Raw genomic sequence first — 288,358 nt, 5'->3', positions numbered from 1 at the left:
AGTTCTGGTTGTGTGAGGAGGCGCAGTGTGTCTACGTACGCCGCCATCTTGGTTCTCCTCAATGTCATACATAAAATATTTGAATAAATCACTTGAAATTATAGAATTAGTCTTCATTAGGGTAAACCTATATCCCTGGGACAATCCCAATTTATGTCTATTATTCCAATAAAATTATTAAAAAGTGACTATTTTCACTCTCAAAGTGACTTGACCAGACAATAAATTAGATGGTCTCCCTAGACTATCCTGGCATTAATAGTATTATGTAATGTAGAAATGTTTCTATCTATGGTCTCATGTGAGTACTTTTGAATAAAATTCAGTTTCTATATATGGTCTCATGTGAGTATTTTTTTATGACAGTATGGAAAATGGAACATTTAGTCACTGCCAATATTTTCCCCCACACAGCATGCTAAAGAGTTCTATAGTTAGTAGATATAATTTGATCATATTTCTTACTTGCCATTATTCATGCCCAAGCTACAGCAGGAGGTCACAGCATTGAATGCCTATGAATAACTGTAGCAAGGTGAGGTGGGTGTTGAGGAGCAAATTCTTTTACTGTTGTAAAAATCCCCTTCCCAGATGTCCCTATCTGTCGACCCAAATGCACTTTTCCCAGTCCACATCACTTCCTTCTCACAAAGGAATTTTCAATTAATGAAGAATCTCTTCTCTATGTTAGCATGGGCTTTGGGTAATAAGCGAAACAGATGCCATCAAGCAGTTCTCAGAGATGGATCACACACATGCCAAATGTGGATCCGTACTCAGCTTATCAGTAGTTCCACCCATGTAAAAAAATACACGCACACCATGAATAGTGACAGTCCTTCCACATCATGTGTCATTGTCATTTTGTGATGTCCAGTGGTTCCGCTTGATAAAAGAATTATGTCTAATGACACGTTCTGTTTTCTCCCAAGCACTGTATCTTTGCATCTACAAAGGTTTTATAAACTTCTGAGCAATAGTGTGGACTATGTCTAATTTTGTGATGAAAAATGATTAGTGATGTCTTAGTAATATTGAACTCTGCTTTTAGTGACAATATATACATTAGTTTCCTCCTGAGATGCATTATTCAGGACTTGTGTTGGAAAAGCTTCATTAGTTTACTATAGGGGTTAGTCTTCTTTATTTGGAAATAATGGGAAAGTTCTGGCTTCACACCACTGGTTGACAAAATTTCAGAACATCGTATTAAGAAATAGGGTAAATGGATTGTTAGTCTAATAAAATTCAATTTAGTGATTTCATCATGATGCACTTTTCTTTTTGGCATTTTCTTTTTAGGCCGTCTATAGGAAATTATCTCATTTGCAGATCACCTTAAACCAGAGCATGTACGTGCACATTATATAATTGCACCGAGTTTCTGATTACCATTTACAATTACAGAATTTTGTGAGTGCTTATATATATGATATATTTTAATTATTTATTTCAGAAGTCATTTTGAGCTTCTGGCCCATTTTTATCAATTAGAGAAATAATAAAACAAAGAGTAATGTTAAATATGAGCTCATTCCTCTGATAAAGTATAGTACAAGTTATAAGAATGAAATGGTTATCAAGACTATAATAGCATTTCTGTGAAAATCACAATTAATGTTTTATTTCAGATTTGTGGAATGTACATTGAAACAAAGTTTCTTTGCTTTTTCCTTGTGACTCTGCCAGGGGATTAGCAGTGTTCTGAGAGCACATTATTAGAATGGTGCCTCCAATACCATTCTACCAATCTACCACCAGGCTTACCAATTTCTATATATTGACCTGTGCTGGCCAGAAAGGCATAAAAACGACAGGACTGAAAGTTATTCTCCTCAGTGTCATGCTGAAATATCACTTTAGCACACAGAAAGTCATGTTCTCAAATTTGGAGATTTGAGGAATCAGTAAAGTAGACTGTCCAAGTTTCCCTGGTTACAACAGTGCTTCACAGGCTTGCAGCCCGGAAGCTCTCTGTACATTGCAAGGACAGAGAACACTCTGCCCGACAGGCAGTGGCACTGGGTGCGACAGCAGCCGAGGAGCACATGAAGTGCAGAACCCTGTGGGATTTGACTGCAGAATAGTGACAGTTGTTTTGCAAAGCTGTACATGAAAAACAGCCATATTAAGTTAATGTACTCCCACACACGCGTGTGTCCATGATTCCATGTACATGAATGGAATGACCATTATGAATGACTGTTTCTCTCTGTTCAAACTTACTACAGTCTCTGCTTTACCTTCCCCACCCCACCCTATTTGCCCCATCAATTAAGTTTTTGTACCAGGTTCTGAGTCTCAGCTTTCATCTTTTTTAAATTGAGGTATAACTTGAAATTACTCTTCAAGTAGTTTTGACAAGTGGATATCAAGAAGCAGAGCATTTCTACAAATTAAGTTTTGAATTACGATCATATTTTTAATACAAAGAAGCCTTTTTTGAATCATTTAAATATACCTGGTCATACTTTTAGATCTCTTAAATAGCAGATTAGACATGGCTGAAGAGAGAATCACTGAACTAGAAGAAAGATTTGAAAAAATTACTTTGTATGTAGCATATACACAGAAAGGAATGAACAATATAAAAGAACAATTGAGAGATATTGAGGCTGTGTATTTAGAATATGCATAGAACACTTAAAAGGCAATAAAAAAATAACCCAATTAAAAAATAGGCAAAGGATTTGAACAGATATTTCCCCAAAGGAAATATACAAGTGGCCCATGAGCCACATAAAAACATGCTCAACATCATTTGTCATTCAGAAAATGCAAATTAGAATCATGGTAGTATATAACTTCCCCCACACTAGGATTGCTGTAAGAAGAAGAAGGATAGAAATAAGTATTGGGGAAGATTTTGAGACCTTGGAACCTTCATGCATTGATGGTAGGAATGAAAATGGTGTAGCCACTGTGAAAAAATAGTTTGGCAGTTTTTCAAAAAGTTAAACATGGAGTGATCCATTGTGTATACTCCTAGGTATATACCTCCCAAAAAAGAAAATATGTAAGTCCTTATGAAAACTTACACATAAATGTTCTTAGCAGTAGTATTCATAATATGGCAAAAGTGGAAACAACCCAAATGTCTTCACTGATGAATGGACAAAGAAAATACAGTATGTGCATACTGTAAAAAGCACCCAGCACTGAAACATGCAACAGTGTAGGTGAACCTCAAAACACCATGCTAAGTGAAAGAAGCCCATCATAAAAGACCACATATTGTGTGATTCCATCTACATGAAGTGTCCAGAATACACAAAAGTATTTAAAAAGCAGACTAGTGGTTGTCTGAGGCTATGCTAGAAGTGGGAAGGAAGGAGAAATGGGGACTGGCTCCTAAGGAGCATAACATTTATTTTGGGGGGTAATGCAAATGGTCTAAAATTAGGTTGTGGTGATAGACCAACTCTGGGAATATACTAAAGAATCACTGAATTGTAAAATTTAAATGGGGGAATCTTACATATCTCAATAAAGCTGTTTTTAAAATATCATAGGCAAAACATTAGAGGAAATGTAGGAAAGATTTTTTTTGCCTTGAGGTAAGAAAGGATGTCTTAAACATGATCCCAATAGTACAGACTGTAAAGAAAATGATTAATACAATTAACTACATTGATAAATCTAACTGCCTTAAATTAAGAACTTCTGTTTATCAAAAGATACCATAAAGTAAGTAAAGAGATGAGCCACAGTCTTGGAGAAGGTATTTGCACCATGCTAAGTCTGTGGCAGAATTAAAACCTATAACCACTTTTGAAGGGAATTTGTCATTTATAATAAATTGGATGGAGCATTTCATGCTATCCTTCCTAGGCCTGGAATTGACTTGCTTGTCTAGTCCGGTCACTGCCACCAAGTGGCACTGCAACTATATAGGTATGTGGGAAGAACGTTTTAGTGCTTTGGTTAGAAATAGTACCTGGAACCCAGGTGTTGGATCTAGGTGGCTTGGCTTGCTAAAGGGAGTTTTTCTCAACCACGAATCTGTTAGTGCCTCAGAGGCCTTGCATGGATGAGACAAATCCCTTTCCCCAGCCTGGGTGTGCCTCTTGTAAGGAAACAGGAAGACTAACAGAATTCTCACTGAATAGCCCCAGTTAAATATGCTTTGGGATTTCTTATTGATAATGTACCCTTTCACCCTGCAGCAATAAAAATGTTATTTGCATAAGTTTTTTGTAACAGAGTGATCACTTTTACCAAGCCTCTGCCGTGTGGGATAGTTACACCTTCTTATACAACCAGCAGCCCGGTCACAGAGTTCTGTTGGTTCACATCCTTGCCAAGACTTGGCACTGTCAAAACTTGACATTTTTGCCAATCTGTGAGAGTGCCTGGCAAACGTAGAACATGCTGATCCCTCCTTTGGTGTATGCCTTTGATGTATGTGAATGCTTGGTATACGTCCAAGAAACTTTTGGACATATGCACCAGGAGACAAGAATATTCATAGCAGCACTGTTGCTAAAAGTAAAAACCTGCAAATCTCCCAAATGTCTCATGAATGAAGAAAAGTACATTTTCATCTACTCACACAATGGAGTACTATAGAATAGTGAAGACAATTGAAGGAGAGCTACACATTTCAACATGGATTTATTTATTTTATAAATATGTTGATGAAAAAAGCACGTTGCAGGAAAATAACATTAGCACAATTATCTATATGTGAAGGTAAAAAGCTTGCAAATTTAAATTCTTATTCATAGATACATATTATACAATTAAAGGTAAGCAAGGGGACATATAAGGCCAATTTCAGGAGAGCAGGAGAATAGTTACGTTTTGGAAGAAGAAGACAGTACCAAAGGCATTGGGGTTTTTTTGTTTTGTTTTGTTTTGTTTTGTTTTTATTTCTTAAGTTGGGTATCACAGGTATTCATTTCTTTATTATTTTACTTTTTGTAATATATCAGACATATATCCTTGTTATAACATTTTTAAGTTGCTGAAAATACATGAATGTTTATGTAAAACAAAGACTATATATCTCCCCAAACTATGTATTTCTATATGCGTATTTAAATGTACTTTAAAAATATTAACTTTTTAGTTAATTTAGTAGCTTCAAAAATTATTAGTTTTAAATTCAGCAGCTTTAAAAATTCAGTAGCTTTAAAAGTTATTAATGTACCAAACAGGCCACCTCATAAAACCTTGGAGAAGGGCAACAGTTCCCGTGGGCGCACGCTTGCGCAGCCCCTGCGCTGCGTCCTGTACAGTCGGGCAGTAAAACGCCTTACTGCGAGACCATTTAGCACCTCTGTCTTTTTTTCTGTCCCTTGTCAAAGACTTCCAAAATTGCTACCACTTGGCTTAACTCTACAGTTTTGTTTGGGTTTTGCTTTAAGATAGTTTCTTATATTTAACCTTACGTCTCTCGTGTGAGCCTAGGGTGGCCTGGTCCAGAGAACGAGAGGGTCAGTGGAGAGACACCTGCCACACGGGACCGTAAAGAGCATGTTGTTACATACTGACAGGGAATTTTTAAGCAGTCACATCAAAATATTCTGCTTCAGTGGTAGTACAGGTAACAAGCCCAAAAATATAATTTCATTTTTGCGGCCTAGATCTGAGCATTCCTAGTTTGCCAGGTCCGATTAGAAACAAAAACATTTTGAAAAGTAATCTATTCTATTCCTAAGTGGCTTCTTGCTTGTTTGTATGTTATTGCCCATAAGTGCACCGGGGAAAAAGGACAGAGAACACACTCATTCACATGGCTTTACTTAAACACATATAATATAGGTACATGTGTGTGTAAAATAACTTCCTTATTTACAATTTCATGATAGGAGATTGGTCTGGGTTGAAGCCTAGCATTTATTGAGCAACTACTAATGCTTATATATACTATGTACACTATGCATTATGTCTAATGCTTATGTATACTAATTTAATCCTCCATAATCTTGAGTAATCTTGAGACAGGTTCTATTATTGTCATCATCATCACACATCTATAATTTAACATATTTAAAACTGATCTCTTGCTTGCCCCTACCACAAACCTTTCTCATAGTGGTCTTAACCTTTCTAGTCCATGGGAATTTCATCCTTCCTGTTGCTCATACCAAAAACCTGAAAGTCATCCTTTATTCTCTCCACCCGCTCTCCAAGGCTGTGCACTGCATAAGGCAAGGAGTTGCCATTTACATTGGAGGTGCCATAGATTTGTGTACTAAATATAATAATTTTCCAGCAACTGTCAATTCTAATAAAATAAGTACATTACAATAATTTTCTGAGAAATGGGGGATCAATGTGACGATTACAGGCCACTAGGGTCCTTTGCACCACTTGCACTGAATCACTGCCATGGCCCTCCTGCTTCCACCCTTGTCCTCAGTCAGCCGTTCCCAGTCAGTGACACCCTGTGCGTGTGGTCAAGGCAGGCCTCTGCTCAAACCCTCCAATGGGCTTTCACTCAAAATCCTGTCGTCGGGCCTGTCCCTGATGTTGTTCTGACGTTGTGCCCCTCTCCGGCTCTCTCCCTCTGCTGCACTGGTCTGCTGAGGGCTCCAGCTCTCCCACCGTGGCTCCTCACTCTCATTTGTTCTCTGCTCTCTCCCTTTCCACCTTCAGGTCCTTACTCGCAAGTCCCTTTTTCAGTCCGCCTGTCCTGGCCACCCTATTTAAATAAAATTGCAGTCCTGTCCCACCCCCTCATCTCATCCCAGCTTTACTTCCAGTTACAGCACTTACCAACACAAAATTTTTTGATGCATTCTATTTATTTTGCTACCTTTTATTTTGGTAAGTGTAAACCCCTTGAAGGCAGAGATCTTTGTTTTATTCAATGTGGACCCCAAGTACCCAGAACAACTCTTGGCACCAAGAAAGCAGTCAATACATATTTGTGAAATGAATATATCTTCATTTTACAGATTAGGAAACTAGGACTCAGAAATCATTATGTTACTTTTTAAAGATCAATAGCCAGTAAGTAAGTGGTAGAAGCAGGATCTAAACCCAGACAGCTAAACTCCAAACCCTGTGTTCTCGAACCTCTGTGCTTTACTGCTACCTATGCAACAAGGTGATTTTTAAATGATGATGTTGGCGACCGTGATAGCAACAGCTAGTATTCTTAATGCCTGCTTGTGCCATTCACCATGCTTTACATATATCATCTCATGTGTTGCCTAATTCAATATCTAGGAAGTATCTCATCTAAATCAGTTTGGAGTCCCTATAGTTCTGGCAAATCAATTATCGTGACAAATTCAAGTACAATGAAAGATGAACAGAACTTTACTCCCAAACCTTAACAAGCTGGATAAACTTCCCTTTTTGTGGGAAAGGCAGAAAACCAGCGATTTAAGATTTTATGTGAAGAAATTGGAAATGTGTGGCTATAAGAGAGACCCCAATGTAATCATCCTATTATGGTTGGCTTCTTTTGCTCAATTTATTATTCATTTATTCACTCATACATTCATTTATTTATTCACACATTCAACAAACATTTATTGAAAAATCGCCATACGATGTTCAAAAGCTACAAAGATTAAGAAGATGCATCCTTTGCCCTTGAGGGACTCAACAGCCCAGCAAGAGAGACCATACGAGAGCAAGCAATTCCACTGAAGGAGTAAGTGTGGTATCAGAGGACTGGCGCAGAATGCTATGGGAGCCCAGAGCAGAAAGTGCCTAACTAACCCTGTCGGAGAGACACAGGAGTGCCTCTTGATGAAATGAGCCAAAATAAGGAGTTCGTCAGGCAGGATTGGGGGAGAAGGAAGAGAAGCAGAGGAAGGGATTTGCGAGGTACAGAGGTGGGACTCAAGTGGTGAGCTGAATAGCTTGGCGTAACTGGGGAAGGGGGGCGGGGGAGAAAGGAAAGCAGGGACCCAAGGGACTTTAAATAAGGTATGATTAGATCAGATTTTCATCTTATAAAAATCTCTCAGGGGTCTGGTGGAAACAATTAAGGAAACAAGTCAGGATGGGAAGAGGCAGCAGGTATCTGACAATTTGAAGCTGGTGTTTTGACTCAAGTATTTACATTTTCAGCTCAAAAATTACTAGGTGATGTGCAAAACAGCCATCTCACCTCATGGCAGAACCTCACCCCACGCCAACTCCTGAGTCTGTGGAGGTTAGGGCTGGGGTCTGAAAGAGGGCGAGACCTAGACATCTGGTAGATAAGCCACATACGACCAGGAATCATGGACTCAGCACAGGTTGCTATCTCAGAAGGAGCTTAGAAATGCCCTAAGCATACTAACTACTCCTTTTCTGAGAGTTCCCTTGTACTTTGCAAGAGCTGCTCCTCAGATTCTCTGGTTACTCCCTTGCACTTATAATTGCAATGATGATTTACTTTTAGTTAATAAGTTAATTATTAAGTGTGTTATCTGTACTCTATTTTCCATTAGAGAAATCTCAAGAATGGAAACCTCTGCTTTGATGGGATTCCGTGTAATGTTCAGCTTCTTTTAGGGATTCATGGTGTGCAATGGAAGGGAAGCTGGAGAGAGACACATTAATTAGGACTATTTTACTTGTAAGTATATTTTAAAAAGGTGATTGGCTTGTTGAGCTGGGGAGTCTGGAATGAAGCTGACCTAGGGGCTCAGTGATATCATTGTGTCTCCTCTGCTTTGAAACAGGCTTTCCCCACATGGCAGGCTAAGTGGTCACCCCAACACTCATCATCTGATCAGCTGAGCAAACCCAGATAGAAGAGAATTTTTTAAGATAGCTCTGTAAAGTGGCCCCAGGAAGGACTGTGGTTGGCAATTTGGGCCATATGTTTATCTCTAAACTGGTGTCCAACATATGCGGTATTCTGCTCGGCCAGTCTGGAGGCATGAGTCCGTCTATGGAGGGTGGGCATTGCAGGAGTAGGGGCGTGGGGGTTTAGCCCTGCCTGATCCTATAGATGGATACTTTCCAATCAAAGGTTTTATTTTGGTTTTTGGTGTTTTTTGTTTTTTTTTTTTTTAACCAGAACAATGAAGGAAATTATATGAGCTATCATTCGAGGTATAGTTTCCATAGGATTTATTGCCCAAGCTGGATAAATAATAACTGTTCTAGGACAACAAGCATGACCTGGAACTGTCCTGGGCCACTAGGGAAACATGGCCAACCTATGTACAGGGGAGAGGCTACTTGGGCCACACCATGATCCTTTATTTTTTGCTCCAAACTGCATAGAAAATCCTCACTTAAGCCTCTAACAGTTCTCTCAGTACTCTTATAATATATACACATTATGTTTAACAACATCAGACTCGTCTTGGTTTGATGGCTTTGATATTCTTTTAACCTTCATTTATCAGAATTTAAAATCTTTTCCTCCTGATTGTAAGTCACCCTTTAAAAGAGCTCATGAAAGAATAATATTGAATGATGCAGATGGGACTAAAGAATAACGTGGAAGTCTCTGTGGTTGGAATGAGGACACACGGTGTCAGCAATCCTTTGGTAATCCAGGAACAATGAGTTGGGGCCAGGTTGTTTGGACTCAGAATACTTTAAGACCAATTTAAGCAAAGTTATCCCAAAACTCTATGGGTGCAATAACCTGTCAGGTCCTCAACTGAGGTAGGGGGCACCACATTGGAAAAGAGGGGACTGAGTTGAAAGATTTATTCAAGAGGTGGGACCCAGGACTCAGTGATTCAACCAGAAAGTGCACGACAGAGATTACTGTCCAGGTATCTGGGTCACGTGGGAAGAGAGCCCATCATCAGAGAACTGTCAGAAGAACAGGATGGAAGATGTGAAAGGATAATGGTCCCGAACCTCTTCTGGGTCTGATTTAATTTACAACCTTGTTCTGGGAAGAAGTGAATGCCTTCCCTGATAGAATGTGTAAGCAATTTTCTGATAAGCTTTAAGGGAATAAACAGTTATTCTGGGAACCAGTCGACAACCCCCACCTAACTGACTTGTGACCAATAACCAAACCTCCCTTTCTTTCCTTTCCTGGTTTAATAGTGATGATTTAACCCACAAATGCCCTGCCAAGACCTTGTCTTTGAAACAACCACACAGGCCTTTTCTTTTACAGCAAGTTTTGTAGCTGGGAGGTTTTAGAGGAGGGTAGCGCCTGTTTAATTTATAGCTATTTTAGGTTTTCATTCTAAGGAGGCTTTTGTAAGATAAAAACAATTATTAAAGTAATACATGTTCATAGAAAGCTTGGAAAATCTGTAAAACTAGAAAGCATAGGAATCTTATTTTTATATCATTTTGATGCATTCATCTTTTTTGATTATTGTATTTCTTTTTGTAAATTTTTTGTCTAAAGCCTTTGACCATTTTTTTTATTGGTTTGTTGCATTTTTAAAATTACTAGTTGAAACTCTTTACAAATAAAGGAGATTGACCCAAATCAATTGACCTTTCTAGGTGGGAACTGGTTTTGTGGCTAGCACTTCTGTTTGGAGTTGGGTTCTTTAGCAGTTCTTCTCATGGACTTGTTCTATCAAAAGCTAGGTGCTCTCAAGAGGTTAGCATGCGTCAGGCACCAGTTAACTTGGCCTCTTGAGAACCATCTACTGCTGCTGCAGTCCCCAGTTGTGAGCACCATGGCTGGCACATGGCAGGAAATAAATATTTGATGACTAACGATAGCAGTAACATTCTTGAATGATGACTTGGCCAGGAGTCACTAAGCATGTTGCATGCTTTATTTCCTTTACATCCTCTAATGATTCAATGAGGTAAATGCAGTAATTGTCACCATTTTTCAGATGAGGAAACTGAGCATAAAGAAGTTAATTCATCTGAGATCTCACAGAGCTGAGATTAAAACCCAGTTGTGTCTCACTGTGGAGTTTGAGCCTTTAAGTCTAATGCTATCAAGAGAACTGAGTCTGGAAGGGGAATTTTAGACGTGAAGCATGGATGCTGGCCCTGGGAAGAATTCAGCATGAATATGGTCTCACATCACGAAATATACCCCCACAGTTATCTTGAAGCAGTTTTGAAAACTGAAATTGAGAGCATTGCATTCTACAACTAGAAAAAATCCCATCATAAATTTCATGTTTCTCAAAGCACCTGAATTATAATACGAAGCAGAATTTGGCAGGGAAAGGACCCAATGGAGGGTAAAAAGACCCCACAGGTAATAAAATGAGCTAATGATCCAGACCAGCTCTGTGAAACTACCCAGGATTGCAAAAGGCAAAGTCAGTTTCAGGGAATTAGCTCTTACTTTGTTGAGCTTCCATTGTACAATAGATCAATTGAAACCTCAGTCTCAGATTATACTTAGTTTATGTTATACAAGTTAATTGAGATCGTCTTCCACTCGTACAATTTTACGAGTGTTAATATATAAAATTCTCTTCCTGTAGTTAGAATCAGATTTCTAACTGATTTGTCCCATTTAGATTCAGGCCATGTCTGGAAGTAGACTGCTTCGTTCATGGTCACATGAAGGTATACTATGCAGCCTACCTGCCACTTTCTCAGCTCAGCCAAGGCTGACTTGCTGCTGGGGTCAGGCAGAGAGAGGCCCTATTCAGACCACCTGACTACTCTTTTCTCTGAGATCCTCTTGAGGGTGGCTCCATTTACAGGGCATTGCAGCCTGGGGGAGGGGCAGGGGGTGGGGGGTTGGCAAGTGATAGGTCATCCTGACTAGGCATACAAACTGACAAAATGAGGAACACTGCTTGGACTACGGACCACCAACCCCATTTTGCCCATCTTCCTTTTAACCCATTTTTCTCTATTGCTAGTTGGTTAAAATATAGTTTGTGCATTTTTGTGAAAAGAACACAGGACTATGAATCAGAAGATAGATGTCCTTAGCCTATGTGATTTCGGACAAGGCATTCCAGTTTCTGAGCACAAGTTTCCTTAATTGTAAGTTGGGGATAACAGTATCTTCCTTGTGGGATGTCTGAAAAGATCAAATGAGATAATGTATTTGAAAATGCATCATAAAGCTCTATGCACCTTATGAATATTTTATTGTACACAATTTTATTCCCATTTTATAACAGCAGGGACTGAAATTCATTGAGATTAAGGCCACACCTTTAATTAGAAACAGAGCAAAGATTTGAACCAAATCTAAGTCCAGAACCTTCAATGCTTTCTCACATGCTGAATCCTTAGACAAACTCAAATTATTCATGTGAATGGAATTTTTTTCTCAATGTATGCTGGAAAATTTAACCCAGATTTCAAGAGTCCCATACAACACTCCACAGGACTCTGTTCCCAATACCGACCAAAGAGAGGAGTACCCAGCGCTAGTCCTCCTTCGCTGCATGCAGATTTCTCACAGACCCGAAAAGGGGCCACGCGCTAAATGTGTAAATGCCTAGCACTGAGGCACCAGCTGTCACTCAGTGCGCTATTTTATCACGGAACAATTCAGAGTGAAGAAAACATCCTGTGTTTATTCTTTGTCCATTGTACTCCCATGCTCTACAAATCAAGGCCATATAACAATATAGCACTGCAAGTGGCTTTAAATAACCCTTTCTTCCAAGATGATACAATAGAAAGCTGCCACCTCCTGACCCTCACAAACAAACAAGAAAGTGCCTGTTATCTGTCAGATGAAGTTACTAATTAAAAATAATACATGTTAGGAAAACCTTAAAAAATACTTCAGAAGGAGAGGAATAGAATGGTATACTTTGCTGCTTTCCTGCCTGAGAAGTCTTCTCTAAAAGTTGATGTATATCTTGAATTTGGGTAATCATGGTCTATTTACATGCATGCAGAAAAACCAAAAAATAAATGATATGCTACGGAAGGTTTTTGTAACATATGTGAAAAATGGTTATGATTAAAATTGGGCTTTCAAATTAGTAAGAAAAGGAGGAACTCACCAATAGGAAAATAGACATAGGACATAAATGAGCAATTATCTATTACTAAACACTTCGTTGATTTACAGTTTCTTGTTTGGTATTTTTCTTGCAACCGGCTACATAAATTCTATTAATTAACTGACTCCTTAATAATTCCTCAGTTGCTACAGTATGGAAAGTTCTGATTACAACTATAAATAACAGGGCAGGCAGGGAAGGCAAGCATACATTTCATACGTGCAATTTCTAAAACGGAAAAGCCTGCATGGCACAATCTATCATTGCGTGCGGGGCTTCAGGCACCTCCTTTCCTTGACTGGTTAGGATTTTAACTCTCCTGGCTCAGCACTTCGTGTGCATTGGGAAAAATGAGACTCGCCCACACCTTATGGAAAGGTGGCCAGAGATAATGGAAGCTCGGGGGTGCTGTAGTCGGGGCAGGGCACTGTAGTCAGCCTGAGGATTTACTTTTGATTTCAAAACTGTTTAAAATTGAGAGTCCAAAATAATTATGGGATCACTAGCACACTTTTGACTAGGTAGTTATTTACTCAGTAACCTCAATTAGGGTTACTTTGTCCCTTTTTATTACTACAAAAATGATCTTTCTTCCTAGTGTGTATTACATGCACAGTACAGACAGAATTTCAGAAAACAACAGCAAAAAAATAAAAGAAACAAAAACCATACTTTCAGAGAAAACCTTTGGTTGTGCATATTTTAGGATATACACACAATGTATTTAATACTGCCATATTTCACTTATAATTTTTAGCCTTGGCACAACATCAATCATTTTTCATGCCAATGCATGTTCATCTGCAGAATGATTTTAAAAATTATTTAATTGTTCTTCAAGTACAGTTGTCTGCATTTACCCACCACCAATCCCACCCCAACACCAGCCATCCCCACCACCCTCCCCTGCTTCCACCACCCCTTGGTTTTGTCCATGTGGCCTTTATAGTTGTTCCTGAAAACCCTTCCCCCCTTTACCCCCATTATCCTCTCCCACCTCCCCTCTAATTACTGTCAGATTGTTCCTAATTTCAACGTCTCTGGTTATATTTTGCTTCCTTGTTTGTTTTGTTGATTAGGTTCTTGTTAAAGGTGAGATCATATGGTATTTGTCTTTCACTGCCTGGCTTATTTTGCGTAGCAAAATGCTCTCCAGTTCCATCCATGCTGTTGCAAAGGGTAGGAGCTCCTTCTTTCTTCTCTTCTGCATAGTATTCCACCATGTAAATGTACCATAGTTTTTTGATTCATTCATTTACTGATGGGCACTTAGGTTGCTTCCAGCACTTGGCTATTGTAAATTATGCTGCTATGAACATTGGGGTGCATAGGTTCTTATGATTTGGTGTTTCAGGGTTCTTAGTATATAATCCTAGCAGTGGAATTGCTGGGTCAAAATGCAGTTCCATTTTTAGTTTTCTGAGGAAATTCCATACTGTTTTCCACATTGGTTGCACAAGTCTGCATTCCCACCAGCAGTGCACTAGGGTTCCCTTTTCTCCACATCCTCTCCAACACATGTTGTTTGCTGACTTGTTTATGATGGCCATTCTGACCAGTGTGAAGTGGTACCTCATTGTGATTTTAATTTGCACCTCTCTGATGACTAGTGATGCTGAGCATCTTTTCATATGTCTCTGGACCCTCTGTATGTCCTCCTTAGAGAAATGTCTGTTCAAGTCTTTTGCCCATTTTTTAATTGGGTTGTTTGTTTTCATGGAGTGGAGTCATGTGAGTTCTTTATATATTCTGGAGATCAAACCCTTGTCTGAGGTATCATTTGCAAATATGTTTTCCCGTATAGTAGGTTCTCTTTTCATTTTGCTGATGTTTTCTTTAGCTGTGAAGAAGCTTTTTAATTTGATGAGGTCCCATTTGTATATTCTTTTCTTTATGTCCTTTGCTCTAGGGGACACATTGGTGAAAATATTGCTGCGTGGAATGTCTGAGATTTTCCTGCCAATGTTTTCCTCTAGGACATTTATGGTGTCACGACTTGTATTTAAGTCTTTTATCCACCTTGAGTTTATTTTTGTGTATGGTGTAAGTTGGTGATCGAGTTTCATTTTTTTGCATGTAGCTGTCCAGATCTCTCACCATCATTTGTTGAAGAGGCTATTTTTACTCCACTGTGTACTTCTGGTCCCTCTGTCAAATATTAATTGACCATAGAGACTTGGGTTTGTTTCTGGGCTCTCTGATCTGTTCCATTGGTCCATGTATCTGTCTTATGCCAGTACCAGGCTGTTTTGATTACAGTGGCCTTATAATACAGTTTGATATCAGGTATTGTGATCCCTCCTACTTTGTTCTTCTTTCTCAAAATTGCTGCGGCTATTTGGGGTCATTTATGACTCCATATAAATTTTTGAAATGTTTGTTCTATGTCTGTGAAATATATCATTGGTACTTTAATAGGGATTGCATTGAATCTATAAATTATTTTGGGTAGTATGGACATTTTGATGATGTTAATTCTTCCAATCCATGAATATGGTACATGCTTCCATTTGTTTGTGTCTTCCTTAATTTCTTTCTTCAGTGTTGTATAGTTTTCTGAGTACAGGTCTTTTACCTCCTTAGCTAAGTTTATTCCTAGGTACTTTATTTTTCTTGTTGCTATAGCAAATGGGATTTTTTTTCCTGATTTTTGTTTCTGATATTTCATTGTTGGTACACAAAAGTGTCTTTGACTTCTTAATATTGACCTTGTATCCCACTCTTTTGCCAAATTCACTCATTAGGTCGAGTAGTTTTTTGGTGGAGTCTATAGGATTTTTTATGTACACTATCATGTCATCTGCAAACATGACAGTTTGGCTTCCTCCTTTCCAATTTAGATGTCTTTTATTTCTTTTTCTTGTCTGATTGCTGTGGCTAGGACACCCAATACTATGTTGAATAGGAGTGGTGAGAGAGGGCATCCTTGTCTTGTTCCTGATCTTAGTGGGAAAGCTCTAAGTTTTTGCCCATTGAGTATGATATTGGCTGTAGGTTTCTCATATATGGCCTTTATTATGTTGAGGAATGCTCTCTCTATTCCCACTTTGCTGAGTGTTTTTATCAGAAATGGGTGCTGTATCTTATGAAATGCTTTTTCCACATCTATTGATATGATCATGTGATTTTTGTCTTTGCTGTTGTTGATGTGATGTACTATGTTATTAATTTGCTAATATTCTACCATCCTTGCATCCCTGGGATGAATCCCACTTGACCATGGTATATGATCTTTTGAATGTATTGCTGGATGTGGTTTGCCAATATTTTGTTGATTATTTTAGCGTCTATGTTCATCAGTGTTATTGGCTTGAAGTTTACTTTCTTTTTTATATCTTTATCTGGTTGAGGATTAGTATGATGCTGGCTTCATAAAATGAGTTTGGGAGTCTTCTGTCTTCTTGGATTTTTTGGAATAGTCTCTGAAGGATAGGGGTTAGGTTTTCCTTAAATGCTTTGTACAATTCTCCTGTGCAACTGTCTGTTCCAGGGCTTTTGTGTGTTGGGAGTTTTTTGATTACTCCTTCAATTTCATCTCCTGTTATTGGTCTGTTCAGGCTTTCTGCTTCTTCTTCATTGAAAGGTTTTATTTTTCTAGAAATTTGTCCATTGCACCTAGGTTTCAAAATTCTTGTCATATAGTTGTTCATAGTAATTTCTTATAATCTTTTGTACTTCTGTTGTATAAGTTGTCATCTCTCCTCTTTCATTTCTGATTATGTTTATTTGGGTCCTCTCTCTTTTTTTCTTGATGAGTCTGCTTAAAGGCTTGTCGATTTTGTTTATCTTTTCAAAGAACCAGCTCCTGGATTTAGTGATCCTTAGAATTGTGCTTTCAGTGTCTATGTCATTTAACTCTGCTCTGATCTTGGTTATTTCCTTCCTTCTACTTGCTCTGGGTTGTCTTTGTTGTTGTTTCTCGAGTTCTTATAGGTGTAGGGTTAGGTTGTTTATTTGAAATGTTTCTATCTTTTTTAAATAGGCCTGTATTGCTACGAACTTCCCTCTCAGCACTGCATTTGCTGTGTCCCATAAGTTTTGCATTGTTGTGAATTCGTTTTCATTTGTTTCCAGAAAGTTTTTGATTTCTTCCTTAATCTCATTATTGATCCATTCATTGTTTAATAGCATGGTATTCAATCTCCATGAGTTTCAGTGTTTTTGAGTATTTTCCTTGAGGCTGGTTTCTAGTTTCAGTCCCTTGTGGTCAGAGAAAATTCGTGATATGATTTCAATTATCTTGAATGTGTTGAGGCTTGTTTTGTGTCGTATCATGTGGTCTATCTTTGAAAATGTTCCATGTGTATTTGAATAGAATATATATTTTGCTTGTTTGGGATGAAAGGCTCTCTATATATCAGTTAACTCCATTTGATCTAGGACATTGTTCAATGCCTCAGTATCTTTGTTGATATTTTGTTTGGAAGATCTGTCCAGTTTTGACAATGGGATGTTAAAATCCTCTACTATAATCGTGTTGCTGGCAATATCTTTCTTGAAGTCCTCCAAGATTTTCTTTATGTATTTGAGTGTTCCTATTTCGGGTGCATATACTTTTACAATGTTTATGTCTTCTTGATGGATTCTTCCCTTGAGTATTATAAAGTGACCTTCTGGGTCTCTTTTTATGGCCCTTTTATTGAAGTCTATTTTGTCTGATATGAGTTTTTCTACCCCAGCTTTTTTTCCCTGTCCATTTGCTTGGAATGTTTGTTTCCAGCCGTTCACTTTCAGTCCGTGTAGGCCTTTTGTTCTGAGGTGGGTCTCTTGTAGGCAGCATATGTGTGGGTCATGATTTCTTATCCATTCAGCTATTCTATGTCTTTTGATTGGAGCATTTAATCCATTTACATTTAAGGTTATTATTTATTGATAGCTACTTATTCATTGCCATGTTTTCATACCTGTGTTCCTCTCTATCTCTCTCACTCTTTTTCTTCCTTTTCTTAAAGCAGACCCTTTAGTATCTCTTACAGAGCTAGTTTGGGGAGACGTATTCTTTTAGACTTCTCTCGTCTGGGAAGCTCCTTATTTGGCCTTCCATTTTAATTGAGAGCCTTGCTGGGTAGAGTGTTCTTGGTTGCAGGCCTTTGTTTTTCATTACTTCAAATATTTGTTGCCATTCCCTTCTGGCTTGTAGCATTTCCATTGAGAAGTCAGCTGCTAGCCTTATCAGGGACAGATGTTACTTCCTGTTTCTCCCTTGCTGCCTTCAAGATTCTCTCTTTGCCTTGGAATTTTGCCATTTTAATTATAATGTGTCTTGAAGTGGGCCTCTTTGGGTTCCTCTTGATTGGAACTCTCTGTGTTTCCTGGATTTATGTGACTTTTTCTCTCATCAAACTAGGGAAGTTTTCCATTATTACTTTTCCAAACCGGTTTTCTATCTCTTGCTCTTCTTCTTCTCCTTCTCCTTCTGGTATCCCTATTATATGGATATTGCAGAATGATTTTTGATGACTAGTGTTTTAGTCTATAGATATATAGTCATTGATATAATCAATGTCCTCTTTTTAGTTATTTAGATTATATCCAGGTTGGTTTGTTTTTTTGCTATTTCAAACCATGATGTGATAATTATCCTGTAGAAACATTATCTTCCTATCACAAATTCACAGAAGTGAGGTTTCAAGGCCAGATTAGTATATGTTAAGGCTGTTGGTATGTACCACCTAACTGCCATCCAGAAAGGTGTCCATTTCGCTCCCACCAGTTGGAGAGATGAGTGCCAGTTTGCTAAGGGGAACGATTTCCTTCCCTTCCTCTGGTTCTTTTGGCTGGCCAAACAATCAAATCAACAGGAGGCAGAGTGGCAAGAGGAAATCAAATTTAATATCATGCACGTGTGCACAGACCCTGCATAGAGGAGAGGTTCAGAGATAGAAAGGGGGACTGAGGTACATAAGACATCCTGAGCAAAGGATGAGGTAATGCAGCTTGGGGGCTTCATAGGGTCATTGCAGGATGATAAGAGCAGATGTTCAGAAAATAAAAGTTTGCCCTGCCATGTATGTGGGTTGAAAAGGTTAGTGCTGTTCATTTCTTTTGATGGGCAATGCCTTCAAGTCAAATTCTTCTAGGTAATTAATGAGGGAAGGGAGGCAGAAGTTTCTCCTGAGCCTGAAGCTAAAACTGCCTTCAGCTCAAAGTAATCTGAATACCACCAAGGCACATCCTGGGGTGACTGATTCTAGACGCCCCCTGGCCTCGCCACTGTCATGTTGTTCCTGTTTCATTATTAGTCAACGTGTTGGGTTTTGAAAATGGTAGCACAGTAAATTACTTATACAATTTTCTTGTATTGTTTTTAAATAAATAGTGAAACTAAACATTTTAAAAAATATTTTATTCATTGTTTGCCTCTTTTTTCTGAGAATTGCTCATTTGTGTCCTATGTCTATTTTCCTACTGATGATATCTCTTTTCCTTCCTTATTAATTTGAAAGACCAGTTTTAACAATAGCCATTTTCCACACAATTATACTAGATTTTCTCTAGTATATCATGTATCCTTCATTTTGTGTGTGAGCATGTTTAATAAACAAAGGTTTTTAACACTTAAATTGTCAATATTAATCTTTTTTGTTATATTTTTCATTTTTCATTTATAATTGGTTTCCTGACCCACAGATTAGCCGGATCTTTTATGTTTTTATTTTGGACATTTAATTTATTTTGGTTTATGCTTTAAAGTAAGGATTAACTTCATTCCTTTTCCAAATAGCTAAACAATTTCCCCAAGATCACTTTGTGAACAATCACTTACAAATCCTCAGGTCTGTTTCTAATGGGCCTTTGTTTTTATTGCAGAGGCCAAGCAGGGAGGATGAGCCCTATAGGACATGTCAAGGTTTGTACTCATTTTCATGCCTGTTCCAATAGAGTATGACTACGGACTAGAAATGATAGGATGAAAACAGTATAACATAAAAATATAAATAATTTTCAAGTGTCTAAAAGATGCTGAGATATAGTTACTCCCAATTTTTCTTTGACATGCCTGGTTTTCAAAATGTGGTCCCAATAATATGATTATACCTACAAATTTTTACACATACAAATTTTTTTTCTGTACTAGTTCACACTAGCTTTTCCCATAAATAGTGAATTATTAAGAGAGATCTTCTAATAGAATAAGTTTGCACTTGGTTACAAATGCATAGAAGACACATAGATTAAAGCTAGAAGAACCATTTATTGGGATTTTTTCTTTCAACAAACAATAGGGGGAAGATGTTCCTTCTTCCTGTGATTAGGATCAGCACTAAACTATCTAGTAACTGGTAAACTTGATTTTAGTGACCCTTAGAGAAGATTCCATATTCTCTTTTGATGTATCCTATTCCAAAACGTAATGGCTTTCATCAATACAAAAATCTCATTCAGCAATTTAAACTGTTTCTTTCTTTTTTTACCTTATTACATAATGGTGACTTTCTTCAGGCTATTGTCCCTCAGACTTCTCTTATCTATATTGAACAATCCCAACCCCATATACAGACCAAATCGGATAACCTCTCATATTTATTTGGTGTTCAGGAGCATTCAAGCAACTGGTGATGCCAACCGAGGACCAAGCATCCACACTCAAGTGTATGCACATGAACACTCCTTTATTTTAAAAATATTTAAGGTTGATGCCAAATTGCCATTAAAACTTTGGCAAAATGTCATTTTTTTTTTTTTTTTGCCTAAACAAAGACCAACTGTAATCACTGAATTTACTTTTCATTTTAGTGAAAAATCTGAGGAAAGCACAAGAGGATCCCTCACTGCAGAGGGGCGGGGGATTGGTGTGGGGAAGCAAGACCCGGTGTGTTGTGAATATGAGCTTCTGCGCTCGCTGCCCCCGTGCATGGAGCTCTCCTTTGAGCCTAACCTTTGAGGAAGGGAGAAAGGGCAAACAAATGACGCATCTGTGTTAAAAATAGGATAAATACATAAGTCATGAATTATATCCATAGAGCCAGGTGAGCTGGTGGTAGGAATGGAAAATGACATGGGGCAGAATTCATGAATTCTAGCTTGAATTTGTTGTGAAGGCATAAATTCAGTAGGGTTTGGGGGCTATATTCTAGGTCCAGGGACCTCACACAAATGACTGGGCACAAAGGCCAGTCACATTTAGTCCCTCTAGAGAGCACCTCACCCATGCCCCAGCTGTGTCCCCAGCATCTCAGAAATGGTTTCATTTTCTAAGCCCTTTCTCCTCTACCTTGTCCCTTCACTTGTAGCTACCTGCCTTCCTAATTCCTCCTGAGGGAAGTGTCAGGTGTGTAGCCCAGAGACTCTCTATGTGGAGCCAGCTCATGTCAGGTGGGTCTTCGCCAGAATAAGAGGATGCCTGGGGCAGTAGAACCAGGGAGTTTAGTAACTTTAAACTGTGTTTTTCATTATTCAGTGAAAATTGGCTGAGCAACTGCAGAGAAGTCTTGCTTCCTCTTTTACCTCTAAAGTATAGACTTGCTTCAAGATCTCCCCAACTATCACCCACTCCCCAGAGGCAGGTCTGGAACCAGGACACACTTGCCTTACCTAGTTTAAAAACTGCCCAGAGGAGTAATGCTATGTCCACAGCATCAACCAGTCAGATCTCCAAGATGGCAAACTCCTGAGGTCTAGGGTGTCAGCCAGATGTATGGGTGCCTTAGTAAGCTAACATCTTGGCACTCCTTCAAACTACTATTTTAAAAATACTCTAGACTTTTCAGTTCAGTGTTTGAGGGAGATGCCAAATGCTCTGGCAGGCAGGCAGTGCAGGGGGACTTGGGCAGCAGGACTTGGCCCCTCCTCTATTAATCTGGTGATTCTGCTCTGGCCCTACCTCACTGGGAAAACAGAAGTAACTAATTGCACCTGTCTTCCTTAGAAGGTAGTTGACCAACTACTCAAGGATGCCTCTTAAAGGTTCTAATTCCCAGAGCAAGCAGCTACATAAGGATTTTATGCCTTTGAAACACATGCAGTACTTTCCTGGAGAGGAGAGGAATTTGGGGAGTACAATTTTCACCATCTTACTACATTTCCAGTGTTGTTTTCTGGGGGGAAAATGCACACACATAAAGGGAGGGAGGGAGGGAAGGAGAGAGGGAGAAAAATTGGTACTTGGAAATTACTCTGCTGGCCCATGTCTTGATGTAATTGTGCGCAGGCAGAACTTCACATGGATCACTTATTGTCCCAGTACTTGTTGAGTTAGCGCCATGCAAACAGAATGCAATACTACACAACAACTTACCCCCTAATCAGTTCAGAGAAGTTTATAGAATGCTCTATACCAGGATTTTTCTTGAACTATATCAGGCAGCAAGAAGCCTTTCAGCTAGTGGCTTAGGCTTCAGGAGATTGTTTTCTTTTAGGAAACGATCTCACATCATCAACAAGCTTGAGGACCCAGAGAAGGCCTTTGTTACTCTAACTCCAGAACTTGGTGTTTGTCCAGCTGCCCTGACTTTTCATGGAGTGAGTGAGTCAGTGGGGCCGGGAAAGGTAGTGGTCCAGGGGTCCCTGCCAGGGGGATAAGCAGCCTCTGGACAGAACCAAAAAGAACAACGGGTGTCTGAGGTTTTCACATCTCTTGCTGATGAATCCACTTGATAGCAGTGACAGCAAAAGAGCCACCCATGGAACAAATTGTGGCAAAGTCTGCAAGAAAATGAGGATGTTTTGTGGGCCCCATTGCATCAAGACAAGGACTCAGTATTTAACCTCACCAGACCTCCAAGCTCACCTGAAGGAAAGACACCCTCCTGACGTGAAAGCAGACACTGATCTTGGGTGCTATCTGGATGGTTTTCTGGGCTTCATGGTTCAGACCTTTTTAAAAGCATTTTAAATAAGCCAGCTCTGCAAGAGAAGGTCAAAATTACTTCAGTTGGCTCAAGAATTCCTAGTTCAGACAAGTCAGTTAGGGGTTTTAAACACGCGATCAGCAGGGTGAATTCAGCCAGTTACTGTTTGGCTTGCAGGGTGCTTTAATTTTTCAAAATATTTGCAACCTCAGCACAAAGTAATTATACATGTACTCTTGCCAAAGTTTAGGATTTGGGTTGAGGCCCACAAATATTTCCTGAGCACATGATGGGGCAGGCTTTCTGATAGACGGCTTATCCACTTATTCATGCTAAAAAATATCGCAGAACTAAATAGCCAAGGGCCACAGCTTCTGAGTATTTGGGCCTCTCCCCTTCCAAGTGTGGCTCAGAGCAAGATTAGGAGAATCTTGTGTTGGCAACAGATAAAGGGATCTATGGAGAAAGAGCAGCTGAGGCCTCTTGGAAATTTACACAAGCCTGCTGGAAATAGGGGCACACAGGCCCAGAAGGGACAGGAGGAAACCAGACCAAAGGAAAACATCTGTAATGAGCTGTGAGGGCAAGCAAGCCTCAGAGGATGGAGCAGGCACCTCACCACCTAGCCACCTACAGAACAATCAAGCAGCTGCCAAAGCAAACGTTCCTCCACTTGGGATATCTTTTACTGTCCTTCCCTTCCCAGGGCTGACGAGCCTTTGAAGCAATCATCAATGTGAAAAGCTAGGAGGGTGCACACACAAGAGTCCCTTTGAAAAAGCCTTAGGGAAAATAGCTAAACTCCTCAGGGAGCAATTGAGAAACAACTAGGATGACTAGGAGGAGGAAGAGAGAGGATTGTGGGAAAACCAGATAAAAGCCAGGCTCGGGGGGCCTAAAAACTTAGATGTAGCACCTCCTGGAAAGTATTACAAGCCAATAGCCCAGCCCAGCCCAGCCCAGCCCAGTGGGCCAGAGGCAGCACTGTGTGCACGCATCTTACTTCACCTCCCCTCTTCCTTTGAGGCCCCTGGGGTGAATACTTCCAAAGCCATTGATGAGTGTACCCCAAACCCCAAAGGATCCTGTAGAAAAAGAGCCTTTGTTGATCCGTGTTCATGAATAAGGAGTAATTAGTTGAATATTAACAATTTATCTTTATTTTTGAAAAATGAAAAAGAAAAGGAAATAGGAAAGGAAGCAAAAGCTAGTGAATAAGATATAGGTGGCAGAATAGTTGTGCAATCTCCAGTGTTAGTTTCTCCACTGCTCTCCCGTAAGACGCAGAGGTGTGGGGCTTGCCTTTGCTCCACTCAGGAATTTCTAAGGAGCAGAAAAGAGAGGCAAAGAGAAAGGCAAACACTGGGACCTCTAGCATGAGAAGGGAGAGATTTACAAAGCTGAGGAAAATTATAAAATGTGGCATGAAGTCCTTGTACTGTGCGCCTACACTCTGAAATAAACCCTGGGCAGAAGGAGCCATGACCACATGTCCCATGAAGCTTGAGGTGGGGGTATGGGGCTCAAGAGTAGAGAGAGCTTGTGCCCTGTCTTTCACCTGGAGTTCTCAGGTCTGTGTAGGGAAGGCCAACAGGACGATGGCATGGAAGACCTAAGCAGGAAAAGGTTGGAGACGGCCCCCAAGTCTCTGATGACTTCCATGGGGCCTGCAATGGGACCCAGAAGATTTTGCAGGCGAGGAAGTTAATTCAGAGAAAGGGAGGGAGCAGGCCTGCTCCAGGATTGCTCCAGTCCAAGTGAAGGACCAAGCAATAGAAGACCTGGGGTAGGAGGCCCATGCCAGTCATGGAAGGAGGTCACTGCTGCAGTCTTAGAGGGACCATCAGCCCCAAGATGCTGAGTGGGAGCCAGATGGTCACCATAGGCAACAGGCTTCTCCCCATTTCCAGGAGCAAGACCTGTGGGTGTTGTGCCAAGAACTTCGCTAGCCCCGATTACCTGGGATAGAAGGTGGGGCTGCTATAGAAAGGGACCAGTGCACACCCACTTTTCTTCCCTAATGACCCCCCCTCAGCATTTTGTATAAGCTCCCAGGAGTTTAGGATGGAGATCAGAAAGAGGGGAAGAAAGAAAAACCCAGTGACAATGAGATGCTGGGTCATCTCTAGATATAAGCACCCTTTGGGCTCCAGGGAAAATGGGGGAAGTATTTAAGTAAGAGAAAAGACAAATGAACTTGTCAAAGCCTTCCTATTAGATGGTCTAATGCAATAGGTTGTTGCATAATCAAGTATCATTTAGTGCTCGTGGTAAGTGCCCATTTTCTTGCTTCTCTTCAGATTCATGGAAGCAAACATATTCACGGAGTAGCACAGCATTTGCAACAGTGACACAGGAGGACCCAGGAGCCTGTTGCAGCATTAGACAGTTCATATTACACTTAAATTTGTTCTATGTTGCTCTGGATCAGTGGTTTTGGGGTCCCTTGAGGACCCAGAGACCCTTTCAGGTCAAACTACTTTTTCTTAATAATGATGTTATTTCCCTTTTTCATTCTCATGCTTTTACACAAGTATACAGTGGAATTTTCTAGAGGTCACGAGACATGTAATGACATCACTGCTCTAAGAGCGAATGGAATCTTGTTTATATGTTCTTGTTTTAAAAACTTCCCAGTGTTAATTCTAACATGTAAATATTGATAGAAGTGTGGGTAAAAAGCAGCCACCTACTACACCTGCAAGCTCAGGGGAGGCCTCCATGGTGGCCTTACAAACTCCGAGACCCCAAGTAACCACATAGGAACTATTGTTTGAACATAAAAATCCCAAACTAAATGCAGGTCATGGCCATAGTCAGATCTTAGGCCTGTAGCTTCCTTGACAATGGTCAATCTGTACCTTAAGTGTGACTGTCTATTGTCCTTGTATCTAATATAACATACCTTTGAAAACTCAGAGTAATCTCCTTTTCTCCTGTCTCTGAGGGCACAATATCCACCACATGGTCACAGAACCCCTCATTGTGCTGTAAACGTTAATTATTATTAACTCTCCTATCCCACCGATCTAAGCGAAGTATGTATCTCTTTGTTTTACTTCTCATCCAATCCTATAGATACCCTACCCCGCTTTGCTTTCTCCCATCCCCTTAATCTACTGTCAATGGACTTTATGTAACCCTCCCTGCGCCTCCTCCTTTTTGTCTAACTGTATAAAATAAGCTGTAAAACTGCCATTCTCTGTAGTATTTTCTCAATTCGTGGAGATTTTGTTTTGTGGCAACTGTCATCGGTTTGACCGAAATCACCTCATAAAAATTCTCTACAGGTTTGAATGTTCTTATGTCAACAGAAGTAACTCACATAAACAAAGGCTCAATAATTTTTAGCAGCTTAAAGGGGTCTTTAGACCAAAGTTTGAAAACCACTTGTCTAGACATAACATGGACAAAATCAAGATGCCAATTTTTACATTGGCATTTTGATGAACATTTAGTACTAGAACTGCAAATGGTTTTATTTTCATAAAATTATTTAATGTGATTGAACTATTTTTCTAAAAAGTTCAAAATTCAGTGTTATTTAAATAAATTGTTTTTTAAAAATTATCAGTCATTTGTTGTAATTTGTATTTGCCTTTTAACTTAATATCTCCTTCTGAATACCTTAGAAAATGACTTAAAAAGTATAATTTAAAATGTTAATGTACATATTAAAATTATTTAATAATTTTTATTTCTATTAATGTACATTTAAAGTTAAAATGTATGCAAATTGTGTACTCTTTCATTAATACATTTTAATTTTACTCCATTGAGTATTTACTGTCGATAGAACACAATGGAAAAAACAAAAACAAAAACTAAGCAAACAACTGGAACAGGAACAGAATCACAGAAATAAAGATCACATGGAGGGTTATCAGTGGGGAGGTGGAGGGGGGAGAACGAGGGAAAAGGTATAGGGAATAAGAAGCATAATTGGTAGATACAAAATAGACAGAGGGAGGTTAAGAATAGTATGGAGAAGCCAAAGAACTTACATATATGACCCATGGACATGAACTAAGTGGAGTGAGGAATGCTGATGGGAAGGGAGGTGCAGTGTGAAGGGGAATAAAAGGGAGAAAAAATTAGACAACTGTAATAGCATAATCAAAATATGTTAAAAAAAAAGAACACATGGCAATAAAAAAACACAATGGCTAAAAATCTTTGTTATAACAACAAATAAGGTGGTCACCATCTTATGATGGCAAGAAAATTACATTTTATGGAAAAAATGTATGTTTATTAGTTGTACGTATTTTTATCACTCATACAAACATGGCCACCATCAGATATGCAATAATAGTTAAATTCAGCAGTTATTGATATTTTACAAAATTTCAGATATACGAAAAACCATAACTTCACACCAAAATTTTATTATTTTTATTTTTTAAAATTATTTTATTTAGTCTTTATTATATATTTAGTCTATATTGTATATTTTATTGTATAGCCCCCTTCACACCCCTCCCCTCAGCAATCACCATTCAGTTTAATTTTGTCATTATGAAGGTGTACTTGATACGTGAAGGAACACCTGTGAAGAGTAATGGTACGTTCTGTTTAGCATATGACATGAACCCTTTCACTTATCTCTTCCCTGTGCCTCACACAAGTGAGGGCAGCCTGCATATTTTGAGCACCTCTTTGATTCCTCTAATAACTCTCTGGCATAGTTTTCATGTCCCTAGACCCCAGGTAAGTCCACTGAACGTTAGAGAGAATAAGACGGAACCAAAGACATCCATGTCCTCAGTGTCGGGGCTTGGGGTCCATCACAGGTGGGTCTGAGTCAGAACAGCAGTGCTTGACGTGAGACCTAGCAAACAGGAGCAGAATGTGTGGCGTCCCAGAAGATGAGATGTGCATCGGAGATGGCCTTGTTCTGTCTGTCTGTTTGAGTTTTATTTACTCAGTCCTCTATTGATGGACTTTTAAGCAGTTTCCAGTTTTCACAATTCCAACTTTAACAGTCTTTGTGCACTTGTTTATTTTCTTACAGACAACTACTGAAGACAACATCTGGGGGTTAGAAGTAGCACATTTTAAGACCTTTGATATTGTGATATTTTCGCCAAATTGCCCTTTAGAGCCATGGTACAAATGTGTATTCTCATTAATACTGCCTGCGAACAAGCTTCCTCAAACCCTTAACAGCTCTGAATATTATCTTTCTCTGGAATCTCTGCCGAATTCACAGAACACTGTGATATCTCGTGATTATTTTAATTTGTATTTCTTTGATTACCAGTGAAATTAAATATAATTTCATTATGCCTTTTGGCCATTTTTACTTCTTTTATGAGTTGCTTTTGTCGGGGAGGAAAAACTTTCCCCTCAAGGTTCTTCTGGCTGGTCTAATAATCAAATAGACATGAGACTGATTAGCAAGAGAAAATAACTAAGATTAATACGTACACGTGCATGGGAACCCTGCACACCTGAGAGAGCCAGGGACCCCACATGCAGGACAGATCCGGAGATACAAAGGGAACATGGGTACGTGAGACTTCCTGAGCTGGGTAAGACGTGAGGCACCCAGGGGGCTTCAAAGGGCCATTGCAGGGTGATGAGAGCAGATATTTAAAAAATAAAAGTTTGCCCTGCTGCACTTGTGGGTCAAAATGGTTATAGCTGATAATCTTTAATTATGGGGAAGGCCTCTAATTCAAGTTCTTCTAGGTAGGAAGGACAGAAGTTTCTTTTGAGTCCACAGCTAAAATTGCCTTTAACTCAGAATAATCTGCATATCACAGAAGCACACTGTGGGGTGGCTCATTCTCAACTCCCACGCTTTCTTATGCTTGTGTCCTTTGCCTCTTTTTCAACTGGGATGACTGACTTTTAAAAGTTGATTTTTAAGAGTTTTTTTTTCTTAGAGTTAGTTTAGCCTTTAGTTTACTTAAAAATTTAGCATTAGTTTTTAAAGTATGGGTTTTTTTTCCTGACAAAGTATTCTGTTATAGAAAAATTAAAACCTAGGAAATACAGAAAAAAAAATATAAATGACCCATAATCCCACCACATTTTCCTGAATGTTTTCCCTTTCTTCCCTTTCATGCCAGCTGGGTCGGCCTTCAGTAGTGTCAATTTAGATATAAAACTGATTTGCATATTAATGATAAAGATAAGATTGTAGTTTTTCTTTCAGCTTTATCATTGCCACCATCATTATGACCTGACCCTGAAGAAACTTGGTAATCATTTCTATTGATTTTTTTTCTATTATGTTTCCTAGCTTTTCTTAGAATGGCCCTCTGTACTTCCAAGGACAGGTAAATATCCATCCAACTGTATATTCTTTTGGTAAGTGTATGGCATCATTTATTTATTTATTTATTTATTTACAATGAACCCCTTAATTTTCTGGAATTTATTCTGGCAAATTGTGTGAAGTAGTGATCTAACTTTGTACTGGTTAAATGCCTATTGACATCATACATTGAATTGTCTATCCTTCTCAAACTGACTTCAGTCACATCCATCATTTAATAATTTCCTTTATACACTTTTGGACTTTGTGTTTTGGTATCAATTTTGCACATTTAAATACCTGGTAAGGCAGTTATAATTCATCACTCTTGTTTTTAGAAGTGTTCTGGCTATGCTCACCAGTTTGGTTTTCAGATGAATTTTTTATGGTAAATATATTAAGCATATACATATATTGCTTTGGGGACAATTGACATCTTTTCAATAGTGACTGCCCTCATTCAGTACTGCAGCATTTCTCTCCAGTAATTAAAATCTTTTATGTTCCTCAATAGAGTGCATCTGGATGTTTCTTGCTGAACCTGTTTTTGAGAGTTTTATGCATTTTATCATTTTGGGTCATTTGTTTTTCTATCAAGAATCTGTTATTGTTGGAAAGAGATGGGAAGTGGAGTGTTTTGGGGGAGTGGGTTCAGGGATGTTAGTCCGAGGAAATGAAGCAGAGGCAGGGCTCTGTCACAAGGGGACCGACACACTGTGGCTCTATGGCACAAGCTCCCTGGGACAGTGAAATCTATGTCCTTCTACTCCGGGCCACAAGCTTCCAAACGAACAATGTGTTTGCTATGTTCTTTAGAGCATAATTTAATTTGAAGACAGTATCAGGTCTTCAGTGCCTGAGGATGTGTTTCAGCAATTCCTTTTTGTGCTGAGGAGAAGGGACTTGAGGTCACCACGTGCTTTAGCCCAGTAGGCCCCTCCCACAGGCTGGGGTGGGTAAGATATTTCTGAAGGCAGGTTTTGCCTTTGCCCCACCTATCCTAGTGGGTCATCCCAAACTGTATTCTATTCTCAAGTTATGAAATTAAAATAGGATTGTGTTTATCTAACAAAAAGTGGGAAATATGCATCATTTTGGTGAGCTTTGTCTTACGTTGGATTTCAGGATGTATCATTTAAAAATTCCATAGACCAAAGATATCACCAATGTTGTTTAAAACAAGTCACACAGGAGAACATACTTAATCATAAAATTCAAATATAGAATATAAGAAGATCATATGTGGCACTCATAAAAATTAGTAGAAAGAAAATCAAAACAAAACAAATGACCAGTTTTAAAAATGAGTAACGGTAATTCACAGAAGAACATACCTAAATGGCCAATAACCATTTGAAAAAGTAAAATTATTTGCCAATAATCCTGGAAACCAAAGCAATGAGCCACCATTATACACATTATTATTATTTTTTTAAGTATGGCAATTCCAAGTACCAGGAGCTTTGATATTCTGCTGATGATGGTGATGTGGGAGGCTCATGTGGAGGCCGAGAGAGGCCGCGACCCTGTGGCAGTGTCCAGGTTCTTGTCTGTGCACAAGAATGAGTTTGAGAGGAGCCAGAAAGATTCAGTAGAACACACAGGCTTTATTAAAGATACAGTACCCACTCAGACGGGGAGGGCAGGTAGCCTGGAGCAGTGAGACGTGTGGAAGGGTCTCAGGGGTAGGGCTTATATTTTGAGTTAGTGGGGAGGGACTCATAATAGGATGGATTTTGGGTGGAGCTGAGGTGAGGGGACTGCCGCTCCAATGGGAAGAGGGTTTTTATCCATATTTGCTTCTTTCCAGAACTGTCATGGCATCAGTGCACCATGGGCACTGGTCTATCTGCAATGTAATGATATCATAATGGCACTATCACTGGCTGCGGGTCACCTTTTTCGGTCAGGGTGCCTGGCCCAGCTGCATAGAACTGGTCCTTATTTGTCTCTGCAGTTTTCCCTTGCAAAATTTCTTCCTCTCACAAAGCCTGTTTCTGTACAGAGGAGGAGGGCAGAGTGACCTGGTACCTCCATCTAGCCATACCCTCTCAGTGGTAAACCAGTTCAGTCAGTTCAGAGGACAATTTGACACTAATGAAGTTTAAGATAATCATACCTCACAATCCAGAAATTCCATTTTGAAGTATATTCCCAAGAGAAACTTGCATAGGTGCTCAAGGAGACATGTATAAGGATGTTCATTGCAGCATTATTTATAATAATGCAAATTGGAAGTATTAATTGAGTATGGGTTACATATACATAAAGGTCTGTCTGGAAAAACTCCAGGCATGTTAATATAATGAGAATGGTTTGCATGACATCTATGTAACCTGGCAGCCAAAGAAAGTAGACTGGAATGAGCATGTGTGAACAATGACAACTTCACTGTACTAGTCAGTGGGGGTGGTAGACCCTGTTGAGTGAGCATGTGTACTGTGTGTTCATCACATTCAAAATGACTAAGCGAGTAGAGCAATAAATCTTCATCAAATTTTGTGTTAAGCTTGAACATCCCTCTGCAGAAACTGTTGGAATGATTCAGAAGGCCACAGCTATGGGCAACTGGTGATTGGCAGCTTCATCATGACAACACACCATCTCATGTAGAGTTTTTTTGGTGACACATCAAATCGCCCAGGTGACTCAATCCCCTACAGCCCAGATTTGGTGCCCTGAGACTTCTGTTTTTCCCCAAAACTAAAATCACCTTTGAAAGGGAAGAGATTTCAGACTGTCATTGAGATTCAGGAAAATAGGACAGGGCAGAGTATGGTGATTGGGAGAACTGTGTGAGGTTCCAAGGTGCCTACTTTGATGGGGACTGAGGCGTCATTGTCTGATGTACAATGTTTCTTGTATCTTGTATCTTCTTCAGTAAATGTGTCTATTTTTCATAGTACATGGCTGGATACTTTCTGCACAGATATATATATACACACACACGTATATGTATATGTGTGTGTGTGTGTAATTTCCACAACAGAATATTGAATGGACTACACCTACATTTAGATGATGATTAAGTGGTAAATACATAATAATGGATACATAATGGATAAAAATGTTACAGAATAATTCCTACAGTTTGCTACCAAACAATATCACACACTATTTATGTACATATACCTCTCTAGTAAAACTAGAAAGAACAAATGGGAAGCACACGCATCAACTTCACGATACTGGTTGACTCTAGTAAAGAAAGGAGCCAATTGGATCAGGTAGGGTGCAAAGGGGACTTCAAACCTCTCTCTCAAACTTTATTTCTTTAAAAGAAGGATTCAGATATGAAAATATAGAAACATTTGCTAAATATAGGTAGTGGAAATGTGGGTATTCATTATTATATTCCACACTTTTCTATATGTTAAAATAGCTTATATTTCAAAATTAAGTTGAAATAACCCACATTTCTCAGAAAATTAGCCAGACTGTTTCTGTGACAAGGACCCCTCTGGACTTCATCCTCCGTGACAGACCAGACCCAGCCTTCCCATTGCTGCTCTCCCCTGGGTGTCTATACATATATAACAAATACCTATAATACTTCTTTTTAAGTCTTTTATTTTTTGTAAGTTCAGAAAAATCTTTTCTGCCAATTCAGGGCAATTACCAGGCTCTGAGGGGCCACTCATGCCAGCTAGTCATTAGAAATGACTATATGGAGATTGACTTTTCATTGTCTAAAAACTGGACTTCACTAGAAAGTATATGCTTATTTTCCATTAGACTCCAGGAAGAAAAAGCTAGTCTTACCTAAAAGGCAAATAAATTTTCTTTTATTAGGCATTAAGAATGGCACAATTTAGATTTCCTTTATGCCTTGGCTTTTAGGAAGCAAGAGCTAATATAATGATCAGTTGAATTTACCATCTTATTCTAGATCCTTATCCTAGATAATTACCTTTCCATTTCCCCTACATGGTTTTTTATTTTTGTTTCTGATTCATTTAACTGCTGTATTTGTGTATGTTTGTAAGTATCTTAAATCCATCTAGAAGGAAATGCATTTTTTAAGTAATAAGCAAATAAATTGATATACATTTGGATAGACTGATTTACAAACCATAGATTATATTAATTTACCCTGAGAAATGTGACTGCCAGATAGACCAGCTTATTTTGTCAGCTGCTCGACATATTTGCTTGCCTGTATGAGAATCTACTTAAGAAAAACATTTCTAGCAAGGTTTCTCAGTGAGAACAAAGTGAGTCTTTCCCATGATTATTTTCACTATGGGACTGCCTGATTGCTTCTCTCTAAATAAAGCCCGTCTTATTGCATACCTGCTCAAAAACCTTCAGAAGTTCTGTATGCTCCTTGGATTTAAGGAGACATTGCTCAGCTGGGCATCTTATATGATGCTCACCAAACATTCTAGCTTCTGTGTCTCTCGTTCCTAACATGCAACCTCTGCCTCAGACAAACTGGAAAGCCAGTACTTTTCTGAGCACCTTCCGCTTTCCCATATCCATCCTTTTTGAATACTGCTTCTTCCATTTATATACCTCCCCACCATGGAATCTTAATCATACTTAAATGTCCATCTCAAAAGTCATCTGGTAATAATAAGAGCAAATATTTATATGTTAATTTATTTGGTCCTCATACAGCCCTAGTTATGATTAATATTATTAGCCCCACTTTGCAGATGAGAAAAACTGAGGCATTGAGAGGCCAGTCACTTTCCCAGTCATACATCTTGTGAGAGATAGAGCTGGGATTCACACCAAGCCAGCCTGGCTCTAGATACCATGTTCCTACTGATAAGGACACAATAGCCCAAAATATAGCACCTCGGCATATCGAATATTTCAAGATGAGGGAATTTGAGGAATGGCAGGTGTAGGAAGGACTTTTTGACTTTTCCCTGAAGCAGGTCATAAGACCTTGTGAGAGGTACCTACTTATACCTAGAGGAAAGGGGCATTTTTAACTCCAAAGATGGAAGGATGATGACAGGAATCAGAGTGGACCTTCCAAACCTGGCCCTCTTTCAGGGTTCCCTGCCTCAGGGAATGCTACCATGACCTGACATCTCTGCCTACCTCACCAGCCCTGTCTGTCACCATCACTATCAGTGCTCTCTACATCATCTTGTAGTTTCTCAGAGTCCTTCTCCACTCTCTCCTCACTGCCGTTATGTACATGCTGTTCCGCCAGCCTGGGATACGCCTGCCCCTAGTGCGCCCAACCTCCTAAACAGCTTACTCAGGTAACCGTCACTCAGCCTTCACATCAGGTTCAAATGTGACTTCCTCAGGAGAGCTTTCTTGACCCTGTAAGCCAGATTGGGGAGCCCTGTAGTTTTCCTTCATAACATACAGCATTGTTCCAAATGAAAACTGGGGCCCCATGTGGTCTAGTCCCAGCACACAGTCACCCGAAAAAAAAAGAGCCAAACAAACAAGAAACCCTATCAACTCAACATAAGTAATTGAAAGAAATTCAATTTGTTACTAAAATTAACTAGAGAATATCACGGAGGTCCAGTAAGTAACTCACAATTATACTTCCTAATATCCATTTCCCCTCCTTTCACTCGCAGTTGCACTTCCCCAAGCGCCTTCTCTCTCACAGTCTGTGTGGGCTCTGAGGTCACACCACCTGGTTTTGAATCCTGGCTACTCCTCTTTTTAACTCGATAATCTTGTGCAAGTCACTTAACTTCTTTATGCCTCAGTTTTCACATCTGTAAAGTGAAGATAAAGTTAGTGCCTCTCCCATTGTTTTGGGGAGAATTACAAGAGACAAAGCTAGAAAAATACACTATACTGTTCCTGAAATATAGTAAAAGTGTCCAATACAAGTTATTAAGTGCAATAGTTTAAACATTTTAATTTTATTTTTCAATTATTTCCATCTTCGTCTGTTCTTTCTTTTCTTGCACAGATTGTCATCTTTACTTCTAAAGTCTAGTTTCTCTTTCCCCGTTAATTGGATTTGGCCTCACATCAGCTCAGACACCCAGCTGACAGTAAAAAGTTCTCTTTGGAGTGGGGCAGAGGGGAGTGAGGTTACAGAAGCTTAGAAGCAAAAAAGCAGAATTTTATTTGATTGTTGAAAGAGTGCAGGAAATTGCAAGTGTTGTAATTAACAACTTTTCCTTGCCATCACACTTCCATGATTGTTGGATCATTGTGTAGCATCCCCCACTGAACTAAGCTCCAGGACACCAGAACCTATTTGACTCACCATTGTTTGCACACTTCCTGGAACACAGCAGGTGCTCAAATGTCTGATGAGGGAGATTAGGGGGATTAAATCAAAGCCAGCTGATAAACCACTTGATTGAGTGCCTAGCACATAGCATTGAACACATATTTGTTCTTGGTATTATTCTTCTATTAGCATGCACCTTCTTTGCAAAAAAAAAAAATCCGTCCTGTGCCAACTTTATACTTAATATATTTCCAAAACTCATCCTCAGGGCGCTTTCTCAGGAAGCCTTCCCAGAGCAGTCCTTCTGGACTAGGGATCCCAGCCAGGTGCTCCCACAGGGGTCCGTGCTTCTCCCTACCATAGAGTTAGCCTCTAACATGCCTCTCTTCTCACCAGATCATTAACTCCCTGGGGCAGTGATCATGTTGAATTTGTCCAGTGCCTGGCACAATTGCTTGAAACTTAGCAAGTGTTCAATAGATGTATAATAAATATTATTAAACCACAGTTTCTCTTAGATATATTTCAACATGTTTCCCACTAGTCCTTTTATAAAATTTGGGAAATACTAATTTTATTAGTAAAGTATGCAAGCCTAGAACTGCGGTACTTTAGCATATGTTGACTCTTTCTAGCTTCAGAATAAAAGATGATATATTCCTGTGACCTTGTTCCAGTGTGGGAAATCTGGTCTCCCCTATGCACTAAATAAACCTTTTCAGCTGGCTTTTAAGAATTCATATACAGATGCTCCTCACTTATATGGGGTTACATCTCAATAAACCTACCATAAATTGAGAATATTGTAAATTGAAAATGCATTCAATACATCTAACTTAGGGAACATCATAGCTCAGCCTAATCTACCTGGCCGGGTGGCTCAGTTGGTTGAAGAGTCATCCTGTACACCAAAAATTGTGGGTTCAATCCCTGGCACATACCTAGGTAGTGGGTTCCATCCCCAGTCAGGGTGTACTAGGAACAGGGGGGCAACTGATTAATGTTTCTCTTCCTTTCTCTCCTCCCTCCCTCCTCCTCTCTCTTTCTAAAATCAATAAACATATCCTCGGGTGAGGATTTAAAAAAAATTCTCAGAACACTTACACTAGTCAAAGTTCAGCAATTATCTTTTTTCATCTAAAGAGTAATTAATTGTCTTTCTCACCAGAAGCAGGAGATGCAGATGGCATTTTATAGGCATGATGGGATGCAAAAACACATAACACAATATCCAAAAACGCTAGCAACACAGTACACAGTAGCATGTGGTTGTTTACCCTCGTGATCACATGGCTGACTGGGAACTTCAGCTCACTGCCGCTGCCCAGCATGAGAGAGAGAGAATCCTACTTCATGTCACTAGCCCAGGACATGATCAAAAATCAAAGTACACTTTCTACTAAATGCATATCTCTTTTGCACCATCCTAAAGTTGAAAAATCATAAGTCTCACTATTGTTAGCTGGGGACTGTCTGTACACAGGAGCAGAGATTCTGTCAAATCTCCTTATGTCCTTTTCCAGTGAGTTCCCTCAACTACCCAGAGCTAACCATGGTTGTTGAACAAATCTTCAAAGCTCTCCAGTGTCAGTGATGACAGAGCTCAGTCACCTTTGCAACTGAGCTCTGCCTCAGGTCAAAGAGAATTTCTTCTTGCATTCTAATCCAATTTTGTCTGGTTTTCATCTCTATAGAGATGGAGAAAACAGACAGCCAGCATCCTCCTCCAAATAAACCATCCTCTTCTCAAAGGAAGTTATTAAATCAGTCCCTGGCCTGCAGTTTTCAAGGTGAAGCCAGTTCAATGTCTTTAACATTTCCTCGGAGGTCTTCTCCGCTGTCTTTTAAAGGTTCCTGTTGTTTCTCTTTAGACCTTTTCCAACTTCCCTAGAAATTCAGAAACCAAAACTCCATTCAACACTAATAAGGACTTGACCCATGTTAAATATAGAAACAGTTATAGGTTCTCCGTCTTTGCGTGTCATAGCCTATCAGTACATTTCAGGGCAGAATAATGGCATTAATCCAGACGTCTATAATGTATTATCCATGATATTCTAAAGCAAGGTTGAACGGGAATTTACCACTTCAAAAATATCTTTTTCCTACACTTCCAGGAAGTCCAGGAAGCTCAGAGAGTCCCAAAGAAGCTGGACCCAAGGAGGAACACACCAAGGCACATCACAATTACATTACCCAAGATTAAACAGAAGGAGAGAATCTTAGAAGCAGCAAGAGAAATGGAGACAGTTACCTACAAAGGAGTTCCCATAAGACTGTCAGCTGATTTATCAAAAGAGACCTTACAGGCAAGAAGGGGCGGGAAAGATGTATTCAAAGTCATGAAAGGCAAGGACCTACATCCAATATTACTCTATCCAGCAAAGCTATCATTTAAAATGGAAGGGTAGATAAAGTGCTTCCCAGATAAGATCAATTTATAGGAGTTCATCATCACCAAGCCCTAATTATATGAAGTGTTAAAGGGACTTATCTAAGAAAAGATAAAAAATATGAACAGTAAAATGACAGCAAACTCACAGTTATTAACAACCGAACCTAAAACAAAAACAAAAACAAACTAAGCAAACACCTAGAACAGGAACAGAATCATAGAAATGGATATCGCATGGAGGGATATCAGCAGAGGAGTGGGTGGGGAGAGGGGGGAAAAGGTACAGAGAATAAGTAGCATAAATGGTAGTAGAAGATAGACAGGGGGAGGTTAAGAATAGTATAGGAAATGTAGAAGCCAACGAACTTAAGTATACAACCTGTGGACTTGAACTAAAGGGGGGGAATGCAGGTGGGAGGGGATGCACAAGGCAGAGGGGAATAAAGGGGAGGAAGGGGACAACTATAATAGCATAATCAATAAAATATATTAAAAATTTTTTAAATCATTTATTTTTCTGATTTTTTTTTAAATTTGGACTTGTACTTGTGAAAGGATATTCCCCAGAATAGATTTTCACATTTGCAGTTTCCTAGTTTTACCTGGACATGTGGTCACGTGTGAGGGGCAGCTGGCATCTGTTGGCATCTCTCTGAAGGGAAGGGTGGGTTAAGGGTGTTCCTGGTGTACCTTTCTCCTGCTGTCAATGCTGCCCACCCACTTTTACCTTTTTCAGTTCTCAGATGGAAACAAAATGGGCACAAAGACAACTAACCTCTGTTCAATAAGATTCTAAACTTGCCCTGGCTGGGTTGCTCAGTTGGTTGAAACATTGTCCTGTATTCCAACAAGGTTGTGAGTTCAGTTCCTGGTCAGGGCACATACCTAGGTTGTGGGTTTGATTCCTAGTCAGATTGTATATGGTATACAACCAATCGATGTTTTTCTCTCTCTCTCTCTCTCTCTCTCTCTCCCCTCTCTTTCTCTCTCTCTAACACACACACACACATCTCTCTCTCTTTTCCTGTCCAAAATCAATAAAAATATCCTTGGGTGAGGATTAAAAAAAAAAAAAGAATTGCTAACTTCACTACTGATTTCTAAGTCTTACCTTATTTTCTTTTGCTCATCCATGGACTACTCCCCCAAGTAGTTCTTTTTCCCCCCTTTTCTTTAAACAGGAAAAAACCCACCAAATTTAATTTCTTACCTGTGGTACCCCCCACAAAAATATGACAAACTCAAAGGCAGCCAGGCAACTGAGACTTATACATCTTCCTGAGCTAAGGAAAGGGATGGGGGTCTGGTGCTTCAGTGAGGAGGAAGGCAATTCACAGAAAGGTAGGACGAGGAAATGTCTGGTAAGCCATTTGCCTGCCACGCAGAAACCTCTCAGATGAAAAATTATTTGTGGTAATAGTTCTTTTCTTGCTATAGGTCACCTTTCTAAATTCTTTTAGGCAGTTTAGGGAAGAGTAAAAAAAACTTTTCCTGAATTTGCTAGGTCTTGAGGTTTGATGGCCTTCAGTTCTGCATCCCAAAGTGGCATGTCTTGGGGTAGCGCATTCTGCTGCCCTTCACCATTAAGACTTTAAGCAAGTGACAAAATGCCTTTGTGCCTCATTCTTCATGTTTTTAGGATTTTTTAATTACTTCTACTTTTAATTTTCACAGGACAGACCTAGATGTGGATTCATTTTCCTGGGCTAAAGCCTTTCTTTCATCTTGAAGACTGGTAGGAATTCAGCATTGAAGAGTTCCAGTTGATTATTTATTGAGGATTTTCTTCTCTGTGGTCTTTGAAATCTGTTTTTAGAAATCCTATTACTTGGGTAGAGATACTGATACTTTTGGTTTTGTGTGCCTTTATATTTGCTTTTATAATTTTCATTTCTTTCCACTTTGGTGAGGGTCTCTTATTTTTCCCAATTTGACTATTTAAAATTTTTTTTAATTAAATTTATTGGAGTAACATTAGTTAATAAAATTATATAGGTTTCAAATGTACAATTCTGTGATACAGCATGTGTATATTGCACTGTGGGTTGACCACCCAAAGTCAAATCTCCTTCTGTCACCATATATGAGTATTTGACCCCCTTTGCTCTTTACCACCCCTCCACTCCCCTTCCTGGTAACCACCTTACTGTTGCCTGTGTCTATGGGTTTTTGTTTGTTTGTCTCATTTGTTCATTTGTTGCTTTCATTTTATATCCCACATATGAGTGAAATCATATGACTTTTAACTTTTTATGTCTGACTTATTTCACTTAACATGATATTCTCCAGGTCCATCCATATGCTTGCAAATGGCAATATTGTATCTTATGGCTGAGTAGTATTCTATAGTATATATGTACCACAACTTCTTTATCCAATCATCTATAGAAGAGCATTTGGTTGTTCCCATGTGCTGTCCACCATGAATATGCTGCAATGAAAAGAGGGGTGCACATATCTTTGCAAATAAATATTTTCACATTTTTCAGGTAGGTACTCAGAAGAGGAGTTGCTGGGTCATATGGTCACTCTGTTCCTAATTTTGGGGGGAACCTCCATGCTGTTTTCCATAGTGGCTGGAGCAGTTTACATTCCCACCAGCAGTGAGTGAAGGTTCCTTTTTCCCCACAACCTCTCCAATACATATTATTATATATTTATCTTGATGATAATAGCCATTCTAACAAGTGTGATGTGGTACCTCATTGAAGATTTGATCTGCATTTCCCTCATAGCTACTGAAGTTGAGCATCTTTTCATGTATCTGTTGGCCATTTGCATGTCTTCCGGGGAGAAGTCTCCCAAGTAGTTCTGTTACCAAATCCCTTCCTATTTGTTTAAACATTTTGTGTATGCCTTGGCTGGTGTGGCTCAGTTGGTTGGGTGTTGTCCTACAAAGTGAAAGATTGCCAGTTCGATTTCTGGTCAGGGCACATGCCTGGGTTGTGGATGTGTACGAGAAGCAACCGATTGATGTTTCTCACATCAATGCTTTTCTCCCTCTCTTTCTCTCTCCCTTCCCCTCTCTCTAAAAATAAATACATATCTTTTAAAACATTTGTATATAAGTGTATCATATTGCAAAACTTTGGGTTCATAAAATAATTTCTATAGTCATGTTTTTCCTTAAGTCAATTAGATTCTGTTTTAGTTTCTCTTTTGGTTCCCCTGAAAGCCAAGTTTCATCCAAGGACTTGGGTGGGTGCAAGTATACTGTTTGGGAAGCTATCCAAAGGAAAAAGGAGAGTGGGACAGGGAAGGAGGAGAAGTCAATATAAAGGTGCATTATCATCAGGTGTAGCTGCAGGCAGCAGGAATTTAATGTCTAAGATTCCAGGACCTCTGAGAAGCATAGGGAATTCCTTATGGGATTGTCTCCTGAAGGACAGGAGGCCAGAGTGTGTCTGTCAGCTCCCATCCCTCCTACTTGAGGATTTCTCCCATGAGTATTAAGTCCCCAGGACTTCTTGGTTGATAAGTGCAAAGACAGATGATCTGTGGCAGGTATTGGGACAGGCCCTGAGGATACACTGGCAGGTACTACAGGGGACCAACCAGACATGGAACTGTTCATGCACTGAAATGAGAAGTGGGACAAGGGAGGATGATGCAGAACAGAGACCCCTTACCCTATCAAGCCTTTCATATCATGAACAGCTGTGATTTATAAGAGCTCTCAGAAGAGCTGGGGCTACTTGTGGGAATGTATGCTCCATGATGGGCTTTGTAAGGAACAAGTATTATACTGGAAATTGAAATTTAGGGGGTGAGTTCTAAAATCTTTGAAGTTAAAACCGTTATTTTTAATATGAATCTACACCAACACAAGGGTACTTTCACCAACAGTCCATGGAAATAAATCTCTTCTGCCTCCTCCCCCAGTGTCAGCATAAGAAGCAAAAGTCAGGCAGAAATCAAAGATGCTGTCAGAGAGACTCCTGGGAGACGACTCAAGGGCAAGCCCCAGGGGACCAATCAATCTGCGGCCCAGCCAGCTCACAGGGGCTCAGCTGGGTGTCCAGGATCCCCTGGGGATTCCATGCATCTGGGGCACCATTTTATTTGAGAGGGAACATTTTATTACAGACACATGATGAGACTATTTTTCATTAGAAACGGTGTTAGAGATATTTGTAATAAAAGCAAGTTCACCAGTTAATGCTGGTGGTTTAGAGAGTTGTGTATAGTGAGGGACACTCGGTGCCACAATTTATTCTTAGACAGTGTTTCTCAAATCTTTATGGTCATGACCCACAAGAAGACATACATTTTACAGACTCAGTAGACACATATGTAAACATATAACTGAAATAAAAGTTCCACAAGACAATAATACTTACAATATGTTCTGATATTTTGTTTAAATTTTTTTAATTTATTGATTTTGGAGAGAGAGAGGAAGGGAAAGAGAGAGAAACATTGATTTTTCTGTTGTTCCACTTATTTATGCATTCATTGGTTAATTCTTGTATGTGCCCTGACCGGGGATTGAACCCACAACTTTGGTATATTGGGATGACGCTCTAAGCAACTATGCTACCTGGCCAGGGCTCATGTTTTCTATTTTATTCCATTCTTTCTATTTTATTTTTTCAATGCTCTTCTAGACTCACTGAGTTGTTTATATGACTTATGAACAGGTCACAAACTAAAGGTGAAAAAACTCCACTCTATGGCACCCTAGCTTTGCACTCACAATTCTTCAAGTAATTTGTTTCCTTTCATCTCATAAATCAATATACATATTTGTTTTCTACTCTAACTGTGGGATTGGTTCCTCATCCATTACTTTTCCTCCTACCAAATCTTTTTCCTCCAGCCAAGAGTGTTAGAATGTGGGACATATTGTTTGGACACATTGGAAACATTTCCTGACCCTTTGGTACTTTATTCTGAAAAGGATAAGTCGTAAAACCTACAGAAGGTGATCCTGGATCAGAATGCTTTAGGTTGTAAGTAACAGAAATCCTGCCTCAAGTTGCCTTAAATAATACCAAAATATAATATCTCATAATAAAGATGTTCAGAGCTAGGCTTGGTTGATTGACACAGGGGCTCACTGATGTCATCAAGGATGACGGGTTTTTTTTTTTCAGTCTTTCAGCTCTGATATCCAGGTTGGCTTCATCCTCAGGCTGGAATCAAGACAGTGCAGACATGCCAGGTATTACACACAAGCACAACTGTATCCAGAAGAAAACCAGGGTGACCCTCCTCCTGTGGCTCCTTTATGCAGAAGTTTCCAAAAGATGTCTTATCATATCCCATTGGCTATATATAATCAGAGTCACTTGCCTATTCCAAAATCAATAACTGGCAAAGGGGGTGTGATTGGAAATCAACAGGTTTTATCAGTGCTTAAAACTAATACTTTCTTGCCCTGGCTGGGTAGCTCAATTGGTTAGAATGTGGTCCCAATACGCCAAGGTTGTGGGTTTGATCACAGGTCAGGGCACATACAAAAACCAACCGATGAATGCATAAATAAGTGGAACAACAAAATGATCTCTCTCTCTAAAAATCAATAAATTTTTTAACACTTTGCACTTTGTCATGTACTATCCTGTCCTGTGACTGTTTTATGAGAGCAGTCTCTTCAGTTATATTGCAATATAACTGTGAATTCCCTGTGAAGTATTAGCTAAGAGATGAGTTTGGAATCTGAAACACCTGGGTTCAGATCCTGCTCTGTCACAAACTTGTGGGATCTTTTACAACTGAATCACATTCCATGAGATTCAACTACTTATTTGACAAATGGGGATACACTGGCATTACTGGAAGGAAAAACGTAATGATATTTATTATTCCCCTAGCACCAGGATGGGTTCAATATATAGTAGCTATCAGCTTAGGATGGTGTCTATCACACAGCGACTATTCAGCAATATTTGACATTAGATACACATTCCAGACCCTCAGGTTTTGTGCCTGAACCCTTGGGGCAGCTTGGCTTCTACAGATGTTTCTGCAAATTCATTCTAAAGAATGTCCTTGGATGCAGAGTTCTGTACGCTCAGCGTTTTAAGTTATTTCTTTGGTTTAATAGCTACTTGAAAAGATGTATTTTACCCTAGTTTTTCTTAAACTGAATTTTATCCCACATCAATAATTATCCTTCTCTGTCATTTCTCTCATATGCCACATTTAATTATCTTTTTATTTTTGTTTTAATTAATACTGTTTCCAAAGTGGCTGCCATGTGGACATAGGCAAGTACACTTGTGCCCTGACTTCCCAGTGTTTTGTTTAGGAGAAATTTTGAAAAGGCAGCTTTGAAAGGGGAAAGAGCGGGATGAGATAATGTATAACTCGTGTGTGGATTGTGTGTGGAAGAGGTGGTATCACCAAGTAGAAAAGCAGTACTGATGTTTTGGCATCAGCTGGTGATATTGCCATCTTCTCCATTTACTAGGTTTTTCATTCTTGTTCACTTCTTTAATTCAAACAATATTTATTGAGCTTGTATTATACACCAGGCTGTGTGTGAGATGTGGGGCAACACAGGCAGCAAGTCACAGCCTGTGCCCTGAAGAATATGGAGGGGTGGGGAGAGTGAGAGTGAGAAAGAGAAGTGAATGTAGATGTGGATGTAGTTGTGAATTCTAAGGGATTCTAGTGGGAGAAAGGCCTGGAGTGGGAAAGTTGGGCCTGTTTGGGCATCAGGGAATATAATTCTGTTTTGGCTGAGGTCTGTGGACTACAAAAAGGGGAGTATAAGAGAATCAGTTAGATAGTGAGGTGGGACCATATCACACGTCAAGGAGTTGGGACTTTCATATCACAGACCTACCAACAGGCACCCCCCTGGCCATTGCCATGATGAAGCTAAGCAAAAAGGCCCAGCAGAGGCTGCAGAGGTGATTCGGACTCCGGCCAGTGGGGTCCATGTGTTGTGGCTACAATTAACAAGTTCACACAGACTACAGAAGTCCTGTGGAGAAAAAGGGATGGCACAGCCGCTCTCTAAGTGAGAGAGGGCCCCAACCCCTGCCTGCACAGGCTTTTATTGCTTTCCTGGGTACAGTGCATCGAGGATGGTCCTCATTTACTATGCACAGGTTTGCTTTAGGTGGTTACCTTTTGCAGATAACAAAGGAAAGAATGCTGCTAATCACTTCAAAGAAAAGGATGTTTGCAAATCAAGGGGAAAAGTGGTTGAACTGGTTACGCTCCATACTTGGGAGGTTTAGCACAGATTTTAGGAAGTTACTTTAAAGACATGCAGTAAACATTTGCTGCCTCAATTCAGGGTGAGGGAGTTTTAACAGAAAGCAACCCTCAAAGCAGCCTAGGTACAATGCAGGCCTGATTCCCCACTGGAAAACCTATCCATGGGCATGCGTCCTGTGTGCCAACTGGCTCCCCACCGGTTTTCCGAATCAGGGGCTGGGCTACATTCGCCTCTGCCATGCAGATAGGTTCCCTATATAGCAGCTCTTCAAGGGCATTCAGGTTGCCATCTGCTGGGACTTCATTTCTCTCTTGATTTACTTGACATTTAAGAGGAGTGCAGATTCTGAAATGCCTGGACCAATGATTTGAGCCTACTTTGGAGATAGAGGACTGCTTGGTTGTGTAGATTTGTTGTTCAATGAATAGAAACAACGTGGAAGGTGCATGCTCTGAGTAGGAAAATAAATTACACATCGTTCAAACATTCAGCACATGGATGGCATAGGGATCTTACTTCGTGGACGCATCTGTGGCAGGGCGAAACCTCTACTGACTTATTTATGATGCACTATATAAAACAAATGCTTTTTAACAATGAAAAAACAAAATGTTAAAAAACCATTTACCCAGCCTTCCTGTCTTTAGGCTAATATGGAATTGTTTCCATTTGACTCAGGAACTGTGGGGACCAGGAGTGAATATTCCCAAAATGTGTCACCCTGGCATGAAACCCCGCAAACTCAGGAAGACTTTTTACTGCCCCTTTTTCTTAAAGAGATCCAGATACAAATACCTGCTGTAGAAAGGGACTTAATCACCTTAAGAATTTCACTCTAGCATTCGTCAGGAAGACTCTAAGCATATGAAGCTGGACACCTCCGCCCCTTCCTTGTGTCCCTTGCTTCTGAGTTGCCTAGCAGGGATTTCCCTGCCACGTGCGTTCCACTCTTCTTCAGCCACCTGTAAGTTGCCCATTCTGACTTCTGAAATAGAGTACCCTGCCTTTCTCCAATGTTGCCTCATTGTCTTTGGAATTTTTGTGCTTATGTGAATTCTCTGTGCACATGTATTAAAATTTTGGTTTTCTCCTGTTAATCTACTGTATGTTTTTTGAATTATCCAAACAGCCACAAGAACTAAAAGGCTAAGCAAGCGGACAGAAGGCAGTAAGGTTCAGAGATGTTAATTGACTTTCCTGAGGTCACACAGATTCCATAAGCCTTCTTTAGGAGCATGAAATAGTTCCCCAAACCACAACTTTAATATGGCTCTCTTCTAACAAGAGAGTCTATGTCAGTTACAATGGGATTTGTATAACCTAGTTGAACAATAAATTTCATAAATAATGACTACAAATATTTTTATTATTTCTTTCAATTTATTTGCACTCAGATCAGGGAATAATAATCTAAATGGGGACACTGTTTAGATTTCATTCATTCATAAGCACCCATAACCTAGAAAGTACAGGGCAAGGATTATTCAGTGAAGAACAAATAGTGCATACTTTCTCTTCTACTTGCTAAAATAATTCTAAAGTGAGTTCAGTACCCCATCAGGGTAATAAACCTATCCATTTTGACATGGAACTGTCCCTTATTCAACATAAGCAAGTTTTTAAAATTAAGACAATTTTTAAAAAGCAGTTTTAGGTTCACAGCAAAATTAAGGGGAAAGCAAAGATTTGCCATATACCCTGATGAGAGAAAAACAATCTGAGATGTTCTCAATTAAATTACAATGGCTGGAAAGTGAGGGAAAGAGAGAGAAATGTTAGTCTGTTAGTGGCTGCTGACCAGCTCACAAAAGATTTCTCACATTCCTGTTTTGCCTGTTGGAATTTTGGATTAATTCCCAGGTGGCTTTTTCTATAGATTTTTCAGCCGGGCACCACTGAGCTCCAGGAGCCTCCCCACTTGTTCACACAAAGACTCTCTGGACTGCTGCCCCAGCCACTCCACAGAAGCCAGGCATTTCCTTACGCAGATCCTGTGATCCCACAGCCCGACCCGCTTCACCTTCTCCCACCCCTTGCCTACAGCTCGTGTCAGTTCTTCCAGATTACTTCTTTCTTCCCCAACCCCCCTACCTGAGTCATAAAAAAGTTCTTGCAAAACTCTGGGAGGATGGACATGTTTTCTTTTCTACCTAGTCTTGCTGCTGGCAGTTTCAACTCTATGTGCCAAGACCAGTCTTTTGGCTAGTGTCTGTGATTTAATAAAACCTTACTTACAAAAAGACTTTGGGCTGTGGAAGTAAAAATTTTCTAACAACCCCTTTCCCCTACACATGTGTAACCTCCCCCATTACCAACATCCCCCACCAGGGTGGTAAATTTGTTACAGTGGATGAACCTGCATTGACATATCAGTAAAACCCCAAGTCCATTGTTTTCATTAGGATTACCTTTGGTGTTATACATTCTATGGGTTTGGACAAATGTATAGTGATGTGTATGCATCAGTATGATATCATACTGATGAGTCTTTTCGGTGCCCTACTAATCTTCTGTGCTCTGCCTGTTCATCCCTCCCCACTTCCAACTCCTAGCAACCAAAGATCTTTTTACTCTTCCCATAGTTTTGCCTTTCCAAGAATGTCATATAGTTGGAATGACATAGCATGTAGCTGTGACGTTGTGGTTTATAATAAGAAATACATATTTGGTCTTCCTCTGGTTTCTAGTACAGAGCTCCGAACCCCTTGGAATACCTAAGTGATGAGAGCAAGTGTCCATTGGTACGTTAATGGGACTTTTGAAAGCATCTTGAAACAAGGGCTGGTTACCAGGAGAACCAATCCTGTGTATAGAGGGTTGAAACTTTCAGTCCTACCCCCTGACCTCTGGGGAGAGAAAGAGGGATGGAGGTTGAGTTCAATCATCAATAGCCAATGACTTAATCAATCATGCTTAAGTAATGAAGCCTCCATAAAAATCCACAAGGATGGGGATTGGAGAGCTTCCAGGCTGGTGAAACAACCTGTGGAGGTGCTGGGAGCGCAGCGAGCTCTGAGGGCATGCCCTGAGCACCTCTCCCCACACTTTGCTCTATGTATCTCTCCTACCTAGGTGTCCTGGAGTTATACCCTTCTTTTTTTCAAAATTGATTTTTAGAGATAGAGGAATGGGAAGAGAGCAAGAGAGAGAAACATTGATCAGTTGCCTCCTGTACGCACCCCAACCAGGGATCAAACCTGCAACTTAGGTACATGCCCTGACCAAGAATTGAACTTGCAACCTTTTGGTGTATGGGACAATATTCTGACCAACAAAGCCACCCAGTCAGGGCCTGAGTTATATCCTTTTAAAATAACCAGTTATCTAGTAAGTAAAATGTTTTAATGAATTCAGTGAGCCACTCTAGCAAATTAATCAAACCTAAAGAGGGGGTAGGGGTCATTGGAACCTCCAATCTATAGCCAGTTGGTCAGAAGCGTAGGAGACAACCATCTGGAGTGGAGGGGGGTGGGGTGGGAAGCAGTCTTGTAGGACTGAACTCTTAATCCATGGAATCTGATACTACTTTTAGGTAGATCATGTCAGACTCAAGCTGAATTGCAGGATACTAAGCTGCTGTCCAGGAAATTGCTTTCTGGTGTGGAGAACATCCTTTTGCCCTATATTGGAATTGGTTCCAGAATCCAGAGTAGCCTTTTCAGGCTGGCTTCTTTCACTTAGTAATATGCATTTAAGGTTTTTCCACGTCTTTTCATGACTTGACAGTACATTTCTTATTAGTGCTGAATAGTAGTATTACAGTGTCTGGATGGACCACAGTTTATGTATCCATTCACCTACTGAAGGACATCTTGGTTGCTGCCAAGTTTTGGCAATTATGAATAAAGCTGCTATAAACATCTATGTGCAGGTTTTGTGTAGACATAAGTTTTCATCTTTTTGATAAATACCAAGGAGCATGATTGCTAATCACGTGGTAAGTGTATGCTAGTTTTTTAAGAAACTGGCAGTGTCTTCAGAGTGGCTGTGCCATTCTGTGCTCCCACCAGCCATGAGGGGGAGCTCCTGGTGATCCATGTGCTCACCAGCGTCTGGCGTTGTCAGTGTTCCGTCCAGACTTTGGTCATTCAGTAGGTGTGCAAAGCAAGTTTTAGTATAAGGAAAACCAAACTTACATACACATAAAATATCTTTGATGATTTAGTGGCAAAAAGATAAACTTAGGCATCTGACTGGGAAGGATCCCAGCTCTATTACTTCCTAGCCGTGTGGCCTTGGGCACATTATTTAACCTTTCCCTTTCCTTTTATAAACAGGTAGTGAAAGGCTTATAGTATTTTGATACTATTCCCTTCTCCTCCCCTGTAAAATGTGTGACATAAGTGTGGTTCAGGTCATCTCTCTTATTATGACAGTATTCTTCACTATTTCCCTATTGCAGTCAATTACTAACATGACCAGATTTGACTTTCTGATTTTTCAAGGTACATTTTGAACTTATTTCACAGAATAGTGGTAAACTTAATCTAAGCTACTTGCTTTTGTTTTACTAGTGGCTAAGTTATAGGCTATAACTTAAAATAATGTAGAATATAATATTAGATCATTATATCATGTATTTTAAAATTTTTAATTTAACCTTTTAAAATTTATTTTTTATTTTCAATTACAGTTTAAATTCATAATGATTAGACAATCATATACTTTACCAAATGGTCCCCCTGATATTTCAAGTATCCACCTGGCACCAGACATAGTTATTACAACATTATTGACTATGTTCCCTATGCTGTGCTTTACATCCCTGTGACTATTCTGTAACTATCAATGTGTTAGTCCATTCAACTCTTTTCCCTAAATCTCCCAACCTCCCTCCCCTCTGGTAACCATCAGTCTGTTCTCTGTATCTATGAGTCTGTTCCTATTTTGTTTATTTTTCTCTTTAGATTCCATATATAAGTGAAATCATATGGTATTTGTCTTTCTCTGACTTATTTTACTTAGAATAATAGCCTCTAGGTCCATCCATATCATGCAGTATTCTTTTAAATGAATGATCAAATCCTCCAATTTGAAAAATCTTCTAGATTATTTAACAATATGAAGTTAACACATATTGTCCTGAGAGTTTATAGATTCCTACTTAGATCACCTATCCTGGAACATGTTAGATCTCAGATTTTTAGGTTTCTGTTTCAAGATGTGATTCCTTCAAAGGGAGATTGCTAACTTGTTTCACATGTGGAACATACTGTATAAATAAGTTGTGCCCTAATGCAGAATGCTTTTCACACAGAAACCATAGAAACCTACCAGCAAAGTTCACAGAGCTTCCATAATTCAACAAATCCTTGGAACAAACAACACTGGTAGAATAGAACAGGGGGACAAAGAAGGAAATAAAACAGAGAATTGGTTGAAACCTCAGCCAGAGGAATCAGGAGACTGGAAACCTGATGGCACCAACACGATTTGCCTGATTTTATTTCTCAAAGAAAGTAAAGGACACTAGGGACAGAGGGAAAATTGCTGCCACCTCCCCAAAGGGAAATGGAAGGGGCCTAGGAAGGCTGTCACCCAGCTTCACAAATAAGCGACTGAAATGCTTGGATGGTTTTAGTGCCATCGAAATGCCAGCTCTCTCAGAATGTAGCTAGTGATGGGCACACTGAGCTAGGACGACTTAATTTTAATTCCGGAACAAACACACCAAATGCTTGGTTTTCCTTATTCTGCTTTTCTGTCATTGCCACAAATGATGTAAATAGTACATTTTCTTCCTTGGGAAGGAAAACAGAAATGACTGTTATTTTTTTAAACTCTTGTGTTTGTGTTAAACACTTGACTGGGGAGAAATCTGTAAACAATTCAACATGCAACTGGAGGCTGCAAGTTCCTTGAAGATCCATTTTGGTGATATTTTCACATTCTTTAGAGTCCCCAGAGATGTTCAGAGAACCTGACATTCAAAAGATGATTAGGAGGGGTTCCCCTAGAGCCTGGCACAGTCCTCACCTATTGATATCAGCGAGTGGTTTCCACCAAGCGAAGAGGGCAAATTCCAATGTGGAGTTACAGGAAATCCCCTCCTGCACATGTGGGCCTCACATGTAAACTGCAGAGAGAAGGCGGTAACTGATCCTTCAGGGAATCCCTTTCTGAATGTGGGCATCCTTAGTATGGCAGTATCCTCTATGCATTAAGCATTTAGAGTGATTGCAGCGGACTTTTCTGCCTTGCTCCAACATGCATCTAGCCATGGGTCCTGGGATCAACCATAGTGGCAGACTGACACATCCTCTCTTCCTCACACTTCAAAAGATCTACCTTTTGGGCTCTTTCTTCTTCCTCTGCTACAGCTTCTCTTTTTTTTTCCCCTTTCACTCCTCCTCCTGTTCCCTCATCAAATTCAGCATTGCCAGCCACTGTTTTCTACTTCAGATGCATCCTCATCATTATGACTGTCATAATTCACTTGGACTTCATGGTGGTCTTAACAGATCAATAGATCAATGTCAGCCAAAACTGTGAGAAATTAGTTATACAATGTGGTTGAATAACCACCTTGGAGCAAAAAGAATATTTTATGCCATAACACTACCAGCTAGCACTTTTAAAGCGTGTAACATGTGCCAGAGAAGCAACTTGTTAAGTATTCTATAGATACTTTTTTAAGTAGCATTTTGTGAATTTCTAGGAGTCTACAAAATTGTCTTATGGTCCTTTAATCATGAAAAATCCTTGTTTGAGGATCCAAGTCTGAATCTTTTCAATAATTTTCTTTGATTTAGTTGTCTTATTTTATTTAATTAAACCTCTATAAATTATACTCTACTTTAGCTTCTTCTAAATGTCCCATACACTGTGGTGATTATTAGGACACACCAGGAAGAAAACTCATGATCTCAAAATTTTTCCTTCCGCACGTGGGGCGAATCAGGCTTGTGAAGTCCACAGCATAAAAGCTCCCGATGAGTGCTAGTTCGGTGGAAGCTGTGCATGCTTTCTTTTTAAAACAAAACTTCCTTTAGATGTTTGCTTGGTTTGGGGCAAATTTTCCAAATTTAGACAAATGTTTTCATTTCTTATTGATGCATGGGTAAACACTTTATTGGGTCATAAATACCATCATCATCTCATATGTATCACTGGGAGATCTTAAGCAAGTCATTTAATTCCTTGAGTCTGAGTTCTTTCACTTCTAAAACGAAGTGTAGTATAGTGAAGTCACCTCTAGGTCCATTCTCGGCCTTCCGCCTCTACTCTGTGTCCTGGGGTCTTTATGAATGGCCTTGATGGGTTCTTTTGCCCTCTGATTTCCAAATGGGTTCAACCAATGGGAGGAAATGGTAGAAGATCAGAGAAAGGCATATTTGTTTGACTAGCTCTTTTTTTTTTTTTTGTTAGCAGTGCATGGCAACACCCCATTCCTCTACAAAAGGTCATTGCCTCTCCTACAACCCCAGCTCTTCAAGTCTCAGTGACCTCTCCTCCCCCTTTACCCAGAATATGCCAGGGTAGTAATGGCTTCCTGCCTATGTTAACCCTATCCTCACCCTGACTGCTACAGAAGATATGAATTTAAATGAACTCTAAACTGTCTTCTAATTCCAAAATAAGTATTATCCCTTTTTGATATATCCTAGAAAGATTTACTCTTCTCAGAAAAGAGATGGTTGTAAAATGTAGTTAATAAAATGTGCTCTGATAGGAACCAGCATACATAAACGGGAGGGTACTGGACTGGGAGCCAGGAGATCAGCAGTGCTGCTCACCAGGTACACGACTTCCTCTTTTTTTCTTCCTTGCTTCCTTCCTTCCTTCTCTCTCTCTTTCTCTCTTTTCTTCCTTTGAACTGTGGTAAAATATACATAACATAAAGTTTATCATCTTTACTATTTTTCAGTGCACAATTCATTGGTATCTTGTACATTGTTCTACCATTACCAATATTCATCTACTGAACACTTTTCTTCTTGCAAAATTGAAACTCTGTTGTCAAAAAAACATTAACTCTTATTTTGCCTTCTTCCAGTTCTTGAGAACAATGGTACTACTTTTCGTCTCTTTGAATTTGACTTTTTGGGGTACCTCATATAAGTGGAATCATACATTATTTGTCTTTTTGTCACTGGCTTATTTCACTTACCATAATGTGCTCAAAGTTCATCCATGTTGTAGCGTGTGTCTGAATGTCTTCCCTTTTTAAGGCTCAATAGTATTCCATTTTATGTATGTCCCACATTTGTTTATCCATTCATCCAAATGTGGACATTTGGGTTGCTTCCAGTTTGGGGCTGTTGCCAGTACTGGTGCTGTGATCATGGGTGTTCAAATGTCTTTCAAGTGTCTGCTTCCATCTCTTTGTTTTCTTCATAGCATTCATCTTGATTTGTAAGCATTTTACTTCATTTGCTTATTTTTGTCTGCTCTTACCTCTAGAAATATGAGGTCCACTAGAGCATGGATTGTTTTGGATATATCCTAGGAGTAGAATTGCTGGATCATATGATAATTTTGTTTTCATTTATTCAAAGAACTGGCATGTTTCCATAGTGGCTGAACCATTTTATGTATTCACCAGCAGTGCACAAGAGTTCCAGTTTCTCTGCATCCTTACAAAAATGTTATTTTCTGTTTTCTTTTTCTTAATAGTAAACATCCTATAGGTATTCAACTTTGTTTTTAATATATTTTATTGGTTATGCTATTAAAGTTGTCCCAAGTTTTTCTCCCTTTTATTCTCCTCCACCCTGGACCCCTTCCCACCAGTATTCCCCCCCTCCCACCTTAGTTTATGTCCATGGGTCATACATATAAATTCTTTGGCTTTTCCATTTCCTATACTATTCTTAACCTCCCCCTGTCTACTTTGTACCTACCATTTTTGCCTCTTATTCCCTGTACCTTTTCCCGCATTCTTCCCCCTCCGCCTCTCACTTGAGAACCCTCTATGTGATCTCCATTTCTGTGATTCTGTTCCTGTTCTAGTTGTTCGCTTAGTTATGTTTTTTTCAGGATCAGTTGTTGATAGTTGTGAGTTTGTTGTCATTTTACTGTTCATATTTTTGGTCATCTTCTTTTTGTTAGATAAGTCCCTTTAACATTTCATGTAAAAAGGGCATGATGATGATGAACTCCTTTAACGTCACCTATCTGGGAAGCACTTTATCTGCCCTTCCATTCTAAATGATAGCTTGGCTGAATAGAGTAACCTTCAATGTAGGTCCTTGCCTTTCATGACTTTAAATACTTCCTCCCAGTCCCTTCTTGCCTACAAGGTTTCTTTTGAGATATCAGCTGATAGTCTTATGAGAACTCCTTCGTAGGTAACTGTCTCCTTTTCTCTTGCTGCTTTAAAGATTCTCTCCTTATCTTTCACCTTGGGTAATGTAATTGTGATGTGCCTTGGTGTGTGCTTCCTTGGGTCCAACTTCTTTGGGACTCTCTGAGCTTCCTTGACTTGCATGTCTAGTTCCTTCACCAGATTGGAGAAGTTCTACTTTATTATTTTTTCAAATAGGTTTTCAATTTCTTGCTTTTTCTCTTCTCCTTCTAGCAAACCTATGATTCAGATGTCGGCAAGTTTAAAGTTCTCCCAGAGGTTCCTAAGCCTCTTCTCTTCTTTTTTGAATGCTTGTTTCTTCATTCTGTTCTGTTGAATGTTTATTTCTTCCTTCTGTTCCAAACTGTTAATTTGAGTCCCGCTTTCTTTCACTTCACTGTTGGTTCCATGTATATTTTCTGTTATTTCACTTTGCATAGCCTGCACTTCTTCCTCTGTTTTGTGTCCATACTCAACCACATCTGTGAGCATCCTGACTACCAGTGTTTTGAACTGTGCATATGATAGGTCAGCTATCTCCTCATTGCTTAGTTCTGTTTCTGGACCATTGATCTGTTCTTTCATTAGGGCCATTTTTTTTTCTTGGTGCACCTGTTACACAGTAAGGGGCAGAACCTTAGGTATTAGCCAGGGCAAGACAACCCACTCAGCTGATTTGTGGCACTGTATGTGGGGGAGGAGTGAGAGAGGGAACAATGTCACTTGCTCGACTCTCAGCTGGTCTTCAATCACTTCCCCCGATTCCCACAAGCGAATTGGGCCCTTTTACTGCTGATTCTTGGGTGGGTGGGTTTGGGTACATTCTAGGACCCTGTGGGTCTCTCTAAGGTGCTCTTCTGTGAGGCTGGGAGTTTCTCCTGCTGCCTCAACCCCCACAGTTTTTTTCAATAAGAGGTTTTGAGGCTTTATTTCCCAGCACTGGAACTCTGATTTGTGAGGCCTGTCTTACTCCCTAGTTGTTCTTTTCGATTTATCTACATGCAAATGTGGGACTGCCCAGTCCACCAGCTGCTGCCTTGCCCACTCGTCTGCCTGGCCTCATGTCCTCTCCACCCTGACTGCCCTTTCCACCTCTCCTACCTGTCCAAATAAATGTTTCTTCTTTAACTCCTTGGTTGTTAGACTTCCATGCAGTTCGATTTTCTGGCTGTTCTGGTTACTGTTTGTTTTTAAATTTGTTGTTGTCCTTCTTTTGGTTGTGCAAGGAGGCAATGTGTATCTACCTATGCCTCCATCTTTGGACCAATATTTATTTAGCTCCTATTTGTTCATTCACTGTGTTAGGCTCTGGGAATACAATACAGAAACCCTACTGTAATGGACCTTATACTTCCGGGGGGAAGAGCAGACAAAAATAAACCAATGAGCCCTGGCTGAGTGGCTGTGTTGGTTAGAGTATTATCCTTATTTGTGAAGGTTACAGGTTGATCCCAGGTCAGGGCACATACAAGAATCACCAGTGAATGTATATATAAGTGGAACAACAAATTGATCTCTCTCTCTCTCTCAAAAAATAAATCAATAAATTAAAAAATGTATTAAAAATAATAAAGTAAACAATGAAGTAAAATACAAATCAAGGTAAATGCTATGAAGGAAACAGGGAGATGAGGCAGATAATAATGGGGACCTACTTTAAAAACATTTTATGAAGAAGTACCATTTACAAAGAAATACAAAAGAGCTCGCTATATGGAAGGGAAGAATATAGAAAAAACAAGGAAGGCAGGGGCCCAGAATGTGCAAAGGCCTCCAAGCTAGAAAGAGCTTGAAGTGTTCAAATTTCAGAGAGAGCAGCATTGTGTTGGGGACAGTGTAGCAGGATGATTGAATATGGAGAGGAAGGCAGGGACCTGTTGTTCAAGTCCTTCTAAGCTATTTTTCAGAAATGGGATTATATTGAACGTTCGGTTGGAGGCCATTGAAGCTTAATGTAGGAGAATCTCCTGCTCCAAACTTTGAACTACACACTGACCTTGTAAGCCTTGTTTTACTAGGTGTTGGTTCCCGAGAGCCTTTGCACTTCCAGGGCTGTGGATCAATGCTCACTGGCTCCTGGAAGCCAGTGAGTTAAGAACTTACACTTTGGGGTCAAATATACTTGGATTCAAATCCCAGCCCTATCACCTAACAGCAGTGTGACTTTAAGCAGGTTAATTAAGCCCCCAGAGCCTCAGTTTCTTCATAGAAAAATGAGAATAATAGTGTGGGGGTGTTCTGCCTGCATGGCCCCCTGGCTGCCACGGATGAGAATAAGTCCACCAAGACATGATCTGCTTGGGGAGGAAAGGTGGCCAATTTCTCAAGGAGAAGGGCCAAGAGCCTCTACCTCAATGGGCTTTTATTGGGTTCAGTTTGCACAGGAACACAGGTAAAGCTCATCAGTCATTGTCACGCGGTTAGGATCAAACAATAGACAACATACAAAGAACTATGATGGCTTATTCTGAGTCAGGGTCCGTTAGCTAAAGGGCTATAAAACTTTGGGAAACAAACTCATTTCATGCTTGGACCCCTATCAGAAAACTGAGAGCAATCTTAGCAAAGCAGGTTTCACAGGATTTTATGTATTCTTTCTTAGGCCTGATCTCCCCAGGGAACCCGCCCTTTCCAGCACAAGGCTGCACCGCCCTCTGTCATTGTTTCAGGCTCAAGTCAGGCAGGGGAAGTAAGGCAGCCAAGAGATTAGGAGACTTCTTGCAGACAAAATTTTGGATTTAGGCTATGTTAAAGCCCAGGGGCAAGGGTCCATCACCCCCTTTTTCTATAACCCCCCAAATCCTTCCCTGAGGGCCTCTTCATGACCATGCCTGTCTTAGGTCATCCCTCCCTTGAGGCATCTTACCTGTCATTGGCCAACTGGTCAGGCTCGGGGCCAAGCAGGGTGAAGTAAAGTGGGTAGAGGCAGTGCCCCTGCCAAGGAGATAAGCTTTGTCTCCTTAGTGGCTTATGGTCCCAAGGTCTATCATTCAGCCTTAGCCATGGGGGTTTACAGCTTCTGAAACCAGGCAGGGTGGTTCCCAACATAATAATACTTTCCTCATAAAAGTGTTTAAGGATAAAATGAGAAAATAAGGGTGACTATCTTAACACAGTGTTCAGCATACTAATAAAGAGTAGATATTATAATTAGTGTTATAATATTTTATTCATTCATTCAAAAAGCTTTTCTTGAGAGCCAGTTATGTCCTTAGCTGTATGTAAGGTGAGAAGGGTAAAAGATGAAACTATTGTCTTGGTTTTCAAGGGGAAACAACATATCTAATAAAACACAGAATGCTAAGTATAATGGGAGATGTATGGATAGGACATTAGAAACACACAGAGAAGGTACACCCAACAGAGACTGGAGATGGGGAGTTAGACAAGGTCCCCAAAGCAAGTGATAGCTAAGCCCAGTCTTAATGGATGGGTTGAGGGGGGTGAAGGGCATCTGGGCAGAGAGGACCAACTACATGAACAAAAGCATGGAGACAAGAAGCAGCATAGCATGTAGGAGGAAGAGAGTGTGCTAAGGAGAGATGCTAGTACAGTCAGTGTTGGGATAGGGGCTGAGGGGAGCTAGTCAGGCCTTGTATAACAGGCTAAGGACATCTACTGTAGGCAATGGGGAGCCATTAGAAGATTTTTAGCAATGGAATGCCCTGTCCAGATTTGTGTTTTTGGATAGTTCATTCCGCTGCATGTACAGAAAATGAATATAATTGGGAAAAGAATGGAAGAAGGGAAAACATGTTGGAAGAAGACAATTTCCATAAAGCAGGTAACAAAAAGACAGTATGAGTCTTAATTAGGATATTGGACATAAGGATGAATAAGATGAGGCAGATTTTAAAAATATATTTGGAAGACTAAGTTGGCAGGACAGCGTGAGTTATCAGGCATGGAAGTAGTAAGGGATGGAGAGGAGTCCAGGATTATTGGAAACTATTAACTTGGGTGCCTGAGCAGGTGGCAGACAGAGAAACCAGGAGGAAAGCTTGCAGTGGATACTATGGGGCGGAAGCCACCATTCTCATAGCCTCCAGAAGTAATGACAACTGATGGCCCACAGGTCTTCTTTGGCCCAAGAGAGCTACTTTGCTCAAGGTTAGGCCCCCTTGCAGGGGCATCCCATATTCAATGACTGGTTAATGTAGAAGCACAAAAACTAGGTCCCATTTTCTCAAGTCAGGGAAACTCTGAAGGGCCATTTCAGCCCCAGACCTCCCCAAAGATCAACTGAGGCCTTTGTTTTGTCTGCATCACACTTCAACTTCTCTCTGTGCCTAATTCTGCTGCCCACTCCCAACCACTGGCCTCCAGGTGCTGTACCCTAGAACACTCCCAGTAAACCTGTACGCAGATATGTTCCAGAGTCTGTTTCTCAAAGGACCAGAACTTAGAGTGAGGGGACAATATTCAACTTTGGATGAGTTGAGCTTGATACATCTGTAAGACATTCAGGTAGCTATATCTAGGCAGGTTTTGGACAGCTAAGCATAAGGCTCTAGAGAAAACTGTGACCTGGAAATAAAAATTTTGGGAGACATATCAGCACCCCAGTGGTAGTGATCTGCATTCCCTTACTTGCAATTTCCAAATCCAAAAAAAGTCTAAAAACCAAAAGTCTTTAAAAATTTTATTTGGTGGCAAAACTTGACCTGATCTGAGCAATTTTGACACCAAAAGTTGAACTGAATGTACTATTTATAGCCCCTTTAAAAATCCTACTTAGTGTGAATATTTGTATTTTGCTACAGAAATATTTGTGTATTTGATTAGAAGGTGCTGTCCCAGAATCTACTGAGACCAGTATCTAGTTTTCAGTATTTGCTCCTTATCACCTTTCCAAAATCTGAAAAATTCTGAATTCTGAAGCCATATGGCACCAAGGGTTTTAGACAAAGGATTGCAGATATGTAATTGGAAACATGAAAGAGGATAAGATCACCTTGGGAGAAAATGTAGACAAAAAGTCAGTACTGGACAGGGGACAGCAACATTTTGTACTAGCTAAAGGAAGGGTGGCAGACAAAAGAAAGAAGAAATGTTCTTAAGCCATGGTTAATCAGGAGGGTGCAGAGCCAGAGTCAGAATCATGGAGGCCAAGAGAACAGGGCTTCCAAAAAGATGAAAGCTCTCTGTAACTTATCAGCAGAAGGGGTTGAAGAACCAGGAACTATGACTTATCCTCCAGAGTTGGCAATGGGTTGTTGATGGATGACCATGACAAGAAGAGTTTCAGAAGACTGGCAGAAGCAGAAGTTCAAATGCAGTACATTGTGGAATGAATGGGAAGTGAGGAGAGAAATTACACAGTTGCTAGGTCAGTAAGGACATGTGATTTTAGTCTGAAGAAATGCTTGGACATGTTTATAGGGAGGAGGAGAGGAGCAAAGAGTGAGTGGGAGGTTGAAAATAAATGGTAAAGAGAGGAGAAGTAAACAGGTAAGATCTAGGAGGAGGCAGGAAGAACTCATGTAGAGGAGGGGAGGATAGGGTTGGTTTAGAACTGAAGGAGGGACTCCTCAACTTCTGAGGCTGAAAGAAAATGACAAAGGGATTAGATGTAGGAAAATGGGTAGGTAGGGAAGGACAAAGTTGAGGTTGACCATCTGATTTTTTTTTCTATTTTGTCACTGAAACAGATTAGGTTATCTGCCTAGAGTAAAGGTGGTGCCAGCTGAAAAGGTATCATGGGGAGAGAGGTCAAAGTTTGGTGTAAGTGAGGGAGCAAACGCAGGAAAATCAGAAAGATGAATAAGTGGTGGTCTAAAGTTAGAGAAAGTGGAGTGGCTTTAATTGACATGATGACATGATTTTTTGGTGTACCCCTCAGCTTTATGCACAGAGATGTTAATTAAACAACAAAATATCAAGGTAGCCCTGGCTGTTGTGGCTCTCAGTTGGTTGGCGTTGTCCCGCAAACTGAAAGGTCACCAGTTCAATTCCTGGTCAGGGCACACGCCTGGGTTGCAGATACCATCCCAGGTTGGGGCACGTACAGAAGGCAGTTGATGGATGTTTCTCTCTCTCATCAGCGAAGAAGTTACCTGTTCCACAGCAGTAGTGACCGGGACATTACCCATTCCTGTATCACTCCCCCACTTCCCTACTGGTGTTTCCTGGTGTCATCTTCAAAACGAATTATGTGATCTTGAATCTTTATTTCAGAATTTTTTGCCAGGAAACTAAAACCAAGAAAAACCGTGTTACTGACAAGAAAAAGAAATAAAAGGCATCCAAATTGGAAAGGAGGAAATGAAACTGTCACTGTTTGCAAATGACATGATAGTGTACATGGAAAATCCTATAGACTCCACCAAAAAACTACTCGACCTAATAAATGAATTTGGCAAAACAGCTGGATACAAAGTCAATACTCAGAAATCAAAGGCATTCCTGTATACCAACAACGAAACTGCAGAAACAGAAATCAGGAAAGAAATCCCATTTGATATAGCAACAAGAAAAATAAAGTACCTAGGAATCAACCTAACCTAAGGAGGTAAAAGACCTGTACTCAGAAAACTACACAACACTGAAGAAAGAAATTAAGGAAGACACAAACAAATGGAAGCATGTACCATGTTCATGGATTGGAAGAATTAACATCATCAAAATGGCCATACTACCCAAAGCGATTTATAGATTCAATGCAATCCCTATTAGAGTACCCATGACATATTTCACAGATATAGAACAAACATTTCAGAAATTCATATGGAACCATAAGTGACCCCGAATAGCTGCAGCAATTTTGAGAAAGAAGAACAAAGCAGGAGGGATCACAATACCTGATATCAAACTGTATTACAAGGCCACTGTAATCAAAACAGCCTGGTACTGGCATAAAAACAGGCACATAGACCAATGTGCCCAGAAATAAACTCAAGTCTATACGGTCAATTAGTATTTGACAAAGGAGGCATGAGCATAAAATGGAGCAAAAACAGCCTCTTCAACAGATGGTGTTGGGAGATCTGGACAGCTACGTGCAAAAAAAATGAAACTCGATCACCAACTTATGCCATACACAAAAATAAACTCAAGATGGATGACTTATAAATAAGTCGTAACACCATAAAAGTCCTCAAGGAAAACATTGGCAGGAAAATCTCAGACATTCCATGCAGCAACATCCTCACAGACATGTCCCCTAAAGCAAGGGACATAAAGGAAAGAATAAACAAATGGGACCTCATCAAAATAAAAAGCTTCTGCATGGCTAAAGAAAACAGCATTAAAATAAAAAGAGAACCAACAGTATGGGAAAACATATTTGCTAATGATACCTCAGACAAGGGTCTGATCTCCAAAGTATATAAAGAACTCACAAGATTCCACTCCAGGAAGACAAACAACCCGATTAAAAAATGGGCAAAGGACTTGAACAGACACTTCTCCAAGGAAGACATACAGAGGGCCCAGAGACATATCAAAAGATGCTCAGCATCACTAGCCATCAGAGAGATGCAAATTAAAACCACAATGAGGTACCATCTCATACCAGTCAGAGTGGCCAACATAAACAAATCCACAAACAAATGTTGGAGAGGATGCAGAGAAAAGGGCACCCTAGTACACTGTTGGTAGGAATGCAGACTGGTGAGGCCACTGGGGAAAACAGTATGGAATTTCCTCAGAAAACTAAAAATGGAACTGCCCTTTGACCCAGCAATTCCGCTGTTGGGATTATACCCTAAGAACCCTAAAACACCAATCCAAAAGAACCTGTGCACCCCAATGTTCATAGCAGCACAATTTACAATAGCCAAGTACTGGAAGCAACCTAAGTGCCCATCAGCAAATGAATGGATCCAAAAACTATGGTATATTTACACAATGGAATTCTATGCAGCAGAGAGAAAGAAGGAGCTTATACCCTTTGCAACAGCATAGATGGAACTGGAGAGCATTATGCTAAGTGAAATAAGCCAGACAGTGAGGGACAAATACCATATGATCTCACCTTTAACTGGAACATAATAGATAGAAGAAAAAAGCAAAAAAATATAACCAGAGACATTGAAGCTAAGAACAATCTAACAATGGACAGGGGGGAGTGGGGAGGGGACAGTGACGAGATGGAATTACAGGAACTACTATAAAGGACACATGGACAAACTCAAGGGGGAGGGTTGAGGTGGGGGAGGGAGGGGAGTTTGGCTGGGGTGGGGTGGAGGGATGGGGAGAAAAGGCACATAACTGTAATTGAATAACAAAAAATTAAAATTATTTAAAAAAACCATGTTACAAAATAATAATTATAACCTCAACCATGAAAAATATACTAAGGAAAGAGAGAGAAATGTATAAAAATGTTAACCAGGTTAATTTTTAAGTAGGAAGATTGAGATTAACTTTTATTTTTAATGTATTTTGTACATTTTATAAAAGTTATAAAGTATATATGTATTTTTATGAGGAAAAAAGTTTTATAAAACATGGAGAAAAGAGTAATGGATTATGAAAAATTTTTCTATGAAAATTAAAATTTAGCACTTTCTTAAATTAAATTTGTAATCTGAAATTTTTACTTATGGTAAATATTAGGGTGGTTGGTGATATGGGCTGTGAAAGAATTCACAAAGAGAAGAAACGCAGAGAGCAAAGGTTTTATTTTTACTTTCCCAAGGGAGGGAAAGGGCTAGGTGTGAAGAAAGGTGCCTGGGTCAGGGCTTTGACTTGTTATTGGGAAATGAGGTGGTTGTAGAGCAGGACGTTTCAGTTAGTCTGTAACTTGTTTCGATGTTATCTTTGGATGTAGGGTCTAGTCCCATCATTGTGGTCTGGTATGTCCTGTTCCGTGGGTTCCCAGAAACTCTGTGCCTTCAGGACATTTCCAGTAATTTTCTAGTCCTGAGGATAAAGGCTCATAAAACAATATGGTCAGTCATGCTTCATGGGGTCCAGCTAGCTCTGGGAAAGAGGGCTGGAGAAAGTGGCTTTTGTCCTATTAGTAAATCTCCTTCTTTCAGCTGAATGGGTCTTACCCACATTCCAGGGGAAGAGTGATTCTAGTCCTGTGTGACCCACACTTGCCAATTAGACCAGGGAGTACAATATCTTAACCTCAAAGAGCCAACCCAAATTCTGGCCAAAATCCAGTCATCTTCTCTCTGGGATCTGACTAAGAAATGCAGTTCCTGTAGTAACATGGCCATAAAAATTAGACATTAGTCCCAATAGAGCCAGGACCAGAGTTGGCACCCATGGCAGGTCAATGCCACATAGAAGTTGAAGTTGTGTGGAGGAACAGAAATCATGAGGACCCTCATCTGCTGTGTTGACAATGGGGCAAATGCAGACAGAGAAACAATGATGAAAAACTCTGTGTCTCTCTCTTTCTGTATCTGTGTGCACACATGGGTGAGAGAGAAAGACAGATGGCTTTCCAGTTCCCGTGAAGCTTGAGTACTTCCTGCGCTACATTTGCCTGAGATTCTGTCATATCTCTTTATGATTCTCTTTTACTTGACCTTGTTTGAGTGGTTTCTGTTCTCTGTAATCGGCAGAATCTGATCTGTCTGAATAAGTAAAATTTCCAAGACCAAAAAGCTAAAATAATATTCATGCTGATATTAGGATTGTCTAAGTCAGTTTGGGTTGCTGTAATAAGAAGACCACAGACTGCGTGGCTTAAACAACAAACAGTTCTCACAGTTCTGGAGGCTGGGAAGTCCAAGACCGAGGGACTAGCAAATTGGGTTTCTGATGAGGATCGGTTTCTGGGCAGCCATTTCTCTCAGGGTCTCTTTTATAAGGTCATTAATACCATGCATGAGGGCTCTACTCTTATGACCAGTCACCTCCAAAACGCCCACCTTCTAATACCATCATCACATTGGGGTTAGAATTTCAAATTTGAATTTGGGGTTGTGGGAAGAAAATATCCAGTCTATAACAAATATCAATTACTTAACAAGGAAGTACTGTTCCTTTGTCAATTTCATAATGTGGTGGCTGAGAATAAGGGTGTTTGTTCGGTAAGGCCCGCAGTCCTGTGTTGGCAAGTGTACTTGACCTCTATGCCATTTGATCCTGCATTCCTGTGACTCTGCACACTCTAGGAAGGAGGCTGTGGCTCTTTACTGGTGACTCACGATAGAATGTGAGGGGTAGAGCGTCAGGGCTCCCCAAACTGCACAGCTGGTTGGAGGCTGCTGTGAGATACCAAACTGTATATAGTGTGATGACTGGCAAAAACAGTCTAAACTGGCATTTCCCTCTTCCTCCCTGCACTCATACTTTTCAGCTAATGTTTATTCATTTTCTCCCCATGTTCTGACTGGCAAATACAAGACCACTTAAGAATATGGAGAATAAGGGCTTCCAGTCAAGACAGAGGCATAGGCAGAGATATGCTTTGCTTCCTCACATAACCAAAAGAAAGATAACAACCAATTAAAAAACAAAAAACAATCAGAACAGCCAGAAAACTGAACTATATGGAAGTCTGTCAAACAAAGAGTTAAAGAAGAAACATTCATCCTGAGTGGTAGGAGGGGCAGAAAATGGCATCAGGGGCAGAGAGGATGCATGGCGAGGTGGTAGCTGGTGGACCAGGTGTGCAGGGTAGTGGCTGGTGGACTTGGGATCCCACTTTGAATGCAGATAAACCTGGAGGAACAGCTGGGGAACAATACAGACCGTGCAACTCAGGGTTCCAGCATGGGGAAATAAAGCCTCAAAACCTCTGGCAGTAAAAACCTGTGGGGTTTCCAGTGGCAGGAGAAGCTCCCAGTCTCACAGGATTGTCCACTGGATGGGCCCACAGGGTTCTAGAATGTACACAAAACCACCCACCGGGAATCAACATCAGAAGTGTGCAATTTGCTTGTGGGCAGCAGGGGAAGTGACTGAAAGCTGGCCTTACAATGTAACAGGTGTGCTGAGACAAAGAAATATGGCCCAAATTAAAGAAGAGATCAAAACTCCAGAAAAAGAACTAAGTGACAAGGAGATAGAAAACCTATCAGATGCAGAGTTCAAAATGTTGGTAATCAGGATGCTCACAGAAATGATTGAGTATGGTTGCAAAATAAAGGAAGAAGCGAAGGCTGCACAAAGTGAAATAAAGAAAAATATACAGGGAACCAAGAGTGAATGGAAAGAAACTGGGACTCAAATCAATGATTTGCAACAGAAGGAAGAAATAAACATTCAACCAGAACAGAATGAAGAATTCAAAAATTCAGGACAGGATTAGGAACCTCTGGGACAACTTTAAACTTTCCGACATCTGAATCATAGGTGTGCTAGAAGGAGAACAGGAAAAACAAGAAATTGAAAACCTATTTGAAAAAATAATGAAGAAGAACTTCCCCACTCTGGCAAAGGAAATAGATTCCCAGGAAGTCCAGGAAGCTCAGAGAGTCCCAAAGAAGCTGGACCCAAGGAGGAACACACCAAGACACATCATAATTACATTACCTAAGATTAAGCAGAAGGAGGGAATCTTAGAAGCAGCAAGAGAAAAGAACACAGTTACCTACAAAGGAGTTCCCATAAGGCTGTCAGCTGATTTCTCCAAAGAGACCTTACAGGCAAGAAGGGGCTGGAAAGAAGTATTCCAAGTCATGAAAGGCAAGGACATACATCCAAGATTACTCTATCCAGCAAAGCTATCATTTAGAATGGAAGGGCAGATGAAGTGCTTCCCAGATAAGGTCAAGTAAAAGGAGTTCATCATCGCCAAGCCCTTATTATATGAAATGTTAAAGAGGCTTACTAAGAAAAAGAAGAAGATCAAAACTGTGAATAGTAAAGTGACAACGGAGTTGGAGCTATCAACAACCAAACCTAAAAACAAAAACAAAAACAAACTAAGCAAACAACTAGAACAAGAACAGAATCACAGAAATAGGGATCACATGGAGAGTTATCAGTGGGGAGGAGGAGGGAAAAAGGGGAAAAGGTACATGGAACAAGAAGCATAAATGGTAGGTAGAAAATAGACAGGGGGAGGTTAAGAATAGTATAGGAAATGGAGAAGCCAAAGAACCTATATGTATGACCCATGGACATGAACTAAGGGGGGAGATGCTGGAGGGAAAGGGAGTGCAGGGCAGAGGGAGATAACGGGGAGAAAAAATTAGGACAACTATAATAGCATAATCAATAAAATATACCTGAAAATGAATATTGAGAATAAGAGGGAACTACAAACTGTAAGAGACTGGAGGCTGAGGAAAAGGTGAGGAAAGCCAAGAGTGGAATGTGATCTTGTGGGCACTGTGCTGTCCACAGTTGAAGCCTCAGGTGGGCTAAGGTGGGGGGCATCGGTGCTTTAGCTAACTGTCTCTCATTTTGCCCTTGCCACAACCCTGCTGTGAATATCATTAAACTTCTTTTAGAGATGGAGAAGATTTGGCTCCGAGAGGCTGAGTGAGGTGACAGAGGACACGCAGGGAGAAATGGCAGTGCTGAGGGTCTAAGTCATATGCAGTTTCTATTTCGGGATACCGTCTGTCTCTTCAGTTTGGCCTACCCTACATTTGATTTCACTGTACCTCTTCAACTCCCAGATTAACAGTCTGTGAGCTAGGGTAGCAACTGTGACCGGACAGCGTTAAAATTCAGATAGTTTGTTTTTAGTGTGAACCTCAGGTTGTTTCATGTAGTGGCCAGTTGTCTCACTCACTGACATATAAGGCCAGCATAGTCAGTTTCTTGCATAGGCACATATTTTTGACCTTAACTGCTATCAGTTTTTAAATGTGTAAATTGAGATCCATGGCTACCCAAATCAGCTGTTAGCAGGGTGTCCGTACCTATTACTACCCTCACAGACAGACAGACATTCAGACAGACAGACATCCCAAACAAGAAAGGACTTTGTAGGCAAGGAGACTGATCTACTTACGTTTGATAGCACCTATTCTATAACTAGTTAGAATGGTCCATCTTTTCCCTGATTATCCATAATACTTTCACAGATTGCTAATTTTTTTGCAAGTAAGAGAAACAGAATCTTAAACATATGTAACATTAAAGTGTGAAGATGAAAATGTCTCTCCAAGATTGATAATGAGGAGATAGGTAGTCCACATAAATAATGTGCCCAGCATTTTTACAGAGTGAAATGAGGTCAGTCATTTGTAAAAAATACGTCACTTTACATTTCGGCTGCTCTCTGGGCCTTTAAAAGGCAGTGCACAGCTTCAAGTTAACGCTTGTCTGTCTTTGAAGCCAGCCTGAAAGTCTGCCCTGGAAGCAGTGCATTTAACAGGGACATCGGCGGTGCCCGAATATTCAGGAAAAGAAGAGAACCCGCTGACATGAATGTCCAGGAAAAGAGAGGATGCAAAAAGAGCCTTTTTGACGATTGTGTGTGTCTGTGAACAGTGACAGTAAGGGGAAGCGACAGGCCTGAGGAACTACGGGGAGGGGAGGCACCAGCCCCTCAGAATCTGGTTTCCACATTTCCACAGACCCATCCTGCTTTCAGATGGAAGAACGTCTGAGGTTCTCTGACATCCACAGCCACGCCAAGCCACAAAAGTACAATTTTTATGGGTCACATTTTGGCCCCTGGGTATCATGTTAGTCACCCCTGAACCCTCAAGACTCCAAGACTTTTGAGAAGTTTCTTGGGAAGGGGAAATTGTGTGGAGTATGTGTGGAAGGTGGGAAGAGCATGACTTAGCTGCAGAGAGCCTTTCATCGAAATCTCAACCGCACGCAGAGCTTACAGCCGAGTGCCGGTGCGTGTGCCACTGGAATGCACTGAGCTTCTGTGCCCTCGTCTTCAAAGTTCACTCGACACAGGTTTCTTGAGCACCCACTCTGGGCCACTCCGAGCTGTACCAGGTGATGGGGGACAGTGCTGCCCTCATGCAGTGTTCCCTCATGGTCTCAAATCCTCACAGGGAAGTGTCCTTGAAGAATTGTTGTTAAGGATCTGAGCTCGCAGTGGGAGTCTCTGGAACACTGTGAAGAGCCTAATAGATGTCGGCTCTTATAAGTTGATGCCTTCTTGAGTGTCATTTCTGGATCCCACTCAATGGCCAGTGTCAGAGCAGACACCAGGACATGCTTACCCAGATGTGGAGTTCCTATGTCTCCTGCTTCCTGAGGAGGATATGGCTGGCACTGAAGCCCCTGCGATACAGAGTGGCAGGAACTGGCTTTGTCATGGGCATGGCACACTCGGGCTCTCTGAGGTGGGCTGCTCACAGGTGTGTCTCTTCATGTAAAATATCAAGTACGGAGCCCAGTCAGTCCAGGGGCCCAGGTACAGATTACTTTTTTTCCCTGAAGTTCCTTTGTCCATCTGTTTTCTGGAAGTCCTTTCATGAATATTCCTACTCTGGGCCTGGTGCTGGGCTTGGGGATGGGGACCAGCACAGACAGGGTAGGACTGACCCTGTCCAACCAGAACCTACTAGCTAATGGTTTGTTTGTGTGTGCGTTGGGTGGGGGGATGGGGGGGCAGTTTAACAAAAAGACATTAAAGGAACTGGTTACACACATAGACCCTGAGTCAGACTGCTGGGGTTCAAATGCCTCCACTTCCTCCTCTGACCCTGATTGAATTGTTAAGAGAATTAAATAAACTAATATATGTACAAATCACTTAGAACAGTGCCTGGCACTTGGCAAATGCTATGTAGGTGCTGACAACAGTGTTAAGTCTTATCAAAAGCTCTGTCAGAGTAGCCTAAGGGATCACGTGGTCTGAGGGGATGGCATTTAAGATGTGACCTGAGGGTGAGTAGAAGAGGGAGAGTTGGGTGGCTGTGACTGCTGCTCCAGGTGGAAGGACTCGTAAGTGATGGCATTGAGAGGAAACAGAGTCATTTTGGTGGTGGTTGTTTTGTAGAAACAGTGTTGTGAATTGAGTACCTTCTCTGAGCCCGGCCCTGTGCTGGGCACTGTGCTGGACAGCAGAGTAAGTGAGGAACGTGGGAAAGGCATGACTTGGACCCAGAAAGCCTTACATTGCAAGTCATTGTTTAAATGGGGGGAGCTTGCGAAGTACAAATGCCAAATCACTTGATCTAGTTAGCCGTAGTCATATAAATTCTACAGTCGTGTTGGTTAAAACGGACTTGTTTTCATTAAAGGCAAGCCTTTCCCTCTGATCTGACAGCTGCATATCTATACAGAATGAGACACTTTGACATGCATAGCTCTGGTCTCAACTGGACAGGTTTCCTCACACAGTAATGGAAGAGAAAGACAACTGAGCATTATTAGGTAGGAGAGAATGTTCTCACACACAGGAAAGCAGCTTTTTCCTTTGGAAAAAAACAAACAAACGTGATAAAGAACAGAAAATGATTGACAGAACCAGAGCTTCCCAAATGTCAGCAGAGCTGCTTCAGCTACTCTCTGGCCTCTGTTAGGGAAGATTGGAATGGTTTTTAGACAAGTATTGAACACAGCTTAGTGTTAGCTGATGCAGGGAGAAATTTGCTGGTAAAATAAGCCTGTTCTTAGAGCATGTCAAAAAGCTAAAATGCAGCTTGGGCTTTTTGTATTTAAGCCAAGCGAACACCTTGGTAAAGCCTAACTTATACACACTCACTGAAAAGTTTAGTAAGCAGGAAAACTCTAGTGTAAATCCTCCCTTGTTCCTTCACTCAGCAAATACGAAGTGGATACACATGCTAGACGCTGGGAATATGTGGGGAAGACAGCCAAGGTCACTCTGCCCCAGTGCCTTACAGACCGGAGGACAAGGCAAATATTAATCTAGTGATGAAAATAAACTCTGATGCATGTTATGTGGGGGGAGGTAGAAGGACTCTGGGAGGCTTACTCCATGGTGACCTAACTCAAGCCATTGGCGAGGGGAAAGCACCCAGAGGAGCAAAAGATGAGGAAAAGTTTGCCCATTCAAGGTGGCAGGGTAGGGGGACTTTGGGCCATTTATTATTTAAGTGGTAATATAGGAACTATTTTTTTCATGTATTTTATGTCTAGCATTAGATTTTCCTTTGACCGTCTAAATCATTACAGCACATGCCAAAGAAAAGTCAGTTCACAGCTGTCGTAGGACCATGGTGTAGAAAATAAGCATTTCTTAGAATACTAATAATACTGGGCCATTTTGCCCCAAATGTAAATTCTGTGCTTTCATGTCACCTCTTTCATCACGTAGAAACTATTTAAAACCAAATAACGAGAGTAGATACAGCCGCTGGTGGTATGTAAAATGGTGCAGCTACGTTGGCAAATAACCTGGCAGTTCCTCAAATAGATAACACGTACAATTACCGCATGACCCAGCAGTTCCACGCCTAGGTATATATATGTGCAAGAGAAATGAAAACACATGTGCACACAGACTTAGACATTAATGTTTACTCATAATATTCCTAAGAGCCGAAAGGTAGAGATAACCCAATCGTCCTTCAGTTAAAGAGGGGATCCACAATGTGGTCTGTCCATGCAGTGGAATATTTGGCCATAAAAAAGGAAAGAAGTACTGATACATGCTACGACTTGGATAAACCTTCGAAACATTATGCTGAGTGAAAATAAAGCCAGGCACAAGACACCACATTATATGATTCCACTTATGTGAAATGTCTAGAATAAGCTAACCTATAGATTCGGAAAGTAGATCAGTGGTTGCTTAGGGCTGGGGGGCCCGGGTAGGAAAATAGGCAGTCATAGCTAAAGGCACAAGGTTTCTTGCTGAGGTGATGAAAATATTCTAACATTGACTGTGGTGATGATTGCACGTATCTGTGAATACACTGAAAACCATTGAATTGTACACTTTAGGTGGGTGACTTTTATGGTATGTGAACTTTATCTCAGTAAAGTTGTTTAAAAAAGAAAAGAAAAGTGAGCACAGGACATGTATGCTGTTCTTCCTCACTGGGTGTTGGACCAGTGGGCGGGGCTTGCTCACGTTGCTGCCTCACATCGGCGCTCTTCCCACTGCAGGTCACTTGGACTTGGCCTTTTTTTTTTTTTTTTTTTATTCATTTTCTTCTTCTCCCTAAAAAAACCAGGAGTACTTACGTATTGTTTTTTTCTTCTTTTTAAATCTTTATCCGTTAGCCTCTGGTAATCTATTAGAAGTGCAATATCTTAATTTGGTTTGGAATTGTGATTCCTTACCCTTCTAGACTCTAAGTTAAGACTCTCATTTTCAAATTTTTACCATCGTTATTAACCATTCCCAATTATTTACATTTCAGCCTTTTTCCCATGGCTTTAACCTTGCTACTTCTCCATTAATCTATGGGATTTGGCTCCACGGAATGGTTGATCACTCATCAGCCCACCACGACCGCATGACTCTGCTCCCCAGGGGGCTGGAGAAGGGACTGAGCTCAGACGTGACTGGTCTGATGATGCGACTGAGCCAGTGGCAGTGAACACTTCAGATGTCAGAAAAGCTATTTGGTGAAAATTAATACTGGTGTTTATACACAGACATGATCTAAGAGTTTGAAGTAAAAAAAAAAATTACAGAACCCTACAATTATTTGGCCAGGATATCCTGTCCCCCCTTTAATACAATAAAATTAAAATTTTTACATCTGGCTTGTTCAGAAGACTTGGCAAGTAACAGCAAGTTAGAGAACTGAAATGTCATAAATGTTTGGTTTTTTAATGTATTCCATTTGTGGCCGCAAATTTACCTTTCGACTAATGTAATACGTAGCTTAGTATTAAATTGTTTGCATTCTATAAACACACACGAGACTGGTAGTGGGAAGTCAGCCAAGAGTAAGGGAAGAGTTCATGGGAAAATCTACTTACTTTCAAAATTTGCTGAAGCCAATTTGCAGAGAGAATAACCCGCATGTGGATTATTGAGGGTTAGCTATGTAATCCCCAAAGAGAAAAACACTGGGTAATGATTCCTATTGAGAGAGATTTACTACCAGTTTCTTTGTTTCAAGGATTTTACATATATTATCTCAAATTCTCACAATAAACTCACAATGTAGACATTATTATTTACCTTTTCTAGATGAGGAAGCTGAAGTCCAGAGAAGCTAACCCGCCCAAGGCTGTTGAGATGTATTGACAGAGCCAAGATTTGATAGCCCTGGGCTTATCTACCACACAACATTGTCACATCTGTTCATTCATTGATTTACTTGTCGTTGTTGTAGTGCACAAAGAACAGCCTTGATGGTGGGATAGTATCTGTGTGAAACAATCAGCAAAACAATTCAAAGGAAGTATAAGGTAGAGGTTAGTGTCTGGATTGTAAACAGTTTTAACGGCAAAGCATAAAAAGAAAGGAGTACTTAGCCAAGACCAACATCTGAATAAAGCTAATCGTTTTCCCAAATCAAGGATGTTCAGTCAATAGGTGACAGTCTGCCGGAAGATCTCAGCGGGGTCTCTCTTCCAGGCCTGCTGAGCTGCTCTGCTCAGGGTTAGTCTAAAGAAGAGTGATTTGTCTTTGATATGTAAAGTTCAAACGAAGTTAGTTTGTTACTTGAAAGCTGAATAATAGCATACAGGTGAAAATAATTCCCGTTGACTGGTAAGCTGTGGTCCCCACCCAAATTGCAAATATATGGGCAAAATCATGAAAGCACAAAATGACAAAGTAACAATAAAGGGAAATGGACTACCCAGGAGTCTGGAAGTAGACTTTGATGCCTTTTGCTTTTGTTGTATAATCAGCAGTGGAAATCAAGCCAGACAAATAATAACCAAAGTAGTAGTATTTTATCTCTTGGTCTCATGTGCAGGCTAGATAGCCACTCAACTTAAGCAAAATACAACCCTCAGAGTTCTTCTTAAGGGGATAGATGTTACCAACAATGGTTATTATATTATTATTATTATCATTATTATTATTATTAATTTTAAAAGAGAAAGGCCATTTCCATCTACCTCGCTCTTACAGCACCATGTTGGAAAACCTCTCCCTTTGGAGGGCTAAGAATGAGGATATTCCATAGAGTGGTCCTTGCTGCAGAGTGGGAAGGCTGCTGGCCCCACGGTCTATAATCTCGGCTCGGGAAATGTGGTAGGCAGAAAAATAGCCCCCTAAAGTCCATGTTTTAACCCCCAGAACCTGTGAATACATTACCTTGCCTGGAAAAGGGACTTTGCATATGAGATTAAGTTAAGGATCTTGCCCTGGCTGGTGTGGTTCAGTGGATTGAATGCCGGCCTGTGAAGCAAAGGGTCGATTGTTCGAATCTCAGTCAGGGCACATGCCTGGGTTATGGGCCAGGTCCCCAGAAGGGGGCGCACAAGAGACAGCCACACATTGATGTTTCTCTCCCTCTCTTTCTCCCTCCCTTCCCCTGTAAAAATAAATAAATAAAATCTTTTTAAAAAAAGCTAAGGATCTTAAAATGGGGAGATTAGCCTGAATTATCCAGGCAGGCCCAATCTAGTCACATGAGACCTGCAATATGAAGAACCTTCCCAAGCTGTGGTCAGAAAGGAGCGTGCCCATGGAAGAAATACTACATTGCTGGCCTTGAAGATAAAAGGGCCATAAACCAAGCAATGTGGACAGTCCCTAGAATCTGGAAAAGGCAAGGAAATGAATTCTTTCCTAGAGCCTTCAGAAAAGGAACGCAGCCCTGTGGACCCCTTGATTTTAGGCCAGTGAGCCCCACGTGGACTGCTGCCCTATAGAACTGCATGATAACACATTTGTGCTGTTTAAAGCCAAGTTGGTGGTAGTTTGTTAAGCAGCAGTTAGAGAACTGACCCCTGTGTCAGCATATCCTTCCACCTTACAGCTCTGTGGTTAAACCAGGAGTAGGATATTTCTTGCTAGGAAGAACCCCTAAGAAATCTCTAGCTTCCTGGTCCAAAGTCAATGCCTGTTAAAGTCCTCAATACTTTTATTGATCTATCAGATTGTTTGTTTTTGTACTCACTAAAAAATAGATTGCATGTTAATGCCTTTGAAAACTTATTTCTTTGCCTTCATCTACCTGAAGATCTAAAGTGGCAATTTAATTATTAATCAAAAGAACTCTTCATTTAATATAAAGAAATCTACCAAATAACCAAGAACTATTCTTACCTTAACACCGATGGCTTCAGTTGAATGAAAAAATACAAAACCAAACAAAATTCAGTGGGTCCACAAACTAATAGTATCATTGTTATCACTATGACAGTATCACAATGATAGTATTATCATCATTATCACTATACAGACTTAGGAATTTTCCAACTTATTATCACTATTGCTAAAAACAAACCATCCATTTATAAATATCTTAAGAAAATCATTTGGTTTGAGGCCCACATAAAAATGAGGTACAAAGTAATAGCTCAAATGAATTTTCAGTGGATAGGTCCTTATATCACAAACTTTTCTGGATTGAACGAAACCAAGTTCTCTGGCTCCTTTGGTTAATAAATCAGAAGGATAATCTATTGCCTTTGAAGGTATCCTCCATCCTTTATAACAGCCATAAAAACTTATTCTGAACTTACAGCTTATTGTTCCCAGCTACACTATCATCCTCCACCCCTTCTAACTATTCCCGTCTCACTGACCCGCTCTCCATTGCCCCGGAAGGGTTGTCTAAACTTCATTGCCTGCTGCCAAAGTACAAATAGTCAACAACTAGACGTATAAAGGACAGACAGACCTGTGATGAAGCTTTAGATCATTCATTCAGCACCGTGAAAGGCAGGTTTGCCACGAAGTGAATGAAACTTCGGTTTCAACGACCCTCCCATGTATGGATTCTTTCTAAGGCTCTGGGAAGGACCCTCACACGTTCACACAGTTACAGACTTGTGTGAACTTTGCAGAAGTAAAATGCTTTCACTGCAATTGGTAAAGGCCATCCTCCTTCCACTTTGCTTTCCCATTTGTCATACTGCAGTCAAGTGGTGTTACTGTGGACAAGAGTATTTTGGGGATTTGGGTCAGGGGAAGTTAAGTTGGGGACACATTAAGTTGTGGTTTAGTGCGGTATATTTATAAGTGTCACAGTCGTTTCCTTATATAGTTAGGTTATTACAGGCTGGCCTGGTATAGAAATGGCTTCTGGATACTCTTCCTGCCCTTGAATTCAGCCAACTTATCAGGGATCGTGTCTTGAAGGACCAGAGCCAGAGAGCAGGTCAGGATAAGAAAGCGTCCTGCAATACCTAGCACTGGAAGTACGTGGCGAGTAGAGAGAAACAAGGTTTGCAATGATTAGAGATAGAAGTAATTCTCTGGAAAATTCCTCCAAGCATCAGAGATGTAAAGTTATAGGCAGGGGATTCAGTCATCATCAAGAAGACATTCTCTTCTGTCAGAAATGTACTTAATAATACATTACATATAATCATGAACTCCAAATTTGTTTTCATAAAATCCTTTAAAATAGACTTTATTAGAATTCCTGTGTTTCTGGCTCACAGCCCTATAGCAGCGAGTACATCTATGTGTAACATTGCATGTTTTATGCATGCCGTCTATCAATAATGAAACACAAATTCTAACTACCCATACTAGAGGAGGACAATTTTCTTCTCTCTCTGTAGAAAGCCATGTTACAAAATTGATGTCATATGAGGAGGTGATCAAAGAATATGCAGCCAAAATATGTAGAACAAAAACATTATAAAGGGATGTGAGATCATTAAAAGAGTGTTATATGGTTCTAAATTTTGGGGTATTTGCTGTGTTTATTATCTTTCTAATATTTGTATCTTGTTTTAATTTCTTTTTATTCTAAATAAATATTTACTTTTGTACCAAATTTTTTATTTATAATTTTATCCTCTTATAGACTATTAAATAAACCTCAAGCTCCACAACACCTAGATCCACTTATGCACCCGGTTCCCCTCACTGGTTACCCAGCTTTGGCCATCGCTGCTGGAGACTTTTACAGTTCATCAAGGGCTGTGGTTTGCTGGTTATGTTTTACGTCTATGCCCACTGGGAAAATAAGAAGGAACTAACAAAAATTGTGACACTTCTGAAAGTGAGGTTTACATTCTGAGCGCATGTCAAACATTAATTAGCAGCAAATTCTTTTCTCAATCTCTGCTTTCAGGGGAACCCAACGTAAGGAATCTGCCTATTGTACTTGCTCAGGCGGCCATGACAAAGCCCCACAGACCTGAGGCTTAACAAGAAACCCTTGTGTCAAAGTGGTGGAGGCTAGAAGTCTGAGTGTGTCGCAGGGTTGGTTCCTTCTGAGTGCTGTGAGGAAGAATCTGTTCCATGCCTTTCTCGTAGCTTCTGGTGGTTTCCTGTTGGTGTTTTCCTTGGCCTGTAGCTGCACAGCCTCTGTCTCTGCCTTCACCTGCACATGGCCTTCTCCCCGTGTGTGTGCGTGTGTGTGCGTGTGTGTCTGTGTCCAAATTCCCCTTTTCAGAAGGGCACCAGTTGTACTGGGGTAGGGCCCATCATAAAGACCTCATCTTAACTAGTTGCATCTGCAGAAACCTCCTTCAAAATAAGGTCATATTCTGAGGTACTGGGGGTTAGGACTTTAACAGATTTTCGGGGGGGCGGTGCACAATTCAACCCGTAAGAGTACCTTAATAATTTTGTACTTTTCTCCATTACAAAAGCAAGCCATGATAATACCCAATGCTGGTGAGAATGCTGTAAAGTGGTCATCTCTACATATTGCCGTTGGGAATTAATTAGAATATTAGAAACTAGAATGTAAACTCCATAAGGCCAGGGACCTTGTCTGTCTTCCTCTCCACTGTAACTTCAGCAACAAGAGAGCTTAGCATACAATAGGCACTCAACACTTAGTTGTTGTAAGTGAAGATATGACCTTGAAATGCCTATACTAAATGGTCACATTTTGATAATGGTTAGAATACTGAGACAGAAGTATTGCTAAAAACAAGAATCTTGACTGAATAGATGGAAAGGGTCCATGCAGCCTGAAAATCTACCCAAAATAATAATTTAGGTCTTGATAAAAATCATCAAATTTGTTGGATATGATGAAATTCATAAAATGGAACAAAAACTATAATTACATTTAATTTAACTGTATACAGAAATATGTATATTGTATATTCAGTAAACCACAAATAAGATTTATGATGCCTTCTCCACTAAGGAATCGGTAAGAATCCTTACCCTAGCTAAATCTTTTTCACTTTCAACTTTCATTTAAAACTTCAAGTCTCATGAAACCCAACGGTGGACTCTCTGACCCTCTGAGTCAGGTTGGGTTCTCCTGGCACTCTCGCGGATTTCAAAACTTCCTTTTTGTTAGTACTCATCACATTTCATTCCTAACTTTGCTACTACTGTATGTTCTATGAAAACAGATCTTTGGATTTTTCACTAACATTATCACCAGGACTTGCTCAGAGTTTAGTATATGAGGTCTTCCCAGAAAGTATCCAGCCATTACTATGAAAAATAGAGACACTTATTGAAAAAGATAGAAGATACAAGAAACATGTACATAGGACAACGATGCCTCTGTCCCCTTCAGAGTAGGCTTTGAGTGCTCACACAGTTCTCCCAATTGCCATCAGCTGCCCTGTCGTATTTTCCTGAATTGCCTTGACAGTCTGAAATCTCTTCCCTTTCAAAGGTGATTTTAGTTTTGTTAAAAGTCAGAAGTCACAGGGCACCAAATCTGAATTGTAGCGGGACTGAGTCACCTGGGTGATTTGACATTTCCCAAAAAACTCCGCATGAGAGGTGATACATGAGCAGGCGCGTTATCTTGATGAAGCTGCCAATCACCAGTAGCCCATCGCTAGGGCCTTCTGACTCAATCAGAATAGTGTCCTCAGAGAAATGTTCAAGCTCAACACAAAATTTCATGCAGAGTTGTTGCTCTACTTTCTCCATCATTTTGAATGCAATGGCCACACAGTACACATGCTCACTCAAGGGCATCTACTGCCCCCACTGACTAGTACAGTGAAGTCACCATTGTGCATGCATGCGCATTCCAGTCCACTCTCCTTGGCTGCCAGGTCACATCAGTGTTGGGGAAACTGTCCTAGTGATATTAACAACGGCTGCGCTTTTTTCTGGACAGATCTCGTATATTTGCTGCTCAAGTATTTGATGAGTCAACTAATAAGTTAATGAACGAGTGAATGAGTGAATAAATGAATGTGCGTGGCTGTGTGACTGAGTGACCCATTTCTAGTTAGGTCTTGATTCCTCTACCTAGGACTCTTGAGTTCTGCTGATGATCTTCATCTTCTTTTCCGATGGCAGCATTTGCTGCAATGTCATTTTCTTTTATTGTGACCCTTATTTCTCTACAGAAAATCTGTCTTTCTTTGCTTTGAGTTGGCTCAAAATAATAGGCTTTATCAATTTTATTGCAAGGGAGACTTTGTTTTTCTTCAATGAGTTCTGCAGAGATGCCTACAGCTGCTTATTTATTGTCAGACAGACTCTCTTTGTATTTGCATGACCCTGAAGCTTTCTAGTTCTTTAATCTGGGTTCTGTTTGTTCCCTGGTCAGTGGCCTCAATGTTCTGTCCACAGTGTTGATGGAAGGGCAATTCTTCTCCTTTTGATGGACAGAGTAACTTACTGACTGGGGTCAGAGCTACAAAGAGATCCCAAATGGGCCGAAATAGGCACAGGGTGAAACTTCCTTTTTAACATTAAGAATTATTTCTAGCAGCAGCTGGGAGGCTGTTTTCTATTTAACCATTTCATGCCCATTGTATCTGCATAACTTTTACATTATTTCCTTTTGGAAGCTAATATAAATAATCATATTTTGAATTTTTTTAATAAAAAGCTTTTTCCATAGAGCGAGTATTTCTTTAAGACAGTCTGTAAGTGGAGATACTGGGTTATCAATTGAATATGGAGTATTTTTTAAGGATCTTGATACAAATTCAAATTGCTTGTCTAAATGTATACCATCAGAACAAAAGAAGGCCCTTCTTACTGAACCCTTCCCAAGACTATATTATGATGATTTTTAAAATGAATCTTTAGTAATAGGATTGGTGAAAAAATTAATAAGTTATTGTGTTATTTGTTTGGTTATTAATAAGAATCAACATGCTCGCATCTGAGTTGACTAGCAGGATTTTCTTTTTTGAGTAATAATCTCTTTTATGAATATTCTATTAACTAGTTATCAGTTGGGCCCTCCTGCTTTTCTTATCAGTTTGCTTGTGTGAGCTCTTTATGGAGGAAATATATTAACTCTGACATTTTATTAAAGACATTTTCCCATTTTAATATTTACCTCATAGTCTTTTGTGCTTAGAATTTTTCATCTGCACAGATTTAGATATGCTGGTCTTTTGCTCTATAATTTCTTTGGTTATTTCTAACTTCGGAAATCCTCCCTCTTTTATAAGTTTTATAAATAGATATCTGCACTTTCTTCAAATGTTTCTATTAGAATTTTAAGTATTTAACTTTTTAATCAATCTAGAATTTACTTGGGTATGTGGGATGGAGTGAGAAATTAATTCAGTATTCATATTTCTAGACATTTCTCCCAGTATCATTCATTGAATAATTCATCCATGCCCAATGATTTAATATGCTTCTTTATGGCATAAGAGATTCTTATATAAAATAGGTCAATTTATGTGTATCAAAAGCAACATTTTTTAGACAAATTTTTCTCAAGCATGTACTACGTTTTATTAACTAGCTATAAAAATACCAGCAAGGTCACTGAAGCAAATGTGCCAATATAAAAATGGAGGGCTTATATAGTGGGAGACAACACTTATATAAGCTTATTTTGAAGGACGGTTTCATTTTCATTTTGCAAGGTCATAACAATAGCATGCTCCTATCAGTTGTTACAATGGAAGCATGTGGCATGATGGTCCATTATCCTATGTGTGCATTAAGCTTTTCTGATATGTTTTAGAATGGTTTTGTCAGTGAATAAAAATAAATCATTGATATTTGATGAGGGGTATATCAAACCACTTATTTAGCTTTGGAGACTCCAGATTCTCCCAGGTTCTGTCCTATTTTACTAGGTGCCACCTTTCAGTCTCCTCTGCTGGGTCTTCTTCCTCGTCCCAAACTTGAAATGTAGGAGATGCCCTGGGCATCTCTCTGTGTGCATTCTCTCCATAGATGATCTCATCCAGTCCATTGACTTTAGATTCCATCTATCTGCTGATGGCCTGAGAAGATCCCCTGAATTTCAGATTCATAGCAACTTGACACGTTCACCGTCAAGCAGTGTCCACGGCGTTGTGGCCAAGATGAGACAAATTCACATGGACTACTGAGTCCTGTGGAGGAAAAGGGACAGCATGGCCACTCTCTCAAGAGGAGAGAACCCTGACCCTTGCCTCGACTGGCTTTTATTGGGTTTAATTTGCATAGGAATACAGGGTGCATACATAAAGCTCATCAATCATTGGCAGGCAGAGTCAGGGTCAGTTAGCTAAAGGGCCATAAAACTTTGGGGAAACAAACTCATTTCATTCTTGGACCCTTATCATTTAAATTGAGGGTATTAGCAAAAACAGGTTTCACAGGATTTTATGCATTCTTTCTTAAGCCTGGTCACCAGGAGGAATCCACCCTTTCCAGCACAGGGCCACACCCACCTCTGGCATTTTTTCAGGTTTAAATCAGGTATGGGAAGTAAGGCAGCCAAGAGATTAGGAGACTCCTTGCAGACAGAATGAGGACTCGGGCTATGTCAAAGCCAAGGGGCGAGGGTCCATCACCCCCTTTTTCTGTACCCCACAAATCCTTCCCTGAGGGCCTCTTCTTAGGTTATGCCTATCTTAGGTCATCCCTCCTTTGAGGAATCTTACCCATCATTGGCTAACCTGTCATCCACCCGGGGCCAAGCAAGGTGAGGTGAAAGGCAGTGCCCCTACAAGGAAGATAAGCTTTGTCTCCTTAGTGGCTTATGGTCCCAAGGTCTCTGACTCGGCCTTAGCCATGGGGGTTACAGCTTCTGAAACCAGGCAGGGTGGTTCCCAACAGCAACTGCCTGCTCAACACGTCTTCTTGGGGTCTCAAACTTCACATGTTCAAAAACACAGCTCTTGATTTCAATTCCTAAACTTCTGTTCCTTTCCCAGTGTTCCCTATCTTGGTAATTACCACAATGACCCAAGTAGTTGCTTCTAGACAAAAACCTAGGGTCCAATCTTGATTCCTCTATTTCTCTCACCCCTCTTACCTGACCCATCAGCAAATCTTTTATGTCTCTCTCCAAAACATATCTGGAATCTATTTCTGATTCTCCCTCTTCTACCCTAGAACAAGCACATTTGCTTCAACCTGAATTACTGAAATAGCCTCCTAATGGCTCTCACTACATCCCCCTCACTTCTACCCTAGTCTCAGCACTGAGACCATACAATCCTTTTTAAAAATTGATTAGATCACAACCTCAGCTGATCACAATGTTCAATTGGCTCCCATTGACGTAGGACAAAACCACAAGTCCTTACAGGTTTATAAGACCCTATATGATCTGTCCCACATTATCTCTGTCCTCCTTGCCTACTAGTCTCCACTTCATTTGCTCTGCTTTAGCAACACTGGATTGTTTATTGTTCCAGAAAGACATCAAGCATAGTTCCACATCTGGGTCTTTGCACTTGCTGTTCCCTCTGCAAGTAACACCATTCTGCCAGACAGATGCACGGCTCTGTCCTACAGTTTATTCAAATACCTTTCAGATGCTACTTCCTCGGGGGCCTTTCCTGACCACTCTGTTCTAAACAGCATCTCCCTCCTTTCATTCTCTCTTAACTCAGTCATATTTGTATTCAATGTACACATCACTGCCTGACATTGTATTTTAGTAAGACTTCATTTGCTATGTCAGCTCCATGAGAACCTAAACACCATGCAAGCAAAGTCTTTGTGTTATTCACTGCCCATATGATTGTCCCCAGTACCTAGGATTTTGCTAGGCATATAATATGTGCTTAATAAATACTTATTGAATGTCTTGATTAAACCTTACTATTTCGAAAATATTTAAATATTTCTAACAATGTCTTCCTGCTCAGAAACACAGTATACTTTTCCACTTTCTCAGGCTTTAATAAATATATCTTAATAAAATTTTGCTCTTTGCTGTGGCTAGATGAAGGACACTGTGCACTAAGGCTGCTTCTAAGATGTTTTATATTTTTTGTTGTTACTGTGTATGTGCTCTCTGTTCATTTTGTTCTCACAACCGTGTAACATCTTTTTTTTAGAACCATATATAAATGTACACATAAAAGTTTCTAGCTGATTATTTCAATTATGTTGGAATATTTTTTATTTCTGGCTGTTTATTTTATATTCATCCCTTTGCATTTAATCAATTTTTAAATTATTTCTTTGGAATTACAGTTGTATAATGATTTCAACCAGAAATAAATATCATTTTATCTCTTCATTAATATCAATATACCCTTAATATTGTATCATGTCTTATTTCATTGAACATAACTTTCAGAAAAAAAATAATGTTCCTTCTTTTGTAGATATTTTTAATGGGTATTTCACTAATATTACTAATAAACATAATGCTGGCTGTTGGTTTTAATCTTATACTTTTTCTTATATTAAGGAAATATTCTTTTTATTTCTACTTTAAAAATAATGTTATTAGGGATTGCTGTTGAATCTTATCAAATGTATTCTAAGCATCTATAGAAGCAATTATATTTATATATGTATATTTTGTATTTGATGTTTGAGAGTACTAGCTCTTTATTATTTAATGGTTTCCACTTCCCTGACTACAGTGGCCTATTCTTTTATATACTACATGATGTAACTTGGTAATATGTGTTTTGCAAAGCTGTGGTCATTTTATGTCTCTCAAAATGTATTTCTGGATATTTTAATTCAGGTTTTTCTTACTGTTGTTTCTTCCCTTTCCTGTTTATCTGCTATTTCACTGTTACTACCAACCCTTATTATATTGGCCAATAGATAAGAGAGAAGAAGGCATTACTTCTGCTTCAGAGTCTTATCTCAAAAACAAAGATCTTCTTAATGAGTAACAAGAACAAGGTAGTAAATATCTGTAGAGAAAGCTTTCCATAAGGCTGGGTTAGTGGAACATCAACTTTCATTACAGATAACAGCCCATCACGCCACCATTCAACCTTTGCTAGTGGGAACTACCACTGGTTCAGAGCCTTTTTGTGTGTGTCGGACACCTTCTGCGTATATTATGTCATTCAGACTTCACACTAATCCTAGGAACTGGATATGAATGTTCCAATTTTACAGGAGAGAAACCTAAAGCAGGAAATGGTTAAATAACTTGACAGTTCAAACAGTGGTTAGGTGGCAGAGCTGTAACTTAAATAAAGGGCTCTTTGGCCCAAATCCACTCTCTCTCCAGACGGCTAGCTACAAGGCTCCCTGGGCAGTGCTCGGAAGAAGCGACAGCTCGGTAAAGGGGATAAGACACAGCTTGGATAACCATGCTACACGACAGGATATAGTGACTGCCAGGAAAGAGGGTCAAGCACAGTGTTTTTCAATGTGCTTCAGATTTGTCACCTGACTGAAGTGGTCTGTTTGCCTGTGAGCATCAGGGCCCAATAAGACATGAACATGAGTTTGCAGCCAAGAAAATAAGGATTAAGAAGATGGCACCATGCCCAGAGTCACAGGTGAGCTAAGGCTGAAGGACCTGGCTCCCCGACGGCTTCCAGGGGATGGACTATATAGGGAGAAAATCATTAAGCATAGTGACTAAGGGCGTTAGAGTCATGGTCAGTGCCGTGGTTTCTACAGACTGGTTGGCGCTGGGGCAGGGGTTAGTTGATCATTGCTTCTGGTCCTGATGTCAGCCGCTTTATCTGGTTTCACAAGAATGGGGTCAGTGGGGTAGGTCTGGAATTGAAACACATCTGAGGCCTACATATGATCTCTAGTTTGACTAAAATGCTTTTCTGTGGTCAATAGACCTGAGGCTCTTTTTCTAAGACTACTGGACGGCTGACCAGAATCTCCTTGTCTTGAGGGCTTCATAATTGAGCAAGGGAGAAGGAGGGGGGTGAGTCAGGGTGCCAGGTGAGGCCAGTTTGAGTCAAAGGGGAGAAATAAAAAAAAAAAAGGGCAAATTAAAGAAAAGAAGGTTCTTGCACAGTTACAGATTCACTTGGAAAGTGCTGGAGAGCCTTTAGGGAGGAGGTAGCATAGAATGGGAAGGAGGGTATTCTAGGCTGAGGGAGTAGCAAGGGTGAGGGCACATAATCAGGAAAGCCTAGGACGTGTTTATAACAGAAAGAGCAATACTCTTTGATGACGGATTGTGTTCATGCTGCTGTGTAATCAAAGATGCTTAGATTGTGGAATCTAAAAGATAGACGAAGGGGTTTATTTTGAAAGACTAGGCGTGGGAACCACTGTAGTTATCTAAACAAGGAGCTAACAAAGTCAGATTAGTGTGGGTCAAAGTGGATAAAGATGGGAGAATAAGACCTCTGTGTCTATAAATAATATAGACAAGACAAAAAGAGAGCCTGATTTGAAGAGTAGCAGTAAGGATGGAAAGCTGGGGCCTGCTTTAGGATCACATACAGGGGTAGATTTGTGAAGTTTGTGCAGGTAAGATGCTGGCAGCACAGGGAGTGACAGAATCAAAGATGCCTTCAGGTCACTGGGAGCCTGAGACACTGGAAGAAGGGCTGTGCCGCTAACAGAATGGTATTAAAGGCACGGGTAGCTGCTGAGACACCCCGGTGGAAGGTGGTTGTTTCTAGAGAGTTTGATTTGTAGTCATCTGTCTAAAAATGGTAACTGATGTTATGGGAGGTCACTGTCTTTTGATAAAATGGAGCAGAGATTCTCAACCCTAGTTAACATCAATATCACCTATGGATTGTAAAACACACACACACACACCCCAAAACTGACACAGCTGGGAAAGCTCCATCCCCACAACAGTTGACTCAAAATCGCAGAGCTGGAGCACAAACCCCTGGGATTCTGTTGGTGGGCCGGAGCTGAGATCCACTGGGGAGGGGGGAGAAGTTTGCTGTGAGAAGGGAAGAGAGACACGACTCTCTTTCCTAACCTGGAAGAGACGTACCACCTGGACTTATCTTCGTTTCCTCTTTCACACCCTTCAGACATGTCTTTATTTTGCAGATTCCATCAATATCTAGTTGCTTTAGCAGGAATTCATCCCTCTTGTCATGGGATCAGAGGGTGCGAGAGCTGAAAACAAACAGTTGTTTTATTTAGTCCAGGGGTTTGCAAACTTTCTATAGCATGAGATACCTTTCACAAAATGAAATCATAGGAAACCCCATTGTGTAAACAGGTAAAAGTAGACAATTTGGAGAGAAACACAGCCTGGAACCCAGTTACATTCTCACTTGTCCTCAAGCAGGGACTTTGGAGAGTTCTCCCACATCACCATCTCTGTCTCACAGGTTCAGTCTAACCTCCTCCCTTTGACATAAAGGAACAAGGTTTTTGAGTAGTGGACTAACTGACCTGAGGTGGCAAATTACTTGGGGTAGGTCTTCTATGTCCTTATACAGTTTTTCTTCCTTCACAAGGTGTTTCCTCTTCCTCTACCAGTCTAACATCTCCCTAAAGTCTAGTTTCCATTCTGACAGAGAAATGTGCATTGGGAATCAAATTACCCAAGGTAGCTTCAGTACAAGGTTAAGTGAGGGAAGACGCTGCTCGTCCAGACTGCCCTGAATTCTGTGGCTTATCTACAGGGATCTCATTTATCTGTGCTGCTCCAGTTTCAGCTCCCCTGGTAATTCTGAGTGGCCTGCAAAATCGTTATCTGGCCAACTCCACGAGATAAAAAACGTTGTTAGTTTTAAAGGGAAAGTTTCAGTGATTGAAATTTTATCAGCAGGATGGGTATGGAAAAACTTTTTTTGTTATACATATGTGAGGAAAAAGTAATGGGACCTAAGGAAGTATAATTGAAAATAAGAATTATTAAGTGTCTTTTGCATAGTTTATGTGACAAAGGAGGCTAATTTGAGGCATAGTTGGTATTTAACATATTTTGGCATCTAATATGCTTCCAGATTATTCCAAAGCCATCTTTTGGCTGTGACTCAAGTGCTTGGGAATGTTTGTCACAATGGAAGGAGCTGCAGCTTCTAAAGAGGCTAAAATACATTCCTGAGTTTACTTTGAATTCCTTTGTTTTAAAAAATTTATTCAGCCCTGGCTGATGCGGCTCAGTGGATTGAGTGCTGGCCTGTGAACCAAAGGGGTGCCAGTTCAATTTCCAGTCGGGCTGGGGAATGCCTGGGTTGCTGGCCGGGTCTCCAGTTGGGGGGTGCATGAGAGGCAACCACACATTGATGTTTCTCTCCTTTTCTTTCTCCCTTCCCCTCGCTCTAAAAATAAATAAATAAAATCTTAAAAAAAATAAAAAAATAAAAATTTATTCAAAAACTTGAAGGATTCTTCCTGTGGGGGTCCAAAAACAGTCACCCCAAGATGCCCCGCTGTGCTATGCAGTTGTTTGGAGCTAACGGCAACTCTAGCCTCAGACTCAAGAGAAACTTCAGCCTAGAAGAAATTTGAGTTAGAGGCCTTGCCCATTAGAGATTATCAGAGGTAACTTCTTTTGACTTATCTACAGGCAAACTTCTATTTACTAAACACCCGCTCTTCTTATTGTCCTGCAATGAAATTTGGAGCCCCCAAGGCAACTTACCTCACCCCCAGCTCGAAATATCTCATATATTCACGTCCTCTTTCAATCTCTGATCCTCTTCTCCATGTGGGGTCTCTTGACTCTCTCTTGTATGCAGAGTTCCCATACATATGTATATATTAAGTTTGCTTATTTTCTCTTGCTAATCTGTCTCATATCTATTTATTAGATCAGCCAGAAAAACCTTGGGGGTAGAGAAAAATTTCTTCATCCTCTACCTTCCTAAACATTGCATCTAGGAGATTTAACTGCTCTTCTCATTAATGCTATTTATTTGTACAATGTGCCTTTGCTGAGTTGAGTTGATAATATCTAGTTGTATAATCATGGTTTTAGATGGGATCATAAAAAGCCAGGCTGTTTCTCTGTCACTATGCAGGAACTTACTCAATCACGAAGACTGAATTCATCTTTTTCAGGAGACTTGGAGCACAGTTTTCCTTTTCTTTGGTTCGCAGTCTGGCGCTCAATCCACTGAGCCACACCGGCCAGGTCAAGTTACAATTTTCCTTTTCTTAATGTTCTGCGATCCTGGAGGCTACTATTTAACTCAAAATTTCATATTCAACTCTGAAAAAGAGAGTGGCTGTTATTTCTAAGTTATCTTCCAACACTCTGCAAGAATATGCATTTCTTTCATTTCTGGTATCACTGTAAATTTTCTTCATCAATATTGCATGGAAGGGCCTGGTCTTTGTGTGCATGAAGGAAAGTAGTGCTCTAACTACATCCATCTCTAATTTATTTTGCTGTTAAGTCAACAGCAAAACCGCCAGGATAGAAACTTTTCCCTAGCTATGGCAGCCTCACGTAGATGATTAAAACCCACAGGCACCCTCCTGTGTACGGGAGCCCATCAGGTAGGTGCTTATCTTAGCACCTACATGTGTCTCAGAGCCCAACTCACATTCATGCACATAGTAATACTAAAAAATAAAATTGGAGGTCCAATAAATGCATAATTCAGCTAATGTATTTAGTCTTTAATATCTGAAAATGCATGCTGTTTACACTCTACCCCCCTCAACTTCCCTCCTTTTTCCTTTGATATATATCAACAGCCAAAGTAGCTGTAGGGTGAACTACTTATGTAGTAATTGCCAGACTCCAGCCTTTGCTCTGCCTTCTCCCTCTGGCCTCTGGTTTGGCCACTTCTCATCCCCTCCATCTTCTAGGACCTCAGGGACGTAGTTGGTCACTTAGACCTGGGTATTGAGAAACTCCCCCCGGCTATGCTATGCATAGCATCCTGGTGGCTGTGGCTAAAGGTATATGGTCATGATGATGACAACATGCCGTGGATTTACAAAGACGTCCTAATGTACAAAATACACTCACCTTTATTATCCTGGTGGATGGCAAGGCTTGAGTACATGCACGGCAACTCCCCCCACTGGGAGACTCCAGCATTTTGAAGAGTGCTTGAACTCAGCATTTCCCAAAATTCCTTGGTGAAAAGCATCATCCGGGCAGTTTTAAAAATCCAGATTCCTGAATCCTGGGGAGAAGGGGAAAAAATTTCCCCTTCCTTCCTGTGGTTCTGTTGGCCATCTGAGTAATCAGATCAACAGGAGGCAGATTGGCAAGAGAAAATCAAACCATATCATGCGCATGGGAACCCCACACACATGAGGGAGTCAGGGACCCTGCATAGAGGAGAGGTTCAGAGATAGAAAGGGGGACTGAGGTATGCAAGATGCCCTGAGCTAGGGATGAGGTAACATGCCTTGGGGGCTCCAAAGTGCATTGCTGAAGAGCAGAAGTTCCGTGGTTAGTAGTTTTCTCTGCCTTATAGATAGGCAAAGAAGTTTTTTCTGATAATCTCTTATGGGCAAGGCCTCAGTTCAAATTCTTCTAGGTAGTTTAAAGGGAGGGGCAGAAATTTCTCCTGAGCTTGAAGCTAAAATTGCCTTTAGTTCAAGTAGTCTACATATTACTAAAGCATATCACACGTGCCTTGTTCCGGACCCTCAGAACCCCAAACAGATCTACTGAATACGTATACCTAGGGAAAGGGCCTGGGAATCTGTGATTACATCAACTGCCCTAGATGATTCTTATTACCAGACAGGGCTAGAAAACCTGGTGGTAGAAAGACTCCTATTTTTCTCGTAGGCTCAATTCCAGCTGTCCTGGGAGGACCCAATGACCAAAGTGCCAGAGGTATGTCAATAGCAGGGTATGAGGGGATGCTGGGTGCTAGAGATCCCATCCAGGCTACATTCTTGCTCCTAGACAGGGGCTTCAGATGGTGGTGAATCCTGAGGGACTAAGGAGTTAAGAGGGAGGGATGGGTGTCTCTTAGTACGACAGCAACTGGAGCCCTCTTAATGGTCTTGGCCCAGACCTGATGTTACATCTGATCCGGATTTGCAGTTTGGATGTGTTTTTCCTCTTGGGGCAGCTGCTTGGCTCGTTAGGGCAATAGTGCACAAAAGTGTTCCTCTACTTCACAGAGAATCTTCCCTGCCCCGGACAGGGCCTTAGAGAGGAAGGTGGTGATGGACAAGCAGGAGAAGAGAGACGGGTAGAAGCTGAAGTTATAGAAGCTGCAATTTGGAAAACTGCACATTTCTGGTGTTATATGAAACAGCGAGGTGCTAGGGATCAACATGTATTACTTTGGTCAATCCCAATTCATCATACCGAGGGATACTAGTTCCTGTTCTATACTTCAAATTTTAGATTCCCATGGTGACATTGTGTTAGGCGGTTAGACAGACATAGCAAAACAAGGACAATGGGCCAGGTACAGAAGGTCACCAGGCCTTTAAGCCCTGGGTGCCTAGCAACAAGCAAAACGGGGAAAACAAGGACCTTGACACCAGGGTAATCTTTTCTCCCCTACCATTTCACTGGTCATGTGGTTTAAACCCCCTTAACTTTAATATTGCTGGTTGTGTGGTTCAGATCCTCCCCTGACTTTTCCTCCCCTGGCATTTTGCTAGTCATGCAGGGTAAACCCCCTTGGTATAGGAACAAGGGGTCCAGAGAATAGCCTCATACAAGCCCGTGCAAGACCTCTCCCTTAAGCATTAAGCCCTAGAGATAACATCTGGGCCTCAGTTGTGTTTCAGCTCCAGGCCTAGAAAAGCAGCAAAACCAGACCAGCAATGCCATGGCTGAGCTGAGGACCAGCTGCATCGACTAATGACTCCCTGTCTTGGCACCAACCAATCAGTAGAGACCACGACTCTGAAAAGGCCCACCTGGAGAGCTGATGAATTGGGATTAATTATTGGGATCCTTCCCTGAGACCTCCAGATAAATATCCTGAAGGGGGAGGACTCAGTGTGCTTTCTCTGTGTAATACACCCACTCGCACCTTTCCCCACCTCCTTTCCTAGGCACATTTTCCTTGCCGCTCTCTCTTAAGCTCCAAGGACCCTTCTTTTGCCTGTGCAACGTGTTTCCGAAGCCCATTTTCAGGTCACTTCTTCTGCCTCTGTGACTTTTTAAATAAACTTTCGCTCTTAGTTTGAGTCTTGACTTTGAATTCTTTCTTAGCCAGAACTCAAGAACCAAGGTTGCTGAACCAAGGTCCGGTCTGACTTCACCAGTCTAACACCTGGTGTTGTTTTGTCACCAACAATATTAGGTACTATAAAGCAAACTCGAACATGCAATTTTAGATTTTCAATGCACTTATGCCTTTTTTAAAGAGGATAAACAATCATCAAACTGAAATGAAACAAAAATAACTTCTAGTTATAAATTATTACTGTATATTTATGCTTAATAACTTAATTATGTCATACTGGAATTGATGAATTTGAAGAAACATGGAAAATTACATTGGCTATGACTGAATCTAGTGATGTGGAGATGCTGGATTTATGTATGTTAATTTGATTCAGATGCAAGTCAAAACATGCATAGTTTTAATCAGCAGATGGTTTAATATGCTTTCTACACTTGTAAAATATAAGAAGTTCTGCAAGCTATTTTTTGCCATGTCATTTACTCTGTCAACAGTGTTTATTGTGAACCCAGAGAATGTGCTGATTTGGGTACATGGCAGAGTTACAAACGCGGTAGAAAATACATCCCTTCTTTTGTTGGAGAAGGTAGGATTGATAAACTTGAACACAGATTTTCCTCACTTTATGTTTTAAGGAGTTTTTTTCTTAGATTGTATGGGTTATTTGAACTTTTAAGACTCAAGCAGACCCTGGCCGGTGTGGCTCAGTTGGTTGGGCACTGTCTCACAAAGCAAAAGGTCATCAGTTCCATCCTTGGTCAAGGCACATGCCTGGGTTGCAGGTTTGAATGAGAAGCAACCGATTGATGTTTCTCTCTCACATCGATGTTTCTCTCCTCTTTCACCCTCCCTTCCCCTATCTCTAAAATAAACAAAATCTTAAAAAAATAAGATTTAAGTAGATTTCCTGTATATTAGGATTTCAGAGATGCTTTATAACAATTTTTGTTTGACCCTCCATTGCCATAAATGAATATTAAATTCACTTATTCAGTAAATAATATTATGTACCCATTATGCATGGGATGCTTGCAAGGCAGCACACTACAAAGAAAACCTGATCCCTCAAGGAGTTCACGATCTAATAGAAAAAGTAGCTGAACTATAGAAATGAAAACTCAAGTCATCAGCTTGGGAGCTATGTGCTTCCCCCCACATCTCCAGCTCTCCTAGGGGGTGTTGGATTATTGTAGGAGGCTTGAGAGGAGCCAGAGCTCCTCTGAGAGTGGAAAAACGCCAGTGGCTGGTCTTCCGCATGAGACCATATGCTAGAGAGGGACCCCAGTCCCTCCTGACACTGCATCCCAGAGAGGTTTCCAGCCTCAACAGGCTTTGTTGGGTTGTTCCTGATCAGTTAGGGAACAATTGAGTTTACTGGGGAAGTTCCTTGTTTAAAGGAATTCTTGGATAAATCCCTCTGCAAATGCAACCACCTCTTTGTTTCTGCAATTCTATTAGATTTCCTAAAGTGAGGATACACGCAATTCATAGCCTTAGAATGCATATATTGGACATTTAACTTTAATGATCCTTAGACTTGTGAGAGCCATATTTCAATATTTTGAACTATTCCCCAGTTTTTGCTATTTGTTGTAAGTGTAGATTTTTTATTGTGAAAAATAGACATAACAAAAAATTTACCATTTTTACCATTTTTAAGTGTTTAGTTCAGTGGCAGTAAATATTCTCAACATTGCACAAAGGTCACCACTATCCACTTCCAGAACCTTTTCATCATCCAAACAGAAAATGTTTACCTATAAAACAAAAACTCTCAGTTCCCCTGTTCCTCAGTCCCTGGTAATTTCTGTTCTACTTCTGTCTTTCCTATGAATTTGCCTTTCTTGGTACTTCATGTAAGTGGAATCACACAGTATTCGTCCCTTTGTGTCTGGCTTATTTCACTTTGTGTTATGCTTTCAAGTTTCATCCACATTGTAATGTGTATCGGAATTTCCTGCTTTTTAAGGGGGAGTAATATTCCATCATATGTATATACGCCGTGTTTTGTTCATCCATTCATTTGTTGATGGAAACTTCAGTTGTTTCCACCTTTTAGTTATTGTGCTGCTAAGAACATTGGTATAAAATTATCTGTTTAGGTCTCTGCTTTCAATTCTTTGGGGTATGTATCTAAGGGTAGAATTGCTGAATCATATGGTAATTCTGTTTAATGTTTTGAGGAACTGCCAACCGTCTTCCACAGCAGCTGCACCATGTGGGTAAGTATAAACTTTAACACTCTTTCAGGGTCTTGACCTCACTGAAATAAGTGATTCAAATATAAGACACTGAGTCTCAATTAACATAACTAGTTTTTGTTCCTAGTAATTGTACTTTAATGCTACTACTACAAAAAAAGAAAAAGAAACACAGAACTGGAAGAGGTGTTTATTTAAGATTCCATTCTGATCAGTTTTTATCCACACATTGTACTTGTTGGAATTGTAGCACTGAGCCCATTCTGAGTTGTATTACCTCTATTTGTTCCAGTTGAATTCTTAGGGCAGGAGCTGTGCTCAATAAATATTTGCTCTCTAAAGATTTTATTTATTTATTTATTTATTTATTTATTTATTTATTTATTTAAGAAAGAGGGCAAGGGAAGGAGAGAGGGAGAGAAACATCAATGTGTGGTTGCCTCTCATGCGCCCTGCATGATAGGTTACTGGGGACCTGGCCCGCAAGCCAGACATGTGCCTTGACTGGGAATCAAACTGCTGACCCTTTGGTTCACAGGCCTGTACTCAATCCACTGAGCTACACCAGCCAGGGTCAATAAATATTTGTTGTTGAATCAATTGATTCTGCAAATAAAGCCTAAAAAGATAACTGATGAATGTGCTAAGATCTAGTTCCTGTTTCTAGAAATAAATTCAATGTTCCTGCAATTATAGCTCCATTGGAAAGGGATATATCACAGAAGCAAAATTTTTTTTTCAATGCTCATTTGAGGATATGTTTTTACTGCTTTGAGAGAGAGACAAAGAAAGAAAGAGAGAGAGAGAGAGAGAGAAACATTGATTGTTTGCCTCCTATATGTGTCCTAACTAGGAATTGAACCCACAACCTTGGTATGTGCCCTGACTGAAGATTCAACCTGCAACATTTTGGATTATGAGACAACGCTCTAACCAACTGAGCCACCCGGCCAGGGCAGCAAAGTTTAAGAAACTTTTTAAAAGAAACCATATGGTAAAACAGGGAGTTACTGGATATGATTAACATGCCTCATTTTAATTGGGAACAGATTTCATAAGGAGTTGAATTGTGCTTAACTGAAAAATAATTTGATTTGGTGATAGATGGAAGGGTGAAGTTTATGGGGTGGGAACGGCACTTTGAGATTGTTTGGAGTGGGGAGCGAATGTAAGGGAGCATGCAAGCAGGCTTGCCTGGAGGAAGAGAAACTAAGACGTCGCGGCAAAGGACAGCACTCCAAGTCTGGACGCACGGGCGGTGAGGTAAGAGTCCTGACAGGTAGCCCGCTCTGGAAGCTGGGATGCACCTGCTTCTGTTCCGATGGAGGTCGTCTCTGCACTGTTTTGGGCACTGGCAAGTGGAAGATATACTAGTTTTAAGGTTTTTTTTCCTATGAAGAATGAGATCAATGCTATAAAAATATTTACTAATGAATAAAATATATTAAAATATTGACAACAGTTTCTTGGGAAGTGCCATGGGCAATTCTTTAAAACTGTTTTCAGAATATTGTGTGATAAGGGTATCTTACTTTTTAAGTCAGAAAAAAAGTTAATATTTATTTTTCTCTGAAAATATAGCTTTTGAAGTTCACATAGTACTAATTAGGCAGTTTTTTGGTGTAAGCCATAGAAATAGGCATTGTGTAATTTAATCAGAAAGTGGATTCAGTGGAAAGAAATAAGCTAGCTTATGGGACTAGAGGGAGGGTAGGAGAACGAGGAGGATCCCAAAGTTCAAAAGGGCAGCCTCAGGTTTGTCTAGGGGCTGCAATCAATGATCTTCATGTAGTTTGTGACTCGTGCTACCTCTTCTCAGTAACGCCGAGGGAGCCTCTCATTGGCCAAACTGCCGTCATGCACTTCGCCCTGGAACAGTGAGGGTAGGGCCTGGCACCCCAGTTCACAGGCCTAGCTGACTAGTTCCAAAGTTGGAGGATAATGAGGTGCTATTTCCAAAAAAAGAGGACAGAATAAAAGAAACACCAATGCCTGATCTGCCATATTTTATAGAAGATAGAATTCATTTTATTGCATAAGCAATTATAATTTATTTTTAAAAGTGAAACAGCGGTGTCCTACATATGCTTGTTTAATCAAATTTTTGAGACAGATTCACTTTCTTTGTATATTCTTCCTGGGGCCCTGCAAACTGATCTTTTTAAATAGGTGTGTGGGGCATGAAGCAAGAGGGGCACGAATGCGATGCTGGTCCTCGGGGAAGCGCTATTTTTAGAGAAATACGACATTTTAATTTACTCACTTTTCAACTAAGGAACAGTAGGCACAATCTTTAATTTATTACATATAACAAAAATATACTTCTATATTATGGCCAACTAAATACATTTATTGATTTTTGAGAGAAAGGAAGGGAAAGAGGGAGAAATATCGATGTGAGAGACAAACATTTGTTGGTTGCCTCCCACACGTGTCTCGACCAGGGACTGAATCTGAAACCTAGGCATGTACCCTGACTGGGAACCGAACCCTCAATCATTCAGTCCACGGGACATGGAGAATCAAACCTGCAACCTTTTGTTTTATGGGATGATGCTCTAGCCAACTGAGCCACACCAGCAAGGGTTATACTATGGCCAATTTAAAAAATGACATTTCATAATGGATTTGAGGTAGATGACCTATTGTTTTAATCAAGGTTCTTTGATTTGCCCACTTCAAAATAGCTAAAGCTAACATGGGATGTGATGGAAGCAATCTATCTAAAAAATCTCATAAACCTCAAGTACCGGCACCTCTTGGAGCAATCCACAAGCAGGCAGAATGCGTTTGGCAGGGCCGGAAGCCTTTCAGAGCACAAAATGCGCAACTGTTTGCGGCCCACGCTGTCACACACTCTGCTGCTGTTTCTCTGTGTTTATGCTTCCTTCCTCTTTCTGCAGAGACAGTGAGCATCTTGGCCTCCTCCTGGTAACACAGGCCCCCAGCGTTCCTAAAAACAGTGCCTCCATTTCAGCCACATGCAGGGATCGTGTTGTTACTGAGTGCCAACTTCAGTGAGACAGACTCCGCTGGCCCCACCTGGATCTATCCAGGCCTGTCAACCCTGAAGCAGAAATGGGGCTGGAGGTGGGGAAGCACACTGTGGTTGAGAGCAGTCTGACAGAAAGGGGTGGTGTCTCTGGCCAGACAGTACTAAAGGTTTCCCCCTGTATTGTTCAAGAGAGACAGGAACAGTTGGGAGAGAGTGGAGAGGGGAGGGAAAAGTAGAAAAAGAAGGCATGCTGAGAGAAACACGGAAACACTGGTGGTTTTTCAAGATGAGAAAATCAAAGGGTTGCGAGAGCATATCAGAAGGAGAGGGTTTAAGTCAGGATACTGTCAGCAGCATGAAACTGAAAACCTTTCTCACAGTGCCTTAACCAAGTAAGTTCTCTCATACGACAGGAAGTCTTGAGGTGGGCTTGTCGGCCTGCAACAGTGTCAAGAAGGCTTAGGTTCGTTTCATTTTCTCACTCTTGCATCCTGGTATGTAGATGATTCAGGTATCACATCTAAACACAATTCAACCCAAGGCCAAAACGAAACTGTATCTTAGATGTGGGGAGGACCCCAGCAGACTCTCCTCATGTCTCACCAGCCAGAACTGTGTCACATGCCCATTTCTGAACCAGACTTTTGGGCCGGTTTTCCCAAAGCATAGAGCTGTTACAAGAATGGTGGGCACTGGAACAGCACCTGGGTTCTGAGAGGAAGGAGGTAATGGAGGTGCATAGGCAACCTGTAGAGCTTGCTACAGAGAAGGAAGGGAAAAATGGAGGACTGGAGGAGCAAGAGAAACAGTGAAAGAGAGAGAGGAGGGCGGGAGGGAGATGGGCAGGAAGAGTGAAACAGACAGACAAGCTCATTAAATTTGGTGTCTTTGGTTAAAATGCTGTTGTCATATCTTGCTGTTCAGCTAGCAACTATTAGAACATGCTTTACCTGTTCTTATTGCCAGATGCAAGGCTAACTAGCTTTTCAGTAATTAAACTTATTAACTATTTTTCAACCTGAGAATTATAAAGGAAATGGCCCTAACAGTTTCCAGGGAGAAAAGTACTCACATTCTTTTCTCCTTAAAACAGACCAGAATTTATTGAGCCATGAAGCAGTTGTGATAAATAAATATAAGGACTATTTCGTTTCTTATTTGTCTTTGTTTATAATTTTATCTTCATGATTATAAGAGCAAAATAACCATATTAAAAAAGTGGAAACCAGAAACATAAAACCAGAATCACCCACAATCACACAATCTAACTGTTATTATTTGGCAAGAATTAACTCCATATAACATAACTGTATGATTTTATACAGTGATTTATTTTTCAAAATGGGTATATCATGCACATGGTTCAAAAATTGAAAACAAAAGGGTATATTAAAAAAATAAAGGTCTCCTTTTCATCCACATCTCTAGATAGCCTACCCATTAACAAGGAAATATGTATAAATAAATTGTTCACTTTTATCTGCCAACACACAGTTTTACAAAATGTTAGTCTGCTGGGTATACTGTTTTGCTTCTTGATTTTTTCATTTAACAATATTACTTTGAGATAATTCCATATGCAGTGCCATATACAGTACTGTTTATAATCATTATCCTTAATGACTGTAAAAGGTTTGAGTAAATAATTCACCTATTCCTTTAATAAATATCTATCAAGCACCTGCCACATTAGCAGGGTGCTAGTGATTAAAAGGATTAAAAAGATTAAAGAGAGATGGACCACACCCTTGAAGGAGTCAACGCACAATGGAGAAGGGCAGGTAAACGAGTAAGTACAGGTAGTCTCCAAGTGTCAAAATGGAAGAATGTAGGAGGTGTTGAGGGAACAAATGAGGTAGTTTGGAAAAGCGCCAATCAAAGTGTAGGGGAAAGAAAAGGCAGCTCCAGGCAGAGACCAGGGAAGATATGTGCAAAGGCATAGAAACAGGAAGTGACACTGTGGTCCAGGTGGCTACAAGGAGCTGGGTATGGCCCCTACACTTGGATATTTAAATTATGGCCAAGTCTTCAATATAAATAATGCTATGATGTACAACTTGCAGTAAATAACTTTTCCCTATTTTGGAGAATTTCTTTGGCTAGATACCTAGAAGTGGAACTGCTGAGTCAAAATAGAGGAGCACACAGACCTGAGATGTACAGCCAAAATGCTTTCCAAATGGACAATATCATTTCATAGCCACACTAGCAGTGTGTGAGCCAACTAGTGCTCATGACTTTCATATCTTTATCTTTGCTTTAATGTTTATTTCTCTTATACCAGCAGGGTTAACTTTCACCATATATTTTTTACTATTCAATTTCTTTGTATGTGGCTTGTTTGTTTTCTGTTTATATTCAATCATTGGGACTCTATATACTTTAGCTGTATGAGCCCCACTTACTGTATACTATATGTATTCAGACTTTTAAAAATGCTTGCTGTCAGTATTTTTTTTTTCTGGTTTAGATTGCTTTTTAAAAAACGTTTGACACAGAAGTTTTATTACCCAGTCATATCCATTGATCATTTCCTTCTATTACTTTAAAATTGAGAAATACTTCTAGCCAGAGGTTTAACAAATATTCTATTTTCTTTAGAAAGTATATTTAATTCATTAATCCTACTAGACCTTTTTTTTTTTTTTTTAATTCCGGAGAAAGAGAGAGGGAGAGGGAGCATGCATGAGCATGCTAGAGAGGCATCAATCTGTTGTGTCCCATGGGGCCCTCAGTTGGGAGCAAACCAGCAATCTAGGCATGTGCCCTGACCAGGAATGGACCGTGCTCCAACCGACTGAGCCACGCTGGCCAGGACAGAACTTACTTTTGATATAGGAAATGAGGATTCAACTAGTTCCCCTTCCACCCCTCCCCAAGTTGCCAATGAGTTACGTTATCTGAACTTTCCCTTCTCCACTGATTTTTATTGCAAAGATAAGTCCTGTTTAGGGATCGACTCAGCCATCAACTGGACCTAATTTTTAGTCCTTTTCTGAATTGTGTCACATCGGCTTAGGACAGACTTTTCCTCTGATTTATCCAGGAATCTGCGGCAACTGTTTTCTTTATAGGAAGAATTACAATACAGCACTAATAGGCTTAGGCAAAGCTTGTTAGTGCTTTCCTGTTAATTGGGAATCTGTTGTTGAGGGCAGACCTGACCTTTGAAGCTGACCAGATTGGTGGTAGTATGCAGTCTGTTTTGGATGTGTGGAAGGTGCTTTTAAGGGAGAGTATTTCATCCAAAAGGCTGATTATTACATCCAAAGTTAGCCACTGCCATAGTTCTGTTATTTAATGGGTAGGATGTCCTGGCTTTCCCACCTTTGTTAGTACCCGGCTCCTCCCTGTGACCTCGTTATAGTTAGTATCAATCCCTTTCCAGGTCAAACCTATCTCAAAGTGTGGTTTATTGCAAGAAAAAGTAACATCTTCCCCCTCCAAAGCTAGACTGTAGGTTGTCAACTAGCTAGCCAGTTTTTGGGAAAAGCGAGAGGTGCTTAAGTAGGGAAATAATTTGCCAAAGGTTCTCAAACTTAAGCGTACTTAAGTATCACCTGGGGAGCTTAGGAAACATGGAGATTTCTGTTCCCAGTACCAGGTTACAGGGGACGGTGCTGGAAAAGTTTCTTGAGCTCATCTCTCTTTGCAGCTTTTTGAAGCCTTAAAAAAATACCCGTTGCTATTTACATAGTCTGAGCGGATCTTTATTCTTCTTACACGACCTACTGGTACCGGCTCACTAGCACCTATGACAGTGCTCCAGGAGGAGGTCAGAGAGGAAACGCCTTCTCAGCTAGAGTTCTAAAACTATTTCCAGACAGGAGTTCTTATCTTTCCCCAAAGGTCAAATGCTTAATGGTTCAGGATCTATAAACGCTATTCGGATTCCTCAGATGGCCATCCTAAAACTCATTTTGGATTTTTTTTAAGAATTAGGAACCGATCAAGTTCCTTGGGCACTATTTCATCTCGCGGGGGCATCTGCTGTCTGGGTTTGTGTTGCTGCATAATATCCTGGGGCGAGGGTCGTAATCCAGATTAGGACTCCTTTGGACTGTGTCTCCTTCTTTGTCTTTACTTCTAGAATAAACCTCATTTCTCTGGCAGGTAGGGAAGCTAGGTTAGAGCCACAATGGGATTCAAGAAACTTTCCTTTGCAACCCTCCCGATTCGCTTTCCCCATTTTCCCCTTCGACCTCAGCGAAGTCTACGACCTTTTCCTATCAGGCTCAGTGGTGTCTTCTCCCGCAAGGTAACCTAGTGATGAAAAGGGGGCGTGAGTGTGGTTACACCCGGAAAGCGGCTCGTCCCGGGGCAGGGGCTTCGCTGGATCCCTACTCACCCAGCCCTCTCGCCCCGCAGCGACCCTCTCCCCCGCGTGCCTCCAGAAGCTGTCAGCTGGCGCGGGTGACGGATAGGGATCCGCCGCTCCTCAATCGCGAGGCTGCTTCCCGCCAGGATGCTCCGGAGCGGCGTGCTTCCGGGCGCCCTCCTTCCTTCCTCCTGCTTGCAGTCTTCCCCGAGTACCCATTGCAGCGCTCGGGGGTCCCTCGATGCTCTGGCAGCCAGAGAAGGGGCGGGGAAAGGGAGCGGGCGGAGCGGAGAGCGGTGGAAGGAGGCGGCGGTGCGGCTACGTGGTGCCACCGCCGCCCGCGAGCGCCGGAGCCCGTGCGCGCGCGCGCGCCTCGGTGGGGCTTGGGCGGCGGGCGGCGGGCGGAGCTGCGGGCGGCGCGGGTGGAGGAGCTACCATCCAGGCGGGTGGAGCGAGCGGCGGGCGGAGCGAGGGGTGGGAGGGCGCGCTCCAGCCGGCGGGCAAGCGAGTAGCGTCCCCTCCAGTATCTGCCGCGGGTGCATTTGCCTGAACCCCGTAGACTGACCGACGGATAGATCGCCTGGCGGACAGACGCGGGCGCTCGCCTGGTGCTCAGGGTCAGCTTCGACAAGGCTCCGGGCTTGCAGCGCGCGGGTTCCCTGCCCGTTCGCGGCCACCCCGGCTCCGGCGGCCTCGGCGTGCCAGGGGCTGGAGGTACGGGAGCCGCTCTCCGCTGGTCGGACCCCGATTGGATCAGCTTGGGCCGCCGCGCCGCGGCCCCGAGCGGCGTCTCCGAGTCTCTGCTCCCTGCTGGGCTGCTCCGAGCACCAGTGCTCCGGGGCTCCAAACTCGGGCTTGCCGGGGCAAGTGTCTTCATGAACCCAGAGGATGTCCGGGAAGCACTACAAGGGTCCTGAAGTCAGTTGTTGCATCAAATATTTCATATTTGGCTTCAATGTCATATTTTGGGTAAGTTGGAGCTCTTTGGGATTTCATCTAACGTGGCGGATCGATTCGCGAAGATTTCCCCCGCGTTGTTTGCTGTTTTTACTTTTTGCAGCCCCTCGGGCACGTGCCGGAGCTTGGTGAGGCATTTGCCTCCAGCCTCTCCAGATTGTGCGTTGGAGAAACATTTCGTCCTTTATAGGAATGGGAAGAGGTAAAAAGAAAAACCGAGCCGGAGAGGGAGCACCCAGGCCTTGGGATGGCTTTTTAAGGGACGACTAGGGGATGCAGATGAAAGAAAGGTCTCGGTAGTTTGAGAAATGAGCAACCACACGAATTAAATTTGCTCTCCGTGGGAAATGGATGTTGGGCAGAGCGTGGTGTCATAATAGGGAAGGCTAATCGGGCAGAGCCGACCCTGAGGTCCATCTTCTCACAAGGCTCTGATTGGATGAGGGCTTGGCTCAGTGTTGCCTCGGCTGGTCTTTGCCTTGCTCAGCGTGTATCTTCCTGCACCATCTCGGGCTTTGTGTAGGATGCAGATGCAGCGGTATATGGTTTTGTAATGTACACGTAAATAACGCTTGCTGCAAGCTCTTCCCCTTCGGCTGGAAAGCGCTCCTTTTTGTATAATGGACTGGCCAGTGGGCGCGTGAGGTGGATGGATTTATTTCTAAATATATTACTGTCAGAATCAGAAGACACCATCAACATTTGTTTCCATGTGTTCGTGCCTCTCGTCCTCCTTTTTAAGGAGTGACATCGAGCGGGCTGTTTTGGGGAGATGCAAAGGAGAAGGGGTGCGAGACACGTTATATCGGAGGCACCGAGAGAGCAAATGCTTGAACGCAAGATTCAAACCATGCTCTGCTGGCACTACAATGTGCTTGGCACCTATTGTAATTGGGCTGGGACGCCTACTCTTTTGTTTGGATTCTTTTCCTTGATCTCACAAACGTGTTCAGCAACTAGACAAAGAGTTCACTAGGGCCAGGGGAAACCGGTTCAAAGACTGTGTTATTTTTCCTCCCTATCTCATCCTATCCAATCCCATCCCAACCCATCCTTTTCCTTACCGGGCGCTCCCCCACCCCATGGGAAGTAAAGATGGTGGCTGTCTGGGGGGGCTCTACAAGTTGCTGTTCCAGTGTAGGTTCAGTGTGAGATAAACAATAATGCAAAGGCTGGATCAATAATAATTCCCAGCAGTCTGAACACAGGGTGTATTTATTTTGATTCCCTTTAATTTTGGCCATTTGCTATAAACATATACATTATGAGAATAGTTGTCAATATAGCTCTTTGTATTGTTTTTCTACCACACAATTACCAGGCTATTTTTTATTTTCTGTTTTCTATAGGAGTATCTTACATTGGTCATACATGTTTTTGCCAAAGAAAATGGAAGGGATTGGGGACCACTTTCTCTGTCAGCACGTCATCTCTCCTCAGGGATGGTAAAGATAATGAGAGGGACACATAAATGAATATGATATGCAGTCATTCACAGGCAGTTTTTTTTTTTTTTTTTTTTTGCCAGTGATTGTACATGTTTCCATTAGCAGTCGTCCCCCTCCCTACAAACACTGTTACAGATATAGGAGGAAGAAATTATTTTCTTTCTTTGCTTCTTTTTTCTTCCCACACCTTCTGGGTTTAAAAGTGGTGGGTAGTGGCATTTCTCAGTGAGGTATTTTGATTTTATCTGATCTCGAAACTTCTTGACTTTGAGAGTTAGGGAGTACGGAACTGTGACTGGACCATGTTGGGTTGGTGAGCCCAGTCCTTTGGATTCTACTTGGACACTTCCAAAAGTTGCACATTTTAGCTGCCAGGCAACAGAAAGCACCCAAGGACTTTCTCTGCAGCTTCATAGCAGGAGGTAGAAATAAAGGGATTTGGGCCTGTTTCCCTGACAGCTTGGTATAATTTTACAGAGTGCGCAGAGGCAAATTTACTGTTTTCTGTGGATTAGGTTGTAGCAAAACTTGTGGAATTGTAGATATCGTCAAGGAGTTGCAGAGTGCTTGCACAGAGTGTTCTAGAGTAGAGCCACATCTTACCTGATTTCGAAGGTCTTCATCCCTGGGGGGAGTTTTATGGGAAGCCTGAAAGCAGATGTAGGCTTTGGAACTAAATGCAATGCTCAAGGAAGAATTGTTACGTAGATGCCTTTCTTATAGGGGCCCTTCTTTTACTCAACTTTCAGTTCATCCATCCTCTTCTTTCTCTGCCTGAAGTTTTCCACTAAGATAGCTGCCCCCCCCCATACCTTTCCCATCCTGTTCTCTGCTTCAAAATTACCCCATATTTAAGCCTCCCAGTTTGTCAGTACCGTGGTCTCTGGTGGCGATCAGCAGGAAGGCAACCATGATATATAATGGAAGTAATTCAGACTAAGTGGTTAGTGACTGAAGAACTGGGGTCAGTAACTTGGCAGCCTGTGTCTGTAAAGTTGCACACCTGTGCCCTCTGCAGAGTCAAGGTTCTCCCTGTGACTTCCAGAAAGGACAGGCTTGGCACGGCTCCTACGGTTATGAAGAGGAGGCTGATAACAGAGAGCATGGTTTCCTAATCTTTCATGTTCACACTGTGAAATGCTAGAATAAACTTGAAATGCATTGAAGATACTAGGAGGTAAAATTCTGGTAAAATAAAAATTGAAAATATAGTAGCACCAGCACTAAGAGTTTGGTTCTTTTACTACTAAGTAGTTTGACTTCTTGCTACTCAGTTAACTGTCCCAAGCCTCAGTTTCTCAGCAGTTAAAATGAAGGAATTGGATGAGTTGTAAGGCTCTTTCTGGTTCTGAAAAAGAATGAATCTATTGAGTTCCAGTATGCTCAGGAAAAAAGTTCTAGTGATGGACCCTAATATATAATGAAAGTAGCATGTATTGGGATGTTTGTTAAATTATAGACCTTTTCTCTTACTTGTCTGAAGATCAATTTTATTATTTCATTTCTTCCTCAAAGATTCTGTCATTAAAAAATCTTTTAAAAATTTCTTCTTGTCTTCTTCATTTATTGGTATAGAATGCATGTTCCCCTGTGCCCACTGTGAGTCTCAAGTGTAGTCTTTTGAGTCATTAAATATATTTTTATTATTAGAGTTAGAGTTTCTTGTGTAAAATCTGATTCCTTTTATATAACAGTTGTAATGCTATTCCGAGTAACAAAGTCAACATCTTGTACAGATTCCTTTCACATTAGTTATCACAGGGTGGTGGGAAAAAATCTTATTATCCCTATTTTATATTGGAAGAACTCAAGCCAGAAGGGAATTGCTATTATTGAGGGTGTCACCATACTGTGACATTTCTCAGAAAACCCTGAGGCTGTCTAGGGGGGGGAAGGAGAGGGAGGGAAGAAAAAGGAAGTATTGTTTTACAGTTGCGTCTTTGGCGTTCTGCATCCACATCCCATCACCCACCATTGACAGATGTTTTGCTCTGGACCCTTTTGGATTCTGGCTACAATTCTGAGCTTTTCCTAGGCAAGTAAATGAGTTTAGTATTCTTGCTATCCGTTGCTCCATAACAAAAAGCCCCAAAACTTAGTGGTTTAAAACTGAACTTTATTGTTAGTATCTCACAGTTCTGTAATTTGACCAGGCTCATCTGGGCAGTTGGCCCTTGGGACCTCTCGCACGGTTGCAGTGAGATGTGGCCAGGGCTGGAAGTATCTGAAGACTCAGCTGGGGTGGAGTGCCTTGTGGAGAGCGCAGCCAGGGTCCTTGGCTGGAGTACCTACACATGGCTTCTTGTCTCTGAGATGGAAGAAGCTCCAGTCATTGAACACTATACCTGGAACTGGCCCACTGTTACTTTCATCTGTTTTGCTGATTAAACCATGTATTGGATCCTGCTCAATTTAAGAGGGTGAAGAAGGGATTCCATCTTTGATGGAAAGTTGTTTAGGTTGTATGGGTTGTGGCCGTCTTTAGAAAGTGCAGTCTGCTGTACTGAGCCTTAAATTCTTGTTTATAAGGGAACAGTAACATTATCTAATGTAGCTGTAGATCAAAGGATTCGATGAGAAAATATATTACCAAGCACAATGTCTCAATATTTAAAAGGTGAATATCATTATTTGTTATTATCTCTACATTTCATACTAATTCCATCATAGACTTTACAATTTCTTCTTCTTTTTTTTTAAATTTTATTCATTTTTAGAGAGGGGAGGGGAGGGAGAAAGAGAGGGAGAGAAACATCAATGTGTGGTGGCCTCTCCCTTACCCCCTGCTGGGGTCCTGGCCACAACCCAAGCATGTGCCCTAGACTGGGAATCAAACCGGCAGCCCTTTGGTTTGCAGGCCACCACTAAATCCACTGAGCCACACCAGCCAGGGCACAATTTCTAGAATACCTAAGCCCGGTGGTACATTGGCATCATTACTACAAGGTAAAATTGATACCCTTTGGATCAAAAGGAGATGAGGCTAATGGATTATGTAGATTTAATCATCACTTGTTAGAAAAAAGTCTCATGGATCAGTGGAAGCTTTGAATGGTTTGGAAGAACCAAGTGTTTCATTTTTCTCTTTTCTTTGCTATACAAGGATTAGCACAGCCTTGGATACTTGAGGCCAAATTCTCTTTGATGTGCTTGCAAATACTACATTATGTCTTCAAGTGGAGGTTTATCCTGGGTTGATGGCAGAATGTTGTACCTAATTTGTTTCCACAGGGCTTAAATTCAGAGAGGAGGGAGATTTAAGGAACCTTGGGGGGCATCAAGTAGGAAGCCTTATCTTATGATTCACTATAAATTTTAAGATGTTCTCGAATGATGATACATCAGCAGTTTATAAGGCATAATTTTTGCTTTAATTTGTTAGACATCTGTTAGCTCCGATGGCAACCATATGGAAGTCTAAACTGCCTTTTGAATTACAGGGAGATGGTAGGAGAAGGCTAAATATGGTTATGAAAGTGTCATATGGGAAAAGGTGTACAGACCTCAGTGGGGGAAGGAATTGAATACTTGCTTAGTCTGGTTGCTCACTCCTGGGTCAGTGAGAAGGCACCGAAGCATTCCTACTTGATGATATGCCTGGAAGACTGAAATGAAGCCAAGGGGAAAAGTTGGAAAACCAGATAATGTTCCACCCACCGTAACATTGCCAGCGTGAGCTCATTTAGATGGATCACTCTGTCTTAATATGGCCACAGTAATAGTTAGTCCCTGGGAGAAGGTGAAAACAACCTGTATTTGAACAGAGCTTGATAATTATGATGTCTTTCTTCTGTGCGTCTCAAAGCATCCAACAAGCTTATTATGACAGATGAAGAAACTGGGGTACAGAGATGTTAAGTGACTCTTGAGGTGCTGAAGAACATGTCAGGCTTCACTTTTGGAGTGTTAAGTCTCTTCCAGTAACTATAGCCCTAGCTTCTCCTTTTACACTTATTTTAGAAGATGCTGGCTATTTTAGAATCAAACATCAAGTTACTTACATCTGTTCATAATTGAAAAGTGATAAAGTTTTTGAGTATGCCTCAATTAACACCACCCACCAGCATAAAAATGTTAGGATGAAAATGTAGTTAAAGAAGATGATAGAAAAATAAACTATTATGTCATCTATTAAAAATTCATAAGAGAAAATTGGAGTATTAAAGACAATGCTCTTGAGTCACATGCTTCTTTCTGTTTTAATACCGAAGACTGTCTTAAAATTTCTACCTTCCAGATCGTCATATTTTGCGGGGTTACGAGGCCTCAACTGCAGGGACTGTGTCTCAGTCGTTGTCATGAGACCATATCTAGCACGTTGTCTGAAACACAGCCGATGTTTAATAAATGTTTGCTGAATGAAGAAATCATTATAAAACATATCATCTCCTCTAATTTCCTATTCAGTGAAGCATTTTCTCTTGAACATCCTGTCATCCCTTCTAAGGATGGATCTCTTTTTGGACCACTTTAATTGTTAGAGTTTCGTCTATCCTCAAACCAGATATAATCTATTTACTTGTAACTTCTTTTCTTGTTTTTTAAAATATTTTCTGTATTTATTTGTAGAGAGAAGGGAAGGGAAGGAGAAAGAGAGGGAGAGAATCATCAATGTGTGGTTGCTTCTCATGTGCCCCCTACTGGGGACCTGGCCCATGACCCAGGCATATGTCCTGACCTGGAATCGAACCCACGACCCTTTGGTTCGCAGTCCAGTCTCAATCCACTGAGCCTCACCAGCCAGGGCTGTTTTCCTGTAACTTCTGTCCTTCTAATTTACTGTTGTTGATTTTTAGTTTTTATTTTGAAATAATCTCACACCTATAGAAAAATTGCGAGTGGTACAATTTGGGTTTACCCAGAATCATTTGAGAGACAGTTGCCAGCGTGATGGCTATCACACCAACACTTCAGTGTCTGTTTTCTGTAAGCTAGGAGGTTTTCCCAGCTAGCCGCAGTACAGCCCTCACAGCCAGGAAATTACCTGTCGATACAGTACAGCCATCTAGTCCCTAGACCTCACTCAAGTCTCCCAGTTGTTCCAATTATGTTTTGTAAAGCAAAGGCATCCAGTTCAGAACACACTTCATATTAAGCCTTTTTAGTCTTTTTCAGCCCTTCACTGTCAGGATCTTGACACTTTTAAAAGATTATAAACCAGTTATTTGGTAGAAGGTCCCTTAATCTGGGCTTGTGTGCTGTTTCCTTCTTAGACTCAATCTGTGTGTCTTTGGCAGGAAAATTACAGAAGTGATGCTGTGGTCGTACCGTTGCTTCTCCTCAGGTGGCACTGATTTTTGTCTGTGCCACTACGGATGATGGTCACTTGATTAAGGTGTTGTCTGCCAAGCTTCTCCACCATAAAGTCAGTCTTTACTTTTTTTTTTGTAATTTTTGTAATTCTGTGGCAAGTTAATTTGAAACTATGTAAATAGCCCTTTCCTCGTCAAATTTTTGATCTATTTATTTATTTACATCAGTAAGAAATTAGGGTTTTCTTCCTTTCAGCGTGTTTTCATTACACGGTTACTCTTGTTACTTACTTTGATGTTCCATGTGGTCCAGGTTTGGCAGCGGAAGCAGTCTTTTCGGGCTGCCCCCGGTGCCCCTTAACTTCCAGCATTCTTTGAGTACTTCTTTGTTTTCTGGTAGAACAGCGTGTTTCAAACTCTTCTTGTAGTTTATCGTCATCTGCTATGTATCAGCCATTTCTCCAGGGAACCTTGCTTCCTTTGAGTGGAAAATGGTATTTAGAAGCCAAGAGCTGCTTGTTAAGCGTGCTCATTGCTGTGAGGCTATCACCAGCCCCGGGATCTCTCAGTAGACAGAACAATGGAATATGTGTATGTATATACACGTATGTACACATACACATTTACATCTTCACTTCTATATCTAGTTATACATTTTGGAAACTATAAGTTCACAGCGATACCTCAGATCCCTATCTGATACCACAGTGTATATTCTAGGGTTTTCCTTTTCCATATTCATAACTACCTTCTTCGACAGTGAGATTCCTGGCTCCCATCACCGATTTGGTAAAAGCTCCTGTGGGTAGCCAGCCTTCCCTTGCTGCCCCTGCCCCTCACGCGGCCGTCCTCCTCGCCTGCTGGTGCTCCAGCATGCCACGCCACAGCCCATACCCCAGTGTGATCACTCTTCTCACTCCGATCAGGCTGTGATAGCCTGCTCTGGACTTCCACATCCCTCCCAGTGCCACTCCCTGAGCAAAGGCCCATCATGCTTGGTCCCCAATAATGGCTTTAGGACTGAATTTTTCAGCAAGGAGAAGGGGAATGACCTAGGTTACATGTGTTTAATACAAAATAAGACTAATCTCTCTTTCCCATAGCCCTTTGTTTATTAAAAATAGCCATTATGTTATTCCTAAACATCCTGTTCTATATCTTTGAAAGCTCTTCCTCCATGTGTTTTCCATTCGTTGTTTCCACATTGTTATTTGCCCTGGTCATGGTACTCTGCCGGTGGTCCCATTTGGACACACTTCCATTAGTGTAGCAATCAGAATGGAACACATTCTTTTAAAAAATATATTTTTAAATTTATTGATTTTTAGAGAGAGCTGAAGGGACAGTGAAAGAAAGAGAGAGAGAAACATCAACTTGTTGTTTAGTTATGCATTCACTGGTTGGTTCTTCTCTGTGCCCTGACTGGGGATCGAACCCACACCCTTGGTGTATTGGTATGACACTCTAAGCCACTGAGCTACCTGGCCAGGGCATGGAACACATTCTTTACCTGCTGTTTCAGCCATCCAGAGAGCTGTGGGGTGTTAACTCTCCGACTCTCCCTTACATCTCCAGGCTGTGCTGGACCTGGAGGCAGAAGCCTCTGCTACTGCCTGATTTGTCTTTGAGTAACGTACTCTCACGAGTTAGTTCCTCAGTTGCCCACCTACAGTATGGGGCGAACAATTCTGATTGCTTGTAGAGTTGTTATCCAGTGAGCTCACGCTTGAGGAGGTGCTTTGTAAAAGGTGAACCTCTCAGTACGGATAGTAGTTATGAACCCAGGTGACACTGCACATGCTTTTCCCGGCAACCAGAGAACATTGGCGGCTCAAGTTGAATTTCTAGGGTAGTGAAACCTTCCCCTCTGTTTTCAGGTGAACTTCTGTTAAACCCATCTCCCTAAGCTGAGTGCTACTCAGAACCCTAATTCTCTCGTTAATTATTTGAATTTAGAACTACATATTTAAACATTTAGATGTCTTATTCTGGGTCAGTGGTTTTCAAGTTGTGCTACCAGCAGCCTCAGGCTTCCATGAGTGTGCAGGGGCCGGAGTGGGCGTGTCTGACCTCTCTGGCCCAGAAGAAGTCAGCCATTAGGTTTGATATTCTGGGGTACCATGAGGGATTTTGCTTGAAGAAGAAAAGGGGGTCTACAGCTCAAACAAACAATTGAAAACCACCCTTGTAACCTTCAGATGGTTTTTAATCTTGATGGTCAGGCATGTTTTAAAAAACCCTATTTCTGGTGTGGATTTCTCTCCTCTGCATAGGAAGTGTCTCACTGACTAGGGCTGCCTCCTGTAGGATTAGTCGATATTTCACCCCTCTATAGATATGGCAGCATATACAGTAAGTTGTTCGTCAGGAAATTTCATTCTTCCTAGCAGGGTCCTGGTATTCGTGGTTTTTGTTTTTTAAATCCTGGCAGGTGATTCTGATGCTCAGCTGAGGTTGAGTAGCTCTGGCTTGCTTTTCTGGGTGAGCTGTGGCGTCTCCCGTGGCTCTCTGGGGGGGACACTTGGGGGATTGGGGGTGGGTGGTGTAGAGTTCTGACCAAAGGGTGGCTGATTTCACCGGCACGTGAAGCTAGTGTTCCTTGCTTATGAGAAGAAAAATAATGTGGCCCACTTTATCCCTTGTGGAATTTTTTAATAATCCAAAAATGCCAGTTTATTTTTAAACCTGAAGGCAAACTTGGAAACAAAATGAGAAAATCTGTGAAAGAGAACCACCTGAGCTGCAATTAGTACGCTAAAAATTAGCGTCAGATAGGGATCGAAGCTATCCAACAGGAACAAGGAAGAAATAGGCAGTTTGGTTTTTTGGACTTGCCGCCCTGCACACTTCAGCGCAGTGGACCGGGTCTAAGCACAGATGCAGGGCAGCTGGCTGTTCTTCCGACAGAAACCAGCCTCCCTGCCCAAGGTGCTCCGCTTTGTAGCCCTTTTCCCCGGGGCTTCCTGGGCCCCCAGCCTCCGTACCCTTGCCCTGGGCTGGAGGAAAGGGGTGCTTTCTGCACCTCCACAGCGGTTACATTGACTTCACTGCGCTGTAACGGCGCCGTGGGGACATTTCTTCCCACACGTGGAATTTTGCAGCACTGTCACCGAGAGCTGACAGTAAAGCAACTACAGGAGACCCAGCCCTGATACCTGTCGGCTTTCTTTAGAAAGAAAAGTTTCAGTGTAGAGTATTCAGTATATGTATAATGAATTTTCCCATTATTTTCTTGACGTCTTCCTTTCCCTTACCCCCTTAAAAAGTAAACTAGGTGTTTGACTAAGACTGGACCCCTAAAGTAAAACAGTTTGTCTTGAAGGAAATACAATTTTGAATAAAAATTTAAATTATCTCTCTGCGATGTTGTAGTGGGACATGGTCATCATCACTCCTAAAAACCCCAAATAAACCCCAAATGGCGTACCAACCCTGTGGTTAGCACTGTGATATTATCTGTATGTATTGGGTGGGCCAAAGAGTCTGTTATGTTTTTTCAATAAAATAAAAGACACACTTTTCATTTTCACCAGTAACTTTATTGATTTGGATATTTTGAGTATGTCAGCTCTCTCCCGCTATTGGCTTCTAGTGGGTAGAGGCTGGGGCTGCTGCTAAACACCTTCCAGTGCATCAGACAGCCCCACAGCAAAGATTTGGCCAAAATGTCAGTAGTACCAAGAAACTTCGCAAACCACTTTTGACACATTGGATCAGTCACGGCACCTTCTCCATACACTGCTCAAATCTTTTCTTTGCGTTTCAGTTGCATTTTTACTTTCTTGAAATAATAAAGCATAACATGCCGAAAATGTTGTATATTTTCTTCCATCTTCAATATTACAATGGCTGCACAAAAATTCCCTAATTATGACACGTTTTTTTAAAAAAATGCATGTTGATATGACAGCTGTCACAATACAATCTAACAAAATTGTTTCGAATGACGCTAAAGACAAAAGTACGAGCCATTGTATGGAAAAAACGTAACGGACTTTTTGGCCAACCCAGTACATACAGGTTTATTAATTATGAAATGCAATGTATAATTTTTAAGTAATGCCCTTACCAACCACAGTAACAAAATAGTGTCTGGAAACGGATGACAGAACATGCTGGCTCCCCTCACTGAAAATCACAGTGACATTCTAGAGGTCTTCCAGCTCCTAGTCACAATTTAGGTAAGTATTACAAGGCAAAGGGCTCTTCTTACTTGTTGGAATTTTTTTCTAAATTATACTTGGCACTAAGGCTCAAATTTCCAAAAATCTGGAGGGAACAGCTGGTGCTCTAAAAAATATTCAAGCCAACTATTTTAATGCTTTTCACTTAATTAGGTAGTCCTAATAAAAGGAATACTCGACTGAAGCATTGCTCAAAGTATGATGTTTTGCTTCCAACAAAAATTTCCCCCAACCATTAACAGTTCCCCTGAAGCAGCCTTAAAACTTAATTCTGCCAAGTAAGTACTGTAGTTCTAATCACCGTTGAAGCATTTAATGCCCAAACCTTGATTTCCTGTTTTAAGGTATCGTTCAATCAGTGTGGCCCCGCTCCTTAACTGATGAAGACTGCATAGTCATTGGGTTTTCAGGAAAATGCTTTGTAGAGCACAGTGTTAGAGAACGAGAAAAGTCTCCTCCCGACGTGGGCATCCTAGAGCCTCCTGTGCGAGGCAGGTGGGGGGAAGGAGTTTGGACACTAAGTATATGAGTTTTTACCCAGCTTCTTCCCCAGGCTTTTGACCTTAGACAGGTTCCTTACTTTGCAGTTTGTCTCTTCCTCCTCTGCATAGTGCCCTTCTTAGCTTAGTGTTAATGTTATTAATAGTAGTATTAAGGCCTAAACACTACCTTGAGTCGTGAGTATTGGAGGAATTAATATGTATAAACTGCTTGGAATAAGCAAGATGTATTAGCAATTATTATTCTATTTTCCTCAACACCCATAATTGCTTTTGGCTGTTTTTCTTAATTTCTTTCAGAACCATTAAAATAATCTTACATTGTCACATATATTGTTTGTTCTCTTTAATGTTCTGCCTACAGAAGTACATTCTCAAGATAACTAAAGGGAAGAAAGATCTAACAAATGTTCACAATGTTCTTTTCATTGAAATGAATGGCATGTAATTCTTATCGTGGATACCAGACTCTGAGTTTGTCTATTCTTGTTAATTTTCCCATTTTTCTTTACCCAGTTAGACTCATTCTTCATTTTCTTTGCAAAACCAAACTGTCTTATGTTAGTGTTTGGTACTAGGAAGTTGAGTTTTGGCCAAGCACCTGGGGGGAAATGGAAACATTTTGTTAAATCTGGATATTCTGGAATTATCTAGAGGGCTGTAACTGTATTTTTTTTTTTTTAGCTTTTGTGGAATCACAAGTCCTGAGGATTTTGGTTATTGTTTTACTTCGTGTACTTCAGACAAATTCCTTAGGTTTCGAAGGCAATCATTAAATCAGTGATACAGATACCCCATTTCTCCCTGTGTGTCCTTCCAGTTGATGCACAGCCAGGATTTCGGCTGAACTACCTGGATCATTGACTAAATGAGTCACCCATCTTGGTGGCTGAGCAGCTGCCTGGCGTCTCCTCTGGGGCATTAGTGGGACGCCTAGACAGCTGTGATATTTTGCCTCTAGCACTATCACCTGAAGCAGAAGACCCAGGCTGTCCTATTTCTGAGCATAGGGAGTAACTGCACTCAGCCCTGGGAGAAAAAGCCAGGACAAGGGCCTGGTCACCATTCTCATGGAGCAGGTATGCAGAAAACCCCAGCCCTCGAAGGTGGGAGAGGAGGGACAAAGGAGAGGGCTAAGTAGAATTTTACTATAGTATCCACTGGTGAAAAGAATGATCTATGTAGCATGACAGGATATTTTAGGAGTGTATTTAAAGTGATTTTAGCTTACCCATCACACCCCCAGCACTCCTGGTTTAGATTCACTCATTGATCTCACAATCCATTGATGGTTTGAGCTCCCCGTCGGGAAAGCACAAAATGCTCTCTGTCCTGACCTCCACCTGGTTCCCGAGAATGTTGAGGAGAGCCGCCTGATCTGTAGCTGTGCATCTCAGACCTCGGTCATTTGCAAACTGCCTGCATGGTTTTGGATAAACTCTTGGGCCATCCCAGTGTTTCTCGGATTTCAATGGGCATACAATGCACACCGGGATCTTGTTTAAGAAGCAGATTCTGACTGAACAGGTATCAGAGGGGCCAAAGATCTTGCACTTTAACAAGCTCCCAGCTGAGGCGGAAGCTGCTGGTCCACTGATCTCATTTTGAGCTGCAAAGATCTAGATCATTTCAAACTAATTTTCTTTTAAATTGACTCCGTTTTAAAGGTTACATGTATTTCTTTCAAAAGGAAACTTGAAAAATATTACTCTTCCAATGCATACAATGACAATAATATGGCCTATTAACTTCTAGGCAGCTCCGGGTGCCTGCTGGCAGGCCTGAGTCAGGCCGATTTTCCTTTGTCACCGCGGAGGCTAACAAGTGCGCCGAGTTCGACATCCTGGCATCACGTGGAGACTTTCTCCTTGACTAGACCAGAGGATTAAAAGAGCAGAACAGGAGATGACTTCCTTATTCAAAGTTACTTAATGCTGTATTCTAAAACTGTCTCTTCTGGCACCCCAGGTCACCAGGGAGTCACACTTTGGGGAACACTACTTTCAGGTAGTTCACAGGAAGGCATGCAGTTATAAGCTGAAACCTGTTAGTGAGATGGATGAATCTCTAGAAGTAAAGTGGGCGGGGGTATGTGTTGAAATTTTTGCCTACTCCAGGTTCTGCTTCTTATCACTGAAAAAAGAGGGCCATCCCCCATTTCTGAACTGTTGCCCACCCCAGGCCCAGTGAGTAGCTAGCAACATCTTAGGTATAAAAATGAAAATACTTTGGAAAATTATATCTCAGGCTACATACAGGAAGTCAACCTTAAAGACGTAGGAAATTTGTCTCAGTGACTTTTGTTCTCTGCTCCTCTCCTCTTTCTTCAGGTTACTATTGATTACGTTAAATTTTGGAATGAGTCCATTTATTTGATGCATTTTTAAGAATAGGACACTTACTCTTTTCTATTGTAAAAAACAATTCAGCAACATCCATACACCTTTTTTTGGAGAAGAAATTCACCACAGTTCTAGTAATTCTTTTGGTTCAATTGTAGTAAAAGTGGAGACTCTTAGACAAATGCTCTGAGAGCTGTGAACAAATACCCTAAAACAAACAACCAAAATTATTTTGTAGAGTTTAGCAAACCTGAGTTACTTAAGTTTGTAAACAAAAAATGTGCTTTCTTTCCCATCATTACCTTTAGCATTTCTTCTGACTTTACCAGCATGTTCCCCTCAAGATAACATTTAAGACTGTTTTCAACATACAGAATAAATACCTTGTGAATAAATATGTATTTCACACAACCAAAAAAAAAAATCAGTAAGTCTGCTTTAGTCAGTTGAGAGAAACCCTGTACTTCTGAAGGAGTTACAGTGTTAAGTAACTGAAAAACAACAACTCACAAAACCTGACTCCTAACTCAGTGTTTTTCAACATGACCTTTATGTGGACCAAAAAATGTAGTTGAGATCTTTCTGAGCATGTTTTATTGTTGGTGCCTCCATCTGTGTCATGTGAGAAATGCTACTTGGTATTTTATTAAATCTCATAACTGGAATCCTAATGAAAATAGTGTTTCTTTGATACCTGTTCTTTTAGGTTCATCTATTGGTTTTTGGAAGAATAAATTGAATGAAGAGATGGTTAGATGATACAGTTATATGTGGCATTTTCACTTTTTATCCTGAGTCTGTAAGATTTAATAATGCCTAATGTCTTTGCTGTATGCTTTGAGAATTTTAAAGTTGCTTTCAGGTGATGATTTAAAACTATTACATAAAAGGTACAAAAATAGTGTTTTACTCATCTTTTTAAAATATGCAGAATCGGTATTTTAGAAATGAAAGAATTAGGGGTCACTAAAAAGAGGATTGAAATATCTTTCCTATTTTGTGGAATACATATATGTTCCATTTAAATATTGATGTATATCCTTTGATTTTTAAAATATGTATTATCAGTATATAGTCTTCATGCATGTTATGTATTCATCTATATCTTTGGAATCCTTTTTGTTAAGGAGATAATGTGCTCTTTGGAGAAACAAAAGCTACCTAGATGATCGTATGACCTCTAAAAATTATCATTTGCATAAAAGGCTAAAATTTCATTATCACTGTACATACTGCTATAATTATGCAAACTAAATGAAATTTTCTTTTACATTAAAAATAAAAACCCAGATCAGTTTTAGATACTAAGCCACAAGCAGAAAAATAGACTATTATTGTATTTTTTGTTCTTAGATGAAGATTGGAAAATAAACTTTTTGAACAGTGAAATTAGTACATTTTAGCTGGGGGCACTAAGGTGTCATTAATTATTGCTAAGAAACTTTCGAGTACAGTTTTTAAATTTTAAGCTCCCTTCCTATTGAATTTTCCTCTTTTCATTTCTCTTCTTTCTGTGATTTTAATTCCAAATTGAGAAGAGAGGGCCTTTTGCTTTTAGGAAAGCTATCTCTCTTTCTCACTTTCTGAAAGGTTAACCAGCAGGTTGGAATTATTTTCAGCAGGAATGCAAAAACTTAATTCCACGCTCTTGTGGGTCATTTTAGTGCCCACTTATTGGAACTATCTTTTAATTGGTTTTTTGCCATCCTGATTATATAATCTTAGAATTTATATGTTAAAAGGGACCTTAAAAATTACTTAGCCCTCTAGTTTTTACCTTTCTTCCCACTTCCCCTCTTTCACCACCCCCCAGTCTGCTTTCTCCCTCCAAACAAAATTCTACAGAGAACTCCCGGTTTGTAAAGCAGGGAACAGCTGCTATCCTGGGAGCTCAGTGGGCTCAGCCATTCTCGCCCGGCCTCGCTGCGTGGGGAGAGTGTGTGGAGGGGACAATGGGAGAGAAGGCATCTGTTTACCATTTATGCACTAAACTGGGATGAAGTTGCATTGGGCCTGTACTGTCTGTAGGCTGTGTGCCTGCCAGTTGCCCGCGTTTCCAGGACCTAGCGCTTTGGCGCCTTAGCAAAACTGCTAAGCAGTTTTGGTGCAGTCAATTTGATTAACATCAACCTTGTCTATGTCGAGTAAGTATTCAGGTTATTTATTATGTATTACTCTCGTGCTTTGGAATGAGCAGGCTCAAAAACTGCTTTATATGGATTCCATATGTGGCTTTTAAGTTAGCAGAAACACACAGGATTCCAATTAATTTGCACATAAAGTTGCATATTGAGTAGATTAAACTTGATGGCATAGATATTATTTGAAATTCTTTGTCATTTCTAATATTGTTCATATTTCACTTAAACAAGCTATTAGGTGTTTGAAGATTCTGTGGTGATGAACTTAATTTATGAATTCACATATGTTGTATTTGTTTTTTTATTACTGAATGTGAACACTGAAAGGAATTAATTACTGAAAGGAATGAAATTTTTTTCCTTTTTAAAATTATATTTTACTGATTATGCTATTATAGTTGTCTTGTTTTTTTCCCCCTTTGCTCCCCTCTACCCAGCACCCCTCAATCCTTCAGACAGTCCCTCCACCATTGTTCATGTCCATGGGTCAACATGTAAGTTCTTTGGCTACTCCATTCCCTACACTGTACTTTATATCCCCATGGCTTTTCTTTAACTACCTATTTGTACTTCCTGATCCCCTCACCTCTTCACCCGTTCCCCCACACTCCTCTCCCCTTTGACATCCATTAAAATGGTCTCTATATCCACAATTCTGTCTCTGTTCTTGTTTGCTTTGTTTTTTAGATTCAATTGTTGATAGATATGTATTTTTTGTCCCTTTGTTGCTCATAGTTTTGATCTTCTTATTCCTATATAAGTCCCTCTAACATTTCATATAACAATGGGTTGGTGATGATGAATTCCTTTAGTTTTTTCTTGTCTGGGAAGCTCTTTCTCTGCCCTTCAATTATGAATGATAGCTTTGCAGGGTAGAGCAGTCTTGGCTATAGGTCCCTGCTCTTCATGACTTTGAATATTTCTTGTCAACCCTGTCTAGCCTGCAAAGTTTCTTTTGAGAAATCAGCTGACAGTTTTATGGGAGCTCCTACATAGGTAACTCTCTGCTTTTCTCTTGCTGCTTTTAAGATTCCCTCTTTATCTTTAACCTTTGGCATTTTAATTATGATGTGTCTTGGAGGGGGCCTCTTTGCATCCATCTTGTTTGGGACTCTCTGTACTTCCTAGACTTGCATGCCTATTTCCTTCTCCAAATTAGGGAAGTTTTGTTTCATTATTTTCTCAAATAGGTTTCCAATTTCGTATTCTTTCTCTTCTCCTTCTGGCACCCCTAAGATGTGAATGTTGGACCTCTTGAAGTTGTCCCAGAGGCTGCTTATGCTATCATTTTTTTTGGATTTTCTTTTCTTGTTGTTGTTTTGATTGTTTTTTTGCTTCTTTATGTTCCAAATCATTGATTTGATTCTCGGCTTCATCCACTCCGCTGTTGTTTCCCTATACGTTGTTCTTTATTTCAATTTGTGTATCCTTTGTTTCTGACTGGATCTTGTTTATGCTGCTGAGGTCCTCACTACGTTCCTTGAGCATCCTTATAACCAGTGTTTTGAACTCTGCATCTGATAAATTGCTTATCTTCATTTTGTTTAGCTCTTTTTCTGGAGTTTTGATCTGTTCTTTCATTTGGGCCATGTTTCTTTGTTTCCTTGTTTTGGCAGCCTCCCTGTGTTTGTTTCTATGTATTAGGTAGAGTTGCTTTGACTCCCTGTCTTGGTAGTGTGGCCTAATGTAGTCAGTGTCCTGTAGGGGCCAGTGGCACAGCCTCCCCTATCACCCAAGCTGGGTACTCAAGGTGTGCCCTTCGTGTGGGTACACCTCTTGTAGTTGAACCTTGGTTGCTGTTGGCAGATCAATGGGAGGGATTTACCCAGGCCAGTCAGATGCAAGGATTGGCTGTGACCACTTACCGTCAACCTCCACCCTCTGTGGAGGATCAACTGTGCAGTGGTAGGGTGCTGGCACTCCAGCGTGGTGTATAGTTGTTCACTGGGTGTGCCGGTTCTTGGATTTCCCAGGTGGTACAGGCCAAGGTCAGCCCCCACCTGTGTTCTGCTTGGGGCCACCCTGCATGAGCCATAAAGCAATCTGAGATGGCTGCTACTTCTGCTGGGCTTAGAGATTCCCCAGGAGAAGCCAAATTGTGAATCTAGGCTGGCTGCTGCTAGTGCCAGGCCTGGGGCCAGCTGTTGTTTGAGCGTATTTAGGAAGTTGTGAAGCAGGAGCCAAGACTAGCCATTCATATGTAAAAGCAGCTTGGATGGACCTGTAAGTTGGGTGGGGCAGAGTCTCTGGGGATCTCCAAGGCAGGTCATACAGTGTTACCCAGGTTGATGGAGTTTCAGAATGAGACCAGCTTGCTGGCTTTGTTGGGGGAGGGTTTGGAAAAGGGACAATGACCTCTGCTCACCTTGATGCCAGGCACCTCAGGTTCTCCCCGTATGCCACTGGTGCCTTTGAAGCTGCTAACCCAGTGCTGGAGTTCAGAGGGAGTGAGTCTGAGTAGGTGAGTCCATGTGTGGGTTCTTTAAGAAGAACTGCTTGAGGATTCAGCAGTTTCTTCCCTCTACTCTGTTCTTGCAGGTTTTTTACAGCTAGAAGTGGGGACTTATATTTCTGGCACTGAAACCCTGGGCTGGAGGGCCTGGTTTGGGGCTGGGATTCCTCGCCCCTGATATATCCCTCCTGAATTTTTATCCACATGTGGGTGAGGGACTATCCCATTCTGTGTCCACGCCCCTCCTACTGGTCGGAATGGATGTGGTTTCTTTAATTCCGTAGTTGTCAGACTTCCATTCAACTCGATTTCTGATGGTTCTGAGTGATGGTTGTTCTACAGTTTAGTTGTAATTTTGATGTGGTTGTGCGAAGAGGCGAGCCATGTCTGCCTATGCTGCCATTTTGACCGGGAGTCCCCATGGTATTAATTTTGTTGTTTGTTTTGCACTGGTGAGCTCCAGGTAGGACAAGGTGATTTTCTTAAAAGAGGGGGACGTTTACTCTTATTTATAACCTTTTCTGCCTCCCCTTCCCCAAACTATGCATAGAATGTTGTAACATGTAAGATGGTGATTAAGAAACTACATGGGGTCAGATATTGGCCTTGATACTTCTAAGCTATGTAACCATGAAGAATTACTTCATCATTCTGAACTGATCTTTTTCGGCACAAAATGGGTAATGGTAGTGCCTTACCTCTAGGAAAATTGTAACGACTCAGTGAAATGATGCACATACAACTCTGAGCATGGGGCCCGAGAGGGTGAGTGCTCAGTGGATGCTGGTATTGTAATCATGCGTGGGATGGATGATGCTCAGCACAGATGCAGGCCTTTGGTTCATCATCACCCAGGAAAGGTGTTCAGGAACCTCAACTTTGCATGTCAGGGAAGTGCACTCTGTATGACAGACCTTTTCCCTCATGCCAACCTTTGTTTCCTGTTCTCCTTTACTCACTGGGGGAGACTGTATTTCCATGCTTTCCTTTGGTAACTGGATCTAGATGAGAATTTTCTAGCCAGGGCAGCTGCTCCATTCCTCTCTCTTTTGGACCTTAACTTTCTCTCATGGTGAGCTGCAGCTGTCCACCATGCCCTCCCCTGGCATGACCTGACCAGACCTCTGTTTCCCTATCACAAATGCCAACATATCTCATGTCCTGCCTAGAGGGTCATTTCGTGGTTGCTGCTGCTGTTGTTGTAATGGTAGTACATGTAGAACATTACAGTTCCAATAATACAAATACCCCCAGAAAAATATTTAAAATATAGTAGATATCCAATAATTATTGAAATACGTTAGTTGAAGCTAAAGTTATTTTCTTAACATAGGAACAAAATCACCATCCATTTAGGCCCCTCTACAAAAATTTGTTGTGCACAAGTAGGTATGTTTATGATGTTTAATTTATTAATGTGCAATTTATTCTGTGATAATTACAGATTTTCTAATTGAATTTATATTTACATGCTTGTTTATGGGCTGTTGAACTTTAAACAGTCCAGACATTTAAATTGTTTTTCAGTATATGGGAAGTAAAAAATATAAGTTTGAAAAATTGCCGACCTCATAATAGAAGCTGCCTCCTTCTCTAAAGTACCTTTCAGAGTGTAAGCATTTGCCAAGTGGAACTTTTCCTCATTGTTTTTCATTTTCTGACATCATAAGTGGCTTCTCTTCCTTTAACTCTATGGATGAAGATTTCTGGAACTAAAGTGTTGCCCAGGTTGAGACCAGCTTCTGTCCAGTCCACTATCAGTTTATTATTATTTTTTTAATTAAAAAAAATACATTTCCAAACAAAGATAAATTTCCAGGGGGAGGGGGTGAAACAGAAACAAGGAGGAGATGCAAAGGCTGTGCGGGGCCGTTGTATTGGGGGGAGAAAAGCTGGGGGGATCCCACGCTGTGCTGTTGGACTGAACAATTAAATTATAGGTGTTTGAAAGTACCCTTCCAATGAGGGGCATATGCTGCTGCTTTACAGTTCATGCCATGAAGACTGGCGGGGATTCACGTGGAGCAGCAGTTGCTGGGACCATGCGCCCTGTAAGGGTTTTCATCTCAGTGTAGCAATACACACAGGTGCTGGGAGACACTCCTTCACAGGTCTCTTGTGTTGTTTTATGTCTCTTGCTGGGTGTGCCAAGAATGCTCTTTACTGGGCCATTTCTTAGGGTTATGTTTGCAATGAGCAACCTTGAAGGATGAGATGATGTATCTCTTGGGAACAAAGAGCAATTTCACTGCTTAGTATAAAGCAGCAGGTTTGCTAAGCACAGGTTTCTGAGCTATGATGTGAACATAAGCAGCACGTGCAGCTTCCATCTGGGGCCCTTAACGCCAACCCCGGTAGAATTCGGTGTCCAGGAGAACTGACACAAACATGATGCTTATGTTGCCTGCTGTGCTATGAATGAATAATGAAGTTCCTTGTCTCTGACCCAGCAGTCTTGTGTCTTCTGCCAGCTTCTATGAATGCAGACATACCTCAGAGGTATTACGGGCTTCGTTCTAGACCACCACAATAAAGCAAGGTGCGCAATAAAGTGAGTCATAACTTTTTGCTGGTAGAGCGTGCCTTGCCTTCAATTTGTAAAACACGTGATGTCTGTGAGGTGCAGTAAAGCGAAGCACAATAAATCGAAGTATGCCTGTAGTAACAGGTTAATTTATTACCTCATAGGTAGGTTAAGCAAATCAAGGCCAGACACAGGTGTACTGTGTAAAAGTTCAGTACACAGCCAGTTAAATATGTTCAGATGTGTCCTATTTAGAACATAATCACCTGGGTCTAACCTGCAAATAGTGGGGTTAAGAAGGTGGTAGTGGGTGGCTCCGTAGAGTTTCTCAGGTTCTTGAGACCGAATGAGGGCTTCTGAGGCCCTTCGTCTCTGTGGCACTGACTGACCAGGGCTTCTCCAGGGAACCAGTGCATCTTTGCCAAGAATTGTGAATCTTGAGTTAGAGGCAAGGTGTAAAGCTGACACATGTGAGTGGTTGATTTGGAGAGTGCAGAACAAGAGATTTCAAGATTTGGGGTGGCGGTGGGAGGACAGCGCAGAAGGTTAGGAGCCTAGGCAGCCCCTGGTGTGCGTAGATGGGACAGGATACAGAGATTGCCAGACACCTGGCTCTGAAAGAACAGAGGTGGGGAAGTGCAGGCCAAGGCAGTGGGCCAGAGCTAAGGAGGGGCAGGAAGAGCCCTCCTCAGAAACAACCTGGCTCTGTTGCAGTTGGACTAGGGAAGAGAATTTGTTTGCATTTTGATATTTGCAGAATGAATTTGTTTTCAAGCAATCAGTTAACCAACATTTTGGAAAATGACACTGAGATAACCTCCAAGCCGGTTTAGGCAATTTAGAGAAGCATTTATAATTAACAGCCGTGCCACTGATGAAAGCCAAGTAAGAACGTTTGTTCTGAACAATACTTTCTTTTTGTTTTTTCTTTGCAATGTATCTGTAAAAGTGTATGTACCTGTTATCTGCAATACGTATTTGCTCCTTCCCCCATCAAAAGAATAATGTCTTAGTGGTAATTACGCTTGACATTAAGATTCTAGGTGGAATTCTAGATGGAGAGAGGACTCTCAGAGCTCACATATACAAGATGTTGAAACCCCACTCCCGTTGTTTCCAACATGAATCTTATTGGCATTTAGTCAAAACCAAATTCTAAATAGTGTTTTTCATTTGTTTAATAATATGTGAAAGTTATTCACTGCCTTCAGCCATTAATTTAGATCCATGGTGACTTCTGGAATCTAGCGATTCATGGCTTAAGTAAAAAAAAATGGTCAGGAAGTGGATTTTAATCGGGCAATATCTGAGGGAGTGACCCTCTCTCCCTAAGGGCCACCACTGCATATAGCCACCTAGGCTTGTGAACCACACAACTCCTGGGGGTGTGCCGATGCTCCCTGGAGAGGTGCAGTGTGGCGGCAGCTGTGTGTGCACTGGGCAGGTATCTGAAGGTTTAAGTATGTGGCATATAAAACGGGCGATCCTTCTAAGTGGTGTGATAAGTACCCTCGAGGAGGAACCTGGTGGCAGTGAAGATGGTGAAGTTGTGGGCTGGGAGCTCCCTGCCAGGGGAGAGCATTTCTCAGTCTGACAAGGACTGCTCAGGTGCCTGGGAACCTTGCAGGCGGGGCCAAGAAACCTCCGTCCAGGGTACACTCTTCGTTGGGCCCGAGGAGTCCAAAAGACCTGCAGTTGCCTACCATCTGTTATTGTGCCCTTGAAGTCAAGTAAGCCTTTGTTTCGCTTATGTTAATGGATGAATAAACTTGATTACTTATGTTGAAAATAATTAACCCTCATTTTGTAAATAATTGTCTGCAGTTGCCATTGACTCTTGAAACCAGTATATTTGTTATCAAAATGAAGACATTGCCAACCAAATTTTGTCAGTTTCTTAATACGGTTAATTTACTTTCTTTTATATATGTGAAGTGTTAGGTAGTTTAAATGCACATATTAATAGAGATCATTTTTATATGGTAGGTTATTTTAATGCATACCTCTGCAAGTAATTTTAGGAAATAAAGGCCAATTATTAACATTCAAACTTTTATTCACCATTCTGAAGGCAATCTCATATAACACTTAAATTTTTGCAGGGTGGATTTAGGGCTTAGGTGGTTACAGAGGGCTTGGGAGTGGAATTCTGTCCCACTACATAGAGACACTAGTGTTGCCTTCTACAACAGCTTAGTTTGCTTTACCATTTGAATTTTGATACATGTAGCACATGGTAAACTTCTGTCCTTATAGCTAGGCAGAATTACCAGCCCCAGGTATGTTCCTTATTTTCTTCCTGGGTGAGCTGACAACCTTCAAGAAGCCTGGACAACCTGTACATCACTCTCATACCTTCTTCCCTGAGCAGGAGCAGAAGTAGCTATGATTGGTGTAATAGGATTTTGAATAGTAGGAGACAGTGAGGCTTGATATCTGTAACGCAGGAGCTCCAAGCCGTAGACCTGCTTGAGAGTTTGTGATATTCCAAAAACACCACGCAGAGGACCAGCAGATGTGGACATGTCATTTATTACTCACATTACAGGGGAGGGCACTGGTGGTGGCTAGTTTAAATGCACAGATTCATAGATCATTTTTATATGGAAAGTTATTTCAATGCATACCTCTGCAAGTAATGCAGAGGTGGACCACCTATATATCACGAGGGCACTGATGGTGACCTAGAACAGCCTTGCCTCGCCTCCAGCCTGGGTGGCTACTTACAGGTTTAGGGAGGGAGCAGTGGCAGCAGGGAGGGAGCTGCAGTAGTGTATGGAAATGCTATCAAGGGTTGTGATAACACACAGGAGCCTTGAGACACAGGGGCCTTGAGAGACTGTTTTCCAGGCAGCCATCTGTTCTCTGAAGTGGAGGGGCCATGTCATCATAAAGTCTGGGTTTGGATCCCACTTCTGTTACTTTCTAGCTATGTTACTGTAGCACAGAACCCCAAACCAGAGTGTGTGAGAGACCATACCCCCTCCAGTCTGAGGCTCATTATAAGGCGCCCCCAGACAAAGGTAGCACAGGTGCAGGCCCAGAGCTACATTACGTCAGTGTGCATGTACAGAAGGAAAAGGTGGAGAAGCAGTCACGGGACAAGCCACTCCCAAAAGGAGATAAGGAGGGAGTTACAATGCATTCCCCAAACAAAACACATTCCTTCTGGCCAGTGCTCTGTCACAGGTGGTGGGAGAGCCATGTATTGACCCCACACTTCTCCCCAACATTGCTCTTCCATCTCACATTCTTTGTGTTAATTCTTCCAATAGGGGACCAGTGTGGTGTGAGTGTTGACACTTTGCATCCATATGCCACACATACAGTAAAGTCTACATCCTAAGACTAAAAATATAATACAGAAGCCCAAGAGACACAGGAGGAGGGAACATCACCAATAGCCTGTAGCAGTCAGTACCATAACATTCTTGCATAGGGTTGCTGGCATCCACCCCATGAATCGCACAGTTTCATTTGCGGTCCTGTTTCTCCATTCAGTACGTATGGGTATGCGCTGTCATACTTCTAGCTCTCATGCTGACAGCCACCCCACACCATCCCAAACTGCACATGCGAGCTATGGCTTGGTACAGTTAGCCTGCTCTGTCAAGAAGGAAAACATTTTCTCACGTGTCTGTTTCAAGAGGAGGTCAGAAGCCTTCTAGCCTTGCAGCTGGTCCCAGTGTATCTGGTTCACAGGGTGGATCCACCATGGCAGGCTGGCAAAGGCCATGGTCGGGAAATCTGTGCAGACTCAACAGTCTGAGCGGTTGTTCTCAGTGGCCAGTATTACCACCCATCGAGGGAAGGTGTTGCTTCTGTAGAATCCAGCCAGACAACCCCCAAGAATTTGACAGAAACCAGGTAAACAAGGTCATAGTATACATTCTATGAAAACAGAAAGAATACAAAGTTTAATGGGCACAGCAAATCAGAAGCCAGTTTCATAGTCTGCAAGAGTGTTAGATGAGAAGACTCCCAAATGCAAGGCTTTTGTTATAATGAAAGTAATCAGTGGTAATCTGATCCTTTTATTTTTTAAAGATTTTACTTATTTATTTTTAGAGAGAAGGGAAGGAATGGAGAAAGAGAGGGAAAGAAACATCAATGTGTGGTTGCCCCTCATGTGCCCCATACTTGGGACCTGGCCTGCAACCCAGGCATGTGCCCTGACTGGGAATTGAACTGGCAACCAACCCTTCGTTTCCCAGTCTGGTGCTCAGTCCACTGAACCACACCAGCTAGACTGATAGATCCTTTTTTATCTGTAGTTTAAGTGTCCCTGGTGATATTATTAGGTGCTCAGGTAAATTCCATATGGTTGATACTGCATCAGTAGTTCTCAGTAATTCCAAGTCAAATGACAAAGGAAAAATGAAACATAAGAGAGCTGGAAAAATTCAGGACCCAGTCTACTTCATAGGTGAGAAATAAAATTTTACAGACAATTTACTGAATTTAGAGCCTACTTTCCATAATTGTGTATAATAAATTTTATTGAAACATAATTTTTCCTTTAAAATTACTCTCGTTTTTATCAAAGAGCTAAATGAAGACCAATTCATTTACTGTGTTAAATCCGGTTTCAGTTTGGTCTGATGATGTGCATAAATACCACATGAATAGCAATTGATCATATAGGCTGTTTAAGACTGCTCTGCTGGGGGTCTAGTCAACCCTCCAGGGCACAGAACCCAAGCCACACGCACCTGCCACCAGGCTTTGCCTGCAGTATCTACATTCCTCAAGTCCTTGAGGTTCCTCCTTGCCATCTTTCAGGAAAGAAACTTTCACTCCTACCTGGAAAGACTGCCGTGTATCACACAACCAAACATGGTATCAGGCCATTTCTCCAGCAAGCTTTTATTGGTTTTAAAAGTCAATCTCAGTTCCTCAAGGTTTTCTGGTAACAACCGGAGTCCAGGTATGCCTCCTTCAGGCAAGACATTGCAGTCAAAGACTTAGTTAATAGAATGACAATTGGAAACTGGCTTTATGCATTCTATTATGAAGAAATCAGATTCCTATTAGACTTATGCAAACATATTGCCATGGAAAGAATAATACTCATTGTGAACTTTCAAATTCTAGAGGGATCAGGTAGGGAGAAAAATATAAATGCCTCCATGTTGTTTATGAAACTATACTTTACCAAATTGCTTTAAGAAAAAGAAAGGTTTTTTATGTCTGAAAAACAAATGATTAAAAATTAGCCATATTTTTAGCAAAAGGCTATGTATGCCACAATTATCTTCAGTATATTATCACCTGTAATTAATTTCTGTTTGTCCTGATATCTGCAAGCACCGCTATAAACCCAGTCATTTCACAGAGCTCCAGCAATCTTCACTCAGGTCAGAGGTGTGGTCCAAAAATCTCTTTTCAGAAATACGCAATCCCAAACAAGTCAGAGTCCTCTCCATGAACCCCTCCCAAGACATAATATATTTTTGCAGATGCGTTAGAGCAAAAAAGGGATTGTTTATCAATGACAAAACTTAAAATGACATGGTTACAGAATTGAGTGTAATGCAATTGCCAAAGGAATTGCTTTCCTGAAACAACATTTTAAGATAACTAAAATTACAAATGGAAGTATATCAGAACTCATATAATCTCTAGAACATCTAGTTTAATAATAAAAATATGTGTATACAGATAGAACATACTTATTATTTCTTTATTTGGCAAAGCTTTCCATGTACGTTAAGCATATTAAGTAGGCCTAATTAGTTCAAAACTTTAATAAAAGAGGGAGAACAAGTCCTTGAGATATTTTAGGGGCCTATTGGAATAATTCAAAGTACTGTATTTTGCCATGTATAATGTGTACTTTCTTGCCCAAATTTTTGAGGGCAAATAAGGATGCCCATTATACATGGATATGAGTACATACCATGGGTATGATAAGGGACACGATAATCCTGTGTATAATGTGCACAAAAACATGGGTGCGCATTATACACAGCAAAGTACGGTAATTTCTCAGTTAAAAAGTCTCTTAAAATTTTAACTTTGGGAAGGCTGTCAAAGAAACTTAACCAAGAGTGGAACATAAACTTTTTGTAAAATAATACATTTTGTTATAGTAATAACTTCAAAAGACATTAATTAAACTTAAAATTGGTTTTCACAGCAAATAATTTGTCCAGACCACAGAATCCTGCTTAATTTATGTGTTTACTTTTTTTAGGCCAATAAAATATTACACCATAATTATGCCATCTGGAGGCAGAAAACAGACCACATGTAATACACAGACAAACACATAGTACATAAAGATCATACACATGGAGACTGAACACATTGAGTATACACATAATTTGACTTACTAATTTGGGTAGAGAAAGCAAAAGATGTTCACATTTGCTTGGCTTTTTGCTTCTTCCCTCTATACAATCCTTCTGCAACTTCGTCCCTTTTAGTTTGCTCTTTTAACTCATCCAGAAATTAAAACAATATACTTTTAATTCTATTTCCTTCAAAATATATTGCCATAATTTACACCTTTTATTACTAAAGCCATATATATTTTTTCCAATTTAAATATAATTAGCATTCTTTGGATTGAGAAATTCATGAGTATACTTCACAAATCTTACCCCATATACTAGACCTTTAGCAAAACATTTCTACTTAGTCTAAGGTGCTCCTTTCCAGAACAGAAACAAGACAAAATCTAAAGAAAAGGCAAAATTTCAAGAAGGAATTAGGACTAGATTGAGAATCTCATCTCATTTTTCTAACTTAAGCTCATCCTCTAACTGCTGTACTTTTGCTTCAGCTACTCCTCCTTTTCTCTCTTGCAGGTCCTCTGCAGGACCACGGGAAGGTTCTGGGGCGTACCTCGATACTGGTGCACCACCCTAGGATCCCCCTCCCCCCGCTATTTCCAAGGTTACCCCCTGGTCTCCCCCGCCGGATGCGTTATCTCATGCAGTCTGCCCGATGGTTATTTTATGGAATACTCTGTTCATGACACCAATTGTAGCACAGGACCCCAAAACAGGGAGCTGCTTAAGTATTCATGATATTCCAGGGGAAAAAACCCAGCTGGAGGACTAGCTGATGTGGACGGCAGCAGGTTGGTGTGAGAGAGACTGCATCTCCTCCAGTCCGAGGCTCGTTATAATGGGTCCCAGACAAAGGCAGCACAGGGGCAGGTTGCACAGACTTACGGAGATACATTATGTCAGTGTGCGTGTACAGAAGGAAAAGGTCAAAAGCAGTCACAGGACAAGAAGCTGCTCCCAAAAGGAGATAAGGACAGTTACAATCTGTTCCCTAAACAATGCACATTCCTTCTGGCCAGGAGCCCCTGGCCAACCTTCTTCAGAGGTGGTGGGGGAACCATGTATTGACCCTACTTTTACCCTGGCTCACATTAAGCTTTTGAGTCTTAGTTTCTTCAGAGGTGAAGTATGTTGGGAAACAGTTCTCCATAGATCTCTCATGTTTCTACGCATCTCGCCAGCTGAGGTACTGACTGCCTTTGTTCTGGACTATTTTTTCAAGGATGTTTGTATAGTAAAAAGCTCTGGAGGGAAGATGCACATGAAAAAAAATATTTGGGTTCCATAAGCTCAGGGGTCTTGTCTTATAGTGTCACTGTGTGAACACTCCTTATAATGTCCTGTGGGAACTGTTACTTAGAGGAAATGGTGCAGATGCTGATGCTGTGGCTACTAGTGATTTGTTGAAAACTGCCCTTCGTCTCTGGCCCCAGTGCAAATCTGATTCTGTCAGGCTTCCCAGTTGTAAAGACTGAAATGGCTGTTAATTTGGACAGGAGTAAAGCCAAACTATTACAGGGATCCTGTCTGTTTCTCCCCTCCCATATTCATACCTGTGTGGCGCAAAGGGGTAGGCATACTTAATGCCATTATAAAATATTCAGGTTCCCTAAGTTCAGGGGTCCTCTGCTGTGATGCATCCTCTGTGTATGCCAATGTCACCTGGTCCCCTTCCCATCACTCTGTGGGAATTGGGGCTTAGGAACTGGTCGATTGTGAACTTATTTATGTTTCCTGACTAACCTGGCGCTGTCCTCTGCTTCCAGTGACATTTCCCTCACTCTGTCTAGCTTCTACCAAAAGTATGCTATCCGCCATAAAGAGTTGTAAAGAATAAACAGGTCATGAGTGCAAAGCACTTATCTCAGGGCCTTGGAAGCTGCTGCAATTGTTCCTACAAGAGTTGGTTCCAGAATTACAACCTTCGGGAATTCCTTGCTATGCTTCCTCCACTCCCACCCCTCCCCATCATTTTGGTGCACCCTATTTAGCCGTGTAGCCGTATATTCCTATGGCTCCTTATTGGAAATGTTTCTCAAATCATGAAACACACACCAAAACCTGTTATAATACTGAAAAGGAGCTTATGTGTTTTCCTTCTGGCCGGTTGAATAGCATCCATAGAAGGGGTCTGTGGAATGCTCTTAGCAAGAGGGCCAGCATGGCGATCGCCTTTTTCATTTTGACTGGCTTTGGGCGGTCAGTTTTGTTTTGTTTGGCCGTCTTTTCTTCCCCCCTTTGCACACCCCATTTTCTACCCAATGGTCTTTGATTTAGAATAAATGGTCTGTTTTCTAAAGGAGGGTTTAAATGGTTAACATAAAAGCTGGCTATTAAGTTTTTTTACAAGCTGTCAAATCATGGATTTTGTCCTATCTAGCTGGGCCCATCGCTGGAACCATTTTAAACAATGATGAAAATATAAAAACATTGGTTAGTAAATCCTTCCCTCATGTAGGGATTACATTGTTGCATTTGCAACTTGCTAGAGTGCTTGCCACAGTGGCCCTTTTTGGTGCTGATTTGGTTATGGCACCCATACCCTGGTCTTTGAGGTCAGGGCATAGGACCTGCGTGGGGTTTCAGTCTAGGTCTTCGCAGGGCCTGGCTCCTAGAAGGCATTCCACAAATTGTTTTGAGTGCATGAATGACTACGAAATTATGTGAGTGCTTAGTTAACCCAAATGTGAACTGTTTCCCCCTTCTCTCATGTGCACAGGAGTGGGGGCTGACAGTGGAGATTGGGGGGATGGAAAATGCCTCTTCTACGTGGCTTTCTCCTGCTTGTGCTTCTGTCCTCCTTCACCTCTCTCCGTGAGAGGTTATCTCACCCAGCTGTGGACCAAGTCCTAAGTAGTGGATCATCCTGACTTCTGTGACCTATTTTAGTTCAAACCTGGAGGACTTGCCAAAGAATGGGCATCTTTTGCCTCTTCTCTATCCCCTCCAGTTGGGTTTATTGTCCCTTTAATCCCTTGGACCTGCTTCTCACCACCTCTCTTCTTGTCTTCATCTGTAGGGATTTCTCTGATACCATTTTTCCTCTCAGAGCCACAGACCCCCCCTTTCTGTTTCCTAGATATTTTCTGGGATCTTTTTTGAATTAGGGTATGTCTGGTCATACAAGGTGGTGCTGACTGTATATTTTAAAACATTCAAATGGCGACAAAGCATCTAACATAGGATTTCCCCCTCCCCTATTTATGGACTCCTTTTATATTAAATATTTTATAATAGTATACAAACCAAACCACCTTTAATGAATTTATTTTATTGCAATTATACAATTACTCAAAAAAGAAAAAAGTGTTTATCAAAGAAGAAGTGCAAATGTTTGCATGTCAGTTGACAGTATTTGAATATTTGAAATGAAAACTTCTCTAGAAAAATCTGGACTGTGACACTCTTGGGTAGGAAGACCTTGAGTCCTGTAATCCAGACTTCGGTCCCAGACAGTTTTCCTTTGTTGACTTATGTATGGCAAGGCAAAAAGCCCATGTACCTGTCTGTCACAGAGATGACCTTATGGGAGAGCGCTGTCACTCCCAGCACTTGAGCCCTGTGACGAATGTTGATACAGGGTGTGTATCTGCCCGCTTGTGCTGTCAGGGTCACTGAAAGAGTCCTGGGTTTACAAACGAAGGGTATGATTCGAATATAAGTTGTTAGTAATTTTCATTGTGATTGGTTGTTATGAAAGTGCGTGGGAATTCTTGGCTGCACATGTTGAAGAGGTGGGATACCGTTCTGTTTTCTGTTTGTGATTTATTTCATGAAAGCCCAGTCTTTGGGAGTAGTGGTACAGGGCAGTGTAGCCATTGTAACCTGAAGGATTCCCTTCCATTTATCAAGTTGTCTCAAAGGGTGACTAGCAGTCATTTTTAATTCTGTTTAAAAACAAAATTGTTCGTTGAACTGAAGAAATAAATAGGGACCATATGTGATTTTACAGACTTTTCAATCCTAGAAGGGATTTGAGATTGGAAAGCCATCTGCAAGATCAAAGGCAAGCGTCCTGTGTCACTCAGAGCTCTCATTACCTCTTCAATTGTACTGTTGGGTGACATTACTAAAGAGGTCACAGGAAACACTGAGAATATTGAGTTGTTTAGATGAATTTGTCTTGTTTAGATGGTTGAAAGATTAATTGATTTGTGGGTGAGGAGAAATGAGCTGGGCAGTTTTAGCATTTGTATTTCATTTTAACATTATGTAAGGGATTTTTTTGAGGCTGTGTGAACAAGAGTATAAGGCAGACCTAGAGCAACTGGCTTGGCTGTCCTATGTTCAGGACATGTCCCTTTTTTCTGGCTGAGCTATGGTCTTTGGATGTTACCTCTTAATCTCTTTCACATCTGCCCTCATTAGTCCGTCTGTACACCGTTGCCCTGGTATGACCCTCTGACCTCACGACTCCTGCCATTTCTCTGCCTCCTGCTTTTCTCCCTCTGGACCACTTTCCACCTGTGCCAGGGTTCTCCTGTGTCACCTCTGTCTGATGAGCAAACTCCCTTGTCATGAGTGATCTCTATGGCTTCCTACTGTCCTTGGTGTGGCCTAAAACCCTCCCTGTCATCTGTTCCAGTGCCCACCTGTGTCCTTACCCCTTCCTACTCTTCCTGCTCTTCCACTCCAGCCCTCTTGCCTTTTTTTTCTTCCTGGAATCCTTCCTACTTCAGGGCCTTTAGATATGCTATTCCCAGAGCACATGGGATTCCCCCCAAAATAGGTAAAGCTGTGCAATATTCTGTCATACCACCCAACACTTTTCCTTCTGAGCGTTCATCATAGTTAGGTTAGGTCATTATTACTTATTTGGGTGATCACTTGATTGTGTACTGCACTAATTACTCAGCTTTGAGAGGATGTTGTTCATAATGAGACATCCATGGTCACGTTAGTACCCAGGGTAGAGCCTTAAAAGTGCTCAATATGTCTCCGTTTTCCGTGACAGTTTTAGTCTCCATGTAATGAGTAATAGTATCTCCCTTTCACTTGGAAAATTATTCGTTTTGGATGATGGCATATATCTGCAGGCTATTAAGTCAGTGAGGCAAGGAATTCCATTGTCAGGCTTCTAGAACGGGGAGCCCAGTGCAGGGCAGAGGTGGCAAGGGACTGTTGCTAAATTCACATTCTGGCTGAAGATAATTTATGTTCTTGAAACTCAGTGAAAGCATATACAGACGTGCATGTTTTTTAACATTTTGAAGAGGCAAGAACATTCCCTGTGCACCTGGGATTTTAGAATATGTGAGTGGGAGGCGTCGCAGCCGCCACAGAAATGGCAGACAGACGCTGGGGGGCTGGGAGGCTGTGGGTAGGTACTTCTTCCAGTCAGAGGCTGACAAGCTTTTGATTGTGAGGAGTTGAGGATGCTATTAATTTGTTTGACCAGCAGACATGGCCTTTGCTGTCCTCCTTGCTCTAGAGTAAGCAGGTCCCAGTTGGCTGTGGGGGGTTGGACGGGAGCAGGGAGGTCTTGTCTGAGCACGTGGCTCGTGTGCGCTTTAATTTCCCTGCCCACCCGTGCACTCAGAGAAGGTGATGTGCAGTGTTCCTGTGATCATGTGTTCAGTTAAGAAAAAAATCTAAACGGCAGCATGAGGCCCTGGCTTCTAAGGCCTGTTCTGAGACCCTCAGGGACTCAGTTTCCTCTTCTCTGACTTGGAGCCGACAAGCACCTGCCTCAGGGAAGGCTCTGAAGAATGGAACGAGAACATGCTTGGCAAGACACTTTCAAATTGCTGGGCCCCTTCAGGGGAAAAGGGCTTTTTGTGACACCAGCGTGAATATAATTTTTATCAGATTCCATAGCCTGAGGTCTCAAAACAACAACAGCAAAAGGCCCCTCTCAGGCCAGGCTTCTGTGTGCCACCCTTGGCCTGGGCCTTAAAGTGATAGCTTCCTCCCTGCTGGTCTTGCAGGGCGGGGAGTCCTGAGAGATGCTGGAAACAAAACAAGCAACAAAACCCAGACCTGCTGTGTCTGCCTGAGTCTGGGTGTGTTCATTGCATAGATACAGGCACATCCACCCAGAGTCAGGGAGGGAAAATGCATGTGAAAGTCACTTGCTTCTAAGATATTAAAGTGGACCTACTGAGAGACCAGTGATGGGCTTGGTGAAATGTAATACAGTCTTTCTCGCTTTTCTACGGCCATTGGGTTGGAAGGTTGTGTGCGAGGGCTGCTGTCTGCCTGCCTGCCTAGCTGATCCAGGTCCTCAGCACATTAGAAAGGGGGGATGGAGAGGGCAGGCCTCGCGGAGAGTTTGATGGTCACAGAGCTCTGCAAAGCATTTGCAAGGTTTCTCTATAGTTAAATATCTGTAACAGGCCACATTTGGATTGGCTAAAAAGAAAAGTGAAATGAGGTAATCAGAATTTTGTGATTCTTTTTTTTTTTTTTTAAAGTTCTGGCATCTCGTGTTGTCTGCCTACCAGAAATATTCCAGCAGAACCACGATAATTGCTAAGCCTTCCAGATGGCAGTTTCTCAGCCAGTGAGCAAGCGAGGGAGCAGTTGAGATTTTATAAGTAGGATGATTCCCTTCCTTGGTGTGACCCAGTGAACTCTTGTTCACTGTTCGTGCCGAGCCCCAGTGGACCTTCGTGTTGGAGTCTGTAGCCTGGAAAAACCACTACACCTCACTTTAAGGGAAGGACGTCTTCACATTTCCAGTAGTAAATGACTGTCTCAATAGAGCACTTAAAATGCTTTCTCAGAACAGTTTTTGTATTCTGAGTGGACTCTAAATTCCTTGAGGGCCAAGGCTGTCCCTCGTGCTGGAACACTGATGCGCAGGGAAGCTTGGCATTGGATTCCGAGGGTTCCACCTTTTCTAAGTTGCGTGCACAGCCTCGGTTCCCCAGCGATAATTATGGAACCCTCTCCTTTGCTCAGGGTTCCTCCCTGTGACTCATTCCATTCGGGGATGGTTGCACAGCATGCAGGCCTGGCACCACAGTACAGGATGGTTTCTTCCGATCATTGTTGGATTTGGGAGCTTTCAGTCCTGTGGGGGAAAGACATGCATATCAATATGCACATACAAGGGACAGGGTGTGTAAGCCTGAGGATGGAGTGATCAGGGAATGCTTCCAAGCAGGCAGTGTTGCTGTGCATTTGAGGAGGATTAGGGATTTGCTGGATAGAACACCACCTGCTGTATTTTCTCCCGGCAGCAAAGGACCCCCGCCCAACTTGCTAGGATGCAGAGTTGAGGCAGATGTTGCACATTCTGCTGTATGCAGCCCGGTGGACAGTGAGGGCAAAGGTGCTGTTTTTCCGAGTCCTCCTTCGACTTTATCCTGTTTCCGTTCACTTTGAGGGCTCTTGTAGCCTAGCCTGGGTGTGTCTTTCTTTGAACCTGAATAATTGATATTCAGAGGTTACCACTTAGTTTGTCTATGTTAGTTTTGTTACCCAACCAGATTGTTTTTTCAGATGAGTTTGTTTAATCTCAGGCAGTACAGAATTCAGGACAAAACAGACTGAAGCACACCCTTTGGCAGGAGTCTGGGCTGGGCTTACTCTGAACTTACCGCTAAGGTTGAAGTGGCTGATTGAGAAGAACTAAAGAGATGAGCCACTGCAAGACTATTACTTTTACAAAAGTTTAGACAGCACTTCATTCTAGCTATAGGTGGCAACAGATGTTAAAACAGGAGTGGAGGTAAGGATCACCATTGCCCCAGGCACAAAGAATAGCTCACTTTTTGCCAGATGTGTGGAGTAAGAGCAGAGCAGACTTCTTGGTTACCTCTGACAAGCCAGTGTGCGGTCACTGTCAGCCATGACAGTATGTCAGTGCTGTGTCAAGTCTGAGCCGAAGGGGCAGATGACATGATAATGTACATAGAGAAGCCTACAGATTCCACCGAAAAACCGCTAGAACTGATAAATGATTTCAGTAAAATAGTAGGATACAAAATAAATATCTAGAAAATACATTATTGGTGCATTTTTATACACCAGTCATGAACTATCAGAAAGGAAAACTAAGAAAATAGTCCCACTCATAATTGGATAAAAAAATACCTAGGAATAAATTTAACCAAAGGTGTAAAAGACCTGTATTTGGTACATTATAAGACACTGAAGAAAGAAACTGAAGAAGACAGAAATAAGTGGAAGCATCTACTGTGTACGTGGACAGGAAGAATTAACACCATTAATGTTCATAATACCCAGAACAGTCTATATTCAACACAGTTCCTATCGGGATACCAATGGCATATTTCCTAGAACTAGAACAGATATTCCAGAAATTTGTATGGAACTGCAAAAGACCCTGATTAGCCACAGCAATCTTGAGAAATAAGAACAAAGTTGGAGGCATCACACTACTTGGTATCACACTACAAGGCCATAGCAATCAAAACAGCATGGTACTGACATAAAAACAGACACTTAGATCAATGGAGCAAAATAGAGAGCCCAGAAATAAACCTGCATCTTTATGGTCAATTAATATTTGACAGAGGGGGCAGGAACATACAATGGAAAAAAGATAGTCTCTTTAATAAATGGTGTTGGGAAAATTAGACAAATACATGCAAAAAAAAAAAAAGAAACTAGACCATCTTCTTACACCATGCACAAGAATAAACTCAAAGTGGATTAAAGGCTTAAATGTAAGGCTTGAAACCATAAAAACCCTAGAAGAAAACATAGGCAGTAAAGTGTAAGACATTTCTCATGGCAATATTTTTTTCTGATATGTCGCCATGGGCAATGGAAATAAAGGAAAAAAGAAACAAATGGGACTACATCAAACTAAAAAGTTTTTGCACAGCAAGGGAAACCATCAACAAAATGAAAAGACAACCCACTGATTAGGAGAACATATTTGCCAATGATATGTCTGATAAGGGGTTAATATTCAAAATTTATAAAGAACTTACATAACACCAAAACAACAACAACAACAACAAATAAACAATCCAGTTAAAAAATGGGCAAAGGACCTGAATAGACTCTTCTCCAAAGAGGACATACAGATGGCCAATAGGCATATGAAAGGATACTCAACATCACTAATCATCAGAGAGATGCAAATTAAAATCGCAATGAGATATCACCTCATATCTATCAGAATGACTGTTATCAATAAGTTAACGAACAACAACAATAACGTTGGTGAGGATGCGGAGAAAAGGGACCCTTGCGCGCCGTTCATACAGCCACTCTGGAAAACATTATGGAGCTTCCTCATAAAATTAAAAATGGAGCTGCCTTATGGCCCAGAGATTCCACTTCTGGGAATATATCTGAAGAAACCCAAAACACTAATTCAAAAGAATATATACAATATATACACCCCTTTGTTCATTGGAGCATTTACAATAGCCAAGATTTGGAAGCAGCCCAAGTGTCCATCAGTAGGTGAGTGGATAAAATAGTGGTGATACATTTACACAATGGAATACTACTTGGCCCTAAAAAGAAGGAAATCTTACCCTTTGCGACAGCAGGGATGGACCTGGAGAGCATTATGCTAAGTCAATTAAGCCAGCAGGAGAAAGACAAATACCATATGACTTCACTGATGTGGAATCTAATGAACAAAATAAACTAACAAAATAGAAACAGCTGTCAGAGGGAGGGATGTCAGGCGACTAGGTGAAAAAGGTGAAGGGATTAAGCAAGAAAAAAATGTCATACACACATACGACAATATGGTGATTATAAGAGGGAAAAGGGGGTGGGGGAAGGTAGAAAAGGGTAAAGGGGCTATAAATGGTGATGGAAGGACACAATACAATATACAGATGATGTATTATAATTGTACACTTGTAGCCTATATAATCGTATTAACCAATGCCACCCCAGTAAAGTAAAGCACACACACACAAGACTGAAGTAATGGGGTATAATGAACGCCCTTAGCAGGGGTCCCGAACACCCCAAACCACAGGTCTGGACATCCGGAAAAGGACTCCATCTGGGCACTGATGGGACTGGGACCTGCGCCTCTTGTGGGCTGTAAGAACTCAGAGCCCCGACCACCCAGCACCGGAGCCTGGCTGAACCACGGGTCACGCTTGGAGCTCTGCTGAGCTTCCACTCCGCTGCACGCGTGCTGCATGCTGCCACTGCGGCCACCTGGCTCAGTACTGTCACCCGCCCCTCCGCTGGCGGACGCCAGTCAGTGACCGGGACTTCACAGCCAGCGCTTGCTCTGCTCGCTTCGATCGTGTAAGCTCGCCCTCTCTGTAAAGTCTGCATGTGACTCCGTTGCTCACCATGCCAGATTTCTTAATTTCACTCTGTGGCCTTCACTTTTAGCGCCTGGAGTTTTTTTTCCTCTTTTGCTTCTGCTTGAGTACCTTATTTTGTCCATCTCCTTAGCTTGCTTCTTGTGCTGCTTCGGGCTCTTCTTCTTGCCTTCTCAGCTGGACATAGCACCTGCCACCCTTTCCGCAGACCCTGCTACTGGAAGCTCAACACAGATTTTAAACGCAGTGAGAGTAGGACCACCCCACCCACATTAAGCACAAATGCACAGTGCATTCCGCGAGTGTTTAGGGAAGGGTGGTTATTTTTATACATCATTACTACCTGGCTCTACAAGTATGACAAGACAATTCAGTGGTGACACTCTTAAGCATAAGCAGAGTGTCTGATTTTATTTTAAGGAAAGCACAGGAGTGTAGTCAGCATATCACTGATTCAATGTTTGTTCATCCACTCACTGGCATCCTCTACCTTTTGGAAGAATAATGTCTTTTTTTTTTTTTTTTTTGCATTGACTTCTTTTGAATGTTGCATTTTTACTGCACTGGGGATTTTATTCTTTAAACTTGATAATTGTTTTTGATTAATCTGTATCTCTTGGATACTGGCTTAGAACTAATTTTTTTCCATTAAGTACTTCTTAGAGTGGTTGACCATAAACCATTTGAGAAATCTCCACTTTTATTAATGATTTCTGAGATTTGGCAGCAACTGAAATTGATAATAATGGAATGTACTTTCAGTAGAAAACTGTGAGACTGTGTTTCGCTTGGCAAACCGGGGCGGAGATGGGGATGTTTCCCACAGAAAAACGTAGCTTATCTGCAGTTTTTAGGTAGATGTATCAAGTCATACAAGGCTGGACAGTGGAAATTGCTTCTTTTTAATTCTCTTCGGCAGTTAGGATGTGGCCATTGTTCTGAGTTCTGCTTGAGTGAGTTCACACCTGCAGTCCTCCCGGCGCCCGCACGAGGTGTCAGCACTATTCTTGCTCACACAGTCCTGACGAGGACTTTGGGGCACCGGGGTGTGCCTGGCCCATGGACGTGGCCGTGTGCTCACAAACAGCCCCTCTGTGACTGACCACATTCTGATTATATACCATACAGTGTGCAACTGGAAGATTGGGAAATATTAAGAAAGAAGTCTTCATAGTCATTCTTTTTTGACAGTTTAGGGCAATTATGTTTATTAACTGTTTCCAATACAGTATGTGTGTGTTTATGATAGTTTTTCTTTTTCTTTTATTTTTTTAAATATATTTATTGATTATGCTATTACAGTTGTCCCATTTCCCCACCCCCACTCCACTCCATCCTGCCCACCCCCCTCCCTCCCACATTCCTCCCCCATAGTTCATGTCCATGGGTCATACTTATAAGTTCTTTGGCTTCTACATTTCCTACACTATTCTTACCCTCCCCCTGTCTATTTTCCACCTATCATCTATGCTACTTACTCTCTACCTTTACCCCCCTCTCCCCCTCCCACTCCCTTACTGACAACCCTCATGTTCTAGTTGTTTGCCTAGTTTGATCTCGTTTTTGTTTTATGTGTGGTCGTTAATAACTGTGAGTTTGCTGTCATTTTTACTGTTCCTATTTTTGATCTTCTTTTTCTTAGGTAACTCCCTTTAACATTTCATATAATAAGGGCTTGGTGATGATGAGCTTCTTTAACTTGACCTTATCTGAGAAGCACTTTATCTTCCCTTCCATTCTAAATGATAGCTTTGCTGGATACAGTAATCTTGGATGTAGGTCCTTGCGTTTAATCTTGGGTAATGTAATTATGATGTGCCTTGGTGTGTTCCTCCTTGGGTCCAGCTTCTTTGGGACTCTCTGAGCTTCCTGGACTTCCCGGAAGTCTGTTTCCTTTGCCAGATGAGGGAAGTTCTCCTTCATTATTTGTTCAAATAAGTTTTCAATTTTTTGTTCTTCCTCTTCTCCTTCTGGCACCCCAATAATTCGGATGTTGGAACGTTTCAAGGTGTCCTGGAGGTTCCCAAGCCTCTCCTCATTTTTCCAAGTTCTTGTTTCTTCATTCTTTTCTGGTTGGATGTTTCTTTCTTCCTTCTGGTCCACACCATTGATTTGAGTCCCAGTTTCCTTCTCATCACTACTGGTTCCCTGTACATTTTCCTTTGTTTCTCTTAGAATAGGCTTCATTTTTTCATCTGTTTTTTGAACAGATTCAACCAAGTCTATGAGCATCTTGATAACCAGTGTTTTGAACTGTGCATCTGATAGGTTGGCTATCTCTTCATTGCTTAGTTGTATTTTTTCTGGAGCTTTGAAGTGTTCTGTCATTTGGGCCATTTTTTTGTTTGTTTGTTTGTCTTGGCGCATCTGTTACTTTAAGGGGTGGAGCCTTAGGTGTTCACCGGGGTGGGGTAATGCTGGTCGCTGCGCTGTGACGCTGTATGTGGGGGAGGGGCCGAGTGGGAGCAATGGCGCCCGCCTCACTCTCCTCCTGATTTCAATCTTTCACTCCGATACCCACAATCAAACTGGGCCCCTCTGGTGCTGGTTCCTGAGTAAGTAGGCCTGTGCACACTCTAGGCCCCTGTGCCTCTCTCCAACGACCTCTCCTGTGAGGCTGGGAGTCTCTCCTGCTGCCACCCCAACCCCCAGGGGCGTTTTTAATTAGAGGTTTGAGGCTTTATTTCCCCGAGCTAGAGCCCTGGGTTGCACGGTCTGCTTCCATCCCCGCCTTTCGTCCGGTTTATCTGTGGGCAAATGTGGGGCCGCAGGGTCTGCTAGTGCTCGGACTGCCTGCGCCATTTGTCCCACACTCCGCCAGTCTCAGTCCCGCCACAGCCACGCGAGTCCTCTCCACCCCGGTGCCCGTCTCCGCCCCTCCTACCGGTCTGGATGAATGTTTATTTTCTATTTCCTTGGTGTTGGTCCCCCTTGCTGTTCGATTTTCTGTCAGTTCTGGTTGTGCGAGGAGGCACAGTGTGTCTACCTACGCCGCCATCTTGGTTCTCCGATAGTTTTTCTTTTTAAAATTGTGAAATACACATATTTCATATACATATACACATACTTATAAACAATGATGGTTCGTTTTGAACTCATTTAGAGGGCTTCAAAACAAATAAGTCCATGTTTTGATAAGCTAAGAGACTTGCAGAGCATTCCTGTTTTCCAAGCAAAGTAGTTTCAGTTAAAAATGATAAAGTTTGCCGCCCCACCATTGATGCTTGTGAGAATGCCTTTGGAAAAATGTGAATGTACTTTTTACTGATTATAGTCACTTTTTTCCTCTGAAGTCTCATTACAGCAGAATGTATGAGATACAGCTCTCACACATTGGTATCCTACCAAGTTGCGTGCTTTGTTGTTTTTTAAAGGTGGGGCTCCAGAGTCCTGTGCTTAGAGGAACCAGACAGAAAACCAAGTTGTTGAGGGTCAGAGGTGGGAATGCAATAGGGAGCGACAGGGAGTGTGGTAAAGGGTCACCATGCTTCTGCCCGGTGTAGGGGGAGCTGCTTTCCTCCAGCTGGTGGTTGACCAGAGAATATGCACCTCTATTGCCAGATCTAACCATTTTCCAGGAGAAGTTGCAACTCCACATTTTTTAAATGTGAAATGTCTCAGATCTGTGCTTTGGAAGAGAATTAAAATTTCTTCCAAAAGTTGAGTTTGAAATTGAAAATTCAAATTTTCAACAAACCAATACCAGAGAATGCGGCATACCCCACATGCCATGGAGAGTATGGAGGAGTTCTGTATCTACCCGTAGACTTCCCTGCTGTGGCATTAACTCCTGCTTGCATTTGCCTCTTGACATTTTGGTTATCTATTTTGTGGCTGTATCCCAGAAAAGTTGTATGCAAGCTATCCCCCCCCCCCCGCCCCACATTTTAAAACTAGCCTTGTTCCTTTTTATGGAAAATCAGAGCACTTCTAATGAGTCCTTGGTACAGTGACCAGTCACTCAGCGCACTTGTTTTGTATGTTTGTCCTTTCTTATGCTTACGATGAGGACTGCTGTTAGATCCCGTGTTTTGCTTGAGTTAAGGAGATCGTTAGCTAGGCATGCTTTGGGCTCCTCAGAGATCCTTATGGCTGTGGTGTTTGTTGTAATGAGGTTGGACCTGTCAGGGGAGCTGTAGATGCTTGGAAGAGTATTTCGTCCTTAATACTTGTATCTAAATTCTAGGCATGTTGCCTGTAACTTCCACTTTCAAAAAAAATCTATGTCAATCTGTTTCTTTATAGCCCAGTGCTATTGCTGTGTTTTTCTTCTTGTTTTATATTTAATCATTCTCTTTGGCTCACAAGAGCAATTCAGTCCAAAGATTTACTTTTTCTATTTCCAACCCCATCATTATTTTTATGTAAAAAGTATGTTTTGAGTTACAGCAATTCGTGGGGATCTGGCTTCTACTCTGTAGGGAGAAGAGAGATGTCATTTACCGCAGAGCTTATACAGACAGATGTCCTGCTGCGTGCTGGGTGTTCACTGTGGTCCACGGGCTTATTTGTGTTACACTTAGAGAAGAATGACGATATTTGGGCTGACTCCAAGCCACAATGATATAGACCGAAAGTTCTTGGAGGAGTGGGGGAGTAAGGAAGAGAGACATGTTTGGAAGAAACAGTCCTTTTCCTCCCTGTATTATTCGTTGGGAATTTCACTTACAGATTATTTCATGCATTACTTTTGGTCCTATACTTCTAGTTCTTTTTGTCTCTTCCTAGCCCCCCTACCTTTTTTCTTCTTCTTTTGAAACAATTTCTAACTTTCTGGAAAGTTGTAAGAATCTTTTAAAAAGCTCCTGTCTGCCTTTACTGGAAGACCCCATTCCCGTTTGTCCAGTTCTCCTGGTGATGCAGGACTCAACTGCAGAAGCACGCATCACACCCAGCTGTCCTAGCTTCTCGGCTCCTGCTATCGGGAAGAGTTCCTCTCCTTTCCTTGTCATTCATTGACATTTTTTAAGATTGCAGGCCAGTTGTTATGTAGAATATCCTCCCATTTCTTAGGGGGTGTTCTCTGTTCCTCCCTCAAAACCCACCTCGTGTCCCCTTCTGTGAGGAGAGCTGGGCTGTTCTTGTGAGGAGTTGGTTGCTCTCTCCTCTAGATTCCTGTAACACCCCGTTAATACCTTTATATTCATTCATTCACTCATTCATTTAGTAAATACTTCTTGACTTCTGTGTGCCAAGTGGGATATATTTAAGAACAAAACAGACTGAAGGAAAAAATCCCTTCTTTTATGAAGCACACATTTTACTGAGGGTAACAACCCACTGACAAGATAAATAAGTAACTAGCAGTTATGTCAAAAAGGTGCTAAAGAGCATACATTTGGGCAGAAAAGGGGAGAGGCTATGATTCTTGATAGTGTGGCCAGGGAAGGCCTCCCATGGCGGTGATTCTGGAGCAAGACTGTGGAGGAAGCGTGGTAACTGGCCATGCAGGTATCTGCAGGAAAGCGGTGGGGACAGAGGGAGCCTGTAGGGAGCCAAGGCTCTGCCTCGTGAGAGAGAAGGCAGCACAGGCTTGGAGCAGAGGGAGGGGAGCCTGGTAGGAAAGGTAAGGTGTGTGATCCGTTGGGGCTTTTGGCCATGGTGGGGCATGAGCAACCCTTGGACAGTTTTGGGCAGACAAGTGACATGACCTGACTTTTGGTTGAAAAAGGAACCCTGTGTTGTGCCGAGAACAGCAGATGTGTGAGGACAGGGACAGGTAGAAGCAGGGGGACTGATTGGAAAGGGGCTGTAAGAAGTATTTTGCACAGTTTGTCCTATATGGCATATGGAAGGGACTTGGCGGTCCTCAAACTTCACGTAAGACTTCCATGGCTGTCCGTGAGCGGTGCAGATTTCTTCACTAGAAACTAGAATTCATTAGGTCTCACCCGAATCATTAACAGCCACCTCCTGGTGATTCTCACGTGGATGGTGCTTGAGCCACAGGTTGATGAATAATACAGTAAGAAGTGATTTTGGAATGAGTGAATAATTGGTTTATGGAAAACCCTTTAGAAATACTTAGATATGAAGTGCTTCCACTCTTATTGCTTTATTTCTTATAAACATATTACTCAACTTAAGAAAAATATAGGTGGTAGGAAGAAGTTCCTCTTACAGCTTATCTAGTACATGACGATCTGATGAGGCAAGGTTATTTTTTAAAGAGATGTGTGTTTTATGAAATAAACATAATACTCTGACATGCAGTTTTCCTGCCTCAAAACACGTGATTTCAGAAGGGCTGAATAAATGCTTCTAATGGTATTCACTCACAAAGAAGCTATTAAATGTATTCTAGAGGAAATTGGATTCAAGGAGTAGGTTGGATGAAGCCATTAAAGATACAAGCCAGTATTTGAGCTACAAATGAATATTTTAGGTACAAATGGCTATTTTAGAGCCTGAGTAGACCAGATCTGGCTTGGCATTTTATTGCACCAGAGGTCCACGGGCCATGTGTCAGAGGAGCCCTGGAAACAGGGCTAAGTGCAAAGCATTAAGGGACTTTTGTTTCTTCTCCTTGGTGGAGTTAAGTTCACTCATGTATGAGTAATCTTGGGTTGAACACGAAAACAAGCTGTGCCTTGTTTAACTGTGTAATGCTGTCATGGCCAAGAGCAGGGACTGTGGGTCCTGACCGGCTCCAGATTCTCCTCTGAACTCTCACATGTGCGACTCACATGCCTCAGTTGCTGCGTAGGTGGGAAGTTACAGCACCTACCTTGAGAGCTCATTGTGAGGAGTAAGAGTTAATACCCATAGCTACTTAGAATGGGGTCTGGCATATTATAAGCATTCAGTTGTTAGCTTTTTCTCCTTCTCCCCCTCCTATTATTGTTGTTGTTGTTATTATTATATTTCAGTGTTTTCAAATCATATTTTGCCTTCTGGAATACAAATTTTTAGTGATTGCTGTTTTGGGAAGAGTGTGGTTATTGATTGTGTATAAAAATATGCTCATTCATGCCTCGTATATATGAGGAATTTAAAGCCTGCAGTGTAGTTTGTCCTTTGTATTTATGACCAACACTTTCTGCAAGCCGGCTGGCATCACTTATATAACATATCCCCCCCTCTATAAAAGAGGGATGCTCATATTTGCTTTAGGGATGTGCGTTGAGCATTAATGAGTAAGTTAATGTTGTGTCTCTATCCCATTAAGTTCTATTTAGCATTAGTTCCTGCCCTTATACTCTCTCCAAGGACCATCATCAAACTGATTCTCTGAAATGGGCACTGAGAGGATTTTTTCTTACGTCCTGGGTGGGAAATGGTATTTTGTGCCACGTCTGCTGTTTTGTTACTCCCTGTATCTGAACCAACATGGATCTTACTCCCCACCTCCAAAAATTCTGTAACTCGTCAACAACAACACAAACGAAGTTAAGTAATAACTTCCTGTAAAACTCTTCGTAATAAAATAAGTATTACTTACTTAATAAGTAATAATTATTTTTTCTCTGAAATAGCACCACCTTTCATTTTTGACTTTATTTTCTCACCCTTAGGCAGCAGTTACATCTGTACTTAGTTAGAATGTTCTAAAGGGTTGCGTTTTTATTCTGCGTCACCGGAGGCAAGATTTGGAGCTTCTGCACCTCGGGACCTCTGTCTGGAAAACACGGATAATAATTCCTTTGGAATAACCTATATGGCAAATACCAGACACAAGAGCCAGCATATGTAGCTGATCGTGGCTAATACAATGATTTTATTACTTTTTCCAATGTGATTCCTTTTGAAAATGTAAACCAATTTCATAGTTTTCATATAAAGCAGAGGGAGATATCTTTCAGGGTCCTCATGTCAACTGGACTTGTGCCTGACACGGACACCTTAAATACCTAATTTCCGAATTTACTCCAGGAGGACACTCTTCTGTCAATAGATAATACTACATTTTTCAAAGAATGTGGATTTAGAGTCAGTATGGGATTGTGCGTGTATTTTATTCAAATAAAGTAATTGAGTGTAATGCGATTTTCCATTTCCTGACTTTGTATTAATGTTGTGGCTGAGCCAGGGCAGGGCAGGCTCTGTGTCCAGAGTGGCCACCGTCCCTCTGCTCTTCTAAGGGCAATGCTTATTTAACCACAAGAGTCCTTTGTTCACATGATTACAAAGTTAAAATTCAGTTCCTTGCAATGTGGGCCTGAAAGGATTAGCTACACTCTTGATTGATATGTAAAGAGAGTTTTGTAATCTCTGAAACTGTGGTTTAGAGGAACACAATAATCGAAACTATGATTTTGAGATGGGATAAGGGATGTTGTTATAGGGTTTATTCTGAGGGTTCTCATCTTTGATTTGCCTCTAAAATTAAATACCTATGGGTAGGCAGAAGGGTGGGTGGACCAATGGTGGTTCTCCTGCTTTAATCGCTGTTGATTTCTCAGTGACACTTTGAAGGGGGGTCCAGCTGTGTGCCCAGGCTTTCAGACCCTTGGATGAGACAACAGCAACTTGTTAAGTGCTTAACCTGATTCTTCCACACAGCCCCCGAGGGAGGTCTGTTTTAAGTTTGATAGGTGTGATGTCCAGACCTACGAGCATTTCTCTCACCAGTGCTGGTAAAAAGGCCAAGTAGTTTAGCATCTTACACATGAGACGGAGGGAACTAAAATTGTTCCTCTCTACCACGTCACTCCTCTCCCCCTCAAAAGGAAAGGGGAAATAAAAGGGAAGATGTAGAAAGAAAGAAAATGATACGTATCTTCTTTGTTAAAGGGTCAGAATTTAGACCATCTCAGATCTTTTGTTTCTGATTACAGTTTGGTGACTCTCTTCTGTCTTTGCTCAGCCACTTTCCTCTTTCTTGTTCCACCAGTTTTATAATTTTGTTCATTCTATCCACCATGCTCCTTTTTACACACGCATTTTCCTCTACCATTCATTTGAACCGCCTCAAAGTCTGACCAAGCTGCCTTTCCCATTCTCTGTACTTTCTCTTGAGGAATCTTGTTCACTCCCAAGGCTGCAGAGTCTGTTTTAATGCAGAGCCTACCAACCTCTTCTAAAGCCTCTCCTTCCTGACACCTCCACTTGAATGTTTTGAAAGGCATCTCAAACCCAGTGCTCCAAAACTAACTCATATTCTTTCCTAAAAGCTGGTTCTTACTCTTTTTTTTTTTCAAAGCACAATTCTGATTTTTACCCCATTTGCTTGAAACTTGCTGAGAAGCCCTCGGACATTGCTAGTGGAAATGAAAGTGGAGCAGTGACGTGGAGAACACTTTGGTGGCTCCTCAACAAGATAAATATAGACTTATGCCCAAGAGAAATGAAAACAGGTGTTCACATAAAGTGTGTACAGGCGTGTTCAGTAGCAGCGTAGTTCATAGTAGCCAAAAAGTGGAATTACTTAAATGTCTACCAGTTGCTGAGTGGATACGTAAAATGTGGTGTGTGAACACATTCAATGGAATGTTATTCAGCTTTGTGGGGGAATGAAGTACTGATATGTACTGCAGCATGGATGAGCCTTGAAAGTCTTATGCAGAGTGAAAGAAATAAGACATGAAAGGCCACACATTGTATGATTCCACCTATATGAAATGTCCAGAACAGGCAAATCCGGAGCATCGGAGAGCAGATTCACGGTTGCCAGGGCTGTGGGGGGCGGGGGCGGGGGGAACAGCATTTCCTTTGGGGATGTGAACGTGTTCTAGAATTAGAGAGTGGAGACCACTGCACTGTATTTTGAAGATACTAAAAATCACTGAACTGTACATCATGAAATGGTTAAAATGGGGACTGTATTAGTTCCCAGGGCTGCTGTAACAAAGTACCACAAACTGGGTGACGGGAAAAGCAGCTTTCATTTTTGTCCCTCAGTTCTGGAGGCCACACCTCTGATCTCAGGTCGCTGGCAGAGTGGGCCCCCTCTGAGGGCAGGCAGGGAGATTCTGTCCCTTGCCTCGAGCTTCTGGTGGTTTGCTGGCAGTCTCGGGCATTTCTTGGCTCATGTACTCATCACCCCAGTCTCTGCCTTTGTCTCCGTATGACATTCTTGCCGTGTGCAGGTCTGTGTCCAGATTTCCTTTGTCTATAAGAACACAGTCTTCCTTGCTTAGGACCTACCTTAAATACTTCATTTTAACGAATTACATTTGCAACAACTCTCTTCCCAAATAAGGTCACATTTCTAGGTGCTGGTTTTGACTTCATATGAATTTTGAAGCATGTAATTCAACTCATAACAGTGACATTTATGTTATGTGAATTTTACCTCAATTAAAAATAAAACTCAAACCAAAAACAACCCTCCAGGAACTTGTAGCTGTTCTCAAGTAAGAGACCAAAGGCCTGGACGTGGTCTGGTCCCGGCCTGCCTCTCTCGTCAGCCTTTCTGCTCTTCTCTCTGCATGCTCTGGCCAGCCGCTGGCTTCCTGGGTCAGCCATGTCTCGCTGACCTCAGGGTCTGTGCCTACAACCTACTTGTATCCCTTTTTCTCCCCATCCCCTTCCCTTGGATTTGTTGGAAGCCTTTCACCATTCAGGTCTCAGCTCCAAAGTTACTTTCATGGCAAGTGCTTGTATGACTCGCCAGGGTGAGACAGCCTCTTTTATTACACACACTACCTTTGATTTGGTTATCTACTACCGTATAACAAAGCACTCCAAAACTTCCTGGTGTTACACAGCATCCATTCTATTACCCCTTGGATTCTGTGTGCCAGGAAATCAGATGCACTGAAGACGGCTCGTGTCTCCTTTGTGATGTCTAGAGCCTCAGTTGGGGGGATTTGAACAGCTGGAGTCTAGAGTCATCTGGGAGCACCTACACTCATGTGTCTGGTGCCCAGACTGGGCTGACTCCAAGATCAAGTTTGGCTAGGACTGCTGGCCAAAGTTCCCACCCGTGGTCCCTTTAGGAGTATCACAGCGGGGCAGCATCAGGGTAGGCAGACTTCTTACTGTGCAGTTCAGAGCTCCGAGATAGTAGTCCAGCAAGTAAAAAGAAGCAAGAAGTGGGATGGCTCTTACGACCTAGCTTTGGAAGCCACAAAGCATCATTCCCACTCTACTCTAATGGCTGAAGCTGTCATAGCCCACCCAGATTCACAAGGAGAGGCTAGAGACCTCACCTCTCAATGGGAGCAGTATGAGAATTTACTGCCGTGTTTAAAAACGGCCACAATACTCATCAATCTCTGTTCCTTCATAGAGCTCCTTTCTAAATCACTCATTCCTTTGTGTTATTATTGGATCAATTTCTGCCTTTTAAAAAAAAGATTTTATTTATTTATTTTTAGAGAGAGGGGAGGGGAGGGAGAAAGAGAGGGAGAGAAACATCAATGTGTGGTTGCCTTTCACACACCCTCTACTGGGGACCTGGCCCGCAACCCAGGCATGTGCCCTGACTGGGAATTGAACCAGCAACCCTTTGGTTCAGAGGCCAATGGTCAATCCACTGAGCCACATACCCAGGGCCAGTTTCTGCCTTTTTAACTGCATAATAAGCTTAGTTTGCTCACCATAATATTCCCAGCATCTAACACAGTGCCTGGCATTTGGTAAGACTCTGAATGGAAGTTGACTGTGAAGAATGAGAAAAGGTAGAGCGAGGAAAGACATTCACTTACATCACAACCTGTGCAGCTGATCCAGGTGTGGTCACCAGTAAATATGTCCACTGGCCAGTGGCTTTATTGTTTCATCCCCAAGATCTCAGCCGTTCAGCAGTAAATCTGTGGCAGCCTTGTGATTAGTGACATTGCATGCGATGCCTGAGAGCCGCTGCCCAAGCGGAAGTCACCTTGACGCCTGTGGTAAAACATAGCAACGTAAGTATAAGTGAAGCCAAATGTTCGCTGAACAGATTCCCCAAAAGACAATAAACAGAATTAAAAATTGAAGGTTTAAATAGGCTAATGCTTATAGGGGCTGTGTGTGTGTTCGTGGATTTCTGTGCTTGTTAGGTGAAGAGGGGAGATTATAGTAAGGGATACCGTTTTTTCTATTATATTTTTAACAGAATATGTTAGAGCTATATGGGGCTGATCATGTTTATTTAACACTTGGCAGAATTAAAAATGAGACTCTCCCTCCCATCTCCTTGCCTCCTCGGCTCCTCATGTCTCTTAAAAATTCTGAGTCTGAGACAGACACACATACAGCCTTGCCCAGGCATACAGGTCACGTGTCCATTGGCTCCTGCACAGCTGCTTGAAGTCTGTGCCACAGACTTGGTAGATGAGCGCCAATACCCTTCCTTGCCTGAAAGACTTTTAGAGCAGTCATTTACGCAGAACCTCTTAAAATGCAGAGGGATGTGGTTCAGTAAATTAAAATGCAGTTGCAGTTTTTGCTTCTCCACACCGAAGACCCCAGGGCAGTGTGGGGTAGTGTTAGAACACTGGCTTTGGAGTCACAGGGACCTGGGTTTGAACCTTGATCCTGCCACTTTTCATTGATGTGACTTTAGGCACGTTACCCTCCTAAACTTAAAAAATGTGCCTCATTCACTTAAAAAAATAAAGGGGGTGGGTGAGATCATTCTAGAGCTGTGAGAAGGATTTAGTGAGATCTGACCTACAAAGACCCTAGTGCAGTTTGGCACAGAGTGAATGCTCAGTCAGCGCTAGTTATTGTGACTGTTCTTACACAAACGTGACTGCTTGGGTTTTACTTGGAATTTAAATACAGAAATACTGGAACGGCTCTCAAAGACAACTCGATCTTACTCTGGTTTTGCTCTTAATTGGGACGTTAAGTTTATGCTGTTTTAGGCCTCGGGTATTATAGTATATTATTAGTGTGATGATTTCTACCTTGTCTTTAATGCTGTGATTTTGCTTTGAAAACTGTCTAGTAAAGAATAAGTAATTATAAACTGAAGTAGAGAAACGGTTCAAAATTCTAGGACTTCAGAAAATTGAATGCATTTTTCTAAAATCTACCATAACTAATACCAGACAGAGTGCATGGAGGTGTTCGTCTCAGGATGTCTGATCGAAAACTGGTGGCTCCCTGAACTCTGGACTGGGTCAGAATGGGCTGGGGCAGGGTCTCTTCAAGGTCGCCAGTAAGCTCCACACCTTCAGTTCAGGAGGCTCTCGTTCACTTCTACTTATGTAACCAGGGACGGTGGCAGATGCCGTGCTCTGTCGTGAAGTGAATTTGGAGGAGGGAGGGTTTTGCAGCAGATGGTTTCTTGGATATCTGGGGCCTGTCCAGCTCTCAGCTTTGAAAACGATGGGCTACTCCCTGATCTGGCGCGGATGTCGGCTTGATTGCCAGAACGGGAAGTGAGGTCTTAGGGTGATGTCCTTGGGGCAGCTGTGGCAGCTCTGCTGGTGGGCTGGCCCCCCGCAGCCTGGGCTTCTCGGGGTTTGATGAGGCGATCGTGTGTGGTTCAATGACAACAATGGAGTAGGAAACCCAGCCTGGAATCTGAGACAGCTGTAGCCATTTTGGAGCTGTTGGCCTGTTTTAGAAGGGATGTCAGCTACTGCGCCTTGTGGGACTTGTGCCATCTTTGGCATGGATGGAAATGTGCGAACGTGGGAGCCGAGGATACGTGCATCTTCCATTGGTCAGCCTGGTGTCCCAGTTTGTGTAGAGCGGTGAGCAGAGTGCTCTGTGGGAGGGCTTGGCTCTCCTCGGTGATAGTAGCCTCTGAAGACTAGGTACTTATCCCAGACTTTGTTAACATCCTCCGACACCTTTTAAAAAGTGATTAAATCATCCTTGGGTGGGTTCCAGTATTTGGCCTGCATCTCAGTAGCTGGGTGTCCTTGGGCAATTACTTAATCTCTCTGTCTCACTTTCCTTATCTATAAAATAAAGGGGCCAGACCAGACAATGTCATAGGTATGAGATGCCTTTATTGCCCAACTCTGATTAAAATATTTTATATATCTATTTGTATATTTTGGTATTTGCTTCTTTGAATAGTGGGCTCCACAAATTTATTTCTGTACAAGGTGAAACATAAAACCTTCTTTTTGCTCTTAAATTCTTTCTTAAAGATTCAGGTGGCGCTTCCCCATATCTAGTATTCAAGAGTTTGGAAATCAGAGGCAGTACCATTATTTTATAGGGAAAGGCACCCAGATTTCATCTTTTGCAGCCTGGAAATGATCTTGTCCTAGTTACTGTTGGGAAACTGATTCCAATGCTGTTGGCAAGGTACAGTGTGGATTACACAGGTGGTATAGAGTGATAGAAGCACAGTATTGCAATGGCAGTAGAGGCCACGTGGTCAGCCACTTCATAGTGCGAGGGCACTGAGGCCCCGAAACTTTTCACCACTTGTCTGAGGCTGTGCAGCTAGACCCTGTGAGGGCCAGGGCTGTGCTTTGTAAATCTTGACATCTCCAGGGCCTCTTGGGCATCTGATCCAGCTGGTTTCTTTTTTAGTGCTTGTTAGCAGCCTTAGTTAAAGACCTCTCACATTAACCCTCCTCTGACCCATTAGGTTCTGAAATGCCCAGTCACCGTGTTCCAAGGAATTATTTCAAGATAGAAGGCACTGCAAGAGCTTTGTGTTCCCGCTTCCTTATGGTCTGTGTAAACATGCGCTGCGTCTCAGGAGCCGGCGCAGGCCCTGGAAGTGTTCTTCACGAGAGGTCACTTCTTACCGCCACCCCCACAATTCCCCCTTCTCGGAGGGGTTTAATTTGTAAGAGGGGAGCAGAGGTACAAGTCTCAGGAGTGATGCAGATTTTGTGGAATGCGAGAGGGGCAAGAGCTGAGTGGACTGAGTTAACGTAGGGGCTAAGGAACTATTGTGAGGGAAAAGTGCAACCCTGGGAGACCTTGCAAATAGATAAGGTTCTTCTGCAGAGCTCTGGGAGACTGGAAGCTCTCTAGAGATTGCGTGTGCATTGTCACGAGTTATAGCATATTTCTCCTACTTGCTTTGATTCTCGTTCTTTTTCTTACATTGCTGTAGCCACTGAGTGCCCCATGTGACATTTTCTAGGACTCTGCTGCCAGCCAGATCTGGCCATTTCTGCCTATTTCCATCACTTATCCCTAATTGGAATAGCCACACACGCCTTATTTTCTTTATTCTAAGACATAACCTTTTAAAAGCGTGTCTGGAATTCCAGCGAGTCTAAGAATCAATATGTATATTTAATGTAGTGTTTTTCTTTTCCCTGCAAGCACTGTTAGACAATCTCTGTATCTGTACCTGGAAATAACAAGAGTTGAATGGTGGGCTTTCTTAGTGAAGAGAGGAGGTGAGGGATTGAGAGCAAAACGATTAGGAAGGGCAACAAAAACCATAAAGGTGGGGACAATGTGCTGAGCGAGGTGGAAGGTACTGTATTCTGTTTTCCCCCTGAGATTTTCAGGCTGGTGTAATTTTTGCGCAGGGGCATCCTCTCAAGAACTTTCAAGAAAGTTGCGGCATTAGGCTGTCTTGGTTCCAAGGTCACAGAAACTCTGTAGCAGGGGTCATTACTAAGGTTACATGTGGCAGGGGAAATGGGGCCCCTGAGAATATCTGTGGATACAAACTGTCATGGCCAGGCCTCACCCATACTGTGGTGACAGATCCAGGCAGCGTTGGAGATGTCCCCAGCAGGAGTTTGTGACGACTGTTCCATGTTATAACCTGCTACGATGACTTACCATGGGTCCGGCTAATTACCATAATTTCTGCTTAAGTAGAATTTTAATGAAATGTTTTGTCCTGCGCTGTAGGCCAGCAGGGCATCGTGCGTGTTGTCAGGATGGCGGAGGCCATTCAGCTTGTTCCTCACATTCACGAAGGGGCTCAGATTTATTCCTTTAGCGTTATCTGCACGTGAACTTACACATTCTGTGACAGAGACAAAGTGGCGGGATTGAAAGGAGATGGCATTCATCATCCAAATTTAGATATGTTTCTCATTAACGTCTGTAGTGTGCTATGAATTATTACTATGTTTTATAAATCTTCAACTGTCTTATAAAGAGCATAATTAGAGTTAAGTGTTTTTTGGGTGTTATGTATGTTAATTTGTTTAATGTAGACGTTAAGCTTCTCATTTCTCTTTTTCTTTCTTTTTTATATATATATTATTGATTATGCTGTTACAGTTGTCCCAAAATTTCCCCCTTTGTCCCCATTCACCTGGTACCCCCCTGTTTCCTCTGGCAGCACCCCCCCCCCACCCTTAGTTCCTGTCCATGGGTTGTGCATATAAGTTCTTTGGCTTTTTCATTTCCTATACTGTTCTTAACCTCCCCCTCTCTATTCTGAACCTACCAATTTGTACTTCTTAATCCCAGCACCTTTTCCCCCATTGTCCCTGTTCTCCCTCCAACTGATAACCCTCCAAATAATCTCCATATCTATGATTCTTTTTCTGTTCTGCTTGTTTGCTTAGTTTTTTAGATTCAGTTGTTGATAGTTGTGAATTTGTTTTCATTTTAATGTTCATAGTTTTGATCTTCTTTTTCTTAAATAAGTCTTTAACATTTCATACAACAATGGCTTGGTAATGATGAACTCCTTTAACTTTACCTTGTCTGGGAAGCACTTTAATCTGCTCTTCCATTCTCAATGAAAGTTTTGCTGGTTAGAATAATCTAGTTTGTAGGTCCTTGACTTTCATGACTTTGAATACTACTTCTTTCAGCCCCTCCTTGCCTGTAAGATTTCTTTTGGGAAATCAGCTGATAGTCTTATGGGAACTCCTTTGCAGTTAACTTTCTGCTTTTCTCTTGCTGCTTTTAAGATTCTCTCTTTATCTTTTACCTTTGACATTTTAATTATGATGTGTCTTGGTGTTGTCTTCTTTGTGTCCAACTTGTTTGGGACTCTTTTGCTTCCTGGACTTATATGTCTATTTCCTTCACCAAATTAGGGAAGTCTTCCTTCATTGTTTTTTCAAATAAGTTTTCAGTTTCTTCCTCTTTCTCTTCTCCTTCTGGCACCACTGTGATTCAGATGTTGGTATGTTTGATGTTGTCCCAGAGGCTCCTTAGCCTACTTTCGATTTTTTTTGGATTCTTTTTTCTTCTTGCTGTTCTTTTTTTAATGTTTTTTTCTTCCTTATGTTCCAAATTATTGATTTGATTCTCAGCTTCATCCACTCCACTGTTGGTTCCCTGTAAATTTTTTTTTATTTCACTTCATATAGCCTTCATTTCTGCCTGGGCCTTTTTTATGTTGTTGAAGTGCCCAGTGAGTTCCTTGACTATCCTAATAACCAGTGTTTTGAACTCTGCATTGGATAGATTGCTTATATCCATTTTGTTTACTGCTTTTTTCTGGAGTTTTATTCTGTTCTTTCAATTGGGCCATGTTTTTTTTGTCTCCTCATTTTGGCAGCCTCCCTATGTTTGTTTCTATATATTAGGTAAAGCTGCTTTGACTCCCTGTCTTAGTAGTGTGGCCTATTGTAGAAAAGTGCACCTGTAAGTTGGATGGGGTGGAGCTTTAGGTAATCTCCAGGGTGGGGCAACCCAAGTGAATCAGGTTGATGGACTCTCAGATATGTTATCACCTGCTCTGTGGCTTTATGTGGGAGAGGGCTCAGGAAGGGGCCCCAATGGCCACTGCCTGTCTTCTGGGGTTTTGTCCAGGAGGAAGCTGTCCCCTGGCACTTGCCCTGATGCCTGATACTTCAGTTTCTCCCCCTATGCCAATTTTTCCCCATGTGTAAGTCTGCATAAGTCCTAAGTCTGTTTTGTGCCCTTAAGAGGAGACACCTGAGAACCCTGCAGTTTATTCCTGTTCCCCAACCCCCACTGATTTTTATAGCCAGAAATTATGGGGGCTTATCTTCCTGGCATTGGAGCCCTGGGCTGGGTGGTGGTATAGGGCTGGGATCCCTCACTTCTGGGGTATCCCTCCCCGTTACCTCTACCACACATGGGTGTGGGACCACCTGCTCCGTGTCTCTCTCTGCATCTTCATGTCCCTGTATCTTCATGTCTGTCTGTCTCCATGTCTCTCTGTCTCTGCCCCTCCTACCCATCTGGGTGAATGTGACTCCTTTAATTCCTTGGTTGGTGGACTTCATACAGCTCAATTTTCTGATGATTCTGGGTGATAGTTGTTTTGTACTTTAGTTGTAATTTTTGCTGTGGTTATGCAAGGAGGGAAGCCATGTTTACCTACACCACCATCTTGTCCGGAGGTCTCATTTTTTAAATTTTCAACATAACTAGAAGTGTTAAAATTGAGTGGTGCAAGGCTCTCTGTACCTCCTAAAGACCCTGCTGAACCATCTTTGCATTGGCTGTCCTGGGTCATGTGCTCATTTCTGGTCCAATGAACCAGGGTAGGGCCATAACATGATATAGAAAACATTGTCCCTTGGTTCATTAAACAGCCTGGGACCTTTTCCCTGAGGAAATGCTATATGTGGAGCAGGTTTGTGACCGAGTTGAAGGTGGGACACCTGGGAATCTGAGCTGTAAGTAAGGCCCTCGGCAGAACTCTGATTTTAGTGATGGGATCACTAAAGTTTTAGGCAGCTCAGCTCATTTCTGTGCATCTACTCTTGTAACATACAGACGAGTGACACCAAATGACTTTTAAAAACTGTGAAGACTGTAAAACTCATTTAGGCTTTGAGATATCCAGCTACTGTTAAAGTACTTTTAAAAAGTGAAATAATTGTTGAGGCAGTTGGCAGTCATTTTGGTAAAACTTTGGAATGAACAGCTGTATGAGAAAAAGAGTTTCAGAAATGAGGAGAGGACATAAAGAGATGCAAGGTGCCATTTAGTCAGCTAGATGAAGGCCGAAGCCATAATCGGTTGTGCTTAGGGAGGGATAAAATTGGCAAGCAGTGTGAAAATGTAGTTCGAGTCATTGTTGGGGGAGCTTTGAAATGAAAATTGGCGTTTAGTAGTAACAGTGGCTATGCATTTTAAATTCGTACTCCCCATTTATCTTTATCAAGCTGTAATAATTTATGCTGTAACCACCACTTGGAGATATCTTAGGCAGGACTGGGTTGCATGAGTCACCATTTTTGTAGTTTGGCCAAAGCTTTGATGTCTACAATAGGAACTAGAAAACCTTATGTGGAAAGGTTGGCATCTTAAACAGTTTCTGAAATAAGTAATCTGGGACCCCAGTGCCTTATGACAGGAGGGATTTTGGACCTTGGTGTTTTGCAAACACCACATTTGTGTGATTAGAGAACACATGATTATGGGCGAAGTGGATGTTCGTTCACAAAATAGCTTTTCTCTGTTCTTGTTGAAACTCATATCCTGGGTAGGTTTTATTGGTTTTACTCTAATCATCTGTACAGTCAAGATATCTGGAAACATTGTCAGAGAGCAGAGCAAAGGCGCCGTTTGTAAGCCTGCTGCTTTATGGACAGATTGTGTTTATCAAAAACTGTGGCGTTCCTGTAAATTTTTCTTCAAATTGTTTTATTATAGAGCAGCTGAACTGGTATTTCAGTATATTATTTTGCCAGGAAAATGTCAGGTTAGTCCTCCTCTCTCTGGGGCATTGTGCATCTCAATCACTGGTGGAATGAGCAAAGGAAAATATAGCCCCTGGGCTCAGCCCAGAGCTGTCTGACTTCATCTCCAGGGCTGGGCCCATCACATCCTTTAAAAAAAATTTATGCATTGATTTTGGAGACAGAGAGGAAAGGGGAGAAAGGGAGAGAAAGACACATGGATCTGTTGTTCCAGCCATCCGCGCACTCACTGGTTGATGCCTGTATGTGCCCTGAGTGGGGGTGGAGCTCACTGCCTTGGTGTGTTGGGATAGCGCTCTAACCCACTGAGCTGCCTGGTCAGGGCCCATCACATCTTTTTGATTCTTCTCTCTTCCACCATCCTTCATTTTTTGCAGCAAATACCATATTTTGCCATGTATAATATGCACCCATGTTTTTGGCCCAAACTTTCAGGAAAAAATCTTTCGTTTTCATTTCTTAATTTACTATTTTAAAATTTACACTCAGAAACAAAACCAATTATTGTATTCCAGGGTATTATTTTGCATGTGGATATCATTATGGCTTTTTAGAGATACACTTTTAATGCATAAGTATAAATGAAAGAATTAAGAACGTTCATATAGATACAGAATTAGTACTACCCATGTATAGTGCACATCCTTATTTTTCCCTGAAAAATTTGGGCAAAAACGTGCACAATTTACACGGCAAAGTACAGTGCACACTGAGCTTGGTGGCTGTCATGGAACTGGGCGTGCAATGATGAACAAAACAGAAATGATTCTTGACTTCTTGGCATTCACACCTCCTGTTTTCTGCAGGAAAAAAGTTATAAATTACAATGAGTGCTGTGGAAAGAGGAAGAAAACACAGGGGAGAGTGAAATAGAAAAACAGGAAGAACACAGGTTAGGTGGGAGGAAAGGCCTCTCTGAGGAAATGATAATGCAGCTGAAAACTGAGGGATGGAGAGGATTAGCTGTGTGAGGATAGGGGGCAGGGTCTGTCAGGCAGGGATGGGGGTGGGGGGCGGAGGGGCGGGGACAGTGTAGGGATGGCCTGGAGTGGGCAACGGCTGGGTTTTGGAGAGTGAGGAGCAAGAGAGAGCACGTTTCCGGGAGAGATGGCTGCGTCTGTTCTGTGTTTCCTCAGTGTTGTGGTTAAAAGATGACCTGCCTAAATGTCCCTTTAAAGGAAAAGGGGTCCTCGCCAGTTACAGTGGTTGTCACTGCTGGGTCTGCTAAGCAAATTCTAGGGTGCGTGATGGTTTTGCTTTGGGAGTTGTAAATGCTTTCACTTGAGAACATTACAAGAACTGAAGATTAGTTTAAATAAAATAATTTAATTGTAGAATGCAACATTGTTCTCACAAATCCCTGATGCTTGGCCCTTGTCTTCTGGCCTTTTCATTCTGTGTTCGCTGTCATCTGCTTGGAGTTCTGGGCAGCAAGCCTTCACCCTTCACCTCCCAACACCTGTCTTTTTGTAATTCTCGCAGCCTTGTTTTTCTTATTTATTTATTTACTTAGTGTTTAGAAGTGAGATGGGAAGGAGAGTTCACTTAGTGGTGGTTCTTTGGATGAACTAAACCTTGGTTGCCAATGAAGGAATTCTGGTGAGTTTATTGACAGGTAGTGTTTTTCTCCGGAGTAAAGATCCCCAGGAAACATTAAGTACAGTCACATTATTGAGTATACCATGTGCATTTTAAATTTGGGACAGGGCCCTGAGTGCCGTTGTCAGGTGTTTTCTAGGCCAGGGGCCCTGGCTGAGGGGCAAGAGAGGGCTGAGCCCTCTGGATATATGCAGCCTGCTCTCCAACGCCTGGGTGGACCAGCCTGGAGGAAGGGGGCGTCCTTCTAGTTCTCATGAAAGCTACTTAGCAAGCCAAGCCCATTTCTGAAATCCCCCAGAGGTGCTATAGAGGCTGGCGGTGGCCCTGCCTGAGAGGGGCGTCAGTGAGCTCTGGATGGTGCCTGCTGCCCAGGAACGCCCTGCTGCCCTGCTCCATCCTGGTGAGATGTGACTAGACCCGCATTTGGTCACCTTTACACCATGCCGGGCTGGCGCCTTTCTTCTTCTGGTGTGTTCCTGGTTATAATGGACATAGTTTTGCAGTCAGTGCATATAAATCATTTTTGTAAGCATTTGATATATTTTAAAATATTTTCATCACCATGCTGAAGTCCCACTTTAGCTTGTCAAAAATAGTAGTTACCTGATATAACTCCAACCTAGTTTCCCGCTGGGGCAGTACTTTGCACAAGTGTGTGGTGCCTGGAGTGTAGTTACGTCACATTCATTCACAGAGGCCACCTCACATAATGTTCCAAAGCATTTGTACTTTAATATTGCATTCAGTTCTTCTTACTAATAAGATTGAGCAGGTACTTTTATCGCCAGTTTATAAAGGAGGAAACCGTGGGCCTGGGAGATTAAGTGGCTTGCCCCAAACAAATTAAAGTTTGGAGTCAGGGCTAGAAAATGGATTCTTTCTTCCTTCTGGAATTCGTCAGGGTGTGGATTAATCTCCTGTGACGGGGACACCCCTGACTACAGCGTCCCTCAGTTTGTAGTCCAGCAGTGAATAGCGAGGGCTGAAGGCTGCCACTCGCTGCCTTTTCTACCCCTGGCCATGTGACTCCATCGCCGTGTCTTGGCCAGGAATGTGTGGCTTTGTCATTAAGAAGGAGACCCCCAACTTGACACATCACTTCAAGTCATACTATATCACTATAGTCGTAGGAGCTTACCTAGCTTCAGGGGAACCTGGGAAGGGTAGTCTCTAGTGGGGGCCAGGTGCCTGGTCAAAAATAGCGGGGCTGAGTACTGAAAGGAACAAGGTGGGGTGCTGGGGGACTGTAAACACATTAGTTCTCATCCCTTCTTTTTTTTTTTTCTAAAGTATATTTTATTGGTTTTGCTATTACAGTTGTCCCATTTTTTTTCCCCCTCATCCCTTCTTAATGTAACCCTAGGCTGTGTGAAGGATGCTAGGGGAGTGGTTGGCTAATAAGGGTGGGTAATGAATGGCTACAACAGAACATTTTATGATGGTTCTTCTGTAGCTCTAAATTTATCAGACCGCTTTTCGTACATATGCTCGGTCATGATACTTGGGTCCAGTTTGTTCGCCCTTCACGTGAGTGTTGTGTGGTCTAGTCATCGATGGTACCAGCCTGGGCCAGCCCGGTTCACCACAAAGGTCCAACATTTGCAGTGAGTTTTGAGCCCCCAAATAGTAGGAAGTTGGTGTGCCTGTCATCAGGTTTTAAAAGAAAGATTTTTGCTACTGTTGGCAACTGAGTGAAGCTTGAGGAGGAGGGAGGGCTGTGCAGGCCTGGGGCCTTTCGTGCGCAGCAGCTGGGCTGACGACTGCTGGTTCTGTTAGTCCTGTGTGTTGGGTGAGGCCCCTGCTTCTCCGTGAAGGTGTGGTGCTGGTGGTACCACAGGCATCAGTTAGCCTCTGACTTATCTTCTGCTCAGAACCCTTCTGCTCTAGCTGGTTGTCACGCTTATTTTCCTTCAGGCTTGGACCTGTCTCCCCTTGTCTCTCCCAGGGACAGTGCCCTCCCTGTCCTGTTGAGGTAGGGGACCGATTCTGCCCTACTGTGCAGGGAGTCGGGGCATCAGGAGCCCTCAGAACTGAGAGGTGCTGGCAGCCATGGTGAACAAGCTGCTAGAAACATTGCCCTTTAACACAGCCATGCGTCAAAAGAAACTGCAGAGGAGATCTGCGCCCAGACCAGGGGTGGTGGAGCCTGGCTTGGAGGCTGAGCGCACTGTGAGCTTCCTTCACTGCCCAGCTCCTGTCCCCTGTGCTACATGGGCTGCTGGCTGTCACCGTATTGCTCAGAGAAGGCATTCCCTGTGAACACCTACTGGAGTGATTGTGCCTACCTGAGAGGACCAGCAAGAAGGGACACACAGAGACACCTCTGGTTTTCTTTCCAGCCTTACAACCATCACCCTGCTTTTGCCCTGGCCCTCCCCACTGCCCCACTTCCTTGGGGAATGAGCTGGGGTGGTGTTCACCTCTTTGGCCCCACAGTGGACTAACACAAAGAGCTTTGAGAAGTCCTGTGTCCAGATCTCACCCCCAGAAATTCTGGGTTAATTAGTATGGTTGGGGCTTGGGCAACAGTTCTCTCTCTCTCTCTCTCTCTCTCTCTCTCTCTCTCAAATAAATGCACGATTTTGTGTTGGACAACATTCATAGCCATCCTGGGCCGCATGTGGCCCGCGGACCCTGGGTTGGACCCCTGTGACCATTGTGGTTTTCCAGCCTAATCCTGATTTGCTACATCAAACCGTCTAAATTTTCTTATGTAGGGAGTGATGTAAGCCTGGGTTTATGATAAGAGATATCTTGCTCAGTAAACAGAATAAGTAATCCTCACAGATAACTGCAGTTTTATCTGGGGGAGCAGCAGAAAAGAATTTAAAAGGACCATCTTTGAGGGTGTTCACCCTCAAAGGTTTTGGATTTAGTGGAAGAAATCCTCAAAAACTTACATCAGAGACGGATATTGGGGGGGCAAACCTCAAGGAAGAAGCCCTATGTGCATCTTGGGGTTAAGAATAAGGCACGGCATTTATATAGTGTTTCCTCTGTAAGAGTGGCAAAGTGTTCCAGATTTATGTTTTTCCGGAGAGAAGCATTACGCCACTTAACACAGAGGGTGAACATCATCAGAGCTCCTGCTGGGGTCAGAAAAGATGGGCTTTACTCTTCCACTGTTGGTCGCCAGGGTTGAGACTTGTCCTCTCAGTGGCAGTTCACTGGGGACAGGGCTGGGGAAGAGGGGGTTGGTTAGGGACCTGTGGCTCCATGTGTGGCTGCCCTGACGAGTGTGCCGGCTGCCGGAAGGACTCCAGGTGGCTGTTGGCAGTGGGCTCACTGTCTCCCCTGCCATTTCTGTAGCAAGAAGGAACCCAGCTGGGGCCAGGGTTCTGTGAATGCCTTAAAATTGTGTCAGACGTTGTGTGTGTATGTGAGGGTGCACTTTTTTTTCTGGGGGAAGTCCCATGGTTTTTAAAATCCAGATCTTAAAGAGAGTCAAGTGACTGTGAAAGAAAGGGAAGGACCCCTATCATGGGCATGTTTGTCTGATGGGGAAGGGATGTCTGCACAATGTAGTAGAAAATCCTGTGAATTCAAAGAGGTTTTTTTTGTTTTTGTTCCTTCACACTCTAGCAGCTATGTCTAGCATGTTATGCTATAGTGGGCAAGGTTCCAAAGTTAAACTTTTTCTGAAGGTTTCTTAAAAAATGGAATGCTAGTAGGTACAGTGTATAGAAATTTTATTTCAGGCACTACAAATTTGTTTAAGCTGTACTCTCATTACAGGCAAAAAGTATTTAAGCAAGATTGTAACAAAATACATGTGTGGATAACAGGTCTGATAAAATACAAATAAATGATAAAAACCACACAGGGGTCATGATTATCTCAAATAACTTAGGCTAGTGAAGTTATTGCAAGTGAGCATTACATTTAAGTCTGAGCTTCCTGGAAACCAGGTAAAAAGAGAAAGGTGGTGGCTATTAGCACTGTTTTTTAAATTAAAGACAGCAAATTAGATGAGATACTCTGGAGTTAAGGTATGAAATCTAAGATTTAATAGCATGTCTCCCAGTATGTGCCATGCTCTGCACTGTTACCAAACATATGGAAATGCTTTTCTTGTGACTGCTTTCCACTTCAGCAGGGTTTTTTGGGGAGGGAGGGGAGTCTCTGTGTGGGATACCTAGCTAATGGGGTCCCAGCGTGTGGTTCTTTGAGCTTTCTCCCCATCTTTCTGGGAACCCAGTGGTCTTAAGTGCCAGGAATTGTAATAGCTGACCGTGCGAGATTGCACTCTGGAGCTGCCCCGCGTGTGGGTAATGAGGAGGGTGACAGTGTGCCTTCCTTGCGGATGTGCTGGGATCAGCGAGGATTTTCTCTCTGGAACCGCAGGGTCCTGCCCAGGAGGCCTGCTGAGAGCTGAGCTGCAGGAAGGCGCTTTGCTGTGGTCAGTTTGCACCTTGCCACTTTAGGAAGAACTCTTCTTTCACCTTCTGGCAAAGCACGTTCACTTTGGGACTATTTATAAATACCTCAAAGATGAAAATTATTTTTTAATTTGAAATGAGAATCACAGTAAAGTCTCTTTAGAATCAAATTACATTTCTTTGCCAAACTGCAAGGCTTTCTTTTTCTGCTCCTTTTTCTCCTTAAATAAAAAAAAAAAAATTAAGTGACACAAATTCAGAAATAAAAGACTTTTTAAGTTCTTATTTCTTTCCATATGTGTTCAATAGTTGTATAAACTTTCCCACTTAAGCCATTGTTAATAATAGCTTTTATGTTGTTTTAGAAAACTAAGAACAAGTATCCCAATCCATAAATACTTCAAAATGTATTTCCTTGCTGATAGTGTTTGATTTGGGTGAGAGGTGGAGAATGAGGAGGGGCATGGAAAATATTTAAACCCTTACATAGTTTTACCTGTATCTCCATTACAGTTTTTTCCAGCAATAGTATGTGGTACAGACAGACGTTTCCTCATCTTCCTGGAGTAGCGCAGGAGGAGAACCTCATGTTGCTTTGAAACATTTCATTTCCGAGGGTTTTGTGTGTGTCCTATTATCATTTGAAACGTGCAGGTGTGAGGCGAACCTTTTCCGATGGGGGAAAGCTAGACTTGAGTGTGATGACTTGCTTTATGCAGCAGACCCTTGGCGGGGTGCAGGTAATCTGCAGGAATAAAACCGGGTTTCTTTCGGTCCATTCCTGCATTACATAAAGTGGGTTTGGTAGACTTCCACTCAGTTTGAAGAGTAGGTGTACAGTGTTGTGATAGTAGGTTGTTGTGATGTCATAGTTTTATTTTATTTTTTGTTTTATGCTGAATTTACTCCTGGGCCATAACTGTTTGTTTCTTCAGTTTCTTCTGGGATGTTATTTCCTTCTGTGCTGCCTCCTCCTCTGGTTCAGGAACAATCTCCTCTTTTCCAGTAAGTTCATCTCGAGGTGACCAGGAGAGCTCCTGTAGGGGTTAATCTGCCCATGAGCTCTGTGAGTTCTGCGCTGCATCTTGGGAGCTTTGCTTGCCTGGATGTGCTCAGTGACCAGAGAATCTACATCTACACCTCAAGTTCAGCATTACTCTCTGCATTTGGAAGCATATACGGCAGAAATTCAGTACTCGTTTTTGGGCCACTGACCCTGTGTCCAGCCCCACTGTTTGGCCTGGCACACCTACCACCTCCACTGTTGTAGCAGTGGAAAGGCACACATCACTTCCGTAAAGTGACATCCTGACAGTACTTGGTGGCTTTTCAAATATGCATACGCTTGATGGTGTGGGCAGTTTCATTAGTGTTCTTAAAGTGAACACGAAGATTTGAACCTCTTGATTTGCATGATCTTGTAGGGTTTTCTGGGTCAGGTGAATTACCACTTTCAGAGGTCACCTCTGGTCGCTTTCAGGGAGAGAGAGTGACGTGCATAGGTTTACATGGTCCCGACTGCCCTGAGCGGCTGAGACTGCTCTATAGAGACACGTGTTCAGCGGCCCTCCGGGAGAAACATGCCATTGGCATAGATACCACAAATAGGACAGCAAACGGTGGTTTCAGAGGGAGCCCCACATCAGGGCACTGGGATGCACCCTGCACTCGGGGGTAGCATTGCAGTTGAGCTGTTTCTCGTGAAGGCAACTCCGCGAAGTCTACACAGCACCGAGCGGCTGTGGGAGGTGTGTGTTTCACTGTGGTCCATGATTTTCCTGAGCAATCCTGGATAAGCCGCTAAGATATAGTACAAAAAACACACATCGGCTCCAAGTGGGTGAATTTTAAGTAGCCACAAGTACAATTCCTGTTTTAGACTGTTTAGAAATCATTAAAAGTTGGCTCCTGGTCATTCACAGGGAAGAAATATTCAGAGGGGTTGATAATTTAGGGCTTTGTAAACTGAAGGCATATTAAATTAACCTTATAAACTGCACTAATCTGTGGAATATTTTGCTTAAAAATTTGAATAGTTGTGGTCTGGGCATTCTTGGGGTCAAATGCTGAAGCGTTTCATGCGGGAGAGCACAAGTGAGTAGCAGGTGCCATGAGAGGAAGGCATAGGGCAAAGGTAGGTTCCTACCTTTTCACCTGCTCACCTGCTTCTGTTGTAAGTCGGCGGCACTGTCCACAGATCGGTCCTGGCACTGGCTTTGGAAGGTGATGCAACCTGCTTTTCAGTGAATTAATTAGCGCCCCACATGTGTACTGTAGCCAAGTTGTTGCTTGATAATTGGCCCACTTTTTCCCTGACATGATAATAGTCCAGTTATTGCTTCAAGGTTACATTAAAATGTTTGTTTGACTCTTTCAACTTTAAGGTTTATGATGATATCAGTAGAGACCAGGCTTTCTGAAACAGTTCTTTGTTTTAACAAAACAAAAACCCAGAGAGAGGGAGAGAAGCATAAGTAAAAAGATACTATTATTGATTGGTAAGCCATCGTGAACTATTTTCTTTCATGGACATATTTATCTAAAATATATTTTTGTATTTTATAATATGTATAAGATGTAGAGCAAATGGCAAGTGCATTCAGTTCTGGATCTGCTGGATTTGAAGTGCCTGGTGGCGGTGGATATCGTGAGGACGAAATCGGAGAGGGAGACATGGGTTGGGAACCCGAGCACTTTCCCTGGACAAGCTGCTTGATGTCTTTGAGCCTCGGTGTCCGCATCTGTACAGAAGGCATGAGGCCTGTGTTTTGGTTGTGTTCGAGATGAAATGGAGAGTCATATAAGGAGTACTGAGAACATGGTATATCTCAATAAATACTTTATTTTCCATTTCCCTTTTGTGTTTTGAGCGTAGTTTTAAAGCTTTTTTTTTTACACATTTAGGAACACATCCTTTTCTAAACGTAGGCCTCCTGGGCTCGTTCACATATCTTGAAAGTTGGAACCTCAGACTGCATGCAGTATGCAAGTTTGAATCCCACTTGCTGCCTGGATTACTGTAGGGAGATCACTTCAGAGTCCTACATGACTTCTATTAATACATCTCATGCCATGTTCGCCGTTTCATGACGGTTCATGCTGATTCATCTCAGCTCTTTGGTTCCAGAACAGCATAGTGTCAAAGAAGCGATGACTTTGTCATTTTGAGGAGGAGGAGACGTTAGAACAGTTTTCAGTGTAAAAATCTGCTTAGCATTACAAAGCAAGCTTTTTTTTTTTTTTTTTTTTTTTTTTTTGTGGAAAGAGATCTTCTTGAAGCACAGGAATTGCCTAAAATAACCTTTTTAAATTTTTTTGGTTGGTATCAAGAATAGAAATTTTGAAGCTCGGGTGATTGGTGATGGGGAGTTATTGTAAGGATGGGGTTTTGGCCTCATTTGCCAGAGGGACGTGATGACTGTGCCTGGCGCTGCAGCACCACGGAATCCGAGCCCCCGGGCCTCCCTGTGCTGCCTGGTGATGCCGAGTACAGACACACCTGGGTTTAGTGCGCTTTGCTGTATTGCGCCTCACAGATGATGCATTTTTTTTGTGAATTGAAGGCAAGACTCTCCACCAGCAGCACCATTACATCGTGCTTTATCGCAGCGGTCTGGAATCAACCCTGCAATGTCTTAAGGTATGCCTGTACTAATACTCTCGTTATTTTTCATCCTGGTTTACCACATTTTTATATAGCTCCAAAGCTAAGTAAGCATCACGCAGGGATTGGAAAATGGCAGACAAACAGAGCAGCAGTTCCGAATGACCAAATAATTCCAGAAATTCAAGAAGGTGATTGTTTCTCAAGTGCCGATTAGGGTTGGGCTGCCTTAGAGTCTTCAGGGCTCTGAAGTGAGTAGAAGGGTTTTGTGGCTTTTCCAATCTGATGGCTGGAGTTGGTTTCAAGCTTCAGAGTAAGTAGCAGGGGAGTTAAGATAAGAAATCCTGGGGAAGCCCTGCCTGGGTAGCTGAGTTGGTTGGAGCATCACCCCTGATATATCCCAGTCAGGGCACATATAAGAATCAACCAGTGAATTTATTACTAAGTGGAACAAAAAAATTGACATCTCTCTCTCTCTCTCTTTTGTCTCTGTCTCTTCCTCTCTGTCTCTCTAAAATCAATAAATAAAAATTATAAAACATGAAAACAAAATCCCAGGGCGCTGACGTGAACATCTTTTCTATCACGAATGAGAGCTGTCTGTAAGCTGCCACAGAGCAGGATTCACCCACAAAATTAGGTTGGACTCTTGTGATACATTAACTTTATATTATTTTATTGAAACAGTTCTGGTCCACTAGAAAGTGTTTCTGCCACCAGAACTCCGCAACGGGTGCATAAGCCAGAAGAGTTTTGTTCATTTGCGGCTGATATCTGAGCTCTCCAGGCAACTTTATTAACAGCCATTGAGATTGTGAAAGACGGAAACCGCTGTGGCATCGGTGTGTCAAAGGCACTGATTTTGTTTTCCTTCCATGCCCCAGTGCAGGCTGGCTAACTCAGGATGGCTTCAGGCTCAGCAGCTATTGACAACAGGCTTGTTTTGATTGCTTTTATGCTTGCGTTTCCGAAAGCTGATCTTTCATGATAGACCTGTGGCAAATGTCCTTTATCAACATCATGAAAATGTGTGATGCGAATGGTGTGGCTGGAGGATTCCTCAGCAGAGTCTGCGCGATTTGTTCCGAAGGCTGAGAATGCTGTGCTGCCAAGTGCCCGGGAGGGTGAAGTCTAAAGGAACGAGTAGTAGGTCCACCGGTTATTAAAGATCTTATTCTAGTACGGATGCAGCATCCAACTTACAAATGACACGCCCCTGCCACCGCCATGCTGTCATCACTATGGATTCTAACCTACAAAGAACTTGGGATTTTGGAGAATTTGTGAGTTCAGAGGTATAGAGGATGGAAAGAAACTATGAAAAGCAGAAATAACTTTGGGGGACAGAAAATATGATGAGGCAGGCCTAGTTACAAACATAGTGAGCTTCCTGTCCTGAAATGAAGAATAAATCTTCCCCTGCCTTACCTCGCACACCCGCTTCTTAGTTCACTTTACTGTGTTGCTGTGTGTTGTACATGTCAGGGGCTCATTTGGAATAAGAGCGGTATTGCAAGTTGTAGAGCGCCATCTCTTTAGCCTTTGTTTGAATGTCTTCTTTTAAAAGGGGTCACCAGTCCTTCATGCAACGTTCATTTAAGCAATTGCCTCCCTGACCCCTAAACACGAGCAGTTAAACTGAGGGGCAGAAGTTTTCATTTGTAAGAGGGGAGGAAGGAAAGGGGAAGTATATAGCTTTGGAAAATGGAACACTTTGAAAGAGTGGTGGGCCAATTCTGTAGCTTTGTCAGGGATTTAGAGTAGGGTTAGTATTCGGGCTGTGAGCACCTAGGTGTCTGTGGAGAGCGGGGGAGTGAAGGAGGTGCACAAATGGGGCTTTGTCAAAAAGAATTTTGAAATAGGCAAAGTGTTTCTGGTTGCCAATAGAAAAAAATGGGGAGGAAATTCCTCTTATCAACCTACTTATACCACAGACCTCCTTTTTACTAGCCCAGTGGTGATAGCATCTCATCCCGAGTAGACTGAAAAGACATTTGGGGATTGCTTTTAAGCTTTACCATTAATTGCAGTGTAAAATGGTACAATCATGTTGGAAAACCATTTAGCAGTTTCCCAAGACAAATAATTAATACATGTCTACAAATACTTGTATGTGAACGTTCATAGCAGCATTATTCATATGAGCCCCAGACTTGAAAGAACCCGGGTGTCCATTACCCAGTGAATGGCTCCACAGACTGCGGTATATCTATACAATGGGTGCCGCTCGGCAACCCAAAGGGTCAAGCTGTGGGTGTGCACAACGTGCGCGAATCACAGAAATATGTGCTGAGCCACCGCAGTGAGACCGGAAGAGTGCAAACTCTGCGGTCCCGTGTACGTGATGTTTTGGAACAGGCAGAACTAGCCCATACTTACAGGAGGCGGGTCGGGGTTGTCTGGGGCTTGGCCTGGGGGATTAACACGGGAATTTTAGAGGCTGGTGGTAATGTTTTAAATCTTGATTGTGGGATGATTGCATGGTGTATACACTTGTCAAAACACACTTCCCTGTAAATTGGAATGAATATATTTCAAGCAAATTATACCTCAGAATGGATTTTTTAAGTTTTTTGTTAAAAAGTAAATACATTTGTGGCGTTCCTTATAGATATACTACTAATTATGACCTTGTTTCTGTAGAACGATATTACTTTCCAAGGTTAAAAAACAATTTAAACATGACTTTTCAGATTATAATCTGTACAAAATTGGGGAGTATTTGTGTTTGTGTATTATTGGTCCATTTTGATTCTCTCTTACCAGACTTCTAGATTATGTGCTATTTTCAGAAAGACTTTGGACACTTTTTAAAGTGTATGTTTTAACAGGATTTTCCTGTAGGTCTTTGGCAAACTTTGCACTTTTATTGTTTGAGGAGTATAAATAAGAGCAGAACAGAATTATTTGCTGGCACATTTTCCTCTTGTCCTGCTCTTTTCATGTGAAGTTAACTCTGTAGTTCCTGTCGCCCCTGCCTTTGAACTTAGAAAAACAGACAGTCTGTCATGGCCCTGAAATTAAGGGAAGACACATTGTGTTGGTAGAAGGCTGGCAGGGCAGAGTTCCTGGTTTCTAATGCTATCACCAAAGCAAAACACTGGGAAGCTGATTTCCTAACCGATGCGCACACAGGTATTTGAGGTTTACGGAGTTCCCCAAAATGTGTGTTCCTTCTTGCCTTCTCAGGCTCCGGCATTGATGGGTGGTTATTTGGAGAGTCAGCTATTTGAAGAGCTCATCGTTTAAGATCTCAAAATTTCATAGCTATTATCTTGTCAAGGTAATCCCAAATTTGATGAAACCCAAATTAAAGGGAATTAGATGTCTGAAGCACTCAGAATCTTGTATATTTGGCGCGTAAAACATGAGTTGACGTGGTTTAGGATGAATTGTTGAATTTTTAGGGTGGAGGGGGCGGTCTGTTTGTCTAGATAGAATGTTGGAGCCCGAGACCAAGTCCAGCTGCGTCACCAGACTACGGCCTGTATTGCCCTATGAAGACAGAAGGTTAGATCACACATAATTCTGTGTGAGCTATCTTCCGATCAGCTCCCGGCTTCCTTAATGCTAGTAACTAGGCTAAAGGAATCACTTCACCCTTGGTGGGCCTGGTTTAGGTGATGAGTACGCATTGCACTAGACTTGGCTTTTGACCTTTGTTCAAATCATGGCACTGTCAGTCCTGTGAACTTGGGCAAGGAAATTCGTCTCTTGAGCCTCAGTTAATTCACCTGTAAAATGAAGACATTCACTTGAGATGTTTATTTTATTTTATTCATTTTTAGAGAGAGAAAGGAGGGAGAAAGAAAGGGAGAGAAACATTGATGTGCGAGAGATAACATCGATTGGTTGTTTCTCACATGGCCCCTAGCTGGGGACTTGGCCCACAACCCAGGCACACGCCCTGACCGGGAATTGAACCTGTGACCTTTCAGTTTGCAGGTCAGCGTTCAGTCCACTGAGTCACACCATCCAGGGTTCCACTTGAGTTTCTGCTGGCCTGTGCCTGGCACGTAATGCTGTTGGTAACCCTGAGTTTGTTTCCTTCTTTGCCGAAGCCGCTTCCTGTCTCTGCTCTGTATGACATAAAATTGTATGTCCGGCCGCTCCATACTCATTTTACAAAATGTCTGATGGGTGAGAATGAGTTGAGAAGATGTTGAGACCATGGATTAAATTTTTGCTAATCTGTGGTGTCTTTGAAATGGAAGTGGTGTGCTTTCATTTCCTGGGTAGTGTCGTGAACCTTGCCTTCCCACTCTGCACTGACGGAACTGGAGTTGCATACAGCAGGCCAGGTGCTGAGAATAATCTGACCATCGGAGGCACGTTACCCGTGATTGCAGTGCAGGAAGGAGGAGGTCTGGTTGTGTAAATGGAGCTTGATGTGCTACTGAAATAACTCAGCAGATTCTTGAAAGGAAAAGGAAAAGAGGTAAAAAGTCCCCAACCAGCTTCCCCGGCAGCATTTCCTAGATCTGCTTCTACGGGCACTGTGGCACCAGGCAGAACGTAGGGTGTATATTCTTCAGCGTCTTAGACTTTGATCAGAGAAAACGCTTCACACAAAGCAATGGAAATTTTTGTGCCATGGTAAAGTATTTGTGAAAAGCCTGATTGCATTATTGGTGCTTCCGTTCTGAGCCTGATTCTAGTTGTCTATATGTGGATGGCCTGCCAGTCCCAGTTGTAGGTCTAGGCAGTGGAGGAAAGGAAGCAATTATCCAGTCAATGTAAAGAAATCCTGCTAAAGAGGAAAGAAGGGTGCCCCCTCACCCTCTTGTCAATTACTCTGAATTGGTGTTTATAGGGAATTAAATTCCCTGGTAATTGCCCACTCTCTCCCTCCTTTGTCTGTTAGACCCATTGACAGAGGCCTGAAATGAAAGTCCTGGGAGAATTTCCGGCCTGCACAGGAGGCGAGTGATCCTGCTGGTGAACACCCACAGGGCAGGGGCTTCAGTTGTGCTTTCCAGGCCAGCGTGGGCCTTAGTGCTGGGAGATGAGTTGACCTGTAAGAAATGTTGTAGTGCAAAAATACGCTCTGGCCAGTGCATGCTGCGCAGGAAGGCACACGTAGCAGCCTGCAGTGGTCTGGCATTAATGATAAGGTGTGTCTCATTACCAGCAGGGACCAGTGCGGGTGTGGGGCCTGTGGAGGGGGAGGTGCTGCTGAATCAGCACAGGAATGGGGGTCAGGATGCGGAGTCTAGTCACAGAACTGCCACCTCGTAGCTGTGGATCGTTTTCCAGGCCTCTCACCCATTGGGGGCCTCACTTTTCTCTTCTGTGGAATAGTAGTAGCTAGGAGTTTTTGCATCTATGATAGTGGTAGCTTATTTTTTGGCCAACTTTCTAAAGTTTTCATCAAAAAATAAATGTGGCATTTATAATGGCACATTATAAATGAAGACACCTTCAAAAACAAAGCACTCTACAAATGTAAGATGTTATTAAATGTAAACTCAATGAGATTATTTCAGTGCCTACGTTAGAGAAACACTGTTTGAAGTCTCCTGGGAGTGCGCAAATGATTGCAGAGCTTAAATTTCCCTTTGGGGAAGATCTTTGAGGACAGATAAATATGCTGCAGGGCAAACTTATCTCTGGGTACCCTAACTGGACTTCTTTTGGCTTCATTTTTCCATTGTTTAATTTTATTATCCTTGCCCTTTATTATCACGCATTGGGAATAATGGGAAAACTGGAAGATTTTTACAAATAGTGATTGAAAAATAAGTTGAAGGACCTATGAGTAGAGAGAAGAGATTCTTTAAAAAATAGGCAATGGTAATTTTAAAATTCCTTTTTCAGAAGTGACAGACTCAGGAACAGAAAAGAGTTGTTACCTTAAAAAAAAAAATTAAAGTTAACACCCAGCCCTGCCCTTCCTTTGCTTAGTGAGACACGGGGCAGAAATAGACTTCCGCGATCCTCTGTGGTCTGTGTCACCAGTCACTCCACATGGCATTGGCGTGGTCGGCTCGTTGAAAAGACTCTGTGATGTCTTGGAAGCCTAATGCCTCTTTATTTTTTCATCTTGGAGGCCATTGTGAAGTTAATTTCTTTTTAACTTTCTGAGACACAATGACTTACAAAACGGGAAAATGAAAGGACTCTTAAAAGTGGGACACAGAAGATCCCATGTGCAGAACAGACAGTGCAGGCCTGTGCTCGGCGGGAGGTCGGAGGACCATCACTTAAGAACTCCAAGTGAAAGAACAGGGTGGGAAGTGTAGGGGACGCCTTCAGGGAAATGCCAAAGAGGCCGAGTATTATTAGAAAACTTGGAAGTGGCTGGGCCTGGTGGACCTGGGTCCGAGCGCCCTGTCTTTATGGAGATGGCATGTGTGTGCCTTGCTTCACTGATGAGTTCCTGTTCCTGGACTTTCTTGTGTCTCCCATACCGCTGCCCACCTCCTTCGGAGTAGTGAAATATATGGTTACTCTGCACAGAGCTGAGAAAAAGGCAGACGGCCAAGGATGAGACTAATAATTAGGCTTTTTTGGAAGGTGTGAGACAAGTTGGCAGCATGGGTGCCCGAGAAAAACACAATGGGTCTTTGTTTGCAACTAAGAAGCCAGTGCTCTGAGGTTCTGTAGCTGGGGGAGCCTCGCCCTGCCTGTGCGAAGGGGAGCTCTGCATCTAATTAGACTGCTGGGCCACCCAAATGTTTCTACGTCATCCCTGCCCATGCCCATGCCCCTCCAAAGCATCTCTTTGTATTTTTTACTGCGGTATTCCAAATCAACCCATCCCCCCACCCCCACTTTTCTGGCTTCTTTCACTGTTCTGGAAGGAAGGCTGGAAGCAGACTCTGGCGTGTGTGGTGGCAGCGCAGCATGCTGGCCATCGGAGGATAGCCAACAACAAAAAAGCCCCTCACCCTGGCACTTCTTGCCTCCTCTGCCGCTCAACTGCCCGTGCATTCGGTCCCCTGCCTTTGTCCAGGGGCAGGACAGAGCACCGCCTCCTTGGCTCCCCTTTCCTGTTTGGAAGCCAGAGCCACTCATCCCAACTGGGGGATTGTGAGGTTCTTGTGCATGCCCTGGCTTGGTGGGGAGATCAGAATGGGGAGTCTAGCCGCTGCTTGTGTGGAGGGCTGGCTGGCCTGCAGGTGCAGTGCCACTTGTTATCGGTAAGGGAGCTGCAAAAACAAGCGTCTAGAATTCAATTCAGTGTGCCAGGACCCCTTCCTTTACCCATTTACACTTTCTCAACAGAAGCTGCTTTTCACTTGATTAACTATAACAAACTCTCTTTGGAGTTTTGTATTTTGGAAACCACATTTCTAGAGAAGAATCAGTATGTCTTTTGTAAGAACCCCAAATCAATTCCTCCTGGTGTAAATGGAGAAGAAAAAATAGAAGGCTTTAATCTGTCTTCTTGCCTATTAGTGAAATACTACTGGGTGACCTAGTTCATCTGCATATTAAATGGGCTAGACCTATGTGTGCTTTTCCCCCCTTGTTACCTTGGAAACGATGCCCTGGCTCAGAAATTGCATGAGGCCTGCTGAAAATCTGCAGTAGGTTTCTTCACACTGAGAAGGCCGTTAATGGGGAAAGGTTGAAGTTTTCCAGAACGTCTTCAATAGTTAGCAAGAAGGAGAGAGGACGGAGAAAAAGTGACAGAGATTTATTCTTCTGGTAATATTTCCAGAGCTACTTTTAGATGAACTGGAAGCAGTTTTACCTAGATGTAAAAAGAAAGGGGTGGTGTGGCCTCTGTGCCTTGAGACTGCTGTTACCGAAGAACTTTCCCGGTGCTTTTGGCAGCCACAATCCACACTGGATTCCAGACCCACCAGTTAGAGAGTCTAGACTCTCACCGCTTTGTATAACAGCACTGGTTCTTCCAGATCGTTTTGTGGACCTGTTTTATTTTTCTCCGGTCAACTCTCAGGAGACAGAGAAGCAAGATTTAAAACTAGGATGTAGTCAGCAGCCAGACAGCAAAATTGGCCCATCTTCCAAGCTGACTATGTAGCCTATATCTTGGGGTGCAGCCAGGGACCCTCACAATCTTCTACAAAGTCTCAGTGCACAGTGGAGGAGATTAGCACCCAGAGAAATGAAATGGATTGCCCAAGGCGCACATCTGGTCTGGGGCAGAGTCTGGACTAAAAATCAGCTTTTGACTCCAAGTGTAGTGCTCTTTCCACATCAGTTCTGACCTCAGTAAATCACTCGCTCTGAGTTCTGTCAGAGGTGAAGTTGAGTGAAGCAAGTTTGAGAAGAATGCTGTTCTGTGGAAGCCACCCACTAGTCAACTTGCTTGGCCAACTGTGGAAGGAGGAGGCAATATATTTTCATATTTTAACCCCCTCTTATTGGTATTTATTGTTATCAGAAGGAATTCGATCCAGTCTGGAACCTTGGGTGCTCTGAGAATAAACTGTCAAAAATGCGCTTGCCGTTCAAGGTGCCTTCAGTTCTCTCGGGAAAGCCCCGTTTCCTGATGTCCCGCGTGCTGCTTTGCAGTGGCGGTAGACCTGTCTTAGGAGGAAACAAAAGGTCCTGTAGGCTTTTCTGCTTGGAGACTTGGGACAGGAAAAAGTTAGCCTGAGGTGATCATGGAATCTTTAAAAAGAGACTTTTAGAGAGGAAACAGTTTTTTCAGAACAACGTAGGATTCTGGTCATGACTTCGAACTGGAAGGTCTGCAGGTAAAAATAGGAGTCACGTACATCTTTTGTGTATTTGCTCCTCATTTGTAAATACGTTTTCTTACCTGTTTGTTATTCATTCATTCACTCAACAGTTACTGAGCTTGTACTAAGTGCTACGGGCTACAACAGGGCTTGGGAGGCAGGTTGCATAAACCCAATCTCTGGCTGCAGTAATATTTAGACATATGTGTTCATTCGGTAACTGGAAAATTTTCAATAAAAAGAGATGAGTGCTTTGACTGCATGCATTTAATGTGAAGGGTTGATTACTTTTTTGTAAGATGGCAGTAGTTGAAGTGTCCTTATTATCCTAGGAATAATTTATAAGGTCTCCCCTCTCATTTTCCTCAAAACAAGCTCTGGTGCCAGAGTGTACAGTGGGGCCCCAAGGCCTTTGGCTCTGGGGGTTGAGATTGGAAGGTGGGGGCAGGGAGGAGCTGGAGCCAAGTATAGCAGAGTTTCAGAGTCTGTATATGTGTGTAAATACTACCTGAGTGACCTATGTATGGACTTCAGTGGAGATCGGATAGGAAGAGAGAGTGGTGGAGCAATGCATAATAGTGATGGCAGGTGCAATTTATTATAACACCTGCCATGGTCCACACCCCACTAGTGGGTGCTTTTTATACAGGGTGGGGCTTACAGCTGTGGGTATGCGAAGCACAGAGTTTATTCTTGTATTATTATTTTTAATGCATTATGTTTTTATATGAACAACTGTAAATCTACTTTTGGCCCATTCTGTATTTTCTCACTTATTCTTCTTAGCAGCCCCGTGAGGATGGTATAGTGACATGTTCCCACGTCACTGATAGGGGCTCGTGCTGTGAGGACCTGCAACATGGACAGGGTCCTGGGGCCACGTGGTGGAACAGGTATGTCATCATCGGGGCTCTCTGCTGTCCAGCCCACCCGCTCTGGCCTTCATACAATGCTCCGTCCTCCTTTAACAAGCTGAAAATTTGTCATGACCTGAGGACTAATTTTCTTCCTACTTTTAATCATTAAAATAGTGTCTCTGTGGGCCCTAGAGGGGAAATGGAATGAAGGACAATTATGCTGGAGGATCAAGATAAAAAGAAGAATCTAGGACCAAACTGGTAAAATGAAGAAGAAATGAATCACCATATACCGCTTTGACTCACTTTGCCTTAATTATTTCATTAGACAAACTGAACTTGGGTTAGGATGAGGGTGGTGGGAGTAGGAGACAGTGATTTTGGATACATACAATATTCTGTGTTCTAGGTGTAACTAGACCTGCCCCCTCTTTTGTACGGTACCAAGGAGTTTGTTTTGCTCTCATCTCACATAGGGAATTCACAACGAATCATAGTTATTTTTCATCTTTTGCAAGAACTGTGTGCACTCTCCTTCATTCTAGGGACGAGTCCTTCGATACAGCAAAGCCAACATAAGCCCTGCCTTCAGGGGGCTGGCAGTTTAATGGGGGGGCCTGTGGCTACAATGCAGTGGGAGACTCTGATAAAGAACACAGCATGACTTCCTATTTAAACTTGAGTGATGTAGAAAAGAAGCAAGTAGAAAGACATTGTGTACCTCATTTTACAGGGATCTCGAGGAACTACTCAAATAATTGTTCCACAGTATTGCTTGCCACAAGACTTGTGATTTTAGCCCTGCCCAAGTAGCTCGGTTGGAGTGTGGTCCTGATGTGCTGAAGTTATGGGTTCAATTCCGGTTGGGGCACGTGCAAGAATCCACCAATGAATGTATAAATGGGTGGGGCAACAAATTGGTGTTTCTTTCTCCCTTCCTCTCTCTCAAATCAATAAATTAAAAAAAAACTTTAAAAATACTTTAAAAAAAAACTTGTGATTTTAAGCTTAGTGTTCTGATTGTTGTGAGATTCTTGGTGATGGGCTTCTGTTCAGATCTGTGTGAGGCAAGCCATTGGGTAGAGAATGGCTTCCTGCACTTGGTATGAAAACTGAAGGCAGATCTCTCCTGAACACTTGTGCATCTCATCTTCTTTATTAGGGCGTGTGTAGTGTGCGCTTAATTTCCTTGCAGGTTTGCATGAATTTGATCCTAGACAGCATCACAATTGGAACCTGATTACTAGTGCTCATCACTCAGGGCCGGACATCCTGGTCAGCACCTGAGTTTTTCCCTGCTGGGTTCCTAAGTGAACTCAATTTCTGGTCAGTCTAGTGAAAAATAGTATCATTTGGTTTCGTGCAGTGGGTCCTTTAGACAAAGATCACATTTATAGGCAGATTACTGGCTGCACAGGTTACTTTGAAATACTCCTAGTGCTGTTTTCGGAAAACCATAAAAGTCAGTGGAGCTGAAGACAAAGGGAAAGAATTACCTTTTTCCTTTTAATGTGCAGTAAAAAAATGCACTAATGATGCAATTACAGTAGATTAAGTAGTTAATACAATGAATACAAAGTTAATCCATTTTGGACTTTGTGCTGTCCTTGTTTGCGGAGTAATGTACTTGTGACAGAGCAATTAATACCCTACGGAGGGATTAGCGGTAATGACTGAGGTGGAAGAGCGAGGGGAAAAGCACCGGGTTGTCAGAAGACAAGGGCAGTGTAGAAACTGCTGAGGCGTGGGATTTCCTCAGGGTGATTTTTTGCTTTCCTGACTCTAATTACGCATTTTCACATCTGCTGGTGATAATCAGCCGGGTCATACAGGTAAAAAGTTTTAGAAATGATGGCGTTTTTGAGGTGGATCAGCAAGAATGATGTTCCATCCAAGCTACCATCCCTCAGCTGGGGTTTTGCTGTGTTCTCAGAAAGGCTTTCTTGTCTCTGTGTTTGCATGGTTTTGTTATTAAAACACCATTTTGGTCATCATTTAGAAACTGAAAGCCAGATCAGGAGGAGTTCCTCCCAACAGTATTCGGTTTTCCATCAGAGCATGGTGGGCCTCTCGGGGCTAACCCATTGTTCTGGTTAATTTTTCTTGCTCCTTTTATTGGCTTTGGGCTTTCTAAGGCTCAGCTTCTGCTTCCAGGTTGAAATCATTAACTTTGACCCAAATAGGAGGGATTTGAGGAGAGGAGGAGAAAGTGGAGATCTAGCCAGAATCTTATTTTCCATCGAAATTACAGTTGGAAAAAACTCCAGGAAGCAGATTAGGTTGGCCATGTCCTTCCTCACAGCCCCTGCCCAGGAAGTAGAGAGGAAGTTCTCTGTCTTTGCTCAGCTGACATTGTCAATATTCTGAGGCGTTGTCAGTGCAAAAAGGTGCTTCCACGGTATTGTGACGAAAGCATTCTAAGAACCCTTGGACGGTAGATTATGGTGTGGCAAAATGGTTTATTTGTGTGGAAGGCGGCCCCCGAGTTTCCAGTTTCCCATCTCCATCTCTCCTGTGTGGAAGAAGTCCACCTGTATCTTCAGCAAGGCCAAAGCAAAAGGCAGTGCACACAGCTGCTAAGAGGTCTCAGTCCCCATCCAGGTAGCTTAGCTTGTTCCCTGCTGCTCCAGGGGCAGCGTACGCATGGCTCCGTCCCATGCTACTGTTAAGGTCCCGAGGCTGTGGAGGGAGAGACATGAATGCATGGGGCAAGTGCATTACCTAGTGGGCACGAGGGAGAAGGAGAGAGACAGGCCTTCTTCATTCCCCTGGGATTATATTAGCTTGGGTTTGGGATGGACCAGGTGCTTTTTCAAAATGACCGGTCAACTTCCCAAGCTTTCTGGGGCTTTTCATAGGTTTATACCCACTAGTGAGATTGACAGGGCTCTGTGGTACAGCCCCGCTCCCCCCCCATGCCCCCCCACAAGGATCCAGTACTGGAGGGGGAAGGGAGGAGTGTTAATTTCCATGGTGGAACAATGCTCTGATCCCTGGGGTGTAAAGCTATAGTTTCCTGGTGAAGCAAACAGGCTTCTGCTCCCCAGTCTATTAAGCTCAATGTCTAAGTCCCTTTGCGCTCTTTCCTTTATTAATAATTAGTCAATACCGATGGTAACAAAGTGGCGGCATTCTCATTTTTATATTATTTAAAATCCTGTTGCTTGGCTTTAAAATCAAATAACTCAATTTATTCATGAATGAATTAGACATTATTTCTATTTAAAAATGTTATTGTCCTTCAGTGTTACTCATTTTGGCCTTTACGGCCATGGTCTTGGAGTTGTGGGGTCTACTCTCTTCTCCTTGACTTTGCTCCCTGCAGCCGGGGGGGGGGGGGGGGGCTGTTGAAGCAAGTGTAAGTGGAGCCTACAGCCTGCCTTGGAAGTCTGAGCTCAGGGTCATTTTATCCTGAAGATCTTTCCACAGTTTGTGTCAGGGTGAGAGAAGTCGGTTGGGCAGCTCTGCGTCGCTGGAACCAAGCAGTCTGTTCGGGTAATGTTTCCATGGACCGTTTTGCTGGGTCCCATGGATTTGTCCATGCAGCCAGCATCATCAGCATGCATCTGCTGTAGCCTGATCGTGGTCGGTGGTCACCACCTACGACAATTTCTTGGAGACTTCTGAGTGTAAAGCCTACATCTACATGTATGTATTTACAATTGTGATGGGCAAGAGCTTATTTTTCTTAAAGACAATAATGGAAAATTTTGTTTGAACTAGTATTTCTATTTTCTCTATGCAAATAGGTATGCAAGTCTTTTTCTAGACAAAAACCTGGAGAGAATTACTAATGAAAAAAAAATGCATTGTGTACTGTTAAAATGTTACCAAGTAGATATCCTAGCCAATCATCATATATGAATATAAATTCTTTTAAAGGATGATTTAAACATCTTTTTGGGTCAATAGTTTAAAAAAAATCTTCATCTGACATCTAAATACAAATGTGTGAAAAATTTCACATAAATTGTCACATAGAATTTCACATAATAATTGCAACCAAATCATAAGCTGGTATTTTTCCAAGTCTGTCATTTATATTGTTTATGAAGATCTGACTTGAATAAATACAGCCTGGGAGCTCTTGCCTTCTGTAGACAATAAGCCCACATGCCGTCCTGATGCTGCATGTGGTAGCGAGGATTAGAGCAACTGGTGAGAAGCAAGATTGGTAATGGGATAAAAGCCTTAATGTGGAAGTAGGTTCTCCTAATGCTATTTTCTCATCTTTCTTGTGTCCTTACAACTTTAGTGGGAAAACTAATAATACTGTTATTTCAAAGAAGGGGTTGAAAATCTCTGGCCTCTGGTTAAATGTTCATTTACTCAGCCAGTTCTCCCTTTCTCTCTGTCTGTCTCTGTCTTGCTGTGTCTTTTTCTCTCACTTGCTCTTGGTTCGTGTGTGAGATGCTGCACTTGGGCACAGGCTTGTGGAGAGTGAACGTTTACTGTGTTCCTTCAATGAGTTTATGGTGGTGTGGACACAGGAGGAGGAAAATGTGTGAGGATGCTGGGGAGTGCCAGGATGAAGCCAGGAAGGACCAGGGCCAGCTTGTGCTGGCTGGCAACTGGTGCCGTTGGAGGTGGTACTGTAGGTGGCGGTTGGCAGTGCCCTTTTGGGGGACCTGAGGGTGGCAGCTGTTCTCAGCAGCTTTATGTAGAGGAAAGCTGTCCTCCTACTCTGACTTCACCCAGATGTTTCCATATTTTCCTGATGTTCATAACTACATTTGAGGGGTGTCATGAGATATGGGGCCCAAAGACACACAGGGCGGTTGAGGTTTACATGTCATTTTGGGCAAAGGAAAAGAGAGGCAGAGGACCAGGATTTCAAAGGAAAAGTGTGCAGTTCACAGGTTAATAACACGTGGGAAACAAATTCTTGCTGGTGACCTAGAGCAGTGTGGCACTGAGGGGAATCTAGGGAACAGATTCTCTTCTTGTCTGTCACACTTAATTTATATCGGCTAAGGTGAATAGACTAAAGTCAATATGTTAGTTTCCCTTCCTGAAGCAGGTTCTCCTACCTGAATTCCTTTAGGCCGGAAAGGAGGAGGATCAAAGGTTCTTTCTGAGTCTTTTGTTTCTTAATAACCAGCTTAAAATCAATATCCCAAAAGGCACACTTTGGGGTGGCAAAACTTTGGTTCCCCTCAGCGGGGAGAGGTTTGCCTTAAAAAGTGCCATATCAGGTTAGAGGAAAGGGTTCCTGAGAGGGTCAGAGGGGGCCCGGGTGGGCAGCGGTGTGAGCTTGCTGCAGCCCACTTGAGAGGAAGGTGTCAGAGACAGCACGCTTTTACTGTACATCGTCAGTGGTCACAGCAAAGGGAGCAGTGCCTCGCTCACAGGGAAGAATCGAGTGTTCGGGTCGCGGTGGATGTGTAGTTCTGTTGAGTCATCTGGCTGCAGTACACGGTGAGGACCCTTGTGTCAGTGCTTGTTTCTTTCTCTGGCTCAGCAGTTAATCTATTCCACATGACTTCATGATACTCTGAGGTCAGTGTTTAAAAACTCAGATCCAGCCATGGCCAGTATGGCTCAGTTGGTTGGAGCATCCTGTAACTGAAAGGTTGTGGATTAGATTTCCAGTTAGGGCACATGCCTAGGTTGTGAGTTCTGTTCCCCATCTGGGCACAGACAAGCCCCATCTGGGTGTGTCCTATCCCTGGTCCAGGCACATGTGGGAGGCAACCAAACGATGCTTTTCTCTCACATTGCTGTTTCTCTGTCTACCTTCCTTGCTCCCTTCCTCTCTCTCTAAAAAGCAATGAAAAAAATGTCCTCAAGTGAGAATAAAAAAAACAAAAACAAGAACAAAACTCAAATCCAGTGGATGTGGATTTTCTAGATTAAAGGGGACTCTTCTGAGCTTTCACAAGGGAAGGGACTGTGACTTCCACTTGCATCTGCAAAGCTCAGCACGGGCTTTGGCATATAATAGATGCTACTAAATTCTTGTAGAAGGGAAAGACGTCCAGGGGTTATTTTTGGGCTAAGAGCTAAGAGGGGAATTCATTTTTGAGGAGATAAACTGAATATAACTCCAGAATTGTTTTCTTTTAAGTATAAGCATTTGGGGGCCCTGTCAGTGAACTTCCTTCGCAGGTGGGTTGGCTCTGCAGGAATGAAGGTGATGGTATTTCCAGCTCATGTTTCAAGTTCAAGCAAGCCTCAGGGGGAGGTTCAGGGATATCTGGGACTCACACACAGCTTTGCATAATTGATTAACTCTGCATAGCTGTTTGCATTTCTTTCCTAAAATAAATTTCATTTTTTAATTAACTCTCCAGAATTAAAAGTGCCAAAAAATAGGATGTGTGCTGAATCTTGTGATCCAAAGTGATGCGGCCAGCTACTTGAACAGGTATAATTAATGACCTTGAAGCTCTCAGGGGATTCTTCTTGAATTGGTAAACAGGCCTCTGAAAATAGCTACTGTTTGTTGTTTACCATAGGCCAGGCATCGTACCGAAGACTTCATCCTGTTCCCTCCTTTGATTATTTTATCATCACAAACACCCTATGAGTTAGCACTATGAGTACTTCATTTGTAGCTGTGAGAACTGATTCTCCAAGTACTGAAGCCAAAGTTGACAGCCAGTACATAGTAGAACTGGATCTGAGTTGGAACACTCTGGAACACTCTGGAAGGCCAGCCTACATTGCTTCTTTTCTTTTAGGAGGTCCCATTTCCCTGATGTCTTCTCATTTCTGCTGTCCGTTGTGCTAACACCCTTGTCACAGGTAATAACGTTGAGTGGGTGGTATAGTACAGATAAGTAGACCACAACACTGTAACACAGGTTAAGAAAGGTTTGGACAAATCATTTCCCTTGCATAATAGTAGGTCTTGATCACATAATGCATTGGAGGTCAGTTTGGGAGCTATACTACCAGGCAAAGGTGTGTATCTACCTTTGGGCCGGGAGAAGCCACATGGTGAGGGGACTCAGAGTTTTGGGGGTGGGGGCGATTAAGGATTCTGGTTGGCAAACGTTGGAAAATGTCTTTTGGAAAGGGCAGCCGACATTGTAAATTCAGTACAGCAGTAACTTTTGGATGAGACGTTTAGGTACGTCACAATACTTAAATATAATGTGTGAGCATTGTGCTCGATAAGTGGGAATGAGCCTCTCATCTCTTGTCTGTGTTAACAGAAATATGAAAAAGAGCTTGAAGAATTGTTTGAGTTTTAGATTTTAGTTTTATTTTAAAGCAGAATATAAAGCATTTAAAAAAATTTCCATCATTACCAGGATGGAAGACTTAGTAAAAAACAATAGCTGCGTTTGTGCTAGAAAAGAAATCATTATTAGTCATGACATTTTTTTAATCAATGTGTCTAGATAATCAACAATAATCAATGTATTTAGATAATCTAATTTGGTTAATATGCAACTGTTAATATTTTTCTTTTTTTAAAAAAAGGCTGAATTTGTGTATATTATAGACATGGCAATCCAACTTTAACTTTTGTAGCATCACAGATTGAGTTTTGAGTTGATTGTATAATTTGAAGGTTTATTTTGTTTTTAGATTCCATTTATTAATTATTTTTAGGGAGAGGGGAAGGGAGGGAGAAAAACATCAATTGGTTGCCTCTCACATGCCCCGAGCTGGGGACGCGGCCTGCAGCCCAGGCATGTGCCCTGACTGTCTAGAATCGAACGGGAGACCTTTGGGTTCTCAGGCTGGGACTCAGTCCACTGAGCCACACCAGCCAGGGCTCATTCAAAGTTTTAATACCGTTAGAAAAGTAGGTGTGTACATGTAAGGAGAAAGAAAAAATTAATACTGTTTGATTTTTTAAAAAATCCTCTTATAAATAATGTGACTATCCAGAAAGTGAGAGAATACACTAAGCCTTCAGAGACAGAGAAAGGAAATAAAATAATCTTTTTTTTTTTCAAGCCAGATGGATGGGGATGGCATTGGATACAATATTCAGGATGTGGTAGTTTCTAATGAAAGAGGAAAAAGTTCCCAGAATATTCTGTGAATATCGTGTAAGGTGCTGATTATTGAAAATATTTAAACCACTGGGGCAGTTTTTCATTATTTGAGATATATAAGAGAGTTTGGATATTATTCCTGATCCTCCTTTTCAGTCCGAAGAAAGCCCTGTGGCTCAGATTGGCAAAATCACCCACTACTTAGTCACTGACACCTCCTAAGCAGAAAGAGCTGGGGAACAGCCTTCGGTGGGTGTTGCAGACCTCTCAGGTATAATGTGTACTGAAGAGCTTAGGTCTGAAAGATTACTATTCCTGTCATCTCATTGGGAAGGAAACTGACAGTGTGCGCTGTTAACTTGAAAAAATGAACTCATTGCACTCCCATTATAGAGATACACTAAATGTTCTAATTATTCCCTAAATTTAGGAAACCTGTATATAAATATGAGTGAGTGTGTACTGATTGTCCCTGCTGATTTACAGATTTTTAAAAATTTTCCTATATTTTCATCTTCCAAATGTTTGTGCCTATGTCTCCACATCTTTTTGTACTTAGTTTGCACTTTGTTTTTTCAGTTTGCTGCTGCACAGTGAGTGGTGCATGGTGTCACTAAATACGCTCTGAAAAGGGGATTTGTAAGCTCCACGGCTCTGGGGCTGGGAAGCCCTGCTGGCCCATCTCTCCTCGGCACTCAGTGTCTGTCCCCTGACTCACCCGCTCGCATCCTCGGCCCTGGCTTCCATCCTCTTCACCCAGCTAACTCTTAGTCTTTATGGTATTGTTTTTCATTTGGATGGACTTTAAGGCATTGGAAAGTGGGCGAAGACCATTTTAGCTGGATTGCAAACATCAGCTTTGTTAGGCAGGATGATCTCTAACCTCTTCAGTAATGTTGTCATTATCGGGTATCCCTTGGGGGTCAGGCTTCTTGCTGAGCACCCTTCATGGTTTAAGGTAATATTCATAATTACCCTAATGAGGAGGTGCCATTCTCATTTTAGAAAAGATGAAGTCACGGCTGAAAGTAAGAGACGAGGTGGAGCCAGGACTGGAAGCCGCCTCTGTCTCTTGTCCTTAGATCACGCTACTGTTTCTTTTAATTGGGACTCACTGGGACATTGCCTGCGAGGACGGGGAGCAACCTTGACAGGGCACTTCATGAGCCGCCATGGCTTATGCTAACGATGCACAAGGCCCAGTTCGCTGGAAATATTCGTTATGAGACCTAGTCCTGAAATACCTTCAGTTAAAGAGGTCTCTGGAGAATATTCAAGATCTCTGAGGGGTAACGATTAAAAATATAGCAAGAATTAGTCTTACATGACATGCGTATGAGTAAGGTAAGTGATCTTGGTGCAGAAGGGAACATGCCTAAAATCTCTGACGTACAAGGAAGAACCTTTCCATTATTAACAGTTGGTAAGTTTAGAAAAAGTAGAGAAAAGCAACTCATGTTCAATAAGGCAGTGAAATACGATGTACTAAAACCTTTAAAGTTTTGAGAGGTTGATTAGTTTGGTGACAAGGATTCACTTAAGAATGAATGCGTCCAGCGATGGACAAGGTTGAAATCTTTCTTCTTTGCACTATTAAATTTAGTTTAACTACTTTCCCAGGCCAAAGGGAATCATTAGCCTAGTGGGAAACTCTTGGCCTTTTTTAAATGATGAAATTGTGACCATTTTTGTAAAGCTAATTTATGTTTGACCCTGTAGACCAAGGGAAGTCTGTTGATGGCGCACTGGTTTTTCTGGGTCTTAGCAGAGGTGTTACCTCCTTCCACCATGAGAGCCTTCTTGGGTTTTCTAAATGCTTTAGAGTAATTTTAAAACATAGGCACATTTTGGGGGATAATTTTTATTCCTATTTTGCTTAAAAAATAAATTAAACTGAGGTCCAGAACATTTTGTACTGCTGCTTCTTATTAAGATTGTTTAGCCGTTGGTGGTGTGATGAGAACAGGGCTCAGCAGTTTGAGGATTCTTGTTCTCATAAATCAAAATAGCTTTAGATGACAGTTTTTGTACTGTTTCAAATGACGATTTCAGTTCATGTGTAGTCGTTACCACATTCGAGTGGGTTGTTCTGGTTGAGAGGTTGATGTGTGATGGCCTGTAGACAACACGTAGGGAGAACTGTTTGCAGTCTGCCATTCTCTTCCCATCACCAGGTTAAACTGCAGGAGAAAACTAGGGCTCTAAACCTGTCCGCCCAGCGTCTCTTGGGAGAGCCTTCTCAGAAGTTCCTAGAAATTGTTGGGATTATTTGCGTTGGTAGTCATGGGTTTAATTTAATTTATAAATTTTAAATTAAAAAAATTGGTATTAATGGAGAACTAATAGAACCCCCAACATTCCCTCCACCAGAGGGAAAATAGGTTTGTAGCATTTTTCTTGTGGGGAGGAGTATATGTTACTCCCGTTCAGCCAGTGATGAAAACAACATATGGTTAGTTTTATGAGGACTTAGAGACAGATGGCAACCTATAGACTAATTATGCAGTGGGCAGAATTCTTCAAACAAACCGCTGTGATTGCACCAGGCTCGCTCTTAGGAGTCAGACAATCTGGACTGTTTATTGTCACACTAGGTAAACATGTTCCAGGTGAACGGGGAAGGTGCTGTATGAGGGAGTCTATTTACAACTTCTTTTCATCTCCATGTTTATTTCAGTGGCTAAAGTAAAAAAAGAAGAAAAGACATTAAAAGAGGCAGTACAATAAAACCTCGGCTTAGGCCATTATGGCGTTATTTCGGATGGCTAGTTTTCTGGAGAGCTGAGGGTGTTCTCCATTAAACATCAACATTCTTCTTTTAATCCCTTTGAATGGAACTCTTTCTGAAGTCTTCGTTGTCCTCTGAAACCTGGCATCCAGAACACAAGTAAGCCAGTGAGGTGAGCATGCCAGGCGGGCCTCCCCCTCGGAGCACTTGTCACAGACGGTTCGCGGCTCCTTCTCACCCATCTCACCTCTGTAAGGTTGTGTCCCCTTCCTGGCACTCCCTCTCCCTGACTTGAGCTTCCTTCACACTTTTCAATCATCACATATTTTTGTCCTTAAATAGTTATTTTACCTCTTTCCCCAAATGTAAGTAAGCGTTACGAGGGCAGGGGGTTTGGAATGTTCTCTGCTGTGATGTCGGTCCCTGGCACAGTGCCGGCACACAGCTACATTTAAATATTTGCAGATATAATTACTTGATGAATGAAAACCTTTAATCTCCCCAGCTGTGCCGCAGTGTAGGCTTTGTCCTCTCTTGTCTGTACACCGGTCAGGTGGCCCCTCATACGCTGCTCCCGGGCTTACGGCTCTAATGCTCAGCTCCCTGTGTTGTTAATGCCTTTTCGTGTCTGTCTACCCCATTGGACAGCGGAAATTTGGGAGGTTAACCATTGTATCCACAATTCTTGGGCCTTCTCAGAGTACCTGCTGTCCGGTGGCACCTGGGCCGTCATTGCACACCAGCTTGTTTTGCTCGATTCCGTGGGAGGTGGGTTGTGGACTTAAGGGGGTGAGGTGGGGTAGAAAGAGTAGAGAGGAAGAAACGAGTGGCGAAATGAAAGCGCATTGACTTGTCAAGGCCAAGTGAGTACGACGGGGAAAGGTGGCCTCATGTTGAGGTGTCTTCAAGCCCATCTCCCTCTGTTGGTGCCTCTCCCTCTGCCCAAGTTATCCTGGCTCTGAGCTGGTTCAGACACTGTGTTGGGTCTTTTCATAGACGCTTGTTTCCCTCTGACTCTGCAGGGCTGAAATTCAGTTATACGTGCCCTAGAAACAAGGCAAATTTAGGGTACAAATAAAATGCTGCACTGACTTGTAGCCTTTCTAATCCAGGGGACCGGCAGTTTGGGTTTTGTTTATTCGTTATCACAGACTGTAACTAAAGCTGCCGTTAGTGGGGCTCTCTAGACTGCAGCCCAGGGTGCACCAGGTCCCACCTAGTGTATCTCCATTCACTTGCCATCGTTAGTGCCTTTTCTCTCTAGTTTGGTGGAAAAGCCACACGGAAATGTGAGATATTGATCTAGTTCCCCACACATCTGTTAGTTCACTCATCCCTCTGCCCACCTCTTTATGCCCTACCTTTTCTAAAAACAAAACTTAAAATGTCTAAATACATAGTATTTAAGTATATAAAACACTACATATATTAAAATACTTACATGGTTTAAGGAGTTACAATGTAAGGTAGGGGATATGTGGGCACACTGACATTAGAATGCCTGATAATCACTCAAATACTTGCTGTTAACTACCACACATTTCGTATTTTGTTTATTGTTTTTAAGTAACTTAGGAGCATGTGTGAAGGAAAACTGAGAGATCAAAGTATACAGTGGTGGGTGGTCGAACTTGCTGAAAGTGTGTTCAAATGTTTTCTGGGCTTCCTATTAGCCAGTGCAAAAAGGGAAACATAGCCTCATGTTACAAAATATGTGACACTGCTTAGAGAAGTCATGCCGCCTGGTGAAGTGGATACCATGTGAAAAAGCAGGAAACGGCTTTAGGGAAGTCTCTGGAACAACCAAAAAATCCATCACAGTAAGAGTCTACCAGGGACATAGCATATTTAAAGGCATATTCTATAGAATGCAGAATGGAAATATTTGTTCCCAAATCTTCCAGTCTTACTCTTCTGTAAAGAGAGCTAGTGTATTTTACTGAGGCTAGGGTGGAGGGTGAGGGTGGGGGAGAGAACATGTAGGCAGGAGATATGGGCTGCAACCAACCAAGACTCTCTTTATTTTTGAATGAAGACTCTCTTCATTCAATGCTCTTAGCTCTGTATTTTCTTATGTACCTCACTTGACCCTGCTTTGGTGATTGAGGAAGATCCTACGTCTTTCCAAAATTTCAATTTTTGATGGCTCTAGAATATTTTCTTTGGTTTATACACTTGACATTATTGCTCTTTTGGAAAAGTCTGCTGGGTTGCAAGATAAAAATATCCTGGAATTGTGTTGCTTTCTAATATTGCCTTTCTTTTCAACTCTGAGATTTTGTGATCCTTAAAGTTTTCAGAGAAGGGAAGAATTTCGTTGTTAGTAGGAATTGCAGTTGGGGGTTCATACCAGGTGATGAAACAGGGTGAGCGTGTGGCCTTCGCATAGACAGCGCCTGGTGGGCACGGCCGTGGCCGGAATAGGAGATGGTTGCCTTTCCGTGGGCTGCCACAGTCCTGGGATCTACCTTTATTTTATTATTGGGCATTTTCTACATATGTTCATGCAATCTCTCAGCTAAAATAATGTTTTCCAGTCCTCTTGTTATTTCTTTTTCACCACGTATGGAATGAAAGGAAGTACAATTAGATACAATTTGCTGTCTGATTTAAACTCCACATTTCCATAGATTCAGAAATTTAACCCAGTAAAAAGAGAACATTGATCCTTCTCTTTAAAAATGATTTCTTGCCCTGGCCAGTGTGGCTCTCTTGGTTGGAGCATTGTCCCATGAACCAACAGGTTGTGGGTTTGATTCCTGGGCAGGGCGCATGCTTAGGTTTCAGAGTCAGTCCCTAGTAGGGGCACATAAGAGAGGCCACCAATTGATTATTTTTCTCTCTCACATAGATGTTTCTCTCTCTCTCCCTTCCCCTCTCTCTAAAAATCAATAAGCATGTCCTCAGGTGAAGATAAAAAATAAAAATGATTTCTCTTTTTTGGCTGAAAAAGTTGGTTCTTTCCCCTACCCCTCCTCCTGCCCCGTGGTGTTCATTATTTTAGATGTTCCCATTGTGTTCTGTGCAGACCACTATCATAGCACCTGCGTTTACTGAAATAGTAAATTAGCCTCTCTGTCAACACCCTTAGACAGTAAGCTCTTTGAAGGCAGGCATCCCTGGTGAATGGTAGAGTAACATCTGACATACTGTAGACACTCAATAAACTTTTGTGAATGAAAAGACCCACAACATAATGGATACTCTTATGGTCCCAACCAGGTCATTGGTTTGGACAGAGCTACTATAGTGTCCTCTTAAATGAAGATCTCAAGTCAAATCTACCTTAAACAAACCTCCCTGTGTTTTAGAGGTGAAGGCCCTACTCTGAGTCCCTGAGTCATCTTTGCATCCTTTTGCCCCCTTAAGTTTCTCTTATATTTTCCTACCTTCCCTCCCCCCGCCTTCGCACTGCCCCTGCTCTAGTTTACACTTTTAGTCACTTGCAGGCTGGCCTTGCCAACGTGAGACCCTGTGCACCCCCAGCCACCCTGCGCCCTTCTGCAGCCAGATTGGGCTCTCTACCACCCCCTTAGGTCGGCCTGTACGTGACCCCAGTGGGTTTTCCATGGGAGTTTTGCAGAGCAGCATAATCCAGTGGACATCTTTGGTCACCTGATGACCCCCAACTCTATAAGCTCAGAAAGGGTTTGGTCAGCATAATAGGCCTTCGTCATGTCAGCCCGGGTCAGGAAGTGGCTGTATTGCCAGCTTACTGACTCAGTATGAGAATAGAACTGTTTTTATTTTCCATTTCATGGCCTGGGATGCTAGTGTGGGAACAATCGGTACACATTCACTCTCTTCCTGTAGCCAGGCCTGCGTGGGAAGCCAAATCATAATTAGATGCTCTGTTAGCCAGTATGGAATAAAAACACAGAGAAGTTAAGTGTTAACAGCATCAGGTTAAGTCCAAGGCATCCATTTCATGGTCAGGAGGCTCGCCAGTGGGAATGCCCAAAGGCAGTTTGCTCCAGCTGCCTGCATCTGCTCCGCTGTGGGCTGACTGTGCTGCCGGTAGGTCCCGAGCCCTCCAAGGACTAAGGATGTTGCCTGAGTCTCTCTCTCCCTATCGTTGCTCTGAGTAGCCAGGCCAGGGTGGCTCTCTTTTATTTCCACCTTCAGGTCTGGCTAGACCCATGTGATGGACATTTGTTGCCCCTAGATTTAATGCTTTTTATTTTGTAGTCCTTGGAACTGTTTCTCTATAATGACTTTACATGTCTTGACTTCGAAAGTTTAGCTCTGAGAGCAGTATTATTTTTCTGATTTCAGAGCCTTACTACATAACATGCTCCCACACCCAGTAGCTCTTTTCCTTCAAAACCTTTTACACTCCCTGACTCTTGTTGGAAGTGTCACTTTCTCTGCCTAGCCTCCAGGTCCTCTGTCAGCCTCCCTGAGCTATCCAGCCTTGTTTTCTGCTCTTCTCCCTGTTGAATAGCAGCCCAGAGCAGAAGCCCCCGCCTAAGTCATTCTGTGTCTCTGCTGGAGTTTCCTGAGCTCTAACAATTTGTCTTGTCTATCTCATAGGTTTATTGTCAGGGCCAGATAAAGTGATACATGTTCATTTATGAATCATGTAGGATCCTGCATGGGTGAAGCAACATCTCTTTTTAAGCTATTGTATGTTGAACATAGCACTTTCTGTAATTATTTCATTTAGTCTTCTTTGAAGTAGGTACTATTTTTTTTTAAAGATTTTGTTCATTTATTTTTAGAGAGAGGGAAAGGGAGGGAGAAAGAGGGGAGAGAAACATTGGTTGGCCACCTCCTGCACGTGCCCCAACTAGGTACGTACTTGCAACCCAGGCATGTGCCCCAACTGGGAACTGAACCAGTGACCTTTCGCTTTGCAGGACGACGCCCAACCAGCTGAGCCACACTGGTCAGGGCTGAAGTATGTACTATGTTTATCCCCATTTTACACAGGAGAGAAGTAAAGCCCAATGAGGTTACTTCTGAGCCTGAAGTCTCAGGAGGATGTGGGATGGCTGGGACCGTTCAACTCCGTTGCCTCTTCCAGTGCCTCTGCTCCATCAGGCTGGATTCTTAACTCACCCAGAGACTAGCCCTGCTCACGTCTGCATTGTTGCCTCTCTGTTCCAGCCAAGAGCTACTACCCACTTTTCCAAGCCCCTTCCAGGTTGTACCTCTCTCTCTCTCCTTTCCTTTCCTGTCCAGCCCTCGTTGCCCACTGTCAACTCTGGACTCCTTGTGGTAGTTGAGGATGTACCAGAGTCAGAGCCATCTGGGAATATATCCGGGCTCTGCTGTGCTGCTTTGGACAAGTCAGTTAACCGCTTTGCGTTACTGAAAACGTGGGCCTAATAATGACAGTTGCCTCGTTCGGTTTCTGGATGATTTCATAAACTAGTGTGTGTGAAAGTTTTTTTGTGAATGACTGTTCCTGTGTTCCTCAAATGATCAGCTATTTTCAAATGTATTTTTACTTTCGCCCACAGTGAGGAATATATTTTAATATCATGAACTGGTGGTTTCAAACACTCATATGTGAATCAAAAGTTCCTCAAAAGCTCTGGCCGGGTGTTTCAGTTGTTTGGAGCATTGTCCCATATGCCAAAAGAGCGTGGGTTTGATTCCTGGTCAGGGCACACACCTAGGTGTTGTGGGTTCTATCCCTAGTTGGGGCAGGTATGGGAGGTGACTGATTGATGTTTCTCTCTCACACCGATGTTTTTTTCTCCCTTCCTCTCCCTCCCAAATCAATAAATATATTCTCAGGTGAGGATAAAAAAAAAGTTCTACAAGAACTTTCTCCTGTCTCTTCTTGTGTGTGTGTGTATGTGTGTGTATGTGTGTGTGTGTGTGTGTATGTTAAAAACAATGCTTGATTTTCACCCATTTAACTGATTGTACCTCTCCACTCTGGGAGACTACCCACAGTTCGGAGAAAGCCACCTGGCCGAGATGACAGTACACCCTTGGAGGTCGGAGAGAGGATTCCAGCCTTGTTATCCTCACAAGCTCCAGGATGCTCAGTCAGTTCTGGTTGATGGGTTTTCCTGGGGATGAAGGGGTACTCACACCGATTATACAGTCACTTAGTGAGTGCCACTTCACAAGACTTGGCCAGCAGGACCCTGAGGGCTGCTTTGTTTCTGCTCCGCTCAGGAGCCTGCACCCTCTTGAAGACGTCCTGCTGGCCGTCCTGCCCTCGGCGGGCGCTCGGCATGTGGGCTGCATTGCAGCTGTTTCTGTGACAATTGACCACAGTGTTTGATTCCTCCTCTCCAGGCCAGGCCACGTTTGTTGGTCCCGGGGGATGTGTTGTGTTGGATTTTGAACCTCTTGTTCTGCTTGCTGTGCTTCTGCCCAGGGCCACACACCCACCTGTCCCAGGGGCCGGTGTCTCTGCGTCATGTTGTCCCTGCTGTGCTGGCGTCGGCAGCCTCCCATTGCCTCAGAGTAAAGCTCAGCTGTGTACATGCCGTCCGCCTTCCTGCCCGGCATCCAGGCTTCCAGAGTGAAAGCCTCTTATAGCTTACATCCTTGGACGGGAGAGAACAAGACTGTCGCTTGTGGTGCCTCAGCACCAATTTGTCACCCACTTCACTCGGCGCTGGCCCTCGGCTTCTCCTGTGTATGGCATCTTTCTTTCCCAGGGCTGCTCCAGCTGGGCTCTGGCCTGACACTGCAATCACATGTTTTGGCTCTAGCCTTTGGTATTATTCTCAAGGTTGTCAGTGTACATCCCTACTGCCATCTCTTTTTGATGCAGAGGTCTTTTCTTTTGTAGGTGGGTTTTTCCTATGAGATTTGTGTAGACTGCTGCTGTTTTCCTCCCAAGGTTTTTACATGCCAAGTCAAAGACCAATTTCCAATCACTCTCAGAAAATGCTGGGCCTTCTCTTTGTTTTTAGCAAGATCAGCATATATCTGCTTCAGTCATGTTAAATGTCACTTGCTTCTCCCAACACCAGAAAGAGTTTAGAATTGTTAGCACAGATGATAAGCACTCCTAATGTCCCGAGCCAGAGTAAAGGAAACTGTTTTTCACCATTTTCCTAAAACAGACCTGGCAGGCAGCTGTTCCCTCACCTCTCCTCTCATTTCCCATCCAAGTGTGCCCAAGATGCTCTCCGCTACTTCCTTCTCACTAAAGCCAAGGAACTTTCCTTGTATTTCCTTTTGGCTTCATAACTGCTCACTTGGCTTTTTAGCCCAGCTCATGTTAAATTGCACTGCGATTTGGTGCATGGAGAGCCTTTGGCATATAGAGAAGTGTTGTTTTTGTGACTGGACCACTTCACTACAGCGGCATCTGCTTACATGTGTGTTGGGCATGCAGGTGAGGGGGATGCCCTGGGCCAGGGGAAAAGGCGAGAACACAGGCATTCAGGTTTGTGAGAACCACTGGTTTGACCATTGACAGATGTGATTTCCCCAGCAGAGATGTTGTTTGTGTGACTTTCAAACAGCTCCTGGGACCCTAAGCTGCTTGTGATGAGGGCCACAAAAAAGCAGGCGACGTCAGTCCCTGAAGGAGAATATATAGCTTTCCTACTTCAAAGCAGGCTGAATGTAATATGAGCAATGGAATTAGATGGATATGAATGATGTCACATCGACAACAGTGTTTTGAATCATTGTTCTTTTCCGCAATTCCATTTTCAAGAGGATTAGGTGAATTTCGGAATTCACATATGGGGGGAAATTTCTCAACCAGTAAATGTGGAGTCTACTGTGGGTCTGTATCCTTGATCCTTTACGGGCCCCCAAATGGGATGAAAAGTTGCTTAACAGTTCTCATGCAAAATCGTAAGAGCAGGAGATCTGATGCATGTGGAAAATATCTTAGGAAACGCACAGATAAATATGTTACTAAATCCTATTAAAATGCCCAACAGTTATATGAAACATGCAAGTATATAAGTATTTTAAAATTTAATTGGCACGTGGTTATTGGATGTTCCTGTGATTTCCATAAAAATTTCACTGCACAAGAGGGGCAAATCCTCAGTGTCAAAAGGAAAAATGCCCTTTATTTACTCCCACAGTCACTTGTCCCTAGCTGTCCGAAGGGGCATGACGAGTCATGTTGTGCAGGGTCCAGGGTTCATGAGAAGCAGGCTTGTAAGTGGCGGGTAGTGGAAAAGTGATTTATGTTCCATGGAAATCCATTCAGTGGGTGCAGCCCTCCTGGGTACCTGACGTGCTGGGAGGCCCTCGTCTTGCCGCTGGCGGGACAGAGAGCCTCAGTTACTGAAGGGTGCTGTTTGGGGTTAACGATGTCTTGGCTCCTTTCCAGTAAAAGCAGGAACGCAATTGTCTAGGGTTTTTAAAAGGAAAAAGCTTGTTTCTTCTCATTTAGTTACAGTGAAAATTAAAGTAGAACCTTAAAAACTAGGAACAGAGTCAATTTTAACATCAGCTCCCAAGCAAATGTTGTCAGAATTTACATCAGATGCCTCATTACAAAATGTGTGAAAGTTATTTACTCTCATTTAAATTTTGAGAAAACAAATGAATGGCTATTGAGGTCAGGTGTAGGGAGCAGTAATCAGCAATGGCACAGAAGGGTGAGATTAACTTAGATCACCTGTATTTAGGTTATGTTCTATTCCAATCTGTTTGCTTTTTCCTTTAATGAAACTAACTGCCAGAATTGCATTCTTCAATATGTAGAACAATGATCAAGAGGTGTTTTTATTTGTATTTTATAGTAGACCATTACTTTTATTACTTTTGTGACTCTTGGAAAATAGTAATGGAATTGTACACAGGAAGAGATATTCTTTTCAAAGGTCTTGCTTTGGGCATAAATTCAGTATATGCTACAAAAATTGGATAGAAATTATAGAATTTGCTTCATCAAAAAGCACTTAAACTGTATTTATCACATAGATTTATAACACTTTTTATTGGCTTTTTTTGTAATTTGAATTGGGAGCCTAGAAGGAAGGAGATGGGGGAAAAAATAAGTGAATTGTTGCCCATTTCTTCAATATAGTGTGATAACTGGGTTCCATTTAATTTGTCTTATGAAACATTTTTTGAGAATCTTCTTTGCATCAAGAAATACTTACTGGTCCCAGGCCTCAAGAAGCATATAGTCGAACCCATTTTTTTCCAACCTTGATACCAGTGGCATTTGGGCCAGCTAATTCTTTGTGCTGAGGGCTTTCCTGTGCCTTGTAGGATGTTTAACAGTATCCCTGGCCTCTATTCACCTGCACCCCCCTGTTGTGACAACTAAAAATGTCTCCGTATATTGTCATATGTCACTTGGGGAAGAAGCAAAATCACCTTTATTTCAGAACCACTGGTTTGACATAACGAATCTTGATGTAAAAGCTCATTGGCTTTTTTGTGCCGTTACAGGTGTTCCATTACTTAGGTTTATTTCCTGGTTTAGAAGAGCCAGTTGAAAATGCCCTGAAGTGATTTTTAGTCTAGTTTCATAATTCCTGAAGGCCAGGGAGAATCGTTAACTGTGCAGAGGTGAGTGTGTATGGGTAGGGTGTCTCCTTCCTCCGGTCCCTGAAATACACGCGCCCTGTCTTTTCTTCCTCTCTTTGCTCATGGTCTTTCCTCTGCCAAGAATCTATCCCCACGCCCCACCATCCCTTATAAACCACTCACTCTGTTTTTAGAAAGTTATTATTGTGAGCTCTTGCTAATTCCTTTCCTCAATTACCTTTTAACAAACCTAATGGTCCTTTTCACTATTTCAGTAGCATTTATTCAGTTAATACCACGTACCTCCCATTTGCCAGGAATTGTGCCAGGTTCTAGGGATATGAAGATGAAAAAGGCCTGCTCCCTGTCCTCAAGGGTCTCAGTCTAATGGGTGCAAGAGCATTCTGTTCTTGCCTTGTTGGGTGCTTGGTCAATGACGCCCGTCCTCCATTCAGCGCTGCAGGAACCCAGGCCCCATCCACGTGGCTCTGCCGACCTCATCGTCTTCTCCTTTATGTGGAAGGAAGAGAGGGAGCACAGAGTCTGCACACAGCTTCTGAAAGCCATGTCTCGGGAGGTACACGTCCCCCTGCTCTCACATTCTGTTGGCTCCCCCACTGCAAGGGTCGTTGAGACACATGGTCTCACTGGGTGCCCGGGGAGAAGGAACGCAGTTTGGTAGGTCGGCAGCTAGCAAACCCAGTCCACCCACCTCGTTACACTGGTTGCAAATTGTGCCATCATCAGATGCCTACATGTTAGGTAGTTCTCTTTGCACCCAATACGTTTGCAAGACTGGCTCCCTCTCCATTTAAACCTCAACCTTATCTGAAAGATCTCCAAGTATAAGGCCACCAGTCTAGAGGAGTGTCCCTCCCCATTACTCATATTATGTGTACTATATAGTTTTAGTGATTGTCCTCCTCACTTCCCCGTCCCATCACCAGTAGAATATAAGTGCTCCGAAAGCACAAGTTTTCTTTTACTGTACTGCAGAGCCTAGAATAGAACCTGGCACTGCAAGGACTGTGAACTCCTTGAAAGCAAAGTTTTGTCATTCACGTTTCCGCAGATATTTGATGCAGAGTGCCTTGTGCTGGGCGGGCCTTGGAGACACGTGCTGAGCAAGGTATTGAGTCCGCTGCCTTCCTGGAGTGTATAGTTTATTCACCAATGTCTCTTTCAACTGTCTTTTGTGCTTAGCATTTAGAAGCGTTTAAGTATGTTTGTGGAATTTAAATATTCATTAGGAGCATACTTAGAAAATCTCTGCAGTAAACATGTTACTCAGTTTTAGGAAATAATCTAAGTGAAATACTTGGCAGATCATGGGGGAAACTTGGATGCAAATCCATCCTGCTCTGCTTTAGCCTTTGAAAAAGCCTGCCTCTAAGTCCCTCTCTTCATTGCTAATAATACCACCAGTGGGGGACACTTGCATAAAGAGGCGCTTGTCACCAAGTGGTAAGTTAGCGGCATGTCTTGTTATCTGGGTTGGAACACGTAGTCATTAAGTGGCTTTTGGACAAAATCTGATTAGAATTTGCAGTCTACTTGGGGACAAAGGGAAATATGTTTCTGCTTAGGAAAATTGCTTTTTCCACTCTAAGATGTTTTAGATTAGAAAAAGATTAAAATGAATTTTAAGGGGGAATGCTTGTCTTTGGATTGGTTGTGTGTTGGTAGAAATTCTCCAAGAAGTGACCTCTCAGGAGGGGAACACGCAAAAACAGCTCAATATAGTCGTCAACTCACTCTGCACTGAGGGAGGAATACCTGGAACGGCCTGTTGGTTTCTGTGGGCTGTAGCAGTCGTTTGACTCAAACTTCTGCTTTCCACCGACTGTGCAAATGCAGCTTTGATTTCAAGAGCACCGCATGCTCGGGTTGTGTCTGAAGACGCCGGCGCTAACCGACGTAGCCGTGGCTGTCTGTAGTTACAGTTTTTGCAAATAAACTGATGCTTTCAGAGCCTATGTGTTTTGAAGTATTTCCAACTAGTGGCTATTAAGGTAATTCAAGCAAAATCAGTACCTAATGATAGTTAAAAAGCTGAAACGGTGTTCGAGAGAATAGTGTGTGTGTAATAAATTAGTGTAGATAAAGGCTTAAACTGTCTTGTGAACTCATAGTCATCAGTTCTTTATTCTATTTTTACCCAGATTTATAAATTTTCCTTCCTCTCTGGAAAAGGACAGGAGTAAATAAGGATGGATATAAAAGAGTAACATTATATAGTAACATCACCCCATTAGATTGCTAATGCCAGCAATGTTCATTTTGCATATCTGGTCATGTATTATGTTTAAACTTGTTCTTTTTTTTAGCATGATTTTTAAAATTAAAAAAAATTTTATTGTTGTTCATGTACAGTTGTCTCCATTCTCCTCTCCCCCACCCCAGCCATCCCCACCTATGATTTCCAAATTTGAGAGATTGGGAAGGGAGACCTAGCCTGTTAGACTTTTTCCAAACACTGATGCCTTTTGCTGCAGAGAACACAGGACAGACGTTGTCTTACTGTCCTTACTGATGCTGTTGTAATTCTCGGAAGGCTTGATTCCATCTGTGTGTTGTTGCCTTGTGTTCAGGGAAAGGAACAGGTCAGTCTGCAAGACTACAGGTTTGGGGCAAAGAAAGAGGCATGGATAAACTCTGCTCCGCCGCTCCCAGAGGGGTTATTGTGCATTACTGATTCTGTGTTGTCGTAATTAAAGTGGGGACATTGAGAGGACTGTTCCCCACAGGATGCTGGGGGATGAAATGAGGCAACATACTAAGGCCCAGCACAGGGCAGGCAGGAATTCTTGTCCCTGCTGCTAAGGGGAAGGAAGGGAAGCTTCCAATTTGTTGTCTAAATGAAGGTCTGAAAAATCTGGCTGTCTCTTGGACGCTGCCTGTCCATGAGCAGATGGGCCTGCGTGGGTGGGTTTCAGCCTCTCTGCTCGGTGGCTTGTTGAGTGTGGACAGTTGATCATTAGCATGGAAGGTTCAAGTGGAAGCCAGAAAAGACTGACTCTAAATATCAAAATTTAGAAACCGCCTCCTGGAGCGTTCAGGTGAGGGGTGACCCTTTACCAAGGGAGTTTGAAATAGGAAATACTCCGCATAATGGTGACCTAGCTGGCAGAGCAGAGCTCTGGAGCCGCCCCACGTGGACTCCTGGTGAGCACTGTGAGTGAGAGTTAGCCAGCAGCCGTGCAGAACCCCTGCCCTCAGCTCTCTGTGGCTCGTAAAGCTTTCCGCTGAAGAATCTCACTTCTGCGTTTTGCCAGGCAGGAGACTGAGATCCAGAAGTAATGTAAATCATGGGTTTTAATCGCTAATTTTGTTAAAAAGTACTTTTCAAGCCTTTTTTTAGCTTTCCAGTTTTTAGTCTTACATTCTGGTAAAATTTGAGTTGCTTTTAGTTTTTTTTTTAGTGGCTTTTAAAGATTGTACTATTCTACTAGCATGAAATTTTGGGGCAAGTTTTTTTTCTTTTGATTTATTTTCCATTCTCCGAGACAAACATAGATTTTTTTTTTCTTATTAGTCAGGAGCCAGTTTAGTATGACCAACCAGTGTTAACTAGTTGTCACACATAGTAACTAGGAAAATAAACATGTTTTCTCTTAGGTAACTGAGTTTTCTGTTACTAGGAGTAACAGAACATACCTTTTATTTCTGTAAGGCTTCTTTCCAATAGCTGTGTTTTCAAACTGGTATTCGAGTGATCGGTGAAATAGCCCCGACCTCAAAGAGGACTCCAAGGTGGGTTCCTCTGTCCTCAGGGATGTGGCCACGTGAAAAGTGGAACAGTGTGGTAAATGAAGCCTTCTTCAGCCATGTCTGACTTTGGATGTATTTTGGTCCGATCACTACATTGTGACGATGGATGTAACTGCTACAGCGGAAGATGCTTCCTTTCCACAGTAATTAAATTAAATCTAATTAACATTTGGGAGTGTCATACAGACCTCACATTATATACGTTTGGTTTTTTAAAAATGGAATCATTCTGTTTAGTGAAGAAATCAAGAAGAATAAATAAATGTACTTAGAAAAATTTTGGTTTTCACCGTGTATCTCTGCTCACTCCTCTCTCACCGTTATCAGAGGACGGGCTCAGAAGGACTTCAGGTCCTGGTCGCCTGCTGAGAAGGAGCCTGTTCTTACCTGAAGTCCGCAATTTCTGAAGACATATCCCCAAAGGACTCTCGCTCTCCCTTCCAAATTAAAGTCAGTAGTCATATCTGTAGGGGGGGCATAGCAATGAGGAGATACACTCTTTGTAAGCCTCTCTGCCTTCTGGATGAAAGCATGTCACACCCCGCCCCCAACGTTTAAATCGTAAGCTTAGATAGAAGAGTGAAAACAGAAATCCATCTGCTTCAACAACAAAACAATACAGAGTGATGAACACCAGGGGACTGCAGTGTCAGGGAAGCCAAGATCCTGGGTGCTGTGGGGAGGGGTGTCTCCCGGAGAATGCTTTTGCAGGAGCTGGCATGTGCTGCACCCCCCCCCCCCCCCCCCGCCCTCCCTACCTCTGGGTGCTTGATCACTGTTCAGAGTTCGCTTTCCCAAAATTATGCCGTGAAAACTAGTCCCTGGAGATTAACCCCCCCTACACACACCCATCAAAGTTTTCTGGTCCTGGAAATTTTGGAAATGACGTGAAGTATCATCCCCTTCACTGTGCCCCTTTGAATTAAAGACCTAAGAAGTTTCCCTGTAAAGGAGCTGATTTTACCTTGACATTGCTAAGCTTGCCTAGAGATTGTGGCAACTAACTTGCTGAACATGCGCATCTCATCTCTCTAGTGGCTCCGTGGAACTGGCAGTCCACAGAAAACACTTTTGGGAGTTTTCCAAGGGGCTCTGGTTTAAACTGTACAGGAAGTAAGGAGGGCTGGTCAAGTCTAGTAGTGTAAGAGGTACCACTGCTGCCTAAGAGGGAATTGACAAGAATGAACTTACCTTAGACTCCCTTTTCTTCTTGATTTTTGTAAGAATCTCATTTGTTTGAATTTGATTTAGAAAGACAACCCTCTGAACAAAGAAAACAAGTTTCAAAGATGGGCAGACTTTCGTCAACACATTTCTCCCTTGTCTGTGGATATATGGAAACTGAAATATCAAGCTCAATCTTAGTTTTTAAAATAAACTTTATTTTTTAGAAGAGTTTTGGATTTACAAAAGAAATTGCGAAGATAGTATAGACTTCCTTTTCACCCTGTACCCACTTTCCCATCATTAACATCTTCTGTGATAACACGCTGCCTTTCTTCCAGTTAACAAACTGGTGTCGATGCATTATTAACTCATGTCTGTACCTTATCCAGGTTTTCTTAGTTTTACCTAATGTCCTTTTGTATTCCAGGATCTCATCCAGGATGCACATTATGTTTATTCATCACCATTTCTTAGGCTCCTCTTGTTTGTGGCAATTTCTTAGAGTTTGTTTTTGATGATCACAATAGTTTGGAGGAGTACTGTTGAAGTGTTTGGTAGAGTGCTCTCAATTCAGATTTGTTCACTGTTTTTCGCATGGTCAGACTGGGGTGATCAGTTTTGGGGGGAAGACCACACAGGCACCATTGTTGTCGTACGAACAGTACCTGCTCTTGTCAACATGACTCGTTTCTGTCGATGTTGGGCTTGATCACCCAGTTGATGGAGGGCCTGCCAAGTTTCTCCAGTGCAAAGTTACCCACCCCCTGCCCCTGCCACCTTTTCCACGTTACATGGCAGGTCCCCAGATCATGTCATTTTGTTCAACGTAGATTCATTATAACATTGGTTAGGAAAGAAAAATCAATTGCTGGCCGGGCCACTGTCTGTGTGGAGTTGCACGCTCTCCCCATGTCCGTGGGGGTTTGCTCCAGGGACTCCGGCTTCCTCCACATCCCAAAGGTGTGCCTGTGACAGTGGCGTGTCTGCACCGTCCCAGGCTGAGGGAGTGTAGGCTGTGTGAGTGCCCTGAGATGGAAGGATGTCCTGTCCAGGGTGGGTTGTACCTTGTGCCCTGAGCGACTGGGACAGGCTCTGGCCACCTGTGACCATGAGTTGGAATCAGTGAGTTGGAAAAGAATTATCTTTCTTGTTATCTTCAAAATTACTTGAAGGAGAAGGGAGGGAGGGAGAGAGAGAGAAACATCGATGTGAGAGAGGAACATCAATTGGTTGCCTCTCGTACACACCCTGACCAGAATGAAACCACAACCCAGGCTTGTGCCCCAACTGGGAATTGAACCAGCAACCTTCGTCTTTGCAGGATGATACCTAACCAATTGAGCCACACCAATCGAGGTCTGGGTCTTTATTTGGATGTTTGTTGATGTTTTTGTGACCAGAAATATACCAGAGGAATTTACTCTTGTTTCTGTCACTTAGCCCATAGTGAAATTAGTCAATCCTCTTAAAGTTGCAGTTTCCAAGCACCTACTGATTACATTAAGTGAGAACTTCCTGTAGGCATTGGAAGGAAGTCCCAAGGCACAGCCTACACTTAAAGAATGGAAATTATGACCCTTTTCCCACTGAGGCCAGAGTACCTACATTATCTGGAATTCTCAAACATACTTTCAATTGTGCGATTTTAAAAGCTACTTGGCTGGTAGAACAGTTACTGTGGTATGCATTACAGTTACCTACAAACTTGTTTTGAGGGGTGTTTTATTCTAAGCGGGAGAACTAAGCTTTCCAAACTGAAACTACCCAGCCCTGAACGGAGACTGCGGAATTGTGTCCCTGCCAGTGTTTGTTCTTAGTAGCATGCCAGGGGGTGCAGATGCTCCCCTCTCTCTTTGCTGTGTCAAGATTTAATCCCGTTTGTGCTTTCTTCCGCTTCAGCTGCGTTAGCGTCGTGTTTGGAGCCCGTGGACCCGTTTGCACTGTGTACGTTGATGTTGAGGACGTACCCTGTTTAGAAAAGTGCTCTTATGACCAAACTGTGTTGACCCCTCTATGTATTTTCAGAGCATTAGTACTGAAGACATCCTTTCATGTCTCTTAGTTGGCTTTGACTTTGTCACTCCCAGTAAGAGTATATAATGAAGAATTGTGTAGTCAACTTTCCAATGACTTCATACTTAACATTTGTGCGCATTATAATGCAATGTGATTGTAGGGATCATTTTGTTTCGTGGTGCTTTTCAAGTATTGGTATTAAACAAAATTGTTTTATAACCATTTCACTTATTTTTTGATAAGTATAAACATGGTGAGAATTGGAAATTTCTTCCTCATACAGGAGTATATGTTAATGTTTCCATATATCTGTATATTTATATATATTTTCTTATCCTTATGTGTATGAAGATTTTAAAGATCAAAAAGGTTTTTAAAAGATTTTATACTTATGTATAATTATATAAATAAATATATTTTATTAAAAATAAATAGTTTCAAAGCCACTGCCCTGATGAGTGAGACAATTCGGGAGCCTCTGGGAGCTTCCTGAGACAGGAAGGCGCGGGCCATCCTGAAGTTGTGTAATAATTGTCTGTATCTACAATACTTCTGCAGGAAGGATAGAATTGGTTTCCCACCCACAAACTTGGCATAAAATTTCTCTGCATCTCAGGCCAAGGATTATGTGTGAGGATTATGAAGTCCCCGGTGGGTTGGGTTGTGGGCGGAGACGCCGGGCTGGTTTTAGAGTGCTGTTCCTGCTAGGAGTGTATGGGTGTGAGTGTGTCTGAGCGTGTGTGAGCATGTGTGTGCATGTGATCACAGATGCCTGACGTGATTTTCCACTTTTTTGCAGGAAAAAAAAATATTAGTTTTGCTTTTCCCCCTAATAACATCTCAGCTGTGTGGTCAATCTTTTTATTGAAAAGGTGGGTTAGGTTCCTGTGAGGCTGTTACTTCACTGTTTTGTCAACAGTGTTGTAAGCAAACACATGAAAGCAGTTTAAAAACAGTTTTATTCCAACTTAGTTCAAACTAATTCTTAATTTATAACTACATATTTTTTTTTTTACATCTGCCTTTTAGCATAATGCCTGGAAAGATTTTTTGATGTGAGGTATCAGTTTTTCAGCCAGTTTGTTTTTAAACACCTACTGTGTGCTAGGAGGTCTGCTGGGGAAACCTCGGTGGGTAAGATGAACAGTCTCCGTTCTTGTAAGGCATACAGGCTAGTGGTGGAAACAGCTGAAAACAACTGCAGACATAGTTAAAGGAGATCATTTCAGGACGTGGTGAGGGGAAGGAGACATAAACAGGTGAGTGCAGTGAGACGGGCAGGGGTGGTTAAAGAAGAGGTATCATTTGAGATGAGCCGAGTGGTGATAATCCATCCTCAGGAAGAGGGGAGGAAGAGATTCAGTTGGCACTGAAGGCCAGAGTGGGAAACTGCTTTGTGTGGGCAAGGAGTGGGCCCACGTGACTGGAGAGGAGGGCAGGCCGAGACGTCGGAGGAGTAGTGGGGAGGAGGGTGTGGAGACTCTCGGAGTGATGAAGTGCGGTGTACCTAGAGGCAGGTGCTCGTACTGATGGGTTTGGACAAGTGGGCGCACCTGTGATACCAGCATCCAGATGAAAAAAACAACATCCCTGCCAATGGGAAGCATTGTTTAGGGGCGCCTGGGAACTACAGCTCACTCCTGTTGTTGTCCCCTTGTGCGTGTGGTCCATTTGGATTTCAGGGACTTCCTTTGGGGAAACTTCTGTTTTTCTCAGGCTTTATTTATTTATTTATTAATTTTTAATAATCTTCCAAAGCCTAATGCTTCCCGTAGCACATAGGGTATTTTTCTATGGGATTTCATAATAACACCAGGTCTTTCCCCAGCTCTCCCCAGGAATTATTTGGTAGATAGGACACATTTGTTTTCAAAAGTTTTTTCTTTGCAAAATAAGGCCTGTCTTTTCAGAGAATTCTTTCTTGTAATATTTGTGGATCTGTCCCTCAGGTCCAAGCTGAAACTTTTGTTTTCTTTAAGAATTTGTGCATATTAATAGAGTTTATATTCTCTGTGGTAATGGAATATTTTAGAGTTTGTTGCCTTATCATATTTAGATTCTCATATAAAAAGCCTGCAGGGACATTTAACCAAACTTAAGACAGAAATAAATTAAAGATAATAGTCATTTAAAATAGCTTTGCGTTCAAGATGAGATTTTAAAGTTATTATTCCACAGTGAATTTTAATGATTATTGTATACAGTGGCATTTATGGATGTGCAGTAACCTAATGGATATAATTAGTGTGTTCGATTACGGATTTGTGATGTAAAATGGGAACTTCTATTAAGCTTTCTCCACAATGGCTCATGCTGTGTGAGCACACAAAGTGTGAGATGCTGAACTTAGCTCAGCCATGGGGTGGCTTTTGGAATCAGGAAGCTCAGGTTTCAAATCAAGATGAGTTTCAAATTTTTTAAATACTGTTAAAAAGTTAAAAGGCAGTTACGTAACCAGATATTTTATATCCTTTTGGGGATTTGGGACAAGATGTTTCTTTTTATAATGCAAGGATAATTTTACTTTTGAGGGGATCAAGTATAAAGTGAAATTGAAGTTACACTTTGAGAAAAATTTGTTGATTGCAAGACGTTGCATTTAACACAGCACCCAAAATGCCTTCGATATTTTCTTTGGAAGGCTTTTGGAGAACTAGTCCGAAATTTCGTTTGGTGTGGTCTTGCCCAAACTACTGGCTAGCTGTTTTGACCCTCTGATTTGGTGATGCCAAGAAACTTTCTGGAAACATGGTACCTGAAAACACACAGATGCCTATTTTACCATTTGAAGATCCTTTCAGTAAAAGCATATGAATATTTCTTCAATGATGTCAATTGAAGAAATACGTCCTGTTCTTACGTCCTTTTGAAAGAGAAACATATTATTTTCAATCTGTATCATCTTGTCTTTTATTTTTAAAAGCTCAATTTTTTTTTCAATCATCAAGATATGATCTGAATGGATGGTTTGGAAAATATGTGGGGATTTTTGTCTTCTAGTTTTCTGTAATATTGATACAGTTTTTAAATTGTCTAGGACTCAATCTATTGTCTTACTTCCCTTTAAGATGCATTTCAGCATTTTAGCCTTGGACTTTACTTTTTTTCCTCTTGAGATTTAGGTTGGTCCTAAAATGCTATCATACTCTTTCGGCTTTTACTTCCTTTCCTCTGATACTTCAGAAAACTAGTTAGATGATCTTACACTAGTGTTACTATCCAGCGATGTGTTTTGCTTACTGTTGCATTTTAAGATGTTAGCTCACAAAGAATTTATAGCATACATGCACATTAAATAAGATGTTGAAATTATATGCCTTTAATTAGATAAAGATCCTCGTGTGGTTGAATAGCATTGTAATGACACCAAGTAATAACAACAAACAGGTCATTCATTATTTTCAGTCTTTCACACTCTTGGCAACTTAGGAAATTCCAGGTACTCTTTGAGAGGTGAACAAGTTGTGGGAAGGGATGGAGAAGTGCAGAACCTGGGCTTGCTGTGGTGGTCCGTGCACTCTGTGAGGCTGAGGATTAGTAAGTAGCTCACATGCTTGAAAAGAGCTTCCGCCACAGCTGCATTCAGTGATCAAACCATGTCCATTTCTTGGCTCTGCTTTCTGTGGGTTGACTTCATTCTCTTTGAGGTATTCCCACATGGTTTCAAGACGGCCACCAGCAGCTGCTGGCGTCTGTCCTACCAGTTTAGTAACTCTAGCAAATGAGTGTTTCTCTTTCCAAACGCTTGGGTAGCTGTCCCAGTACTGAGTCTAACTGGTTACCATTGAGTACTTGTTATTCCCAGACAAATCACTGTGGCAAGGGAGGTGGAATGCTGTGATTACCAGGGTTGGGTCACCTCCTTCCCATCTCACCTGAAGCACCAGCGTGTTGCCCCAGCAGAAATGAAGGTGCTGTGACCAGCAGAAGGGAAACAGATGCTAAGCAGAAAAGGCCCTGGACGTCCGCTGTGGAGATCAATGAAGAGTAAAGTCTAATTCCCATCCTACCTGTAGTTGGTGCCGTGTGACTTCGCATATAGCTGTGTGTAGACTTCTTTTCTCCACCACTGTACCTGCCATCTGCACAGTAGTTTGGATAAGGTGAGGGACCGAGCCTTCTACTTTTTTATAACCATTTTAGCACTGAGCATGGGCCCGAATAACTGATCCCAAATGTTTAACTGATGGCCATTTCTGAAGCATAATAGAGTTAAGTAGGAAATGTTGACATCATTGTTTTTTGTTCTTTTGTTTTGTTTTTTGGTATGTGTTTCAGAGAAAACACCTGACTCCATAACTTGACCGATTTTTGTTGTTGTTACAAGTATGTTTATTTACTACTATAAAAGGTGATGGGGATTAGAACTGAGAATATTAACCTGGGGTTCATAGGCTTTTAAGAGACCATGGAGGGCTTTCTGGGTGTCTGGGAACCCCCTAAAATCCTAGCAAAATTGTGTATGCGTGTGTGTGCACCCACATCTGCACACCTGTGTGGATTTTTCTCGAGTGAGGGTCCATAGCTTTCATTATGTGCTCAGAGGAGACCCTAACCTACAAAAGGCTCAGGAACACTGGTGAAAGTATCTTATACTGACAAGAAATAGCTCCTGACTTTAGGAGGTTAAACAGTTTATTGTTTAGGGGAGAAGCTACAAGAGTGAGGCAACTTTGGAGAAACACAAAGAAATTTATTTAGGCTTTGGGATGAATTGCTAACTTATGTTAATGAATTGAGTTTGAGCAGAGTTCAGACAAAATACATGACGGGGGAGCCTGTCATGAAGCTGGCTTCTTCCGTGCTGCCGGGTAGATGTGAATGGCTGCACATGTGCCGCCAGCTGGGTTTGGCTGCAGCTGGGTTTGGCTTGGTGCTTTGAAGCAGGCACAGTCCACCTGTTGGCATTTGGAAATAAAGGGAAGGTGACACAATGTTACTTTGCTCTCACAAGTAATTTATGACAACATCTCTGGGGGAGGAGGTGGGTCAGGAAGCCTCAGTAGGGGGATAGAGTCCGATGTTCAGCCCCTCCGCATCTCTGTGCTGATTTACCTGCGAACTACCGAGGGAGAGGGAGGGAACTTGATATTTCTCTTCCCCCAGTCAGGGCTGCTGTTGTGCTTGTCCATTTTGATTTGTTCTCCCCTAGCTCAAGTTTCCCCAGTGAGTTTAAACTTCAGCCTTAGGCCTGCGGGGGCTGCCTAGAGCTTTGGCCCTCACACTCTCCGCTGCCTGGGCCTCAGTGGTTCACGCACAGCACCTTCTGTTTTAACATTGCTGGCATCCCTTTGATTCTAATGCCCGCCGCTTTCCCCACCCCTGGCTGTGTGAGTCCTGGTATAGGCGGTTTGACAGCTGACATGCACAGAGCCTTTCTCTCTGCATCAGTGGCCTTAAAACTTTTTGACAATGAGATACAGTAAGATGTATTTTACATCATGACCCAGTGCATAGGCATACAAATGTATACCTGGATATAATTAAAAAGGTTTCCTAAAGCAGTATTTACCCTTATAACATACGCTGTACCTGATAGTATATTTTCTGTTCCGTGGGGGGAAAATACTTCTGGTCTCCACTCACTAAATCGGTTTCATGACCTGCTAATGGCTTGCAGCCTGCAGGTGGAAAGCCACCTCTTGGAGGAATGCTCTGTGGCACGCTGTCATTTGTGTCACTGTGGTGAGGAGCAGCTGAGGGCACCACAGAGTGGCTGAGCCTCTTTATGTGGCACCGCAGAACCAAGTGGCCTTGTGTGTTGTTGGTGGCGCTTGTGATCTTCTGGAGGAGGCAGAGCACCGCAGTTAAGGTGCATGTGCCAGTCCCAGCGCCCTGCTCACCCCTGACTGTGGTATCACCATGTGTCTCTGATGCAGAGCTAGTTTCTCCACGTGTAAAATAGAGATGATGAGAACACTTACCTTGGAATGTTATAAGGCTTGCGTTACATGAACAGCCTTTAGTATAAGCACTTAGTAACTTTTAGCAAATGTTTGCTACTAATGCTATTAATACTGTATCTTATTATTTGCAAGTATCCCCTAAATGTATTACATTTTTCTTCTGCCCTTTGGAATAATTTATACTCAGCCCATTAAGAGTATGTGGCTTATCTGTAGGAATAAACCCTATGTTCCAAAACACGGCTTGTGGTTAAATGGAAACAATATATTGCAACCATACATTTACATTTTGAATTAGTCAGAGCGTTTTCAATTATGCATGACAGAAACCCCAATCAAACTAGCTTAATCAAAACCAAGAAATTACTGACTCACATAACGGAAAAGTCTAGGGGTGTTGCCCTCCACGTTGGCCATATCCAGCTGCTCTGACCATATCAGAAATCTCTGTCTCTTCATGTCTTGCTCTGCCTTTCCCTGTTGGCCTCATTTTCAGGCAGGATTGCCCCAAGCAGTGGCAGAAACAGCCACCAGCTCCTCTGGTTTACATCCCACTTCAACTAAGTGCTGCATCGGAGGGGCATTGACTCCCAGGGACTCGAGTCACCCCTCCTGACCATCTGCCACCTCAGTGGCTGAGCCAGTGGAGGAAATAGTGCCTACTCGGGTCACGTACCTCCCCTGTGGGCCCAGCCTCACCCAAAGCACACGAACAGGAGTCGGGGCGGGGAGGGCCGCTGTGTGCAGGAACACAGCTGATGTCCACTGTGCACTTCCAACCGTTCCCTCTCGGGTCGTAGGGCTTTCGACATGAGATGCTGTGTTTGAATAATCCACTGAGAGTACTGTTTTAACACTGAGGTATTCTTATTCCAAATTGCATTGTTTCACTCTTACAGTACAGCTGTGTTCAGAGGTGTGCCCTGCCACATTCTAAGTGTTGGTCTGATCACTGCTAAGGAAGGTTTTTTTTCAGTCACCCCATCTTTTTGTTGCTATGTAAAAGTCATTCTGTTCTATCTTATTTTAATGCCTCTTGAGACTTAATCTGCTGCCCAAACTTTTGGCATTTGTTGATCTCGTGAAAAACAACGTATAGGCTGAGATGTGACCCCCCACCCCCTCAGCAGCCACTCCCTTTCTGTGACCTGGCCAGTCTGAGTGTCCGAGCCACGTTGTGCAGCACCTTTTCATCTCTGGCTGTGAGTGAAGCTCGCTGATTTACCGGACTCCATGAGGTTGGGCCTGCAGTGGTTGGACAGCGCCTGGCCTCCCCGGTACGTGTGTGCGTGCTCGCGCAGACACGCACATTTATCCACATGGGCACAGATGGGACAGTAGTCGATGACACTTTGGTTTCAGTAGGGGCTCCAGATGGCGAATTGCGTCTGCCAGGTTGTTTAAGGGAACTGTGGGTCTGAGCCAGCCACGCTGAGGGCCCCTCCCAGAGCCTTTCATCTACCGTGTGCAAGGTACCATCAGCCCACTAATTAAATTAGAAGCCAAGTGAGCACTCCTTTACTTCTGACTGTGGTAACATGTACGGAACATTTGCTGGCTTGACCGTGTTTGGGTGTGCGGTGCGGTGCGGTGGCAGTGGGTATACCGAGGCCGCGGTGCAGCCATCGCTGCTGTCCAGCCCTGCAGCTCGGCACCTGTGAAACTGAAGCGCTGCACCTGCCAAACGATCCCTCCGCGTTCTCCTCTGCCCCGGCCCCTGGCAACCACCGTCTGTGATTTATGATTTTGGCTACTCTAAGGACCTCATACAAATGGAACTACACAGCCTCTGTCCTTTTGTTACTCAGCATAACGTCCTCAAGGTTGGTCCATGTTGTAGCATGCTGCGGAATTTCCTTTCTCTCAAAGGCTGAGTAACATTCCATTGCGTGTGTACTGGGCTTTGCTAATCCACTCACTCAGGGACGGGCCCTTGGGTTGCTTCTGTCTTTTGGCTGTTGTGAATACGGTTGCAAGGAACATGCGTGTACAAATATCTCTTCAAGACCCTACTTTCAATTCTTTGGGGCATGTGTGCTCAGAGGTGGAATTGCTGGGTCATATGTCAATCCTGTTTTTAATTTTTTGAGGAACTGCCAAACTGCCATACAGTTTTCCACAGTAGCAGTGACATTTTCTGTTCCTGCCCACAGTGACAAGGGTTCCAGTTTCGCCACATCTTTGCCAACCCTGTTTGCTGTGGTTTTGATGTAGCCATCCTGATCGGTGTGCAGTGGTATCTCCTTGTCCTTTTGATTTGCACTTTCCTAATGATCGGTGATGTCGAGCATCTTTTCACATACTTATTGGCCATTCGGACATCTTCCGCGGAGAGATGTGTGTCCAAGGTCTTTGCCCATTAGTTACACTCCTTTGTTTTTCAGCTCAATGTTATACTCTTAATAGCTGAGAACTGTGTAGCATTGATAAGCCAAATGTTGTGAAGTCCATGTATAGACAGAGGTATGCATTCAGTTATTCCCAAACTGTCTGTTATTTGGGGGACAAAATTAGGAGATTCTCTGAAAACATGTAAAGTCTCAAAACTTTTGCTTATAAGTTTATACGTGTGTGTGTGTGTATAGATGTGTTATGTAAGTATATTAAATAACAGGCCAAGAACAGATGTGATGTATGGTCTGACGGGAATTCCGTGACCCCACTGGCACATCCACGTGTGTGAAAACGTGGACACACGCAGTTGAAGCCCTGTGGGCAACTAAATCGGTTAACCCGAAGAGTCAGTTAAAATGATGGGGGCACGTGAAAAATGACACATACTTTAAACATGTTATTTTGAGTGGAAACATAATTTTTAAGCAACACGTTGATTAGCATTTTGTTTTTTCCAAGCCAGTACTGTACACGTGAAGACCCTGCTGCTGTCTCTGTCACTTGTAAAATTTTGAGAACCAAAAATGTTCCGCTGTTGGCCCGAAACCTTCTCCTTAACGAAGGGTCCTCTGACTGCAGTATCTTTCTTATGTAAACTTCAGACATAATTTCTTGGCCACAGTGTCCATTTCCACTTCTTTAAGTGGTCTAGAATTCAGCAGGAGCATTTGCAAAGTAATCTTCAGTCAGGATCCCGGGTTCTTCCGGTCGTTCCCAGTTGTCTCTCTCACAGCCAGTTCAACAGCAGACTTCTCGTGGTTTGCCTTTATGAGGCAATTTAGCTTAATTTTTACAGCGGTGACTTTTTTGACATTCCTATTTAATTGCATTCACATGATGCTTGGACAGTGTAAATGCAGAGCAAATACTACCGCACAACAGGGTCTGAGAGGGAAACACGGCCCGCCTGGCAGAAGCACATGCTCCGTTGGTGGGAAGCGGTGTGAGCAGGTGTGTTGGCACTGCGACCACCAGTAGCTGACCCTCATTTGGTGCTGGCTGTGTGTTCTCAGCTCTTTTCATACGTTGACTCATGTAATCTTCACAGCGCCCCAGTCAGGTAAGACTTTATTTTGTTTTCATAGATGAGGAAAAATGAAACACAGTGAGGTTAGGAGATTTGCCTAAGTACTCTGCCTGCTGGCTGCCAGCATTCAACTATGCAAAATATGTTTTGCAAAGGGAATGAGAGCATTTTACATGGATTTAAATTAAGAGGAGGAACAGAGAGGGAGCAAGGGAGGCAGAGAGAAACTGTACGGAGATAGCTGTCCCTTAAACGAAAACCCCACCATAAAGTAAAGACTTCTGAAGCATTCTCCATATGCCCTAAAATCAGAATCCAGGCTTGTAGAGGTAGAAATGACCTAGGTAATCATTTATCCCATCCCTCCTGTATCCCGACAGGATAACCGAGACCCAGAGGGGTGCGACGATGTGCTTTATGAGCACCGAACTAGTTAGTGTCATGTTCTTCATGAGATTTAGCGTCCTGGCTTACTCCGCATTTTCTTCCAGAAGAAAGTGATGCATACCAGCATATAATCTTCCTGCGAGAAATATTCAGGAAACGAGAGTCAGGGTTTGCCGAGAGAAGGCAGGTTGGTAGGTGTGAATTCCCGAGTGCTAATGAATCCACATCTATCTATCTCAAGCCAGCGTAAAGCTTGGAGCAGAGAGCCAGAGGGCTGGAAAGCGTCTAGAGGTGTGTTTTCATCCACCCTGTCTAGAGAAGGAAGGCATGAGGGCAGCTGTGCCCCTACGAGGTAGGTGAGGATTTCACTATTTTGTAGGTATGGAACCCGAGCTTCAGAGAGGTAAAGTGATTTGTCCAAAATCATACAGCCAGGGAGAATTGGATCCTGGATGTGAACTTAGTTGTGCTGAACCTGAGGCCCGTGGTCTTTGTGTCACTGCATCCTTCCACTGTAGGTGGCAGGGTGACTGTTCATCCTGAACAGTTATTCGACACCAGGTTTTTCTTGGCAAAAAGTTCTTACTAAAACTAATACAAAATGTCTCTTAAATTTAAATCCTTCTGTAATCCTCAGTCAGTACTGGAGGCAATTGATTATAATATTTTGGGTAATAATTCTTGTATTTTTGTGAGTGAAATTACATCTTGGATGCATATTTTTGAGCCTACCTGAGTGATGTAGAGAAGACAGATTGGGAGGATTTGGGTGTCAGTAGAATCTTAGGACGGAAAGAATGTATTTCAACTTGCTGTTATCCATGCTCATATCTTCTGTGTAGCATCTCCATCAAGCCCATGCCAGGACTTTACATTTCTGTTTATAAAACTAATTCTCAGGTTTATAATAGAAGCTTTGAGAACTGAAGAAAGCTGACAGAGGAATATGAAAACCTATGTGTATTAGTTATCTATTGCTGTGTAACAAATTATCCCCAAACCTAGCAGTTTAAAGCAAGAAACTTTTATTATCTCATGTGATTTGAAAATCAGGAAGCTGGGAGTGGCTTGGCTGAGTAGTTCTCCCATGAAGTGTCCGTTAAGCTGTGAGTTGAGGCTGTAGTCATCTGGCAATCTGACTGGGGCGGAGGGACTGCTTGCAAACCCACTCCCATGGGTGTTGGCAGGAGGCTTCGCTTCTTGCCATGCAGGCCTCTCCATAGGGCTGCTCACTGCATGGTGCCTTTTCTCAGCACCGTGCTGATCTGAGGGAAAGAAAAATTACACTAGTGACCAGGATAGTGGCTAGAGTCTTTTTTTTTTTTTTTTTTAATCCTCAATTGAGGTTATATCCATTGATTCCAGACAGAGGAAGGGAGATAGAAAGAGATAAACATCGATGTAAGAGAAACATCAATTGGTTGCCTCCCAAATGTGCTTCGAAGGGACCAAACCTGCAACCCAGTTCTGTGTCCTGATCGGGAATCGAACCTGCAACCTTCCAGTTTACAAGAGACGCTTCAACCACCTGAGCCACACTGGCCAGGGCGGAAGCTAGAGTCTTTTTATGAGCTAATCTTGGAAATGGCATTTCATCACTTCTTTTGAATTCTGTTGGGCACGTAGCCAACCCAGATACAGTGTTATAGGAGGGAACTACGCAAGGGTGTGAACACCATGAGGTGGGGATAATTGGAAGCCGTGTTGGAGTCTGCCTACCTCGGTTTATAAATTAAAATTTCGTTAGGATAAGTTATGTAAGTTTTTATCCACAGTTCTCCCCCACCCAGAGAGTATTACAAAATACAAAAGATCACTAGAAGAAAGAATCTGAAGGGAAAACAATGTTGAGGGATGAAAGCCCCAATGAACTCTTTTTTAAAAAAAATATTTTATTTATTTATTTTTAGAGAGAGGGGAAGGGAAGGAGAAAGAGACGGAGAAAGAGAGGGAGAGAAACATCAATGTGTGGATGCCTCTCACATGGCCTGCACTGGGGACCTGGCCCGCAATCCAGGCATGTGCCCTAGACTGGGAGTTGAACCGGCAGTCCTTTGGTTTGCAGGCCCATGCTCAATCCACTGAGCTATGCCAGCCAGGGCCCAATAAACTCTTCAATGTTTCTCCCACCCTAGAGGAACCTCCTGATTTTGCTGTAAGTCACCATGAGCTGTGTGTGGTGTGGGGCCGAGGGGGAGTCGTGGCAGCAGAGTGGGTGGAAGGATCTGGGTGCGCTTGGTCCGGAGGTCATTTGTGTTTGGGGAATCTGAGGCCCCACTTCCTCTGAGACCAGATAAGGAGTTTAGGATTCAGTACAGGCTGAAACTGGAGAGGCTCATGGCTCAGAAGCAGAGATTCGTAAGAGATTTTCCAATGTTTACAAATCATTATTTGAAGAAAATTATGTACTTCAATCATAAATGTATTGAAAGTGACTTGAAGTGGTTTTTTGGGGGGAGGGGAAGAATTTTGTTTATGCCATAATAGTCTTGTAAATTCCAGAAGGAAACATAATATCTAGATATGCAATAATATCCTATAGTCCCTCCCAACTATTAAATCCCACAGATAATAAAAGAAGCCCACGGGTGCAGAGTGTGTAGGTGACACTGTTACATCGCACATGCAGAGCTTTAAAAAAAAGGACATACTTGTATAATGTTTTGGTGATTAATAGTAATGCAAAAGCAAACTGTAATATCAAATAAATATGAATGGATTCTTTTAAAGTACGTACAAAGGAAATTTATCAGTAAAATCAGCACAAAACAAAGAGCAAAATGGAATAGCTTTGAATAAATTCCTGCACAGGCAGTCACAAAACATGTTGATAAATATTTCAACATAAATGGATGCAAAGTATAATAAAATATTAATTTTGAAGAAATTTTTATGTTGTGCATTCAATAAAATCAGCTATTTCATTGAATAGTACAGTAATATGTGTGTACCAAGTAATGGAGAGAAACTGAATCAGTTTTCCCTAAGTGGCTTGAACCTAATATTTACTGACCACAAGTCTGCTGGCTTTGAGCTGGGGTCATTCAGATGTGAATCTTAGATGTTGGGGGACTATCCCAGACCCTACCTCTGGTCAGCTGAGTGGTCCTTGTCCCCCCTCCCTGTCCATCTGGGGGTCCCTCGGCCAGACTAAGGAGGTAACTCAATGAACTGACATGACCTCCTGCCCTGCCTCCCTCAGAGAGGAGGCCCATGGGTTGCTCCACTGCTGGCCAGACCTGTTGTTGGCCAAGGGTGGACAGCAGGACGGACAGCCATGGAGTAACTACTGCTACTCCTTGGCTGGACCCTGAGAGGTTAAGTGCTCTAAGTCATTGTAAAAATAGAGCAACTTCATAAGCAACAGTTGATTCTGGAGCCCTTTACACCATTTTCAGTGAGTGCTGTGGCCTCAGAACGGCTGTGTCCTCTGCCGGATGCAGATGTGGCCCCCCTACAAGAGGGTGCAGAACCCAAGCCTTCCTGGGAGCATGCTTTTCCCTGCTGCCGCTCATGCTTTAGGAAAAGCCGTGCCAGGAAGTGACAATACAGGGCCCTCCAGGCCTCCGTGTCGGGACGTTTAGCTGAGCCCCTCACAGGGGGCCACACAGAGTGCAGGAGAAGGTAAACCCGACCTCTGTCCATGGGGAGCAGTGCCTGAGATAACACTGTCAGATAACAGTGCCACAGAAAAATGGAGCAAAACCAGGTGATGGTGCAGAGGGATGTGACTGTGGAGACCTCCGCGTGGGGTCCTTGCCACCTTCTCACAGGGAGAGACAGCCCCGGAGACATGAACCTTGGCTAGTTCAGTTGAGGGTGGATAATGGTTTGTGATGAGCACAGGACATGGCAGCAAAAGATTTTTTTTTTAAATTTAATTTTAATTTTATATTGTTATTCAATTACAGTTGTGTGCCTTTTCTCCCCATCCCAGCAAAAGATCTTTAATCAGGTGTATAACCTCCTTAGGCCTTAGCTTCCTCACCTATAAAATGGGATGCCTGCCTCATGAGGTCGTGATAATTTATTTAAAGGTACCAGGGCTGAGTCTGTTAGATAGTAAGGATTCAGTAATTCTAGTTAAAAATATAAAAACTGTAATTCTGTGTAAGTCTCATAATCTGTAAACAAACAAGAACATAGATGATCTCTAAAAATCTTTGCTAGTTTTAAATATTTCTTTCTCAGATTAGCACCCATTCCTTTCTTCCCAAGTCCAATATCCATCCCGGCTGCTTGCAGCCACTTCTGCAGCAGGAGCGCAGAGGGAGTGGAGAGCACATCCGGGAAGTGGAGACAGCTGTGGGTTTAGGGGGCTCTGGCCTCAAGCTGTTCCCTAGAACTGTGTTGCCTCTGAGCCTCAGTTTCCTCGTTTGTGTGCTGGGGATCACGTTGTCTACTTCACAGGCCATGAAAATTATTGCTGTATAGAGGGCACCTGTAGCTCCTGGCACAGACTGGTGACCAATGAGAAGGAACTACTCAGCACCGAGGGGACTTCATCCTGGGCACCTCGGCCCTGTCTACCTTGGATCTCTCTCCTGCCCTGACGCAGTGGCCTTGTCAGCTCCTGGCAGCAGGCATCCGTTACGTACACCTGCCTGATGAGTGAGGAGATGGCTGTGTGGACAAGAGGAGTGGGCGTGGCTGAGGTTAGTGGCAGTGTTCCAGGAACCCTTTTCCTGCAGGTACCGTGTGCAACTTGTGATGCCCACATTGCGGAACCAATCATAGTTTCAGGTGGTGGCTGCAGAAACGGTGGGCTGGCTTTCTGATCAAAGCTGAGTTTTGTGCTTCCAAGGCAGTGTGGATCTCTTTGCTTGAACATACCTGAATTCTGAATAGGCCTTTAATTAGTGATTCTTCTTAGGATCCCAATACTTTTTGGTCTCAAAGCACAAGGGTTCTGAATTATTACAGTTCTGTGTTATTTTGCAGCAGAATATCTCTTGACCAACCAGACAGGACAAGTACGTTACAGATTAAACTGGTTGCAGAAGTCCCAAGTTCTGATGAGCAGTGAGGCAGCAAGGATCTTGCCAGCAGGCCTCCTCCCAGCTGTCATGCAGAGTGGGTTGGGATTCTGGAGTCAGATGCCTGGGTGCCCGCTCTAGGCCAGGTCACTTAATGTCCCTTAAGCTCAGTGTCTACACTTGCAAAGTGTAGATGTTAAAAGTGTTTACCTTAGAGGGTTGTGAGACTTCATTGAGTTTATACATGCAAAGTACTTAACTGCACCAGGTTCACTTTAAGAACTTGAATAAACGTTAGCTCGTTTTTATTTCTGGGCATATTTTTAAACTCACTGCCTATATCTGGCAGTTTTTTACTCTTCAGAAGTAGTTGTAATCATTTTCAAATCCTAAATAAGATCCTACCAGTTTGCAGGAAAAGTCTCTGACGTCTTTGAAGGCACCTGTCTTATTTGAATGCAGAATAACCCAATGGAGATCAAAGTATCAGCATCTTCCAGATCAGGTGCTCAACCACATTATACGTGAAGGCTTGGCTGTAAGGGCAGTGACTGCATCTAATACGCGTGTGTTCTTAGCTCCCGGATGTGGGCCATGTGGCAAATACAGTGGTCAAGAGGCATTTGTGGTTTAGGACTTGGGGTCTGGAGTAAGACCAGCCTTCTGGTTTGCGTCCTGGGCCCACCACTATCAATCTGTGTGACCTTGGGTGAGTCACTTAACCCAACTGTTTCCTCATCTGTGGAATGTGTATAAGGTACATTTCCCAGGGCAATAGGGAAGACTGAAGAAGACAAATGAGAAGCCATCTGCAGTGTGGTCACACTGCACTGGGAGCAGTCAGTCCCAGCGGGATGTGGGCAGGCCTGGGCGCGTACGCCCACCTTGCGGTGTAATTCACTGGTGGTAGGCATAGCTGGTAAACACTCGATGAAAAAAAGTCTGTTTCTCACTTTAGCAGTGATTGGGTTAGACCCCCATTTAGTGCATGATCTTAGTTATATGTGGAATCTAAAAACGTCTAACTCATAAAAGAGTAAAATGGGGGTCGCCAGGGACTAAGGGGAGAGGAAATGGGGCGATGTTGGTCAAAGCTTGAGTTGGGCGGGTTGGGTGTGTCCTGGAGATCTGATGTCGAGCGTGGTGGCTGCGGTTAGTAATCCTCTACAGTACACTTCAAGTCTGGGAAAGTAGATTTTAAGTATTCTCAACACACACACACACACACACACACACACAATGGTGACCCTGGGAGGTGATGGATATGTTAATTGGCTTGATTGTGGCAATCGTTTCACACCATATTGTACACTTTACATACAAACAATTTTTATTTGTCAATTATACCTTAGTAAAGCTGGAAAAATGCAAATTTCAATGATGCTGCAGTGCAGCCTCTGAAATAAGAGCCGTAGAGTTATCATGTGACACTTCATATAATAGGCTGACTTTGGGTTAAGTATGAGATCTGAACCTTCCAATCTGGTCTCTAAGTTACTTGCTTGTTTTGTTCAACATATTATGTAAACAAGTGTGTTCTATATAAACATACATGAAAGTCAAAATACCAAAACAGATGAAATACAGAACCAGGCTGGATGCTACATCAGCATTTTAGTGGCACCAAAAAACATATCTGTTGCTGGTTTGAGTTCTGTTGGTTCAATAGTGTCTGTAGTGGACTTATAAATGTGTTTGGGATTTTATACCTGTTTTCTGTTTCTATGCATTTGAGGGATATTTTAATAAAAATAAGTTATATTAACATTGGGAGTCAGTGAATTACTCTTAAAGAGGGTCTGTGTCAGTTAGTCAAGAACCACCACCCAGATCATTCAGAGTGTGCAGAGAAGAGATTGCTGATTTGCTGGATACTCGGTGTACATTTTTCTGTCCAGCTCACACACTGGACAGAGGAGCGCTTAACCCTCCTGGAATCTCTGAGTGTTGGGCAGTCGGGTTATCTGGCCATGTGGAGGAGCTTCTTTGACTCTGCGGAAGGGGTCCTTTTATTAGAAAGGGGGAGAATATTTCTCTTTCATTGTTCAATATTCCTGTCTTCCATACTCTATTCATCAGATGTAGCCACTTTCAAGTTCTTATTTTTTTCCCCCTTTAAATTAGACACACTATTATTCTGTCTACTGTTACTGCCTTTTCACATTTTTCTATTAGGAAGTTGACTGTTGGTATGTTCTCAGGTCCCCCACCCAGTGATAATATCTGGGCTTTTCCAGGCTCCTTTCCCCTGAAGCTCTGTGCTCTTCACAGATGACAGCATTAGTTTTCACAGCTGTTCCTGGAGGTAGGTAGGATCAATCTGGTGTGCGAACAGAGGGCTGGGGTGAGTGAGTCTGAAGAAAGCAATGGGTCATTTCTTTTATGTTAGCATTTCTGCTTTAGGCAGACTTACGAATTTGCACCTATTTTCATTTTTTTTTTCAAAGCATTTTTGAAGTGATAACAGTCATTAACTACCTTGCTGCAGAATGAAGTAAAAGGGTTACCAGTGTAGCTATTGAGAAATAAAAACCTTCACTCAGATCCTTTTAGGGTCATTAAGAAAGAACAGTTTTAACTGTTGGTTTGCTGTGATTTCTGCCTAGGATTTGGAGCGTATTTAAATTGATCTTAAATTTTAAAATTGAGTGATCAAAAGAAACCCCTGTAATAATATAATTGTCTAAAGTCTATTCATTTTCACTGTTTGAAGGTGCAAAGTTAATATTCCTAAAGCCCAGCTCTGATCCTGGTATAATTTTACTCTTTTTTTTTTTTTTTTAAACATTAGGAGCTTTGAAGTCAGAAGACCTGGCCTTATGTTATGGGCTCGTTACGTGATCTGTCTGATTCTCACTTTTCCCTCTATAATGGAGATAATACCCACTTCAGGGGTGTGTGTTACAATTAAATGAGATCAATGTGTGTGACATACTAAGTACAGTAGGTGTCAATAAAGCTTAAAAATAAAAAAGGTGAAAAGCTAAAACAGGACAATGAGCCCCCTGCCCCTGTAGCATAAAATCTAGTTTTCTTGCTGCTGTGTTCTGGACCGTCTGTGGTCTGGCCTCGGATGACCTCATAACTCGGTTGTTGTCCAGCCAGATAGAGTTCACTCTTGATTTTCCACTAAACAACACAGCGGCTCTCAAACTCTTTGATCAAGACCCTCAGTGTGAAATACGATTTACGTGTGAACCCAAGTTTCATGAAGCAGTAATCCATCTTGCCACGTGAAATACATTCTATTCTGTTTCACGGAGGGGAAAATGCTGGTCTTGATCCATTAAACTGTGAGAAACACTGATCTAGAAGGCTTCCCATCTCCATTTCCTGAAATTCTACCCACTCCTCAAGACTCAGACTCATGAAATCTTCCCTCCTTTTTACTATCTGGTAGTCGTTTCTGAACTTACCATTTTTTTCTCATTCTCATCTATGACATTTATTGTAAATTGGCTTTTATGTTAATAATGATTTATTACTTATCTCTTCACTGTAAGTGCCTCCAGGGCTTGGGCCCTATGGCCACTCATCCACCTGGGCATGTAGCAGGGTCCAGTCCTCTGAGGTGTTTGTTGAAAAATTGCCTGGTGTCTTGGATGCTTCTCTACCTTTGTGCTGACATTTGAAAGCCATAGAATTCAAGTTTGTATGTGGACCCTTGGGAGCTACTTGCCTAGATTGGACATTTTCAGCTGTTGGGCTGCCTTGGATTCTCAGGAGACAATGAACTTAGGTTGGGATTGCCATTCCAGCTTCTCAGTGGAGGTTCTCAGTTTCCTGTTTCCTGACGTGACTTTGCTGGATCCCAGAGGCTCCTTTCAGCTCCAGTAATGTATGAGCAAAGATCAGTAACAGCCTCCTCCCTGATTAAGCACAGCCTAAATCAAACTATCTTTAAACCCCGGGCCTCTGCGTCATGAAACAGATGATTTTATCCTATGAGGCCTGCATTTGACAGCATAAGATGTTTGTAGATGTTTTTGTATGTGTACACTGCTCTGCAGGTGCTATAGGTGAGAGTATTTACACACAGTGTTTTATTCCTGTAGAGCCTTTATCTAAGATGAGGCAATATTATATAGACCAGGATGGAGTATTTGCACCTTTACCCACCATCTCACATTCGGAGCGTGGGTTTGAGACCCCGGCTAATGAAGAGCTTTTAAGAAGGGCAGGACCCATGTGATGTTTACAAAAAGTATCTACCCAAAGGTCAGCCTTAGTTAAAGGAACTGATTTAATTTAGGAAAGTTATTTCTTTCTCTTTTAAATCTAATTTCAGAAGCTTGACTGAAATAGTGATAGATTTCGGAGGACTGCCCATGCAGTAATGTAAACTGACAGACCTGGACGTAGCAGCTTCGACCTTGGGACAACACATGGATGAAATAAATACATGGCAGCAATAGCTAAGAAATGATAGGTTAAAAAGTTAACATCTAGTGAAGCAGACAGTGAAAAGAAGAAAAACACACTGACAGCTTCGTGGTAAAATCTAGTAAAAGTTACTGATGTACAGTTTTTATACTGACCTTTTTAAAGAGACTGATGGACCTTTAGGTGTTTATGGTAAATCTCTTCATCCACAGGGCAGTTTTTCTGTTTTGAGTATCAAACACTTATAGGGACTTAGGAAATGAGTTTAGTTTAACTCAGTGTTCAGAGAATTTGCAGACAAGCTTCCTGATTTCGATTCTTTCCCATTCAGTCTTCCATTTACCAGAGGCAAACTGTGTGTCAAAGGCAGCACGATTCATATTAAAGGAGACAGGGAGGAGATCTTCCTTCAGTATTTAAAGTGCTTGACAAACTTGTTCACTGGGAAGTCGGTTCTGCGATGAGGAAGTCAAAATCAGGTGGCTTATTTTACATTACTGGCTGAAAGCCTGTCAGACAGGATTGACATGGAGCACTAACTAATCACCCAGGGTCTCCTCCCTCACTAGTCACATTGCATGAAACTTCACTGCTGGCAGGGGCTCAAGGGCAAATGGTGGGCTCCCAGCCAGCTTATTTTTCATAAGCATGATGCTACCTCTATAAATTAGTGTGAACCTAATACATGCTGTCAGCGGTTTACTTTCCCATGGCGACCCTCTCTGATTAAACAGCTTTAAAAGAAGTCTGATATTGAGAATAAACAGTTTCTTGCAAAGGAAAAAAAAAGGAAGATTTAAAATCCTCTTTGTAATCTTTGTTCCCATGGTGAGAAAACTGTCCTGATAAAAATCTGCTAGATTAATTGAATAATACACAGGTGACATAATTGCATTTTGTTATCAGAAAAGTGAGCTTTTTCCATGACAGTTTTAATTGCACTAATAATGCATTTACTGAATGCATAGTAAACACAAAACACGTACGTTAACGCATTAATTCTCATATCGTGTGAATGCTATTACTACCTCCATTTACAGGTGAGCAAATTGAGTCTATCAGCTTGTCTGGGGTCACATGTACTAAGTACTGGGGCCCAGATTTGAACCGTGGTTTGTAACCAAAGGCCATGCTCATTTCACTGTTACTATTCACGATTCATATGATTCCTTCATACCATCCCTTTTAACTGGTGGAAAATATCAATGTTCTTAGCCTTTAAGATATAATTCCTATTTCCATATTGATTTTACATTCATCTGAATTAATAAATCACTTTAGAAGCATGTCGATCCCTAACCCGTTGTTTTATGTTTTCAACTCATTTTAATATCATACAGCTTTTGTCCAGAGAAGGGAAAGTTGTGGGCATTTTTAAATGACAGGAAATAAGTGCAGCTTATTCACACGTTGTTCATGCTGTTGTTCATCTTGAGAGGCTTCCAGACAATTCCAACAGAGAAGGAAAATCCCAGAGGTCACGCTTGGATAGTTTCCAAGGCAGTGCCTGTTCAGAATCCAGCCTTCCATCCCAACACTGTGAATGGTTTGGCCACAGTTTGTCTTACATGTAAATTAATTTCCAAGTGTCTGTGTAATAAACTCTTATATAAAAGAACATACAAAAGAGTGATTTGTCGAAACCCATTTCCCCTATTAAAAATACCTAACTGGAGAGAGCGCTTTGATATTTAGTGGTTTGTATGGGTTCTGTGTTAAACCAGTACTTTTCTCCTTAGTATGCAGTGCTGATGTTTTTGCTTGAAAAGAATCCATTTCATTTCTTTTTATAGTGTCCTGAGAAGTTGGAAAGAGGAAAAACTGAGCTGAACATACAGAATAAATAACTAAATGGTGCCGTCAGTCTGCCCTTTTGTTTTCAGACCCCCCCTCCCCCATCCTTTGTGAGTCACTGAGCCAGTAGGACTGATCAAAGGTGCCTCAGTGTACAGAACATTTTACGTGGAGGTTTTTTGTCTTCCACAACAAAGGGCTAATTGCCTCCAGGCCTTCTTTCACATGGTAATCAATGGATTGGGATTTTCTGGTTGTGCTCCATGTATTCTGCATTCATCTGTCAAGATGTTTTGGGTCTTGATTGAATATGAAGCATCAGAAAGTTGTTGTCAGTCCAGTAAAAATATTAAAGGGATTTTAAACATGAGTATGGAAATGTAAAAAGAGCTTGAAATGAAGGTACCTGCCATTTTTTTTTGGTGCTTATTTGATTTGATCAGAATTATGACTTCTGTGATGGTTATTAAGAAGACTATGTGGCATTTCCAGGATATCGCATGTTTGTTAGAATGTAGCATTTCAAAAGGCCAACTGGGAGAAAAACTCAGTTCTTGATTTAATTCGAACTTCAGGTTCTCCAAGATGATTTCTTGGATGCTTTTGTTTCATTTTAAAGACAAATTCTGAATTCCAACAAGTCAGTGTAGCGGACTCTGATTGTAGTTTTCTTTTGTGGCTTGACGGAGCGTGCGCATGCGCACAAGTGGGAGCTCTCTCTGCAGGGGCGGGTAAGGTAGGCCAGCGTATTCTCATTCGGTCTAAGCTGAGAATTTAAGTTACATTCTCCTGCTGTTTTTGTAATAAATACTTACAATGAAGGTACAATATTTACTAAATTTTACCTGAAATATGCAGTTATTTCTTAGTGTTTTTAATATTTACAGTTAAATGAGAACATCTTAAAATGAAAGAATTATACATTATCTATAGCAAAGATGTCTATTAGTCACACTTCTTCCCTCAGAAAATGTGTGTCATCCTGTTTCTTAAAAAAGAAAGTAGATATTATTGGCGAAACAAATTTTAAAAAATAAAAAACCCGGTACTTTAAGACACACACACACAGACATGGGCAGAAAGTGTCTGTATTAGGCTAACATCTCTTCTGCCTTCTGACAGCGCTGACTTCCACAGGGCAGACCAGAGGAAGCCAGGCTGCTGGAGAAAAGTCTGTTGGGTGGGAGGGAAACACCAGCCCCTCTTCTGTAAAACCGTAACAAAATGTCAAGGATTGTGAAGAGTCTGAGGTTTTGCCCTACCTGCCAGCTCACGTGGCCCTGCCGCGGTGTCGTGGGTGCTGGCAGACACCAGCCTCCTAGGTCCGGGACACGGGGCTTTGTTCATCACAGCAGTAGAGTAGCTACTCTGTTAGTACTTTTCACACTCTTTCTCTGAGCCCCAGTTTCCATTTGGTGATGCACAGGGGGCCAGTTGACACCTGTATGCACAGTGTTATAGGAGAGAACCCTGAGTTTAGGGAGCTTAAGGCTTTTGTAATGGCCAGTAAGCCTGCCTGATCCTTTCCATGGTCCCTGTAAGGGAACAAGACCTCCGTCTTCCGAGGCTGTCTACTGTCCAGATTTCCTTGAAAAGATTGTCTGCAACAAATGACACACTCGTAATTGCAGTCAGTTATTCCCTCACAAGCAGTTCAGAAACTTGAGAAAATTACCTCCCAACACAAACTGCTCTGGAAACAGACACCAAATAAGCACAGATTCTACAAACAACTAATGTGCACTAGTTTTTAAGGGCTACATATGTGCCAGATGACATAGCCAGTAGCTACAGTGTGAATTTTCTCTGTCCTTTTCACAGATGGGTAAAATGTGACATTTTATTCGCATCAAGTATATATAGAGCATATCCTTTTCCAAATGTCTCCCCTTCATTTGTGTGGGGTTGCCAAGTCCTGTGTGGCTGGGCCAGGCGGTGGTATTCTCCACTTACACTTGTCCTTCAGTGACTTGACTGAATTCACCCAGCTAGTTAACGTTCCCATTGGCTCTAAACCTGGGGTTTCCTGCACCCCAGCTGTTGGTCATGGAACACGTTGCATAATTCTGTCTCCCTTTTGTCTCCTACACAAGGCAAAGGACGTTACTGGCCATAGAGGTGACCTTGGTTCAGTCCCGAGTTCCTTTTTGGTGGTTTTCAGCCCTTTTAAGTAACACTGGGTCCTGTCCAGCCACCACACAAGGGGGGACTGTCTGGTGGCGGGGCCGCCCGTGGTGTCCAAAGTCAGGGAAATAAGGGAAGTTACTTTCTTTAATGTTTTCTTGTTCTATGTTTTATTTCAATTTAACTGAGCACAGGCAGTCTCCACTCTTTCAGCCCCCTTTTCTTCTTGTGTTGATGTATCATTACAGGTTATGGGTTCTCCCTATGTGGACTTTGGTGACATCTGTCTTCCCTGCTGCCCCTTTATCTACTTCTTTGCTGTCTCCCCTCCAAGTTGTCTCTGTGCACCTCACCATAAGTCTAAGTGTTCTCTAGGACAACGCCCTGGTCCTCTTGTCTACAAACTCTGCGGCCTGAACAGTAACTGCAATGACAGCTGCTTGTTGAGGACGTGCTACCGTGTGGGCCAGGCCCTTGAAGAAGCACCGTCCATGCACTATCTCATTCAGTCTCTCCAGTGACCCTGTGAGATGGGTACCACTGTCCTCTGTATTTTGCAGAGGAGGAAATAGAGAACCGAGAGGTTAAATTATTTGTTCAAGCTCACATGATTGGTAAGCGGTGGAGCCTGATTTCTAACCCTCATGCATAGGTGCCGGGACGCTTTCCCCTCTGCATGATGGGCATTCATCTGAGGGGCAGCATGTCTAACACTGAATGCTAAAATTGATCTTTCTCCTAAAATATTCTTCCCTGTCAGCTTTCCCAACTTCAAAAATGACACCGCAGCCTACCAAATTGCTTAAGCTAAAGGCGTGGGAATTTTCTTATATTCTTTTCTCTTCCTCATCTCCCACAAGCAATCACTCATCCATTCAGCGGATAGTTATTTAAGGCCTCCTGTGAAGCACACATTGATCAAAGTGTGGAGGGTTCCGAAGGAAGTAAACGAACAAAAATCCCTGCTTCCGTGGAGCTTGCTTTCGTAGAAATTAATATCCCTCTTTTATAGATTTGAGACTGAGAAATAGGGAGATTGCCTTGTCCAAGGTCACATACTTAGGATTCAAGCCCAGGCATTCTAGTTCAACCATGGTCTTAACCTTACACTTTCTGCTTCCCGTCCCCAAGTCCCAGAGAGTCCCCTCCTGTCTTCTTTTCTGTCTTCATCCTTCTGCCACTGCCTTTTGGGGCCTGTGCCATTGTCACCAGAATTACTGCATTAGCCTCCCTACTTGTCTCACTGCTTGCTGGCTACCTCCCTTTGATTCATTCTCTGAGCTGTACTGGAATGATTGTTCTAAAATGCAATCTGATCGTCATTGTTTTGCTAAAAACCCTTGGTTGGCTCCCTGTAGCCTGGTGGTGCCTTGGTGCCCTGGTGTCCAGGGCACACACACAGCCTGCTGTGACAAGGCCCCCCACATAGCGACCTCTAGCCCAGAGGTTCTCAGATTTTACACATCTCACAGTTACCTCCAGGGCTTGTTAACGCAGGGCTTGCTGAGCCCCACCCCAGGGGTGGCCTGAGAATTTGTATTTCTCACAAGTTCCTGGATGCTCTTGCAGGCTCCTGATGGACATGCTGTTTCAGGCTTTGATCCTTTTGCACAAGGTACTTCCTCTGCAAGAATGATCTTCCTTTCTCCCTCCCCTTAACACCCAGTTCAGGTATCACTTCCTAGGAAGCTTCCTCTGGCCCCACAGTGATCCCATAGCCTCAGCTCTCTGTTTCTATGGCAACATGGCTCTGGGGAAGGCTCCGTCCCTTGTGGGTAAGTTGTGGTTTTACTCACTTGTTTCTCACCCACTGCCCCTCCACAGCTCTTTAAGAAAAGGGATCATCTGGCATACTCTTCACCCTTCTGTCCTGGGCACCTAGCACCATGCCCAACATACACTGAAGATACTTATTTAATGACTTGAGTTATATAAACCTACTTGTGCTTTAAAAAAGAGTAATCCTATTTTAATTTTTATTTGTATTACCCTTTACATGTTGCCCAAGATGTTTTTTTAAGATATTAAGATATTCCAACACAAAATCACTATACATCTGAGAGCATTAAACTTTCAAGACCTGACATTTAACACAAACAGCAGGAGCTTATTCCCGCAGAGGCTGGTGTTTGTCTGTAGATACCTCACTTCTTGCACCTGCCTGTCGTTTGAAATGCTGGAGTTATCCCTCAGTCCTCCTCAGCCTTTAGAACATCTCTCTGGTCTGTTCTTAGCCCTGGCTTTATCTAATCAGAGAGTTACCAATAGACTAGCCTGGGCAGGATAAGCCTTGCTCATTCTGACACAGATTAGTTAGCTGTAACCTTGCAGTCTCCGTGTTTCCATCCAAAGTTACATCACTTATATTCCCTTCTAGGAGCCTGCATTGTCTGCATAATTTCCAAGAAGAATGTAGGTTTCATTGTCTGCATAACCCTCCCTTTCTCTCTCCCTTTCCCAATCAGGTTATGCGTTCTTGCCAGAGTGCTAAAGCTTCAAACTCTAACAAAGGAATTTCTGAACAAAATTGTCCCTGGACGGTAGATACTTCTTCAAGCGGTGCCCTGGACTTCATCTGGTGTAGAGCAAGTTCAAAGGCAGAGAGCCCTCCCATGTCTCTGGGAAAGCGGGAGGAGAAAACATGGGTCGTTAGTGCCTGGGAACACTGACAAGGCTCCTGCCCTGCTCCCTCTTTCCCTTTCCCAGGCTCTGCTGGGTGGTGTTGCTTTGGGAACCATTTCTTGAGGTCTGGCTTTGTCATTCTTCTTCCAAAATTCCACAGGTAAGCAGAAGGCGGCTCTTTCCTTCAGGTGGAAGCGTGGCTGAATTATGTGTTCCTTCTCACACCAGGTAACAACAGCTTATGGGGTACTCAGAGCCACTAGCGTTTCTACTCAGTTATTTGGAAAGAAGAGCAGCCTCTGCCAGATCACTATTAGTCTCTAGAGCACCATCACGCTCATGCCTGTTCTGCACGCTCTGTTGTTAACAGTGAGCTTGTCCCTGGACTAAGCGCGAAGGAAATTCATCTGGTCTCTTTTTTATTGGGTTGGCTAAAAACTCAATTACATTTTTTCTGTAGATGGCTCTAGGAGCGCTTGGCTGTCTTTAACTTCATTCGAAACAATTTTGTTAGATTGTATTGTGACAGCTGTCATATCAGCATGCATTTAAAAAATTATCAAAATTGGTGAATTTCTGTGCAGCCATTTTAATATTGAAAATGGAAGAAGACACCCAACATCTTTGGCGTGTTATGCCTTATTATTTCAAGAATGGTAAAAACGCAACTGCAATGAAAAAAAAGGATTTGTGCAGCATGTGGAGAAGGTGCTGTGCCTCATCATACGTATCAAAAGTGGGTTGCGAAGTTTCTTGGTGCTATTGGTATTTTGGCCAAATAATTCTTTGCTGTGGGGCTGTCTTAGGCATTGGAAGGTGTTTAGCAGCACCTCCGGCCTCTACCCACCAGAAGCCAATAGCGGGAGATAGCTGACATACTCAGAATATCCAAATCAATAAAGTTATTGCTGAAAATGAAAAATGTGTCTTTTATTTAAAAAGGCAAAAGATTTATGTGTTCTGAAGAGAAACTAGAGTATGAAAAAATATCTTTTATTTAATGGAATAGAAGTAATGGACGTTTTGGCCAACCCAGTATTTCTTAGGACCTTCTTGGTTGCAAGTAACAAAAAGCTCCCAAAGTAGCTTGAGCTAAGATAGGAGCAGGGAAAGATGTATAACAGGGACCCAGGGGCATTGTGTGGGGCCCTGGATCAGAACATGTGGCCATGGGTGTGCAGTGAGAAGCAGAGGGTAGTCAGGAGTAGAAGTTTCTTGTGGTCTCTCTTCTGTCTCTGGGTCTGTACACTGTCACCTCAGCACCCCTAGTCCGTTACAGCATAGTGGAGTCTGAGGCTAACAAAAAAAATCACTGCACCCAAACCCCAATTCCTGGGGAGTAGAGACTCCGTGGCAGCCTAGTTAGTGTTCAATGGAACGGTTCTAAGTCACATGTCCCACTTTAGTTAACTCATTGGTCAGAGAAGATAGTGAGTGGGGCCCCCTTTACAAACATGGCTGCAGGGCTCCCCTTAAGAATAGGGGGTCAGTGTTCAAAAAGGGGGGGTGGGTGTAGTTTGAGAAGCTACCCCAATAAATACTGGTTATAATTTATATCCCACATTCCTCCAAAAGGATGTTATTTTTTTAATGGATATAATGATGAAACCAAAACCTGTTTATAAAGGATGTAATATAAAAACAGGGAGTGAGCCTGGCCGGGTGGCTCAGTTGGTTGGAGCATTGCCCTGGACACCAAAAGGTTGCGGGTTTGATGCCTTGTCAGGGCCCATACCTGGGTTGCAAGTTCGGTCCCTGGTTGCAGTGCATACAGGAGGCAACCAATTGATGGTTCTCTCTCTCTCTTGTTCTTTCCCTTCCTCTTTCTAAAGTCAATAAACATATCCTTGAGGCAACATGGCAAACCATGGCAATGACAACAAAAAAGGAGTGATAATTGTATGTAGAAGGAGGATACATCGAGAAAGCCTGATGGGAAAAATCTTATTTTAATGTGGGCTTTCAAAGTTGGTAGGTTTTTAGATTCTGGGGCCAATATATCAGAATCCTGATCCAGAGAGCTAACATAAGAAATAGAAAAGATTTGAAATTAAACATAATCTTGATATTCGGAATGGCATACCTTTTAATAATTTATTTTAAGTGCATGGGGATACTTGTGTCTACTGTTTTGGAAGGATCCTCAGGCTAGTGCCAGGGAAGGGCGATGATTAATTGGAGGGCAGGGGCTGCTGCCTCTTGAATGGGGCACACCCTGTGATGAACACAGCCCCTGCCCCTCCTGTGGTGTGAGCCCAGGTCACATCTCTCCTTGATGTCCCCTGTGTGAATGTGTCAAATAGGTACATGGGGTGAGTGGTTATGACGTTCACAAGAGAGGGCTTCTGATCACTGAGAACGAGGATGCTGTCTCCTTTGGAGGAACAGGTCCAAACTCTGGAGGGGGCAGGTCTCGAAGCAAGGTTTCCTATGGGCACAGGTAGGTGTGCGGAGAGGAGGCAGGCTGAGAAGTGCTTGAGGAAGGCGGAGGGTGCTAATGTGCACGGCTCTGGCTGTACCAGGCACCAGGCTCTCTGAATCTCACGCAGACCTCACGTGATCACTTTCCCCTGCAGTAGTCGTGCGTTTCCTTTAATACCTTTATTACGTGCATTTGACAAATGACGACCGCGAGCCTCTAGCAAGTCAGGAAACCCCCCTGTGATTCCTTTTCTCTTCTAGTAGAAACCACAGTTGTCATCCGGCTGTCAAAGACCAACCCAGCCTGGCTCCTGTGACTCCTGCCCTGGTCACTCCAGCCCTCCCTTGGGTGGCTGTTCTCTAATGTGCCCCTGAACCTCTTCCTCCAGCCAGGCTGTTCCTTTGCCTGGAACACCACTCCCTAATATCTGCCCGCCACCTCCTTCATCTCCATCATGTTTTTGCTTGCTATACGTAGCTTTCTTATTGGAGACTTGCCTCATCCGCTCTATTTTAATAATGCTACGCCTCCCTGCACCCGGCACCACATTTCATTCCCCTTATGCTGCTCTCCTTTCCCAGAACTCCTCATCTTCCAAAATCCTGTGTGATCTGCTCCTTTATGCTTTTCTTTTCCTTCGCCTCCCCACACCCCAACTGGAGTGTCAGTGCCGTAAGAGCAGGCACTTTGTTTCCTGATTTATCCAAGCCTCTAGAGGGCTGCCTGGCTCGTGGTAGATGCTCGGGAAATCTGCTGAATGAATGAAGAGTGTTTCTCCAGATCACAGAGCCATGTTGCACGGTAGCCGGGGTTCAGCAGGCTGCCTGTGTTCAGGCCACGTGAAGGAGCCGGGAGGGAGAGGGGAAGTGAGAGAGGTTGACCCAGCTCAGAGGTGGAATGTCCTGTTTACAGGTTTGAGCTTTGTCTGTCATACCACCCCATCATGAGAATTCTGGACAGATAGAATGTACAAACTGGGACACGGGGACCCAATGGCAAAATGGGGATTGACTTTCTGTGTATTGAATTTTCTGCCAGCCCTCGCTTACTCCTTAGACATGGCAGGAATGGTGCCCAGGGGCTTTATTCCTGAAATCGGCCCTTGAAAGACCACGTGTGTTTTGTTAACATGAGTGTTCAGCACACTTGGGTGGACTGTCCCACCTCACCACCCACCCCTGCCAGAACTGGAGTGGTGTTCACGCTGCAGCATCGGAAAATGGCCAGTAAAACATGCATGTGTTCAGTTGCGGGAGAATACATTTCTCCTAATGGCCCTCTATCTTTTCCTCTCTTTTGTGCCAAATGTTTTCAGTGCATCTCTCCTGTTTATTCAGGCAGAGTCTAAAATTTTTTTTAAAAACTTTATGAGAATGATGAAGGAATAACAATTCTATCCATTGTTATTTAAGATAATATTTTGAGGCTCCAGTTGAGGTGAAAAGACTGACCTGATTTTTTTTTTGTATCATTTTTTTATTGTTGTTCAAGTACAGTTGTCTCCATTTTCTTCCCACCACTCCCCTACCCCACCCATCCCCACCTCCCATCCTTGATCCCTCCCCACTTGGTTTTGTCCATGTGTCCTTTATACATGTTCCTGAAGACCCTCCCTCCTTTTCCCCCTGTTATCCCCTCCCACCTCCCCTCTGGTTACTGTCAGTTTGTTCTTATTTAAGTGTTGTTCAAGTACAGTTTTCTGCCTTCCCCGCCTCCCTCCCATTACTCCCCCACCCCCAGTTATTGTCCATGTGTCCTTTATAATTGTTCCTGCAAACCCTTCACCCTTTTCCCCTGAAATTTCCTCCCCTCTCCCCTCTGGTCACTGAAGACTGACCTGATTTTTGTTTTTCTCCACCTTGTTTACTTGCTGCATTATTATTTTGAGTCTGTTCATGGGATTCTGGGCCAATGCCATTAGTGTAATTGTTATTTTTTAAGTATTTAAGAACTGCCTGTGAATCTTAATGTACATCTATACATAACTGCTTCCTCTTATGAATAATAGTAATGGATGATGATGGACATGTATATTAAATAATTAATTTTTTATAGTATGCAAGCTGAAATTTTCTTCAGAAAAATTCAGATAGCAGCCAAAATACCCATAAAAGAAAACATGGCCTTCAGAAATGCCACTGGATCTGAAGCTACTTCAAAAATTAGCACCTGAGTGTTATTTCTGTCAGAGAGGACTTAAGATGGATTTTGAAAAGCCATCCATGTAGAAGATGCTGGAATCACAGGCATTATCCTTAACACCTCCCTCTCCTTCACCCTTCCCCTGCCCTTCACCATATCTAGTCATCACGGAAAATGTCAGTTTTCCTTGTAAGTAGGTTCATTTCCATTTACTTCTCTACCACATTTCAGTCCAGGACAAGATCTGGTCTTATCTGCACGAACAAAGCTGCCTCCTTCTAGTCCCAGGGCATCTAGTCTTTTTTGCAGCCCAGATCGTCATTCTGCCAAAGCCCAAATCTGATACAGACCTGCCTCCTCACCCCGCCGCAGCTCACTACACACCGACAGCCCCTGAATGGCTTCCTACCACTCCTAGAGTAATGACTGGATTCCTTACTAGGGCTTACAAGGCCCTGCATGGGCTGGTGCATGCTTGCATCTCTCATTGCAAACCTGCCTTCTTCTCTTTCCCCATCTCCTGTGCACCATCCACACCAGTCACCTTCTAGACCCTTTTACCTTACACACTACTCACCACCGGGCCTTTGCATGTTCTCTTCCCTCTGCCCGAAACACACTTCCTTTTTTTCTTTTCTTTTTTATTCTTTTTTCCAGTTAATGTCTTCTCATCCTTCAGACCCCAGTTCCTACATCCCTAACTCAGAGTAGCCTTCCTGGAATGCTTTCTGGGTCAGAGACCGCTCTCGTAGTCTGTAGTGGCCTTATTTTCTTTTCCTTTATAGCACCATCAAGGGCAAGTTTGTCTTTAATGCTTTGATTATTTGGTTAAAATCTGTCTCTTACTGAACTTCGGGCTCACAGGGAGCAGAGACTGTATCTTTTTTTTTAACTTGTTTATCACAAGAGGAAAGCATTGTCTAGCATAAAGCAGGAGCTCAAGAATGTTTGTTAAGGATCGTGGGTGGAAGGATGAGTGGCTTCTTGAAGTACCCATTTGTGCACCAGTTAGAACGGAGCATTTCTTCATTTCCAAGATGCTGGAGGCCCAACAAGGACTAAAACAACAGATGGAAGAAGAAATCTTCCTTTCCTCAGGGAAGAAGGGGCAGATGTGTCCCTCCTGGCAAAGATGTCCAGTCACCCAAGTCACATCTTAGGGCCATTTTCCTCTCCAGCTGTTGCTGCGCATCAGCCCTGCTGGCTCCCATCTGCACAGCCCGGCCGGCCTCCCTCAGCGTGCCACTCTCCGTTTGCACCTGGTGCCATCCTCACTGCCAGTCAGGAGAACATACCTTTGCCTTGAACACCCGGATATTAAAAGAGCAATTTTGAGTCTTAGGACAAGAGTGTCAGTATAATGCTCTATTCCTTCTTTGGCTGGACAAACATTTTATGCCCATTAGGAAAGTATTAAAATAATTTTGAGCTTGGGCAGAGGAGTCATTTGCTGAGCATCCCAGCTCAGGCGCCTGTGGGAGCTTGGGAGCATTAAGTGTCTGAGGCTCAGTTTCCTTTCTTTCTAATAGTTTCTATTAAATGGTGATAGGAGCAGTGCCCACTGCCTGGGGTTGATGTGGGGTGCTTTAGACCAGCATGGTTCAATAGTAATATAGCATAAGCCATATATAATTTAAGTGTTACAGAAACTGTATTTTAAAAAGTAAAATGAAATGAGTGAAATTAACTTCAATGATGTGTTTTATTTAACCCTCTATATCTAAAGTATTGTCATCTCAACATGAAATCAGTAATAAAACCACTGTTAATGAGATATTTTACATTCCTTTTATTTATATTCAGCCTTTAAAATCTGGTGTACATTTTACACTACGAGCACATTTCAATTGAACTAGCCACATTTCAGAGGCTCAGTAGCTCGTGGCTACTGTATTAGGCAGAGCTGTGTTAGCTAATTCATAAAAATACACAGTACCTAGTTCATACGCGCATTCAACAGATGTTGGCAAAATTATTGTCACTCATTTTAAAACATCAAAAATTGGGTGGACAAACACTTGCACCGCGTGTTTGCATACACTGCCGTGTGGGAAGATGCGTCAGATGTGTTTTTCTGTTTCAGAGGAAGAGAGTTGCCTTTAAGTGTTCTCAGCTGTTCCCTGTAAGCTGGCCTCTGGGTTTCCGAATGAGGTCAGTTTGGTGGTTTATGGTCCTCTTTTCGTAGGGAGGTGGGAAGGGAGAAACTCAGTGTGCCGCAAGTGCTGCGTGCCTGTCTCTGTTTCTTGGCTCTTCTGTTTAATTATTTGGAGCTGGAACAACTTGATTTTAAAACAAAACATATGGGCTGAAAGTGATCAGGAGGACGTTTCCTAGTGATGCAGCATTGAAGGTATGTGCGTGTTGAGGCCCAGGCCCCACACCACTTGCTTGCTTAGGTGCTTTCCTTGACTTTAAATCCAGGGTTCTTTCTCCAAATTGTTAAACTTTTGTTTGGAAAGTCACCATTACAACAGAAAATATTGGAGCAAGTTTATAAAGTAATTGTCTGTGAGTCTTCTTTAAATCCCGATATTTTTCTCTTACCTTTTTATGGAAAACTCTTGGTTTCAGTCCATTGATATGGTTCATGAAAGAAAAATGGTTTTCAAAGTGGCAGGAAAAGAAAGGAGAACTTTATACAAAGAGGAGAAAGTTGACCCACCATGGGACTTCTGTTTTCTACCTCCCTCCATTGCTGACCCTAGCCTGGGGAATCTCTCTTCCTCAACAAGGTTTTCATCTCTTTCTATCTCAACCTTCCTTTTCTTCCCGGAGAGGAAATGCATGATCTCCTGTTCTTGGTCCGTATGATTCTAACCTGGATGCCCCGACTTTCTGTTCCTTGGGGGAAATGGGGATTTATCAAGACTGGGAAGAACGTGTACTTCAATGCTGGACTCCTCTTAGTTCAAATCTCTGCTTTTCCACTTAGAAGCTGTGTGCCTCTGCGAGCCTTATTTTTCTCTTTCTTAAACTGTGCCTATGTTTCAAAATAAACTTGTTGTGATGCTGGAGAGAGACACTGCCCACAAAGCACTGTGGCTGGTGAGTGATGAAGGGAAATAAATGTTAGCTGTTAGGCAGGGCTCTTGGAAGTGACGTGTCTACCCTCTTCCACAGGGAGGAATGCTGACTACAATGTCCTCTGCCACAACACCACACTCATCTCATGATGTCACTGTGATTAATTACGGCATGGGGGGCAATGTGAACATTTGTCTGTGGCGAGCATTAGCATTAGAGCTTTAGCGTCAAGCATTGCACTGGGATGCGTTGGATGTCACATGTGTGATTTCTAGGTCTGATGGGGTCCCGTGTGTACACGTGTCACCCTGTGGCGCCGAGGGCTATGAATATGAGACAGGGAGAGAGTAACGTGCTGCAGTGCTTTATTTTTGTGCTACAGTGTCCCCTGTACCTTCTGGGGAACTGGGACCTCATTGTTTTGTATCAGAAACGTAAAGTGAAATGCACTCTGACCAGGGGGGTAGAGGGGCTGCCCATAGTTTTTCTGATGGGATATCAAAAACAAAAAATCTTTCTAAATACTATTCAAACATCTAAGAGCAAAATTAGGAAGAAAGGGGTCTTTGGTTTTTTGCCAAACCAAGGACTTGCTGGAACTTTCCTGTATGGGGGCTCAGAACGTGTTGCATACTCTTACTGCCCTGCCGCATCATTGTGGGGAGATTTGGGAAGTCCGACTTTTAAAAACAGCACCACGTTTTCAGGGCAGTCCATTCTTTGTGTTTTCAGTTCCCCTCCCCTCTGCTCCTGCTGTTTTCCCAGCCCCGGTCGGGATTTTTAGCGGATACCTACAAAGTGTCACTCCCCGTGGCAAATGGTGAAGACCTCGCCAGGTGCACAGTTCTCGGATATCCCCTGGAAAGAGTGGGCCACCCCTGCTGTCGCTTTGTCTGCACACCCCTCTCAGTGGACAGCTTTCCTGACATTTAACTTCGTCAGGATGAAGGAAAATAAACAGTGTGCTGCTGACGTCAGACACTGCTGGTCAGCTGGCCCGTTCTTCTCACTTCAGTGTTTGGAAAGGAAATCGGGTTGCTGCTGTTGATGAAGATGAGGAGTGAGTCTTTCCTCATGGCCAGTTACACCCAGTTCTGATCATTGAGCTGTTAGTGGGTGGGCAGCACTGTAGGGCGCGTCATCAAGCCTGTGGCGCCCTGATTAGAAGTCACACAGTATTTTTGGTACAATCAAGGAAAAACAACCATGAGACACCATCAATTTTAAGACACTTCCCAACTTCAGAGATGTTAAAGTATGGGCGAGGTGGGCTAAAGTATGGGCGAGGTGGGCTGGGGATGCCCGTCTTCGAACAGATGGACCATACTGAGGACGGATTAAAATGGAAAGGCCCCCTGGTTACCAGTCATTCCTCTCCCACCACACGCCCCCCATACTCACCACAGTTGATGGGCAACACATGAGACCCATGTTCACGGATGAGGGGCACCTCTGCCTTGGCCGAGTGTGTTGTGTCCTTTAACTCGGCTTCATGTCATTTGTGTGCTCCGTGTCACACATGAAGTTATGGAGCTGGGTTGACCTGGCTGAGTCATGAAAGTCCTCTCAAGTATAAGTAATTTAAGTTTCTGAAAAACAGACGCATCCAGGAATTTTCCTGAGGTCACATTGGACTTGATAAGATTCACGCTACCTTTTGAAGGAGTGACAAAGAGCTTGTTGAGGGGCAGCGGGGTTTCTGTGTGGCCTCTCTGGCCTGGCCCGTCTGTAACAGTTTGGTGGTGAAGAGAGTCGCCAGCTCTTCCAAATGCATGTCCCTGGTTTTTCCTTTTCCAGTGCACGCTGGCGTGGATTTGTGGGGGCACCTACTGTTCCTCTTCTACCCTCATTAAACATTAAACATTATTGATGACTTTGATCTTATTCAAGATTCTACCTCCCTATTATTCATAACCTGAATGATTTCTAAGCACCTACGTGTCCCCAGCCCCTTTTTTATTTTAAAAAATTTATTTTTCAGTTTTACTGAAGCATAAGTGACAAAGTTGTAAGATATTTAAAGAGTACACATGGTGATTTGGCGCGCGCACACACACACACACACACACACACACTAGGAAAGGGTTTCGCCCACCAAGTTAACAAACACATCCGTCCCCGCACACGGTTACCTTTTTTTGGGTGAGAACATTCAAGTTCTATTCTTTTAGCAAATTTAAATTGTATAGTACGTGATCAACTATAGTCACCACTTCATACATTAGATTCTCATATTTTATTTATCTTTTAACAGAAAGTTTGTACCCTTTTACCCTCCTTCCCCTACTTCCCCCACACCGGGTAACCACTTTTCTACTCTGTTTCTATGAGTTTGACTTATTTATTTTTAGATTCTACATACAAGTGATGCCCAGTGGTATTTATCGTCTCTGTCTGGCTTATTTCATTTAACATAATGTCCTTCAGGTCCATCCCTGTTGTCACATTTCCTTCTTTGTAAAGGCTGGACAATATTCCATTGCATATGTACACACTGTATTTTTTTTTAAACCAACACTTTTGAATGCTGTGATAACTGTAATCAAGGGGATTCTGTTTTGTTTTGTTTTCTGTTAAGACTGTTACTCAGATTTTAGAGAAAACTATTTCTCAGCCAGGTAAAGTAACAAAAGAATAGATAGAAAACTTTCTAGTTCATATTAGTAAAAACACAGTGTTTACCCTTATATTTATACTGCTTTCTCTCTTTCTTTCAGTTTTTGGGAATAGCGTTTCTTGGAATTGGCCTGTGGGCGTGGAATGAAAAAGTAAGTGACCATCACGGACATGCGCGTATCTGGGCTGTTGGAGGCTGCACGTTATACTGCTGGGGGTTGTCTTCTCTTCCTCTTTGAAACTGCAGAGTATAAACAGTTGTGGTTTGGGGGACTGGGTGGAAAAGGTGGAAGAATTAAACAAACAAATAAAAAATCTTCACAGGCACAGATACCAGTAGGGTGATTGCCAGTGGGAAAGCTGGTGAGGGAGGAAGGGGGAGAGGTCAAGGGGGCATAAATGGAGACTTGACTTTGGGTGGTGAACACACAATACAACATCCAGATGATGTATTGTGGAATTGCATACTTGAAACCTATGTAGTTTTATTAACCAGTGTCACTCAGGTACATTCAATAAAAATCTTTTAAAAAGCCATGATTCTTTACAGAAAGTGTTTTTGCAAGATAATGGCATATCTGAAAGACTCCTTAGAGGTGGAGCCTAAACTGATGGCTATATCAGAATAATCACAGAAGGATCAATACATGTGCACAACAGACCGTGTACTGGGATTTTATCAGCTAGTCAGAGATGAGTATTTCCACAAAACATTTCCTAATATTGGCACAAGAATTTCACTAATGCTCATAAGTATCGCTGAACAACCTGCAGCCTTCTTCCTATTCGTTTTTAACCTTTTGGAAGATTGCTCAAGCCATAAAGATGATTTTTTTTTTTTAAGTGTGAGCATCATGGGATAAGCTGCTAGCAATCCTGTGAAGGAAGCTGGGTGTAATTTGTTTGAATTAGATAAAATTACCACTAATGCTACAGAATGTGGGTACTTGTCTGCTGATTGAAAACATTTAGGAATATTCAAAATTTATGACCCAATACAGTGTAGTAAAAAGAGGAAAATCTGGCAGTGGAGAGTAGCATGTTCCAAGATTCAGTGAAGATACACTGTGCTGAGCAGCTCATGCTCTTAAAGTTTGCTCTTCACTTTCCGTCCGCACCTTTTCATATTTTCTGTGTAACTTCCCCTCCTGAGGCCAAGCACTGGAATTCAAAGACAAATACAAATTCTTTCTTCTCCCTTTTTTGGAAGTGAAATCGCTGGCAGCATTTTATCTGTCCTGGTGTTTGGCTACACAGTAAAGCTTTATCATCTCCCACCTTGTAAGAATGAGGGAGTGGATGGATTGGTTAAAAGTTGTAAACTAAGAGGTTAGCTTAAATTTTCCCAGAAGATTGTTCTCTTATCTCTTTGGTATTTCACCCTTTGAGCTTGACCAGGGCCTGAAGCCAAGCATTTCTTTGAAGTATTATATGTGTTAAGAAGAAAGAGAAAAACTAAGAAAGCACAGTAAACAAATGCCTCTCAGATGCCAGTATAAATTTCCACAACTAAAACAATGTTCGGATAGAATGCATCAAATAAAACTCAAAGTATATCCTGAGTTTTGAAACTAACAACGCTCTGTTTATTTACAAAATACTTGTGCAGAATGTAAAATGTTGTAGGGAAAAATGAAGGGAGACAAATTAAGTTCCCCAAACAGAGATGATTTTATCTCTAGAAACTTTAATGTTGAGTACTGGTCTTCTCTTGGATTATGACCAGCTTCTGCCTCAGTCCCCTTATAAGCCTGGAGATTTACATTGGTGGAATCACAGAAATTCCACTTTTAGAAGCCTTCTGGTTGGTTCAGTGCCGGAGGATCGTACAGCTCTGTATAACTCTTCTTTAATAAGAGTCCATTTCTATCTGCTTTGAACAGATGCTGGAAGGCATTAAATGAACTAATTGTCTGTTCTAGCAATAAACAGACAATTGGTTGTTCTGAAGGTTTTTTTCCCTCTCTTTGTGAAATATAATTATCTTTTTGTTTCATCAGCTGCACCAAATGTCTCTTCTCTGATAAAATCACAAAGTCCCAAACTAGCAAATATCAGAGCTGCAGGGCGATGCGGTCTTCGGGGAGGGATGAAATATCAGTCCCTTCTTTGTTGGGGCTACTCTCAGTAAATGCAAGTTTTCTCTGGAGATCTGAAGTTGCTTGGACAAGGTCACCCACTTACTGTGTGGCAGCCCTCTGTGTGCTGGGACCAGATGGAGGTGACAGAGGGTGGAGGACATTCAGCAACCCAGTTTGGCATGCACTGGCCGCCTGTGGGCCCTGGACCCCGGGGGAGCGGCAGCGAGTGACTCAGAGTCCCTGCTGCCCGGTGGGGATGCTGACAATGAGCAGTTTACTAACCACGTATATACGTTCTGGTACTGGTAAGTGCTGCTGAGAATCATCTGGTGGAGGGTAAGGGCTGGTTACAGAGTGGTGACAGAAGAGGTCTTTTTTTGATAGAGCAGTTGGGAATGGCCTCATGAGGAGGTGGCATTGGAGCAGAGACCTGGATGCAGTGAGAGGGACCTGTAGGGGGTTGCGGGGCACAGCATTCTGGGCAGAGGGATTAGCAAGAGTGGTAACCCTGAGTCAGAGACTCGGTGATTCCTAGGAATAGGAGGAAGGCCAGTAGCATTGGAAGGGAGGGAACAAGGGCGAGAAGAATAGGGCATGTGGCAAGAGAGGTGGGCAGAGGCCTGAGCAGGTGGGGTCCTGCAGAAATTTGGCTGAGAGGAGGTCACCAGGGCATCTTGACAAGGGAATGTCTTGATCTGGCTTTTTGCTTTAAGATTGCTTTGTTTGCTGTGTACAATTTAGGGGCTGAACAGACCTGAGTTCCAATACTGGCTTGTCCATCTACCATCTGTGTGACTTCGGGCAACTGTGTTAACTTCTCCGAGATAGCCTTTTCCCGTCTGTGCAGTGGGGCACTGATATCACCTCATAGGACTGTTGTGAGGATTAAATGAGATGGCCCCCAAGACAGTGCCTGCAGTAAAGTAAATGCTTCTGGGAGACATGGCTCTCTCTCCTGGACGCACGACTGTAGCCTGTCCACTCCTGCATGGGCACTAGGGCAGAATAGTGGCTTTGGCAGATGCCCCAGGTTTTAGATGAGTTCCTGGCTCTGATTCATGGACCAGAAAATTGGTTTGGTATTGGCGGCTCTTAAGGAGGATATGAAGTGCATCCATCGCCTTGGTAACTGCAAAGCCTGCTCTGTCGATGCCCTTTGGGTTAACTTCCAAGCTGGATCAGGCCCCTGACAGGGTGGCGTTGGAGGTGAACCACAGCCGCCCAAGGGTGGTGGGCGGCTTGCTCCTGTGGGCTGATCCCGCTAGCCTGGGAATCAGTAAATAAATCCCCCCAAGGAGAGATGCAGTGACATTTACAGGGGAGGAAACCTGGAGGGCAAGTCTCTGAACTGGGTCACACGCAGCTGGAAGGATCAGATTTTTTCAACACGCACTTTTATGTGAACTACAGAGGCTTGGAAGGAAAAAATTATTATCGCTTGTACTTACTTAGCACCTGGCTGAGTTTTAAACCTAGGGCTAATATTATTACTGACTGTTATACATAATAGTTAAATAATTAATTTCTAAATTCCCAATCGATTGTGAAGATGCTGAGGGTAACTGTTGTCTCCAGAGAAAAGTGGTTTCCGTGCAGTTTTTCAGAAATAACAGGATCTGCTGTTTCAGGAGGAACATGAACAGTTCTGTAGAGTGGTACAGAGGCTTGGTGGCGTCCAGCCACGACCCACTCCCCCGTTCCAATCACGTTCATTGCGCACAGAGCATGGGACAGGGCTGGTGCCGGATGCTGGGGTTGCAATTCCTCAGGGAACTTTCGGTCGAGGGAGGGTGCACGTGTGTATGTAACATGTATACATATGCACATAAAACATTGCAATGAGTGCTAATTTTAAGTGTGTGTGAGTTTACTCCTACAGCAAAGTACTCGCTACTTCTGTCTCTTTGGGTTACTCCTGTTGCAAAGACCTTCCTTCCACCAAGGAGAATCATGTCCTAGTAGTTTTCACTCACTGGTTATGGATCTACCCTCCTGGATCCCACAGAATAAGTCCTCCTCCATATTGGCCCTTGAGGTATTCAGGGTGGAGTCCTGTTTTCTTCTGAGTTTCTTGGCTAAACATCTGCTTCTCTTTGGGTGGAGTCCTGTCAGCATCTTGGTCATGCTCCTCTGACCTCCCTCCCGTGTATCCTCTGTCCCACTGAGAGAGTGCTTTAGGGGACAGAGCGGGTGTGGCTGGATTCTGTGCCTTCTCCCGTCATTTGTTGTCCATGAAGACTGAGGTCACATGGTTGAGCACTGAGAGTTCAAATTGGTCTCAGATCCAGCTAGGTATACCCTATCCAGAGTCAAATGCGGGATTCCACATTTACCCAGCTGTTATCTTCTAGCACATTCCACATTCCACTCAACTTGGTTTTAGCTGTACGTTTTGACCAACCTGCTCCCTCAATTCCTCCCTCTGCTCAGGCCTTCCTTTAGCTCCTTGCCCCAGTGCCAACAGGGGGAATCCTGATTCAGTAGGTCTGGCTGGACACGGGGATGCTCAATTTTCACGAGCCTCTTAGATTGTTCTGATTGCAGTCAAGTTTAGTTATCACTGATCAAAGCCACTGATATGTTGAGCAGGCCAAGGACAGAGCCCAGTGGTATGTCACTAGGAATTTTCTTTGGGGTTGACATTCATTTGCTTACGTTTGCCCTTGGGTGCCACGTGGTTTATAATCTGTCTACTTGTCATTACATCAGATTGTTTTTCTGCATCTTGTCTTCATAGCTAGACTATCGCCTCAATTTATCTCCAATTAACCAGCTGTGGGACTCACTGATCCTGCCACTTTCTTATTGAGCCTGTCTGGGCCATGGAATACATCATCATCTCACCCAGGTACTCAGAAACCCTTATCAGTAAAGCTAGGACTAAGTCATGGTTTGTCGTTTCTCCCTTCTAGAAACACTTTCCTCACTTGGCCTCCAAGATAGCCCACGTTCCTGGTTTTCCTGCCTCACAGGCAGTGCCTTCTCACGCTCCTTTGCTCATTCCAGCTCACCTCTCCGACCTCTAAACTTTGCAGTGCTCCAGGCTGGGTCCTGGGACCTCTTCTCTATCTGTACTCATGCTCTTGCAGGGGTGTCCAACCTTTTGACGTCTCTGGGCCACACTGGAAGAAGAGTTGTCTTGAGCCACACATTAAATACACAAACACTAATGAAAACTGATGAGCCAAAAAAGAGTTTTAAGGAAATTTACAATTTAGTGTTGGGCTGTACTCATGGCCATCCTGGGGCGTATGCAGTCCGTGGGCCACGGGTTGGACACCCCTGCCAAGCTTGGGGCTTTAAATGGTATCTAACACTGACAACTTCCGAATTTAGATCTTTGCTCCCGACCTCATCTGAATTCCAGACTTGTATGGCCTACATACCACCTCCACGTAAATGCCCAATGGGCTTCTGAAATTGAGCGATCTAAGACAACACTCCTAACGTCCACCCCCCACCCCCAGCCTGCTCTTCCCAATCACAACAAACAGCAACTCTGTTCTTCCACTTGCTTGGGTGTTCCAGACACCCTTCTTCCTTTTCTCTTACACCACATTCAGTCTCTATCAGCAAAAAACTCTCCTTTGGAAGCATACTGAGAATCTGACTTCTTCTAATCATCTCTGCTGTTACACCCTGCTCTAGGCTGCTACCACATCTTGCCTGCATTGCTCATGCACCCCACTCCCTCCCACCCCAGGCCCATCTCCACACAGCAGCCAGAGTGGTCCTTCAAAAGTGTAAGGCAGATTCTGTCACTTCTCCACTCCAGACCCTCCAATGAACTTTTCTCACTCAAAGCAGTGAGTATGTGGTGCCCCGTTACTTCTGGGACCTTATTTCCCACACTGTGTGCCACCCCCCACCCCCACCACACTCCTGCAAACCTCCACTCATCATCTTGCTTTACCTCCAAAATCTCCAACATAACTCACTATCCCAGGGCCTTTGCACTTGCTCTTCACTATCTGGTGTGGTCTCCCCCCCAAAATTCACATTGTCACTTTTCTTTCCTTCCTGATCTCTGCTCAGATGTCCCATTTGTCCATAGGCACTCTCACCCCACCCTGGGCCTTTTCTCCTGCCCTTCCCTGAGTTTCTCCCCTTGTGTTTTCATAGGACTTACACTTATGTGCTAAGAAGTTTGTTGCTGTCTTTCCCTGTGAGGGTGGAGGCTTATGTTCACTTCTATAGTCCAGTACCTAGAACATTTAACTGGCACATAGTAGGTGTTCAAAAAACATTGCTTATGAAAGAATGAATGAGCAAATGAATGATGAAAGCGTTCTTTTAAACCCTGGCTATTTCGTGGCTCATGTGGCTCAGTTACAGAAGTCAGTAGTTGCCTCAGATCTCTTTCTAGCAAGCCCTCTACGTTAACAGCATAACAGGAAGTAAAATTACGTCTGGTTTCCGACGTCTGATTTGATAGTGGTACAGTGGTAGAAACAACATCCATTATTAATTCTGGATGACAGGAAGGAAAATAACCATTTATTTCTGGCATAAAAATGAGAATCTATGTATGATTGTCTCAGTTTGTGGGAAAATTAGGGGCAACTTTACTTTTCCATTTTGCCCAACATTTATGCTTATGACTCAGTTTTTAGGTGGATGGAGGCAAGAGGCAGAGTGATGTATCACTGATGGATCTTCACAAGTGAGGTGCTGCCAGCAGAGGTGTTAAGGACGAGGAGACACAGCTTTTTAGAGCAGGAAGGGTGCCCTTCACTGTTCTTCAGTGCAAGTTCAAGGTTCAGTTGCTCCTCCTTCCCCTCCTCCCCTCCCCCCACACACAGCACAAGCCTACCAGTTGGAGGGTATAACCCATCCTGGCTTGTTGGGCCTGAAAACCTCTTGAGGGCAGGAGATTGTCATCTTTGCCCTTTTACGTTCAGTTCTAGCACCCTGCCTCCCCACACCATGGAGGCCCAGAAGATGTCTGTGACTAAATGAATGGGAGTATGCAAAAAGAAAAAAGACCCCAAAAACCCTTATACATTGTGGAGGACCACACAGGAAAAATAGCTTTTCATACAGGAGTTTCATTTTCACTTCTGTGATCTCTACATCCTTAAGATTAAACTTTTAGAGAAGGGTGACCTGCTGTTTCAGAGGAGGGGAAACTGAGGCCCAGAGAGGTTACACTGGAAGTCTGACCCTCTCCCCGAGGCCCCCCTCCATCATCCTCAAGCCACTCACTGGGCTGGGCTCTGGGGAGTGAGCTGTTTCTAAGGAAGGAGTTGGTAGTTCCTGACCCTGTTTTGGGAATGGGAGTCAGAACAGCAGCTGCCCGATTTTACCTTATCATCGGCATTCCTGGGGATGCCAGGACTCTTTTCCTCTAGGCTCTCCCCCTGCCATTGTGTGTAATTGTAAGTCTCACTTTGGAACCTTCCAGCTGATTCTTGTCACAACTCTATGGTAGACTCACCTTGGAAAACTCCTTTCTTTCCCAAGAAGTCTCGTTCTTGAGACTATGATTCCCTAACAGTATTCAGGCAGTTCCTGGCAATAGCGGCAAGTTTCCATAGCCTGAGGGAGGAGGTCGGTGGAAGTGATGAGGTAACTTGAACAGAAAAATAGATGCCTTGGCCTTGGAGCTACTTTAAGGAGATATTTCTGAGATGCTGACAATACTTGTTTGAAGATTTTATTTTACTGACTGAAATGGTGTAAATTTGTCTGCATCCCCCTTCCTCAGTTATCCAAGTAATCTCCTCAAGTATTCGGTTGTAGCCAAAAATCTAAAAACTAAACAGCTCTTGCCCAGGACCTGGAAAGCCAGTCTCCGCGACCTGACGTGCTGTCATCGCTACGTTGGACAAACACATGAAGTAGATTGAGAATTAATTTTTTTTTAGGTCCCTCCAACCTTTACTCAGAGGGTTTTCTCAAGGACGAAAATCAGGTGGGGTCAAAAATTCAGTGATTTTGTTGTTCACTCTCAGATACCACAGTCCCACTCTTGTTTTGAGGCACAAGTCCAGGCTGGGTTACTACACTAGGTGGGATAATGGTTAAAACTCCAAACCTAACTCTGGCTTAAAGTGTTCTCCAGTGCCCAGCTCCATGTGCCTTGGGCCCCTGAAGAGGGGAACAGGGTGAGGCCTTCCTTCCCTGCTTCCTCCTGTCGCCCCTCCCCCACTCATCAGATGCTCCTCTGCCTACTTCCTTTCAGGGCAGAAGTGGGGGGCAGGGCTTTGCCATCTGGGCCTGACAGATGGTAAAGGGGGTGCTGTCTGGTCTTTTTGAGGCTTTGCTGCAGAGTTCCTCTGTCCACTATTGGGTATCACTGTTCTAGGTGGCTGCCTGTTGCCCCTGCTCAGATTGGGCCATCTTCCTCAGCCAGTGCTCCCCTGTGCTCTCCTCTCCGAGGTCTTTTCTCATTCCAAGTGCCTTCCTGTGCTCACCTCATGTTTTCTCCTGGACATACTCATCTGGGGGTGAGGCCAATCCCACCAGAACAACCCTGACCTGCCCTGGAGCCTGCTCTTCTTCCTAGAGCTCCCTGGCAGGGGTCGGACGAGGCTCCTGTCTGGGTGGAGTCAGGCCCCAATCACTCTTTCTCAGAGCTCCCCCCTAGGGGTCCCCTTGAAAATCCTCGCTAGGTTTAGGGCAGTGATGTCACACAGCACAGCAACCACTTTCTCCAGAGAAATCTCAATTCCCTCCTTCAGTCCTCCCTTCAACCCCTTTTACCCACCGGATTTCGCTGAGGTGTGCGAGAGAAAGAAGTGCTCTGTGCCTGTGGTGGTGTGTGGGGGGTGATCAGTCTGAGGTAACATCATCATTCTAACATCATGGTACATATTTTTCTTAACATTTACTTTTTTAAAATTTTAAATCCTCACCCAGGAACATATTTCCATTGATTTTTAGAGAGAGGGGGAGGGAGAGAGGGAGAAAGAGAGAGAGAAAGAGAAGCATATGCCTCCTAACTGGGAATCGAGCCCGCAGCCCAGGCATGTGCCCTGACCATGCCTGGGAATCGAACTGGTAACGTTTGCACGGAACAGTGCTCCAACCGCCTGATCCATGTGGCCACAGACTTTTAACATTTTAGAAGCAGGTACGTAATGTTGTGGTAGGAGTGAGAATCTTCTCACCCACAGCTCTTCTCTGTTTTCAGACATTAGAGCGTCGTGGTTCAGACCCTGCTCTGGGGTCAGACAGCCTGGCCTCACATCCATTCTGCCACTTGCTTACCTGGGTGACCTGGCAGGTAGCTCTATTTCCGGGTCTATTTCCTGCCATGAATAATAGTCCTACTTGCTAGGTTTCTTGTGGGGGTGCAGTAGGCCAGGCTGTGCTGTGCCTGGCACAGCGTTTGTTCAGTAGTGTAGCCCTTGTGTTACTGCGGTGCCGGCCGTCAGCGATGACCACAGAGCCTACCCACCTGCTGCCCACGGAATGAGCTTGCTAAATGCACAAACGATCTGGGCCTTCTTCTGCTCAAAAGCCTTCAGGTTCAAACCCAGCTGCGCCCTGCCAACCTCCAGGTCTCCTCTCACCACTAGTCACACGTCTGCATAGACCCTCCATGCGCCAGGCCCTGTCACTTTCTCTGCACTTGCCGACATGGCATCTGCCCCACCCCTCTGTACCCCCGTGACACCATCAGCTAATATGTCTGCCCAGCACTCTGCACTCACTGGTCATCCCCTAGCCTAGTTACTGAGGGCCACCACACTTCCATCCTGAATACCCATGACTAACGCAGTCCCTGGAGCCCCTCAGGTGATCCCCAGGAAAGTATTTGCTCAGTAACTAAGCAAGCTGTGTGTCTCTGAGGCCCCGAACACAGTGATTACCTGCCAGTAGGCAAGACTTCGATTTCTTCCAGTTTAGTTTGGGGGGCGCCGTGATCAGAGCCTCAATCACATATTTCAGTTTAAACTTTATACCTAGACAGGAATGTTCCTGTCTCCTGTCTTCTGCAAATGCAAGTGAAAATATCTGGAGAGTGGCTAGGAACATGCTAGATTTCTGAAAAGTGACACTTTTGCAGGTGGTTGTGTTTCCACATTCAGGGGCAGTCACCCGCACCAGGGTGGTGCCGGTGGTTTCCCAGCTGTGAGCAGCCCAGTGATGGGACTCGGCGCAGCTGCCTCCCCAGCCACTGCTTGCTTGGCAGCTGCCTCCCCAGCCACTGCTTGCTTGCAGGCTTTCCTGGAGACCTACCGGGTGACTGCCCCTTCTCTTCCTTTCCTCCCCAAACGCAGGTTGTTACCACTTTTGGCAGGAGGGGATTACTTTTACTTTCAACTGGTGACTTTGACAAAAGAAAAAGGGAGACCACTTGTCTTTAGAACGGCCGGCCTTCCTTTAACCCTGCATCTCTGCGGGGCCCTGAGTTATGCTGCCCCGGTGCACCGACACCTCCCTGGGCTGCCCGGGGGTCTAGTGAGCACCCTTTTGTTCATGTTCTACTGCCTCTCTCTGGGCTCTGCAGCAAGTTGTTAGATGGATGGGTGTTTTGGGGTTTGCAGAGTGGTTTGCCCTATAACATTCTTTGAAGATCTTTGATGAATTAAAAATTTTTTTTTAATTGATGAGAGAGAGTGGGAGAGAAACATCTATTTGTTGTTCCACTTACTTACACATTCATTGGTTGGTCCTGACCAGGGATCAAATCCACAACCTTAGCGCCTCAGGACAACACCCTAAGCGACTGACCTACCTGGCCTGGGCCTGATGGTTTTTTAAGGGGCTGGTTTTGCTGTGGTCCCGGTTTGGTCTTCCCATGGGCATTGTTGAAAACCTTTTCTCCAACTCCAGGACCACTCATCCCCTCTTGATAAGCTCATTTTCTTTAAGATGGCCTATTTTATCATCCTTTGGCAAGTAGGGAAATGCTCTTCTCCCTCCAGGAAAACCGTTGCCTTAAACCGGTGGGGTCTGGTTTAAAGAGGAGTGGGTGAATCGGGACCCAGTGTCATAAATCTCTGAGGGGTCCATCTGGCCTGGCTGTGGGTGCACATTCCATATGCCTGTCTCTGTTTCTCATCCAGCAGTTGGAAGGAATGTGCTTGTCTGTGCCAGAGCAGAAGAGTCCCAGACCTTCGGGGCTTATTAATGCTATTTTTGCATTTCTTTTCTGTGTGGGTTGAAAGAAGGAACTGAAGCTTGCCAGGTGGTACACAGAGGACGGTCTGTGCTGGTGGTGGAAAAAACCACAGATACTCCTGAGGTTTATGGGTTGGAAGCCCTTCTGGAGCTTTGTTTGCCTTTTTATTTCTGCACGTGCATAGAAACCTCTTCCAAGAAGAAATAGTGGTAGAGCTGTGGGGAAGATGCTGCTTAAGTTCCAGAGATAAAGGAATGTATGAGGTGCTGTTGAGGAGATGCAGATCCGAGGGATGGTGGGCTGATTTCTCGTTCTTTGTGAAGCACACAGTGTTCATAAAACCGTGGAACAAGGTCGTCTCACAGGGACCAGGAGTGGCTCAGAGACTGGAAGGTCATTCAGGAGCAGTGAGTCTTGGACTTGCCAGCAGCAGAAGCCCCGTTGCCCTGGTTCAGGGTGCCACCACCACAGCGGCGACACAGCTGCTTATGGCGTCCTCACCACTGTTGACTGACTTCTCACTGCTTCTTTCTCCACTTCTGGGTACTCTTAGCTTCCACCCACTAGTGGCCTCTGTCTTCTCTTGGCTTTTGCTTACTCATGGATTGTCCCTTCTGCTGCTATTCTGAGTATCTGTTAGGTGACTTCAATTCCCCAAGAAAGAAGATTGGACTTGCAAGTTTGTCACTGCCACCCCCATCAGGCATGATCATTGGGTGCGGCCAAAGGTTTTTCTCAGAAGTGCATCAGGCAGAGCAAGTGCCAGAGCAAAATAGATTCTCTCCTGTGCAGTTGGGATTGGACGCCCCTCCTATGTGCTTCTATAGCAGCTGATGTCTTCCTCTTGGTCTAATGCAATAGTGATGCTTATGACAGTGGTGATAAACTTTGAATCCTTACATACAAACACAAGCAGAGCATTTGTATGTATTTGGACCGTTTCCTCCATCCTCATAACTGTGTGACATAGGGTACCATTTCACTAATGTGGAAACTGAGGCTTAGGCAGGTTTGGTAACTTGCCCAAGATCACACTGGTGGAACTGGGATTCAGGACAATGTGTTCTTGTCTGTTTCTCTGCCCCACATCTGGCCCTGTCCAGGCTACCCTCTTTATGTGTTTCAGGAGTCCAGGGAAACGGTAGGTGAGCCAGGGGGGCTTGCGTACTGCGCAGGACGGTGTTGCAGGATGCGGTGTCTGTGCCACACCCAGACCAGGCTTGTCTCAGGGGCTGGAATACCAGAGTCTCCCTTTTGCCGTGAGGGGTGCACGTCCACACATTTGTTTGTTGGCTCTCTAGACTTCTGTTATGTGATATGGCCTTAGATATGTTCCATTAGCAAGCCCTATTCCTCTTTAGACACATGCTAAGTTCTGAGAGACGCAGTCTGGCACCCAGTGGATAATGGGAATCTCCTATTTCACTGGAGGATCACTCCTCAAGGCTCCAAATTGATATGCCAAGAGCTACTTGTCCAAAAGCCAATTTGTGGAATGGCTAATTTGCTGCATATATTTGTTTCTTTTACCTTTTAAAATCGACTGGTATGCGTTCCACCATTACGGCAGCGCTCTGTGGCCTGGTTGACTTGTTTCTGCCTCTGCCGCCTGCAGCAGCAGGTGTGGACTTTAGGTGACCAAGAGGCAGGAGAATAGAGATAAGGGAGCAAATAGTATGAATGTGAGGATAGAATTCTTATAAATGTTCATTTACATCAGTGTTCATTAATATAATCATTACAAATTTTTATTGGTTGATTTTAGAGAGAGAGAAGAAGGGTAAGAGAGAGAAACACTGGTTTGTTTTTCCACTTATTTAAGTATTCATTGGTCGACTTTTTAAAAACTTGTTGATTTTTAGAGAGAGAGAGGAAGGGAGAGAAGAAGAGAAACAGTAATTTTGTTCCACTTATTTATGTATTCATTGGCTGAGTCTCATGTGTTCCCTGACCAGGGAGCAAACCTGCACCCTTGGTGTATCAGGACAATGATCCCACCAGCTGAGCTACCCAGCCAGGGCCCATTAATCTCAGTAATGTATCAATAAAGAATATGCTTTAAGTAACAGACACGCCAAGACAAAAAAAAAAAAAAAGGCCCAAATGACAGAACACTTCAAAGCTCCAGAAAAAATACAACTAAGTGAGGAAGAGATAGCCAACCTATCAGATACAAAGTTCAAAACACTGGTTATTAAGACGCTCACAGAATTGGTTGAATTTGTTCAAAAACTAGATGAAAAAATGAAGGCTATGCTAAGAGAAACAAAGGAAAATGTACAGGGAACCAATAGTGATGTGAAGGAAACTGGGACTCAAATCAACGGTGTGGACCAGAAGGAAGAAAGAAACATCCAACCAGAAAAGAATGAAGAAACAAGAATTCGGAAAAATGAGGAGAGGCTTAGGAACCTCCAGGACATCTTGAAACGTTCCAACATCTGAATTATAGGGGTGCCAGGAGGAGAAGAGGAAGAACAAAAAATTGAAAACTTTTTTGAACAAATAATGAAGGAGAACTTCCCTCATCTGGCAAAGGAAATAGACTTCCAGGAAGTCCAGGAAGCTCAGAGAGTCCCAAAGAAGCTGGACCCAAGGAAGAACACACCAAGGCACATCGTAATTACATTACCCAAGATTAAAGAGAAGGAGAGAATCTTAGAAGCAGCAAGAGGAAAGGACACAGTTACCTACAAAGGGGTTCCCATAAGGCTGTCAGCTGATTTTTCAAAAGAGACCTTACAGGCAAGAAGGGACTGGCAAGAAGTATTCCAAGTCATGAAAGGCAAGGGCCTACATCCAAGATTACTGTATCCAGCAAAGCTATCATTTAGAATGAAAGGGCAGATAAAGTGCTTCTCAGATAAGGTGAAGTTAAAGGAGTTCATCATCACCAAGCCATTATTATATGAAATGTTAAAGGGACTTATCTAAGAAAAAGAAGATAAAAAATATGAAAAGTAAAAATGACAGCAAACTCACAGTTATTAATGACCACACCTAAAACAAAAATGAGAGCAAACTAGGCAAACAACTAGAACAGGAACAGAACCATAGAGATGGAGATCATATGGAGGGTTATCAATAGGGGATTGGGAGGGGGAGAGACGGGGGAAAGGTACAGAGAATAAATAGCATAAATGATGGGTGGAAAATAGACAGGGGGAGGGTAAGAATAGTGTAGGAAATGTAGAAGCCAAAGAACTTATAAGTATGACCCACGGACATGAACTATAGGGGGGGAATGTGGGAGGGAGGGGGTGAGCAGGATGGAGTTGAGCGAAGGGGCGGAAATAGGACAACTGTAATAGTATAATCAATAAATATATCAAAAAAAAGAACTTAAAAAAAAAGATTTCAAATTATGTTACAAAGCTATAGTGATCAAAACTGTATGGGATTGGCATAAAAACAGACACAGATCACCGGAATAAAATAGCCCAGAAATTGAAAAAACAAAAATTTTTTTTTTCTTGGGCCCTAGCTGGTGTGGCTCAATGGACTGAGTGCCGGCCTGTGCACCAAAAGGTTTCTGGCTGGATTCCCAGTCAGGGCCCATGTCTGGGTTGTGGACCAGGTCCCCAGGAGGGGGCGCGGGAGAGGCAAGCACACATTGGTGTTTCTCTCCCACTCTTTCTCTCTCCTTTTTCCTCTGTTAATAAATAAATAAAATATTTAAAAATGAAAAAAAAAGAATATGTGTGTGGGAAATTCTCCTGTATTCCTGATTCTGTAGTATTTGAATATATTTTTCTTGTGACTACAATCTTGGTCTCTGGCTCTCTCTCTTACTCTTTCCCTTTCTGTCTCTGTTGTTGCTGTTCAGAATTCTTTCATGTCGGCCAGAAGAAATGGTGAGAGGAATAAGTACACGTGGCTAATTGCTCTGCTTGTCATCCATTTATCCTCATTCCTATTCAGTTCAGCTTCACAGGGTATTTTCAGACTTCCTCCACAAAGTCCAGTCTCCTCGGCATCTTTGCCTCCTAGGGCCTTGCCTGCAGGATTCACGTGGAGAAGTTACAACTGGGCTACAAACGCCCGGCTATGTGTGAACACTTCCTGCATAAGCAGCAGTTCTGGGTACAGAAGAGAGTAGCCCAGTGACATTTTGCATTTATTTTTTCAATAAATTTGTGTTCTAATAAGTTGGCATTTAAACCCAAAGACTGAACATTCAAGTTTACATGGAGAATTAGAGCTCAAATCATGTATTATTTATCAGCGACACAGATAAAGCACCTAAAAGTTCCATGCAGAGCTCATGCCATTAATGACGTGGAATTGCTAGTGAATCAACCTGAAGGAAAGCTGTTTACATGGGCTTAGTGTTTATGTTGACTGGAAATATCAGCCAGCTGGGAAAAGGAACCATATTAAATTCAGCACTTGCCTCTATCCCTTGTCTGCCCCCACCCCACCCCCAATCCATTATTCCCAGCACAACGTGGGAGCTCCAGTTTTGGTCACGTGGTGAAAACCATGCTGCCCGTGGCTGCAGAGTTTGGTATTTTACAGCTGCAGCCACATGAGAGAAATGCGTGTTCCGAATCCTGGTTTCCGAGGAAGGGAATTCGGGCTTCTGACGCTCATTGAGCCGGTGGGGTCCTGTGAGAATTGGCAGGTCTGAGGCGTAGATTTGGGGGAGAAGGAATTCTCACGAGAAGGGGAAGTGTTTCCCTGAAGAAGAAGGTGTTGCCCACAGGTTCCCAGAAGGCCAGGTGTCTGCTGGTGGTGTTTTTACACATTCCGGAGGATTTACCACTAATGAATGTCTATTTTAAATCCCTTGGCACACTTAACTGTAATCTTAGATTTTTTTTTCTTCCGGCTTCTTGTCAACTACAAGCTTTAATTATAATTATTCTTCGGCAGGCATGTTCTAGCACTTCTTGTTCATTTGTCAAATTGAGCTTAACAAAATTACAAAGTCCAAGGAGGGACCCCATCTTGAAGACGACAGAAGGCTGAGCTGTCAGCTCACCTTCATTTTTGTAATCCAGTCCTGGTTGCCAGCTTTCCTTTCAGCCCCCACCCCATCCCCCTGAGCCGGCAGAAGCAGTGAGGCTGCGGGCCCTTCCGTGCACACTGGAAACATTGCAGGTGAAAGAGTAAAGTCCTAACCACAGGGCTCTGGGCATTGACTTCCACACTTTGTGTTTTAAGATTCGCATTTGTTTTCACCTGATAGCTACATGGGTATAGTCTGAATCCATTAAAAAGAAAGTTCTTGGTCAGTCTATGCTTTGCAGAATGTCTTTTCCCACACCCTCTCAGTATCTGTCTCCAGCCCTATCTTTCGCTGGAATTGAGGTTTAAATGAGTAGAATCTGCAGTCCAGCTAGCCCCCAGTGATTGTTGTTTCCACGGAAACAGTGAAAGGCCTCGCAATTACAACAACCTACCGGCTGGGGAGAGTGAAAGTATGAAAATGAGTTTGTCTGAGAAGCCAAATTCTCATCCTCCAGATGAAACCCAGAGGGGACAGCTGACTCAGGAGCCTACTTGGACCTGGAATGGTACTTTTCTTGCCTCAGGGGCGGGGATGCCTTAGAGTTTCAGGCACAGGTGCATTCGTTGGCTTGCTAGGTCGGCCGGCTGAGTTGCCCACAGAACCGTCCTTGTGATTCACTGAGCTCTTTGTGTCCAGTCTTGGAGCACAGAAGAGTGGGAACAATCTGCTCCCCCTCTTATTTGAGTGTAATCATAAATAAGAAGTCCATTAAAAATTGATGGAATCAGAATGGTCTTCATTGTGGAAGGAACTTAAAAGTTAGTGAGCCCCAGTCTCCCCTCCAACTTGGGAGCCCCCTCTGGAACACTGCCAACAGAGGTCTCAGCATCGCCCCAGAAGGGAAGCCAGTTTCTCAGGCAGCCTCTCTGATCCGTTGCTGCAGACAGGCTGGTTTTGGGAAGGCCTTCTTTCGGTGGACCTTACATCCCTTCCTGTCTCTTCCACCTCTGCTGCCTCTTCTTTTTGGTGCTGAGTAAATTGAATCTACTTCTCCCATAATTAATTCGACTTTTTAAATTTTAAGACTGTTACTGTGTATTCCCAAAGACCTCTATTCCCCTGGCTAAGGTCTAAAACTTCCTACCTGTGTTTAAAGGCATTCTGAGGGGGAGAGAGTGATTGATTTCCAACACGGATCCTCAATACTGTCGCTGAGATTTTGTGTGACTTTCTAGCACCATTCGTTTCTCTGCGCTGTGTCCCACCAGGACTCACAGTTCAGAGCTGGGATACCTGAGCACACAAGACTGAATCCAGCCCTGGTCTGTGCAGTCCGGAGAAGGGTGTGGTTGCCTTTCGTGATGTCAGCCCAGAAGTCAATGAATACACCCTGCGTTCCTAAGTGCTTTCACAGTCTCCCAACCTTTCATCTGTGATGTAGTTAAACCTTCGGCCTCTTTCATAGGGTTTAAGTTATACTTTAAGACTTCCTAATTCCTCATATGTGTTCGACATTAATATCCTGTAATTGTTCTTAAGGTGATGCTCTCCCCATCCCAAATAAATAAAAACCTAATAAACAACATACTCTTGTTCAAATGTTCCTACTACCTTAAAATGGACTAAACCTTAAAACTCCCAGAGTCAGGTGTTGACTAGTGCTGACTGGGAAGTGCTTGGAAGCAAGTACATGGCTTCTACTTGGTAGAAAAGAGTGCAGGCCTGGCTGGGGTGGCTCAGTGGGTTGGGCATGTCCAGCAAAGCAAAAGGTCACCAGTTTGATTCCCAGTCAGTCCCCTGTTGGGGCACATGTGAGAGGCAACTGATTGATGTATCTCTCTCACATCAGTGTTCTTTTCCCTCTCTTTTTCCCTCTTTTCCCCTCTAAATAAATAAATCAATCTTTTTTTTTTTTTAACATGCTGAGGTAAACATTCCTTTCTGGGTTCAAAACAATTAATAGCTGTATTACCTTCAGCAACTCATCCACCCTTTCAAGTTCCCATTTTTCTCAAGTATAAAATCAGATGAATACTTTGTATTCTTCCAGGTTCTTGAAAATGCTGTGGAAACAAATTGTTTAATATTAAGACTTTATAGCCAACTATACCATGATACTCTGTGGCTATTTTAAGAGTTCAAAAATAATCAGATAAGAAAAATATTGATGATACTGAGTATTTGAGACTCTTATATATCCAGTTTGAAGATAACAGTAGCTGGTCTCTATAGGAAGGAATAATAAATTTGTACCATGCATTTTAGAGGAAAAATGTCTCCTAATTTTTAACAGAGTTTTGGGTGATATTTGATGTGGTCACATTAATGGAGAAAGGCTTTCCGTAAAGACATGGCATTGTTTGTGGAGAAATGAGATTACACTGGGTTCCTTTAGTAGGAGAATAAAAGGGTTGAAACCCAGGGAGTAACCTTTGATTTCTAAGGCATTTAAACCCCAGTTCTTAGCTTTGAGGATGTCAGCCTGACAGATCTGTGAAGCCCAAGGGCAGATCCTGGCTGCAGTTTTGGCCTGGAAGACTTCTAAGGGCTCTGTCTGGGCCTCGCTGCTGTGTTAGCAGCATTCAGATCCCGGTTCCTGAGAAATGCCAAGGGCTTGATGCAGGTCCTTGTCTCACTTCCCTGTCCCGGGACTAGGATGGCCTCTCTTCCCAGGTGGTGGGAGGTGTTTTTCTATTTTTTCCCTTTTAAAAAATTGTTTATTTTTCAATTGCAGTTTACGTTCGGTAGTATTTTGTATTAGTTTCAGGTATACAGGGGAGGTGTTTTTATTACACACCTGCTATTTACTCCAGACACTTATGTTCGAGGACATGGAAAGCAAAGGTAACTTCCGCATTCTCTCTCTACAGGGTTTGCGGATGGTTTCTTGGGATCATTTCCTCGCTTTATATAGTTTTACTTAAAATACGACCCTATCTAGACTTGGAAAGAAGGTTGTTTTCTGTTTTTACTTTTTCTTTTTTTGCAGTGGCTCTTGAGTATTAATCACACCAAGTAATCAGGTGACCCATGCAGTTTTTCTTTGGGAGAGGGGAAGGTTGATGGTAATCATCTTTTCATGTTGGAGAACTAACGCGGTCCCTGGTGCCCTGTTGTGTGATCTTTTCTGCCCCCAGGGAGTCCTGTCCAACATCTCTTCCATCACCGACCTCGGCGGCTTTGACCCAGTGTGGCTCTTCCTTGTGGTAGGGGGAGTGATGTTCATTCTGGGATTTGCAGGGTGCATTGGAGCTCTGCGGGAAAACACTTTTCTTCTCAAATTTGTAAGTATCACACTCTGCTCGCAGGTTGAAAACTGAACATACCCACACCAGGAGGATGCTTTATTTTTAGGGCAGTCTTAGTGAGCTGTCCTAAGAGCACTGGCAATAGTATGGCTTGGGTAATGCTTTTCTTTTAGGAGAGCTCGCTAGTTCCGCCCCCTGCCCATGCCTCCTTAATAATGTCTGCTCCTCCCCCACCGCGTTATCCATGGAGGGTTCCTACGTGTGTATCACAACTTTGCATTTCAGTCCTTAAAAGGCCTTTAGAACTAAGGTTGTTCTATATATATACTTTCTTCTTTTAAGTGATTTTTGCTTTTTCTTTTAAGCACATAATTAGTAGAGAATTGTTCAGCTAGTTGGTTTAGAGGAACCAGACGCAAGCACAGTGGCTGTGGCCTGTCCAGATTAAATCTGTTAAGCACAAATTTTGGTGAGAATGGGGAAAGAGTAGAAGGCAAAGTCTTCCTTTTCATGACCAGCATAAGTTTTAGATCCCTTGCAGGGTGTATGGGCGTGATCACTGTTAGCATGAATAGATTTGCAAGAGGAGTTTTCCTAGGGGGTAATTAGAAGTTAAAAATCAAGGTAGAGAATGACAAGTGAAAGCGTTTCCTTTGCAGGTTCCTTCCAAAGGAGGACAGAAGGGCCTGTGCGTGCTGTGCTGGTGGCAGGCAGGTTTGCTGAGTGCAGCCCGAGGGCGGGCGCACTGCCTGTCAGTCTGCGCATGGGCCTTCCTGGGCAGCCCTATCCGGCAGCATCCGCGCCCCTTTCTAACAACAGGAAAAGGATTGAAAAACCCCACCCTCCTATGATGAGGGAAGATGGTGGGATTTCTAGAGAACAGTATTAGTGTAATTATCACCTGTTTGTAGAATGATTCTCATCCTTTAGTGACACAGCATCACTGAGGACCATTTTCATTGAAAACAAGAGCATAGACCAGAAACAATCCCAGCTGCCGTGGAGAATGTGATTCTCTTCCCAGCACGTCCGCCACATCTTCCTCTGGCATTTTTTCTTGAGTATCCCTAAGAAGAGCACTCACTGCCCCCGCACTGCCCATGCAGGGTAGCCCATTTTGAATTCGGCAGCTCTGGCCGAGACAAGGGTCTGGAGGCTGTTTCACCTGCAGGCTCATGTGGATAGGGCAAACCAAGGGATACCTGGTCCTATGTAAAACCTAATGAGCAGTTGGATCTCTGTTCTGTGTACATAGATCTCTGGTGGGAGTAGCTAGTTTCCCAAAACTCCATTTCTCTCTCTCTCACACACATGCACACGCACACACACACACACACATGCACAGAGGACAGTCCTCTCCCTGATCACAATCTGCTAACCTGCCAGTCCTTTTACTGTGAGATATTTCTAGAGCTTGAGCTCACCTCACTGAGCTTTTCTGTAGCCCTTTGGGCCTCATCATACTTACCAGTTGCCACTATTTTTTAATGAGTTTTAACCACCATGTCTCCAAATGTGGAATCCCCTTGAACCATATTGGTTTATAAGGGTAGTCCCTTTTTTATTTTCATGGATGAAGATACTAGAGGTAACTTGAATAGACAGAAATATATACATTTCTTTAAATCATCACCTTAATTTATAAAGTCCCATGTTGGAAACGAAGAGAATTGTATTGTTTCTTGACTTTTTTTAAGTCTTGGGGAATATTTTAAATGGACCCTTTCTCCATTTAGTGCCTACAGTAAAAAGTGGCCTGGGACGGTCTTTTAAATAAGTAGGAAGTCTCAATGGTCTGAAGCCATAAGGCCGGGAGAATGGCGGAGGGAAGGTCTGAGAGCTAGGGACAATCCGTGTGAAAAAGAAATGGGACTTTCTTGTCAGCTGAGGCCCCAGCACGCAGCCTGGGAGTCGGCTGTGCCCCTTTGGAAATGGGGCAGTGAGCTCCTAGGGCCCAGGGCTTGAAGCATTCTGCGAAACATTTGGTAAGGACTTAATTTGGACTCAGTTTTGATATGTGTATTGTGTAACATGAGAAAATTTACCAGGGAACTAGGAAATGAACTTGCCTAGCCTTTAGAAAGGTCAGGACAAAAATCTGATTAAAACCTTTGCATGACTTCTGTCTTGGGGGGGTGTGTATATACACATGTGAGGTAGCTATGATTTTTCTTGTTTTTACAGTGTGATAACTGTCGTGTACACAGCGGTACCTAGTAAAGGGAGGGGAGTTGTTTTTTGCTGTAGGGTAGGCAATGAGCAAAAGTGACAGGATTTTTTTCTGTCCTTTTTTTTTTTCTAGATTGAGGAAAGCTCACTGTGAATTTATTGGTACCTCTACTGATCATGAAGGGCTCTTTAGATTCTATTGCTTAGTGAACTCACCGAGGGCGGATAACCGGGAGCTCTGTGGAACCTGAGGGGCTGGGCTGAATGGCCTAGATTTAGGGCCTAACTAAACCTTGGGGTCCTGGAGTTCGCCAGGCACTTATTTCTCCCAACCCTCCCTCATGCCCACCCTCCCAGAAGGGCCCTTGGCACCCTGGGTAAACACTGTCAGACATACTGACATCTGATGTGAAATGGTACCACCCCACCGCCCTTCCTCCACCCTACCCCCAAATTCCACTAGCTCTTTGGAGGCAGGGGTGTGGTCCTGCTCATTCTGGCTTCTGCAAAGCCCACCAGCTCAGGGCCTGATCTGTTACAAGTCATTCATTAGATGTTTGCTGAATGAATAAACATGTTTTTTTGTCTTCTTTAATTTTAAGTAACTGTGTAGTTTCCTTTGCACCCTTCCTCCATCCATGCAGTTTCCTCTTGGCCAGCTGCTTGGTGTCTGCTTGCTGAACGGAGGCAGCGGGAGCGTCAGCCCCCCTGCCTCCTCAGCCACACCTGTCCTGCAGCCTTTGGGAGCTCAGCAGTGTGGCCCCAGTGTCACCCTTCCTGTCCTTGTCACCAGAAGCTTGCCTGCAGTTTATACTCTAGCCCTTTATAGCCTCATTTCTCATAATCTGAGCAAAAAAGTTTGAAAAGGGTAAGAATGTGGGTGTTGGAGGAAGTGGAAAGAACTGTGCGTATGAATAGTATATTGATATGACTAAGTGAGGCTCCTCAGAGTGTTCTAGATGGAAGGGAATTTCTCCAGATGTATAGGCAGTACCACCTTGGTAGGAAGAAGGAAGGTCTCTCTCCTTCCTTTTAAAACTCTTGTCTACATTAGCCAGGAGTCTCCCAGGGGCTGTATGCTGGTGTTACATAAAATATTCTGAGACTGGTGCTTCACAAAGGAAGGCCCTCAACCCAATGGTTTCATTTTGTTTTCTCGACGGGAAATTATTTTCATGCCACAGTCACCCTACAACTTCCTCTTTGATCTCTTCACCCAAGATAAATATGTCTGCTATTTCACACTGTACCACAGGTGCAAAGGGAATTAAAGCAGTATCTTAATCCATAGAAGGAGTATGTTGCATATAAGATCAAGGCCACAGTAACACATGACAGGTGATCTTAAAATATTGGGGTAATTTCTTTTTCAGTGTCACAGAAACCTACTAGAGGTAGGGACAGATCATTGTTCAGCATCTGGAGGCACATTCATCAGGAGAAATTCATTAGGCCTTAATGTGGATGAAATGAGAAATTCCTATTATCCATGTTTGCTTATGAACTTTGTTGGTTAATTGCTGAATGGAGCACCGGAGTGCCAAAGTGTGATTATGAAATGATTTTTAAAAATACTTTCTTGAAGTGTAATATTTTATTAACGAACCCTAAGAAACTGAAGGTTATCTGCTTTGGATGTGTATAACAGCCCAATGTAATTGCAAACCTCTTTAGAAGGAACCATTTAATTGCATATGATCAAAATAGCCTTTATAACGGTTCTCTGTGTATGTGTCTTTTGTCTTAGTTTTCTGTGTTCCTGGGAATTATTTTCTTCCTGGAGCTCACTGCCGGGGTTCTGGCCTTTGTTTTCAAAGACTGGATCAAAGACCAGCTGTATTTCTTTATAAACAACAACATCAGAGCGTACAGGGACGACATTGATTTGCAAAACCTCATAGACTTCACCCAGGAATATGTAAGTTTACATTTGCTTTATCTTCAAGTTGAAAGCCTTCTGGGAAGGGTGACCCTAGAGTACATCCTCCTGACTTCGGCGTCTGCCAGCTGGAGCCCACCTCTGACTTTCCTGCATGGTTTTTGGTTTGTTTGCTCATCTACTTATTATTTTCTGACTTGTTCTCTGACTTACATGATTTGTGCCCTAAATGGAAATATCCTATTTTCACTTACCTTAATTTCTGCTGGGAGAAACAAGGAAGAAAACTCTTCGGCGAGAAGGTTCTGATCATGGTTGCCCTTTGCTGTTGATATTTAAAGAATATTGTTTTGCTCTAGGTTTGACATTGTGTTTGATGTTAAATATGGGTTCTTTCTTGTTCTTTGCCCACTTTTGGTCATCCTCCACACTTCACAGCTCAGAATAATATATTTATTAGTAAAATATTTGTCCAAAAATTTCCCGAAGTATACCTATTCAAGTATTATTATAGCACACGTGGTTAAAAGCAACAATGGAGGAAGTCCTGAGCCCTGGTGACCTCTAACAAGTGAAGACTCTGTACAGTAGACGCCTCCCACCCAGGTTTCTGAGCATGTCTGTGTGACAGCCCAGCAGTGCAAAGGAAGTAGCAGACTGCCTGTCCCACTCAGAGTGCAGAATGATAGACACAGGGCTCAAAAGACACAGATCTAGTGCCCACATCTGATGAGCTAAGTCACCTTGGGCTAATAGGACCATGACCTATTTCCCCACAGTAAAGTGGAAATGATAAAAGCTACAGTTTAACTCGTGGACATATTTCAGCACTCTAATGAAATGTGCATGGGTTTGTATTAGGCTTAAGGTGTTATGGTCCTACAAATGGATGGGTGTTTATTTGCGCACAGGGAAAAATTGGATAAGCTGAGCAGACCTGGACGGTGGTATCCATTATATTAACGTATATGGCAGGACTGGAGAGCACACAGAAGTCCAGGCGATGAACTTTCCAGAATGAGCTGGGGCCCCCTTTGATACGGTTGGGAGAGGGCCACATCAGCACTCGCCCTGGGGGAGGCACTGTGAGTTGTTGGTTTTGTTCCGTGGCAGCAGGGACTGCCCTGGAGTGAGTTGTATGTACCTCAGGCGTGAAAGGGAGCCGTTCCGTCTGCTCAGCCAGTCTCCCTGTTTTGTTAGGTGGTAATTGGATGCAAGCTCACACCTTGCCACGTATTAAGCTGCCCACTTTACACGGCAGATCTGATGGAGCTTTGCAGGCAAACCTTGAGATGCACACCTCAGGCCCTCCGAGGACCAGAGCCGCGGGAGGAGTATGCTTAAACACGTTCTCTTGAATTGCCGTCTGCTTTATACGGCAGTACTGCCTTCATGCGATTTTCTTTTTCTCTCATGGAGTTTAATGTCTTGAAGTAGCTCTTGGTCCTGAATGTATTAAAATGGTCAAGGGCTGATGTTTATTTAGCCGGGAGAAGTAGAGCCACTGCAGCCCAGGGCTGCGGCGGCAGGGGACCCAGGGCACAAACGGCCTTTGAATCAGGCCCTGGAAGACCCACAGAATTTAACACCTTGTTTTATTATATTTTAATTAGACAACTGAATTTTTAAGGTGAAAATGTAAATATACACTTTTGTTTAAAACAAATTCAGAGTACTAACAGATAAGTAATGAAAAGTAAGCCTCTAAAACTTTGGGGGGTAATGGATATGTCCACAGTGTTGATTAGAGCGATGGTTTCACGATGTATACATGTGTGAAAAATCGTAAAATTGTAGACTTTAAATACGTGTAGTTTATTGTGTGTCAGTGGTACCTCAATAAATCGGATCCAAAAAACCCCCCAAAAACCTTTAATGTGTAGAGATCAAAATTGTAAAAAAGGAGGTCTCTAGTTATCCCACCCACAACCCCAGTTGCCTCCTTCAGACACTGCTCTTTAGTGTCTTGTTTGACCTTCGAGACAGTTCCTACGTGCGCCCCAACCAAACCCGTTTGGGTCCAGTGGAGCCCTGCTGTCCAACGCCTGCTCGGCCTTTCCCCCTCCCCACTCCGTGGGTCTCATCACTCTTTTAAGTCACGTGCCAACACATCCTTACAAACCCTCAGCCTTAATTATTTTGGAAGCTTTTACAGGGGCTGTGTAGGTTCAGTTTGGTTTAAAAATAAATTCTGAGGCAGAAGAGAGGGTTAGAGCTGGCAGGAGCTGGGTGTCGGTGCTTTGGCGGGTGTGCGTGCAGGCGCCTGGTGGCCTCCGTGTCGAGATGTTCTAATTCTCTCCTGTTTGCTCTAGTGGCAGTGCTGTGGGGCTTTTGGAGCTGATGATTGGAACCTAAATATTTACTTCAATTGCACAGATTCCAATGCAAGTCGGGAGCGATGCGGCGTGCCATTCTCCTGCTGCACTAAGGATCCCGCCGTAAGTGGACGCCAGCACGTTGCTTACCTGCCCCGTACCTCACACAGGACGGTGTGTGGGAGGAACACAGAGAGTTTTTTCTTAAAACCTCTTCTTGCCCACTTAGCCCTAACTGTAGCTCCTGCAGGGGTTCTAGTGCTCAGTTCTTCCCAGTAGGAGCAATAATCACCGGCGTTCATTTGGCAGTGCCTGCTGGTTCCTATTCTAAGCCTTTTTGTGCCTCGGCTCATGGAAGTTCAGAACATTCCTGCCGGCAGGCACCACCATTATCTCCCCTTTTTGGGTTGAGGTCAAAGCCCATGGAGTGTAAGTAAACTCTCCCAAGCTCGCATTGCTAGCAAGTATTGGCGCTGCGCCTGCGACCCACGCAGCCTGCCCGTGCTGTCTGTGGTTCCTTCTGTGTGAGGGGCACGGGCTTACCTGGGAGCGCTCTGCATGGGTTTGGGGATAGTAACCCTTTTTTTCCTGACTCAGTTCTGGGGAATATGGAAGAGTTTGAGACAAGACAGGGCTAGAATGCTATGTGGGGAGAGCACAGCCGCCCAGCCTGTCTGTTGTAATGACCACAGTTAATTACAGTTTTACATGTGTGTGTGTGTGTCTGTGTCTTACCATGGACTTGATTGTATTGTTTTGGGTCCCGTTAGGTGCCTGCTATGTAGAATGACTTACAGTCTCTTACTGTAAGTTAAAAACCAGAGTGTTAGCATGACAACTGTAGTTGTTCCTGCACTTTTTCCTTCTGGACTTTTTAGCTTCTCTTTGGCCTGTTAGTCCCCAGGTGTCCGCTCTCAGCGCTGCCCTTCCCCCATGAAGGAGATCCAAGTGGGCGCTGATGAGTTCAGTGCCATTTCCCCCGTAAGGTAGAGGGAGTGGGGCTCTTTAGAAGGGGCCGTGGTCTAGGGTAGAAAAGCAGAAGTTCCCTGTAGGCCACGCATTGTGGCGGGGGGGGGGGGGGGGGGGTGAGGAAGGGTCAGCCTGGGCTGTACTCTTGCTCTGAAGGAGACTGAGAATCAGTAAGGACTGTGCTTTCTGCTCTGCGACCTTGCCAGGACAGCTAACGTCTCCCACTGGTTTGCTCCTCCTTTTCCTCTGCAAAGAGCCAGAAGGCAGGAGTGCCCAGCGCAGGGCGCCCAATCCGGCCCCTGGTGCTGGCCAGTAGGTATGAACTGCGCTCTGTCTCCAGTTCCTGCCCTGGGTTAGCCTCCCGTCAGATGAGTTCTGACGATTCTTAGAAGGCATTGTGCCTCCCCTTTCAACTACAGATCCTCTGGGTAGAGATAGCTTATCCCATAAATGCTAAGCTGATAAATTCCACCCATGCCCTGCAGAGGGGAAAAAATAAACCTAAAAGAGGGGAACCCACATTTCTGATGAGGCCTGTCAAATGTCAGAACATCAGTCCATGTGATACGTAATTAGGGCATTGTTTTATTTTTAATGAAGCAATGTATTCCCACTGAAACCCATTTAAGTAATACAGAAACATATAGATTAAAAAGTACAAGTGCCCCCCATGAAAGCAAAAATGGAGATAGTCATTGTATCCTTCAACCACGGTTTATCTATGTCTCCATTCCCTAAAGTCCGTACGCTTATTGAGGTTTATCAACTCTGAATATGAACCTTCCACATAATAGGCTTGCTCTCCTTCCCGCTAATTCCCGAGGCTCACTTTTCCTCATTTGGAAAAGAGGGCATATTTTAACACCAACTGCTGAGGATGGTTACAGTAACTACATGGGTAATGTACAGAAGTGCCTGACAAGGCACCTGGTCTATCTGCATGCCCCATGCACCGGCTGACCCTGACCTTTACCGGGGCCGGGATCTCCCGCTGACTCCTCCTCCCTGGGCTCTCTAACAGGCATCAGTTTCACCGTTGTTTTCTTTCTCCACCAGGAAGATGTCATCAACACTCAGTGTGGCTATGATGCCAGGCAGAAACCAGTAAGTGGAATACCACCTTGTCTGTTAGCACAAAGGGTGTTGGAGGAGCTTTTGAACTGGCGTGGTGATGCTGTGCTTTCCTCTTCCCCTGTGAAGGAAGTCGATCAGCAGATTGTAATCTACACGAAAGGCTGTGTGCCCCAGTTTGAGAAGTGGTTGCAGGACAATTTGACCATCGTGGCTGGTATATTCATAGGCATTGCATTGCTGCAGGTAAGACAGGGCTCCTTTCTGGGTGCCGCAGGAGAACCCTCGCTAGGACAAGGGCTTTGCTTAGTCACCTTAGTGCCACCATTGTTAAGACACAAATGGAAGGGCTGGAAACAGACTTAAATTATTTGGTTTGTATTTTATTAAAGCTCTGATTTAACCTTTTTTCCTTTTGAACATGGAGAAGTTGATTGGGTCAGTAGCTGCCTGCCAACATTCCAGCATTTTTCTGGGCTCAGTAATGCTGCACCTGACCGCTGGGCAGACAGGGACGGTCGAAAGTAGATCCAAATAGCATTAAGTTTTTCGGATTTTCAAAAGCAGGCGGTGCCCCTTCCCATGTCTGCGCCTCCTTCCCAAGTGCCAGTGAGGGAAAGGAGAGCCCCCTTCCCTCCTGGGCAGTCTGAAGGGCCAGGCTTTTTTGTCCTGCAGAGATGTGATGCTTTTCTTTGAGCACACACAGGGTGCGGTGGTCGAGAGAAATTAAAGAAGACCTGAATGAGTGGAAAGCCATTCCTGTTCACAGATCGAAAGGCTTAATGCTGTGAAGGTGGTGGTACTCCCCGGATTGCCCTGCAGACTCAGGGCAATCTGCACCGAAATTCCACCTGCCTCCCCACACCCGCCACCACCCCCCCTTTTTTTTTTTTTTTTGCAAAAATGGACAAGCTGATCCCAAAATTCTTATGGAAATACGAGGGATCTAGAATAGCAAAACAAACTTGAAAAAGAACAAAGTTGGAGAATTCACACTTCTCGATTCCAGACTGACTTCAAAGCTACAGTAGTCCAGATAGTTAGTGCCTACAGGCATAAGGTTGGGCATAAAATTAATGGACTAGAATAGAGAGTCCAGAAGTAAACCCGCGCATCAATGGCCAGCTGATTTTTGACAAGTGAACTAAGACTGTTCCCTAGGGAAAGAACAGTCTTTTCAGCAAATGGTGCTGGACCAACTGAATGTCTATATGCAAAAGAATGAATTTGAACTCTTACCTCATACCACCTACAAAAATTAACTCAAATAGATCAAAGACCAAAATATAAGAGCTAAAACTATAAAACTCTTAGGAGAAAGTATAGGTGTGACTCTTCATGACCGTGGACTAGGCAGTGTTTCTTAGATAAGAAACCAAAAACACAAGTAACCAAAGACATAGTAGGTAAATTGCACTTCATCAAAATCAAAAACTTCTGTGATGAAAATACTGTCAAGAAAATGAAATTACAACCCACAAAATGGGAGAAAATATTTACAATTCATTATCTCTGATAAGGATCAAGCATCTATATATAAAGAACAATGCAACAAGTAGAAAGACAAACCCAGTTTAAAGAGTGGCAAAAAATTTGAATAGACATATGTGCAAAGCAGTTACAAAAGCAAGTAAGTGCTCAGAAAGATGCTCCTCGTGATTGGTTGTTAGGGAACTTCTCATCAGAACTGCAGTGACTACCGGATCACACACGCTGGGGTGGACGTACAGTTGACTCGTGAACAGCAGGGGTTGGGGTTGTGTGGGCCCACTCGTGAGCATGTGGTTTTCAATTGACCACAGTTCAGTGATTTACGTAGCTCAGCTGACTTGACTTGTTCAAGGTTCAACTCCATGGTTGGGAATCTGAGCATGCGGAGAACTGACTGTAATTATACGCAGATTTTCGACTGTGTGGGATTTCGGCCCCCCTAGTCCCCATGCTGCTCGAGGGTCAACTGTAATTAAAGAGCAAGATGATAACAAGGGCTGTCGAGGATGTGGAGAAATTGGAACCCTCGCACATTGCTGAAGGGAATGAGAATGATGCAGCCTCTATGGAAAACAATTTGGCAATTCCTCAGGAAATTAAACAGTTACCATATGACCCAGCAGTTCTATTCTGGGGTATGTACCCAAGAGAATTGAAAACACATGTTCACCCAAAAACTTGTACACAGATGTTCATAGTAGCACTATTCCTAATAGCCCCAAAGCGGAGACACCGCAAATGTGCACCACCTGAGGAACGGGCAAACAAAACGTGGATTATCCACACAATGGAATATTACTCGGACCATCAAAGGGGCGGAACTACTGGCATGTGCTGCCACGCAGGCGAACCTTGAAAACACTCTGCTGTGTGAGAGCAGACTGACAAGAGGGCCGGGTATTATGAGACTCCATCTATGTGAAATCTCCAGAGTGGGCAAATCCACAGAGACCGAGAGTAGGGTAGCGGCTGCCAGGGCTGTGGAGACGAGGCTGGGGGGGACGGGAGTCACTGCTAACGGGTACAGTTTCTTTTGGGGGCAATACAATGTTTGGGGTCAGACAGTGGTTGTAGTTGTACATCCTTGTGTACAGACTGGAAACCACTGAGTAATGCACTTTAAGAGGTTGGATTTTACAGTTATGTGAATTATATGTCCATTTAAAAAAGCAAAGATAAGAAAAATGGGGTTCATTGGCCAAGGAAAAACCTAATGAAGTTCAGAGTTTCACTGATTCTTTTTCTTCCTTGCTCAGATTTTTGGCATATGCCTGGCCCAGAATTTGGTCAGCGACATTGAAGCTGTCAGGGCCAGCTGGTAGAGCAGAGGCCCTGCCACAGCTGCTGCGAGACACTGGACCGCCCAGCCTTCCGGGCCCTCCGCGTGCCCAGCCGAATCCACGCTGCATGGACCCTGTCACAGAGGCATCGCGCCGTCCCGCCTGACGGAGCTGCCGAGAACTGGTGGTGGTGGGGGGTAAAGCTGGGAAATGCTGCTCACTGACAGAATTAAAAAAAACAAAACCAGTATGAAAGTCGTCGCGCTGTGAATCTCTGCTGTGCCCATGAATTGATGGATGGTTGGATACTTACCAAACCAGAAAGGAAAGAGGGTGAGGGACACAGGTGTACTTGAGTGTGTGGAAAACGGCCCAGCCCTCCGCGTCAGTACCTGGAGGGCTGGGAGGGGGCAGCGTGGCTCTTCCTCCCACCTTGAAGGGACTGCCTTCTATGCCCCAGCTGGAAGAGGTGCGCCTTTCCTAAAACTCAGCCCTTTCCTGTGAGGGGGTGGGGGGACGGGCCTCCCTTCACTGCACAACTCCAGGAATTGCGACAACTCTCATCCCAAGAAGAAAGCAGCTTGTCTTTAAGGTCAGACTTTGTGATCCCACTGACCAGTACCTCGGGGGGGCACATTCTGTCTCCTTCTAAGAGAAGTCGTGTATTTCACACGCACTGAGCGAGGACGTGGGAACACTTCAAGATGCTGAGTGTTAGCAGGACAGCCCTTTTTTCTAAGTCGGCCTGGGCTTTATTAATCAATGAGATCCAAGAAGAAAGTGAGGTCCGTGATGAGGTATTAGTTAAATACTCCCTCCCCCCAGCCCAGCACATCAGGTGCTGGATTCTTTGGAAACTCTGGAATACTTTGGGGTTTTGGCTTTTTTATTTTTTGGGTCTCCCAAAAGTGAAAGCTGCAGTTTCTCTTAAATTTTGAAGTGTTTTCTCACAGGCCCGAATATTAATTTTTTTGTGTAATCTTTTTGCATGACCTGTGAATCTGAATCCACCAGGTACTCCTGCCATCTTTCCTGCACCATTTATAGGTGGGATTTGGTTGGCATTTGTCTGGTAGGTTCATGGGCTTGAGAGGCGTGGCAAGTCTTCCCTGGCTGGGAAGGGACCAGCTGGGCCTTCGCAGATGCTTCCATGGACTCACCTCTGCCTTCGCCGTGTTGGTTGTCGTGGCCTCTTCTGCATCCTGCCCCTCCTTCTCTTCGAATGGAATTAAACCCCGTTCCAAAACAATGTGGACACAATCAGAAAGCTTCTAGTGGATTTTTTTTTCTTCTGGTTTTAATTTTCTTTCATTAAAACAAAATAAGAGTGAGTGGGCAGAGCTCCTTCTGTTCTCTTAGCGCAGACTAGCCGTCAGGATGGCGACAAAGCACAAATACTGCAGAGGGGAGAACATTGATGGGACAAGCGCTCTGTGTCACAGGTGGGGAACCACCTCCAGGCGCTGTCACCCACCCCTGCCCCAGTGGGAGGGGTGAGTTTTGCACCCAGATTTAATCCAGATTTAATCGTCTACCAGGATGTCATTCTCCTAAGGCAGCAGACACTGGTCTGTGGAATGCTGGGAAAACCACAGTGTATTTCATGGTGAAGACACATTTGCCAACACATTACTGAGCAGCCAGTTAGCGTACTTTGTAAAAATTCAGCAAGGTTTCCGTCTCAGCCCCATGTCGCTTCCCTGGGGCTGACGAATGTGTCAGTCCGCTCAGAGAAAGGACAACATTCTTTGAAAACCTAGTGTCCAGAGTTTGGGTGTGTGTGACTCTGCATGTGTGTGCTTGTGTCTCTGTGTAATGAGAAGTGTTCACCCCATACTGCGGCCGTAAGGTTGTGTTACTTCCTCTCTGCTCCGCCGCGCCAGCACGGGCAGACCTGCGCGCTCCGAGGGGCACTCTCGTCTTTTCTGTTTAGTACCTCACTCCAGGGAGCTCCGTCTGGCCCATTGACTCAAAACCAGGCAAGATTCCCACCCTTTGGCACATCCAGTCAAAGGCCAAGTGGAAGTCCAAGTGAGTTTAAAATTTTAATGAATCACCCTTTATTTTTTACACTTGGGAGTGGTTGTAATAAAGGCTGTCATTAATAAACTTGGTTCTACCTTACATGGAGTTACGTCTTGCTTCGTTTCTTTTCTCTTGGAATTGCAAAACTCTCAAATGCAGTTTTTCTCAAACTTCAGTGTGCGTCAGCATCACGGGATGGCTTGTTGAAACACAGATCACTGTGCTTGCCCCGTCCCCAGAGTTTCATTTGGTAGTCCTGGGGCTGGGGGAGGCCGAGAATGTGCGATTTTGACATGTTCTCAGGCGACTCTGTCGCGGTGTGTTTTGGAAGCACAATTTGAGAAGCACCATTCTGGTCTGATTCTCTAAGGGGGACAGGGAGAGGGAACACTCGTGATTGGGAAGGACGGGGAGAGGGAACACTCGTGATTGGGCGGGACAGGGAGAGGGTACACTCGTGATTGGGAGGGACAGGGAGAGGGAACACTCGTGATTGGGAGGGACAGGGAGAGGGAACACTCGTGATTGGGCGGGACAGGGAGAGGGTACACTCGTGATTGGGAGGGACAGGGAGAGGGTACACTCGTGATTGGGAGGGACAGGGAGAGGGAACACTTGTGATTGGGAGGGACAGGGAGAGGGTACACTCGTGATTGGGAGGGACAGGGAGAGGGAACACTCGTAATTGGGAGGGAAAGGTCTCTTAGTGCTACTAGATGCTGACTAATGAGAGACAAGGGCAGAGCTGGGTGTGTAGGAAATCTGTGTTCCTAAGGTCATTGTCTGCCAGTCATGATCACCCAGGGACCATGTAGATTACAGATTATCAGGCCTTGCCCCTAGCAATTCTGTAGTGAGGGAGCCAGAGCCTATATTTTTAAGAAAGTCCCATTGAAAATGTACAGTGAGAATTAGGACTCATGAACCTACCTAAATCTTGATAATATTCACAACCTTTTTCTGAGAAAATAATTTCCCATAGTCTCTTAGAGCAGGAATCTTGACAACCAATTTGAAAAATACCAAATTAACTTTTATTTTGAGTTATCACTGCAGAAGACTTCTAATACTTCTAAAGAGAAGTATTAAAGATGTTCTTTAAAGATTAAATGAAAACAAAGTTTGAAGGTTCATATGGTATTCTGAGACCCTGACACTGTGCCAAGACTTGTTTGAAAAACATTTTGTCTCATTCCCCTGGATATTTGAGACCAAAACGTTATTTCGACTTCAGGGGAACTTTGTCAGTGGTAATGAGAGATCACCAATATCCCTGTTTCCTGAGCTTTCTTAGCTGCGCTGTAGATATTTTATACTCGTGAGGTAATTGGTCCTCATTGCTCTCAGCAAACTCGAGGCCAACAGGGGAGAGATATTACGGCTCAGCAGTAAAAGGATGCTTTGTCCACAAAACTCAGAACTTACAGGAAGTTTCTGCTGTGTTTGGAAGGTGGACTTGGAGGACGATTTGGAGGATGATTATTCAGTTTCTCTGTATCTGTATTGTTGGACCGGTTACCACAAACATCAGTGCTTCCATGATTGAAAAATATCTAATAGTGTTTTAAAAAATGAACACAGGAATTACAAAGTAGAATTTTGCATCATGAAACACTTGGGAAAAATTCTCCACTTTGATTTCTTCTTTCTACCAAGGAACAAACCTCTGCTTTTCTTTCAGCTTTCTTCCTGTTGCAGGTCCTCCCAATCACACTTCTCTCAAGGAGTTTCTGAAAAGTGTCTCTTGGCTTTTTCTCGTTCTCAGTCATGCCCTGTGTTTGTGTGGGCAGTAGTGGAATAGCTCTGCAGTTCAGTGGAGCCCCTCAGGGTCTGTTTCCGGCTGGCTTGGACCAGAGCCCTGGGAAGCTGGTGGCCGAACAATGCAGAGTTGGAGCCCGCCGATCTGTCCGGCCCTCCCCCGTGCTGTTGGTCATTGAATCCACGAAGCCCTGCTTCTCTAGGGCAATCCTGTTGAGACCTCCAAAGAAGAACTCGGGAGCCCCTCCATAAATGCTGGCCAGCGCTCTCTAGCCAGCCCGTGGAGCTGTTTCTAGGTGCTCCCCTCTCAGGAGTGAGAAGCCTACTTTTGGAATGAGAAGGAAAACATGGTGTTTGCCTAGAAATAGACTTGCTAGGCCTTGTCATGGTGACATAGATTGACACGTGACAGCAGACAGGACGGACGTACCTGGGTGGGGGTAGGAGGTGGAGAAGAGCAGCTGAACTCTGAAGAGGGGCCGAAGCCAACTTTAGGCTTACTTGCACCTTTCTTTTTGGAAGAGTTTGTGACAAAGGTAGAACTGATAAAATTAGTTTTTAGGACTTTTTTAATTCGAGGAATTAAACATAGCTTCCTGTGGTGTGTTCATGTAAGCTTGGCACCCAGTGAGAGCGTGCTTGAGTTAGTCCACTCCTGGTGTCCATGAAGCCAAACCAAACACAGGGCCTGCACTGGCCAGTGCAGCTTGTTGCCCCACTACTAGGGACTCCTGACTGAAGAAACCCTGCAGGAGGAGCAGGTGAGTTCATGGGCTTTACGCTTTATTAATATCCTCCGAAAAGAGTAATGTGCAAACAAGATAACGCTTCCCAGGTTGTTGCCCTTCCTTGAATGTGTAGTTGCATTATATGTGAGAGAAAGACAACCTTTTGAATCTGGAGTTTATCATGTATCAGATTTTGCTTTTGCAGAGCAGCTGGTTTAACAGGAACGTTTTCATGGCCTGCCCTCTAGTGGTGATCCTGTGGAACAACTGACTGGAGCTGGCATAGTTCCTGCAGGTGCTCACACTTTGCAGAAACTTGAAGGCTACACTCTTACGTTGCATGCTTAGGGTGGGTAGGCGTTTTATTCCTTTTATACACTCCTGAAAACAACATAGCTTATTTGGGAGAGATAGGGAGCAGGTGGTTTAACTTGCTTCACCACCTACATCCCGCTCTTGCTGCCAGCACTTTGAAGGGCATTGCGCTCCTGCCTAGACTCACACAGTTTAACGAAGAGTGGGGATGGTCTCAAACTGCTCATCGGTCAGGCAGGTAGCTCTTCGGAAACAATGAATAGAACGTTCCATGTACTTCCTCTAAAAGCTCCCGGGTGGATCACCTGGAGTTTGCAGTGATCTGAGAGTTTGCAACCTTGGTTGTAAAGGTGGTGAAGACTGGTAGGGTGTGGGGTTGGCCTGGACCACTGACTGTAACCTGTGTTTTAGGAGGTGGTTATGGGTTCGGTGGCATCTTCCAGAAATTGATACGTTGAAGTCCTAACCCCGGTACATCAGAATGTGACTGTATTTGGAAATGGGGTTGTTGCAAATGTAACAAATTAGGTAAGAGGAAGTCCTAGCCAGTGCAACCAGTGTTCCTATGAAAAGGGCAATTTGGACACAGACACACACGGAGAACGCTGTGTGAGCAGGAAGGCAGAGGTTGAGTGATAATGTCTATTAGCCATGGAAGACCAAAAAAACTTGCCAGCAAACCACCAGAATCTAGGGGGCATGGAACCTACCCTCCTTCAGAGCCTCCAGAAGGAACCAACCCTGCAGACCCCTCGACTTCGTATTTCACCTTCAGAATTGTCAGCCGGTAAGTTTTGTGGTTAAGCCTCCCTCCCACTCTGCGGTACTGGGCTATGGCTGTCCTAGGAAGCTGGCGCCTCGTTTGGTGCTCTGTTGCTGGGTTCCAGGCTGGAAATGGTAGGACCGCTCTGAGCTCCATGTGCTCCTTTTCGCTGGAAGGATGATGAGCATGTCTGCTCACTGTCTGAATGGGAGCGCCTGAACGTGGCTTGGGGCGCACTCTCTGTATTTGCTTTAAGCTCTTGAAAACAGCCTTGACACCTTTTACAGTCTGTATTTATTGGAACTCAGTGATCTTAAATGCAACTTGTTAGAGTGATTGAAGTCTTATAAATAAAGAGCTATACTTCCATGATGTGTGCTTTGTTTTAGTCGTACTACTTTGTGACCGAATGAGCCCGCTAGTTCACCCGACTCTCCGCTACCAGGGTCAATGCTGTATCTATCCCTTGAGATAACAGCTCTCACTTACTGCAAGTTTACTGCGTTCCAGGCACTGAGCTGTAAGCTCTCTGCGTGCACTTTTGGGGAAATGTAAACTAAGGAGAGACAAGGTCACGTGGAAAATTTAGACTTCATCAAGAGCTAAACTCTTCCCAGGTGGGGCTGACTGAGACAGAAGAACTCGCAGAATGGAAGAAGGCCTCCAGGACCAGCGGCTCGGAGGGAGAACAGCGGAAGACATGCCAGGGCAGGAGTGAGAAGGTGAGTGCTGCTGGGGAGCAGGGGAGGCCCCAGGACTTCCAGGCTGCAGGAGTGGGGAAAAGTGCTGAGAAGCAGCAAGAAGGTCAAGGACAGAAAGTCCTGGAATTGTAGCCCAGTCCCGAGCATATGCCAAGCACTGAAAAACTTGCTGGGTGATGAGGGCTGGTAATTGAGGTGAAGAGCAGCCACCTCATTCTGACGGAACAGGTGACTGATGCCAAGTAGAATTTTTGGTAAAGCTGGACACTGTGCGTGCTATGTGATGGGAACATTTTAAAAAATCACTCCAGAAAATTTGCCAGAATTGCCCCTCAAGGCATTTTGTGGAAGGCACATAAACTAACACTCACTCCACATCCTCCCCAAAAGTCGCTAATTTTACAAACTTGCAAATCAAATGGCCTTAAAGCCCTGCGGGGCAGCAGGGAATCTTCTTGTTCTGAAACCCCAGGGTGTCCTCCATCCTGTTCCACTACCCCTGTGGAGTTTCTGTGGCCTGGGAGCTGGCAGACAGGTCACCGACACGTTGCCATAAGGGACCCTGCATCGAAGCAGGTGGAGGTTCTCTTTCAGGCCGAAGCCAGGCCCCTGCCTTAGAGCAGCGGTTCTCAGCAACAGAGAGAAGCGTCCTAGGATCACCCAGGGCATCAAAACCAAACAAAACACACATGCAGCCCTTCCTCACTCCTTTTTTAAGTGCCCAGATTATCTTAATGAGCCACCAGAGTTTCCACACTTTAATGTACGTGAATCCTGGGTCACCTGAATTCTGCTTCAATCCCCTGGGTCTGACTTAGCAGACCTTGAGTGGGGGTGGAGAGTCCGCAGCTCCTGTAGGCTCCCAGGGGGCACTGACATCACCTGCGGACCACAGTTGGAAAAGCAAAGATCACCTACGAGGAGCTGCACGGCTCCGTGTCACCTGGAGTGTGACAGTAGGAATGAGAAGACGGCTCTCAAAGGTGTCAGGTCTTTTGGGAAGAATCATCTCGGGCCTCTGCGCCCCAGTTCTAAGGGCGAATGCTTCCCTCAGACTGGTGCCTTGAACAGTTGCTAATGTTGCCTCTGAACACGTGGTTTTTGAGTCTCGTGTACAATGTATCAAACATTCTACTCAAGTGGTAGAGTGAGGGGAAGTATTAAATACAAAGAATAAGACCGGGCTTATTCTGCCCGTGGTGCAGAGCAAAGCCTTTGCCAGGTGCTGATTCCTTTGTTGGCCGTCCTGGAAAGAGCTGGAGTCCAATGGAGGGATGGGACACGCACTTAATGAACGGTCTCTATGAAGACTCTAGGAGGCTGCTTCCTTGTTAGGCCTGAAGGATATTGTTAAAAAACAAAATTCAACTGAGTAAATTTTAAAGATCTTTTTGGCTTTGTTCACCAATTCATGAATCAGATAGCATCCCAGCTCACAGATGGAAGGGAGCTCAGGAGCTGTACAAAATGAAACTTTTATAGGTGGAAGGGAACGGCAGGTGGAGTTGTACTAGCAGAAAGTGGATTGGTTGTGTCCAGGTCACTTTCCTTTAGGGCGTGGTCAGGCCGATGACCTCACTGTGCTGATCAGCAGATTCCTGACCCGCTGGTTTAAGATTAAGCCTTGGTTTGGCCACACTGGGCTCAGCATATTGGGCCTATTGTCTCGTTTTTAACAGTGTGCTATCTATACATAGTGAAACAGCTCTTCAGGTTGATATTAGGAAAAAGGAAACCCATTTGTGGAAAAGTCGAAGTCCCAGGTTGTGGCTGTGCCGACTCATCGGAAGTGCCACTTAGAGCTTGGCTGCTGCTCATGGTGTGGCCTTCGATAGGTCCCTGTCTCCCTCCTGTCTTCGGTGTCCTCCTTATAAGATGGACATGGTAACAACAGCCCCTGGGATGAAGAGGGCGGAAGTACTGTACTTCCCCAAATGCCTCACCTAAACCGGCTTTCTCAGGGGGGTCCCGTCAGAACTCTGGTCGCCCCCTCTCCACCCGACCAAGACGTGCTCTCTCTTTTGAAGAACTTGTCAAACCTTAACTAACTTGAGCTGCACCTTTTTTCCGTGCAATTGGCCTGTATCGTTGACCTCGGGGTCTCCAGCGCCCAGATGTTCCTGGAGCATGTCACCAGAGGATGAGAGTAACTTTGTTTCTGGCTAGACATGTATGCTCGCCTAAAGGATGGACTTTTATTCTGTAGAATGGATCTGTGTTTCCTTGTAAGATTTTTTTTTCAAAGATGAACGGACTCCCCCGTCTGGTATGGCTCAGTTGGTTGGGTGTGATACCGCAAAGGAAAAGCTCACAGCTTTGCTTCCCGGTCAGGGCACAGGACTGGGCTGTGGGCCAGGTCCCTGTAGGGGTGTGTTTGAGAGGCAACTGATAGCTGTCTCTCTCTCACATCTATATTTCTCTCCCTTTTTCTCCCTTCCTTCCCTTCTTTCTAAAAATAAATAAGTAAAGTATTAAAAACACACAAAAAGATGAGCTGGCTCGGGCAACTGCCCTCCGGCCTGGGATGAGCTCAGCCTGTGTCCTGAACAGCAGGTGCCTAACCTCCCGAGGCACCTCCCTCTGGTCCCCAATCCTGTGTAAGCATCAAACTGGGAAGGCAAATGGGGGTGAGGATTAAGCCTTGGAAGAAATTACTTTGCTAATAAATTCTAAGTTTCTCCCAGGCTTGAAAGATTTCCAAACCAATCATTTTTTAAAATAGCTGTGTTGCCGGGAGGTGGGATCAAATTAAGCTGAGAAAAACTTGTGAATCTCGTGAGTTCAGGTTCAAACAGTATTGAGAGTGTACATTCTGGACTAGATGGCTCCTCTTCAGCTGTCCTGTGGGGGAAAGGGGACCAACCTTCCCAAAGTAAGAGGAAGCCATAGCCATCCCGTGGGAAGGCCGTGAGGCTCACATGGCCACGTGGTAAGCTGCTGAGGAAGGCTCCCAGCTTCCTAAGGGCACCGGCACTCCCTTCGCCTTCTCTGGAAGCTCGGAGCTCCAGACTGTCAGCCCGATTCTGCTGTGTCTGCGCTTTTCATCAGGGTGATGGGGGACAGGGTGGGGACGGGTAGCTGTGTCTGGGTTGTGCCCAGGAAGACTGGGCAAGCATGGGGGTTTCCAGGTGATTTCTGCAGAGGATCTGTCATGCAGAATAACTGGCCCAGGTGGTTTAGGGTGACAGAAGGCAGATGCCTACCTTTGACCATAGCCAGAATGGAGCAGCTCAGGAAGACTGCTCGCTCTAAGGGCAGTGGTTACTTGGCAAGTGATAATTGGTCCCTGGGCCAGAAATCAGTGGCCTTGAAAATGATGGGGATCACTGATGCAGTAAATGGCCTCCTGCTTGTCCAAACAGGGTGATGACCTTTCTGTTGGCTGAGTCAGGCTCTCTCTGAGGACTTTAAGGAAAGTTTAATTGCCCTTGGTTCTAAGAGTCATCACGTTCCACTCTGGTTGCAGATCAGAATCACCTTTGGGGCTTCCGACAATTCAGATGTCCGGGTTCCAGCTCCAGAGACTCGATGCCCTAAGTTTTGAGTAAAGCACACCTTTTACTTTTTTTTTTTTTTTTCTTTAAAGGGACCTGTTACTGTGTCTCCTCAGGACCCTGCCGTGCCACAGGGATGTGTGGGTGCAGGAAGTGCTCAGTTGAGGGAGCTACAGGCTGAGGGGCTCAGGCTGTCTATGGAGCATCTGCTGTAGTCAAGGCTCAGCGGGACGGGGACCTGCCCCGGCTGGCTCCTCCTCCAGACGCCCTTCGCCCCTCAACCCGACATGGCAAAGCCAGCTCGCTGTTATTTTGCAGGAACCGCCTGTGTTCTTCCCCTTAGTAAACACCCCCATTGTCTTCTGCCCTGTCACCCGACTCGGACACTTCAGAATCACCTTTGCACCCTTTTCTGTCGATCTGACCCTGATTGAAGCGTGAAGAGCTGTGAAGGCTCCAAGGATTTACCCCCCTTGCAAGCTCACCACGTCTCCTGCCTCGGTTTCACCAGTGCCGAGAGGAGACATGAGGCTCCCGGGTCAGAGACGAAGGACTTTATTACAGCCCTGCAGGGGCATGAGTTCACATCCGTGACAGTGTCCCAGCCCCAGAGGGGACGGTGACTCAGATACGTACTTGCAGTGGGTGTGTCCTCCTCACCCTCCGACAGACACTCAGCTTAGGAAACCCACCTTGGCCACTGAGGGGGGACATTCTTCCTGTTACCCTCTGCCCGCAAGGGGCGAGGCTGTCTCTATCTTATAGGGGCTTTTGTTTTAAAAATATCCTTGAAGACATGTCTGAGACAAAAGTGGTTTGTGCACAGAAGTGTAAAGAACATGAGACACCCACGGAGAGTTGTCTCCCAACACATGGAACTCACCACAGTGATCTATTAATCTCCTTGCCATTTCTCTGTCTCGGTCTCTGTCTCTCTCGTTAACAGTAGTTCTGGTTCTGGAGCAAAGCATAAGGCGAACATTCCGGTCCTGTGTTTAAAAGTTTTGGTTTTCCATTACATAATAAACAAGTTGAAGTGTCTAAGGCACCCCCCCAATCTGGTCTGCTTCATATCGCTCACCGTACCTCTTGCTTCCACCCTCTCTAAGTGCCCCCCTGCCCCCCGCTGCCTGGAGAGCTGAGTCCTCTCTCTTCAGAACCCCATGAACTCTGTCTGTACCTCTGTTAACTCTTGAACTTGTTTGCTTAATATAAAGATTAACATGCTTCCTGTCTCCTCCCCCAAGGGCCCATGTCTACGTTCTCATCTTCCCACAGCCACAGTTATCTCCCACGTCCACAGTTAGTGCCCGAGGAACCTTTGTGTAGTGAGGGGGCTGCTGTCAGTGAGGCAGACCGCTGGCTTTGTGTTTTCTTCTGCAGTGGGAGGGTGAAAGCTGGTAGCCCCAGCTGTTTTAATCCTTCCGCCTTTGTTTTCATGAGTTCTGTGGCCGAGGCTCGCAGCAGGACAGGTTGTCCCAGGAGATTCTGGTGCTTTAATGACTAACCTTGCAAATCAAGATTGTGTTCTGCTCCTGGATAGCAGGCACCCTTGCCCTGGGGGTTAATTGACAGGTGTGGGTCTCATGGGTTGAGTCTGAGGCTCCTCAGGACGAGGCTGTTTCTCAAGTTCATTGATGCTACCAAGGATCTGGGCTCTTTTCACCTTTCTATTCCACTGTCCTTACTGTGTGGGCTTTTAGCCTGGTGTTTGGGCCTCGTGGCTGCAGGAGGGCTGCTTACTTCTGGGGCCCATGTCAACATTTGGGGGAAGGAAAGGGAGAAGAGGAACAGATGAAGGGGCAAAGGTCATCTTGCAGGTCTTTGCCTTTTTATTCACCAAGGATGCTCTTTGCAGGGACTTCTGTAGAACTGCTGTCGTGCCAGCTTGGAAAGCTGGGGAAATGGGGTCTTCTTAGCTCTGTTAATTGGTATTTTAAGTTCTGCTGATAAGGAAGGAGGACGATCTGGATACTGGGTAACTACCTCGCATATCTGCCCCCAAAAGAAAATGTCTTTTTAAATGTTTTTGTCTTTAAATGTATTTTTTATTCCCTGGTCCTGCCAACGTGGCCCTTTGCCCCGACCCAGTGTTCCTGCATGTGCTGGCCGTGTAGACATTTGCACCTTATGTCTGTGTCCATGATTGCTCCTTCCTCTTCCTCTTCCACCCTCTGTCTCATTTTCTCAGAAACTTAAAGTGTTTTGTTTATTTGTTTGGGTCTGTCACTAATACTATATTCCTCTTCCAATGTGGCAAAGATATGGGGAGCTCTGGCATTTTGGGGCGCCTGGGTTAGTCACCTCTAGAGAGAACAAGGTTTGACAACTGTTCCTGAGCTGTCGCCACAGTTTAGCTCCTCCTGGTCTGTGCGATCCTTGGCGGTCAGAGGCTCGGAGGATTACCGGTCCAGGGCTAACCAATCCGGGGTATGAGGGCAATATACTCCCCTGTAGTACGTGATGTACACGAAGCACTCTCTCTTCCCCAGGGGCTTGCTGAGAGTGGATGGAAACTTCAAACTGTATGAGCCCCTTTTAAATGTGGAGAACCATTTCTGAGGGGTTAGGTATCCTTGGAGGTGGGCCGGTGTTAGAATTCTTTAAAGGGAGACCTTCTCAAAGCAGAGTATAATCAGCTTGGGTTATCAGGGGCCCCTCCTGCATAAGAGCTCCTGGCTCACGGGATAAAGGGGAACATGAGGATACTTTGGGCCTCAGGAGAAGGGCTGCGTTCCTGAGTCAGCTAGGAATGGGCTTTCTGCACTTTGTGGTCACCACAGGGTGCTGCCAGCCCTGTGAGGGGACCGGAAGGTCAGCACCCGCTCCCTCCTGCTAGCAGCATGGGGGCATGCAGGCTGGGCATGGCTCGCAGCTGTCTGTCTCCATGTCTCCACGTTCCTGACACCTGCCCGGAAGCAGCTGTCACTGGCCCTCAGGATGTCAAGCCATAAAAATGCCTGTGGGTCAAATGTTTGGGCCTCCGCGAGCCATGGCCTTTCCCACAGTGCTGCTTCTCTCCCCTGAAAATCCATTCCCCACCCTCCTGCTCAGGAAGCAGGCAGCCTGCACACAAGCTCTCACAGGGCCACATACCATAGGCTTCTGGCTGCTCAGGAGCTACTGTGGGGTCAAGAGGACAGGGGAGGCGGGCCAGGTGGGGACACCCGCCCTGTCCAAAGGCTGCTGCAGCCACATGCCACTCTCCTGAAATACAGTGGTCCTGGTGGCCAGATCTGCCCATTTTAAAGGTCAGAGAACTAGATCTTTATGCAAAACCATCAATATTTTAAGAGTTTACAGCTGTTCCTTTTCTTCCATTTCTTATTTTTTTCAAAATACCAAAGATGCAGTGGGCCCCCAGTTTGCTGTCTGTAGTCTATGGGAAGAAACGGGTTAGCCAGGCCCTAGCCTCCTGAGGAGCTAACTTAACTGAGGGTTCTGGTGGAAGAGGTGCCTCTCCACCCTCCTCTCTGTGCACCCAGCGGCTCCCGGGGAGGCTTACCAGTCAGAGTCGGCGTAGGAGCCGCACAAGTGCTGGCCGTGGCTGAGACAGTGGCGAGAGGCAGCCGGGCTCCAGTCCGCTGGGCACCAGCTCCGGCGGGTGTGACGCACGCACCTCTTCTTTTTAGGAGGCCCACGGTGGTACGCTTGCTGAGGGCTGGTGGCAAAGAGTGAGGGGGTGCGATGCTTAGATGCCCAGGAGGGGCTTGCTGCTGCTCTGGCCTTGCGACCCCTCCTCTTGTGATGGGTCCCCTCAGGACAGGGATTCTCAACCCGCGCGCTGCAAGAGTTTTTAAAACAGGCAGTACCTGCCTACTCAGGGGCACTGGCCTCTTTCCCTTAGACTGTCAAATAAAAAACTGACAACGGCCAACACAACAACAGCCATCCGGTGTGAACGAATCAAAATTATACCTATTTTTTGTCAGATTGGCAAAAATTATGGTTTTTTGGTGTGCTGAAGAACTTGAATAATTAGTTTTATATAGGCCCTGAGATGGAAAAGGTTGAAAATCACTGCCTTTGTGGACCGGGGGGGCCTGGCAGGAGCAGTGAGTGTTCAGGAGGTGACCTGTGGACCGTGGCATGAGAATACAAGGGGGCCGGAGCGTGCAGGTAGCCATGCTGAGGCTGACATGGAGCACGAAGAAGAAAGGGATGGGGCCGTTGACTTAGGGTTCGGGGCAGGAGGTAGAGGGACTGACAGGTCAGACAGACAGTTTTTAGTCTAGAACGACTCTAGCATCTGCAGATGCTCACAGCTTAGCATTTGGGGGTTGTTTTCCAAAACTCAAGATATCAACATCTTACATATGTACATGTGGGACAGTAGCCAAGTAATTGATGGGACACCCATGGAGTTGAAAAATATGCAACTATTAAAAATGAGGTTTGTGAAACAGACTTCTTAGCAGAGTGGAGAAATGCCTGTCCTGTAAGCTGGGGAAAGGGGCGCAACGACGCGTGGCCCAGTTCTTCCACCACACAGAACGCGCCCGCCCACGGCAGGGCAGCTGCTGTGGAGAGGGTGCCGGGGCGCCTGTGGCCACTGCATCGCACGGTAGTCACAGGCTAGGCAGTGTCAGATCCGGCTACAGACCTGCGTTTGTTCAGGTAATACCCCCTTCTCAGCAGCTGCTTTTCTCAGGTCGCTGCACATCTTGCTCTGACTCGGGTGGCTCAGGGGAGACACTGCCTCTCACCATTATCCTGGGAGGGAAGAGCAGGCAAGACGTAGGACGGGGGAAGCACAGGATCTACCAGGTATTAATTGGACTGATATTTGGAAGCTCAGTTGTTACTTACTGTGTCACTTCCTCTAGCTTCTGCTGGGCACTAGGGTGTGAGAGGTGTGGGCGAAGAGTGGAATATGAGTCATGAATAACTACTGTTCTCACCTGCATGAGGAAGGAAGTGGTTGGAGGCACAACTCGGTGGGGAGTAGGTTACATTCTAGAACCTTAGAAAAGGGAAAGTGAGGTGAAGGAATTGTCTGCTGATTGTTGGCTCCCATGGAAGTCAGGGACTATTTGGGATTTCTGCAGACACGGATTCGAAATCCGTTACTCTGGTTCGTATTTCCTCCCATTGTTCACCCTGATGAAGGCAGCTCTTGGTCTTCTTGTATTGGGTTGCAATCTGCATGGATTTATGTTATATTAAAGAACTATTCAACCTTCCCCTCCTTCAGGAGTTCTAAGTAATTATGGGTATTCTTCTGAATGTAGGGCAAGGTCAAAAGGTGGTGGACCTTCTCTGGCCCTGGTGGTGGGGCAATGCTGGTCTTGGAGAGCACGGTGAACCCTCCTAATAGGAGAGGGGGTTTCATCTGAGGGCGCGGATACCATGAGGGCGGGGCGTAGCCAGCTGCCCACCAGGCGTGGCTCTAATCTGTATATGGCAGTGTCTTAAAAACAAGCCAACAAAAACACCATCAGCTAGGAGGGAGGCCTGTTTTAAAGTAGATGTGGTTATAAAATTCAAAGTAAGCCTTTGTATAGGAATATGTATTTGACAGTCACGTGAGGGCACATCCAGAATTCCTCTCCCTCTGGAGTCTTCAGGATTCCTGGGAATCAGTAAGTGATGTCCCTCAATTTTACTTGAAAGTAGATTATATGTATTTTTAAAAGATCTGTTCTTACACTCAAAACCTATATACTGGAAGTCCAGGTTAAGGCTTTACAATTTTTTATTTTAAGATAACAAATCTAATCAAGATCTTTAAAATTATTTAATTAAATCCCAAACTTGAGACTAAAACTTAAAAGTATGACAGGATTAGGCCTTATCCCTTCTTGAGGATAAAAAAATATCTAGCTAATGTTCTTACAACCTAATCCTGAAATAGAAAATTCTCTCTATATGTGACCAAAACTAACTAAACATACAAAGTTCTTCTACGCACCACTGGACGTGGTTTTAACTCTATATGGCCAAGCAGATTAAAATAAGATTGCACTCGTGCCTACCAGAAAAACCACAGATCTCTGAACAGGGACAAATTCCCAAAACGTGTTCTGATATCTGGGTGGAGGTGAAAGCCAGGTTTGCTTTTTAGGTTGTAGAGAGCATTTGGTTTACATCACTTCTCACTCGAGCCGCCATTTCCACACCTTCACCAGCTGACGTGCTCCACTTTAGTTCCTTGCAAGCTGTGTTGATAATGCCAGGGACCCAGGGAAATGACTGAAGTCGCTGTGAGAACAACGCTGCTCCTAACATCACTCTGGTCCTCCGGTTTCCTTAGGAAGTGGGAGACTCTACCTTTCTCTTTGGCTAAATGTGACATCAGGCAGTGGGAGAGCAAGGGACTGAGGGAACAAACATCAGGAGCATCGTGGGTATCAATACCTACATGGCTTAAGTTTGGTCTGATTGTAATTGGTTCTAATATATAAAGGAATTGTCATTATACTAAGTTCCCTATCTAATGTTATAAATAGGAGCATATTGTCCATTTTTGAAATGCCATTAGATTAGAATCTCTGTGACCATAGCTAAAAAATTCTGGTAAAAAGTGTTTCTTTGTTTTGTAGGAAGAAACAAAATGAGGATAAGGAAATAATGAATTTTAAAAAGTCAACTAAGAAGGAAAGAATAAATTGGTTCAGTTTAGAAAGGAGCATAAATTCCATGCAAAACTCATTTTTTCCCCTTCAAATACTGTAGCTGACCACTCGTGACATAAAAAAGAACAGTTACCCCTGGAAACCTCCAACATAAAGGAGACTCTGCCTGTCAGGTCAGGAACCATAATGACAAGGCGGCCACCACAAGTGGATGCTTTCAGAGGATGCAGTGCACAGCTGCCGTCTGCCTTCACGCCAGACACGTCCTATTTATATTTAGGGAAGACATACACATGTACAGGTGTGTATATAAAAAGGTATAATTTAGGTATACTCATAAATAATTGGGTAGCACTGAAAATGGGAAGGAGGATTATTTTGTTTCTATATTGAGGAAAAAACTCAGTACTAAAGCTTCATTTATATTGCTGAGCTACTATTATTATTCCCACCTGACGGATGATGCGGTCTGAGACAGAAGGAAGTACCAGTGGGGCCGACAGTCAAGGCCTGCTCTGCAGACCTGGCCGTCTTAGACTGTGGGGGAGGGAAGCAAGGGGCTATGCATTCTGCACTGATGACTGGTTGTTCCTCAAGCTATTAATAGACACATCGTCTCCCATTTGGCTGTTTGCTGAATTCCTGTAGTTCGGAACACTGCAGAGGGAACAGGGCAGTGTAGTTTGGGCCGTTGGATATCACACTTCATCAAACTTTATCTTCAGCCTCTGTTTCAATTGTCACAAAACCCTGGGAAGGAGGGATTATAAAATTTATCACTTTAAAAAAAAATCCTCACCCGAAGACATTCTTTGCTTTTAGAGAGAGAGGAAAGGAGAGATGACTTTTTAGAAAGAGGGGAAGGAAGGGAGAATTGAGGGAGGGGAACATCAATGTGAGAAACATCAGTTGGTTGCTTTTCATAGGCACCCCAGTTGGGGACCGAACCCACAACCTAGGTACGTGCCCTGACTGGGAATCAAACTCGTGAACTTTTGTTTTGCAAGATGATGTCCAATCAACTGAGCCATACTGGCCAAGGCTATACTTATCACACTTTTAAGTTATTCACAGCATTTTAGACACACCTATAAAACATGTATCTATAAAGCTACACGTTATAATTACGTATTTATGTATGTAGAGATCTCATCTTTGAAAAACCCCTTAAAAATTTCCCTGATTACAGCTATGAATATTCTCCCAAATATCATTAAGTGCTTTTTAATATTTTAGTATTTTCAAATATTACAGCTTCTTAAGAGTTAAGAAGTGGCTTTTAAGCTTACTGATACTAATAAGAGCTGGACACAAAGGGTAATGCTCACCTAAGTAATAGATGTCTCCACCCCTTGTGTTCAGCAGAATTAGATAATAAGCCTTCCAATGATACCAGAGAGCACTGCTTTCTGAAATGTTCACATGCAGGGTTTCGCTGAACACTTCACACTAATGCTCGTTGTATCAGTGAGCTGCATTCTATTCCAAGAGGAAATCGTTTGAGAACTGAAACATTTTGTTCCACATCTCCATTGTCATCAGTATATTCAAAACATGTCTTGGCAAGGAAAACACTGGATTATGGGCAATATTTAAACACTTTTGCTTTGAGAACAGTAAGGTTGCTATCTGGGTGTTAATAGGATTCCAAGGAGCTCATGCTGCCTGGAGAGGAGGGAGGACATTGTAGTGCATTTCAGTCCAGACATCGTCCCTTTCACTTCTGGCTGTTTCGCTTTTCGTCTGAGCCCTCGTCCTGACACAAGGTGATCATCCAGGCTTCGTGGTGCTGCTCTTCCCATTACCTCCCTTCCTGCACCCGTAGTGCGTAGCAAACTAATTTAAAGGTGGCCTCTGTTACGCCATAGCAGGTAAGGGACAGTATTGTCTGCAGGCTCCTACCCACTGCCACGACACAGCAGCACGTCACCTAGTGGGGTGGACCTCTATCATCACAAGGGCACAAGCTTCCGGTTCCTCCCTAGAACAGTTAGTGATTTGGTCTGCACTTGGTTTTTGCTGGAGACAAGTTTCCAGCATCATCAGGAAACTGACTGCTGGCAGCTGGCCCACATGGAGGCTTCTCTTAAACCTGTGATTTTTGGATCTTTCTGTTCTGAGGTTTTCTATATAATGCTTTTCAACAGGGACAGATGTTACAATCAAAAAAAAAATTTCTGAAGTCAGGCAAATATCTTAATTTCTCTAGTAATCTATCTAGAATTGTTTAGGCAGTTTGGAAGCTACATGGAAACAGGAATTCATTCAACAAATACTACTTACTGAACATCAACAATGAGTAAGCACAGCTCTAGGAGATAGAAGCAAAATATACAAACCAAAC

The 288,358-nt window shown here is 43.0% G+C and overlaps 1 protein-coding gene and 1 long non-coding RNA gene across 5 annotated transcripts; one reads left to right on the top strand and one right to left on the bottom strand.

Moving 5' to 3' along the window:
* Nucleotides 1–86,845: 86,845 nt before the first annotated feature.
* Nucleotides 86,846–99,740, bottom strand: LOC123478112 (uncharacterized). The gene is made up of 3 exons (XR_006653241.3): nucleotides 99,470–99,740; nucleotides 87,783–87,995; nucleotides 86,846–87,014 (listed from the first exon to the last, which is right to left on the bottom strand). It is a non-coding gene; the product is annotated as an uncharacterized lncRNA (long non-coding RNA).
* A 112-nt stretch (nucleotides 99,741–99,852) lies between these two features.
* Nucleotides 99,853–269,972, top strand: TSPAN5 (tetraspanin 5). Of its 4 annotated transcripts, none has more exons than XM_045183781.3 (8): nucleotides 99,858–100,408; nucleotides 239,227–239,277; nucleotides 258,371–258,517; nucleotides 262,398–262,568; nucleotides 264,842–264,967; nucleotides 266,870–266,917; nucleotides 267,014–267,130; nucleotides 269,632–269,972. In XM_045183781.3, the coding sequence occupies exons 1-8, from the start codon at nucleotides 100,328–100,330 to the stop codon at nucleotides 269,695–269,697; spliced, it is 807 nt and encodes a 268-aa protein (XP_045039716.1). In that variant the 5' UTR covers nucleotides 99,858–100,327; the 3' UTR covers nucleotides 269,698–269,972. The 4 variants fall into 4 exon arrangements, with proteins under 4 accessions (XP_053779082.1, XP_045039716.1, XP_053779081.1 ...); XM_053923106.1 differs by lacking the exon at nucleotides 99,858–100,408 and adding an exon at nucleotides 112,835–112,859; XM_053923105.2 differs by lacking the exon at nucleotides 99,858–100,408 and adding an exon at nucleotides 217,627–217,677.
* The last annotated feature ends 18,386 nt before the right edge of the window (nucleotides 269,973–288,358 follow it).

The sequence above is a fragment of the Desmodus rotundus genome, chromosome 4 (assembly GCF_022682495.2).
Source record: "Desmodus rotundus isolate HL8 chromosome 4, HLdesRot8A.1, whole genome shotgun sequence".
Lineage (NCBI taxonomy): Eukaryota > Metazoa > Chordata > Mammalia > Chiroptera > Phyllostomidae > Desmodus > Desmodus rotundus.
The sequence above is the reverse complement of the archived record's forward strand: the minus strand, read 5'-3'. Positions and strand labels throughout refer to the sequence as shown.

Coding starts and splice junctions, on each gene's coding strand:
- TSPAN5 (XM_045183781.3), top strand. CDS start 100,328: ATGTCCGGGAAGCACTACAAGGGTCCTGAAGTCAGTTGTTGCATCAAA. Junction 239,278..258,370: donor TGTGGGCGTGGAATGAAAAA/GTAAGTGACCAT, acceptor TTCTGCCCCCAG/GGAGTCCTGTCCAACATCTC. Junction 266,918..267,013: donor ATGATGCCAGGCAGAAACCA/GTAAGTGGAATA, acceptor TCCCCTGTGAAG/GAAGTCGATCAGCAGATTGT.